This window comes from Ochlerotatus camptorhynchus, unplaced genomic scaffold (genome assembly GCF_037179485.1).
Source record: "Ochlerotatus camptorhynchus isolate MF236.1 unplaced genomic scaffold, CSIRO-AGI_Acam_v1.1 ptg000743l, whole genome shotgun sequence".
NCBI classification, from domain to species: Eukaryota; Metazoa; Arthropoda; class Insecta; order Diptera; family Culicidae; genus Ochlerotatus; species Ochlerotatus camptorhynchus.
Genome location: NW_027041212.1, coordinates 92,259 through 339,277, shown reverse-complemented (window position 1 = coordinate 339,277; position 247,019 = coordinate 92,259). Strand labels below are relative to the sequence as shown.

Sequence of the window (247,019 nt, the reverse complement as noted above, 5' to 3'; positions counted from 1 at the left end):
TTACCGAAATCTCAACAGCTGAACGTTCGGTAAACAGTTCGGTAATTTTTCACAGATTTTCTGTAATTTTTCACCGAATATCTGTGAAAAATTACAGGAAATCTGTGAAAAATCACCGAACTGTTTACCGAACGTTCAGCTGTTGAGATTTCGGTAAAATTTCACAGATTTCGGTAAAATAATCTAAGTGTGTAGGTTAACGATTTACATAATTGAAGATGCCAAGTTTCAAATAAGTGGTCATTTTATACAATAGATGAAGAGATGAAAGTATAGATTGAATAGTTCTTTTTTTCCCAGTGGTGGTGGGGGGATACCCTTACCATCCCTCTCCAATGGGGGAATTTAGTAAAGAGAGATGATCAACCCGATTTTTACCTTCCTCAAAGTCGCCTTGCTCGCTCTCTACTCTCTATATACAATTTTCACACAGCCGTTCTCTAACAGAACTATCAACTCTATTCTTTCATCTCCTCATCTATCTTATAAAAAATACCACATAACCAATAACAGACTAAATTATTTGAAATTAGCATCTTCAATTATGTAAATCGTTAACTTCACGCAGAAGTAATGCAAACAAATAGTAAAAGTACATGACTCACTTTCTTTTTTTCAAATACACATTTTACTCAGTTTCGTAAAGTGGAGCTACTCAGTGCTACGAGTAACTGTACTGCTCCACTTTTTACGAAACTGAGTAAAATGTGTATGGGATAAAAAGAGAGTGGGTCATCTTGACTCAGCCTTTAAGTTACTTTCGACGGGCAGGCATACGGTTGCTTGTTCTCATGGACCACTCTGATCTGATTTGCTGCCAACAATTTGCGAAAACTGGACCAACAAATTACTATTTTTTGGGAATGACACAAATGTCGGCTATTTTTCTCGCAGTTCTTGAAAAAATAATCTCAAGATGTTTTATTGAAAAGATCAAGTAGTAGTAAATGTAATGTTAAGCTGCTCGAATTAAATAGATATTTCATCTTAACTACTCACATATGAATAAAAAATCAAGTATAAATGAGACAGTTATGCTTTTATAGGCAACTAAAAAGCTATAAAATGTTATGTCTAACGAATAACATAATTATAATGACTGCTTTGTCTTTGTTGTTTGATTTGTTATTATCACATGACGGCTACCAAATTTGCCACTTCAGATCACAACAATTAATTGAGTAGAAATTTTAGTGAATAAATTAAAGAGAATGTTCATAATGTTCGAATGTTGACTCTTCATTAAAATTGACTCTACAAAATGCATGTTCAAACCTTAGACAACACAAGACAACTGGGTATAGATCTGAATCCAGGTTGTGATCTAGTCGCTGATGGGTTAAGATTGGCTTATTTTTTAAAAGTGGATTCAAAATTACCATCAAGACTGTTTGTATTGATTTAGCAAGGAGTTTCTTTATTAGGGAGGCTTTCAGCCTGAAGCTGGTTTGCCTCCGATTTAGCAAGAATTCTTTTTTTTTTCAACAGGAACTACAGAACTAAATAAAGAACCTGTGAAACATAACAAAAAGAAGTCAGTTGTGAAACATAACAAAAAGAAGTCAGATTTGCCAACTTCAAAAATCAGTATCTCATAACTGTATTGCAGATTCCTTACCTCACAGGAATCAAGTGCTAAAAATAAGTACACAGTAATATTTTCGCACTGGTTTTAACATTTAAAAATTGAACTTCTTCAATTTTTATAGAGCTCCAATTAATTATTGCAGCTTGCCAATACTGTTCTAAAGCTGCTACTGCTTTAAAATATTTTTTTTTTTAAGTTTTCTGACTAGTGCGTAATTATTTTATTTTACAGAAATCAAGTGGCGCAAAAGGCGCAATAACATTTTGCATCATTTTAGGTCGTAGATACGTAGAATTTACTAGGTACACTTGGTTTGAAACTTTACAATATCATTTGTGTTATCCTGTGTAATGCAGAAACATTAGTTCTCCCAAGCATAAAACTGGTAAAGAATAATGAAGATTCAGAGCTCGCTCTAGTTGAACCTCAAGTTCGCATGCAGTTTTTGATAAATTAATAGAGGAAATGGATTTACATGTCGGCCTACGTGCCCCTAATTTGGGCCCATACATAAATTCAGCAATCGACTATATTTTCAATAGCGACCAAAAATATCCATAAGTAACGTCCCAATGACACGTTCATCTAGATAAAATTGATAAATAGCAGATTTTTAGCGATGGGCCTAATCTTAGATCTATAGGTCAACATTAGAGCCATTTCTCCTATGTAAGGTATTTAAACTTCACTTAAGTTCAAATCGGTCAGAAAAAGTTTTTTTTTCACCACAGAATTGTATTTGCTCAAAGTACGTTATCCTCATAACTTATGAAACATTCTTTCTAAAGGAATCCGTATAGTTTCTCCCGTCAAATATTCAAAGAAAAATAAGCCTCGCTCATATCATAATTAATTTTTGGCCAAAGCTTTGCAATCAGGTTGCCATTAATTAAAAGTGGCGATGGAATTCATTAGATATTGTTCCTCTACCAATAGCGATCCCAAATCAGTTCAGCTGCCATTAAATATGAATAATCATTTGACCATGTTTCTCTAAAATTTGCTTTGCCATAGGTCACGCGCCACTCAATCCCCGAATAGTTCATAGAACCGCAGAAATAAAAGTCAGCCGCACCAAAGGCGCCATCAGCAGGTGTCTACAGTGTGTGTTTACGGTGTGTGCTTCATTCCAAGGAAATCTCCAGTGGCTATGTGCGTCCGCCGAAAGTCTATTTTTATCATTCTCGATGAAAATCGACTCACAAGAATTTGTGTAGGTGTAGGCACCAGTTTGCTCCCATTTTTTTTCCTCAAAAAACGAAAGAAAATTTCAAAAGCAGGGGAAATCTTCGTTTTCCGACCCACACAGGAGCGGTGTGCAATGCGAACGGGGTGGCGTATTTGTGAAGGTGTGCGTGTCGGTGTGAGTGTGTGCGTGTGTGAGTAATACGACCATCTGTTTCCGCTGGGATGTTTGTATTCGTCTGAATTCTTCTTCACGCAAATATGTTAGCTTTTCCTTCGGTGGCCTCGATTGCCTTTGCGCATACGTCGACCTGCGCGTACCGTTCCTAAATTTAGAACACGAGCTCAGTCTGCTCTGCATAGATAGCAAAGCAGAAGAGATTACGGCCGTTGGATGCTCTGTAGTTGCGCTCCGAACCATAAAAGTAGCCAATGAACTCCGAGGTCGCTGAATGCCTATGCGCAACTCCTTGTGTCATGTCGTCAGCGGCGCAGGCGCACTATGCTTGTCAATCCACAGCCACTCATTGTTCCTCCCATACGCACTGACACACGGGCATACACGGATCCACTGACAGCCACCCACTCGGGAAAATTTTCGCTAATTTATTGCTTCATTCAGCTCGTTTCATTTTTTAAAGAACCGGATCTATTTTAAAACTTTTCTCACTTACAGCTTATATTATTTAATCAGATATAATCCTGAGACAATCAACCGATTGTGTGTTTAATTTTAGATTCTTTTGCACCATTTATCAAAATTCTTCATTATTAACATCTTCCAATAAAAAGAAACAAATTCCTTGACTTTGTCAATCTACAGATCTATATCTTTCCACCATGAGTCACATCACCATGAGTCACTGCAATGACAGTTGCTTACGTCACTGCCTCAGCACCTCAGGATATCCCACTGGAGAATCCTGGAGTGACCCCAATTTGCACATCCCTAAACAATTCACATTTTTCTGTATTTTTAAGCAACCAAAAACAAATTAAATTTTACCTATACTCTATTTTAAAAAAAAAATCTCACGTCAAAACCAGCAGAAAATTCCCTAAATTTTGTATTACACTCGACTCCTGAAGAAAACAACCAACCTGAGCGCTTTCACTCAAATCCTCGCAAGACTAAAAACACGATAGCACTGAGTAGTGCAATACGTTAAAACGTCCGATTGACCCTAAAAACGCTCGGGCACTACCACTACACCCACAGCCTGGCATTTCCGAGACCACGGTTCGCAACTTTTCGCGCCATGACGTCACCGGGCACGAGTCGCCGAAGTTGGGAAAAACCTAATTTTAGCCCTCGAAAATCGCACCCCAAGGCACGAGTTTCCCCTGAACCACCCAATCGGTTTCGATCGATCTTTCCGATGGTGTGCGTGTCGGACAAACTTCCCCTCCTTACGCACACGGTCACATTCCAAGGGGAAGAATCCATTTTCCGAGGGAAAATGTTGCGAAAATTCCGTTCGGGAAAACTCAGAACACTGAAAATTTTGCTATTTTAATGTCGGTCGGTGGCTGTGGGAAACTTTTTCCGTCGATCCACTCGGTGCGGAGGGAAAAAATCATGCAAACATTTTTTTTTTTTTCATGATGGATTCTGTGCGGCACAGGAAAAATTGCGGGATAAAAATCGCGCTCGCCTACGAGGTGTTCTAATTTTGAAAATAATTTTCACAATTTCGCTTGATTTTGTTTTATTTTTCCACCGTCTCGTGGGTTGTCGAACAATGTAGGCTGTGCGATCGGTGGAAACGATCAAATTAACGGCGATGCGAAGGTTTGATCTTGGAACAAGATTGTTAGTTTTTTTGGTTTTGCATGTACAGGGACAGCGCTTAACTGAATTTTAATCAGATATAATAAATTAGGTTGGCAAACAGTGGAATATCATATTTAAGACGAACTGTAATCAATTAAAAATCGATAATTAACTACCCACTGATCCCAACCCCTACAAGATTTGATTTTAACAGTTTGTCGAATTTAGTGATTTTGATTAAAACAGTAAGTCGAATTTAGCACTGCAAAATATCGATACACATAGAAAATCAGCTTGTGTTTAGACCTACTAATTTAATATGAATTAGACCTATTCCAGAGTGATGCTTAATTTTGAATATTTTCATGCTTCAATAAAACCGGAACAAATGATAATTTAAGCTTTTTTCACTCTCACTTCTGAAAATCTTGAGGGGGAAATTAAACAATAGCTAGTGGCTATGTGAAATTTTTGTTTTTATGCTGGATGGAGAAAATTTCAGTCTCTTTAAAAGATTGTAACACGTTTGATCGCTTGCTCATGACCTATATTGCTTTCATATCATTGGCCAAGACTTTATTAATGAATCATTGCAGACTGGACATGTGCCACAAATTTGGAAGGAGAAGGTTTCGTCGAATGGGCATTTCACAGAATGGGTCTTTTCACCGAATTTTAATGATGAATTAATATAAAGGCTGACTAAAAGTAAATTGGTACGCACAAAAAGACCTGTAATTCGTGATTCAGTATTCAGTATTCAGTATTTTTCGATTGGTCGAAATTCCGGACATTTCGTAGGATTAATTAACTTGGGGACAAAATCGATCTTGTTGGAAGCATACCTCTCCAGAACCACCTTACAGCAGCTGGCCAAATCAGACCAAAAGATGACTTTGCTCCTATGCTTGCGGATGAACGGCAATACACGCCTTTTCAGGCATTCTTCGATGTAAACTTGGGATGTCATCGTCGAGGATATGACGAATGGTTCCGTTTTCAGGCCACAACTGCAAATCGCTTGCCAAATCATGGCCTTCTTCGCGAACTTGTCGGAAAACACGAACTTGAATCTACCTGGCACATCCCCACGTCCAGTCGCGATGTAAAACTTTTGACCGGGAAGCTGCTTAAATTCGAGTTTGATGTATGTTTCGTCATCGATCAAAGTGCAGCCCTTGTGTTTTGCCCTCGCACGCTTTTTGAGCACGGAATTCTGCTTCATGTGCCGGTTCGGATGTTTACTGGCTTTGTAAGACATGTATCCTTCCCTGGTAAGGATGTTCTGCACCGTTTGAAAGTTGGCGTTGTACCTTCTGGCCACATCTCGAATCAAAAAACCGGGGTTGTCATTAACGCACCTCAACACCTTGCTTTGCAGCTGACGATCCATGGTCCCTGTTTTTTCGTAGGTCCGCTGATTCCTTTCCACATCCAGGTTTTCCTTGTAGGTTTTGTGCACTCGACAAACTATTGTTTTTGGCATCTTCAGAACTTTAGCTAGCTTGGAACCGGACCACTCCGGATTTTCCAGGTGTTTGTGCACAATATTTTTTATTCTTTCGAGTTCCATTTGACGTTATTTCTGAACGCGATCCACTATTTTGATCAAACTTGCACAAGTTGTTCTCTATAGTGAAATTCAACAACCACCGGCCACCAGTGGCGCTGTTTTCGTAGCGGTGATAAAAATGTTAAACATCTGTCAAACATGACTCATATCAGAATTTTCTCTTTTTAAATTGGATATTTGCCTTGTTTTGTACGTTTTTGGTGATCAAGAAGCTTGCAAAATTGTAGGAAAAGTAGCCTTCTTCAAAATGGCAAATGACTTCAATGATATTACCAACAATCAATACGAAACTAACGATTTTAAATTGGCTCACTACTTGACTGATATTACCATAGAGGTAACTCTAAGACTAGTAGGTCCCGAAGAAACGTGCTCAACTTTTTGGCTCAGCTCTGGTACTATCTTCGGTCCCAAGCTAATCGATTCACCCCTCTAAACATAGGAAAATCGAATAACCCCTCATTTTATCTGTCAAACTTTTATTGTGAATCAAAACAAACATTGTGTAGTACTAGAATTTTGACTAGAATGGAGTGCGTTAATCGATTTGCTTGGAACCAATAGGCTAGTCAAGTAGTGAGCCAATTTCAAATCGTTAGTTTTCACCGGTTGATATTACTGCTTGCAATCAGGAAAATAGTTGATTTCTTTTTAAAACGTTAAGCACCACCGCTTAACATTATCATTGCTGTTGCAAGATCGTTGCATTATCCCGGAATGCAACGAGAACAAATTTCAACTTTTTCGGGTTCCGAAGACGGGGAACAACAAATTCGCGCAGTGGAGAAAGGTTGTCACTGTTTACAGGGACAGAGCGAATATGCTCCATCATTTGGTTGAAGCAGATTTTGTTGAATATAAGTTCCAAAGTTTGTTGTCGTTGGGTAATTTGAGATTAATTTCAAGTGGCCGCTCCTCGGGATGGGAACTTTGCAGCACAAACCCATTCTACTGGTGTAGCCCAGGCACACAATATGCTGGGTCTCTAAAACCGCTAGTTTTTACCGTATAGGTCTCATGGAGTCCCAACATAATCCAGTATATCCAGCAGACGTGGACATAAATTTCGGGATGGAAATCTGCAGTCATACAAAACATAACCTAAATAATACCGGTGCATCAAAAAACGCATTTTCATTAACTTTCTATCACAGTGCAATGAAAATTCGTATCTCACTATTTTGAACTTTTTTTTTTAATAATTTATCATTCCAGCTCTGCAATATGAACCGGCTGTCATAAATTGATCACCATCGACTAGTACTATTTCCCGCTACTAGTGATGCATAAATTTCACTTGGATTCTACTATAGAAGTGAAAACAAACCGCTGTCAAAGATTTTCGATTCCCAACACTAGAGGCGTGCTAGCAAGGCGCGAGGGGCGTACCAATACGTTTCGTTAGCCTTTACAATTAAAATGTGTTTGGAGGGCATTTAAATAATAGATATTCCCATGTAAAGCAATTCGAAAGAACTGCTCATGTTTTAAAGAAGGAAGCATTCCTAAAAATGAAAAATATGTATCTATTATTTGAAAATTTCTGAAATCAGTTAAATTTAAAAGTTTTGCTCATGTTCAAAAGAAAGAAGCATTACATTTAAATAACTTACCAGGTTGAAAATTTCGAACCTTGTTAATCTTTTTTCGACACTGATTTACAAATTTACTGAGATTTGAGAAAAGTTCAACCTCGTAAAATATGGCTTGCTCATGGGCGAAATGACCAATTCGGCTAAATTTCCCGCTCCCGTTGCACTCATTAGAAAAAAATTAGAACTTGTTGTGAAAGACCAGCTGTTGGAACATTTAAATATTAATAATTTATTGATGCCAGAACAATCGGGAAATCGGGAAGGTCATGCTTGTGAAACCGCGTTGAATTATGAATAAGCGAAATGGAAAAGTAACGTACAGCAGATACAATTTTTGCTGTTTTTTTAAACTAAAACGCGCTTTTGAAATAATTTCTAGAACCTTATTGTTAAGAGCAATCAAGAGCTTTAGAATAACGAATACTGCAAGCTACGTTCGAAGACGTTCGAAGAGATTTTTTAAAAAAGATTCAACTTCTCCATACGGAGTCAAAACTAGAACTGATTTTATTTGTAACGATTAATTACATCGATCACACGATCGGACCTATAAATATGCTTACCCTAGCTGAACCTTGTACCTAGCAACTACCATCCTATATGCTGATTCCAGCATGAAATGTGTTCGCGGCTCGGTGCACTGGGTCGCGACATTCTTCGATGCTAGTGTACCGTGTCATGGTGGTAACTTGCATATAAATTGTTTGAAAACTATTTATCTGACAGAAATCAACGGATTGTTTTTAATGATTTTGTTTCCAGTCCCGTGGGCAATAACTATGGAGTAACCCATTGAAATGTTTTAGGGCCCCTTTTATTTATTATGTATATTAATGATCTGCGACGTGTTTTATGATTTTGCGACATTAATCTTTTTACAGATTTTTTTTTTCTTGATTTGTTTTCCGTCGATCTTGATTTCCGTGCTGAGCACCAATGCTACCGACGCCAGGGAGGCAGCTTCCACACCTGGACCCTACCTATCGACCCATCAACTTATGAACTGGGGACCAACGGCATTACTACCCTTCCGAAGGAAGCCGTGATCAGAGATGTTATGCCTCAGAACATCCCGGCGGCGCCAACTGGGATTGAACACAGGCCTACTGGGGTGAGAGGCAATCACGCTTACCACTACACCACCGGCGCCGCTTTTCTTTTTGCATATGATACTGTGTTATACACTGCAGTTAAGGATAAAAAATTACTTGTACTGCTGTATGTTCGTCCTTCTACTGCTGTATATTCGCCATCTCTCGTCTTTGTGATCATTGGCTAGTCATTGGATTGATTTTCAGACCGCTAGCGTCGTAGTATCGTCGTTCTCCATTCAGTTCTTGTACATCAACCCTCACTTCCTACAAGTTCCAGAAACTGCTTGACCATTGACGAATGTTTGCCAAGTACTCGCTCATCTTCAGCGCTTTTACTTCTGTTCGGTTTTATTCAAACTAATATGATCTATTCCACAGATCTAGCTTCTTCTTGTTGTTCACGGAGACGTCTTCACAGAGACGAAAGTCTTCTTAATAAAGATATAAAAAAATCTTCTTGTTGCGGCATTCCTTCTGATTAACTTTGAATTTCCAATATCGTTGGGTTTTCTGCTTGAAAATTTTCAATGTTTTAATACCCATTGTTCACACGATATTTTTCTTCGCTTACGAAATGAAGCTCAACTTCTCATCACAGTTGATAATTATTGCATCCACTTTATTATAGGTTATTCACTGCCAGAGCCAGGATGCATGACTGCTTGTTGATATCCCGATTCCAGGATACGTTTATTCGTCCAAACCGAAAAGCACTATAGATGCCACTATCAGTATCAAACTACGAGTACATCGGCCCAGAGGCAAAAACCATTAGCACGATAGCTCCCGATCCAGACGTTGTAGGTGCTTGTGGGTGTACCAACCAGCTTCTCCTTTGCTAGTTTTTCTCTCTCACCTTTCTCCTATCTAGCTGTGCTCTGGTGCCCTGGATCTACATGTAGAGTGACTTCGCTTGCCATAACTTTCTCTCTAAAGCTTCCATTCTGCGAATAGCTGTAGGGTAACTGTTGGGTAGGCAGGTGTAACGATCAGGAATTTTGTATAAATTTGTATATGATTTAATAGGTAAACTGTTTTGAATTAAATTTCTTCGGGTAGGCAACAGGAAAACTTCAGCATTTTGCTGTATCTTTCCTAAGACGATTCCATTCAATTTTATAGATAGGGTAGAGCGCTACTTCGTCGTAATCGCCCATTTCCGTTCTATCGATCAGAAAAGATCAATAATATCAATGATTTCACCGTGCACAAATCAATAATAGGTTTGTTCCGATGCGTTAGTTCATTAGCTACAACATAAATCCTGTTAGAGCGCATTGTATGAATATTTACGCTCATTGTTCTCAAAACGAAGAAAATCTAATGGCGTTTCAATGCGTTAGGACGGAATTGAAACTCGTAGAACGAATTTAGAATCAAGAAGTAGTGTTAGATTTTAGACAATATCTCAACAATTTGTGGCTCTTTATCAAATCCAACGGTACGTATGGAAAGGTGAATAAATTTGAAAGTCATTTTTGATAGAAATATTCCATTTTTTGTTTAAACTCGTTCAGAAAAGAGAGGTTAAGCGCGGGTTGTGCTTAGTAGGACGGAAATTAGATCAAAAACCCTAAGGTAGGAAAGGGACAACGGCACTTCTATCGGCCAAGTTATCTTTCGTCTCTTTAGACTCACGAAAGTACACGATGGGTTTCGGGAAAAGATGGACTTCCGGGGTCCGTCCGAGTCTTACATTTCCTTAATCTGAGGGTTCACAGGCTCGATCAATTCGTCCGTGACTTTCCACCAATCCAGAAGTGTGCGCGTGAGTTCGTGTCCGTTAATATAGCGAAAAGTATGCTAATTTAAAGTGATGTCGAACATTTAATTTAATTGAAGTTGAATTTTTTCTGTTCATTCTATAGTTTAGTTAGAAACTAAAATGTGCGTGAATTAGTTGTGTGTGGTAGGAGATAGTTTCTAAAAAAAACGGTAATTTGGTGTGCTCGAAATATGCTGTTTTGTCCGCGCAACTTTCTGTTGCAGTGTTGTACCTTCATTCCCAGCAACCAATTGCGCACCCCATTCATCTCCCTGTCGGACGGAATTTCCCGGCAATTGCCAACCGGCAATCACACATCGGTCCGAGGAGGCTCGAGGGACCTCCACGTGGACAGGATCCACACGCCGGCATGTCATCAAAACCGGCACTGCATAGTAACCGCCATCGCATCGGCGTATGAAACGCCGAACCACCATTTGCCACCGTCATCAAAGGGGTGACGCTTTCTATGCAGTCATCGAACGCGACACCGAGTGCGTTGAACCCGCCGACCGGTCATCGACTGTGACCGTTGGCAGAAAACCACGTAAGCTACTACAAGCCATCATCAGGTGAGTCAACCATGCTTTTATTTATTTGTGGAGTGTGGCGTCCGGTGAGGGCGCTACGGAGTAGTTATTTGCCAGCTAATGTAATTTTGGTCGAGTTCCGTGACGACTTGCTGAAACTCGTAACCCATCGATTCCGCCAAAAGCATGCGCGCGTAATTCGACGCTGCAAATCCTCGTCACCGTTAGCACATGCCGAGATGGGAAATGACAGGTGGACAGGAACTCACGGTCTCCCAGTGTTGGTGAGTTCTTTGCCGTTAATGTTCACGAAAAGTTCACTATTTTGCCATACAGAAATTCAAAACAAAAATTTTTATCTGCGGATTTGGACAGTTTTTGACCTGTTTCATACGACCGGAAGGTGTATGCTGGTCACAAATGCCGTGCCAAACTGATTTCCTACGCAATTAATCAATCTTTGATGTTAATTTCGCAAATAAACACGAGGAGCATTTCTTATAGCAAAACTTGCCATAACAAAATTGGCGGTTCATTTTAGTAAACAAACTAACACTTCTTCCGACTGTGTCACCTCTCTTACTCGCCTAGAGCACATGCCTTTGTAGAGCTGAGCTACTGATTTGTGACGACACCCAACAACACATAACACCGAGCATATGAGCACATGAGAAACAAAATCTAGAATGAGAGTATGATAGGGAGAGAGAAAATCCACACACAGTAGGAGAGAAAATAGGAACGAACACACAGAATCATAAATAAAAACGAATGTTGTATAAATGTAAATAAACAGTAAAGCTGGGTTTAAACTAGGCAAGTCACTTGATCAACTCAGTTGAATTCAATTGAGTATGGTTCAACTTTTTTCAAGTCAAGTGAGTTGATCAAGTCAATTGAATGGCACGGTTTACACGTTCAAGGCAGTTGAATTCTGACTTGATCAACTCACTTGAATTGATAAAAAGTTGAACCAGGCTCAACTTTTCAAGCCAAAAAAGTCTAAACCCAGCTTAAGAGTCACTCAATATATCGTCGTTCATGTTATAAATAAATGTTGTTTTCCCGAACCAAATCTCCCTAGCTTTAATTATTTGAATGCATTTGACATCCCAAGTAACAATCTAAATGCTTGGAAGATTTATTCTTATTTTATCATTGTTTTATCATAGCATCCCTTCCAGCCTGTGGTTGTATTACGGTTTTGTGTGCTTGTCATAAAATCAGGCCGTCAAGTCGTCTATAAAACTGTTTTATGACTACTAAATTAAAACTCAGACTTCATAGTTTTAACGGTAGCTGTAAGGTGGTTCTGCATCACTACTTATAACTGAAGAATAAAACCAACACAAAACATACAATTATGTTTTATGGTACACTTTTTATGACCGATATAAAACTTGAAGCAGTCTTAGACCTTCATTAAAGCTTCATTACAACTATCATCTTTATCAGAGGCCTAAGATTCACAGATAAGAAATATACTGCTACAACAAAAAATACTCTGAAATTTTTTGTCATTATAAAAAACAAATCTATTCAGATATATGAAATGAAAACCCCTTCAGTGCTTCTGAACACGATGAAGATGAGACGATCGACAATATGAAACTCCTGGAGGAACTACAGTTATACGATCCCTACATAAGGCACAGTGCGGTGAAGGAGTTCTTAAAAATATTGAACAAGCGGTTTTCCGATACACTTCCGAAAGATCCACGAACCCTTCTTAAAGCAACGCCGACAGTTTCACTAAATCCGTTTGGAGATGGCCAGTATTGACATCACGGCTTTAAACCTTGTATTGAAAAAGCTTTTAGTGGATCCAATAAGCATTTCTTACATCTTGATTACAAGCGAAAATAGGAGGATCGCTTGGAATGTTGACTTTTTGACAGGTGGTCATGGTTTTTGTTTTGTTTTGATTCGCTGTACCGAATAAAACCAGCAAGCTAGTTATATAGCTTAAATATAACTTAACGCTCTCAATTTGGACTACGAAATGCTAAGATACAACCATTAGGTTTATGTTATGCTATAGAATTCCAATCTAGGAAAATATGTTATATTGAGGTATTTTTAAGGAGCAGCAAGTTATAACAAAAAAAAATGTCGCCGTATGAACAAATTTCACACAGTATGAATAATTACGCTTTAATTGATAGGCAATAAAACACTTTCATACATCTATGTATAATTAAATAATATATGTGACTGGTTATTGCTCAACAGTAGTAACAGTTTTGTACTAAATAGATAATCTTTGAATGACTCTTTAATGCATGGTGCTAATGCAGACAAATTAAAAATATCCCTATATTTTAGTATTCATATGGCGCACTAAATTTATGCTCCTATTTGGTATAATAATCACCATAAATATTGCACGGCATGCTGTGAAGCATATACAGATTGGTTTAAAATTATAATAAAGTCGTCTTATTTTCAATGTACAATAATATCAGCCATTATTACCAACTGACAAGGATCATGATTTCACATCAAACATCGAAAGAATAAAACCACAATAAAATATTTCTCAATATTAACTATCATCCAAAAACCCCAACTTAAAACCTTCAAAGTTGTCAAAATGTTTTGCGTATCATGTTTTATCAACTTCTTCAGGAGCGATTTATGCGGTTGTAATATAGTTTTATGGTAGTCATTAGAAGGCTGTTAAAACTTTCTGACCTGGAGGAGGTTTTATGTTTTCATTTTTAACAATCACGTTTAGAGTGTGATAAAACTGACATAAATCCTATGCTCCTAAAGTAGTTCGCATATCAAGTTTTAATGACTGCATTAAAACTGGGCCAATTGGCCATGACATGGCTGTATTGCGGTTCTCAGGAGATTGTTAAAGCAATGTGGTCGTCAGTGAAGGTTTTATAATTTGGTTATATCAACTGCTATAAAACTTAAATAAAACAAAAATTGTTGCTTGGGATCGCTCCGCGTCCGTTTTAGTTTTCGTTGCCCGTCCTCTTGTTGAGTTTGAATGTTGGGAAGTACATTCCACTACCAGATTAGGGAGACGTCTAGCGGCAGGTCACGGGACAGGCCAATGATGAGAAGTTCTCTCTCGTAGAGTTTTAGGGTATGCGTGAGCTCTACCGTTTCTCTGAGTGACTTTCTTGAGTGTGAATTCATGGGGATAATAGGGAATTCCCGTTTGGTCGTTTAGTTGGAAGCTGTCTGGGATTATCCGTAAATCCTTTCTAGGAATTAATGGACTCACCCTTAGGATAACATTGGACGTGTGGTCTCCCTTGTGGAGTGGCGCTTAAGCCACACGTATTTAAGTCGGATCATCCGGGCTAGCTACACAGTATTCCATTGACTCTTCGGGTAGTTTCGAGGAAGATCTTCAACGCTCGCTTATCTTCCTCCAATTGAGGGCTATGCTTGATGCTCGCCTCGTCGATTGCCAGGAATTGTCTGAACAGGTCGTGAAGCTCCGAATCCTTTTCGTTTAACTCCACATGATCGTTCACTTTCTCCACGAGTATGCTGCTGGTGGCTTACCGTCCATATACGATATGGGATGAGTCGAGTTTTTGCGGTTATCAACTCTCCGGTACCACATCCCGACTCTTAAGTGCACTGATCAGTCTAGCGTTATTTACTTCGATGATCAATCGAGGAGTGACTTGGGCGTAACTACTCAGCGGTATCTTCTTCATATACGGATGATGCTCACATAGTTCCACATGGTCCATGGTTTGGCTGGGCAGTGCTAGGTCGTCCGAAAACTGCTCGTCAATATGATTGATTAATCATATAATTCGAGCAGTTCAAAATGACAATTCCTACCACTCAAAGTTTTCCGTGGAACAATATATTGAGATTGTTGATTTTTCCGACGTTTTAGGGTTTTTCTTAAAATTGCTGGCAGCAGGGTGTCTCAAAACTGCTCGATAATATGATTATTTGGCACAAAATCGCCAAAATTGTGACAACCACAACGCTTTTACAATTGATGTAAAAATGTCAAAATTGCTTAATAGAGCTAAATAGCATCCACCCAACAGCACACAGTGAATACATTTTCATGAAAAATGTCTGTTTGGTTCGAAAACACTGCTTTTGCATTTTGGAAATGTGTTCTGAATACTCGAGAAATTTGCGTTTAAAGCCATTGTTTACGTTTGGTTGTTCCGTATTAATGGCCCTACGCTCAATTTCAACTTCTGTTCAATGTTTACACTCCGTACTCTAGTGGAACCAGAGATGCCAGATTCACAGACTTTTATTTTTGTCACAGACATTTTTTTCGTTACAGACATTTACAGACTTTTTAGTTTTTTTCACAGATATTTGCAGACTTTTGTAAACAAGAGAAAATTTTAAAACTTATTTGGTTACACTGTTTTACATCTTTAATCAAATTACACGAGTGATGCATTTTGCAACACGCATTAGAAATTCGCGCGTTTTCAAATCCACCACATGAACGAGCTGTCACTGTTATAGACGGTCATAGTTATAGATTTGTCAGTGTGCTGCCATGTTGTATCCAAAACGAACATTTTCCATACGATTTGACGGTTCTTCGGTATTCTGCCACTTCCAGAGAAAAAAGATCTGAAAAGTTTCAACTTTTCGTCAAGAAAAGTGAGTGAGTTTTACTGAGTAAGTTATTTATTTGTGGTTCCACTCAAACCGGTTCTGCTATCGTCGAGAAAAGTAAGTAAGTTTTACTGAATTATTTCAAAATTTCACTTTTCGGCCATATCTCCGAAACTCAATGTGCGAACTGGATAGATTCCAATAGCGTTTAAACAAAATGGAAGTGGTTTCATTCAAATTGGATTAGCCAACGTCGAGAAAAGTGAGTGAGTTTTACTGAATTATTTCAAAATTTAACTTTTTTGGTCATAGGGTTAACTACCCCATTTCCGGCCTATTAAGCACAACTCGCACTTAGTCTGTCTTAATCTAGCGCAGTTTAGCACCAAACAGAATGTTATTATTACTGATGGCTTCCAAATTTAATTACCCTTCCGTACGTACCGTAAGATTTGATAAAGAGAAACCAATCGTTGAGATATTGTCAAAAGTATAACACTGCTTCTTGACGCCAAACTCGGCTTACGGATTCTAAACTCGGCCTAATTCATTGAAACGCAATTGAAATGCCAGTGAATTCACTTCGGCCTATCGGATGAAGATAAAAATTGATTCGGTCAGAGCGCTTCTTTTGTTTTTTGGGATAATGGGTGGAAAACTTCATATCACGCGTTCTTATTGACTTCGTTCGGTAGCTTATTAACTAAAGTATCGTACCAAACGCATAATTGACTTGTTAACTCTGAAAGCATGGATTTATTTGATGTTTCCTGCTCGATAGGCCCAAAATGGGCGATTAGGCCGAAGTAGTTCTCTACCCTATCTATGCAAACCAATGTGCGAACGGGATAAAATTCATTAGTGTCTTATGGAAGAACCAAACAAATGAAATAAAAGTAGTTCCACTCAAATCTGTTCAGCTATCGTCGAGAAAAGTGAATGAAAATTTTTGATTACATTTCAAAATTTCACTTTTTTGATCAAGAATACGCACTTTTTCTTTTCCATAAATGAGGTTTCAATGAGGTTTTATGGAAAATCAATATAAATACTTGCACTAATCATTAAGCTGAGTTCCATGTGATTTGAGATATCGCACGATGCATTTCGGCGCATGTCAGAATCTGTTCACTTCCCGGAGGTACCCGGTGCATCTGAAAGAGGCCATTGTGATCATAGGGGCGGAATATGTCCACCATTGATCTTATAGTAAAAGTCTAATGTGATTTGAGGTGTCGCATGATGAGTTTTTGATATATCAATCTTTTGCGAATTCTCCAGTGGAATTCATAATTCCGATCGGGAAAAAAATCAATAGCGATCTATGGGAATCTAAAACATATCTTCTGGAACTTGTTCCACTTGTTGTCTATTGGTATATGCCGTTCGACTCTCCGGGTCTTGGAATGAAATTGTGTTTTTCAAGTGATATTATAGCCTTTCGGTACACCTTGGTGTACGAGAAAGGCAAAAAGGTTGGTATCAGCAAATTGTGTTATATTTAGCCATGTAAGGAATATGTTGCTTGATATATATTATTTAAAAACTATATTTGTAAAATCGTTACAACAGGGTTAGTGTTTAGCGCCAATTCATCGTACTTGGCTTCGTTGTACAGTACTCTCCATTTCTAGATGATCTTTATTTCTATATTCCTTCCTATCTTAATCGTTTCAGCAACCCTGATCCTGATTCATCAACACTTTTTGAGCACGAAGTATTTAGAATCGTATGAAAAAGCTTATAAATTATTTTTTTGATTGTCGATTTATCCATATTCAAGTGATGGAAAGTTGAATCTCTCACTAAGATGGGCTCGTTCCCCCGCTGCTGGCGTGCAAAAAGACCAGTACTAAATAATTTACGATTTTCCACACTACATAGCATATAAGATCCACTCAAATTTAAGTTTAAATTACTCAAGCTCTAGAAAACGTAGTTTACTTGTGGACTGAGTGAAATTTTCCGAGCCTCATAAATCCTTTCGAATATGAGAAAAATCGATGAAAAAATTTACTTATTCTCGAAGTATACACTCAAAGAATAAATCACATGTTCAATGTAAAATATTCATTAGAATTTCACATAACATTCATGTGATATCATAATTGGGAAATGCACCACAAAATCACATGAACCTTATGTGTCAAATTAAATTTAAGTGGTTTATCATATAGAACTCATGTGGTCACATGAATGTTATGTGAAATTCAGGTAGATATCTATGGTTTTGTTAATGGAAAAATATAATGTGCATTCCCAATGGAAACTACATGAAAACTTTTTTCCGTATACTAATTTCATATGTACATCGAGATGTTCCTCATATCAGAAAACAAATTTCTGTAAAAGCTCGGAAAGTTTTACTCAGTCTATGAGTTAACTACGTTTTCAAGAATATGAGTGAACTAATCTCAATTTTGAGTCGACCTCATCTCATTTGTCGTGTAATCGTAATTTATCTTTTTATTAATTGCTTTTAACGTATACGCCGCATTCCAATTAGGTTCAATTTGTTAAAAACAGGTCTGTTTTGCTTGAACATGACGTTTACTGACATTTCAAATTTCCTAAATTCATAAGCACCACGCCCCCCCCCCCCCCCCATCACACGCAAAACTTCTGCTAATATTATGCATCCCATTTACAGACATTTCTGAAAAAAAAATCTGGCATCTCTGAGTGGAACTATCAATCTATCCTCTTCAGTACTTTTCCTGGCTAATAAATGATCGCACTAAAGCTTCATGTTGATATTAATATAGCATTTCTTCCCAACTTCAAAAATCGTAAACATCACGTACGAAGTAACAACACACTTTGATTGAAAATAAAAACAAAACTCTGAAAAGCATTTTTCCGATGCAATTTTTTCCGTGATAACGATAAGTATTCGAGCTATGTAAAAGCTAGTTAGGCTGGATTGTTCTATAGTAATGCATAAAAGTACGTTTCAAAAGCCTGCCTCATTTGACAAAAAAAAATGGCATGAAATGCAACATTCGCTGTATAATTATTAATTTATTACTTCGGTTCACCCCCGGGCAATATGCCCCACTTGCAACGGGGCGATGCCTCATTGTATATAACAGAATCCTGGATTAATATAAATGCAAAATTTATGGGCAATCCAAGTATTTGGTGGGAACACTCTGTTGTGTTAGTTTGACAACTGTCAAAGTGCAGCAAATAAGTATTGGAAACATAATTCTGAAAATCAAGCATCTGATGTAAGGTATTACATCATTCTGGTAAGTATATTTAAAAGATATTTATTCCAACTCTATGCAGTCTGAAAAATCTAATATTGACGCTTTAGGTCATGTCACAACTTCTTTGTATGGCAGTACAGAACATACGGTCATTTTGATGTATTTTAGGGGGAACCGTACATACATTAGGGGGAACCGTACGTTACGGCAGGTCCTGCACTGGTGGTGACTTCTAATCACATCGCATCACATCACAACATACGGTCATTTTGTTGTAGGAGCAAATTATATAATAGATGGGGCATATTGCCCCGCGTAGTTGAAGAAGCTAGAATTTTAGGTGTTGTCCGAGGGGAGCGACTCTATCTACGATGCAGGAAAGATTGTGTTTTGTTGTGGTTAGCTCCGTGCACGCTGAGTAGATAGAAAGAAGATTGATGACGATTATGAAGATTTCTTGCAAAAAGATGATGCACAATGCAAGTGGATGCGAGAAGATTATTTTCGAAGATTGATTCGCTGGTGCGAGATTTTTTGATCATCTAGAATTGAGATTTAGCTGTTGAAATATTTTTCCTAACTTATGTTTTAACTACCACCGAAGGAAAAAAAATCTTACAAGTTGTTTTTAACATCCAAAGCAACGGATCAACGACTCCGTTAATTGAAGTGAAAACGGTTCAAATATAACCGTTATACCTGTTTACCATAAAAAAAAATATTTGACTACGCTACTGATACTCCCCTGGCTTCTCATTTGTAAATAGGGATGCAAAGTTCCATAAAAAATACTGAGTACGACTCTCATTACAACACACAAAGTTGCAGACATAGAAACCGCTCACAATAACAGTTATCTTTTGATATCGATGACACTTTCATATCAATATCAGATTACCGATTACACATACCGTGTCATTAGGGTCAGTTTACAAATTATCTGAAAATTATCAAGGAAATATGTCAATTGATGCGGAATTCACTATATTTGCAATCGGTCGGAGTTTGTGTTCGCTTGAAAAGGAAGCACGAAAGCTACTTTCCTCCGTAAACGAAGTAGTTAAAAGTGGTTTCTCACAGGATGCATTTACTGAGTTGTATTATCGAATATCGTCTCTTGGATCGAAAAGTACACTTCTACTCGAGAATGAACCTCTGGAAGAGATCAACAAGGAAACTGGTTCTCATCGTCGGTCAGCCAATCGCATCGAAACACTACTACGGCATGCAGAGAAGCGGCTCATCCAATGGAAACCACGGGATACACAAGTGGACAAACGCTCGGATGTGGAAGAGATCAAAAGTGTGGAGCTACTCATTATAGATATTTGCAATATGTCAAGTCTGTCCAATCATTATTGCACAAAACAAGAGATGCAGAATGTACTGACTAAGGTGGAAAAAGCAGTTGACGCTATTACATCCAAGTTTGGATTACTCGACACCATCTCTGATCTGTTGCTGGGCAGCATTGTGAAAAATAAACTGTGCAGCAGTATTGTATCCGATCTAAACAAGACAAATGCTCCGATAACATGGACGATTATTCGCAAAGCCCTTCACGAATGGATAACATCGATAGAAGAAGTTGAATCGAAAAAGCTGAAGTCTCGTCGCCCTACTTGCTACGCATGCCGTAAATATCATATCCTGCTATTTTGTCCTAATTTTCAGTACATGACCTCTACTGACCGTTGGAAGCTGATCAAACAGGTAAACATTTGTGCCAACTGCTTCAGTGCTCACCACTTGGCAGACAATTGCAACAAACCATTTCGGTGCCGCACTTGTGGGGAGGCTCACAATTCTCTACTACATAAAACCAAGAATCCTTTTGAAATGTAAAGATCGTAATTTATCTATTCCGTAAGCTTATCTATACAATGAACTGCGTTCATGAAATATGAATTATTTGAAGTATCTAAGTCGTATATACATTTATTTTACTCAAACTGGATTATTTGTTTAGAGCAAAGCCAGAACAGATGATCAATACAATTAAAATTCAACACTCAGTCATTTAATTTCTCGTTACTACTATCACAAAGCGCATCCACTCCTACAGGTAATGACGTCACCGATTCCCTCGTACCTACTCCTAATGCAAATCGTTCAAATGGAACTCACTATAGGCTAATCAGTTTTGCGTTCAAGTTCACAAAGTTCGCACGCACGCGATCGGGCAGCAGCAACTGAAAGCAAGAACATCTCGAGCGTCGTCGTCGTATCAAAACAGGTTCTTCCTCATCTTCTTTCGGGAGATCACGGCTTCTTAGAACAACGAGAACCACAGCGTCCCATCCGAATTATGACAATCTTCAGTGTTGTGATTTGGTGCGGTTGAATCGGAGGCTTAGAGTTCAGATCCATGAAGCCGGACTCAAATCGAGTATTCAATGTGGAAGTTCATTTCTCGACCTGCGTGGAAATTCACTGCACTAATCTGGATCGTGGCCACGCTAATTACGCCTTCGGTGCAGCAAACTAATTGTGAGTATTGAGAGGGGGAAAAACAGAGTGATCATGGCAGAGGTGAGTAGTTTAGCGCAGATCAGACCAATTTTTTGAAGTTTTGAGTATTCTGTAAATCCGTTGATAATATTATCAAATTGATAATGTTATCAAAATTAGCTTCCGACGTTATGTATGCTTTTTAAGACGGATTATGTGTGAGCTATGTATGACCTGTGTATAGCAGAAGATGTACTGATGTTGATGAATAATGCTGTCTGCACGAAATTACGCATCCTAAGGGGAATCCCACTGAACGATGCTATTGTACCTAAGTTTGAATAAATTATTCGCTCAAAACAAATGCAGAAAACAGGATTGATTGGCACACATAGCTGTGCACAGTTGGGATTGACTTAATGATTCAAGCCTTCAGTACAAGGAGTTGCATTGTTTGAAACTAGGGATTACTAGAAAAACGATACATGGGATGGATTAAGATCCGAAAAAATGAATCCAATGGCTTTTTGCATGAGATTTTATTATAATATTTTTTTTGGCGATCTTGAAATAAGAATTAAGTTATTTTTATAATGCGATCTTCTTTATTTTTAAACTGAAGAAACCATGCTCCGTATACGTTGCGGATCTCGCAACCATATTCTACGCAGTAGAGCGAATTGCTTCACTACCTTTTGACCATTATTTCATTTTTACGGATAGTCTTAGCTCATTGGAGGCTGTTCGTTCAATGAGGCCGATGAAACACTCCTCGTATTTCCTGCCTGAAATACGATCTAAACTGAGTGCTTTATCTAACTGCTCCTATACCATCACCTTAGCTTGGGTCCCATCTCATTGCTCGATTCCGGGTAATGAGAAAGCGGACTCGTTGGCTAAGGTGGACGCTATGCACAGCAAAAATAAATAAATTTTAATATTACATCCAAAAGGATGCACTTTAATCATGTCGAAAATCTCATGTAATTTTTATGACCACAAAAATAATCAAATGCAATAAAAGCAGCGTAATGTCAGTTCATGCACTGGTATATGAAATTGGTACAAAAACTCTGACGGATTATTCCCAAATGTCTCCGAAGTTGAAAGATTAAACTTCCGAAGTTTAACCATAAGAACACAGCAACAAAATTATTTGAATATCACATCAAAGTGGATGCACTTCAATCCTGTCGAAAATATGTTGTCAAAAAGGACAAAATTATCATTAATACAGTGCATGAACTGACATTACGCTGATTTTAGTGCATTTGTTTATTTTTGTGCCCATAAAAATTATATGAGATTTTCGACATGATTGAAGTGCATACTCTTGGATGTAAAATTAAAATTTATTTTGACGTAGAACTACGTCTTTGTTGACTATACTGGGGTGCAAATCAAAAAATATGTGTGGTGAAGGAGTGTTAGGTTTTGAACGCTTGTAACTTTGTCATTTATAGATGAAATTAAAATCCAAATACGCCAATCGATAGGATATTACATTACGAACCTGTTGAAATAAATATTTTTCCAATTTTTCTGTAATTTAACTTTTGAAAATGTACAAATGATAATTATATCACTGATTTCATGAAATAAGCCTTTTTCCCAAACCCAGTCATCATAAACGAATACCACTTGGTTGCACATCATTCTGCTTGAACCTGAAAAGATATAAATCAGCGCTGCTCTCATGCCACTGCTCATTGTCGCTTGGGACGGCGTGGCACTTGGTCCTGCAGTAAGCAGGACCAAATCAGCGGCTAAAGGTGGATCACGGCGTGACCACATTGAGGAAAATTAATAAGTAAACTCCCTCCCCCCTTCACAACAATCTCTCCCCCCCCCCCAACAACCCATTCTAACCCCCCCCCCCCCACCCCTCTAATACCTCTCCTAACCATCCCCTCCCCCAACAATAACCCGAAAAAGACATAGATTTTGACGATCACTTTTTTCCGGGAAATAAATTTTAAACAAACCACAATTATTAGTAAAAACAAGTTTTCCCCTTAATTTCTTCCCACACCGAAACTTTCAAATTTGAACAAAAAATTGCTTGAAAGACATGTTCGATGACATTCAGTTGGTGAATAACACACAACTGACGGTGAAACATTTGACTTTTTTTTTTACTTTAAATGATCTATATTTCTTGAATTTGTGTGGTTTACATGTATAACTTATCAAGTGACACATATGCGTCTTTTCAACTTTAGTTCCTGTGAAATTTCAATTATTATTAATTACAGTTCCTAGTCCCATCAGGCCTGTTTTAGAGAATGACCACCTTGGTGGGATTGGTTTGTTTGAAAATTTGAAAAAGGAGACTACTCATTCAGCGTCACCGTTCCCTTCTGGAAGTGCACCAGGAAAAGACAATCCGGGTACGTCTTCACGTTTTCGTCTCGTGACAGTGAAACATATCTGGTGCCTCTATATATGCAATTATATTAACATCCAAAGTCCATCCTATGTGACATATTCTGCACAAAAGAAACTTTTTGCTCCGCTTCATTCATAAAAAACGGTGGGAAATTATATCAGGTTCTGAACCTGAAAAGATATAAAACAACGCTGCTGTCATGCTTTTGCTCATTGTCGCTTCGGACGGCGTGGCACTTGGTCTAAAGGTGGATCACGGCGTGACCACAATTAGGAAAAGTAATTAGTAAACCCCCTCCACCTTTCACATTAACCCCCTCTCCCTCCCCCCCCCCCATTCATCAATAACCTTTCCTACCCCCCCCCCACCCCTCAACAATAACCCGACAAAGACATAGACTTTGGCGATCTCTTTTTTCCGGGAAATAAATTTGAAACAAATCACAATCATTAGTAAAATCAGAAGTTTTTTCCTTAATTTCTTCCCACACCAAAACTTTAAAATTTGTACATATAAAAAACATACTATTCATTTGCGTATAAATTTCATATGTGCTTCTGAGTGGATTCTGTTTATGTGTGGTCAAATGAAAATCATGTGGAATTTCACATGGATATTTGTCAAGAAAAATGTGTAAATTGTTTTGAGTCAACCATAACCAAAACATTGAAATACTTGAAAATTTTAAGATAAAGTATAATAGTTAAAAATGCATGAAAAACATCAATTTTGTGTGGTTCTACGTCATACTGCGGTCGTGTCTAGGACACAACCCTTTAAATTTTTTTGCTGTGTGGAGTTACGTAAAGTCTATGAAGTTGACTCATGAAGCCTTACTTACCTTACCAATCAGGCTCAGGCCTTGATGTCCTCTGCTTTCCATATATGTAAGTCGTCTCCACTCTACTCGGTCCATGACCATACGTCGCCAGCCTCGTAGTATGCGAAGGGTCAGCAGGACGCCGTCTACTTATGAGGCCATCATAGTTGAAACACAAGACCTTTGATCATACACACACGTAAGAATGCCAAAAAAATCTTAATTCAACCAATTAGACCATTCTATCCAATCCACAAGATTTATAAAGATGAGTCAAGTTACAGTCAAAGAAGCTTTCAACTTTGTTTTGAGATGCTCAAGAAAATGGATGAAGTTGCCTAATAGTCCGCAATGCCTTTAGACACTATCTGAATTGATAGGTTGAAGTTTCCCCAAGAGATATCTGGATGACTATTCTTAGATTTGAATCCATTTCTTTTTGATACACAGTATATTTTCATAGTTGATCTTACTATAAGTGGACGCATATTTCCAATTGACTGAATCATATGTCTCTGGAATTAACCCAATAGGTCTGTAGACTTATTCCAAAAAGACCCTAACGTTGATCAATAAGGTATCGTAAGTAGTTTCAAAACACTTCTGAGAAGTAGAAAGAAAGAGACAATGCCTTATGCTTTTCAAATTGACTCAAAATTTTGTCGGAATTGAAATTAGGGTGTTCCAATGATTAACGATTAATGAATAGTTGATCATATGCACTTAGGATGAACTTTTCGACATGTATCATAAATATATAACCGTCATTGCAATGAGGATTAAGATCAATGATTAAAAATTAATATTTTAAAAGTTCATAACTAGAAATGTTGGTTAACACTCTGATTAAAATATAAGTCCTCCAATGTTGAAAATTTCCATAAGGCGTCTGAATTGAACCTATGAGATCTTTTAAATTTATGAAATTTCCTGAGTCGATCAATAAAAACTCTGATTATATTCTATAATTCTGAAAACTATGATCATATTCTATAATTCTAATTTCGACTATGCACGGGGTTTATCAAAATTAGGACGAAATCAAACTACCAGTCCTTTGGACGTACCCCAAGAGATATCTTGGGACGAACCTTAATTCATCTGGAGATAATCAGAAATCTCTCTACATTGAAATTTAAAGGCTGATTCCTTTGTAGTTACCCCTAAACCCAAGAACCACATCTTGTCACAAAAGGTTAAAGTAACTTAAAGATGACCTATTGAAGTTTCAATTGTAAAGCAAAGGTGATACTAGAGAACCCTCAAGATCTCTGATATACGTGTAATCATATAGGACGCCTGAATTTAACCCGTACGTCCATTGCAGGCTGCTAAATAAGGCCTGTAAGGTGAAATGTCATTCAAAAATTCAAAAGCTAGTTTTTCTTTGAAAACCAAAACTATCTTCAGCCGACGTCAGTGGTGTAGTGGTAAGCGTGACTGCTATCTCACCCCAATGGGTCTGAGTTCAATACCAGCCGAGGTCGTTGTTGTTGTTGAGGCCGTTGTTCCCAGCCCATGTGTGTTTGAATGGGTGCGATATCCTGCGCAGGTGTGGAAACTGCCTTCCTGCACATTCGATGGCCGTCAAGGGATGGCAATCGATGTCCGTCGGTGATTGGCAATAGATTGCGGAACAGAAACAGACGTTAAATAAAGGAATAAATGAAAATTATCTTCTTGAAAATGTATTCATTGCATTCTACTTGTCTGGAACATATCTGCATTAACAGCATTTCGGTTTTAAACTAAAAAGCTGCTTTTGAAATTTTAAAAATTAATTGCGTCACCTTTCTCCATAAAGGCTTTGACTCATAAGCTGTTAATAGTTCTCTCGTTTTTTTTTTCTTTTCTGCTAAATCGTGGTACCAATTTAGGCAATACATATCCAATGAAGTAATGAAATTGGGTTGTTAGCGGAATTGTTAAATAAAATAGCTAGTAAAGGCTATCTTTCATTTAATTTCGCTTAATTAATTTTGGTATCAGTGTCATTTCCACTAAAGACTTATCAAAAACCTAACCCCCTTACATATCCAATAACATCTTTGATTTGCTGTAGGATCTAACTCAAATTTCAGCTCAGTTTCACTAAAATCACGGTTACTCATAGCATAGACAAACAGACGTAACTCTTTGAATAAATTTACTTTTAAAATATCGTCACGAAATCACTAACGACATCTGGTGAGCCATTTGCGGAAAAGCTTGCTTACCAATGTCTCAAACAATGTTGTATACGAGTTCTATAGAATTTATAGAAACGTCAAAGTGATGCGATGCTAGCAGCGCTGTCGTGGGAGATTCCCGAAACAAATAATATTTCACTTTCTGATAAACAAATAATATTTAAATTGAAAGTTAAATTCGTGAACGATTTTTTTTTTCTTGATTTGTTTTCCGTGCTGAGCACCAATGCTACCGACGCCAGGGAGGCAGCTCCCACACCTGGACCCTACCTATCGACCCATCAACTCATGAACCGGGGACCAACGGCTTTACTTTCCGTGATCAGAGATGTTATGCCTCACCCGAGTAGCACACTTTCATCAAAATAAGTTACAGCAACTTGTTTATGACTGAAATAAGTCGTATATAAGTTTCTACAATTGATTTGTGACAAGCGTGTTACTAGGGCAGAACATCCCGGTGGCGCCGACTGGGATTGAACGCAGGCATGCTGGGGTGAGAGGTAATCACGCTTACCACTACACCACCGGCACCGCTAATTCGTGGACCATGATTAAGGAGAAATTGTTACGTATGTTTGCTTGTGCTCATAGGCTGAGTTAAATCTGATCGAGTGGTTGATAATGAGCTAAATTTGGTTGATAACCAGTAATATTTTTTTTTTCAAGGTCTAGCTCAATTTTATTCAGTTTATGAGTAACCGTGATGTTTGCAAAGCTAAGAGAATTTTATTTAAAAAAAAACATAGATAGCTTTGAAGATTGTGGAGATAAGTGAGTGTCTACTGTACAAATTTGTATGACCAATCAATCAATGTTTTACAATCAAAAGGTTTTCTTTGTCAGAGATAGAAAAAATAAATCCAATCCTATAATCTCATGTTGGTAATAAATTAGTCAAGAAGTTTCTGAAAACTATCCTAATAAAGTATTAAAAAGGCTTTACTGTTGGTCCATCGATAAAAAGCTCTTATTCTTACATGTGGACAATACAAATGGATATTTTGGGTTGCTAGTGAAACATTGTACAAAAATGCTTTCCATCGAAATGTATGTTTGCGCCCAATATTATAGACACTTAGTCCAACATTAGAGGCATACCTAGCTGAGATGCCTGGCGTTGCTCGGAAATTAAAATACAGGAATCCGCCGAATTGCGCGGTAGGTGGTGCAGTTCACCCACCACAATTTCTCGGTTATCCTCCTACACATTGAACTGATTTTATATAGTTGACACTAATCACATTCCACGAAGGTTCGCAAATCGATCCTGACCGATCATTTCCAATTACGCTGAAACTTTGCACAGTTGTTCCATTTTAGTAAAGGCGCCATTTTGTGCTCTCAGTTTTTCATATTGAATTACGACTACTTTTTGAAAAGGGCCTGTGTAAAAATAGTACTAATGAGTTTAAAAATATATATTGCCGAAACGCTTTGTTCGATTGATTTGGGGTCTAGAGCAAAGTTGTAGATATTATTTTGGCAATTGTGTAAAAAATATACACTGTAAAAAATTTCGTTTGCATCAATGAAAAAAATTATATTTATTATTAAAAAAGTTGATTTCTCAAAAAGTACATTTTTGTTTTAAGCCTCATTGAAGCTCATAATGTTTGCTACTAACTGGCAAAGTTTGGTGATGGTAAACTCAAAAACAAAAAAGTTATGGTTTTTTTTTAATATTTCACGATTTTTACATTTTCATTAAAAACACATTTTTAACCGTGTATATTTTTTCAAGAATTGCATTTTAATTTTGCACAACTTTTCCGAAGACACCATAGCAATCAAGCAAGCCGTTTTTGCAATGTATTAAAATGTTTATTTTATAAGCGCTTTTCTACACAGGCCCTATCGGAAAAGTAATCGGGGTTCGCTATTACAATTTGTAATAGCGAATCCCGACTACTTTTTTATCTTAAAATCTCAACTTAAATCCACAAAATACATTTATCTGCTCTTTTTTACTTTTCTTTTATTCGAAAACCTTATGGACAAATGATACATAATTTATTTTCATTGTAATACACTTACTTTCTATTTTTATTTACATCACTTCTTAAATACATCGAATATTTTGGCATCATTATCATTACAGTTTGAGTATTGTTTGGCTTTAATTTTATTTTCTGATACAGGAATGAAAGAATGAAACTTTTGAGTTCCTTGAATTATTTTTGCATTATTATATTGCTCGTTGAGGTGTGAAGCCATACATTCGTATTCCTCTGTTGTGGCAAAACTAAGTGATAATTTTGTTAATTCTTCTTCTTTTCGATTATTTGCCCAATTATAAAGCTCTCTTGCATTTTTTATTGGATATTCACGTTCTTTGGCCAAACTTGCTCTAGTAGCCATACGATTTATTGTACCTCCAATAGCGTCACAAGGATCTTTCCCATGTGATGTTGCAAAGAAATGCCATTCGGCTTCAATTCCATACTTTGATTTAAATTTACAAAGGCTAGCAAAAATTTTCCGATTCTTGTACTGTGACGCGGCTCCATCGGACATAAAATAAATCTTGTTGATATTTTTACTTTGGTTAATGCGTAAAAAACTTATCATTTTAGAAATAAATAAGTTAACAGCCACTGAGTCATGCCTTAACTCTTCAGAAATTATAATAAAACTTAAATCTTTGAGCTTCCGGCAACATGCTGTTCCTCGTTTGAGATGAAAAGAGCTTGTTTATCAACACGAAGACGACAGGACGTGCAAATGCGAAAACCAGTATTCAATCCTGATGCTTCAGAATATCCAATCGATTTTAATTTCTGGATGGTAATATTCGAAATATTCCTCAGCTCTTTCGAGCACTTGACTTCCTCGAACGGCCGAATGCACCTGATAAAACATGCTCGTTCACTCATGTTGCTTCCTGTATTAAAAAAATTAAAAATAATAATCTTTAAAAATGATTTCATTGAAATACAACTGAAGGTTATGCTTACCTATTAACCAAATGGTGTTACACTTATTTCCTATGATAACTTTTTAAGATGTATGCGGTAAAAAGCAATCTTTGTGATCAACTGCTTGTTTTCACCATTCAAACTCATTTAAGTATCAGATCGATAGGTATAATTTCTACATTAGGTACAGACAGATGTTTTTGGTGTTCACTACTACAGTGTTGAGTATTTGACTTATTACCGTTAAGATCACTTATACAACTATGCAAAATTGAAGACAATGAATAAAAAAGAAAATTAATCGCTAGTTTGAGCATCATTTCACTTTTATTTAGTTCTAGCTCAATATTCATCAAATGAATTTTTTAGTTTTGTTAGTAACGATACCTTTTCATGGTATCAGATGTAATGAATCCTAACTTTTCAATAGGGCCTGTGTAGAAAAACACTAATGAAATAAACATATCTATATTGCAAAAACGGCTTGCTTGATTGCATTAGTGTCTTCGAGAAAGTTGTGCAAAATTAAAATGCAATTCTTGAAAAAATATACACGGTTGAAAAACATGTGTTTTTAATGTAAATGTAAAAATCATGAAATTTTCAAAAAACCATAACTTTTTTGTGAGGCTTAAAACGAAAATTTTCAAAAATGTACTTTTTGAGAAATTAATTTTTTTAATAAGAAATATATTTTTTTTTTCATTGAAACAAACGAATTTTTTTTGCAGTGTATATTTTTAACATTATTGCCAAAATAATATCTACAACTTTGCTCAAGACACCAAATTAATCGAACAAAGCGTTTCAGCAATATAAATTTTTTAACTCATTAGTACTATTTTTACACAGGCCCTGTTAGAAAAGTAGTCGTGATTCAATTTGAAGAACTGATAACACAAATTGGCATCTTTACTAAAAAAGAACAACTGTGCAAATTTTCATCAAAATCGGAGCCGACAAATAAAAAAAAAATTAAAAAATTCGTCAATCTGTAGAGAATTGCTATAGAGCATTTCCAGCCCAAAACGCAAACCGGTTGGTCATGAGTGTTTCCGATTTGAATGAAACATTTCTCACGTGTTCGCTGCTACTAATGGTTGAATTTTTCATTTAAATTAGATTTTTTTCTCCAGAGTAACTTTTGAAAAGGGCGTATAAAAAAATGGATTATTTTTTTTTCAAAAAATCATAACTTGAAAATTATTGATCTGATCAAAATGGCATATGAGAAAAAGTTTTAGGTAGTTAAATTATCTTTGCGGAAAAAATACACTGAAAGAAAAACTTAGTAAATTAGTATTTAAAAAACGTAAAACGATGATTATCTCAAAACACCCCCCCTTCGATCTTCATAATTTTTTTTTTTCAAGAAAACTGAAAAAATGCTTTAATATTTGGTAAAGAGTGTATGCTGGTAACTTTCTTAATTTTTTTTTTATAATTTTTGAAATTTTTGTTGGTTTGTACAAGTTGGTGAAATTGCATATTTTTTAGTAAAATAGTGATTTATTTGGATTCTACGCATAATTTTCAAAAACTTTGTATAAAGAAACTTTTTTCCTAAGTCCAGCCGTTCTCAAGTTAATGCAATTTAAAAACAAAAATTATGATAATTTTCTACATTTTGGGCCATTTTCAAATGTTAGTCGTGATGTCCAGCAACGAGATGTTTTTCCATGAATATATATTAAAAAACAGACAATTCATTCTCAAATATGGTAGCTGTCAGACTTACCCGTTTCTATTTAGACGCAGCGGAAAAGAAACAAGTTTATAAGTAAATACTCTCAAATATACCCAAATAATCAACAAACCCACTCATGTGCCTTTTTTCTGTCCTCTATTAGTTGTTTACCTGTATAGAATTGTGTATGTCATAACAGAGGCTCAAAACATAAACAGGTAAACAAATATGTTATTAAACCTGTAATTGAGGTAAATTATTTAGGTACTTCTCTGACGTATACCATATTGTGCCTTAAGAGCTCATCCCGCAATATCACAACTACATAAAAAAGCACCCCGTGGAGGCTTCTTACACTCACACCTAAAAAAGTTTGCTATAATCAATTGTACCTAATGAAGATACGTATAATGTCAACATTGTAATTATTCTGCTACATATATATACATATATTGGGACGATCTTCACCTGTTCCATTCAGTTCATCTCTCTTAGCGTTTCAAGTTAAAAAGCAAGTAGTTTTTTACGATGGATAACAATTTCAAGTGTTGTAAACCTCTACCTAAATCAATTTCAAAGCATGACACAGTAGCAGTTCAGTTGTTTATCTCAAAATTATTAGAATTTTTAAAGTTGCAAATAACAGTCCAAAAGTGTATTTTTATGTCAGATGTAGATGTAGATGTAGAAATTGAATGGCATTTTTTTGCAACTTCACACGGCAAAGGTCCTTGTGATGCGATTGGCGGTACCCTTAAGAGAATGGCAACCAGAGCAAGTTTAGCTAAGCAACACGAGCACCCTATAACGAACCCTAAACAACTGTACGACTGGGCAAATAGTCGTAAAGAAGATCTTCAAACAAAAATGTCATTTTGTTATGTTTCTACGGAAGAATACAAAAAGGCTGACACGGAATTTGATCCAATTTTTAAGAAAGTGAAACCAATTCCTGGAACTCGAAAATATCATTGCTATATTCCAGTTTCAAACAACCAAATTGCAGTAAAAATATTTTCTAATTCAAACGATACACCCAAATTATTCAATGTATTCAAATAATATGAGTTGTAAAATAAAATAATAAATATATACTGTTTTTTATCTCAACCAAGCTTTCATTTGACCACATCAACGTGCTTCTCTTCCGCTGTCTCTAGATAGAAACGGGTAAGTCTGACAGCTACCATATCTGAGAATGAATTGTTTGTTTTTTAATATACAATCATGAAATAAAATCTCGTTGCTAGACATCTCGACGAACATTTGAAAATGGCCTAAAATGTTGAAAATTGTTATAATTATATTTTTTTAATTCGCATTAACTTGAGAACGGCTGGACTTAGGAAAAAAGTTTTTATATGAAAAGTTATTGAAAATTATGCGTAGAATCCAAATAAATTATTATTTTTCAAAAAAATATGCATTTTCATCAACTTGTAAAAATCAACAAAAATTTAAAAAATTATAGATTTCTTTTTAAGGAAGTTACCAGCATAAACTTTTCACGAAATTTAAGGGTATTCCATCAATTTTCTTGAAAAAAAAAATTATGAAGATCGAAGGGGGGGTGTTTTGAGATAATCATCGTTTTACGTTTTTTAAATACTAATTTACTAAGTTTTTCTTTCAGTGTATTTTTTTTCGCAAAGATAATTTAACTACCTAAAACTTTTTCTCATATGCCATTTTGATCAGATCAATAATTTTCAAGTTGTGATTTTTTGAAAAAAAAATAATCCATTTTTTTATACGCCCTTTTCAAAAGTTACTCTGGAGGAAAAAATCGTATTTAAATGAAAAATGCAACCATTAGTAGCAGCGAACACGTGAGCAATGTTTCATTCAAATCAGAAGGGGTCGAGACAAAATTGACATTTTTTTTAACGATTTGAGCTAGAAATGCTCTATACAAAAATCAACTCAATTGGATGGAAGACAGCCGAGAAATAGCGGTGAGTGGACTGCACTACCCACCGTGCTATTGGGGGGATTCCTGTAAAACGAAATGTGTATACAGATAATAAAACTATCGATCGCAAGCTATTTCTGTAAAGTTTCCAGTATTTTTTGTGGGGAAGATGGTATATAACCTACCTCCACCTATGTAAAACGCTCACTTTCAGCTCAACACAGGTCCATGCTCCTACCCATTTGCCTTTCTCGTACACCTAGGTGTATCGAAAGGCAATAATATAACTTGAAAAATATATTTTCGATACAAGGCCCAGAGGGACAAGTGTCAAGTGTCAATCAACTCAGTTCAACGAGATCGGAAGATGTCAGTGAACTGTAGAGTACCAGTTGTCGAACCCCCTACATTCAGTTTGAATTCAACATGTCAAGACCAACCATTGAAAAGGCCTCAACTCCATTTTGTAAACAAACCTTGTAAAGCCATTTTGTCGCGAACCGAAGTCCACCAAATGGCCTTACAAGGTTTGTTTACAAAATGAAGTTGAGGCCTTTTCAATTGTTGGACTTGATGTGTTCGATTTTGACGTTCTGATATCTATGGAATTTGACACTATGGTACAGCGAGATATTCTGATTCAATGAAAAAAATAACAGGTTGCTTTGATATTCCATCAACATGAAGGAAGCCTTCTTTAATTCCTTTATTTAACATCGGTCTCGCAATCGAGTGCCAATCACCGATGGACATCGATTGCCATCCAATGACGGCAATCGAATAGCCAAGGAGACAGCTTTCACACCTGGGTAGATGTCGCACCCATTCAAACACATGGGTCGGGACCAACGGCTTTACTTCCCTGACCGAAGACGTGACCTGAGATTTTTATGCCTCAGAAAAATTCCACCAACCTCGGCTGGGATTGAACCCAGACACACTGGGTCACGCTTACCACTACTCCACAATCGCCGGCAAACATTTCAGAGTGTGGCTCAGTAATAGACCCCTGATGCGCACACTGTAAAATTTCGTTACTCACACACTTTTTTAAGTTGTGTCTGAACCGATTTGAATGCAACAAGTTCCAGTTTGTGGGTTTCTAGCTTTTGCAGAACCTTATCGAAGATTTATTGCGATTGGATATTTGGTTCCGATATATGACTTTTCTCGGTTATGGCTGAAGTGATTCGAGTGCAACTGGTTTCATTATGTTTTCCATAGAACTGTATTGAATGTCATTCCAATCGGATGTTTGGAACCGGATATATAATCAAAATTGCGATATTTTCCTTTCTCAGCGATTACTTTAGCGATTTGAGTGCAGTCGATTTAATTTTGTTTGTATCTGTTTTTCATAGAACCTCATTAAATTTCATCATGATCGAACGTTTGGTTCCGGATAATATGACCAAAAAAGTGATATTTTGCGATAAAATAGTAATTCTCACTCACCATTCTCGGCGATGGCTTAACCGATTTGGTTGCAACCATATTGAATTTAATCCCAATCGGATGTTCGGGTCCGGAGATATGGCCAAAATCTTGAATAATCCACCTACCGTTGTCTAGTGCCTTTCTCGTGTAATATTAAATAACTGTATTCCATATTCTTGTAACTATTGTATGGGCGCCCAGAACCTGCGAGAGTTTTGAGTAAGTGGTGTAGAACTTTTCTTAAGTAGTTTGGAGTCCGCTTTGAGAAGCGTCCGAGAACGGTTGTGTGTTTTTGCTCCGCTGCGTGCTTTTTTTTTTAGAGCTCGGGCTATCTTTGTGCTGCCGTGTAGTTTTTCGGTGCTCGCATTTGAATAGTTTTATGTCCCGGACGCGATAATTCTATTTAGAATGATTTGTGCTGATGTTTTTCCCCTGTTGCTTTGGTGCCTGGTGTGCTCTCTCTCCCTTTGTTGACAGTGTGACTCGACCGCGCTGATCTATTATTAGGTTTTGCGGTGTGCATTGCTTTTGTGCACAGAGTGACATGAAGAAGAAAAGTGATATTTAGTTATTGTGTGTTTGGATTCGCTGGAGGAGGAATTGTTTAAAAATGACTAGAGAAAATTAAGCATCGAGAATGCGCTCCCGGATGTATTGATTTGGTGAGTACGTTCCAGTTGAAGATTGTTCTCTCTAAATATCCCTTTTTTGAATACGTTTCATCAATCAAACATTATTATATGTTGGGTTTGGGGGGGGGGCAGCCTAAGGGTTTCAATGGATTTGTAGACTGGACAAGTGTTCGTGGATTTGCCAGTCCCTTGTCACGTGTTGATAGACGTACATCTTGTCGTTTGTCTTCCAAAGGTCTTCAATGAAGTTGATTCACCCAGCTGCAACAAACCATCAGGCAGAACTTTACAACCAGTGAAGTATCTGCAGTCATATGTAATCCTTGCACTGATGGTGGGTTCTATTCACATCACATGTTCCCCTATAAAAAAGTGAATTTGTGTCGCATATATTATAATCTCATCTGATTCTGGATTTTACAGTCAGCTTCACAGGTGTCAACCTCCTGCCCAGGAATAAGGAAAACTTCGTTAAAGTCTCTTATTGTGTTTCCCTTCCGACTGGGGGACTTGTAGACTTCGGGGCAAACTTTCTTTGACGGTGGTGGATTATTCCCTTCGTTCGCCTCCGTATCCGAAACTGGCTACATCTGTTCCAATTCTGCTTCAGCCTCCAAGCGAGTCTTGAACTCTCTTTTTTTCACTCAATTGATACGTTCCCACATTGGGTTTGGCATGGAGAACTCGTCTTGAGAGAGTTTCGCTACCGCGTTTTTTTTCCGGCCAGTGTAGGATTCCAGCTTCTTTCCAACCAGAAAGAATTACGGTTAGGCATGTTTCGCATCTTTCAATTGTTTGTACCACTTTAAATGGCATTTTTTCCGCACTTGAACTTGGACGACACTAGCTGACTCCCTTCCGAAACATTTTGAACTGTCACTTTTCTCCAGGCAACTTTGTCATCATAAAACTGAACGGTACCAAGTCAAGTCAAAATGGATAATAAATAAACAATAAGGTATTCAAATTTACTTTATAAATGCTATAATAAACCATTGTGCAGCGATGATCGAGACGTTTCCGTCGGATAAGATTATTTTGCGGCCGAGTGTCTAGGAAGCTATGGAAACCGAAATGGCTCTTGATTTTGTTTTATGCCCTTATAGTATAAACCACCATCGCACTTTGTGAGTTGCCCCAATAGAACCCTTGCTTTTGGTTTGAATCAGTACAAATTCGTTCTATTATATAAAAAAAAAAAAGAAGTATACATATTCATTTTCTTCCGAACTAAATAAACCACCATCACACTTTGTGAGTGGTCCCAACAGTATCCTTGCCGTTGGTCTAAATCGGGTCAAATCGGTTCTAATAATTATTTTATATTCAATCAAGTAAACCACCATCACACTTTGTGAGTGGCCCCAACAGCATCCTTGCTGTTGGTTTAAATCGGTTCAAACCGCTTATAATTAATTATTTTGGTCATTGATAAAATAAAATAAACCATCATCACACTTTGTGAGGGGCCCCAACAGTATCCTTATTGTTGGTTTAAATCGGTATACACACATCTAATAATGATCTACATCTCTAGACAGCCGGCTGTTTAGAGCATAAATCGAAAACACTTATAAATAACTACACAAAACAAAAGATCGCATCACTTATCAAGGTGAATCCTGATCCAACGAACCTAACCCACTAACAAAACCTCCTTCCTGTGACTTTTGTGGGATGCAGAGGTAAACACGGTCCCAAAACAACAAAAGTCACACACTAACATTCCTTCCCTCTCCCACCTGATTGCAAGGACGTGGCCGGTGACGTTATTGATCTTTAAAGGTAGGAGTCACTGGAACATGTACACTGAGAATGGCAGGTTACTACCAAGCCCCATTCAGTTGATTCTTTGTACAATTTCACTGGTTCAGATCAATCACGGAGTGCAACTATCGATACGTGCAGTCAGACTAAGCTAAGCTAAGCTAGAACTTTTCTTAAGTAGTTTGACGTTGAGGTTGGGTGATAATAACTCAAAAATTGGAGCATTGTTTACATGAGAGCGAATGGTAACTACTTATGGTCATGAAGTCCCACATGCAACCTTAAGATTGGCTAATTTTTCTTTACCTAATGGTGATGTTAGTTAACGTGCGGGCAGATACTCAACTAACAATTTTTGTAATATACAAAAATGCTTTGCTAAATCATTTATACAGCTTCAAGCTGTATTCAACGCTATACAATATGAGCCTTACAAGCTACCGACGCCAGGTAGGCAGCTCCCACACCTGGACCCTACCTATCGACCCATCAACTCATTTAGCGGGGGTCAACGGCTCTACTTCTCCGAATGAATACGTGATCAGAATGCAAATTTTCATTAGGTGCTCTCAAAGTGAAAAATTATTGCAAATTAAAAAAAAAAATTATTGAGTTGGCCGAATTTCGTACATATTTTTACATAGTGCATATCAGAAAAATTCAGGCCAGTTCCACTCATTTTAGGAAAATTGCAGGAACTTTACGATTCTCTGAGATATTCAGAGAAGTTCAGAGCTCTTAAGAACAATCCTTCAGAGATGTTCCAAGAACTTTTTTCGAAACATTCAGAACAGTTTCAAAAATCGGGAACTACAAGAAAGTTCTGAGCTTTGAGGAAGTTTAAAGATCTTTAAGGGAAAGTTCCAAGAACTTTAGGGCAGTTTCATGAACTTCAGAAAATAAATCGCGAACTTTGATGAAGATCAATTAATTTCACTACACTCTATTTAAATAATTCTCAACTTTGCGCGGTGGCGATATCGTAACCAATGAGGTACAACCGGTGTGCGATTATTGCTAGTTGAAAACTATTTAAATAATTCTACATGAACTTCAATAAGCTCCAGAAAACTTTAAGTATGTTCAAAGATCTTTTGGCAAGACCAGACAGCTTCAGAGCAGTTCCATGAACATCTATAAAATTGCGGGAACCTAACGAAAACTTCTGGAAAATTTCGAGAACTCTCACTCCAACCATTACTTTGATCTATTATGATATTCCGGAACATTTAATTAAAATTCAGAAAAAAAATATGTATTTATATATGTATTATTTTTACAGTAACATTAGAAATATTCCAAGAATAAAGTTCATCGTAAACGAACAGCGGGAACTTTAATGAAGTTCCGGGAATTTCAGAAAATATTGAAAGCATTATATAAGACAATTAATGGCTTAACATTAATGAACACCACAAGAAATGCGAGAACCTTCAAACAGTTTAATGAAAATTCCAAGAATTGCAATGAAGTTCCGAAAACATCAGTTTAGATCCAAGAACTTAAAGAACATTCAAAACTACGGGGAAGTTTAAAGATCTTTTAGGGTTGGTTGCGATAGTTTAAGGGAAGTTTCATAGGTTTTGGAAAAATTTCAAGAACATCAACGAAAATCAAAGAGCCCCATTGGGGTCATATTAACTAAACAAATTGAAACTTTAGTTGAGTTTAAAATTTTCTAAGGGAAGTTACGTGACCTCTTGGGTTGTTCTGAGAACTTAGGACAGTTTCATGAAGTTCCTATAACTACTGGTTAATTTCGAGAACTTTAGGTCAGTTCCATAAAATTTATGAAAGAGCGAGAACATTCTAGTAGTTCCAAAAACTAAAGATTGTCCAAGGAACATCAGGGAAGTTAAGAGAACTTAAGAAACATTTCGGAAACTTCACAGAAGATTCGAAAAATTCACGGAAATTCTGAAAACGTCGTGAAGCAAAGATCTTTAAGACAGTTTTATTAATTTCCAAACGAAGAGACGAACCAGCCAAGCACTGAAAGTCTCTATAATTAAGAAAATACAAGTAATAATTTTACCGTAATTCAATACACACCACCATAAGAGCAGCGAAAACTTCAGGGTGGTCCACAAAAATTGCAGGAACTTTAAAAAGGGATTTCGTAGAAGTTTTATGAATTGTCTGTGGGATAATAAGAGAAACTCAGAGAAATTCTACAAAATTCCGGGCGCTTCAGGGAAGCCTCGAGGCGGTTCCATCAGCTTCAGGGAAATTGTAAAAACTTTTACGAGTTTTTAGGGAGTCAAGATAACTTCAGGAAAATCCAGACAACTTGAGGAAAATCGTAAAATCTTTAAAGAAATCGAAATTCTGGGCACCCTAATGTGTTTGTTATTCAATATGTTGTTACAAGAGTGGTTGGTTGTGTAGAAGCCATCAAATGAAAAATATACGGCCTCTACACGTCATTTCCATTTCAAAAATACCCATATTGCAGGGTATTTGACAATTTTTCAAGAACCAGACACTGCCATCTTGAATTTTTAAATGACGGCGCGGCAATCATTGATTTCTGGCCTCTACAATTCCCATTTCTAAAATATCCTAAATGGAGCCACAAAAATAAAAGTTATAATTTTCCGCGGGCCAACCTCTAGATTTGTGCCATTAGTTGAGAAAACCATTCTCTGAAAGTTTCAGCTCATTTGATTGTAAGATGAACTGGCTGTATGGGGAATTTGGATAAAATACATGAAAAAAAATGACACTCCTACATCCCATCGATCATAAAAACAGTTTCCTTATTCTCAATTTGATTCAGAAACTTGTAGTTCAGTTAATGAGTAACAACTGTGCTGGAGATTGCTTCATGAATCCCTTTATTTTGATTGAGATATTTGCTTTTGAATGAATATGAGCGTTTTGTATATGAAAATTTCAACCAAATCTCCTATATGAAGATTAAACCAAAAGTGCCAGCCCGTGCAATGTCAAAAAAGCTGAAACATTCAGAGAGTGGTTATCGCACCAAAGACAAAGACAAGTGTTAATCTAGTTGATACGTTGCATAAGATGCCTGTATTTTGTTGCAATATACGAACAGAATACACATCATAAATTATTATCTCTATAATACTAAATTGAATCGTGATGCTGTGTTCAACAAAGTTGTTCCTTATAGTTTAAGCTACTTGTGCTGAAATTCTGAGCCTTATCGTGTTTGCTGAACCAGTTTTATGCACGAAAGAGTGAAGGAATATTATTTATGCATACATTTCAACCAATATCTCCATATCAATTTTAAATCAAAAGCGCCAGCTCGTGCTACAACCATAGAGGTAACTCTAAGACTAGAAGGTCCCGAAATAACATGCGCAACTTTTTGGCTCAGCTCTGGTACTCTCTTCGGTCCCAAGCTAATCGATACACCCCTCGAAACATAGGAAAATCCACTAACCCCTCATTTCATCTGTCAAACTTTCATAGCGAAAGATGGAGGCGAACCAGCCCCAGGCTGAAAGCCTCCCTAATAAAGATAAATCAATCAATCAATTTCATAGCGAATCAAAACAAACATTGCGTAGTACTAGAATTTCGACTAGAATAGGGTACGTTAATCGATTTGCTTGGGACCAATAGGCTAGTCAAGTAGTGAGCCAATTTAAAATCGTTAGTTTCGTATTGATTGTTGCTACAACCGAATGAGCTGAAATTTTTATAGAGTTGTTTTCTCATCAAATGGCACAAATCTAGAAGTTTCCCGTTGAAAAAAAAAAATACAAAAATATTCCCCCATATAAATTTGGGCCAGTCTAATATTGTAGGTTATTTGACAGTTTTTAGAAAATCGAAAGCCGCCGATTCCAAAATGGCAATACAAACCTGCATTAAACCACATAACTCTAATGTGCATTTCAGTACTTTAAACTTTAAAGTACACTACATTATATTTGCCATTTGAGTTAATTATTTTCAACTCTCCAAACACGAAAAAGAAGATGAAGCAGCACCGGACAAAGTTTCGCCACAGACAAACAGACGTAACACTTCATTGTGTATCTTCGTTCATGCATTTAACGGTTGATTTGAATATTATCAGTTCCGCGAACTACTCGCCGCAGCGCTGGCATCGGATCACTTTGACGTTTCTATACATGCTATAGAACTTTTATGCAATATTGTTTGCGAGCTAGCGAGCAAGTTTGTTTTCCGCGAGAAGCCCGAGAGATGTCGTTACTGAGGTCATATGTTTTGAGATACTATGTTTTCAAGAAAAACTTTTTCAAAGAGTTACGTCTGTTTGTCTGTGGTTTCGCGTTTTATGTATAGATATAGATATAGACATGGATACATACGAATAAAATACAACAACCTGAAATAATTCAAGATATAATTTAATTTCAGCATTATTCCGAGACCGTCGAAAAGTGTGCAACTATTACGAATGGAAGTGTGACAGCGGTCAATGCATCGAGTCCCATCAACTGTGTGACGGGGTGATCGACTGTAAGGACAAGTCCGACGAAACCTCAAAAACGTGTGCCTTCATCCGATGTCCGAGCTATGCCTTCCGTTGCCAGTACGGTGGCTGCGTCGATGGCAACGCCATGTGCAACGGGATTAAGGAGTGTGCCGACAGCTCCGACGAACATCTGCACTGTCCCGGATACAGCGAGATGTTGTTCGCTTCCGGTAATTGTTCGTAAGTTTTCCTGAAATGATTGGAAATAATTTATGTTTCGATTTAAAAAAAAAAAAAAAACAATCTTCGTTTAAGGAATACCGAGTTCCAGTGTCAATCCGGACAATGCATCCCAAGCGACGGGGTTTGTGATGGTCTATCGAACTGCAACGATGAATCGGACGAACAGCAGAAAATTTGCAGTCTGATCTTCTGTCCATCGTTTTCGTTCCGCTGCAGCTACGGAGCCTGCATCGGTGGTTACTCTAAGTGTGATGGGATCCTGGACTGCCGCGATGGATCGGATGAGGATGAACTGCTTTGTGGTAAACCGTTTCCGGCAACTACGCCCAGGATTATGAGTTCTACGACGACCACCACAACATCGACAACTCCGCCACCGACGATCAGTGGACCTCCAGGTTCCTGTGCAGTTCCTACGCAACCACTAAACGGTCAAATTGTACTAGATGAATCAGCTCAGGATATTCCAATCGGCAGTGGCGAGTTTATCGAAAACTTCAATTCTGTCTTCGTTGCGTGCAATGAAAAGTATACTATTAAGGGAATCGCAACCATAACCTGTCTCGATGGAGAATGGTTGGATCCATTTCCGATTTGTGAGCGTAAGCTACCTGCAACGATAATTTTTCTAAGAACATTAGTATTACTTATCCCTAATTTTCAGGCTACTGCTCGGAAATTCCAATCAACGGAATAACCGTTCAACCAATTTGTGAATACCAACGGAAGCAAATTACCTGCAAGCGACCGCTTCCTCCAACGGCCAGAGTGCGAATTGATTGCAAAATTGGATACCAAAAGCCATTAGGACCGCTGAACGAAACGCTCACTTGCGAAAACGGTAACTGGGACACTTCGGTTTTTCGATGCGAGCCCATCTGTGGAACACCAACACCGGACGCCGAAGCCTACATCATTGGAGGCAGGAGCGCTCCCATAACGGATGTTCCATGGCATACCGGAATCTACCGGAACTTGGAAAACGACACCTTTGATAATTTTAAATCGGAAGATTGGCACTACATCTGTGGTGGCACGATTCTAACGGAACGCTTGGTGGTTTCAGCGGCGCACTGTTTCTGGGACGTTACGTCGTTCTACGATCTTCGTTCGTTTGCTGTGACGGCCGGGAAGTATCGGCGAATGTTGGATGCGGTCGAGTCCCTCCCGTCACAAGTCTTGCGAATTAGAGAGCTCATCACTCAACCCCAGTATCAAGATTTTTCCGGATATTACAATCTGGACATCGCCATAATAGTGCTGAGCGATTTCATTGTGTTCAAATCGTACGTTAAGCCAATATGCTTGGAGAGAAATCTAAGAACTGAAAGTGAAAAGCGGATCAAACCGAATAGCGTAGGACGGGTGGCAGGTTGGGGATTGACCCTTTCTGGAGGAGAGCTGAGTCCCAATTTGAAAGTGGTGGACATTCCTACTGTGGATTACTACACGTGCCGGAATTTTTCACCTGTTTCGTATAGACCGTTCTTGACCGGGGACAAGTTCTGCGCGGGAGAACCCACGACCGGTAATTTCAGTTCCCACAGTTACCATACACTGACAAATGGGTTCTTTAGGGGTATTGAGGAAAATACATATTCGTAATCTGCATTAAAAATGGAACCGAAATCCAAATGTCATCAATTTTTGTGCACTGGAACTATTTAAAATAAGTGCTTTTACGTTAGTAAAAAAGCACCATCATAGTGCCCCTCGATGGTAGTGAGCTGTAAATTTGTTAGTTTAGTGTCAAGTAATGAAGTTACTATTTTGCTTTAAAACTTGATTTAAATATCGAGATGAAAGCCTATGCGATCGTAAAACATATCATTGTGCTCAGAAAACGAAACACTTTCGGATGATGCATAGTAACCGATATATTTTCAAACTTTAAGAACCCAATTGTTATCATTCTACAATATATGAACCGCAAACTATGTATCATTCTAGGAACGAGCGTCTGCCAAGGGGACAGCGGTGGAGGCTTTGCACTTCCGAAGGAAATTTCCGGTGAAACCGTCTACTTCCTGTACGGTATCGTCAGCTCGGCACCTCGTTCGGCCAGTGGAAGCTGTGACAATAGCAAATACGTTGCATTTACCGAGGTACAAAACTACATTCCCATGATCCTGGACGCTGAAAGTCGGTTTCCGGTAATATAGAACAAACAGATGGATCAATAAATATTCCCTACATAGTAATATAAGGTTGTTTGAGTTTTCGTTTCAATTTATTATTTACTTCATCATTGGAATGTACTCAACGGAAATCAAAAATCTCTTACTCCATCTTATATTTGATTCCACTCAGGTTCCATTAATTTTGGTTTCATCAATATAATCACAAAAAGCATCACGATAATGTAAATTGTTCTCATCACTTCGGCGCTGATTTTGTTAATTTTTTGCTCTATTTACTAAGCCTTACACTTAAAATAATTCAAGACCAGAATTCAGAAAATTTTAAAATTCATATTAACTTTTCATAATCGTGAATCGTGCTTAAGGTAATTAAAGAATACTAAAACGACTAACCCTAGAAATCTTAAATTAGTTGAGGAGATTGGAGCACAGGAAAACAATCAAAGGCAGTTAGGCATTGCATATTCGTTCTTCTGAAGAATACAATCTTTGAAAGATTTGAAAGCTGTGAAAGTGCATCTACTCGATGAAATCAGAAAATTTATAGACAATTCACTCGTTTAATCTTAAACTACAGCTGGCGTGACACAGGTTGAAGCGATAGAGGATTTTCCACGAAGTTCATGGAGTTTGTCGTTATAAGCATCTGTTAGTACAATTAATCTATTACAGTAAATCGAATGTATCGAATATAAGTTCTGGATTTGGTCTCCCGTCGCCATTCACCATGTAGCCGTTTGAACTGTCTGTGAACTGTTGTTCTATCGAGGTTTCACTGGATTAAGTCTTGTTTGCGGTTTAGCTGTGTGATTTTAGCTGTTGGCGGTGACAGTCGAAGAATCTTTTGTTAGTTGTATTTTTTTGCTAGCCCTCAGGGTTGAGATTGTTAGTATCCGGACAGATCGGAAAAGGTTAGATCCAATTCGGCAGCGATTGCTTTGTACTTTGATTTCTCCTTGTTGACGTCGTCTGGAATGGGCGTGAAAAAGCAATGGAAAAGGGTGAAGTTTTTAGTTGATGTTAGTTATTATGCATGCTTAATGAGGAAAATATTATGAACAGTTAAAATTTGCTGTTTCTAATTGTTATACTTGGAATTGCAAAAAAAAAATCCGGTTGATTTCGTCTAGACACAAGATGAGACCCACTCTACACAGCAAAAAAAATATTTTGATATCACATCAAAGTGGATGCACTTCAATCGTATCAAAAATATCGTGTAATATTACTTGCCAAAAAGGACAAAATTATCATTAATACAGTGTATGAACTGACATTACGCTGCTTTTATAGCATTTGTTTATTTTTGTGGCCATAAAAATTACATGAGATTTTCGACATGAATTTAGTGCATCCTCTTGGATGTAATATTAAATTTTTTTTTTTGCTTGGTAGCGCAGTTAGATTTGCATTAGGTGATAGCGTGAACTCCTTAGGAAGCGTAGGAACGTTAGTTTAGTTCAAAAGCTACCAAATAAAGTATATAAGAACGCTTTAATATGAATACATACATCCATTTTTCTAAAAAAATATCATAGCTTCAGTACCGGTCGTACCTTTTTTAATTAACTTGGTTTGTATAAACCTTGAAATGCATATCCCTGAGTAGTTTTAAACTTTGATACCTCCACCTGAACGAGGGCATAACTTGTGTGTTTGGACATTGTTATTTCTTCTAACAACGAGACAAGACGCACATGCCTACTCAGTAAAGTCAACAATTAATACGAAACTAAAGATTTTAAATTAGCTCATTACTTAACTAGCCCATTGGTCCCAAGTACATAGATTAGCGTACCCCATTATCGTACTAGAATCTGTAAAAGTTTGTATTTGTTTAGATTCGCAGAAATAACCTGACAGAACAAACTAGGGGTTCGTGGATTTTGCTATGTTTCGAGGGGTGATTCAATTTTTTTTGGTTCCAAGGTCTGGAACTTAACAAGTTAGATTTTGAGAACCGTGACTGAGTACTGCTAGGAAACCGGTCAATCGACAGCAAAGGGATTAATAACTTTCGAAATGTCACTTTTAACCACGAGTTAAATTCAGCTCGACTAATGATTCACAGCCTTAGTAAGTAGAACGGGAAGGGTTAACTATTCCATTTCCGGCCTATTAAGCACAACCCGCACTTAGTCTTTCTTAATCTAGCGTAGTTTAGCACCAAACAGAATGTTATTATTACTGATGGATTCTAAATATATTTGCCTTTCTGTACGTACCGTAAGATTTGATCAAAAGAAACAAATTGTTGAGATATTGTTAAAAGTCTAACACTGCTTCTTGACGCCAAATTCGGTCTACGGATTCTAAAGTCGGCCTAAGACATTGAAACGCCAATTGAATTCACTTCAGCCTAATATCGGATGAAGATAAAGATTGATTCGGTCGGAGCGCTTCAGCAAAGCGTAGCTAATGTCAGTTTTAATACACAGGTCGACCAATCATTCAAGGCTTAAGGCTCGTCGATTCCTATTAACATGGTGAGAATGTGATTGTATGACAAAAGGTAGAATGATAAAACGCCAAATGAAAAAAGGTCGAAAGGACATAAGGTTGAAGGTACAAAAGGTCAAATGATGAGGGAGACAAAAGGTAGAATGGCGGTACGTTTTGTTGTGAAGCGCACTTGGCCAGATGGCAAATAGTAGAAAGAATACTTTCCAGACTTAAGACACCATTACGTTGAGTAGTAAACCGTTACTAATCATCCAAATCGATACATTTTTTGGTTATATTCAAGAACGAGCAGTGATGAAATGAAGGAAAAATATTTATTTTCTTGTTCGGTAATTTTATACTTAAAATATTCGGTAAGTGAAGAATGTTACAGATTTTTTAGTAAACAAATAATAATCATTCGGTAATCATTGCACGATAAAGAAAGAGATATAGTCAGTCGTTGCTCCAGAAGAACACGATCGCAGACTAAATGCCCTTCTCTCTCGTCTACAAGAATACGGAATTCCACTGAACAAAGATAAATGTGTTTTAGATGTTCTTCAGCTCGAATTTCTAGGTCATGAGATGTCTAGTTTGGGTATCCGGCCGATAGGAAGTAGAATGGCGGCCATCAAAACATTTCGGCTTCGGTGCAATGTTTCAGAACTAGGTAGCTTCGTCGGGCTAATATCATATTTTGGAAGATTTCTACCATCTTTGGTAGATAAAACAGAGCCACTTCGGAGTCTACTTCGCGTTGGGGAAAAAATGACTGGCAACCAACTTATACCAACACAAGCGTTGAAAGAGATCAAGTCTACTATGAGTGGAACCTAAAGTCATCTAAGGCTCTGAACCGTTTGGTCGCTTTTTTAAACTTTTGGTTAAAATTAGACAGATGGAAAGTTATCGATTAACCCTGCTATCCGAGCGTGGTTATTTCTGACACACAAGAAGTTAAATTTTGATAACCGTGACTGAGTTCTTCTCATACACCGGTCGATCGATAGCACAGGGATTTTTGAACATAGAAAATAACTTTCGAAATGTCACTTTTTACCACGAGTTAAATTTAACTCGGCAATTAGTTCACAGCCTAAGTAAAAGTATGAACGTCTGTAAAAAGTAGTTCCAATCGAACCGTCAAAATGTACTGCACAGAAAAAAAAGTTGTTGAATATTACATCCAAACTGCTGCAAACAGGTAAATCCATTGGTTGTGTAATATAACGTTGTACGATGTACAACGATTTTGCGAACAAAATTACATCCATTGATGTAATATTGTATCTAATTTTTGCTATTACATAATTATTTTATACATCAGCTTGAATTTTTTCAGTTTTGTATGACAGTCGTTCATACTTTTACAAGAGAGCTTTAGTGGAAGCAGCGTGATGTGGTGTGGTTTTTTGACGTAGGACTACATGTAACAAATTAAGAAAGATTTTGAACGTTAATCACTCAGCTGCCCCTGGTTCAATTCCAATAATTTTATCACCAATCGATCAGAAATATGGCTACGCATCGATAACAATGCTTGCGAACTAACTAACAAAGCCACCAATTACCTACTAACAAATCCACCAATTACCTACACAGCAAAAAAATAATTTTGATATCACGTCAAAGTGGATGCACTACAATCATGTCGAAAATATGGTGTAATATTACTTGCTATAAAGGACAAAATTATCATTAATTCAATGCATGAACTGACATTACGCTGCTTTTACTGCATTTGTTTATTTATGTGGTCATAAAAATTACATGAAATTTTCGACATGATTGTAGTGCATCCACTTTGATGTGATATCAAAATTATTTTTTTGCTGTGTACACTCGGAAAAAAATCCGTTCCCGAAAACGGGAACGGACCGTGAACTAAAAATCACGGCCAGCTATCCAGAACAAAATTTTCTCAAATACACACCGTGAACTATGGTTCACGGCTGTGGTTCACGAATATGGGAACTCTTTTTTTTTCCCGTGCATGCATATACTGCTTCCCCAGCACAGTTGTCAGAGAGTAGTAAGTAGATGAAACAAGTCGAAGTGGCAGTCGCCTCCGATCCTCGGGCGCGTGAAAATAGGGAGGATGGAATTGCGTAATATTTTGCACCCTCATCGCCATATTCAGAACCAAACGCAAATTCTTCGAGATAACCACCATCCGTCGTCTGACTCGCCGTGACGGTGTCTGACGTATCTCCGGTCTGATTTACGAGGTGTGCTGAAGGTGTTCCTGAAAAATGAGATCCGTGATGCTTTCACCTACACTAAACACGTCAAGCGTAAGCGGCCATGGATGTCATCTACGTTTTGAAGTGACAGAGACGCACTCTGTTTGGTTTCGGAGGTTAAATCATCACCAACTTTGGCAACAAAACGGCTCTTTTCAGGGCCACCAAGCTTATTACAGTAAAGAGTAGGAATAGAATTCATCTGCCTGTTTGTCCATATTCAGAACCAACGACCACACAAAATGAAATCAAACTGGAAGCAGGGTTACAAATTATTTTGATCAACCTTGATCAACTTTGAATCGCCACGGCCGAATATTTTCGATGGAAGAAACAACAATCTAGCATCTAATTCGACGAAGACGGCAGGAAACACTTGTGAAGCCGAGTTATTTACGAAAGAGAGTGTCGATGAAGAGAATCGATCAATGTACATAGGACCTATTGAAAAGTTACGCGAGATTTGTTTTCCGTATCAATGCTACCGACGCCAGGGAGGCAGCTCCCACACCTCTACCCTACCAATCGACCCATCAACTCAACCGGGGACTAACGGCTTTACTTTCCAAAGGAAGGCGTGAATCAGAGATGTTATGCCTTAGAACATGCCGGTGGCGCCGACTGAGATTGGACCCAGGGCTGCTGGGGTGAGAGGTAATCACGCTAACCACCGGTGCCGATATCTTTCAAGGTGATATCACGGCGAATGAGATCGACCCAAATTTGAGTTTAGTTATCTCAGAAATAAGAAATAAAGTGCAGGAACTCAGCGATGAGTAAATTTGCCTCATGTTTTCCCAGGTTTTTCCAGGATTTTCCAGGGAAAACTCCCGAATTTGAGAAAAGTAAAGATTGGATTCACTTTTGTCTATTGGTACTACTCCGAGACTGAATAAAATTTTCGTCAATTTCCTCATTTTCTAGCAGACTTTTTTGGTTTTCCACAGGAAACCATGAGACAAATTTACTCATCGCTGAGTTCCTGCACTTTTGGCGATGAACTACACTCAAATTTGGGTCGTTCTCATTCGCCGTGTACGCAAAAGGAAAAGAGCCAGTGTCGCTACTTGATAGCAATCTACTCATAATGGGTAGCTCATTTTCGCTTCGGACGGCGTGGTGAACAGGAATAGCAGCAGTAGGAAGGTGGTGGCTAGTCCACTCCTTCACACCTAACAAGCAACAATTGACTGGTCGTGGCAAAGGAGGAAAAGGTCTGGTAAAGGAGGTGCCAAGCGTCATCGCAAAGTTCTTCGAGATAACCGCCATCGGTCGTCTGGCTCGCCGTGGTGGTGTCAAACGTATCTCCGGTCTGATCTACGAGGTGTGCTGAAGGTGTTCCTGGAAAATTAGGTCCGTGATGCTGTCACCTACACTAAACACGCCAGGCGTAAGTGGCCATGGATGTCCTCTTCAATAAAACGGCCCTTTTCAGGGCCATCAAGCTTACATCAGTTTAGAGTTGGAATAGAATTTATCTGTGCTTGTTTGTCCATATTCAGAACCACAAGCCCCCAACGACCACACAAAATGTTCTCCAGAGTTGTAATCTTGTAATCAAACTTGGAAGCAGGGGTGCAAGTGATTTTGATTGATTCTCTTAATCAACTTTCTCTTTGAAAAAAATTACTACAAATTTCGTACGCCTACAATTCAAAAATGGAAAGAGTATAGATAATAGATAATTGATCAATTAAAAGAACTAAATGCTCTCACATTTATTCCGTCCACTAGCGGTCCTACGTCAAGCTTCCGTTTGTGCCCCTAGGCACAAACCCTTCTACTTTTTTTCAATGTTGGCAGTGCTATTCTCGCCATCGGCTAGCAGCAAGCGCAGCCATACAGTATTATTCGTAAAGTTCAATCATGACTCTTCGATTGTTTGTTTACGTTCGTAAATTCGTGAATGATGCAAAATGCAAAAATGAACCAATTCTTGTTGAAAAATGTTTAAAAGTTAGTTTTCCCCGCAAAGTTTCCGCCGACGACGTCCTCATTGTTTCCGTCTTGGCTGTTGCCAGATGGGCCCGGACGACCGACTTCCAGCTATCCGCCGCCAAGAGCGTCAGGTGCAATGTCTGCTCCTTTCAACATCGGGTAACCGAACCACCGATAAAATAAACGATATTGTCATCCCGCTGCGGAAAACATTGACCGCATGCTAAGCTTCGAGCCACACTTCCAAGCTGTCAAGTTCAGCTGTTGTAGACGATTAAACCTGGTGCGAACAATCTCTCGGTAGCACCGATCCAACAACCGCAACATTTGATTCAAAGTGGTCCGGGCGATCATCGACAGTCCCCTGCTCTACGACCTTGAGCTCATATGTGCAGCTACTGAAAAACTGGTTCAAACCCTCGCTCCCACCTTCAACAGGTATGTCCGCATTGCATCCGGCCTTCTCCCGTCGACGCCCGCCGATGCAGCCTGCATCGAAGTGGGAATGCTCCCTTTCGGGTTCCGCACAACGAAGCTATTGCCAACAAGACCGCTGCCTTCTCCGTTAAAACCACGGACGCTGACAGGATCTTTCACCTCGATGAGGGGCAAAGAATCCTTTGCATGGCCGCCAACGCAGATCTCCCCTCAGTGAACAAGGGTCCCAAGTTCAAATCGAAAACCGGAAAATTTTAAAGCAGCAGATAACTGCCTAACCACACGCTCCATTACACCGACGAGTCGTGGTCTCAAACAGCTGTAGGTATCGGCGTTTCCGGCCAAAGTGAAGCGGTTAGTGCAGACTAGCCCCACAATGCTCGATATTTTCGGCTGAAGTCTCAACCATCCACGTAGCGGCAACCACCCCGTCCGTCCATCCAGTGCTATCCAGGCTCTCCAGTGCAAGGCACCAGTACATCCATGGGTCCAAAGTGTGATCCGTTTTGGGTCTGCAAGCACTGTATACGCCTGGATCCCTGGCCATTGCGGCGTGCCTGGTAACGAAGAAGCGGACAGCTTGGCCGGAGCGGGAACCTCGGTCCCCCGCTACTCTAGTAAAGTACCTGAACAGGACGTCAAACGCTGCATTGCCACTTCGATATGCGATGCTTGGAAGATTGAATGGTCACAGTCTCGGTCGCTGACCATTCGAAAAGTTAAGAGAACAACAGACAAATGGGGAGAACTAATTAGTCATCGAAACCACAAGGTAGCGTCACAGCTGAGGAAGGGGAACACATTATTTATAATTGCGCAGCGATGAAGTAGCTACTTAGCTGTTGGTCTTGCTTTGTAGCTGCGTCATTACCGACTAAGCTAAGGGAGGCCCCATATTGATGGACTGCAATACTTATATTCGTTTCGTCATACCGGGACAGTAAAAAATGGGTTCTATTTGACAGCTTGTCTTCGCATCACCCAGAGTGGAACCTAGTGGAACCAATTTTCTTGGCTACAGGCCTCTGAAAACCGCCATATTGGAAAAAAAGGCTTGATGATGCAGATTTCAAAATTAATTAATTAATTTATCTTTATTAGGGTGGCTTTCAGCCTTGGGCTGGTTCGCCTCCACTATTTCAAAATTGTGCATGGCAATGTATGGGAGAGAAGTTTTTAAAATGCGTATAGTTTTCAAATGACGCACTTTAACTGTTTTTTTTTCCTCTGTTCGGGACATAACACCACTACGACCAGTAATTTGATCTATTGTAGTATATCCCGTGTCCTTAGTTTAGTGCATGTCGTATTACTCCATCACTATTGAGAAATGATGAAGCATTCGGTTTTGATACAGTTGTCATCCTTGCCTTCATCGCAAGGAGTCGCTTCTAATTGAAAGGTCCCGCTATTTATGCCCATCGGCGTTTTGAAACACCCTCCCTTTATCAGTCAAAATTGGATTCCTTAGCAACAAAAACTAGCAATGACACCGATAATGACCATGCATCAGAACCCTAGTCTTAGCCACTTCAAACTAGGGAACAACGAATAGAATGTTAGGAACCACATAGGTGAAGACTAACTCCAGAACAACATGTGAAAAGGGCATACAAGCTTTTTGTAAACAAACCTTCTTATGCCCTTTTCTCGCCACCCATATGACACCAACGCAAACCTTTAACATCACCGGGTAGGGGACACTTTCCCCTTCCCGATGATATTGGTTTTTTGCGTGGGCGACCCTCGGTTGGTGAGAAAAGGGCCTACAAAGGTTTGTTTACAGAAAGCTTGTATGCCCTTTTCACATGTTGTTCTGGAACTCATTTTTTCCTTTTTTCACGATCATCCTCGGTCCATGCAACCCAAGGACTTATCACTATCAACAAGGCATGAAAAGTAACAAGGACTAAGATGTGTTCCTTTGGTTACTGAAAAATCCTGTTCCCCTAGTTTGAAGTAGTCAAGACTAGGAATCGGTGGTAGATCTTACATCGCGAAAAGGTGATCTACCCACGTTAAGGGGTTCTACTTAATTAACACTAGAATAGGGGAAAAAGGTGAAATCTACCTAATCCACTTTCATACATACCAAATTTAAATCGCTGAATCCCAGCCAAATTTAGCTGATTTTAGACTTGATGAAAGATCACCAAACTTTCCAGCAAAATAATGCTGCTGAATTTTCCAGCAATTCCAACTTCTGTCAAAATGACAACATTTTACTGATAATCAGCACTGATTTTCACGGACACTGATTTTTCAGCAATAAAAAATTCTGACAGCTCACAGAATTTTGCTGAATAAACTCAGTAAATCGAATTTATTTTCACTTGGAGCTGGTAGCTTCTATTACAGATTTTTTATACAAATACACAAATAATAAAAACAAAATCGCCAGGGTCTTTTCCATGCATACTTTATTAAAATTTATTATAATTAGTGCTCTTACCAACATAATTTTATATGTTTGTAGTTTTGTTTATCTCCTCCTCCTCGTTGGTTTGTACGAATCGTACGAATGCAAATACTTGCGACTGTGACGCTAACAGATTGACAGCTTTTTACTGGGTGTCCAGCAAACCGTTTATGTTAGCTGAATTTTTCAGAAAAAATATCGTTTGCTGTTTTTCAGCAAAGCTTTTTTGTTGCTGAGCATGATCCAGCAAACCGTTTTACTGATAATGAAAACTTAAATTTGGTGTGTATGTTCAGCGTCACGCACACAAATGACGTGTTTGTTTGTTTACATTTATCTGCTGCTTGTTTATCCATCCCAATTAATAAACTGTTTGAAAGGGTTTTTACAACGCTCCAAACTTCTCAAGTGAGGGTGACTATTGTCGGCAGCTTCTTTTTCTTAATATTTCAATCCTATACCTCTCCTTACATAATCCATAAATCTGCTTCATCAAGCCTTTTTTTCAAGATGGCGAGTTTTCGAGGCCTATAAAGATCTCCATAGACACTCAAGCGAAGACTAAAGTCCAGCGTGGATGTACCGTTGACCTCCGGTAATTTGACAGGACATGAACACTTTTTAGTTTGAATCCCGCTAATCTGCACGCCGTGCCAATTAAAAATGAAGGAATGAGGGAATGAAGAAAAGAGAAATGGGACTAAGGCTACCAAAAACTCGCTTTTCTAATGGACATAGGGTTACTAGCAGCTAAAACTAAAAATGAACCCCAGTAATTGAAGAATCAAAGTGACGATTGACTAACAGATGGCGAATCGGTGAAAATGGAAATGACGTTTTAATATCTGTCAAATCGCATGAAATATTTTTAGTACATCATCATTTTTGTAATTGCGCATCTTAAAACTAGATGTCGCATAACCAGTTTTGGCTTTGCTTTGATTCGCCAATAGACTTCTCTGACGTTTGTGAAATCTACAAGTATTAGTGCTGAACATGGGGTAAATTATAAGTATTAGTGCAAGTTCCACTGTTCCGCAATCTAGTGCCAATCACCGACGGACATCGATTGCCATCGATTAACGGCGATCGAATGTGCAGGAAAGCGGCCTCCACACCTGCGTAGGATATCACACCCATTCAAACACACATGAGCCGGGACCAACGGCTTTACTTCCCTTCTGAAGGAAGACGTGACCAGAGATTTTTATGCCTCAGAAAAATCCCCCCGACCTCAGCTGGGATTGGACCCAGGCCCATTGGGGTGAGCAAGCAGTCACGCTTACCACTACACCACCGGCGCCGGCAACATGCAATTGATAACAGTCGAACGGTGAGTGATTTGCAATTATGAAAAATACAATTTAATTACATTCATTAAAATCAGGGGAAAAAGTTGTCTACATTAGGCTTGTAGATACCTATGGGATCACGAAAATCATTGTTTAAACAAGTATTGATTTAAATATCCCTCGTAATGTTTATAAAATACATTAGTTGCTTTTTCTGACGCAAGGGTGCGCTTTTTGGCTGAAAATCGTGTCTTCGAAGAAACAAAAGAGTGATATAAGTTTTCAATACAGTATATTTTGTATTGCGTCTACAGACCAACAATTTCGATGTGGTGTATGAGCCGGTAGCACACAATTTGGCAGATGTGCTTTCTCGATTATCAGTGACCAATCCAGCGGCATGCAGATCATCGGATGAAGGTAACATATTAAAATTGGCATGAAGAGATATTGAAAGATACAGTGACGAAAACGAGGGGGTCGATGAGTTCGTGTATTTGGGCTCACTAATGACCGCTGAAAATGATAACAGCTGAGGAATTCAAAGACGCATTATGACAGGGAAGCGTGTCTATTTTGAACTCTGGAGGACGCGCTGGACGAATAAAATTCACTGCCTTACGAAGTTTACTATCTACAAGACGCTGATTAGACCGGTGGTCTTCTACGGCCACGAGAACTGGACAATGCTCGTGGAGGAACAACGCACCCTTGGGTTTTTCGAACGGAAGGTGTTGCGTACCATCTACGGTGAAGTACAGATGGATGACGGAACGTGGAGAAGGCCCAGCTGCTGGGAGAACCATCCATCGTCCACACTGCAAAAATTGTGCGACTACGGTGGGCTGGGCACGTCGTAAGAATGTCGGACGACGACCCAGTGAAAATGGTTCTCGAAAGTGACCTAGAGGTGGATCGACCAAGTAGAAAGCGACCTGGGGACCCTTCGCAGACTACGAGGCTGGCGTTGTTTGGCCATGGATCGATTAGAGTGGAGACAACTTCTTCGGACAGCAGAGGTAAGGTAAGTAAGGATGTGAATCACACTCAGATGGAAGCAACGTACCGGATTTCAGAGGAAATAAACAGTGCATTATGCATTGATGCCCTGGGCATCTTATTTTTCATTATGCTGATGAAAATGCAGTGTAAGTACGCTTTTCACCAGCAAAACAACGTTCAATATATGAGAGCTTATGATCTTACACCGGAGGTGTTGGATCGTGATCAAGAGTTGGTGCTGAGAAAATACAGAAAAGTTAACTGAACCAGCCGAGAGAAGTTCCCTGCTGGGTCTCAACGTGTACACATGTGTGCGATGTGTGTATATGAAAGTAGAGAAGGAAATTCCATCGACGCTTCATTTCCTTAATCGGAAAAGAAGGATTTGATAAGGCAGGAAAAAACAAGCGTTTCTTATGCAAGCTGGAGGGGTATCGGATAAATTTTAGTCTCAAACGGAAGGCCCAATAACAGATGAGAATGCAATAGAAGCAGGCACTACACGGAAGAAACAGGATAGTGATAATGATTCTCTGTTGTTACCAATTGTAGGAGAAAACGATACTTTGCAATTCATCTTTGATAAAAGCAGCCACTTGGGACTTCATCAAATTAACCATGTTCGTAACCAGCTCAATTCCTATTTGGATCTTATGTTTACTAATTGTACAGAAGATTTTTGTATTGTAGAAGCAGCAGTTCCATTATGGAAGAATGAAAAATTTCATACGGCTATTGAATACTCAGTGTTCACAGACTCGCATCGGTCACGCCCAAGCGTTGTTGATTTTGAATTAGTTTATGATTTTAAAAATGCAAATGTTCCTGAATTTAACAACAGACTGAATAACATAAGTTGGCAAAACCTTTTAAAAGATGAAAACAACATGGACAAGGCTGTTGACATATTTTATACTAACTTATACAATATTATTGAAGAATTCGTTCCTAAAAGACAAAAGAGAATAGTAAACAGCACCAAATATCCTGTGTGGTATACACAAGAAATCAGAAATATTAAAAACAGGAAGCAAAAAGCACACAAGGCGTATACAAAGTTTAAAACGTCACAAAATTTAGAAAAATACGTTGAAATTTGCGGAGCACTTGAGGCAGAAATATCGTCAGCATATGAGAATTACAATTCAAGAGTAGAGAACAATATAAAATCAGATCCCAAAACGTTCTTTAACTTCGCGAACGAAAAAATGAAGTCATGTACATTCCCATCACGCATGCAGTTTGAAGAGTGTGATAGCACTGATAGTGAGGATATTTGTAACCTATTTGCTCGTTTTTTTCCAAAACACATATAAGAAATCCAGTAATGCTCTCGATTTGAACTATTTTTCTTACCTACATGAAGGGGAAAATGACGTATCAGTTAAAAATATCACTGTTAAAGAAATTTTTATGACTTTTGAAAGTCTCGATGCTGGCAAAGGACCTGGTCCTGATGAAATACCTCCATTTTTATTGAAAAAAATAGCAACAAGTTTTGTTAAACCATTGTTTTGGCTTTACAATTTATCTCTCAAAACAGGTGATTTTCCAAAAATTTGGAAGAAATCATTTTTAGTTCCAATATTTAAATCTGGCAAACGGTCAGATATTAAAAACTATAGAGGTATTGCAATTATGTCATGCATTCCTAAAATGTTTGAAGCAATTGTTAACCAGAAAATATTTAACCAGGTTAAGCATCGCATTTCAAATAATCAACATGGTTTTTTTAAAGGTCGGTCAACGTCTACTAATCTGTTGGAATTTGTAAACTTTTCTATTGAAGCAATGGATAGAGGTAATACCGTTGAAACCTTATACACTGACTTTAGTAAGGCCTTTGACAGAGTAGACATTCCCTTACTTCTTTTTAAATTAAAACGTTTAGGTATGACAAGTACACTTTTAAAATGGATTGGATCATACTTGACAGAAAGAACACAGATGGTCCGCTTTAAAGGAAAAATATCTTCGCCAGTTAATGTTACCTCGGGAGTTCCACAGGGATCTCATTTAGGTCCTTTATTATTTATTTTATTTGTGGATGACGTGAAGTTTGTGTTAAATCGTTTAAATGTGCTCATATATGCTGACGATATGAAACTGTACATGGAAATCTTTGACAATTCTGATTTGCTACATTTTAAAAATGAAATTGATGTTTTCTACAACTGGTGCGTTAAAAGTCTGCTGGATATTAATGTTAAAAAATGCAATATTATATCATATTCCAGAAAAAACACTACTCTAGATTTTACATGTACTCTAGGAAACCAGCTGGTTGTAAGGTGCGATAAAATTAGGGACTTAGGAGTAATTCTTGACTCGAAGTTGACATTTGTAGATCATGTGAATACCACAATTCACAAAGCAAATAATATGTTGGGATTCATAAAAAGATTTAGTTATCATTTTAAAGACCCATATACCATCAAAACACTTTATATAGCTTACGTGAGATCAATTCTCGAATACTGCAGTGTGGTTTGGGCTCCATACCATGAAACTTATATAAATCGTATGGAATCAGTTCAAAAACAGTTTTTGTTATTTGCTCTTAGGAAACTAGGCTGGACCTCTTTTCCCCTTCCTTCTTATGAGTCCCGTTGCATGTTGATAAACATTGAAACACTTAAGAAACGAAGAGAAATTTCCATGATTTCCTTTGTCAATGATATTATCTCACAACGCGTAAATTCAGAAAAAATATTAGCAAGATTAAATTTTTACGTACCATCACGCATGTTAAGAACTCGAAATGTATTTCAACTGTCACCTCACAGAACGAATTATGGTAAAAATGGACCAATTAATAGAATGATGAGAGTGTATAATAATTATTGTGAGCATATAGATCTAACGATGTCTAAAGATACAGTAAGGAGAACACTAACTGCTAGGATTTCATCTCGTTAAGTTTAAAACAATTTTTATTTTTTAGATATTTGTATATGCAGTCTACATTTGCTGACAATTTCAAATAAAACGTATGTTTTAAAATAGCATGTAAGGCAACAGCACTATTGTTAAACGGTCTACACTGATTGACGACAAATAAATAACAAAATAACAAAATAATAATTAGAACCAAACAGTTGATCGGCAGCCAGGGAGAATCAGAAGATCTCGATAATAATGCGAATACGTTTAACATTTTTTTATGTCAGATTTTTCAATATAACTCGACTCCGTAGAATGTTTTATAAGACAGTTGAGACTAAACGAATGGAGAGAAAATAGTAAGTCCACTTGAACTCAACATGGAAAGTTAATACGCACCCAATATACCTATCATAACGGTGGAAAAATATACCCAGGGACAAATTCTTAAGGGAAAATAAACATAACAAAATAAACCAAAAAATAATCCAACCTCAAGCTGTCTGCAATACATTTATGATTTTTTTTTCTTTATTAATAATTTAAATCTTTCTCTAATAAATAAATATCATAATACATCGAAATATAAGAAGATAGTGACATAGCCAGGCACATATTGCAACCATTTATTGCTTCCAGTTGTTTAGTGTTTCATCTTATTTAACATCTTTCATAATCTTCATTTCTCAGTTTTTGATGTTTACAACAGCGACAACTATTTTCTTCTTCCAAAACAGTACAAATCAAAAAATAAAAAGTTTAGTTTAACTCAACCAAAAAGAAAATGTAGGGAAACATCTCAATTGTGTGCAACAGTAATCGAAACAGTAGAAACCGCCCAGCGACAGTCCAGCATGCCATGGTGTTGATATTGTTGTTGAGGCATTCGACTGACTTTCCACTTCGGAAGCAATGATGTTCATAAATGGTTACAATTATCCTGGATTCATGATGGCATTCTGGTGTTCTTTGGTTTGGTTGTTGTTGTTGCAGCCATTTTGTATATCCATGTTCAAAAGCATTTTTGTTATAAGATCGATCGTTCGGATGGCATTGTCGATCGTTTCCACTGGTATGATTACGATGATGGTGGTAGTGGAGGTGATGGTGGTGTTGTAGATGGTGCTGGTGGACCATTCTGGAAGGGAACTTCCAGGGCCACCGCACGTCGAGTGCCCATCGCGGCGTGGAATTATTCCTTGAGGATGAGCTCGACGAAGGCGGTGTCCAGGTCGTCTCCGATTTCCCTGTACTTCTCCTTCTCCATGACGAGTTCGTCTGTTTGTGGCATTAAGGTGGATTGGGGTGGTAGAATAAGGAAAGGAGGGGAAAATTGGAAACGAGTGAACAAAATAAAGATACAGTAAAAGAAACGTAATTAGAAACAATATTCAACAGTTCAAGAGTTGGAATGTAATTAAATAATGGAAAATAAAATTGTAACATTACCTAGTGGCGGTGAGGTTAGGAAAGCACAACTCTAGCTTGGAAGTAAACGGTAGTAAGATTGAAGCCATTCCGAAAAAAGATTCGCAGGAGATTTCGATCCCATTTTGCTGTGTTTTGGATTCGTTCCAGAAGTGGAGGCGTTTTGGATTTGGTTCTGCCACAGAATCGAATCAAGCGATCGTGGCCTACATTAGGGTGATACTGGGATAAAGGTCGGAACGTTCTGGAGAGGGAAAAAGTGCTTCTTTTGTCGGGTCTGGATTTTGTCTATGCTTATACGCTTGTGATATAAATGGGTTGAATTATTTCTAGACTAAAAAATTAATCATCGAGTGCCTGATAGCGTAAATTTGGCGAGTTGCCATGACCTCCTCCCTATAACCCATGTTAACAGCATAAGTCGCTGTCTTCGTCGATATTCTCTTTGCATCACGACGACCAGGTGAAGACATTTCATTTTTTTTTCTAATACGTCAAACACGACAAGAAACGGTTTCGTAGCAAAGTTATTAACGATCAATGTTACCTAGAACCTTACTGTATTGTTCGGATTGATATGAAATATAATTTGTAGCTATAAAGAATGTACACAGCAAAAAACTAAAAACAAAGGTGAATATCACTTAGAGTTAAGAAAACCATCCATTTTTTCAGTGATTTTATTACACCATAGAATGCCGTGAAGATCCAATTAAAGACTAATGTAAAAAGTTTTATATTATGGTTATATGAAATTCTCAAGATAAAATAGTCAGATGCGCAGAGGGGCTAACGAATTCGGGAAAGCCCTGTTTTTCTTTTCTTTAGATAAGCTTTGGAGCTAAGAGTTTCGACAAATTGACGTTTGAATCTTTGAAATGTTTTGAAAATTCAGTCTTGATATTATCTGGCACCCAAAGCATCAAACATAAAAAGGAATTGCTGTTGATTTATTAAGATATCAATTAGATGAAGAGAGTCGATAAATGTATATATAACGAACATCGATAGGACGTAAAGAACATTCAACCCGATTCAAACGTTCGTGATTCTTTCTAGATCAAACCAATCCAGACAACAAACATTATGCCAAGTCTCCTACTCTTCCAGATTTTTCATAATTTCGATATTAAATCACTTTAGACTCCTGTGCAACAAATAATTACATAGTAAAATTTTCGCACCGGTTGGAAAATTGTAAAATCGATTTATTTTAACAGCTATAGAACAGTATTAGCAAGCTACTAAACTGGAGCTCTAGAAAACTTCAAGTAGATCAAAATTTATATGTTATGACCAGTGCACACATATGGCTGTGTATTTATTATAAGCGCAGGTGCCCAATGCGGTGCGAAATCTGCAATACAAGAACAAATGTATTTTTCGAAACGAACATTTAAAGTAATTTTTAAATATAATAATTGACGTATTCTTGTCAATCTATTAAACAGTGTTCGCACTTCTATGGACTTTATCTCAACGTAACATACACATATGCAGTATTTGTTTATTAACATTCATCTGCTGCCTGTTTATCTATTATTGACAGTCAACAGAATTGTTCAGAACTATTTAAAAACGCTTTCACAACACTCCAAACTTCTCAGGTGAGTGTGACTATTGTCGGCAATCAGAATTTCTTCGATAACCTTTCCATTTTAACTGCAAGTCATGGCAAATCTAAATCAGCAGCATTTTGTAGTGCATTGTAGTCATCATGTAGTCATTTACCCTAGATATTGTTTATGTTCGAGATCTTGAAAGATGTTCAAAGTCTCATAAATCAAAATGTGGTCTGCCTACAAGCCACCAGAACATTTTTTTTGAGAGATTTTAGAAATTAGTTTGGATCGTGGGCACACATGATCCTCATTAAATGGTCCCTTTTCAGTCTCTTACAGAAACATCAAATTTTTCGAAGACCTCTGGACCAAATGGGTGGGAATGGTCTGAATGTGTTATTCGGACAAATTTTGGAGGGTGACAGTTTGTTTCTTGAACATTGTTTGAGAAATTATGAATTTGTAAAAAATTGAAGCTCATGGAAATTTTGTACAAATAATCATTATCTTTTTAATAAATTTTGAATATTTTTGAACTGATAGACTTAATCAAAGATCCTAGTTTTGAACAAAAATCATTCAGATTCTAGACCTCGAATGGTTTACAAGACCTTAGAAATTTAACATATTTTCAAGGATGTTGATTATTATTCAAAAGGAGAATTAAAAAAAAATCCAAGCAATACCGTCCAAGGGATCTCTGAGAATAATTTCGAAATCTGGATGAGAATTTTAACGAAGCTCTACCTAGATCTTCAAAGTCCAGCGTTCTGAATCATAAGGACCTAACTATGGTGATCTACTGTTCACAATTATCGGTTACGTAATTGGCGCAAGGGTGCGTAAAAATTTAATCTAGACAGAAAATATGCTGAGTAAATGCGCTATGAACCAATATTGTTCACAAAAGAAACCATAGCATGTTCGCGTCGCTCTGTCACTGTTCGAATATCAATTAATAAACAACGCGCTTCATACGACGGGAGAGGGAATACTAAACATCCCAAGTAACATTGCAAGTTTTATCAAGGTTTTAAAGCGTTCTACAAGTCCAATGCATGGTCTACAGAACCCTCATAAAACCAAAATTGCTACTTGGGATCCCATCTTGCGTAGCTTGCGTGTTTTTGGATTGACTCTATTCGTTCTTCAAACAGTTATTACAAGAGACCATCGATCATGGCAGCTAGGCGGCTATGATTATGACCACTAAAAGTGATTGTAAGAATAACGCTAGGTGAATTCTAAGGATCAACCTCTCCTAAAATTTTTAAATATTTTTTTTTGAAAGTTGTGGGGACGCTTGCAGGTTCAATTCTAATGATTTTTTTAAAGTTCCAATGAGAATACAATGCGCACTAATTGCGAAGGAATTTCAATAGAATTTTAAGGAGAGTTAAAAACAGCAAAAGTAAACGGCTTCTGAGAATGGTTTCGGATGAGGAAATGGGATTTAGAAAATAATTCTCGGGACATTACAGAATAATTTTAGGGATGATTCCAAGTAAATTCTCAAGAAATTTCCGAAGGAATCACAAGTGAGAGTTGCAAGAGACTCCAACGATAGTTTCAGCAGCAATCCGTGAAGAATTTTTAGAGAAACTTCAGTGAATTCAAATGGTTATCATTAAAAATTTGAGACATCCTTTGGTGAATTCCTAAAATTTATTGTAGAGCACTCCTGCAGTGTCCTGCAGAGAATTTCTGCTGTGCTATGAACAAAATTTTTCGGAAATAATCTCAACATAATTAGACATGTTTGCAAAGAACTTTGAGCGAATTATCAAGGTAATTCAAAATTTGAAGATTCGCATGCTGACTAACGATGAAGTTAAAAAAAATATTTATCTCTTTTCCGAAATCATACTACGACTTTGATTGAGTACACACTGAAAGAAGCGCATGATTTTCCATATATTTCAGTTAAAAGTATTGGCAACTCTGGCGCATTCTGTAAACTATACGCTAACTTGAAAGTACCCAGTTGTGACGAAAATTGTAGCGGCCATATTGAGCATCCAGTATCAAATAAGCCACACTCGCACATGGTCGGGTGCCCCGGTGAAGTAGCCAAGATCTGACATAAGCCAACATTGCATTGTTCGTCTTGCCATACTGGTAAATTATTTACGAAAACGTCGCTACATAGACTTCGCTGAATGGCTAAGTATTAGTGCACGATAAATTTATTTTTCCTTTTGTTATATTCTCTATTTGGCAGAATATTTTTAAATGCATTAAATGTCTTATTATTAGGAGTGAGTTTGACGAAAAAATAATAATTCAAAAGTTTGGCCAACAAACAATCAACTGTCCTACTACCCGTCTATCCACAGTTCCCCATTAAAATCTAGTAAATATAACTACATCTGCTTACCACTTGTATTGAACAAACATCCTCAGAGACTTTCAGAGCATTCTCTTTCAGCAATAGAAAAGAGTTTCAGTTTTTGTAAATAAATTCATCGCGAATCCCAGTTCGCTTATGCAATTTAACAACACCATCTTCATCGTAACTACACAGACAAACATACATAACACATTGAATATTTCTCACTGTAAAACATCGTCGCTAAAACATTACCGCCATCTGTTGAGTACACTGTGGTCGGCACTACACTGAACAGATGGCGGTAGTGTGTAAACGTCAAACGCAAGAGAATTGACTATGCGCGCCAAAGGTGGCGGTACTACCAACTACGATACTTTTAAATTGTCCGTTAAATGCTTGTTCGATTAACAACTTGCGAGTGTTATGTCTGTTTGTCTGTGGTACCTATGTCAAAGGTACGAACAAGGTAAACAACGGAAAATTAATGTTTCCCAATTTTTGAGTTGTACATCTCTGTCCCTCTAAAAAACAAAGCAAGTAAACTACCCAACGAGTATCCAGCATTTTACGAGCGCTTATTGCCGCCACAATCTGGCTGAGTTTTTGGTAGGGAACATATGATTTGACGTTTGGGTTTTGTCGTTTGACGTGTAAACGTTCAAATTTGATCTTTTACACGTCAAACGACACAAATAAAACGTCAAATAATATGTTCCCTACCAAAAACTCAGCCAGACTGTGGTGGCCATAAACGATCGTAAAATACTGGATAGTTCTATGGTGCTACTCAAAATGGAGTTTTTCACGTTAACTTAATGTTGCAAAATCTCGACCGTCTACTATGATATTTACATAACAGCTTTCGACACAATCATGAAATAAAAAAGATCTTCAAAGGATGCCATGTAATTTGTCAATGACAATGCAGTCAGTGACGACCATGTGCATGTGATTGATTTCAGTATAGAGAGAAGCGGACTGGCTGGTCTTGAACCGAACGAACTGTCAAAGGCAGAGCAAACCGAGCAGCACCTATCTTGATTGCATTGGCAGTGCATGTAGAAACCATCTAGGCATAGAGGCCGCATTTTCAAACCATCATGTTGATGAAACATCGAAGATCCCTGTTAATGTTTCCATTACATCAGTATAGTCCTCTGTACCAAAACGTCAAATCCCATAGGTACGAGAACGTCAAAAACGAAGACATCTTTGATTCAAACTGAATGTATGGGGTGACAGCTGTATAATACCCCTGGTAAAGTTAATCCATAGAACCGTTGAAGTAAACATGCATCGACGTCCAAGGGCCCTTTGTCTACAAATACAAGGGCCCTTTTCTATTGTTTGTCGGGAGTTATAGACGAGTGTTCCGATGGATTTGACTTCAATCACTCGAGAAAAAGTAACATAAGCTAGGGGCAATGTTTACTAATCATGATCACTAAATGTTCATTATTCATGAACGTTTAATGTTCATGATAAGTAAACATTGCCCGCAGCTAGTGCAACTTTTTGTCGAGTGAGTGAACTCAAATCCATCCGTGCACTCGTCTAATCAGATGTCTAGTATTGTGCAATTTCGCACGACTTTAAACTCTTGTGCAAAAAATAATTGCACAGTTTTCGAACAGATCGGAAAATTTAAAAATCCAATCATTTGAATGATGTAGCAGCTTTAGAACAGTGAATGAATTCGGGTACTAGAAACTTTAAGGAAACTCAACATTTGAATTGTATGATCAGTGCGAAAATTTTACTGTGCACTTATTTTAAGCGCAGGATTCTACAAAGTTGCAAAATCTGCAGTATTACGAGCGGAAGAAATTTCTACACTGATAAAAAATTTCACTTAGCTTATATGAGGAATGCACATAATATTTTTGCAATGACAAAATTAATGATTTTTATCTGAATATCGCATATCAGAATAAATTCTATGTGAATAACATGTAGATTTCATTGGACACATAATGTTCATGTGATTTAATGGTGCTATTTCCAATTATTGGATCACAAGAAAATTATGTGAAATTCACATGGATATTTTCCACTGGTTATGTGATTTATTTTATGAGTGTACAGTTTTCTGGAGAAGTATACTCACCGTTCGCTTGCTGAAAAATATTTACTTTTCACTAAGCGAACATCACTTGCTAAACTGATATGGGTTTCATGTATCAAACCAGTATTCAAATGCATTTAAAATGCATCAATGTTCATCCTCGTGTTCATTAGGTTCATCTTGAAATTTTGAAATGCACAAATTTAAGAGAAAAATGTCCCTTAGTCGGTTAGGAAATTGTTCCAGACAACGGATTTTCAGTTAAGGTCTTTCGCTTAAGTGCTCTTTTGATTCATTTGCATTTTTGCGCTCTAAGTAATTTTAAATCAATCATTAGTATTTCAGAAAAAATTTCAACTGAGAAGAATTTCACTCATAATGGCAAAAAAACGTGAGGCACGTGAGTACTAAGTAAACGGTACTCAAGAATTCAGTAAACGATACTAATAATCAATGTTGGCAAAATCATCAATCAAATTATATTTTTCCGCTCTCATACGGTCTCAATATCACGCGTGATATTGGTACAAAATATCATGCTTGATTTTGATTTTACGAGCTCCTTTGATATTGCGAGACTATTCACAACGTGCAAAAATCAAGCGGAGAGTTGACTAGACACAAACATGATTCCGTTGCACATCGTTTTCTTAGAAAGAGAAAGTGTAGTTTGCTATCTCTTTTTACTATTCACCGATGGCAGACACGAAGTGACTGCTGCCAGCCGTTATTGAAGTTTCGGTTGCGTTCTGGTTTAAAGCAAAAACCATTAAACTCAATCTCACCACAGTTTGTTGAGATTTGCAGCTGGTGAGTTTTGTTAGCTTGATATTCCGAGCTGCGATATCACAGCTTGCAAAATCAACCGCAGCTGTATGCTTTTTTTTTTTTTGTTTACGAAAATCAAGTGTGATCTTAGGCATTGGTAATATTTGATTTTTGATATTTTCCCAACACTGCTAATAATGTAGGGGGAGACAACTGGGGTCTATATTTTGATCCAGTTTTTGATTTTCAAGTTTAAGGTATATTTTTTGTTCTATAGATGATGTCAAAGATGACTTTTAAATTTATTTACCTTTCCATTAGATTACACAGCAAAAAAAAATGTAATATCGATCAACGTAATTCAAGCTGATGTATGAAATAATGATGTAAAAGCAAAAAGCAGATACAATATTACATCAATGGCTGTAATTTTGTTCGCAAAATCGATGTACATCGTACAATGTGATATTACACAACCGATGGATTGACCTGGTTGCAGCAGTTTCGATGTAATATTCAACAACTTTTTTTGCTGTGTAGATTAGATTACCGTTAGATTTGATAAATAGTCACAAATTGTTGAGATATTGTTTAAAATCTAATACTGCTTCTTGAAATTCATCCTACAAGTTTCAATTACGTCCTAACGCATTGAAACGCAATTAGATTTTCTTCGTCCTACGGAGAAACGTAGAAAAGGGGGATTCGCTTCATACAATGTGCTTTAATAGGATTTATGTTGTAGCTAATGAAGTAACGCATCGGAACAAACCTATTATTGATTTGTACACGGTGAAATCATTGATATCATTGATCTGAAAAGCTCGATAGAACGAAAATAGAATACGACGAAGTAGTGCTCTACCCTATGTGTACAAAATTACTGTCAGAAATGTTTGTATTGATTGAGCACGGATTATTTTCACCAGGAACTATAGGAGCTATTGAAGAACTTGTAAATAAGATTAAAAAGAAACCAGATGTCCTAAATTGTCTTAGCTAATAATAGAAAAACTGTTACTCATTCTGAGAGGTCATCAACTAGAAGCAATTTCTGACTGGACATTGTTTCATCAAAATTGGTCAATAAATGACAAAATGAGAGCAGTATCTAATTTTTAAGGCGAAACAACTTGTGTACGCATAGGTTACGATTTTCGGAATCCCATTTTTTAAACACCGTTTTCTTCTCTAATATAAAAGGCCACTCAGACTGAATACTGTTTTCTTCGTTATTGAGCTACTTCGCGGTTTTCGGTAACAGCGTGAAATATAATAGTATAGTATAAATACAAAAGAGGCGAGTCACGCACAATTCATCCGGATATGATCTATTTCGGCAAAGTGACAGCTAAATGCAGTGCCTAACTTTTTTATGTCCGCCCATTTGGCCGAATGCGCCTTTTGGCCGAATGGCGTTTGACCTAATACTTGAAAAGAGATTTCCAATTTTTGAACACTACTAGATTTCTAAATGGCAGCCTTGTGGACTTTTTTTACTTTCCAAAATTCTGGTTTATTCACATTATAAATATGGGATTTTTTGTAAAAATTGTACATCGTATAAAACTGAAATTTTATGCTGCCGAAGGATTCATTATTCTTTTAAAGATAAGCTTTTAGTTATGTTATTGGTACTTTGGTTAACCATGAGCAGTTTTGATGATCTTATTATTTTTTGCACAGTAAATGCAGCTTGTCATAAAATTAAGACAAATCAGAATTTTAAAAAAATAGGGGATTTTTCCTTCTTTCAAACATGAGTAGTTCTTTGGAGTTTTAATGTTCTTATTATTTTTTACACAGTAAACGCAGCTTATTCTAAAATTTTAAAAAAAAAAAGATTTTATCAATTGATCAATTTAGATGGTCAAGTTTTGAACCCACTTTTGGCGGTACTCTATATGGACGATCAAATGAAAAATACTGTGGTATCCACAGCATAGTTCTGTCATAACCTCAGCATTTTCATTGATCCATTTTAAGAGATTTTTCCTTCTTTCAAACAAAGCAAAAAATAAATTTTATTATTACATCCAAGAGGATGCACTTCAATCATGTCGAAAATCTCATGTAATTATTATGACCACTAAAATAAACAAATGCAATAAAAGCAGCGTAATGTCAGTTTATGCACTCTATTAATGACAATTTTGTCCTTTTTGGCAAGTAATATTACATCATATTTTTGACACGATTGAAGTGCATGCACTTTGATGTGATATTAAAATTAATGATTTGCTGTGAACATGAGCAGTTCTTTGGAGTTTTATTGTTCGGAACTCGGCCAAATGACACGGCACCCTGCTTTAATAGTCATGCTGTGTTTACGTCTTTACGTTACCTACTTTATGCATAACTTTGACGAGTACACGGATGAATTTGAGTTTATTTACTCGAGAAAAGTGCCACAAGCTGCGGGCAATGTTTACTAATCATGAACAGTAAATTTTCATTAATAATGAATAATAGACATTTAGTGTCCATGATTAGTAAACATTGCCCGTAGCTTGTGTATCTTTTTCTTGAGTGAGTGAACTCAAATGCATCCGTGCACCCGACTATGGCTAGTACAAACTACAATCCGAAATTTATTCAGACTTATTCTGTCAATAAACAAGGGCACCGATGAATCTTAATTCATGCTTACTAAAAATGAACATTAAATGTCCATTATTCATTATTGATGACCATTAAATGCTCACTTTTGGTAAGCAAGGCCCTACTCTTCTGTTAAATTTTCTACTGTACATGAACTCAAGTTCATCGGTACACGCGTTCATAATTACCTATTAACGTTTAACTATCGATTCTGCTCCACCAGGCTCAACCGATTCTAAATCAGGTTCTGTTCATTCTCACTAGCCCTTTAAAGTTTATATGGGAATTGCTATGGAGAAAGTGAACTATTTGTTATCATATTCCTAGTCATTTTCCATAAGGCTTTGCGGGTAAGCATGCTTTTGTTCTTATGTGAAATTTTCTTAGCTACAGCTTTGCTCAAGACCACTTTTTGATTTAAAGTCAAGGAAAGTAGTTATTGAATGATTTTGAAGCCAATAACTATTTGCAATGATTGATCGACTGTACTTAGGGCAACACTGCATTTTGCAGTATGACATGGACGAGTGTGCGATGGATTTGAAATCACGCACTGATGAAAATGTGACAGAAGAGCGGGGCAATTAGTGTGCATGATTAATACGCATTGCTCCATTTTCCTGTCAAATTTTATGAGATCGTAACCAAATGAGCTCAAATTGAGTAGGGTGGAGCAAAATCGGTATTATAAACCACCCTATTATCCATTCTTCAGGAACATTAAATGTTAATTTTAGTAGCCCCTGTCAAATGTTCTTCACTGCACTACGAGACGTTCCTGGTCTGCTGATATTTCAACTCATGAATGTACTTTGACGGGAAGCAGTTACCCAAGGGCTGTAAGAAGCAACATCAATATCATCAAATTCTGTCAGGCCAACTGACTCAGCTGTCATTTCGTGAAATAATGTATACCAGCGTTTCTTAATCTATGCCCCGCCTCTCAGGTGGATTGTGGGCTGTCCTCCTGTACTCAGACAACTTAGTTATACGTTTTTGAAACTTTATGTGAAATTTACCTGAATTTTAAATCTGGATTCCATCTATGAATGTTAATGCTATTTTTGGCGATTTATTGGCAATTTTGGCGTTTCCCACGTGATAATGTTGTTTTTTGCTTGCTTTATTTTTGGCAACTTTTACTGAATGTTTAAAGAAAATTTAGTAAGAAAAATGTAAAACTCCTTCAGCTGGTGAATTTTTGACGCCCGGAAACTGTTTCAATAAAGTCGCGTGTGTTTATAAATGCTATGCGTTTTTTTTCTTTGATTCGCTTTCCGTCGATCGTGTTTTCCGTACTGAGCACCAATGCTTTCGACGCTAAGGAGGCAGCTCCTACACCTAGACCCTACCTATCACCCATCAACTCATGGACCGGGGACCAACGGCTTTAATTCCCTACTTGATCAGAGATTTTATGTCTCAGAAAATCCCGACTGCATCGACTGGGAATGAACAAAGGCCCTTAGGAGTGAGAGGAAGTCACGCGTAACACTGCACCATCGGCGCCGCTGATGTGTTGGGTTGTTATAACAAATAGGAAAGAAATGATTTTTAGGCAGAATTTGATGAAATCTCTATGATTATAAATCAATTATGAATGCCTATGTCCAAATTAAATACTGCTAAATACATGCCATATATCGAATCTTCACGTTCCTAAATTTGGAAGGGTGTTTGCAAAACCATTACCCATACACGGAGGAAAAATACTACCCAAAGTTTGAGTTTTTTTTTTTCTTAATTTTGATTAAGCCTCTCACTTGAAATCGTTATTGTTGTCAAAAAAGGAACGAGAGATTCTACTCAACGATATATTTCAGCCCAATAAGTTACTTTTGAGTAAATTGCATATTCTCAAATTTACGTGAAATAAACTTAATTTTGGGTAGAATATACTTAAGAGTAAGTATTTTTTGTTTGCCGGTGTTAAATGAAAACTAGTATATGCGATTTACTCAAATTTGAGTTATTGAACGGGAATTGAGGGAAAAGTACTTAATTTTGGGTAGTTTTTCATCTCCGTGTATGATAATAGTTATGTTAACATGCGGGGCTTATTGTATGTGAAAGTGACCTCGGAATGGACATGAATGACCAGGTATTCTAAAATGTGTTGCTGGATCTGCAGTATCATGAATCTGGATCACCTATTAACTTCCGAACTAAAGCTTCTTTCAATTGTAGCTTCGAAGAGTATTGCTAGCAGATTTCAGCCATAATACCACTGATGGCCAGTGTTGGATTGACTACACACACAGACAAGGTTTTAATGCTATTTTAACAAGTTTTATGCAATTATGAAGTTTGATGTTTTAAAGCCATTTTTGACGAATGCTTGGATCTACACACCTCTTAAAACTCTCTCCAGAATGATTTCCTAAGCCAAATAAAAAAGAAACCAATAACATCTTTGTAACTCAAGTGAAAGTAAACTTCTATTTTGTTTTTGCCTTTTTCACGGCAAAGAAAAAAAAATCGTTGTAGTAAAACCAAATTCCTGCTAGCTACCGCAAACTTTTCTGATCAGAGCTATTTCGAGTTGCTTGCCGGTAAAAAAAATTACCATAGAGCTACAATTGAATGTATGGTAACATTGTACAATTAAGTTAATTGTATTTACAATAAATCGTATTGCCGACAACGATAAATAACCATAGAATTTATTGTATCCACAATGGAATCTATGGTAAATGAGGAAATCTAAAATATAACAAGGGAGTTGTTATGTATCTTATCATACTATATGGGTTGCATTGTAGATCTATTGTAATATCAATATTTTAAATGTACTTGTATGATACACATGACCCTGTTGTGATTGTATTTTATTGTATGGTAAATGTATGGTTTTTTCCGAGTGTACTACTGTTCATTCAACCAAATACGAGCGATACTCACGAGTTCTATTCCGAGCTAGCTTCAACGAAGTGACTCGATATTGACTGTGTTCAATGAAACAGCTTGAACTTTTTTGAAACTTGAACTTTGTTGATATACCTTGACATTCAAAAGTGTTAACTTTTACCCAAAAAACCATGTAGTCATGTTAATATCAAGACGATGGAAAGATAATTTCAATCTTGTGACGGCATCTGAAAGGCCACACAAAAAGCAACATTTGAGGACTACTGAAAAAAAAACTGAAGAAACTGAATGAATTTTCCAAAATTAATTTGAAACAACATGTAACACATAAAAACCAACAAAGTGCAAAGTGGCTTGAAATAACACAGTCCTGAACACATTTATTTGTTATTAATGACCTGATTATAAGACCCCGAGAAGCACGCATCGGAATGTGCTCTACGTCCAACTGCACGCGGGCTTCACGTGTGCTCTCTCATGCACATCGTACGTCTCTCAAATATTCTCTGGTACCCCGCTCGCTCACGAATTCTTACGTGTGAACCTAATCCTGAATTCCAATAAGGAAACATCGATAAATGATGTAGCATTTAGGGTAGGGGGGTTAAAGATTTAACGTTCCATGTATAAGGTATAGCAAAATACGCTACGAGGGGAGGGAGGGGATCCACAATTGGTTCAAAATATGCTACGTCATTTATGGAACGTCCCTAAACTCTTCCTAAAAAATATATAGGTCACTGCACGGAATGAACACGAATGAACTATAGTCACTATATTCATAGCCTTCCAGATTCAACTTCCGGCAAACTGGCAACTTTGATTTTTGAAATAAAAATCTGGCACCCCGTGAAAATGTTCGTTTTCGTTTTGAGCTGTCAACAATTTTATATGGAATAGAAGGAAATGTTCAAACAAAATATTTATAAATTTACACTCATCAACACATACATATGCATATGTTTTGTTGCCTTTAGTCGCATCGATATTCTCAACGAAAAATGCAAATATAGTGCATTCAGGAATGCATTGATAAATTGCCACCTAAAGTGATTTCAATTTCTGTCAGCTACTTGCATGCTTGGCATACACAGTTGTACTCACCAATTGCTCATTTGCTAATAACTTCGCACACAGTTGACGTAACATAGTTCTTTTTAAAGCAGTAGATAGAATAGAGTTTAAGCTTGTTATAGATACGTAAAAACAAGTAGATTTTAATTCTAGCAATAAACTGTATTTGTTTTTGCGTTATTAAAATTAAGTCACATCTCATACTTTACTTGTAAAAAATCATTGGCGTTGATTCAAATGTTAAGATTTACCTATTCTTTGCATATCTATAGTGAACTATGATCCTAATCTATCAATAACTTTAAAGAAAAACACATTTTAACAACTGAGTGAAAAGTTATTAACAAATGAGTGTTGGTGTGTATTCCAAACATGGCTACTTGACCATCATCACGAATTCTAGCGCAGCAAATTTAACGGCCACTTTATATTACAGATTCACCAACACTTTTTCATACCATATGAATTTGACAGTTAACAAACTGTTATTTTTGATTAACTCCAGCGGTGAAAAGTGAGCACACACACTAGAGCCATCTGAGTGACAATAGAAGAAATAAGCTAGTTTACTTTGCGCGGAAATTTCTTACTCTACATCGCGGCAAGGCCGCCGATCACAATACTTCCATAACATTGTTCCAATAATAAAATGCCATGCTCGATTGGCTCCGGCAAGTGATGGTTCAAATTGGCTCGCGCCATTGTATCCACCAGACTATGAGTATAGTGACTATAGAATGAACTTCCCCTATATAAAATTGTAAACAACAAGGCCAGTAAATGTCAATATTCCATACAAAATCAAAACAAAGATTCCACCGTGAAGTGACCTATGATAAATCCCAACCGTTTCCCATCCGCGGAGCACTTTTCCCCTCGCCGATAACGACCTGTAAGGATGTGGGATGATTTCTTTTTCGTTCATTTCCACTTACATCTACATTTCCAACGGACTACTACAACAAAAGCGCGAATGCTACCGTGAAATGACGAACCAAAGCACATTACAAAATAATCAAGCAATTATTGGGTTTTTATATTTGAAAGTAAAAAAAGTGAGAGATAGACAGTTAAACAGTGAAAATTTAGGCTGGTCTAACAAGAGTGTCAACTAGTGAGGTATTTAGCGGTAAAATTGAGAACCATTCTTCTTATTACTTTTTTTTTGTTATCTTTAAACCAGCGCAACAACATCCACCGTGCGATACACGTTAAATGAAAGTTAAACGGAAACAATAAAAAATAGATTCAGGAAGGTGAGAGTGAGCGATATTTTGAAGGTATGGTTTAGGACGCAGGCGCTTCTTCAGCTGGGGCGGCTTCCGCTGGGGCAGCTTCTGCAGGAGCTTCTTCGGCTGGGGCAGCTTCGGCTGGCGCAGCCTCAGCAGCAGGAGCAGCTTCACCCTCAGCAGGGGCAGCAGGAGCAGCTTCACCTTCAGCGGGAGCCGGAGCTCCTTCTGCTGGTGGTGCAGCTTCGCCACCTTCCGCTGGTGGAGCAGCCTCGGCCGAAACTGCCTCGCCGGGAATGTCTCGCGGAGGCGTCGTTCCGGTGGCAGAGCGGACATATGGTACTTCGGCACCCTCTGGAGGGAAGTGCTTCTGCAGCTCGAATGGGCTTGGAGATCTGGCTTTGGCTGCTTCTGGTGCAGCCGCCGCACCTTCCACTGTAGCTTCGCTGGCGGCAACAGCTTCGGCTGGTTTCGGTTCCTCCTTTGCTGGTGGTGGAGTTGCCACTTTTGGTGGTGGTGGTGGAGTCTTCGGCTTCGGGCGACGCTCGGTCCAGATGGGATCGACTCCCGGAATAAGGTCGACGAAGGCAAAGTCCAGATCGTCGCCGATCTCGGCGAAGCGAATCTTTTCGATAATCAGTTCGTCTGTCGGGTGCCGCGATGTCGGTTATTTGGCGCAGTGGTGGTTATGTTTATATTTGGATTTAACGAATGTTACGCAAATTAAGAGAAGAGAAAAGCACAACAGAAGCGATAAATATAAGAGAAAGAAAATGTAGGATAGAACTCAGACTAAAACGAGGAAACGCATATACACAGAATAAAACGCAGGCAAACTCGGCTTTAAATAAAATAATATATTATTATAAACACTCAAATATGATATCATTTTATAGTTGCTGTAGTTTCTTTTTGTTGTTGTTGTTGTTGATGTTGTTGGTCTTGCTGGTTTATTGGCAAAGTTGAAATGAATGCTTTTTAAATTCCTAAATGCTAAACAGTATTGATCGTGAAGTCTACGTGTACATTCTTACATACAGTTCAATCTGATTCCGCAGGATCCGCCGAAGGTATGCAATTACGTACAGAGAATGTTTGTGTGTTTTGTGTTCATTTGTGGAATGGACTTGGTGGAATTGAATGTACACGGTCCTTACAACTTACTGCGCTTAGTTTAGCTTCCGATGAAAGAAAAGCAAAAAATACTCTCAAAATGGCTATGCCACAAAATTTCCAATTAAATGCGGCTCAAAATCAATCGGAAAAGGGGATCTCTTCCCAAAATGACAGTTGAAGGCACATTAACAGATTAACTAACGCGTTCCCATACAATTCTTCCGATCAATTTTTCACCGCCGACAGTTTCCTTTCTTCTGAAATATCTCATGCTGATCCTTAAAATTATCCGTTAAAACTGCTTTCTCATAAATTACTCTTCATTTAATCTTCTCTGTTCCGAACTAAATAAAAAATAGGGATAACTTATTGCAGAAAGAAACATAATAAACTAAAATTAAGAAGAGGACTCAAGTGTAAAATCCTACCGAAATGAAAGTAAGGCGACGAGAGTAGACGTTCGTGTTCTGTCAAAACTGTTTTTCCATGATCTGATTTCCCGTTTCTACAATTTCAGTAAATACACATATACGTATCATCGATTCGACTGCTTCAAACTACTTAAAACTCTATGGGTGTAACTTATCTGGAGAGTGTTCCATTTTTTGTGCAATTTATTATTACTGATTATTTCTATCATCGTTTTAATTATTTTTGCTGCCTTTGTTGACACACACTCTAAACTTGATTTGTTCATGTTTTTTCATCTTTCAAAATTGTTGCTATAAATGCATTTGATTGACGTTTAAATGCGCGTTATCTAAATAAACTCTACTACGAAACGCAAGGCAACCGGAAGACAAGAGAAAATTTGCTTTGAAAGAGAAATAATAATAAATTGCAAAACAATCGGAAGGATGGGGGATTATTCCAGTAAAATAAAGGGCAGTAACGGTTATATCCTATTAGATGAAAGGTGTCCTTTACTACTTTCTACTTAACAAGAGAAAAATGTCTTTCTTGATTGACCTCAAAAGATTTGTGAATGTTCGCGGAATGTTTGTCTTTTCCTTGGCATGTGAATGTACAATTCGTTCGCAGCAAGCTACCGGTCAAGACCCGGTAGATGTCGCCCTCTTAAACATTCCTAGTTTTCTTCTCGATTGTGTTTACGTGTTTTTGTGTTGGTATGTGTTTGTGTGTTGGTAAGTGTGTGTGTGTGTGCTACAGATTCATCCTTAACTGTAAACTTGTAGAATGTTAAGTGAATCTTTTTTCAACCAGAAAAAAGACGTGACAGCTACAAATAACGCGATGAGTAACAGCAGCGACGCGCAAAGTAGAACAACAATGCTGTCCGGAGAAAAGTGTTTAACGGCACCCGAGGACTAGTGGGTCCATATTATTTTTTTTTTACTTTTCACTTAATCAGCATCTATCCCGCCAACTTGATTGATTGGTTTGTTGCTGTTTGTAGTTGTAGTATAGTAGTCGTAGTAGTTACTGTGTTCGCATCGGTTGCCACAGTTACATGTTCTGAATATCGTGCAGGGTTGCTTCCATTTCCTCCTGGAGCATTTTGTTCTTTGCACGCTCGTGCATAAGATCGTCTGTTTGTTGTGCGGCATTCGGCCGGTGGTGGCGTAAGAGTAGAGTTTTTTTTTTGTGGACAAGTTTGCGATTTGTTGTATAGCGGTAAGTTCACACGAACACGCACGCAGAAATGTATAGCAGCGCAGCAGGGGTGTTATTGCACACAACATCAAAAAACGGTATGTGGTTGAAGGTTTTGGTTTTAAAAGGGTTAACGAAAAATCAAACATGAAAATAAAAGAAAATGTTAAAGAAAAACAAAATAAAGTTAATCTTATATAATCGTCATAAATAAAAAATTGATCAACTTTGTTAGCGCCATCTACTTGTCATGTGGGCGAAAAAGGTATATATATGCGTACTCTAGCTGTGATAATGTACTTAATTCACAGCGGCTTTAACGCTATTTCATTTCAAATCACAATTATCTTTATAGTAATGTTAGTGATAGAAAACTTTTGAATTTCATGACTTATTGGGTTAATTTTAACTGTTCGAAAAAAAATTAAATACCGATCGAAAAACTTACCCTCGAGTCTGTCGACTTCCTTCTGCAACTTCTGAACGGAACGTTCAGCGAATTCAGCGCGAGCTTCAGCCTTTCGTGTTTGAAGATCATTTGAAATGCGATGAGGAAATGTCACGGGGAGAAAAGAAAAAAAATGTATAAGTTTTACGGTGAATTATCTCGCAGCATTTGCAACAACCCTTTTGATGGATAGTTGTCATTTTTACCAATCAAAAAAATTGTTCCAATAATCGTAAAGCACTCGTGATTTTAAAAGCAGCAAACTTTTCCTTAAAACTAACATGCATTAGTCGAACAATTTAATTCGGAAGGTTAAAACGAATGTAAAACAAAACAAAAGCAAACACCAACCGCTTACCTCGACGGAACAGAAGATAAACTTAATGATCTCAACCTTTGAAAAACCGATAAGCAACACTTATGAACTAAATTGAGTGATTTAACCATAACCCGCTTGTAAATAAAGAAATAAATAGCTCTACGACTACGTCCGCATCAGGCCTGCTGTGAAGACGGTGGAATTTGACAATGTGTGACGGTAGTCATAGCACCACCTACGCTTATCACATTTGGAAACAGCCAATTCCACCGTTTCGACTACAGACCAGATTTATGAATAACGACGACAATTGCTGATCAAATCTAATCTGGAACCCGAGTGCAATGCCAGCGAAGCGAAGGTGATTAACCCGTTCACCGCAAGGCGGCTCTCCCATCAGCTACCGAATTTTGTTAATATATACCGAATCGTTAACTATCGAATTAATTTTCCCAGGTTTTATCCTAATTGTGTGAAAATGATAACAGAACCGAATTGGACGAAGCAAAAGGGAAAGAAAATACTTCTAAACGCTACTTATCACCACCCAAACGATGATGGTGGCAAAAGGTAGCGTTTATCGACACTTACATTGGTCAACTTATCGTTCAATTGGTGGATTTTATCTTCGACCGAATCACGTGATGCCATGGCCTACCGAGTGTATGTTTTGCGATTGTCAGTGCAAAATGAGGATAAATATATGGAAAAAGTTGAGTTATGAGTGGATACGAGTTGTCGTAGTTGGAAGATTCTACATGGTTACACATTCGCTTTCCAGTGCGCAGAAGTTCTAGCAGGTCACCTGTCAAGTCAGTGGTAGTAGTCACAACGTGGAGATGTCACAAATGACTTTTGCTGTACATTAAGAAGAGATCCCGCAACCAGAATAGATGGGAAGACTTTCAACCCAATTTATTTACTAGACATACGATGGAGGTAGACGCATTTAGAAACTGAATGGTTGAGATCACAATGTAGCTTTTAAGGTAAATATTTGCTCAGTGCATGTACATAAAGCAGTGTTTGTATAGTAAATCATTCGAATTCCAACTCAAAACGAATCATTTTTTACGTCACAAAGAATTCCAACGAATTTCGACACTCGCAAGCAATCTGAAAAATGAAACCGCAGTTTTATATTGCACAATAAAACCAATTCTTCGTTCGAGTGTACAGAAAACAGATCACTCCCTTCACCTCCTCCAGGCATGAATTGAGAGTATCCCGTGTACCAGATAAGATATGGAGACATTTTTTGATTGGACAACACCGGTCGTCCGATAAGAAATCGATTTGTGAAACGGCTGCGGATTGTGTTCTGCTTTAGTGGAAAAAAAATCGTGAGATTTAATCAACCTCTACCTGCATCTTAACATGGATTGCAATAGATCAAAGACTTTGAAAATGTAACATATATTCGGGTAAGGCAAGGTTTTGCCGTATTTGATTAAAAAATACAGTACTGTTCAAACAACTAGACAGGAAATAAATATGAATGAGAATGTATGACTATTAATCCTCAAACGTCGTACACGCAAATATAAATATTATTAGTTCGCGAATCCTCTACCACAGCGCTGGCATTGGACCACTTTGACGTTTTTATACATTCTATCAAACTTGTAGGCAACATTGTTTGAGACTTGACAAGCAAGCTTTTTCTGCGAATAGCTCGCGAGATGTCATTAGTGAGCTCCGTGACGATAGTTTGAAGGAAAACGTTATGGAAAGAGTTACGTATGTATGCCTGTGTTAAAACTATCAAAAACCCTGCTCAATTACTTCCGTTTTAGAGTAATATTGTCCATTTTCTATGACATCCAACCAGATCCAGACGACTCTGAATGGGTCCAGACTTTCAAATCAATCAGAATAAACCAAACCTAGGGTGAGCAGCTCAATTTATTGCACTTTTCAGCAACATTGGCCTTGTTTTGGACAACCATATCCGGTTCCAAAAAACTCTGAATTAGGTTGAATTTATATATATCTCTGTCATTTAACGTTCAATTTTCGTTCTCTTTAGGTCATTTGAAAGGTCAATATAATTTACAAATGCTCAAATGCTATGAACAAAACACAGTTACATGTTTTTTAGGTGACCCCAAGCTTATAATCGAACGTGTGGGTTTTATCATGTGGATTAGTAATTTCCATGATTTTGAATCAGCTCAGACCATAGCTTTTAAAGGCAATATTGACCAATTTTTAAACAATTGCGTTTTTGGACCAAACTGGCCATTTTTTTATTCAAGTTAGATATTCGCTTGGATTTTTTCATGATTCTTTTAAAATTCAAAAAAGCCCAAATCTTTTAAATGTATAAATTCACTCATATTTAATTATGTGTCTTGATCAAACTGCGTGATTTTGAAAAACTAGCGAGCCCAGCTCAATTTCTTGTGTTTTTTGCAATATAGGTCATGGTTTGGACATTCAGGATTGGATCATGCGGCCTAATAAACTCCATGATTTTGAAAACCTAAGACCTCGAGTTCAATCCTTAGCATTATTAGGCAATATTGACCAATTTCTATGCATCCAGAAATTGATCCGAAGGACCCTGAATGGGTTGAGATGTTTAATTCAGTAACATGTAAACATGCGGCTTGTCAAACTTTGTATAACTATGACGCTCAGTTCAACTTGTTCCGAATTTGGACCACATTGCCCTTTTTGTTGACATCCGGAGCCAGTTCCGAAGCAGTGGTATTTGCAATTCTCGCGTAACATTTGAGAAGGGCCTATCCACGATGATCGATTCTCTGATAGGCCTTTTTTTCGTGTTGCACGAGAATTCAGTCATATTTTATCATGCGGCATACCATACATAAGGGAAAAGGGGCGTCACACAGTCGTCCAGAACTGCGAAAAGGCGGTCAAAAGTCTTTATATCGTGAATGTTGAATTTTTGACCACTTGTCTCAAATGCAAGAGTCATGAGATAATGATTTTTGACCGTCTTTTCACAGTTTTGGACCACTGTGAGTCATTAATTTTCGAAAATTCAAAAGCAGTTTTTTTCGTTTAAAATCAATATTCTGTCAATGAAAATGTGCTCACTGTGTTCCGGTATTGCCTGAATGCAAACACATTTTCATGAACGTAATTTCGTAGAATGTCTTTGAAAACTGTAAAATTTACTCAGATTATATCATGCGTCATAAAACTTTTCATAATTTTGAAAACCTTAGACTACCAGCTTATTTGTATGCTATTTTTGTGCAATATTGGTCACGCTTTGGACATCTAAAGCAGATTCCGGAGCACTCTTAATGGGATGAGATTGTTAATTCACACAGATTTTACCATGTGGCATATTTTGATTGTCTTTAGTCTAAATCTCATGATTTTGAAAGCCTAAGACGCACAGCTCAATTTCTTCCGTTTTAAGGCAAAATTTTATAAATTTTTTTGGACATCCAGCCGGTCCCGGAGTACTCTGAATGAAAGATTTTTAAATCACTCAATGTTTATAATGCAGCATATAGCATAAACTTCATAACTTTGAAAACCTCCGGCTCTCAGCTCATTTTTTATATCTGAAATGGATCCGTAGACTTTTACAAGAATTTTTCGTATGGTTTAGAGACTACTGTCAATCTCTGTGAACGGCTGCCAGTAGCCTGGAGCTAACGCACACCGACATCAAACTTCTGTCAAGGTTAACATTAGTTTAAGATTTATTTCAAAGTTATGAGATTCTCTGATATATAGACAAAAGACAAGACAAAAGTATGACACTCAAGAAGTGTTCCTTAACATATTTAAAAAAAGGAAGAATTGAGTTACATTGTGACTTCAAATTATTCATTTCAACGATTTTCAACCATTTGGAAAAGTTCGGTTATTCGATTTCCCGCAATCAACCGACATAAAACAGGGCACACAAGACTTGGAAGGAAATGAATGTACACAGTAAGAATGTCTACTTCTACAAATAACTACACACAGAGGAGTGATGAACACTGAAATAAATAGATGAAATACTGCACAGAACATAGAAGAACCCGATCCAGGCCTACGCATTTCTAACAAAACAAGGACAGGGACAGACAGAGACTCGAAGGACCCAAACTCCAGATACAGATAGAATCGTTTGCTTGCTGTAGCTATAGTTTTGCGTGCAATTATATTGATCGATGCTGCCTTGACGCTGTAAAACAATACCTCCTTCAGACGCTGATCCAGTATTCTCACTTGGCCGCCGTACGTTTCCTCTCTTTGCGTTGCCTGGTGTAACATCCATCGATCCACGTCGTATCGAAGATGAGCGCAAATAATATCACACACACACACACGTGCGCGCACACAGCAGCAGCAGCAGCAGCCAAACCAGGCCGGATATCGATTTCGTTCGATATTTTGCATTTGTTGGTTTGTTGCCATTGTTGTTAGTAGCGTAATGTCGGTTGTTGTTTTGCAATTGGTATTATTGTGCAGGAGCAGCATCAGCAACGGTAACCACAACGACACATCAAGATACACGGGTTGTAAGTAGTAGATCAAGAACGGAGGGGGGTTAGCGATCGTATTTCCGTTTGAATGTTTTAATGTAACGAAGAAGAAAAAGAAAACAACGGTTATCTCAAAAATCATTCGATTAGTAGAATTGGGTTGGAAACGATTGTCCCTGAGGGATGGGACAAATGTGGAGACGAATGTTCTGACATCTTCGAGGTTAATTCGATTGAGGCACACACACAATAAAATTCAGTTTGAAAAGCGACACACGGAAAATGGAACACTGCGAGATATTCTTTTTGGTGTGTACCTCCTTTAGACGGGTCGTGAGGGTCTTGATCTGGTTCTTGTACTCCTCTTCACGTTGGTTAGCCTAATTTCAGAGGTAAGTCATACATAGTCGAAAGTTTTTTTGTTTTTTTTTTAGGAATAACGTAAAATTGAGAAAAATCAAATTAATCATCATGTGAAGTAAGTTTGGGGAGAATTGTGGTCAAAACTGAAGAAATAATGTTTGTAACTGTTGTGCTGAGTTGATTAAGAGTCAGAGTTCGAAGTTTCGTTATAGCGAATGGGTAATCTCTAGAATTCTGTAATGACAGTTTTCAAGTCGAGAATTGGCCAACAACATCGGCCAACCATCGACGTAAATTGCCCTACAGAAGTTCGGTAAATGCACACACTTATGTACAAGATAGTCCATACCTTCTCTTCCGAGACTTCCAGCGACTTCAGGTTGTTACCGACAACACGCAGCTCCTCCTCAAGCTCAACGATCTTGCTGTAAGTTGTAAGGTCAGACGCAAATAAAAAGAAGAAAAAGAAATCGAATCAGTTGAATGTAAACGGACACTCGGATGTTGTCACTGAGGAAAGCGGAGACGATCGATTGACGAAAGACCTTGTAATTTGCGCACTTGACTGCAACCGGTCCTCGTCGCGCAGTCGATCACATTTCTGTCATCGATCGATCGCCTTGTCCTCCTCACTTTTCTGTTATTATTGTTGTTATTGAAATCGTTAAAAAGCAACTGTGCAGCCGTGGCGCAACCGGCAAGACAAACCTTTCGTTCATTTCGACCTTCTCTTCGGAACGCTCCAGGTCCTGTTCCATGAGTACGAGCTTCCGGGCCACCTGTTGGTCCAGGTCGTCCAGAAGGGCATCCAGCCGGGCAGTCATGGCGCACACACACACACATACAAGAACACGCAGTAAAGCACACGGCAGGCAGGCAGCGCGTGGCAGATTGGTTGGTTAGGCAGCACAGCGGTTGTATGTTGGCAAATTGTGTGTGTTGTTGTTGTTGTTGTAGGTATTGGATTAGTTGAGTTCGGAGTTCACAACATCGATCGGTAGTAGCATGAAAAACACAATTCAAACCACCGACGCAGTTCGTTTTTTAGAGTGAGCGGATGGTTTGAATCGAGAGATAAAAACAAAATCGAGGTTAGTGAAAAATTCACACTGAGGTTAGGTTTAAATTTGGGACGGGCTAAGATCTGTTTTGAGATGATGCCAAATTTACAGACAATACTTTTTTTTCATTTCAAAGCAGAGTTCAACCGAACCCTAATTACTATGTTAGTTGAAAATATCTTCTAGCTAGCTTGTATTTTTTTTTAATTTAAATGATTGTAATTGATATGATTAGTACAAAAATAGCTATACAGTCTGTTGTAACTGGGATGTCCGCTGGTGAGTTCTGCTGGTGATCCTGATGAATCGCGGAGGATGAAAAGGGTGGCTGAAAACTGACCTTTTCCAAGCAAGTGAATACAGTGCTGCAATGCTCAAAGTAATCTCGTAACCGATATGGCAATTGGGCTTTGTTGCCTTCTGATTTGAAGCCTGACCGGGGACTCCCATTTCCATGTAACCTACCCATAATACAAATCCATAAATTTATGTTGAGTAAACTGCTATACAACCAAAACCAGTCACATCAAACTTATATAAAATATTATAGAGCTTGTGTTTTGTATGGATATTTAGCTCTCTGGTCAACTGAGTTCTTTATATCGAGAACGCATCGCAAGTTATTGACCTAAACTAGTGACCGAAAGCTATTGACCTATCTCTGGTCACGGGCTGTGTGACCAGTTTTTCCATGTAAAAGGCCATAACCTATGGCCAAAACATCGAGCAGATAGCTACCAACAAGGTTTGTGAAAGTAGTTCAAATCTATACTGATGCTATATGCATGGAGCGTCATATATAATATAATTATAAATTATTCATCGCGTAAAGCAGTGAAGACCAAAGTGCAATCCCATGATTAAACAACCAAGACGAAGTTGAATCTAGAACCGAACTACCGTTCATATAATGGCAACAACGTTCTGATGAAACAACGAAACCCCACTTCCATGCTCCTTTCCTGATCTATCGTTCGACAATGTACCCCTCTAACCTCGGGTAATCCGCGAGTATAAGACTCAACTCCTACTAGACCTATTAGAATTTAGTAAATCTGCAAAATACTCCCAACAATTCTAGTTCCTTTGAATAAATTCATTAGAAATTCACTTGAATTTTCCTAAGAATTGTCATGCAACCCAAGTAACATTGAAAGTTTTATCGAGGTTTTCAATCATGCTGCGAGTCTAAACCATGGTCTACAGAACCCTCATAAAACCAAAATTATTACTTAGGAATACAGCTCAGAAATGTCTTAAGGATTACTCTGCAGTGCTGCTCTGAATTCATCTGAAAAAAGACTTGCAATGCTCCTCTGAATTCCCCTGGAATTCCATCAGGATTCTCATGAATTTCTTATCGGAAAGATCTTGGAATTATTCTCGGAATTCCGCCAAAATCCTCAAATTCGAATCTCGTTTGGTATTCTGCCAGCAACCCTCTTTAATATTCACTTGGAACAATCCTCAGATTCCGTAGGATTTTCAGGCAGATTTTTTTAAGACTATCCTCAAAATTCAAGGCCAACGTAGATTTCTTCTTAGAGTTTTGTTTTTAATTTTCATCAGAACTCGCTTAAAATTCATCTCGAACCTGTGCTTGGAATACTCTTCGAAATTAATCACTTAGTACAGCAGTTTTCAGACAATTTTCTTCCACACGGCCGTTGAATCCGGCTCAAATTTGAGTTCCGTTTACTCAAATTCACAAAAACGCAAATCTCTCATTGATTGAGTTTTTTTTTTCTATTGAACTTATAGGACTTGGAACTTTTAGACTGTAATTAAATGTTTTGTAAGGCCTTGGTGTCGATCCAAACGGCCTACAAGATTTACATACAATAATTTACAGTCATCTCTCCACAACTAAATGTCCACTAGCTTGATATTGAGTTATAAGACCATAGTAAAATTAATTTCATAGCTACTACGGTGGTGATTTCCTATGGAACTGTTATTCTTTAGCTCGATAGTTTTATAACTCGATGGAACTTTCAATATCGAGTTGTAGAGAGTTCACTGTATTTATAGTTATCAGAAATTTAAAACTCGACCTTCTCCGATTTGCAGGAAACTTTGCAAAAGTATGTGTTATGTCACATTTTTACACACATTCGACTATTTTGGATATTGTATTTTTTTTCAAAATCGCGTTCGGTGAACTTGCAGTAAAGCTCAAGAGCAATACAGCAAACTTCTAGCGAAAATTGACTCCACTGTCATAAGAAGTCTTTGGAGCACTTTAAGGTTCACAAAGGATTTCAAAATCAGAAATTTTCCCAAATGAATCTTGGATGTTTCAAGGTCTTTGGTCTCATCAATTCGTAAGAAGACCCAGCGCACCCAATTTGGGGGAAATTCCCGAACAAGTTCCAGAGCATTTCCGATAGCAAAATTTATTGCCTAACTCATCGATTTCCAACTTGGAATACGCGTTATCAAACTGAACGAAAAGTACATGAAAAGAAGCGGATGGTTAGCGAGAATCGAAACTGTCTAACTATCAACATTTCCTCAACGTATCAAATCCGGAAGCATTCGATATCGGATGTGAGTCCGGAAGACTTGATTTACTACGAGGACATTTATGAGGGTGGTCATGTAGACTTATGCTGCAGCTGCTATAGACTTTCCTATTCATCCTTTAGGTCTTTACGATAACTTGCCTCCTCACATCTTACACATTAGAGGGAGTTTTGATTAGCACATTAAAACATAAAACATAGTCTACAGGAGTATGGTAAAACAGAATTTGTTACGTGGGATCTACCACGGTAATAAATAAATCTGTAATCAATACCAATCTATATGCAAAGATCCATATTTCGTTTAGGTTTAAAATTTATACCTACTCGAATATGTATGTGTAGTGTTCTGGACATCTCAAAAGCTGTACTCACTCAAAACAATATTCTAAATGAACTAAACCAGATCATGACGCTACTAGTTTAAACTGAGTTTGATGTGGTAGATCTTACTCTGTAATGTGATTCACTCTCAAGAGTTGCAGTAGATCCAGCAAGTCATACTCAACATCATTAGCCCAGGAATGTCCTTCATGGTCAGTTTGATTTGCACTAGATTTATCGGTACATGATCTAAAAATGAATTCTAGACAAACATGTGGAAAGGGGAAATGTGCTAAATGTAAACAATTACGATAAACGCCGATTTGTCACGACTTGCATTACACCTAGACAAACTAACTACATAATTTGGTAGAGCATACGTGATTTTTCTGGATGAGTCTTAATACGCTAGGCCTTGGTATTCATCTAACCCTTAAATATTAATCATTGATAAATCTCACCTATCATGGAATCATGTTGGATCAAAGTAGAGACAGAAATGCTTAAATTATAAGACCTCTATTGGGTAGCCTAAATTCAATGTAATTAATGAAATTTCTCCTAAAGTTCAACTCAAAATTAAAACTAAAAAGTTGAATGCGAGATTATATCGCTCATATGTCAGCCATGTAGAGCCTTAAATCTATTTTCTGAAGCAATGATAAATTTGACCCGAATTTATTTTAATTGCATATTAGGAAATTCATTACACTTAACATTTGCTTGCAATTCCAATGTAACACATTCAACAACCCCATTAATAGCAAGCCGTTTAAAGCTATAATGATGATTTTCTCAAATCGTAATCACAAGTTTCATCAACGGCTATCCAAACCACTTTCCACTTAACCAATTGTATCCACGCTCAGTCAACAAAGATCAAGAAGAAATGAACCATCTCCACCTTCACACACACCCACACTTTGTACCACGAGCACTGTATTCACCTGTTTTGGAAAAGACACAACGCTGAACAAATTATTTCTTTCCATGCTTATTGCTTCATACCTACACATCGTGTGCACCAAAGAAAGAGTGAGAAAAGGCGCTACCACCCACGCAGAAATAATTACTACATTCTTTTACCGGATGATTAATCCATTTTTCGGCGGATGCACCTTTTCCCCCTCTTGTTTCAATTCGGCATTCTCCGATGCAGCACGTCAGCGCAAAGAAAACCTCATTGAACAAGATTATTTGGTTAATACATATACCTATATATTTTTATGTCCGCTGGCATAACAACGACAAAACACAGAAAACAAAACCAAACAGAAAAGAGGAAAACGGCAGAAAATCATTTGTCACACGGAACCATGTGACAACGTACCCTTCACCGGCTTCGGCACGCTCTTCAGCACGCTCCAGATCGGCTTCAACCATGGCCAATTTACGAGCGACCTAATATATAGAGAGAGCCCGAACGCAACACACCAATCGCACATACGACCAATTTCGGATTTTCGGATTGTGATGCAACCGTTATTTCGTGGGAGGTTGAAGGTGTTTTTTTTTGTATCGTTCAAAATAGAAAGAAAAAATAAAAGTGGATATTTAGCGGAATAATCGATATACAGTCATTCCCGGTGTCAAAACAATCAATCCGGATCCGGGCCGGACGCCATGCGATAAGAAAGCAAACCACAACGAGGGAATGGCACTCTGCGCGTTAGTCGATTGTTTTTTTTTCGGGATTGGGAAAAAGGACAAGCGATGATTTTGGGTTACTGGCCAGGAATTGAAAGCATGTTAGTTGGGGAAAAAACTCAACGGTGACAACGAGAGCGCTGATGACGATTCTTTGAACACTTTTCTGATGTAATCCTAGTTTAAACTTAAAAGAATGCTTTACCTAATGAGTACAAAGGCTGTCAGCGATTCCACTCTCATTTCCCGGGCATTGAGTTACAGCTGAGTTCGGATACGACTGGATGACAACTCAGATGAGAACTTTGGTAAAAGGCTATAACAAAGCAGAAAGGAAATGGCTTTACAAGGAATATTTACCTCCCCTGCAATTCAGATACCTATAAAATCGTAGTATGTTGTACCCAAAATATAGATGTAACGCAACATATATGATTTAAGCTACATGATTGACTCAAAGCTAAGAAACTCACACGGTTCACTAGTAAAGTTCTTCATTTGGTTTCATTTCATTTTCTAGGAGAATTTCCAGCAGAGTTCTACAGCCATTCAAATCGACACAATTATCCAAAACGGTTTGAAAACATTTTTACAACGCTCTAAACTTCTCGGGTGTGTGTGACTATTGACTATTATCGGAAACTCAAAATCATCCGTATTTTTAGTGCTTATATTTCATTTCAAGAACAAACCTAGCATAACGGGTTGGCGCAGTCGTAATAATGTAATCAGATTGAAGGAAACTGAAAAACTATGGAATACATTCAGCGAAGTGTTTTTGGTAAGAAAATACAGTGAAATTAATATTTAAATTTTGGTTGCCGAAAACAGTCAGTGTGTGCCGACCTATAATCAAAAAGGATTGTCTAAAATCAACCGCAAGAAGTGATTGCATTTTATAATTCTGTTTGAAGCAATGGTTAAATAACCATGCGTCTCCATTGAATGCCTTATAAAACTACATCACGATGTGGACACACGACACTTTACTTTCTTATGAATAAAGTAAAATAATAGTCACAGTACCTGCGTGTCGAGGCTTTGCCACAGCACAACTGTCTCGGTTTGCTTGCTCATTGCATCAACACGCACTTTGCAGGGTAGTACTTTGAGAGTCAAAATTGCGTAGCTTTGCAATACTTTAAAAAGAGTAGCTGTATTAACCGGAATTATACAATAGTTATGAAATGTATGACGCATAAACTAAGTTTACCTAAGATTTAACTGATCCAATTGGTAGAATTGTTAGGCTGAAAATATGCACTTTCATTCTGTGTAAGGGTTGAACTGTCCACTAGGACTCAACGGATATCATTCATCTATCAGGTTGCCAGCTTGATTGGAATGACATTTTCCAAGACTTTGACAGAAAAACTATTGTTCCAATTTTGACGTGTTGCCTCCTTATCCAATTCAGTTTCTTTAGTTGAGACTAGAGATGCTATGATAAGTTTTTGGTTTTTGGTTGCGCCTATCAAGCAGCGCCTATCTTTTTTATTAGCAGTGTTGCTAGAAACTATTTAAGCAAAACCTTGCCAAGGAGCAGTTCTGACCCGGCCTTCTCCGATTTGCATTAAACTTTGCATAATTATTTGCTATGGGCAATGATTCACACTATTGCTTTATTTCGGCCAGTTTGGATCAGGTAAAATTTTTAAAAATGCGTCTTTGAAAAAATGAGGCACGGAAACGGCACTTTTCATCGAAATGACGTTTGAGACAAAATTATAGATAATAATAATGTTTTTCTAGGAAAACTAAACAAAAAAAATTGTATTATTTGCTGTATTTTAGTAAAAATTTGATAAAAACATAAACTTTTCAAAATGTCCTGGTCAGATGTTTGAAATGACTTATTTAAAAAAAAAAGCTCGCGGAAAATGAAAATTTTTGAAGTGTTTCGAATTATGGACGTTTAAAAATTGACAAAGTTCGTAAAACAAGAACCTTTGGTCAATTTTTTTTAACATTTTGTTACAACGTTTTTTTCGTGTAATTCATACTCAGAAAACAATGTTTGAGACACTTAAAATCATTTTCTGTAAACATAAAAGTGTACTAACAAAAAGTTCAAACATTTTTCCAAAACAAGTTCTTGTTCTACGATTTTTGTCAGTATTTAAGTTTCCATGGTTTTAAACATTTCAAAAGTTTTTATTTTGCAGAAGATTTTTAATCAAAAATCGGGCAAACACATTTTGAGATACCTGGATTTTTTTTTAATTTGTTCATTGAACTTGTACTTAAAATAAATAAAAAAAAGCTTTTTTGTTTATTATTCCCGGAAAGACATTAATTATTATTGTCTACAACTTTGGATCAGACGTCATTTCAATCAGAAATTCCATTTTCGTGTTGCAACTTTTTGTAAAACTTCAAAAACGCCATTTTGAAAATTTTATAAGTTCTAAAATGGCTGAATTTAAGAAGAAAAAAAAGGTGAATCATTGCCCATAACAAACAATTACGCAAAGTTTCATACAAATAGGAGAAGGTTCTAAGGCAATTTGCAGACCCTGACTGGTTTGGTTTTAGTTTTGGAAGTCAAGACTAGGCTCCGCAATATTTATAACCCAAACCTCGCATAGACAAACAAACAACGCAATACATTGATGTTCTATAAGGTTTCGACCGTTGAGCATTTCGAGGCCCAAAAATTGAACATAAAACCAAATTTTAGATTTTACCTCTCAGAATTGGATGAAACTTTGCATAATTGGAGTCCTTTTCAGAAAAGTCAGCATTTTATGTTATTGAAATTTTAAACAGCTTTATTTAAAAAAAAAATCAGTGTGTATTTTATTTTTCCTGAAAAGCAATCCAGTTTCCAACAACTTTGTCTTAAACGTCATTTCGATTCGATGATCCGTTTTCGTGCTATGATTTATTGAAACATATCGAATATGCAATTTTGCAAAATTAGGTGCGTGTCAAAATGACCGAATTTCTGCACAAACTTGATTCATTGCCCATAGTGAACAATTATGCGAAGTTTCATGGACATCGAAGAGGGAAAAATAAAATCGATCCGTTAGTTTGCGCTTTTTTCTTCGGCTATCGGGTCTAAAATAAATAGAGGTTTTCAATACCGACACAATGGCGTTGAATTAAAAGTAATCAATGCTATTTATTTAGAGCATTGATGTTCGTTAGTTAAGTCGAATTTTAGAACTACAACTACGAACAAGCTATAGTGATTCCTTCTGTAAGTTTCGTAAAATGGGTTCTGCTTGATACACCGATGTAATTCCGCTAAAACCACTGTTTCCGCGATTACTTCGGAAACATTTTAGTTCTGAATCTCTACTTGCCAGTATCATTCAATTACGAAAGCTTTACTTTTTTTTTCCATGGTTTGTTTTTTCCGTCGGTCTTGTTTTCCGTGCTGAGCACCAATGCTACCGACATGCCAGGAAGGCAGCTCTCCCACACCTGGACCCTACCTATCGACCCATCAACTCATGAACCAGGGACCAACGGCTTTACTTCCCATCCGAAGGAAGGCGTGATCAGAGATGTTATGCCTCAGAACATCCCGACGGCGCCGACTGGGATTGAACCCAGGCCTGCTGGGGTGAGAGGTAATCACGCTTACCACTACACCACCGGCGCCGTTTAAAAGCTTTACTTATGAGAGTAGTATAAGTAAAAATATCGCGACGCTTGCTCATGAGTCGATCGATCACCGACCTACTCTATTAACTATCCTTTGTCTTTAATGTAAATAAAACTTCAAATATGGTTCCATTACGCAACATTAGAACTAAATTTTGAAATTTTGATCTTAATTCAACATTTCGAAACCAATATAAGATGCCAGGCAACACTGATGCCTGACGTAACACTTTCTACTCAAACGTCGTACACGCATTTAACGTTCAATTGAGATAAACTAGCCTACAACTAAAAATCTTCTAAAGAAAGAATTTAAAAAAAAGTTCAATTTAAATATTATTAGTTTCGCGAATCCACCACAACAGCGCTGGCATCGGCGCACTTTGACGTTTCTATAGATTCTATCGAATTTCTATGCAACATTGTTTAAAAGCAAGCTTTTTTTTGGAGAATAGCTCCCGATATGTCGTTAGTGAGTTCCGTGACGATATTGTTAAGGAAAATTTAGACAAAGACAAATTTAAAGCTACGTCTATTTGTCTGTGTTATGACATTACTAGAGCGATCTATAGGGATCATATGAGGCTGGTAATGTTTTTAAATTTATCCAGAAAATATTGGTACTGGAAAAAAAACAACTGGCCTCAAAACGGAAAGGCTATGCAGGCTTACACAAATGGCAAAAGTGGAGGTGTTAAATAAGCAAATTTAAATTTTACCTTATGTTCAATTTAATACTGCATCATTTACGATTTAATCTATTATAACAGATACAGTTTTACATGCCTAGTGATATAATCGAATTTCATTTGTGATCCTGTATGATACAAAAACGGTTCATCATAAATAAGTTATATTATATGTAATGTTGACTTAATGTATAATGCTTTACGATTCGATGTGTGCATTATTATGCAACTTCTATTTTCCTGGGTCTAAAAGTTAAATTATAATTGAAAAATCTTCAATTTATTTCGTAATTTTATAATAATCGCTTGTTGAAAGTCGTCCTAAATCCGCTCGAAAATATGATAAATTGAAGTTCAAAAAGAAACAATTTTATAACATTCCTTCATGGTAAAGTTCGAGTGGTAGGTAACGTCATTTTAAGCCGCTCGAATGATGTGATCCATCAGCAGTTTAAAATGACGTTTTCTACCACTCTTAATTCGTCATGGCGCAATATTTTAAGGTTTTTCATCTATAAATTCAGGATTGTATATTTCTAGCGATCATTATTATAAGGGCCTTACTGCGATGACTGATTCTTTGCGAATTACTGCAGTTAATTCCAATACAGTGCTGTAAACGGTTGTACTGGGTAGCGACGTATCTGCTTTAGTAAACAATGACTTGGATGGTCAGTAGAGTGATGCAAAATTTGAAATTTTCGCTCCACAATACTTAAACGATTCCAAATCGGATCCTGATTAACCTCTCAAAATTTGAACCCATTTGGTGAGAAACTGAGATGGCACAAACCATTTGAAGTTTGTATGGGAATTACTATGGTAAAACCAAGATTTTTGTTCATGTTTATCTAATAATTCACCATATCGGTCTGCTTCAAAAACTTTCAACTATACTTGTAGGAAATTTTCCCAGCTACAACTCAAGACCACTTTTTGATTAAATGCAAGGATCAAAAGTTATCAATGGTTCAATGCGCTGATGTCTTATGATCATGCTCAATCAACTGCTCAGCAGGCAACATTGGTGTTTCTGGGGCGTTGAATAGGACACAAAAATCATGGCTACTATGTCACGCTGCAAAATACAGTGTTGCCTACAGAGCAGCTGCTTGATCATGTCATAAGTTTACCAATCACTTAAAAAATTAATAACTTTTTCCTGTCTCGTTTTGCATAGAAACGATCTTCAGCAAAGTTGTAGCTGAGAAAATTTTCTATAATAATGGCTATCGAACTGTTTCGCAGCTCAATATGGAAAAAGACTAGAAGGAAATGAACCAAAAGTTGAGATTTTCCATAGTATTTTACATGTAAACATCAAATGGCTTGTGCGAAGTCTGTTTCCAACCAAATGAGTTGTAACTTTGGGAGGCTAATCAGGACCCGATTTGAAACCATTTAAGCACTGCGGAGCGAAAAAGTCAAATTTTGCATCAGTCTAATGGTCAGATTATCGTATTAGTTCGCCTACACATAATAACACCACCATCTGGATTGGGAAAATGCCCCCTACTTGATCCTACTTGGTGCTAGTACGCGTATACGAGCTAAAAGCTGCGTCATATCGACGATTAAAACCTTTTTTTTTTCACAAAAGCAGATGTTTTGATTTGAAAAGTTGTGCTTGACATAACCTCATTTCTATAAAATATCTGGTAGTCCCAAAACTGCTCGCCTAAGTGTTTTAAGGCATTTTTCAAGCGAGGATTTCATTATTAGCTTCCCTAGTAGCACATTTGTCGCGGATCAGTTTCGTAAACTTATATACGACTTATTTCAGTCATATGCAAGTTGCTGTAGACGCACTACATAAAAATATATTCTCATATATCCACTGTAAGGCTGTATTTATTACATCCATATGTTTCATACAATAAATTTAATGGCAACGTACAAATTCTAGCAGAATTCATATTTTACACATCGGCGAAATCAATCAAATTGCTTCGCAAATAAACCTCTGGGATGCCACTATAATCTCGAATGTCTGTCCATGTCGAAATGTGTCCATGAAAATTCAGCAAAGTTGTCGAATACTCAGTATTCCACAACCTTTTGTTTACAAGGTGGAGCTGACTATATTTACTAATTGTTTGTTTACCTTCGACGTATCTCACACGTAGCGTTAGACGAGAAATCGAGACGCGGATGGTTGAGCTAATGTTATCGTAAATCTATATTTCTTTACATGCGATCGTAGTGTAAACAGTTTCAAAACTGAAGTAAACAACCATATTAAGCAAAGTTTGATAACAGCACCTAGTTTCGGTTTTATCATGCCGCAAGAATAAACTAGTGGCACAGATTTACCATTCACTTTAGGCTTAAAGTCATGTCGCTTCGTCTAGGTTAAAATGCTCCGTTAACTACGGTTGAGAATCAAAACCAATTGCAATCAAAATAAAGAAAACGATATGCCAGAGTATTTTCAGTTCAAAACCTAAGACACTCAAGGAAAGGTTCAGCCAACTTTCAACAGATGTTCAAAGATCTGTAGAGGTAATTTGAGGTTTAGATGAAAAGGAATGAGAGCTTCCAGGTAAATCATACCATTTACAAATCAATGGAACAGATGCAGTCTTTGCTGAATCATGAAGGTCCACTCTGACCTCTTTCCGTTACTTATCCGGTACATCTGAGGTATTCAACAATTGCGGTCGAAGATCAGTCTCATATGATGTTTTGGGAAATCTTTTGAATGACACCTTTGAAGTTATATACAGCAGATATGTGTTTATAGAAATTTAAAAAAAAAATGGGCAACTCAGTAGTTTCGTACTGGGATTTTCCATTTTGACCCTCGCCTAACTTTTCAAAATAGCGTAATCGATTATTTTAATATATCATAGCACGAAAATGGCTCATCTTAACGAAATGATGCCTGAGACAAAGTTGTAGGAAACGAGATTACTTTTTCAGAAAAAAAATACACACTGAAAAAAATCTAATTTTTCTGTCAAAAAATATTTAAAAACTTGTTTTAGTGTGTATGTTTGTCCGAAAAAAAAAACAATCCCGTTTCCTATAACTTTGTCTCAGACATCATTTCGATTAAATCTACCATTTCCGTGCTGTGGTTCACAACTTGGGCAATATTTCTCATACACAAATTTGCCGCAGAAAGATGGAATCGTGCCGGAAAAACGAACTAATGAGAACCCGTTAAACCTTGTCCCTTTGAAAAAAGTGATCGCAAATCTGTAGTCTGCATACTTACGGCGCTACAGGTTTTGATCGCGCTATCGGCGCTATCACTGCCCACTGTTCACCGGTGGCGTCCAATGTCAGGGCTATTTTGGCGTTGTGTAGTCCATTTTGGCAATTTTATTTTTGCGTCTTTAAGGAGATTTCTAGAAGTTTCCAAAAATGGCTGATATGCCATATCACTATATTTTCTAGTGCACAAATCTCGAACACTGTTGCTACAGCGGTCATGTAGTTGGAACCGCCTATTATCCGCACAACAGCAAACGTGGAGTTTCCATTTCAATCTTGCAAGGCGATAATACGAGCAATGAGACATTCGGCTTCTTCATCGATTCACCTTAATAACCATTGTGACGATTATAGTACTCTGTAACCATTTTTGGTATTTTTAGGGCCATCTTGGTGTTATGCCGCTTTCAAGTTTTGGAGGCGAACCACCCCAGGCTGAAAGCCTCTTAAATAAAGAAACCTTATCTAACATAACCTAACGTTTTCAAGTCAATTTAAGTTTCTTTGATGTTTTTAAACTATTCCACTTCGTTTAGGCGTGTTTTATGCCATTCTGGCGATTTGGTAATTTGACGTTATTGAATCTTTTTGGTGTATGGTCTTAAATTTTGGTAATTTTCAAACCATTTTGGATCTTCTACATCTAGGTCATGTTAGCATTTTAAAAGCCATTTTGATTATAATAAGCCGTAAAATATTACAGAAATACCCAGAATAGGTTGGCAATTCCAGGAGGGGTGCTGCCGCAGTTCTCGGCTCTTCCAACCAATTGAGATCGTTTTCGGTAGATCGTGGATACAAAAAATCAGCTTAACTGGATGGAGGAGCCAAGAAACTACGGTGGGTGGACGCTACCACCCACCACGCTATTCTGGGGATTCCTGTATAAGCTTATTTTAGTGTTTTTAAGATTTGTTTGAGGAGGTCGTTTTGATATTTTTAAAAGTCAGTTTTAGCGTTTCGAGACCATTTGTTCAATTTCAGGTGAAACATTACGATTCTAAAGTATTTTTTTTTTTACATTTCAAAGACATTTTGGCGTTCCAAAGATAATTTTGGCTAAAAATCCTATTTTATCGATTTTGCCATTAGAGCGATTTGAGGATTGTTTTAGTGTTGGTGCTTCTTAGGCCATTTTTGGGCTGACTAAAATGCAAGTGAATGTAGATCATTGAAAAAATAAATTACAAAATCAATTTTTTTGTTAAAAATCGAAATTCAGTTCATGAAAATGTGGTCATATTACAATTCCAATTGCCAAGCCTAACAAAGTGAACACGTTGTCTGCGTTTTCCAGCGTCAGATTTTGTTTTGCTACTCTGGCGATTTGGGTAAAAGTCAATTTTTCAGACAGCATTATCGTATTCAATGATTGGAAACCACTGCACTACAGGATTACGACAAAAATATCATGTCCATCTTATTTCACAGTGATCCTAATATTAACGGGTCCTTTGAAGTCCTCCATGGAGCTCGCTTGAGAAGTGTGCTATGATGTTCTTTCAAAGTCTTCTTTCTCAACCTGGATCATTGAATCATTGAATAGGTTTTAACACCTATGTCGGATGCCTTCTGGAACACCTTTTGATATAGCCTCTTACGAACGCTAAACCCTCTGGTCTCCCAATGTGACGGGAGATGTGTGTTAAAATCACTCAAATTTAAATTTCTTACATACTTCAGTTGGATCCCATCGTAGTATTCTATGATTCGACACTACTGACTATAATGGACTGGATTATCTCTTACGATAGCATGTATTATTCCATGAAGACTTCTTAAGATTCAATTTACTTTGATGCTTTTTGGAAAATTTCAAAAGCTGTTTTTTCCGACGCATTATTTCAGATTGCAAAAAGCTCGCACTATTCGATTCCTTTTGATATTTTACACAAAATAACGCGAGCTTTTTGCAATCTAAAATAATGCGACGAAAAAAACTGCTTTTGAATTTTTAAAAAATGCATCAAAGTAAATTGAACCTTAATATTTTTTTCTGGTGGCTTTTGAATTATCAATTTAAACGTGAATCTTCAGTTAGAAAGTATTTAAAAATCTCGTTTGGAGTATATTTAACACTCCCAAAACTATGCCTCCGGTAAAATGTGTATCGGCAAATTGGAAATGTTAAAAAAATCATTGCGCATCAATTCATCAATAAATTTTATATCTATTGATACCGGAAAATATGTCTGTAGTTTCGAATGGCGCCAATAGATTTGAAAATCGTCAATAAGTGGCGGAGCTATGATTTTTCAAACATTGCAAGTTTGCCGTTACACATTTTACGGGAGGTATCGTATTCGGAGCGTAAAATGCCTTGTAAGTCTTCATTACCAAGACCCTTTATCCAGACATGTTGAAGCCTCTCAGAATCTGACACCCACAATTAAACTTTTTCGTCAATACTGCTCACTGCGCACCTTATTGATCTCAAAATAGAATAAACGAGGCAATTTCAACACTTTATCTACCATATTCATCTTAAGTTAGATATTGAAATTCATTAAGTAGCTATCTCCCTCAACTATGTAATCATCAACTTCACGGTTAAATAAAAAAAAATATTGGTGGATTGTCAATACCAGATATATTCCGTATGTGACCGATGAAAGACTCTTATTTCAAAAGGTCGTATCTGCATTAATCAAATGCAAATTAAGTCAGTGAAGATGATTTGTTTAAAAAAATGTTTGCATCGAAAAAAACACCTGACCATCAATTCAAATTCAACCTTTTAAATTGTGAGTCTTGAGATGGCCCAGAATTACCAAAATCGATCAGTTGTTAGCATTCTTGATATATTGGAACTCCAGCAAACATGCAAAAACCATTTCAAATTTCTTTGGAAATAACGTTTATTTGACTCGACTAAGGACCAGTCCCATATAACCGCCGAAAACGCCGAGAGAGATGAGTGTGGAATCGCTGAACAACCTGTGAAACATAAACCATAAAAATAATAAAACAACCGAAGCCATTTGTTTTTCGCTGAACTAGTTTATTAAATATGTTTTCAATGTTTTTAAAATAGTATAATTCATATATAATTTCTTCATCAATCCTTGTGTAGATAGCATTTTTTTCCACTTCATTCTTCTCAATCATTTTTTTTTTTCAATATGATTATTATTACAACACGTTTCATGTTACATTATAAACTGATCGTTTTTATTATGTTTCTTTACCTTGCTGGCTTGCTTCAACTAAATGGTTGCACAATTTGCTTCCAGTACCTTGCTACAAATTGCTTTACTGCATTCCTGTTTCCCCCTGTTCTATGCTGCCTAGCTTTGACTACTCTGAGACCGGCGATTCCTGATACCCAGCTAACGCTGCTAATCTCCATACATTTCACACCTCACTTGCACTTTTCCTTTCGCTGATTCGTTCAATTACTTAAATCCCCTACCCCTCCTTCCTTCGCCGGTCTTCTGAATCCCTATTGTCCGAAATTGCCGCAATTCTGATACCTGACTTGTTAGTCCGCAGGTGCTTTACCTTATCATTTCGCGCTGGTTAATCTTTAATTAGTAGTATTTCTACCGGCACCATAGCTTCGCTATGGTTGGACGATTCTGATTCTTGATTTGGTGTTGTTTTATATAAGACAATTAGTGGTGAGCTATTATGAACCCCCCTCCGTTTAGCCTGGAAACTTTAAGGGGGGCAAGACACTGATTCGGCGGTTCATTGCCACAGCAACGGACTGGAGGCACTGCTGTTACATGATGGTATTACCTATAAAATGTGGTTGCGACTGGCGCCGCTGATATTGCGTGAAAGCCAGTCTTCTTCATTTTAAAGCAGAAAAGTGTTCAAAGTATCATCCTTGCTTCAGTCGGGTTCAATTCACATCAGTTAGTACAATTTACTCTCGAAAGTGATCTTTAGGACAACATAAAGCACGAAATAAAAAGCAAAATGAAGTGTGAACGTTATGAGATGTGTAATCGATGAAAAAGGGGTTTTTGGTGATCAAGTGAAGATGAGATGAGTTGGTGTGAGTACCGTTCATTCTACACCTCCAAGCTTTCTTGTTCAAAACATCTAACACCGCGTAGTTTATAACCGTTCAACGATCTCCGGATCAAATTGAAATTAATTTAACGAGATTTCAATAAATAGAATTTTGAAACAAACTCAAACGTAGCCTAAATTTCTGGAAGATTCTCAACAAAGCTCGGCAAACCGGAAAACCCTGTCTTCTGCTAACAACAATCATCCAAACGCTGTTCAAAAACCCTGCACCTCTTTGGAATCACATCTCGCTCCTTTTTTCTATTCGCGGCTCCCGCGGGGTCGTATACGAAAAATAAACATGAAAACAAAAACACAAACGAAACCCGTCACTTTAAGAAAAAAAAATCACTCCCTGATGCACTACTGTGGACATCATCACGGCAAAACGAACCTCTTCGTCCTTCTTTCGGTTTTAGGGTACTAATAACGATAGTGGTAATAATAATAATGATGATTGCTATTCTAATTGGTATAGTTTGAAACGAAACAAAAAAGACGCGCCCAAAGTATTCAATTTTGGCAGGATTTGGCGGTGTGACCTATAACGATTGTATCCGCGTGCCTGTCCCACTTGCTATCTTGCTTTCCGACTCGACCTCATGACAAGACAAAACTGTGATGTTCCCATCCGATCCGACGGCTCTCTACCCTAACTCGCGAATAACCCGAAACCTGCGCGCGTTTCTACTTCTGAGAGGGTACTGGCAACTGAATGCTTCGAGTTGCGGATCAAAAGTTATCGAACCGAAGTGTGATGTGGTGCAGATTATGTGTGATGACGAGCGCATATGTTTTGCGAATGGGGATAACAAATGAAACAAACAATCGAAAACAAAAACAGAAAACACTGTTCAAGTAATGTCTGGCTTTTGCACCTCATCGTATTTCTTGTCAGCTTCCTCAGCCATGAAGCGGGCTTCCTTCAGCTGGTTCTCAAGAGCGTCCATACGCTCTTCATCCGCCAGCGAACGGTTCTCAAGAATCTTGCGTGCACTGTTGGCCAATTGCATTTAAATATTTGTCGTTGTTGTGATTTTGGATTAGCACGTTCAATGAGGACAGTGTGACAGAGATAATTGACAGAAAAGAAGAAAATATAGAGAATCATGTGTTAGTGGCGGCCTGATGGTGGTTGTGGCTGAAAATTAACATATCTGCAAAGAACAATCGTGGTTGCGGCGGCGGCGACTGGAACGACGTCAAAAACCTGAAAAATTAAAGATCCTAACGGCCCTAACACTGACACTGGAAACGTTCGGAACGTTCCACCTAACCGTAGTTTTACAATTTCGTGTAGATTCATAGCGTAGGAAGAATTAATTGTACCTCTTCGTATTTTTTGTCTGCTTCTTCTGCTATTAGCTTAGCCTGGGATAATTGTGCTTCCAGTATCGCTACTCTATCGTCTTCCATGTTTGTACGGTTTTCAAGGGCTTTTCTAATCCTGTACGTGGGTAGGAAATGATGATCACCATGGTGAGTGAAATTAGATATGAAACAGTTGCGGGAAAAATGAGACAAGAATTAGATCTTCACAATCCGGGCGGAAGTTCTCTGAACGACAATGGTAAGCTGGACGAGCACGGTTAGCAGTCTAGGATCAGTTCTAGTATGGATATGGTACGACGGTTCAACCTTGTGAGCACTGGACACGGGCACTTGTTCAGGAACCCAAGAATTGCAAGTTCGAAACTTATGTGCTTAAATTACAACCAAAGACGGGAGTCCACTTTGATCACTTTGACTGATATTTATCTTCAATCTTGAATGTACAAAGTCTGAGTGTGCTAGCCATAATTCAGCCTTAGAACCAAATTGATTTTTAATAAGATTTTCAATGGATATATGATACCTTGAGAAAAGTTGTGTGTATCAAACATGTTTTCAACTTTATTGAAGGTTCCACTATACCAAAGTGAATTATTTTTGATGTATTGAAAAGAGCATTTTTCAGCACTTGAACATTTGTACTTTTAACTAAAACATACCGGGTTTTAGTAAGAGTATCTATGATTTTAATATTTCGCACTCAGAATACAAATATTTTCGGCATGATTCGAGATTTACACGTAATTAATCTTATTTTCGAGCAGATTTGAGACGACCTATTACCAGTGGTTTTAAGAAAGTTAAGTAATAAAATCCTGTTTTTTCTAGCTTAGCATATATGTATAACACCATATTTTCACGAAGATCTAGAAGATTTTTCTTCAAAACATTATCTAACAGAAAAGTTCGAGTGGTAAGGAACGTCATTTTAAACTGCTCGAATGATGTGATCAATTGCTTTTGTAAACAAAGGAGTCAATCGCCAATTTCTTGTGAATAAAGTCTCAATCTCAGAAACTAACAGCACAATCATGTAGATAAATGATTCCTCTATCATTTGGTATAGTTTGTATGAAAAACTGAGCTTTTATTCGCGAGAAATCGGCGATTGACCCCTTTGTTTACAAAAGCAATTGATCACATTATTCGAGCATTTTAAAACTGACGTTTCCTACTACTCGAACTTTACCATGCAACAATATTTTGATTTTTTTTTTCCTGTAAGAACCTCGAGAAAATCGGGTATTATTGCTTAATTTTCTTTAAATCTCTCTATATCTTCTCAAAGCTACTCGAAAATGTGATGGTTCATGCCCAAATAAATACAGTAAAATTTCAAAATACTAAATATGATTATTTAATTATGTGTGATTTTCATTGAAATCAATTCGTAGGTAGATATGCGAGCACTTCATTTCTACATAAATTCAAGCTTGTGCGTTTAGTACAAATGCTTGCTGAATTTATCAATCAACCATTCAACAACAAGAAATTCGAATGAAATTCTATAAGAAATTAGAATAAAATTCTACTAGAATTTAGAATAAAATTCTCAAAGAATTTAGAAAAAAAAATCTACAAGAATCTCGAATGAAATTCTACAACAATTTCGAAAGAAATTCTACAACAAATACGAATGAAATTCTAAAGGAATTGCTTATCAAATTCTACCAGAATGTCTAATGAAATTCTGCAAGGATTTCGAATGAAACTCTACAGGAATTTGCATTGAAACTATACTGGAATTCAAGACTTCCGAACGAAATTCTACCAGAATTTCGAATGAAATTCTACCAGATTTTGAAAGAAATGCTACATGAATTTCGAATGAAATTCTACTTGAATTTCGAATGAAATTCTACAACAATTTTGTATGAAATTCTAAAATAATTGCTAATAAAAATCTACGTGAATTTTGAAAGAAATTCTACAAGGATTTCGAATGAAACTCTATAGGAATTTGCATTGAAATACCACAGGAATTTCGAATAAAATTGTAAAAGAATATCGAATTAAATCGTTCGAAAATTCTACCTGAATTTTGAATAAAATTCTAAACAAATTTCGACTGAAATTCTGCAAAAAAATTGAAAGAAAATCTGCAAAAATTTGAATGAAATTCTGCAAAAATTTTAATGAAATTCTGCAAGAATTTCGAATGAAATTATGCAGGAATTTGAATAAATTTTTAAACAAATTCTACAATAATTTAGAATGAATTCTACAAGAATTCTGATTCAAATTCTACTCGAAGTTTGAATGAAATTCTACTAGAATTACATATTAAATTCTCTAAGAGTTTCCAATTAAATTCTTCAAGAATTACGAATGAAATTCTACAAGAATTTTGAATACTGTTCTACAAGAAGGGTTTGAACATACTGAGAGGTAAGCACATATCATCGGTAAGAGACGTGTGTGTGAGAAAATTTGCGAAAAAAACTAAGGGCACCGGTGGGATTCGAACCCACAATTCCCATTCAGTACACGGGTGCATTGCCAATTATACAACGGTGGACCTATGGTCTACGGATGTATTTGGCTAATGACATTTGAGTTTCGAATCCGTTCCCCACCCTAGTCTTTTTGCGCAAGCGTTCTCTGATACACAACAATCGTCTATTATCGACGATATGTGCTTGTACCGCAACCACTCAGTATCAGTCGATGTGAACAAACACAGCTCATTTTTGTTGTACATCTTACATGCTGAAATATGTCCAGTACAGTATGACTATAACATTTTGAGCTGCCGGCCAGTACTGAATGGGAATTGTGGGTTCAAATCCCACCGGTGCCCTTAGATTTTTTCGCAAATTTTCTCACACACACGTCTCTTACCGATGATATGTGCTTACCTCTCAGTATGTTCAAACTTTCCTATAAACAATTAAATTGACTGCAAAGTCGCAGGAATTTCAAATAAAAACCTTCAAGAATTTCGAATGAACTGCTACTCAAATTTAGAATGAAATTCTAAGAGCATTTTGAATAGTATTTTACAAAAATGTTGGAACAATTATGACATTCTACTAAAATCTTACAAAGATTGCAAATTAAATTCTGCTCGAGTTTTGAACAGATTTCTTCTCAAATCCCGAGAATGAAATTCTACTCAAATTTTGAATGAAATTCGTCTCGAATATCAAATGTCATTATTCATGACTGGCGAATGAAATTCTGCACGAATATCATATATAGATCAAATTTTTATGTTAAAATACTGAAAAAGAGCCTATCATTGTTGATCGAATCTCTTCATTCTCTTTGGTTTACAAACTGAACTTTTGGCAACACAACCGTGGATATGCTTGCAGATCAGGTTGACAGGCGCTGATTTAGCATGTACCTGAAATAACAAACTCGATGAGAAATGCTTTTGCAGCCGTGTTATTCCAACAATGATAGGCTCTTTCCTCGTGTGACGTGATAAATCATATGAACTGTAATGCTTGCCAATAGATAGAAAAATAAAATTAGGTACATTATAACTATTGTAATCAAAAATTGCAAATTAGCACAGTATTACTAAAAAAAAAGGTTGGCTATTCCAACTTATTTCTAGAATCGTATTAAATCAGCTACCAGTGCTCCATACTAAAACCATGATCCGTAACTTACTTATCTTGCTGTCCAACACAATAAAAAAAACTATTTATAGAGATATCTGTAACTAGCAGTCGAATAATAACAACAACAAACAGGAATATTTTCATATCAAATTGCAAAAACAAAGTCGTATAAAATATACTACAAAAACAGTTAATATCAAGTCTATATGAACCAGAATGCCCCAGTAGGTCCAAAAGATTTGCTGCCAGCGAGGAAGGCAGTGAAACCCATTCGGCATAAAATATTAAAATTTAGAACAACATAAGGATGAAGATGTTCAATTTCGGTCCTACCCCTAACCACGCTTTTTGATGGGACAAAAGCTGTACATAGCAGTTTTCGAGAAATAATTTGTTAGTGGTGGGAAAGATAAACTATTTAATCACCATTTGCAACAGTATTTGGGATAAATTGGTGAGTAAAACATTACATCTTAACCAACTTAAATATTTATCGCTGACATTTTGATAAATGTTTCCATTTGAGTTCTAGTTTTAGCTGACTGAATTGAGAAATTCAATAAATTGGTTTCAACTTTCAACAAAAGCTGATCTAGACTAGCTGGATGAATCTACATATGAATATTTTCCCCATTATGCATCATTATGGGAAATACTAAAACCATAATTCGGGCAATAGAGGACTTAATCGCAAGATTTTGATTCCATCTGCATTTGCATTGACTGCAAAATGCAATCCTTTCATCGAAACCTACTTGTTATAGAGCGATTCCGGGTCAAAATGCAAAATAAAGGTGGATTTCATTCTCAATCTTTGTAAATAACAAAAGAATTATCAATTTTTATACTTTTGATTTAATTTGGCGCATTTGATCTCAGAATTCAAACATCTCTTCTTTTCAAAAGGATGTCTATGAAAAATTTGTAGAAAAAAAATGACCTTTCCAGAAAACAAAATGCATTGTAAATTTACACTTTGGGAATTTTGTTAAAAAAAATAACCTAAAATAAAAACATTAAAAGCTTTAATAGGAATTCATTTTAAATTTGGTAACATATTTTTTATTTAAAAGTTAGTTTTGTTTTTATTTTTGTACTGTAAAAATAACAAAACTCATAAAACATCAACTTTTGGCCAAATTTTTAGGATTTTTATTTTTGGAGTAAATTTTATGTTATTTTTTCTCTGAAATTGGTTCTTCGGATCTTGAAACCCGTTTCGTATCGTATGCAAAAAAGCTTTTTGTTAAAAAAAAAACAGCTCAAGTTTCGACCACAAGTTGATGATCTATGAGTTTGTCATTTTAAAGAGTTTGATTTGAAAACTAGTATTTCTGATGAGCTTTTAAAAATTAAAAGGGGTCCTTTAATGCTACTGATTTAAACGATTTACTATTATCTTTTGACTGAATTTTTCCAAAAGAAATTTATTTTCCTAAAACTTTTTCTCAGACGGATTAGAATAAACGTTCTGAGATTTGATTGAAATATAAAACACATTATTTTGAAAATTGAGACAAGAGTGAAAATGGTCAAATTCCAGCAGAAATTTGAATAAATACTCAGAGCTATCAATTAACCATACTTTTATGTAAACCGGAGAAGGTCGAGTCTGATCGATACAAGTTGGCTCTATAGCACAATAACAGAGCAGTTGCTTTGATGCTGGGTTTCAGCTACCTATGACCAACATCGAGGTGCTGTGACTCATTTCAGTTCATGTTGCAATAACGTCTAAATAGAGTAAACAAAAACCTCCGTTGACAAAAATTAGCGAAGCATTCTGATGGAACACATTTTTAGTACAAAAAAATAACATTCCCATCAATTGTGGTATTATTTCCAAGGTGGCCTTGCATGTTATATTTGCAGTCAGTGCTCGTCGATGGGATTAGAGAGCAGTCCTGCAGTAAACATTGAATGTAAGCTTATTTAAGCTCAGTGGCGTTTCCTTAACCTCAATCTACCTGTGTACCAACTCTCAAAACATAAAACATTATCAAGATATTGCTTGCAATGGATAGATATCGAATAAACTAGAAGATTGAGTGTATTTTTCAACCGATTCGAGTATGAATATGGCATTCAATCTGGTTTTGAAAGTTAGTGCATAGGTAAAAAGTGAAGTTACGGGACGCCACTGCTTAAGCTAGAAAAAAAACGGCTTTCAATCAGCCAAAATACTTGATGGAATAACTACTGTCAACTCTCCCATAATTGATCCCTACCTAACTCAATATTCTCCCTATACAGTCATAGAATTTGAACCAAATGTCATTTCCTTTTACTAAGTTTTACTATAACCACGGTTACCCAAAGACTGAGAAGAAATCAGCTCATATTTGAGCAAAATTTGGTCAAATTTGAGTGAGATTTACTCAAATTCGAGCAGAATTTTACTCAGTCTATCAGAAACCGTGGTTTAAGCACAAATGGGTAAATTGATTAATTCATACAAATATCTAAAACTTAGTTAATATCATCGCTTTAGTTCTAAAGAGGAATGATTCTAAAAGCAAATATCAATCGTCAGTTTCAAGTGGATAATGTTTCCAAATTTGACGACAGTTATAAACCGGAGGTTTTAAGAACTAACTTATCACTGTTACAAATATCTAAATCAGTACTAAATACGGAATACCGTTGGTGCAGTAATGGTATGTTTATTACTCAACCACTAACCATTTCAGATTACACGATATGTTCTGACTGTAAGCCAATAAATAACTCGAAAAAAAAATATTCTGTTTGTTGTTCATTCTTCCGCTGCTACAGTATATCGAGAGAAAAAGACGATTTTTTTTTTTGAATTCATAAACAACGTCGACTTTATCCCGCTCGCAACCGCACGTACGTCGTCGGCGTCCGATATGGCACGACACCCCCTGGCAGGGGGCACACCATTCAAACCACGCGAAAAGCGACCACTTACCGTTCGCTCTCATCAGCAGCCGCCGAAGCCTCTGACAACTTAGCCGTGGCGGAAGCCAGACGTTCTTCCGAACGTTCCAGATCTTCCTCCAACAGCTGAATACGACGGTTCAGGGCAGCGACTTCGGATTCGGCCTAAAAAGAGGGAGAGAAAAAAGAGGGAAAATGTGATTAGTCTTTCGTCTTGCTGACAAGTGGCGTTTGTTTTATTATCAGTGACAGGTTGGGGAAGTGTTGCCAGTTGGATGGAAAACGGAATCCGCAATCGGATTAATGCTAATGGTAATTGATTATCTAATACCAATCCCTTGTTTGGTAGACGAGCCATGAAACCAACCATTTGTAATCCTCTTAAACGATCATCATGAGCTCTATAGTGGTTGCTTAATCGGTTCCCTACCATTCTCTTCATTATACATCTATAAATGGAAGCCCACATTGTTGAATGGTGTTCTATAGTAACGCAATCCAGTGCAAGCTCGCCGCATCGTATCATGGCCATCGCGAAACGATGGAATTCGCCCCGATCAGACTATAACCAAACAGTACCGGAATAGAATAAAATAGCCATCTCAATTGGACGGTTAACTATAATAATAAAGTGCCTCTGTAGGGTGTGTTGCATAACATCATGCGCGGTGTGGTATTCGATGGACGTAAAATGTACGGTTTGATGGGTTGGGAGTCGCTAATGTTGAACCCTGAAATATTTTCCGAAGGGCGTCATCACCGTCCGGGGCGATTTGAATGGAACAAATGACCGATGGATGCATTCTCAGTGGAGACTTGTTCAGTTCCGATTGTTGAAGTTCTTTGAACTACTTTGGACTGATGGCTCAAAAACAGAATTCGATCCGGTAAAACGGGGGAAGAGTGAAAATGCGCTCAATGGTGTGTGACGGGAACTGTTTCTGATCACTGAAAGTCGATTTCCTGCTATTTGTTCCGTTTTAACATTCGAACCGTCCTTCACCAGTCACGTTCGAGCGATATCGTGCAACGACATCCACTCGTATTGATAACAAGGTGGAAATTTCACTCTCACCGCTATAGAATGCCTCTGATGAGTTGAGCAATCGCAAATTAGGTGCTCACACACTCTACTTAAGGGCACGTATTTGTTTCCTAATCCGCAACATGATGATTGATCAAACGACTCAGCCTCGAACGAATTGATCCGAAGAGTCCGGCGCACAGCATGACTCACCATACAGTCACCGATCTCAGCGCTACTTAGTGGAATACCTTATTGAAATTGTTCTCACATGCCTAATGAGGTCTTGCTGTACGAAATCAGTAGCGTGTGATCGCCACCATCATGGGGTACGCGATACCTTAATTAATTTAATAAAGTCATTAAAATGCTCGTATCCTTTTGCTGATCTCGGCTTGATGGGAAATCTGAATCGGAAAAAGGAAACCTGAATTCCGCTGCTTGATTGATTCGGTTCCATTTCGGCGATGTGTTTTGGAAGCAATTATATGGCGACCTTGCTCGCAGAGACTCATACCGTTCGCGGTGCGCGTTGTGCATGACATCATCGGATTGGTCAGCCGCGAATGCTGGATGGACGGCAAGTACAGTATGTATTGCGGTGGAGCGTCGTCCATAAAAGGACCATTAAGAAAAGGATGGTCTTATATGGATATGTCGAGAGGAACGTACGCTTGTAGACAGCGGCCTGAGTTACGGCAACAGTCTTTCACAGTTGCTATTTGAGCAGCTGTCAAATTGGCGAGTACTCCGATCGAATATGGCGCTGTGTAAGATTCGTGTATGGTTGGTGCGAATTTGTTGTGCATGGTTAAGAAAACCGTCTGGATGGCGGCAATTGGTTGGCGACAACGACGGTTATGGTTGATGCCGTGACGAATGGCACAACTAAGTCCGCTTTCGCTTTCTTCAACTATATGTGATGTCATACTGCTTTGCGTTCAAGTTGATGTGTCACGGTGAAAATGTACAGAAAAGGCATATTTCACAGAAAGAGAAGTTGATATGTATACAAGAATATAATCTGCAAGCTGGAGAAATTTTAAAATTTCTAAATTAAAAGGTGATTTATCGCTCAATAAAATTGGGAATGCACTATAAGCCAATTAACAAAATTTTAAGCAAATGTTTCGGAGATGACTCGATTTTGTCAGCCCCATTGCCATGCGCTTTTTCAGTGGTTTTAATGCACCAAAGTATACCTTAAACATCTATTTTGAAAATGAATAAGATTTGAAATTCCGGTTATGTGAAATTATTGAAAGGTAGTGCACGGAGGGACTGACAAAATCGATGATTCACCAGTTTCACAACAATAATCAAGAAACGCATGAAGACTTTACATGTTGTCTAACACTAGCTAACCTCGAAATAAATCTAGCAAAACTCGACCCAACTTCACATACAGCAAAAAATCATATTGCTCAATGACACCAATCGTGCCCAAAACCGCCTTAACCTGACATCATCGTTGCGACGCGGCAAGCTCATTATGCTCAAGGTCAACGAACACTCGAATCGCACGTCCAACGTCGTCGCCATTCATCGAATCGCACGTTTCTTTCGTACAAATCAAAGCTCAATTTTGGGCAGCCTGAATATCCCATGGAAATCCACCTTGCCATGAGCCACCCAGCCTAGCTACATAAATAAAACATTCGATTTCGAATGCAAAAAAATGCCATGTGCAAACGCCGGCCGGTCACAGACAGACAGAGGCACCCGACCTGGGGCGTGGTGGCAACGGCCAACCACGTTGTCACAGCAAACTGCGTTCTACTACGAGTGAGTCACTGCTTCCAGGAGGAAACCAATGACTTCAAGCATTCCCGATCCAAATTAAATCATTCGCTGCAAAATTTTCTCTACATCATATTGAATGGTCGACGGGATAAGCAAGAACCAAGGCTCGTCGCGCGAAGATTCACCACCACCATCAGTAGTGTTGCGAAGAGTCCGGTTTTGATCGAAGAAAACCGAACTCACCATCACTACCAGCTGCCGGAATCGTGCGAAAGCCGGCTACTTCTAAGTGGGTTCCTGTACGACGCGACGACTCCGGCGGCGGCACCTCGCATATCGCAGCCCCGCATGGTGGTGTGAGTAGTATCTCTTTTTTTTTCATTTGCTACCTTGCCAGCGTGAATGCGAGGGGGTGGGAGACAGTAGCAATGAATGCTAAAAACGTGATATCAGCGAAAGATCGCCAGGGCAAGAAAAATGTGCGGGGAATGACGCGTAAGAAACAGACGATGAAAAGAAGAGGTCTCACGAGAATGGTAAAAGGTGTATTGACGGGCTTCGGACGGTGGGCTCCGTTCGGAGATCGAGGACGTACTTGGGTATTTTATGTATTTTGCGCAAGCAGTGTGATGGGAAAGTATGTGGGACTTTGCAGAGCTTAACAAGAGGAGTAAATTACTCATTCATTCGGCTACGGTTCATATGTGAACTGAACAAGAAGTTTGCTGCATTTGAGAGTGTAGTTTGCGATGCAATCTTTTGATGGTCCAATATTTGCAAGCGCTTTTTTTTTAAATCTGTTCAATGTACAATTCAATGCTTCTACTTACAAGAAGTGTTTCGTTTCTATTTATATTGCAATAATAAATCCATTTTTTTTAAGTTCTCAATTATGCAAATGAATCTGAATAGATTAAAAATGTGACTCATTATAAAAAAGTGAACAATTTTACTAAACAAAATTTTAAGTTTAGTTAATTAATAGTAAACCCAAGAAATAATTTGGGATTTATCATGGTCTTGTAGCCCATGATATAAATTAGAAAAGTGCTTAAAAACCTTTATAGAAATTAGAATGTAGCTCGGGAATGGATCCATATTTTTTTTTTGTTGTATTTAAAATATCTGTAGCAAATTCAGCTACACTATTTTAGAATTTGTGATATATTTTCATCAAATAATTGCATAGTATAAAAAAATCATAAATAACAATACATTCTTTCCACATTTATGAGAAATTTAGGAATTCATAATTTAATTCAAACATCGAAAAATTAAAGATAACAAACATTCATGATAAGAGAAATGGCTCTAATGTTGGCCTATGGATCTAAAATTGGACCCATCGCTAAAAATCAGCTATTTTTCAATTTTATCTACATGAACGCGTCATTAGGACGGTACTAATAGATATTTTTGGTCGCTATTGAAAATTTAGTCGATTGCTGAAATGTATGGGCCCAAATTAGGGGCATTTAGGCCAACATAACATCCATTTCCTCTATGTCTTTGAATTTATAAACGGTTTATGTATATATATAACATTAGAGGTTTGTTTTATATTATTGGCCAGGATTGGGCCGAGGGTCTCAGAATTTTATATTTTCGGTCATAGCTCAAAAATGGTAAGAGACACCACTCTGAAATGTTCACCAGTGAAAGATTAGCAGTTTCCAAGCATGAAACAAGTCATTAGAAACAATTACATTACCCTGACAATGGTTTTACTTGCGATTTTTCTCCACCGTGAAAATTTCCATGGAAAACATTTTCTGATTTTTTAGGATTTCTGTCTGTCCGGTAAAATCCGAAAACTTCAACTAAAATTTTCCGGAAAAATCAACCACCCCAAATTTTTGAATTTATTTTTCATTCATATAACTATAACCTCTGCCTGTGAGAAAAATATCGTAGATTTCTGAGACCCTTCGGTCCATTTTGCTCGATAATAATAATAAACTCAATTAGAGAAAACGAGTATGAATTTAAATCGTAATTAAAAGATGTGGAGAACTCTATTTTGTAAACACGATTTATTAATTTGTGCGGATTGTGCTGATTGGTGTGGACTTGCCATGCGTGGCAGAGTAAATCTATCTGTATTTCAAATAATTCCAATAGATTTGGTCTATCAATCGAATTTCTTCTTCAAATTTACACCACAATCTACAATGGTGCTTGTGGGCAATATTTCGGTTTTTGGTCATTCCGAACTTTAAACCGTGACGTGAAAGTTAGATCTCATATTTATATTTGACCAGTATGAGATGCCTTCACTCTACGTCAAACTAGCTGAAGACAATTTTAGGCCAGGCCACTTTACGAGATGTTTCCGATCATCTGATTTAAAGTCTTCTTCAGTTATAATGCGGAACGACAGTATAGCAGCGTGGTCAGTTCTTGAATGTTTTGACAGCAATTTGTTTTGAAAGTTTTCCTCTTCCATTTGATGAATTTTCACCAGATGGAAAATTTACAAATGAACCTGCTATTCTACCAGACTTATTTCTGACAGACAAGGAATTAATATTGGCAAACATCTTCTCGAAAATCGGATCAACAACAAAAGGATTTTCGTACATTTTACATTTCACCAAATAGCAAGCAGAAACTGCAATTACGTCGCCTCCCATAGAAAAGAAGAACTCATCATATTTATCACGATTATTTCATGAAGCTATCTACTGTTACTCGGCTCCGTAGAAATTTTTTAAAGACATTTTGTGAGCTTAACTCAAAAAAAAAATAATGTATGAATATTTCAACATTATTGCAAAACTATCGATTTTAGATGCGCAAAACAGAAAAAATGGTAGGCCAGTTCGGTAAAAATTAAAGCTATTATGTTTACTAATTTTTTTTTTCGAAAAAGGTTCTAATTTTGTGAAAAGCAACATTTTACAGTTTTCTGCATACAAAATAAATCGCCGTAACTTATTTTTACTAGCGACATCTGTTGCGAGAATCATCCATGTAATCCATTGAAAAGTTAAAATTAAAAAAATTAAGAAAATTGTTCACCGGGTCAAACGGGTGTTAATTAAGACAAGCAGCTCGAACCAGCTCGAAGCTATTTGGTGATCGGATGAACCGGGTCTTATAAAAATGAACTCTCCAAATGCATCCGGATCTTTTGAACTGAACTGGATCTCTAGTAACGACCCACTGATGACTTGGTGTGGGTGTTCTTAGATGGGTCACAGTGTATGGAAAATGTATACGAATTTAAAGGGCTTCCTTGCAGAGTCGATTTTCTTACACGATATACGAAGATATACGAAGTTTATAAATCTGTTAATTCCAGACTATGCTTGTTCCTTCGCTACAAACAATCGGTTCTAAGTTGCAGCACCTTTAGTACTTTCACAAAAACCTTGATATTTTGACTGAAATTGCGAACTGCAATAGTAAGAAAGGACTGTACAAGGATTCACTTTTTTTTTTGTCTTTCGACTGGCTAAGACCAAAGTTGCTCCATCTCGCCAAGGATTCACCTTTAAATCTTGTTGGGATAATCAGCTGCAATATAATAACATAGGATCGTCCAAAATAAGATATAGTGGGTTTCCAAAATTAAATAGCTCCCAATGTTTTATCGTTTCAGTTAGGCGTTTCAATGCTGTTTTTTGTGATTCATAGGCTGTGTTATTGTTTTGGTTGTTTTATCATATAATTTATGGAGCATTTTTGAGGGTTTTTTTTCACATTTTATGGTTATTGGAGCCATTTTGTATGCGTTTATTTACCTATAACAAGCAGATGAATTTTTTGGTTTACTTTAAACAGCGTTATTCAAACGAGAGATATCTATCCTCAGTTACCACGCCACATACATAACGGCTGAAACTATTAAGACATTCAAGCGATTCTAAGGCTATTGTTTGACGTTTTGAACGCCATTTTGACGTTTTTAACGTAATTTCTGAGTATTATAGTATACTAGCAATACTATAAACAATTCATCATCAAGAATTCTTGAGCATTACAAAAAAATTCACCCTCTGAAAAAGGTAGGCACCTGAAAATGGTCTTTTACCGACTATCACTTGGACATGTTCAACTACTTCAATCAATTCACGAATAATTATGAGCCAGAAAATTTTATTCAAAACAAAAAATATCATTTGAGAGCAGTTCACAAGCGGATGTTACACATATCAATATACTGTCAATAATCGTGTTTACAATATTACCTTCAATTTCATCAATATATAGAGATTCACAATATGAATGACAATATAACGTTATATCATTGACAATATTCCTCCTCATTGTATCAATATAATGACATGACATGTATACTGTACGCTGCAGAAGTAGGCAGCACCAAACAAAAGTATTGCTTTAACAATTTCTCCAAAAAAGACCAATTCCACCGTGTGATCATCGTACGTTGCCGTAATGAAAACAACACAGCTCGCGAATTTAAAGAAAGAAAGAAACCCAACCCGTCTCTTGGCCCTCCCTCGGACTCTAATAAGAAGATTCGATAAAAATTCGATACCCAAAAGAAGAACAACACACAAAAGTTCTCACTCATTACGCTTCTTCGCTCACGTTCGACGATGACGCACACCGTAGCCCGAACCACACCCATACAATGTAACAATATTCCGTTCGTTCGAACGCTTGGTCCAGGCCCAGTCTCTAACCTGCACCACTCGAAGAAACGGAAAAAAAACTGTCTGTATACAAACATATATTCCTATGCTTCACACTCATATCACCACTCACACACGACAACGACAGCCAACCTAGTGTGGTCAAGTCTACGGAATTATCCGCAGATCTACGGATTTCTCGCGTAACATTTGAAAAGGGCCTATGATCAAAATGTAAACAAACCGATTTTTGATACCATTCTGTAGCACTGGTAATTAGCTACCAGTCGTATAGGAATGTTCCGCATTATCGATAAAAATCATTAAAAATAACTTGATTTTAAAAACGGCCGATCCACGAAATTTTTCCAATCATTCATGCTAAAACGGCCTAACCTCGGGCCTAACATATATTTGTTTTCGTTCGATGAGGTTCCATTCATAAGCCTAGCGACGTAGAAGGGCCGATGATTGAAAAATTTCAAATCAAAGCTAAGCCCTACTGCTTGAGGCAGGGCCGATGATTTATTTGACGTTAAGAAAAGGCTTAGCAAAGGGCCTACAATTTATGATGACAAGCACAACGGCTTAACAAAAAGGGCCTAACCATTTAAAGATTCACAAAAAGGCTTATTACTGTGATATTAAATTTTTATCGATTTTCATGTATTTTTGAAAACGTTTCGCATGTTTTGGATGTTGTGTACTGAGATATAGTTACTATTGTTATTGTGAACAATATAAAGGCCTAAAATACTTCAATTTATTTATATAGGAATTAAATACTGGCGGAAAAATTTACAATTCATTTTCTGGATTGTTTACATTTTGGACATAGGCCCTTTTCAAATGTTACGCGAGATTTTAAGATTTACTACAGATCTAGAAAACTGTACGGATTTTTTGACAAGTACGCAACAAATTCTACGGATTCCCAAAAGTTAACAACATTAAGCCAGCCTCCGCTGAAAGTTATTTAGCAACCCTACCAGCCAGCATAGGGTAAAGGCACCACTTTAAGAACGTACATAGCCATCTGCGGTGAGCTGCTGCGATAGTATTTGTACCGCAAGGAGTGAGCGCATTTTTATGACTTTGACACTTCAACACAAACAGCAAGCATGCGCAAAAAGCAGACCGTCGTCGTCGTCATCGTATTGATGGTGGTATCATTCGAATTCCAAATGCCGTATTTTTTTTCACTCTTAACCACCAACATCGGAGCCTAGTGGGAACTAATACTAGCAAGAAGCGGCATTCGATTCTCAAAACTCCACACCCACTGCAATGCAATGCATGGTGGTGCAAGGTGGTTGACTGAAAACGGTATTCTTCCAGAGGGTCAACCACTTGTTATTATGGGCGAAAGTGGTCGTTAGTTAATTTGGTTAAACTTTCGATCACTGAAGTTGACATTCAATCGACCACTTTGGGTTCGATGTGGAAAAAAAGCCAACGATCCCGAAGTGGACAATTCCAGTTTCCGGACGTGACTGTAGTGGTGCGTAGCTTCTACCGAAATTCTCTCGAATCGAGTTTGTGACCAAGTGTGTCCAAAAACAGTACCCCCTCAAGGACGCTTTCCATGGATGAAAATTTATTTTAAACCAGACAACCTTTGACAGATGTGACTTGTAGGTACACAAACACGAACAACCCGAGGTGACAAGGTGACGCAACTGTCATTCGCGCACTGAGCAACTGTTATCTATCTGCTGATTAATCATGTCTATTTTTGTCAGAAGTGAAAAAGGCCATAGAATTTCCTGTCCTGTTGGCCGGAGGTCTCTACCAAGATTTAATGGCAGGAAATCCTTGCCCAAGCCTAAACCGATGTTTCAGAGCACTTACTTCTTCGCGTCGCATGACTTCGCCTTGCAGCTTTTTGTGGAATTCCTCGCATTCATCCTTGTACTTCTCCATCTCCTCCTTGGTCTGTCGCATCTTCTTTTTCAGCACATCCAACAGGGTGCCACTTTGTTGCAAATTTGCAGCCATGATTCTTCTCTATTTGTATTTGCTTTTCCTTGACTTATGTAGATATGAACTAAATTACTAAATGCTAATTGGAATGAATTCCGTTGCGGGTTCTGCTTCTTCACTTGCAAACTTGCAGAGGAACAGAATTATTGATGCACGATCTTCTGTTTTAGGGAAAATAACACAAAAATTGGTAATTTTCACATTCGTAAGAAATTTATCCGAGGAAACTTCTTGCGAATGAAAATTTCAATCACAACCACACTCTCAAAAACACCACACATCACATGCACCGATATACGCAATGACACCGTCGAATTCTTTCGATGTATCCAAGAATTATTCCCGAAAATTGAACTTTTGCTCTCTTCCTGTATGATCAATAGCCAAATCATCCCAACAATTAAGAAACACTAGATAGATATCGCACTATGCTACCACGCACCCCAAGGTACTGGGTCACTTGTAGCCTCACACCCTCGCACACACTACGGTCGTACGCACAGAGGAACTTTAGCACTTCACCCCGACAATCATGAGACTTGTAACTAGGGTCTTCAATTTTCAAAATTTTAAATAAAACCTAGAAGAACAAACTCTTCCTCACACAGTACGACAAGAGCAATAATCCAAGAAAGAAAAACAGGCAGTGGTTAGCGGCCACAGAGAACAGGAACAATTCCACGCGAAAGGTAGTACTCACTTCGTCAACAACTACTACAATACTGACTACTCTGAGCCACACGAACCGGACCGACTACCGCTACTGACACACCAAGTAGCCATCGGCGCGAGTTTCCAAGATGGCGGCGCGCCCAGTAACCCCCGTCTCGTGCCATGTATGTGTGGGGTTATGTGAGTGAGTGCCTCGACCTGCCAGTCATCCGGTTCAATGGTCCCTCATATTGGTCCCTCCACACTGACTGACTGCAGACTGAGAGGGAGATCGTACTTATAAAGTCTAGTCCAAAAAAGGACAAAATTGCAATAGCCTTCACCACGGTTACGGCATCAGCAATAATTGGCCAGATGGTCTTGACCCACTGCGTTCATGTGTGCCTTGTTTTTGTGTGTAAGGGAACAGACGGACGGATCCACCGAGGGGCCACTCACGATCACCACCACAATCGCATGGACGCTATCTCTATACTGTCGCCACAACAGTGTGGACGGGTATTTGAGAAAGCCTTGCCCAATGCCCGTATGATCCGTCATATTTTGGGTGGAAGGTGTACTTTCATTCACAAAAACAACCTTACATGGCTACGATGTATGAATCATTCATAGAGGGCACTCATACAGGATTGCCAGTTTTAGTGAAAATTCTTCTCAACATTCTTCCAAGAAGCACCACAAAACCCGACATCACTGCTCTGACTGAGTTCTTCAGCTCGACCTTAACTCACCACGAGTTCCTTCTACTCTTCACCACATCAATCGAAAGCCTATTCTCTCTTCTACGATGACGAAGGCTCACGAGTTCCTAACACAAAACAATACACTCAATACTCAACTGTTGGATGGGAAAGCTCGGAAAAAAAACAACAAAGAACTTGAAAGGAATGTCACTCAAACTCTCGATGGGTAGGTGCACCATTCCTACTGGAATACACCTCTACCAACATTATGCTACGCTTCGACGAGCAACGTGAGAGAACTGTGTTGTATAAGAGATTGTGTTTTCTCATTTCTTTATTATCTCTTGATCTTCTATAGCAAAGGATGAAAATCGAGAATCGTTTTATCTTCATCAACATTTCATTAGGGCGAATCTGTTTAGGAAACAATGACTTTTTCCGTCGATTTCTCGCGAATTAAAGCTCGCACATGCAAATTAATCATACCATCAAGTAGAGAAATGGTTCCTATTTGCAGGAGTGAGCTTTTATGTTCGAGAAACAGGCCGTTGAAGTCATTGTTTGCAAAAGCAGTTTCGCCCTAATGAAATGTTGAAATCGATTTATTATGTACGATGTGAGGTGAGGTTGTCAACTTATAAGAGTGACAGTTTTGATTAAAAATAGTTTTAGATTCATGTAAATATCCACATTGCTAGCGTATTCACTGTTTACGACCATTGGTAGTAGTGGTATCGTGTATGCAGTTATTCTTTTTTCTATTAAAAAAAACGCGTAATTTGGTCCGAACAATAGAACCAAACTGGAAACACCTGTAGAAGGGCGGCGCTTCCGCTTTGCTTGTTGTTGGCAGTGTAGTTCCTCTACTTCGCTGCGGGTTCTATTGAATAATAACGATAACAACAAAAGTAGCGTAAAAGCGCATTAATCGCTTCGCAGTGTCTCTCCCGTACGCTCTGCTCTGCCAACAACATTATTGTTTCGTTTAGCATATTTCGGTTCCCTATGGTTGGTGGGGTGAAGACACATAAAGGTAGGTTGTGAGGCACGCATGATTTTAAAAGCAGCATGGCCGGCTGATTTCTTTTATAATCTATGCACGTTCCGAGGGGTACTCTGTACACAAACTGTACACATGTGGAAGATTTGGATTTGTGAAAAACGATGGGTTTCAACCGCGGAGAGTGGAAAAGTGCGGTACGGGAATCTATTGTTAAGTAAATGACCGCGCGTCACACCTCAATAGCTCCGATCGATTCAACGGTCAGTCGCGTGTGATCGGATCGATTCGAAATGTGCTTCCATCTGTCACGCAGGTGAGGTCACATTCCTCACAGCAAAATAGCAGATAATTCCACGTTCCGTGTGCAATATGGAACAATAACCTGTAGTTCACTTGACCCCGTTGCAGAGTCAGGATCTCTCAACCAGGATTCAGTAAAAATATATTGACCTTCACGAGACGCGTCATGGCGCCAGTGGGCTTATGTCAAAGCCACCAACTAGTAATAAATGTACTTACGCAAAACCCTTCCCCAACCATCATCACCGCCGCTGCCGCCTAAAAGTCGATTGACATTGTAGAAACGGCGGCACGACGGCGACGAGTGGGGTCGTCGAGGCGGCGAGAGTCAGAGCAAAACAATTCCTTAAAAGGAGAAAATCGCAACCCGGCAATATGGCTCTCGAGCCCCAGAGTGGTGGCATTAATAAAAAAAAAAATAGGTGTACACATGTATATCACGGACGGACGGACGAACGAACGGACGGATAAAGTGTGCCTTGCGATTGCCCATCAAAGTCATCGCTGTTGTTGCTGACTGAGCCTAGTAGGCTAGCAAGCAGATCCAACGTCTCAAGTTCACTTCGGTGAAGCTTTTGCTTGGGGGAAAAAAAACAATAAATAATAAACGACGAAGTTGCAACAACATGCATGTTGAAAAATGCAAATCCATTTAGTGGCCCAGTGAAACACATTTGGAAAAGGCGATCAGCGTTGCCAGCCGTGGCTGCTTTGTTCGAATTATCTTGAATTCAAATGAAATATTTCTCAGAATTCGGCAGAATTTTTCTGAAATCAAGCACATAGCACAAGAGTAATAGCATTCTCACTTAATTCTCTTCAGAGTTTGTTAGGAATCTTTTCAAAAAGTACTTCAAATTCACCTTAGAATTGTTAGAAATTTTGCTATCAATAGCTATAACATTTTGCTAGGATTTCTTCACAGAATTCTCCTACACCATTCTTTTCAAAAATTAATTCCAAGGTGAACCAGCCCCTGGCTAAAAACCTTGTAAATAAAGCAAACAATAAATAAATTTAATTGAATTCTCATTTAACTTTTTTAATCTTTAAAATTTTGAATTTTTACACTTCGAGTTGGCTGTTTTTCAAGGTCTAGACTCTTGATTATTGTTTTAGAGGTATCCCAAGTAACAATTTTGATTGTATGATACTGAAAAAAAATAATTCTAAGATTTGGAACAGGTTTTGAGATCTTAGCCTTTAAAAAATAAGCATTTGAATTCATGGACCTGCATAATTTGTTGTGTTCATGAGGCTCAATAAGTATTCAAGATTCAAGAATTGTATACATTAAAGTGTAATAGCACCATACTGTCAACACTGATTGTCATGAAATTTTCAATATACATGGTGATAATTGAGTTATCAGTTAAATTTCACAAAATATGCGGTATATTAGAAGAATTCTGAAGGACTCTTGAAGGTTAACAACGATTATTTTTGTTTCCAACGGGATTAGATCACATTTATGAAGCTCCACTTCAATTAGTTGGATTTCATTCTGTTTCATGAGTCACTATTTACTATAAGTTGCATGCAAGACGCAAGACGCAAATTGTAATTATGGCTATACGTTCCTATTTTGGTGTGTTCTAATTATGGCCTGTGGAATTTCCATAGGTCAATCTGAGCGTGAAAACGTTATAGCCGCCATGTTTCGTAGACGTGAATCTGAATCTGCAACGCTACCTGGTAGAATTTATGATAGGATCATGAGAGCTCTACGCAGCATTTTCAAGATCCCCATTCGGAATCCTACAGAATGCTAAAGAATATGTCTAGATAACAAAAGTAAATAGCAAAAAACGTCTACCCAAGGTCAAAACAATCAACCAGTGAACCCAGCAGACCTCAAAATCTCTGAGCAAAACCATGGACACGGTACCCTGCGGTTTAAGAAGGCTAATTTATTGTTACAACTGAACACTTCCCCTTCTCACGAAGCATGCAAACAAGCGTGGACGCATTTCCCACTATAGCATCGTAAATATCGAACACTCACGCAAAGCGAGGAGTGCACCAGCTGCACCATCGAAAGGAAAATCGCATTACTCCACCTCAACCTCCACAATGAAATAGGAAAAACTGAATACCGTTCCACGGACGGGCTTTCGCTTTTTAAATCATCCGCCAGCACCCCCACTACACGGCCGATTAAAACAACTTAAGCGTGAGTTTCGTTCACTCGAATTTGCAAAAACGTAGCTTACTCATAGCCAGAGTAAAATTTTCATTGATTTTCCAAAAAAAAACTTTTCGAACATGAGGAAAACCGAGATAGTTTTCACTCAGCCTACTCAGTATACTCCTAGAATGAGTAAAGTTTTCGCAGATTTTCTTCATGTTCGAGCAGATTTTTGAGGAAAAGCAAGGAAAATTTTACTCAGTCTATGAGTAATCTACGTTTTTGCAATTGACCACTTTGTCAAGCAGTTTTGGCGTGACTTTCTACCAGCGGTTTCACAAAACTGGACCAAATAATTTATATTTTTTTATGAAACGCACAAATGTTGGCTACTTTTCTTGAGGTTCTAGAAGAAAAAATCTCAAAATGATGTTTTATTTGAATGTCGTGTGATAGTAAACGTCATTTTAAGTGCTCGAATAAAGTGGTTAATTGTGAATGAAAATCCACTCAATGCTGAGTCGATCTCATCGGCCATACACATCGAAGTCGGGCGAATTTATAACCATATGCTTCCAAAGCTGACCAATAGATGGAGCCATTGGTAGTGTAAATATTCGACGTCTGCAGTCACGGTGGGCTGCATCGTTGGAAAAATCGTCAGGAAATTTCTGCCAAGCTGTAAACCATATTTTTCCATGATGCGAATTTTCAAACGATCAGCACAAAACGGGTCTCGCGTTTTAAGTGCGAAGATATTTTTAGCATCGAGCTGCAATAAACGTTCCATTTTAGAGCGTTCACCAACCCGAGATTGATGGAGCAGATCAAAAATGTAGGTACCTAATGGCTCCCGTATGAAAAAAGAACCATATGAATTATTCATACCATCAACAGCAGGCCACCATTCCGCGTGCTTCGAACCCGTTCACTGTTAATTCCACCTCTGAATGGTGGACCGAAATGTGCTAAGTCTATGGCAGAAAATTTACCATTCAACGACATCGTAAAGCGCTGTCAATTTTGACAAGCGCAGTAATCATGTATTTCAGCACTGGGAAAAATGGGAATAAACCGAGCACTCAGCAAGATCAGACTGTTACGATTAGCCATGCTTCTGGGGTTTGTTTTGTGGTCGGTCACCCATTAAGGTACCTACTGGATCCATTGTTGAGCTGCATCGAAGAAGTACCGAACCGACCGACTGCCAGAAGAAGGAATTAATTATAGTATAAATATTTACACGAATTTCGCTTCGGATGCGCGCTATGGCTGGATCTAGCTACTGTGGCTGTGCGGAGCCAGACCATCATCATAAAGAAAACGAGGGAACCGTTACACAAAACTGCGCGATACCTACGTACGTAAGTACGAACAAAAAAAAAACCTAGCAGAAAACATGGTGGCGAATGCGAGCTCGGTGAGGGAAAAATGAAAATAAAATCTAAACATATATTGGGCAAAGATAGTGAAAACTACAGCATGTGTGCGCCAGCGCGAGCAAGCGGGTTTTCTTTGCCATTTGAAGATTAAGTGGAGAAATGCCTTTGCCGGTCAGCTGTAGATTTTGATTCATGGTTGGGTTAGATCGAACGCAAAGGAAAAAAAAAATGACGACGAAATGTTGCATAACTGGTGAAGTTAACGATGATTTGATGATACGAAATACGCATCCGTATATAAATGAATAAAAAAAAATGCAAACAGATTTAGTGATAGTTTTGCCTTATACAAGGCCGATTGAACCACTGAATTTTATGTTTCGTTCACTCAAATTCGCAAATACGTAGGTTACTCATAAATTGAGTAAAGTTTTCCTCGATTTTCCAGGAAAAACTGTACGAATATGAGCCCTGGTTATCAAAAGAGAAAGTCGATGGAGAGAATCAATCAAAGCAGATATGACCTTTTGAAATGTTCATCTTGAACTGTTAAAGGTTGCCGATAGGATTTCTCCATTTCCTCCACTAGGATTGTGATCAACAATTGCACGCCTTCCTGACCGATGACGCAGACTACAGAGTAGAGAGTTTTGTCTTCCTTCATATCGGCACAAAATAACGCAATGAGTAACCAAAATTGATGGATGACACTCAATCGTGGTAGCCGGTAATGACGGACACGAACAACGATAGAAACGAAAAAAAACAGCACATCTGATCAATTTTTGTTGCAAGTAGGGGTAAGAGGGACATAGTGAGCATCCCGTGCACCAGCTTGGACTTCCGGCCGTTAAGTATAAATTTATTGGTAATAGGATCAATATCACAATGATATTGAACCTTCTACCAGTTGATTTGTTTCATGCAGCTAGAGATCCAGGGCCAAACTGCGGGATGCTCACTATGTCCCACCTGTTCACTATGCCCCTCTTCCCCCTATTGTTGTGAGGTAAGGTTGCATGAGCCTTTCAAAAGAAAACTGAAGTGATCTCTCCATTTGTGTTGATGCTGTTGATCGATTCCGCATAAATGGAGCTCATGTAAAGCGAACCCCACACGAATCTATATATTGACACGAAGGGGAAATATTGACAATAATATTGATATCGTATTGTCAATACATTCTATATTGACGTCAATCATTACATCGGTATTGATAATATTACTCTTTCGCGTCAATGTATTGATACGTGTGGGATTCGCTTTCAAAGGATGGTTTTTGGTGGAGCTTGGAACCCGAATCTGCTCTAACAAAAGTCGCGCAAACAGAGGGAGCACTGTATGTTGAAAGGAAAATAAGATGTAGACGGAATAAGTGGGAAATTTTTATTATTCGATCATCGTCGTCGCAGCCGCCGTCATCGAATTGATCAGTGAAAAGAGATAAGATTTATGATTTTCGGCAAGGTAGGCCCGCACTCACGGCCAATAAACATCGGATTGAGCATTGGGTTGAAAGTTTTCGATAAATTGTTTTGTTTATTTTATCCGTGGACGGCTGGTGGCAGGTTAATGATCTCGTTTTTTTTTTTCACTCTTTAAATCTATTAGCGACTGCTAACCGTAACAACTATTACGAATACGACAGATTATAATAAAAGTCAATTGGTTTTTGTACGGATTTGTTCCAAAAATCTCCCATCTCAATCTAGATCTCCATTAAGCGAATAGTGGTTCCAAAATAATACCAAAGCTAGGTAGATGTGAAAAATATTAATAAAAGCAATGCGGAAATTTATTAAAGGCATAAGTTAATTTAAAGAAGTTGAAAGTTCCATTCCTCTTTATCGACATCAAAATTATGTCTCTCAACTTTTTTATCAAGAGGCGCATCAGGCTGTGTCACAGTTTTGCTTTTACTTCATTTGCAAGAATACGGTTTCATTTGCAAGAATAGGGTTCTTTAAGGGGATTGTGCTACATTTCCCCGAACGCCATTTCCCCAAATGCCCATATCCCCGAATCCCATACAAACATAGGTATACCCCATTTCCTCGAATGCCATTTTCTTGAATGCCATTTCCCCGAATGTAATTTCCTCGAATGAAATCCAAAAATTGATAAAATACCTTGACTGTACTCAGTGGCGTCGCGTCCACATGTGCAACCTGTGCACGACACAGGTGTAAATAATTTGAAAATGCGTTTAGATTTTTATAGATTTGATGGTTATAGTTGTACTTCTTTACGCCAGACCACAAGTGACCATGAATACACTATTTTAAAGTGTTACTCAATTAAATCTTCGACCTTGATTTGCTTCAAAAAGGATTCAGTTCAGTTCGGATCAGTGGCGTCGCCCTAACCTCAATCTACCTGTTTAACAACTCTCAAAACGTAAACAAACAAAACAATATTGGTTCAAATGGATACAAATCAGTCAAACTAGAGGATCCTGTGTCCTTTGAAATTGATTTGAATGTAAACATGACCCTAAATAACGTTTTCAAAGTTGTTGAACAGGTAAAAAGTGAGGTTACGCGACGCCACTGGTTCGGATGGTCTGCCTAATCTCTAATGCATTGATTTATAAGCATATCGATATCACTACCATGCCAAAAATCGTTAATAGTGCACCTAAAAGCGAGCTTTTTTGGGTGGCGAGTTTGTGAATGGTCAAATGCTTGATGTAAGCCAAACAGACCTTCTATCACCTCTTAAAACATACTACAAATTTCCCACAATATATAGCGGTTTGCACCACTAGTTGTAATTGAAACTTTCAGCAGTCACGCATAAAACGAGAGCAATACGGAAACAGCAGTCTAGTACGCTTTGTACGTGTATCATACTGGCAGACCGGTTTGAATGTGTGAGTTTAAATTAGAAGAACATTTGTGATGTATAGGTGCCTAAAGCGTGCATTTCTCGCTGTGCACATTGATATCTGATTGCAGGCAAAGAGAGTAATGGAGAAAGAGAGCGCAAAAGCTCGCTCTAACTCTCTTGTCAGTTGTAAATCTCTCAATTACCGATGGTTGCGCCGGTGCGCCTGTCAAAACTTATGAGCTTCTCCTGGTTCATTCTGATAGTGTTGTTCTGGTGAATTAAGAGTTGATTAATTCAGGTTTGCTACCCAGTGGACAATGAATTTTCTTTGGATTTTCACACTGTTTTGTATCAAAAAATATTTTCGGAAGTGTTTGAGGGATATTCTTCATTACACTTCAGTCGAAAGAGTTAGCCTTGTGATAAAAACGAGAATTAGTGAAGTTTTGCAATTCCTTCTACTTCGGTTAGCGCGAAAAGGGCCATACAAGTTTTGTTTACACAAGATGATAGGCCCTTCAAATGCTACGTTAGGTAGTGATTAATATAGTAATATAGAATATGTTCCTCGAATTCATGTAGCATTGAAAAATAAAACAAAAACTAATATGTGGTGGTAAACTATAACGAACAATGTTTGGTGCACAGGTAAACAAATGAGGCACGCGACGCCGCTGACTGTACTACATTTCTTAGGTTGGTTTCGCGAGCATTAAGGAGACATCTTTAAATATTGCAACAATTAACCTTAAAAGAACAGCTCATGATTAACAGAAGGGAAAATCTCTGTTCAAAGTAAATCAATACCAGAAGCGGAGGTGTAAAAATTGGTAATATATTTTTAGAAGAGTTTTCCTATACATGAGCAGTTCTTTCGAGAACTTTGACAAAACCAAGATCGATGATTTGACAGATTGGCAATATATTTTTAAGAGATTTTCCCTTCTTTTTAAATTTATTTAGGAGATTTTCAGCCGTAGGCTGGTTCATCTCCATTTCTTCCTTCTGTTATAAATGTTCTTTTGAAAACTTTCTCAAAATTGACAAATTGGTTATGTATTTTGAGGAAATTTTTCCTTCTTTCATAAACGAGCAGTTCTTCCGAGAACTTAGACAGTATGTGAGGTCGATGGATTTAAAAATTGGTAACATAGTTTTACGAGATTTTTCTTCTTTTATAAATTCAAATCGAGGAATTTGGCAAAACTTTTGAGATGTAAGGTTTGAAAAATGAATCGAGGAATGTTGTGAGTTTTACACTTACAACTACTGAAAGCACAGCGCCACATTATATGAACGAAAAATTAAACCGAAAAATAAAGTATGCAGATTTCAACATTTTTATCAAATTATCGTTTGTGGAGGCGAAACGCGAAAAAATATTTGGTAGGAGTGTTGCACAATAATATAAGCCACCTTCTGTGCCATTTTTTTTTTTTCGAAAAGGACCAAGAAAAAGGCTCTAATTTAATAAAAATAAACATTTTCCGGTTTTCTGCACACAAAACAAATCGCCATAACTTCTGTTTATTGCCGTCACCTGTTGAAATATGGTTGCAATAATTTCCGAAAAAAAAGTTTTGCTTAATTTCCCGAAAGAACTGCTTATGTAAAAAGTAGGAATAAAAATATTTTATCAATTTGTCAAACCATCGATCTCACATGTTTTTCCAAAGTTCTAGAAAAAAAACTGCTCGTAAATAAAAGAAGAAAAAATCTCCTTAAAATGTATGACCAATTTGTCAAACCGACGATCTTTTGCCAGATTTTTCCATAGACAGTGTATCGCAAAATTCAGCGTAGTCGAACTTTAGTTGAAACATTCTGAATAGATTTTTTTTTTCAATCATGACAAGTGGTTGAACAGATGTTTATTGATTTATGGTTTTAGTTTTGGACTTTATTGGAATAACATGTATGAAGTTATATTTATTTGAGTAAAACGCACGATTTTCAACTTTTTACCTAGTGGACGAATTTTAGTAAACTTAGTGGAATATGAATGATCTTTTTTATGACTTAAAATGAGCAAAATTTCAAAAAGTTTAGTTTATTATATTGCAAGATATTAAGGTTTTTCAAAGAAAAGGCGTTTTTCTCCAATAGCTCACACTTTTGATAAACGCAACCAAATAAGCCCAACACGGTACCAATAATTGATAAATTTATGATGATTCAGCAGCCAGAAATTCAGAAACGTATCTCTTTAGATTGTGCTTTTAAAGCGGTTTTTTCTGAAATTTAAGGACATCTGTACGCTCAATTTTGAGATACATTGTAAATTCAAAAAGGAAAGGTAAATATTCTAAAAATTAATTATCAATTTGTCAACCCTAATAGACAAATACAATGGTTCAACCATATCCCATATTATTGGAACTGAATAGTTTATTAAGCACTTTTTTAAGGTTACTTCCTATGGTTTCCCCATCAATCTTATAAGTTTTATGCCAACTTTTTTTTTCGGGGATATAGCATTCGGGGAAACGGCATTCGGGTAAATGGGTATTTGGGGAAATGGCGTTCGGTTAAGTGACATTCGGGGAAATGTAACACAATCCTTTAAGGGTGTTGAGGTAAACGCATATTAGTAATGTGCATTAAAAATGGAACCGAAATCCTAAATTTCATCAATTTTGGTGCACTGCAACTATTTTCAATAAGTGCGATTACATTTGCGATTACAATCACCAACCTGCAACCTGATTACAACTACCTAAATCATGATTAAAAAATCGAGATGAAAGTGTATGGGTTCAAAAAAACATCATTGTGCTCAGAAAACGAAGCTCTTTCTGATTATGTACAAAAACCGGAACAAATTTCAACATTAAAGAACCCAATTGTCGGATGCAAACCAACCAACTTAGAAGAGCAACAAAAGGTGATTATTTTTCTTTTAATTCCCTATGAATAACTTTCAAACAATAGAAACCTGGACCCCCGGTAATCTGACCGTTTTAAATCTGAACACTTGAATTAATTAGCGCAAACTAAAAAATGCTCAAATGTCAGTTAGCACGTGGAATGGGGTAAAGCGAAATGGAACGATGCGGAACGGATAGCAGAATCCGAGGCAGAATCAAAACAAAAAAACAAACATGGCTACCAGAAACATGATTTTCTGCCGCTCATAGGGTTACTTGAAGTTCAAATTAAAAATGAATCCCGTTAAGGGGGTAGTCCACTCTGGAAATTTCAACTCTCGTGTCCAGACGCTCCAAGCGCGCTCAGGTGAGCGCTCAGAGTACCCGCCCGTTACCGGCGAAACGGCGTGTCTTAGTAGTTCCAACTGCTGCCGCGATTATCTCTAAACGATGTTTTCAAAATTGGCGGGCGCTGTATTTTAGAAACGGCTCATTCGATTTAAACGGCGATTGAATTTTCGAGTTAAGTACCTTTTTTTCTAGTCTTGTACGTAGCCGATTTTCAAAAGAATCAAAAATGGATTTTTGGTGATAGCTTTTATCTCCAATTTTAGGGTACAAAAACGGACTGTTTTTTTTTTCAAAACGTCGCCAAATTTTTATCTTTCGACCAAATCAAAAACGGCTACGTACAAGACTGGGTCATCTATCAGAGAATAACCACATAAAAAAATCGTTGTTCCAGCTCCAGTGGTGTGACCGCCAGACGTCCAGCCCCGCGACGACTCAGACGGGAGGTCTCCTGGGGAACCTGGTGCAGCGGCTACAGGAGACATTCAATAGCGCCAATAAAAAAATCTCAATTAAAGAGGACATTTCAATTGACAAAACCATGCATTCCTTTTTTTAAATGATCGTTATTTACCCTCACAAAAAATTCGTGAAAATGACCTATTTTTCATGCCGCCAGAGTGTACTACCCCCTTAATATGCTCGAAGTGTACATGATTTGGCTTAGCGAAAACAATAGTTTGGCTGCTGTCGCTACCAACTAATCATCTCAGTGCTGCCAATATTGTAAAAAAAACGTTCCGCATGGCACAACTAACAACCATGCTACTCCATAGAATACATACTTCAAAACTGAACCTTACACGGCCGATGAGAGCAACTAAGAATAGAGTCGAATTTGACTCAAAGTTTAAAAAAGGTGAATTACTAAGTGGATGAGTAAAATATTTCCCAATTTTCGTCAAAAATCGGCTCTAATATCAGGAAAAGCGATGAATATTCCATTTAATCAATTGTCTACCAAAGCAGAATGCTAAGATGAAACACTTTCTATTAGAGTCGAGGGACACGCAATACAAAGAACCAGTGCGTTGAAGTTAAAATGCAATCAAAAGTACTTAAATTAATTAATGCGTTTTCCAATAGTACTGACGGTAATTAAAATTAACTATCCGTACTTAATGCAACCAAAAGTATTGAACATGTAATTAATGTACTTTAATTACGAAAATTCGACTGTAATGAATGGACTTAAAACGTAGTTAATGTTCTACCCCCCGTATTCTACTGAATACCCCCCGTATGCAAGGTGTTTCGTGCTTATGCTGCCCCTCGGTAGAGCTGACGTTTTGCGATTTATTATCAAAACAATCACACCAAAAATCAGTGATGTCCCTTTTTGTAACTATTTTGTGTTCGCTGTGCTGTCATTTTTTCCACCAATGAGAGTGCATAACGATGGGTGATGATCCTCTGGAGAAGTTAAAGCTTACTTGGCATGATATATCCGATTTTTCGGTTAGTTAATCTATTATAAGATTATTCAAATAAATATGAAACATAAACCGTCTATGTCAAATATAAGGACCGTTCATAAATAATGAGACAGTTCGAAAGGGACCGTTACAGTTACAATAATGGTTGTAAAGATCTTAAACTAAAAAAGCTAATACAAACTCGTACTGCATAATCGTTTTAAAACTCTTTACAAAATATTGTCTCAATCAAGCAAATGTAAACAAACTTTGGCTCACTGGTCCTTTTCATACATTGCTCGAAATTTTTCAAGATAAATTGCGTAGGATATCGCACCCAGTCAAACACACATGGGCCGGGACCAACGGCTTTACTTCCCTTCCGAAGGAAGACGTGACCAGAGATTTTTATGCCTCAGAAAAATCCCACCGACTGGGATTGAACCCAAGCACATTGGGGGTGAGTAAGCAGTCACGCTTACCACTAAACCACCGGCGCCGGCTTCTAGTAACCTTATCAGCATCAGAAACGCTGTTTTGTTTTGATTCTGCATTCAGTTTCGCAATATTCCATTTCACTTTCCTCCATTCCATATACTGAATGTTATTTCAGCAATTTTTAGTTAGCAGTTTATTAGCGGGGTTCAAATTAAAAAGTGTTCAGATTAAAAGTGGTCAGATTAACGTGGGTCCACGGTATGATCCATATATATGCTTGAATTCAATGGGCTGAACAAGCTTAAGTTTAATGGCGTTTGGTGTTTAAGAGAATAAATTTTACGATATTTTCCCAGATGTTTTGCGTAATTTGGATGCGTTTGAGCCAGCGACCGTTCAAGAAGATAAAGATATCAGGCATGTTTTACAACTTTGGAGCATAATATGCAATATGTTTCATGTTTATGCCCTTTTCACATGTTGTTCTTGATATGTTTTAACTCCTCCGGTGTGATCTAGTTAAAATCCAAAAATACAATTTAGTTTACGCAGTGCTCTGGAACGTTTAGAAAGTGCTCCTCTTTTAGTGCTGATCAGTGCTGAGATTTGTCATTGTCATTGACAGACTTTCGCCCGATATTGACAAAATTGTTCGTCACATAGTCACTGACAGACTTGATCCTCAAAAAAACCTTCGTCAAAATCTCATTCATTTTTTCGTCAATGACAAAGATTCACCTGGTAACAAAAAGTGTAATTTAGTACATTCTGTGTCACATTCCCCCTTATTCTGCAAGTCACGTGACTCTCTGTCACCGGTGAGGTGACAATTGTCACCTCGTGTGAGGTGACTCTCCATGTAAATCAAATGGAGAGACACCTCACACGAGGTGACTATTGTCACCTCACCGGTGAGAGAGAGTCACGTGACTCGCAGAATGAGGGGGATTATTGTTATCCAAGTAGCTCAGAACGTAGATACTTGTTCACTAAAATGGATCCATGTGATTGTTTTGTTCAAGTCATTTCATTTTGTGGCAAATTTAGCTAATAAACATATCTGCACATGTTCGTCACTGACACCATTGTCATTGACAATTGACATGGTTTGCCTTGACTATGACTGTTAGCTCAAATGAGTGACCAAAGCAGAATTGTCAATATCACCGTGTACTGTCGAGATTTTGCAGCACTGGCTGATAATTTCTTCACGATTCGTGAAAGGCGACAGATTAAAATTGATCTTGCACAAATTAATCGGAAATCCGGCGTGGTCAGGATTAAAAGTATCGGAAATGCTTAAATTGGCCAAATATACGTTAAAATTCTATCTGACGACAACACGAGGAGTTCTTGTCTCGCGCAAGTTTAAAATCGTTTTCGCTAATTATTCTGCACGCAAACTTATGATCTGGCAAGGGATTTGCAGAAAATAGAAATAGATGTCATATTTCACTTTGTACCACAATTTCATCGGAAATCCTTGATTCTATGTAAACAGTTTAAACTCTTAAGTAGAATGACTCATGGAGAAATCAATTAATTCTCCGTCTCGGTCCAGAATTCTTGGAAGAATATTCTTTCTTTTGGAATGATTTCCAAAATGTATTAAACGGTTCCATTTGCTCTACTTGTAATTCTGAAAAAAAGGATTTTTGGATCTTGTGTTTATTTTCTAGAAGAATAAAAAAAAAATGTCACCGATCGCTGCAATTTAACGCAAATCATGTAATTCCTGAAGTTTACCCAGGATCTATTTTCATATGACGCTTTGTAATTTCACAAGTAAAAATATTAAGATTTTTGCAAATGCATGTAACTGAAACTAAAATCGATTATTTGCTGCGAAGGAGCCAACAATGTTTGAAATTTACTGATTTATAAATCTCTTGAATCGTGAAATCCATGCTCTTGAATTTGCAAGGTTAGATTGATTTAAGGATTGTACGTCGTTCCCCCTTAACATTGACCCAAACCAGACCCCCGGAAAGTGTCACACCGCAAACCGGTATGGATCTGTATACATGACTCGGGTGCATATTTCAGTTAGCAAGCTGAGCGCTAAACCACCCATTTGCACCCGAGTCATACGCGTGTACATTCACCAAAAACCACATCGGGTATAGGGTGTAATATCACTTTTCAGCGGCACCACTCAACCACACATTAACTGTGCACAATCTTTTTAGCGATCGTGTTGTCAAGTCCCCATGCAACTTTACTCGCTGATCTCATACCAGCCTCTATCTCAGCCAGAGGCCAATTAACAATTTTCGTCTGAGCTCATTTCATTTGATACGCGTACAAGAAAAAAAACATCCACCGTCATCGCGACGATCAACGCTCGAGTCCGAATTTTCAGCGAAGACAAAAGCCTGTGCGAGCATCTCTCGCGCAGGATGATTGTCGCTAGTGTTGTGGTTGTTTTGATTTTTCTTCATCAACGAACGAACAACCTCCATTGTTTCGAGGAAGCAAGCCAGCAAAAAAAAGTATAAATTACACAACGTGCTCGTTTTCCTTTCCGCATTTTCAATTTTGTGATAATTTGGATTTTCCTCCGCAACCACCACCATCACCACCAACCATTGTGGTCTGTTTCGTTTTTCGGATTGGGTAGTGAAAAAGTTGTAAATTACTCATCTTGTAAAATACTGATTATGCTGAGAGTGTGTAGGTGGGTGAGTTAATGAGATAGGGGCGCAGTCATGTCATGGTCGCCAAATGAGAAAATCTAGGTCCCAGCGCAAGCGAACCGCGATCTAGGTCTTTGTTACTACAAACAAGAAGGGAAAATCACGAGCACCATGAGGCGATTACGGGGTGTTGCGAGAAAATTTCACGAATAAACAGCATGGCTTTACGATCGGTCTAAAATATACAAACGAACGATCGTAGGAAATAATAAAACCGATTGCTTTCGCCCTGTCAGATGGGAACAATCAAGTTTGCGCACATACACTCTCGAACAACACACACGCGCACTGCACTCTCCTACGTGAAGATGATGATCGCGCGGTATGAACAACATTGGTTTTTCGTTTCTTTTTCCTCGATAATTTTCTCGCTTTTCGGACGTTTTGTGTGGGCTGAAAAATGTACCGTTCAGCTGCGGTCTGCGATCGCGAGGAAAAATATTTTTTGGAAAATGTTCCACCTCTAAAAATATAACACATTCTTGAATTTTACTCACCCGCTCTCGCTCAAGCACAGAGCCAGGGCCATGACTGTGTGTGTGTGTATTTGTGTGCAAAACGTTTCTTTCTTCTTCGCAACACACTGCTTATAAACTACTGCGGACTTTACTTTCGTTAGATCATATCGGATATAAGTGGAGCAAAAATCGAGATCGAGGAAAATCTTAACCATTTGTTTTTCCATCAATCTTTCGGTCCTGAACTATATCCGATATGTGTGTGAGTTCGAACGATGTTATGATAATTACCCGTTTCAGTTGTGTCTTCATGATATTGTGCAGCTCGTTCCGGATAATGTTGAATTTCATCATCGTATCCGAGCTGAATATGGACCGTCCGAACGCCAGCCCTGGATAGTCCGCGCATCGTTTCTGCCGTCGATGTTCCCTTTCGGCGATGACCTCAGTCCGCTCGCTAGTACACCGCAATTTGGCCCATTCCGCCGCGTCCGGATCATTCTCGTCTGCTGCTGCTCCACCGTCATCGCACGGTGCTCCGTCTCCCAGCGCTCGTTCCAGTTTGGAAATATCACCCGTTGAAGCCCGGATCTTTTTCCGCTGCTTGCCATTACTGCTGCCATCGGAATTTTTGGAAGATTTCTTGCTACTAGTATTGGATTTCTTCCGGCCAGCGCTGGCGCTGCTAGAATCATCCGAGGACGGACTCTTTTTGCTGCGTTTTAGCTTTTTGCTAATTTGCTTGACTAGCTCCTGACCGCTGGGCACTTCTTCCAGCTTGATTATCTCCAACGGTTCCCCACTAGCAGCACTTCCTCTTCCGTCATCATCTTCGTCATCGTCTATCACTATTACATTACTAGTCGTGCTATTGCTTATATCGCTACTAACTAGACTATTGCTGTTGCTGGTGTTGTTGGTTTTACTTTGTTGTTGATCAATCAACTCATCACTTTCATCTATCAGCCTTTCGTCGTCTTCTATTATACTTTTACTGGTATCGTGATACAGTTCCACTTCCGGGTTGAGATCCTGGCATAGATTGCTGCTATTATTATTTACAAGATCATCATCATTGCAAGCGATATCGCCGTCATCAGTTTCAACACCACCATCGTCATTATCAGCTTCGATTGTCATCGACATCGATTGTTTGTCTTCCACCCCCGCTCCGGTGACAATCTGCTGGGGATTTGCATTCTCGTCGTTGCTAATGATTATGTCTGTGTTTACTATACTGTTGCCAATCAGCAGTGACGACGATGACGAGCTGCTGCTAATACTGCCTCCGCCTCCCGTCGTAAATGATCCGCTGATGTCGAAGGCACCTCTCAGCGCTGCAATCACGTCCTCGGCTGGTACATTGGATTTCCTGCTGCCGCTGAACCTCGGATGATGCTGGTGACCCCGTTTCCTACCCGAACCTCCAGACGGAACGGGATTATTTTCGCACATTTTACCAGCAGCACCACCATCGGCCAAACTTGCCGAACTTGTCGATCGTACTTGTTCTTGTTTTTTACTCGCTGCTGTCACTGACACTGAGCTACGTCTGCTGCTTGCTGGTTTCGCTGTTCGGCGGCGCTTCTTTTTCGCCACCACTGCCGTTTTCGCTCGGTTCTTCTTCGCTGTCAGCTCTTGGCCACAGTTGATCAACGCTAGCGCTCTCTCGTGGCCAGCACTGATATTATTACCTCGTCCATTCGTCGCTTCCGACGATGCATGGTTGCGTGAATTTCGTGTCCTTCTGGCACGTTTTCCACCGTTTCCTCTGGGCTTACTATTGAAACAGTTTGATCCTCGTTTTCTATTGCCGTACGATATTACTCCGATCATTCTCTACCAGCCGACCAAATAAACTATCATTAAAAACTAGCTCTCCTTGTTCCCGGACCGGTTTCCTTTGTACTTTGACGTTAATACACACTTGGTTTAGAATTACAGTTGAACTACACTACTGGCTTCTTTTCCCTTGCAGAGCAGCACGGGATGCGGTTTTCACTGCATCTCGTCTCTTCCAACAATGTGCCGGATAGTGTACTTATCTCATGAATGAAACTCCGCACCGATCTCGTTGGGCCAGCGAAAAAAACTGCCGGCATTCTTACGATTCCTCATGCTGACCCTCGCTTTCACGCTCTCAATCTATTTTCCTACTCTCACTCGTGATCGCTAACACCACCCCCGCGCAGCCGACGACTCCTCCGCCTGCCGTTACATTTGACACGACATCACGAATCATCGTTGCGCCATCACCCGTCGTCGTCGATATTACCAATAAAAAGATTTATATAATTAGAGGATGAATGGTTCTGGTCCAACCCCGTGCAAGTCTGTCTGTCATACCATCCACTCACTCAGGGTAAATGAGAGAAAGTCCATTTAGTCATGACACCAAGCCGGCTCGGACTCCGGCCGGCCGCGATCACAGTTTGTCATCCCCCAACGACCGACCGCACGGGTCGCAACCATGTTTTCCCAATGCGCATGCCCAGCCGCCATTGAGTAGATGACGCCATATTTAATACCGCACCGCAGCGTACATGTGTAGTTATATGCACAAAATGCCTCTCGCGATGCGCTAAAAATAAGCACTTCTTCGGGCCACAAAACGACGATCCAACTTTCCCGAATCTTCCGCACATCGAAATTATAAGCGACCACCATGTTACCAGGCAGCGCCAACTATGTTTATCAAAACGCAGTCGCCATCTTGTTTTCCCTTTAATTCAACTGTCAAACAAACGAAAATTATGCAACATTCACACGCATCATCCGAAGTCCAAGCAGTCGCCTCTCTGGTTAGATAACGAATGCAGGTGAAATTCCTTCGGATGCACCAAATGCAATCAGAGCAAATTCCTTTGCACTCAAACAAAAACGCATTCTAACTATAGCCTCGTTACTGGTGCGAACCGCGCTCGTCGGAGGAAAAATTTACGATCTAGGTTATCATCTTATTATTCTTTTGAGATTTTTGACAAAAAAAAAACTGTCCACTTTTCTGAATGAATCCCACAGCTCAAGGACAGTATATTTTTTTTGTATTATTCTTCTTCTTTTCTCAGGACCAGAAAATTCGAAATGATCTGTCGATTGACGCGTTAAAAATTACAGCTTTCATATTCGCAAATTCGAGAGCGGAATGCAAGTGCGACGACGTGAGGTCATCGTTGCCCGCCGGCCGGAAATAATTAATGGCGTGTGAGGTGCGGCTAATTTTCGGTGCCCAACAACTTACTTTTTCATTTGAGACCGAGAAAAGGATGGTGATGTCATCGTTCAAGTTAAAATTTCGGTATTCGACTGGTAGGTATTCGGACTTCAGAAATACAGTTGAAACAGAATCGCAATAATTGCTTTACTTTGGTGCATTCTACTAAAGTACGAAATTAAACTGTTGTTTCGAAATATTAGATTATTTTCTATTAACTTTTCACTGACTGATTGGACTGGCGATTGTTTCAATCTCTTCGTATCGCTTGGGAGTATTCATTTCTTATGCAGGTATCTTGTGCAGATCCTTATAAATATCAATCAATCAATTACATAAATTAACCATATTAGTGAACACTGTTCGAAAGATTTATGTAAATTTCTTAGATTCCTAGCGAAACAGTAGTTAATGCTGTGTCACAGACAAACAGACATAACACTCGCAAGATGTTCATCGAACAAGCATTTAACGGTCAATTTAAACGTATCGTAGTTGGTAGTACCGCCACCTGTGGCGCGCATAGTCATTTCCCTTGAGTTTGACGTTTACACACTACCGCCACCTGTTCAGCGTACTACCCACCACAGTGTACTCAACAGATGGCGGTAATGTTTTAGCGACGATGTTTTACAGTGAGAAATATTCAATGTGTTATGTCTGTTTGTCTGTGGCTGTGTCATAATTTTCTGCGGAAAGGAAGGAAAGCCGTTGGTCCCGGCCCATGTGTTGATGGGTACGATATCTACCCAGGTATGGAGGCTGCCTCCCTGGCAATTCGATTGCTTTCAATGTATGGCAATCGATGTCCGTCGGTGTTTGGCACTAGATTGCGGAACAAAAACCGACATTAAATCAAGGAATCAAGAGTTGTCATAATATCATATGATTATTCATGTAAATTTTTACGAAATATCACTTAAATCAACAGCCATGCAAATCATACAAGGTTGTTGACAATTGAGATGTTTATGCAAAGTTTGGCTCATAATTATACAACGAATATTTTACGTGACGATTCCACATTCTTTCTGTGAGCAAATCCACGCCAACTGACGAATGGATTTTTTTACCTTCTCCGAATCTCGAATACATTTTTTAGATTTTAATACCCCGTTCACATTACAGCCTATATCACGTAATATAGGCTGTCTTGCAATGAGCACTCATGCATAGGATTTCCAGTGAAAACTAGATGTATGAGTGCTCATTGCAAGACAGCGTATATCACGTGATATACGCTGTAATGTGAACGGGGTATAAGCTTATGAAAGCTTATTAAAAAGCTTAGTTTTCTGATATTGAACACAGGGGACGCTTTAAAATTGACCAAAACCGCGAAGAATCAACTTTTATTAAATTTTTTAGCTTTTTCAATCGCAATATTTATGTTTTTTTTTTTTATAGTCACTTTAACGCTTTTGGGTCATTCGTGACTTGTCCGGGGGTGAGATTTGAACTCGTGACTTTGGCGTGAGAGGTATGGATGCTAACAACTACGCCGGGGTCGTGATTTCTTTTTTTTTTACAAAAACTTGATTTGGGTCAATTTTAAAGTGTCCATAAAAAAGCTGGCATTTTTTATAAGCTTCAAATAAACATAAGTTGAAATATCTTCAAAACGCTATTTTTTTTGCTATTGAAGTTTCCATATATCAGTTCTTTTTTTGCATTCTTTTACAAAAAAAAATGTGATTTTTTTTCAGTGTGTAAAAAAAAGCGAATAAAGCATTTTACGCAAGATTTTACGAGACTCCTTAATAAAGCAGTTCCTGGCCAAATAGCGAATAATGCTCATGTAACTATGCATAATTGTTTATTATGGATATATTTGCTAAAATTCAGCCATTTTGGATCTTGTATTTTATTTTTCAAAATGGCGTCTTTGAAATTAAAAATACGTTACTTCTGATCGAAATGACGTCTGAGACCAAGATGTAGATAAAAATAAAGTCTTTATGGGAAAATATATACATGGTAATTATTTTTTAGTTATTTTGAGAGCTTAAATATCTTTAAATCTCCTTGGTTAAATTTTTGAAATTATAAAAAACGCTCATTAAAATTATTCATATTTTTTTACGATTTTTGTCAATTTTCAATTTTTGTCAATTGTCAAAAAAATTGCAATTGCAAGGAAATAAAAAATTAACAAGGAAATTTTGAGATATTTGAGTTTTTAACACTGTCTTTGAATTTTTAACCGAAATTACTTTTTTTTTTTTAAATAAGTTTGTCTTTTTCCCAAAAGACATTATTTTTCTCTTCAACTTTGTCTCAAATAGCATTCCGATCAGAAGTTACGTTTACATTGTACAATATATTGAAAAATGGCAAAGACGCCATCATAGAAAATCAGGAGATTTAAAATGGTCGAGGTTGAGCAAAAATGTGAATTATTGCGCATAACAAACAATTATGGAAAGTTTCATGCAATCGAAGAAGACCGAGTTTTTCCGATTCGTCATTTGGCGTGTAATTGCTCAATATGTCCTTTTAATTTTCACAGAATTTCCAGTCTTTATGATATATTGGGCTTGGCTTTGATTTGTAGACTATCGTGAAAATATTCGATAGATGATAACATTTATTTACACGACAATCACGAACGATTATTCGATACACCAACTGCAACGTACCGCTCTGGAAATTGTAGCAACGGACCCCACCAATGTATGCTGAGGGTATAACCATAGAGGTAACTCTAAAACCAGAAGGTCCCGAAGATACGTGATCAACTTTTTGGCTCAGCTCTGGTACTATCTTCGGTCCCAAGTTAATCGATGCACCCCTCGAGACATAGGAAAATCCATGAACCCCTCATTTTATCTGTCAAACTTTCATAGCAAATCAAAACAAACATTTCGACTATTTTGATCAAAGATCAAAGATTTTCGATTCCCAACACTAGAAACTAGAAAATAGTACTAGAACACGCCTCTTGTGTTGGGAATTGAAAATCTTTGACAGTGGTTTGTTTAAAAGACAACTGGTGCAAGTTTGATCAAAATAGTCGATCGCGTTCAGAAATAACGTCAAATGGAACTTGAAAGAAGGAAAAAATATTGTGCCCAAACACCTCGAAAATCCGGAGTGGTCCGGTTCCAAGCTGGTTAAAGTGCTGAAGATGCCGAAAACAACAGTTTGACGAGTGCTCAAAACCTACAAGGAAACCCTGAGTGTGGAAAGGAATCAGCGGACCTACGAAAAAACTGGAACCAGAAGGTACAACGCCAACTTTCAAACGGTACGGAACATCCTTGCCAGGGAAGCATACAAGTCGTAGAAAGCCAGTAAACATCAGAACCGGCACATGAAGCAGAATTCCGTGGCCAAAAAGCGTGCAAAGCTCTTGTACGACCGTGTTTTGTCGAAACACAAGGACTGCACTTTGATCGATGACGAAACATACGTCAAACTCGATTTTAAGCAGCTTCCCGGCAAAAAGGTTTACATCGCGACTGGACGTGGGGATGTGCCGGGAAGATTCAAGTTCGTGTTTGCCAACAAGTTCGCGAAGAAGGCCATGATTTGGCAAGCGATTTGCTGTTGTGGCCTGAAAACGGAACCAATCGTCACATCCTCGACGATTACATCGAAGAATACCTGAAAAAGCGTGTATTGCCGTTCATCCGCAAGCATAGGGGCAAAGTTATTTTTTTGGTCCGATTTGGCCGGCTGCCAAGGTGGTTCTGGAGTGGTATGCTGCCAACAAGATCGATTTCGTCCCCAAGCTAATGAATTCTCCAAATTGCCCGGAATTTCGACCAATCGAAAAATACTGGGCAATTTCAAAGTAGCGCGACTTCGACGAAGGACTGTTCTGTTCAATTTATCATCATATATTTTCCGGTATCCTATATTATCCATAGGTTCGGTATAGAACAAAGTATAAATTAACCATTTCATTAACTTCCCAATCTGGTAACACTTCTTTCCCCAGGGAAATTCAATCAAACTTAAACTAAAGGACTACTTACGTTTTGGAGAGCCTTTTCCTTCTCTTCCAGCTTGGCGTTGACGGCCATCAGCGCCTCCTGGGTCTGATCGAGGTCATTTTCAATGGCCTGGATCTTCTTCTGCAGCTGGCGGGCCTCTTCTTCGGCCTTTTCCGCGCGCAGATTGGCGTCGCGGGCCTGCTGTTCGCAGAGAAGGGCGCGATCCAACGCGTTGTCCTTCTCCAGCTTCATCGCCTGCATCTTCTTCTTAATGGCATCCATTTTCGGTGGATTTTTGTGTGACGCACTTCACTACACTAAACAACAACAACGAGAAACTCTCTCAACAACACTGAGACCGCGAAACCGCACGTGACCTGTTGGTGGAAGGAAAAGAGAAAACATTAGGATCATTAGAACTAGGACCTCAAACCTTCTGCATTCATTCAGTCGAAGATCTGTGGAAAAGTGGCACTTGTCTGCGCATTTAGATGGAGCGAATCGTACCAGTTTGCAAAATACATACACCGCGCAACCGGGAGACCACCCAAAGGGCATAACATAAAATAGCTAAATTAATCCAACACAGCTGATTTGGAGCACGATCCACAATCAATGCACGAACGAACCAGTAATATTGGCCGCGAACCGGAATTGAGACGTTGGTTGTTCGGAGACTTTTCCTCCCCACTGTTCGCTGAGACTGCTAACTGCTCTGCTGTTTCGAAAGCTTAAACGTCAAATCAACCACCCCTCGAGGATCACGTAGAGGAAACAACAATAAATTTAAAGTCCCTCAGCGGCGAGAACCTGCTGTTGCTGCTATTTTCATCGTATGTATGCGATGACGACCTTCAAGATTGTCCATTTTTGGTCATCCCATAAGAATATGTAGGTACAGTACACAGAAACCTACACGCGGGGCAAGAGAGCATGAATTTCGATTTGATTGCCTTATTATGTCAGACTGTAGCTTTTGGCGATGTCTGTTTTGGGGTTCAGTACTGCACCTACCACAGTATAGTCTGAGGAAAAAGATAGCTGTATGGTATTCGGGGTTGCTTCCACTCACTTCGCTATAAAACATGTTTTTCGGAATTATGAAACCATTAGATGTTATAATGATACTTGTACTTGTAAATTACAAGAAGAGGTTGTAAGTATGTGTTTAATAATACTTGTCATTCAGAGTGTCATAATCTGTGATGTTATTATTCGTTTGTGCTCACTCGGATTGAATGCTCACGAATCATAAAATCGCAGATGGTGACTCTCTGAAAGTGAGATTGGCAAGTTTTGTTTTTGTCTTGTAACTTACAAGTACAAAATAATATTATGATTATAACATCTAATGATTTCATAATTCCGGAACACATTTTTTTAAGCGAAGTGAGTGAAAGCACCCCTGATTCGTATTTCTGCATCCCACATGAATGTAAAACGCTGTCCAGACTGGAAAGTTATAACATGTTATAACGGTTGTCAAATAATTGCAACACAGAAACCACCATCAAGATAGCGCTGAAACATGTTATAACTCTGTAGTCTGAACGTACTATAACGTGAGTGCGGGTCTGTTCAAGCGTGAGCCATAGGCTTGAATGAGAACTGTTCTTCGGGCGTAACTTGATAACAAAAACATCGAGTGCACGTGATTTTGCGGGGAGACGATCAGTATCAAAAGATGTGAGTCTGTGCGATCAGTTGATCACGTGGAGGACTGGTAGAATAAGGCCAACTGGTAATATTTTATGCTAACAAGCAAGTTATTCGACTACCGAGCATCTTAGTACATGTATCGAGTAGAATCAAAGTCTATTTAGATATTTTTTCAAGTTTTCCGAAAAGATAAGACATTCCATCAAAGCTTTCCATTGCTTCACCGAACAAAGCAGCACCTCTGACTCATTCATTGTCAACTCGCGTAGTCAGTATACTATATTATAGTGGTTGTCTAACGACATTTCCATCGCGCATTTGACAGGAACATGCATCAACGCACTCACGAGCGCGCAAATTTCATGCAAATAACATCAAACAACATAACTCAATTGTGCTACGCTCGACCAGTGCCAGGCCCCAGTAGGTACACCTCGATCAGCAAACGGCTTTGTCTCGTAGCAGTTCGTAGATACCTACATCAATGCAACCTAAGCACCCCCTCGAGGGCCATCACGCGGCAGTGACACAAGAGAACAAAAAAAAATCTAAACAAAAACCGGTAGCCACCAAACCACAACAAGCCTGTTGTGTGCGCCTTCAAAGTCAGTGTCAAGACTTTGTTTCCAGTAGGTACTGATCTCCCGAGACCGCACATTCATGTGTGTCTATATGCTAAATGAGCAACAGCAGCATCTATTATGGGGCATTTTATCACGTTTATTGGTTAGCAGATCTAAGCCGGCACGTTTTGAGCTAGAATCGGTGGTGGTAAACTCGAATTTGACATTAAGCCATTTCGGGTAAGGCTTTTGGAGGAAATGAGACCACTGTCAACCGCTTCTCACGCCGCCACATGATGCAGAACAATATGGCTAACACCATCGCACCGGGGACTGTTAATGTAGATTATAAATTCAAACTGGTTGACCCAAATAGCTTGGTGCTGCTCTGTGGCTGAGTGACAGTTGTGTGCATGGGAGATTTATTAGTTATTGCCCGTATAAGTACCGGTTTTGGAATGTTTTAATGTGAACTTGCATCTGCCTTATAGGGACACATCGAGGTGCACTTGTGCACCCAGTTCTCACCAATCGAGGTGCAAGTTCGACTGTTGCCTTTTTTTTCGTCAATGGTGTGACTTATGAATGCTCATTTGGTGGCGCCTCCAATCCGAACACACTCACAAGACATCGCAATTTTTCATGGTAAAGATACACATAATTGGTCGATCCTTGAGCGACTCTCAGATAGTGCGTAAATATCTGGAACGCGCGCATGCCAGCTGTCGATACATTTTTGAGGACCAGTTCGAACCGAGTCCTTGAGCGGCGTCCGCCGGGAAATGGTTCACGGCGCGACAAATTGAGGCGTACAAAGATAACTAGTACATGCCGGGTGACATGGTTGTGAAACGAGAAGAAATTGTTCTCGTCGATCGGGACAAGGTAATTGAGCGAAAGGTCGCGCACTTGCTCGAGCATTCACCGATTATGACACTCAATGTTACCAGAGAAGTGAAGGTAAGGAATGTCGTGCAATCAGCTCTCCGAACTGTTGATCAGATGATTTGGACACCGACAAACCGACATGAAACTTAAACTTAACTCTTGGTTAAGAATCTAAAACGATGTTTTGGATGCGTTTTAACATAATAAAAACTAAGTATTGTTGATTTTAAAATTTGACGACACCTCACTATGATCTCAAAAGTTAGTAAAAGACACCTCCCTATAGCTGTCAAATTTTTACCTGCGTACCAGGCTTAAGGAGTTTAAATTCACCTTCAGAGATTCCTGGATACAAAAAATATAATCGTAGTTTAAAATGATATTTCATACCATTCAAAATTTGCGGTGGATCAATATTTTGAAGAAAAAAAATCTTCTAGAACCTCGAGCAAAAATATATGCTAAGCTAGAAAAATAGGAATTTATTGCTTCACTTTCTTAAAATCGCTGGTAGAAGGTTGTTTCAAAACTGCTCGACAATATATGATTAATTTCCCGTATGAATATTGAAATACAGACTGTATACTGTCGGACGCAATTCTGGGGAACTTTTAGCATCAACCTAAAGAAGTACATTTCTTTAACAAAATTAATTTAACTATTAGGTAAAGTGCTCCAAATGTTAACAAACTTTAAATTTTAATCTCTTTTGTCTTAAGGATCAAAACTGCACTAGAACATTCGAAAGTCAGCATTAAATCTCACAAACAGTGCAAACAATGCCTTTGTCTTATTGGCCATTTAGTGCCCCTTTTACCCCTATTCTGTATTTTTGGAAACTTTATGAGTTGTTAACAGTCCTTCTGTATAATGTAAGCCAAGTAAACACGATATTTTATGTGAATTTCAGCTCAATATCGTATAAATCAACAATGTTTAACACAAACTTGAAAGTAATTTCGTTGTTTGTGCAAACTAATGCTCAAATCACGCGAGAGGAGATTTTACGCACGGGAAAAAATCCTATTCCATTTTCGTGAATAAAAAATCATGAAATCAAAAAACTTGTGAATCATGACCGCTTCAAGAGTTACATGGAACACAATGTTCAACGCACTACATAGGTATCTCTTAAACGCCTTTGCCTTCCTTATTACACAAGTACTGATAGACTAGTGGTCAAAGCATGGGTTTAATGATCGTAAGGTGCTTGGTTCAAATCCAGTCTGTTGCTTTATTTTATTTTTTTATATGTTTTGGCCTAAAAACTAAAAGTCATTTGATTTTAACTCGGATGATTCATGATTTCGGGAATCTTGGGTGCGTTACGCAAACATAGCTCATGATATCATGCATATTATTCATAGTGTATTTTCATAACATGAAAATACGCTATGTTCATGAAATCATGAGTAATTTAGTACTGGTACCGGTTTTACCAGTAATAACGGGTGATTTCCTAGTACTTATAATAAAGAAATTGTATGAAAAACTCATGAAAATTTCAGCGATATATAGCGCACACGTTATTAACATTAGATTTGGCGCATAAAGCAGTAATGTTTTTTCGTTGCTTGAGCCATCTATAGCTCAAAATTAAACGAGGGGAGATTTTATGAGAAACATAAAATTCACAATGGTATTCAGTGTGGCATGTGAAAATACCGGTATTGTCGGTACTAGTAATTTAAAAAATACTAAAGCTAATTTCAAATTTCGATTCTTAAGGGGAAAGTGGACGTCATTATTTTTTTGAACTTCAAAAGCAGTTTTTTCGTTCAAAACCTAAATTATGTCTATGCAAATGTATTCACTATGTTCCGGTAGGCATGTAGTAATTTTAGTTTTGGACGAAAAAACTGCTTTAAAATTTTTGACGCCTCCTTTCACCTTAATAGTATATGTCTAGGCACTATTTAGTAAAAAATAGTAGTCCTAGAGCTTTTCCAGTAATATTACGACGTTTGGTATATTTGGTGAAGTTCTTGTAATTGAGTGTTTTTTTTTGTGGTTGTAAACATTAGGGCGACCCTAAAATAATTTATATTTAAAATTTAACTTTTTTATGTTTGAAAATAAAGACATTTGTTGTTAAGCAAAGCTGTAGCTAAGTTTATTTCAAGCAACTTTGTCCAAGAAATATTAACCTTCCAGCAGTCACACTGGTGTACTGAGTGCACGCATCAAAAACTAATGTAATGACACATGATTCTTATCAACAGTTTCTTTTGATGTTTTTAAATTGATTATATATCACTAGAAAGAGGAAGAGTTGATCTTAAAAATACAATCCATCATTTTTTTTGATTCGCTTGCAAAAAAATAGCTCATTTTCCGGTGACGCGACTGTTCTTGAGTTAACGATCTCATTTTAGATCAATTTTTCAGGTTTGAATTGGAGTGTAACTGAAACATTTAGTTTTTTGCTCTAAATATTTGGTTTCAAGTTTATCTTGAAAGTCGTCTTTACAAAACTTTTAGAACTTGTAAAAGTACACATTTTTGCCGAATAAAATAAAAACGTATATCTTAAAGATCATGCAATATAAACTATAAGAAATACGCGTTTTTCAAATGTAAATTACTTAGCATGTTCGTGTGTATATATACACACATTTTCAAGTTACCGTTTGAAAGTGCTGAACTTGAAATACATCATGTAAAAAAAAAGATTTGTTATTTTTAACACTCATATGAAATCAATTTGACGTTGTGAATTAAGAAAAATATTTTGGTCTATTTTTTATTAAAAGAAATACAGGTAATATTTTTAGAAATGCGTCGTAAATAGCTTTAAAACTCGCTGTAAGATGCCTTTCACGAGAAGTTTGGAATAAAAATTCTTGACGTAGGACTACCTCTTTAATTTCTATACTGGGGGTCACATTAAAAAAAATCAAAAATCCCAAACACGGACGCAACGATAGAGCGCAAACCGAACAAACGACACATTGCGCATGCTCACATAAGCGAGCTCAATGCTCTGTTGATCGCTCACCATTTCACAAATGAAAGGAACGGGGAGAAAAGCAGCAATAATAAAAACGCTTGCCAAATCGTTTTCTTCGTCATTTGCTTTCGAGCAACGGACGGATAAGCGTCGGACACGGTGTATGAATGGAACAGCAACCATCGCACCAATACGAAGACGGACGACGACGAAAGCACCTACATCGATCGGAGGCAAGACTTCCCGCAATAGGAAGCATGACTAAGCCGCCGTCATCCGGTCAGCATCGACTTGCACTGGTGTGGCCACCATTTGAATAACAGGGCCACCAATTCAAAAACGGAAAGAGTTAAGAACTAAATGATCAACATATTTATTCCGTCCACTAGCGATCCTATGTCCGTTCGCACCCCTAGGCACAGAACCTTCTACTTTTTTCTAGGAACACCCTAATCCAATTACTAAAAATTAGTCTAAAACGATAACGTTAAATGATAGAAAAAAAATATACAAAGTTGCTTAAAATTACTCTTAAGTACAACTTTTCAGGATATTGTGTGTCTTTATTTTCAAAAGTATGAACGTTGGATTTTGTTTATCAACTAATTCTAGGAGCACCCTATTGTTTACAACCACCAAAAGAAGGATTTTTTAGGTACAAACACTTCACTGAAGACACCACACGACTAAATATTTAAACAAAAGTATTAGCACATTTCATTTAAATTTGTAATAAGGGTTGTTGCTCTGAAAACCATCCTTTACCGGTTCTATATTATCTGAAATTTCTCATATAAGTAAGTCATCTTTAAGAGCATTTTAACATTTTTTAAGACGCATGGTTTTCTAATAACAAACTTTGTCTGCATCTATTTTTGAAGGGCAAATCATTGAAAAAAAATCTGAATTCAAAATGCGCATTGTGAAAAATGCACCGATAAAAAGTGCGAAAAGAATCAATGTGTTGACAAATATATTTCAGTGTATCTAAAATACACTCAAAAGATGTCAATGTGCACAAAAATGCGTAAAGTATGCTAATGCGCTAATTAGTGCGTGTTCAAATTTGACGTTTAAAAGTATTCAATGCGCTTCTTAATACGTGAAGCGGCATCGAGTGATGTTCCCCTCGTCTCTTTTAATAAAAAAAAACTTTTAACCCTTGAGTTAATACGCGTTCAAAAAATAACATATCTCGATTTTTTCGTATAATTTATTTCAAATTAAGCGCTCTCAAATGGTAACTTGAATATGTGTGTATTTTTCCCATGCTGAGTAAATAACATTTTACTCATTTTTTTTTAGGGAAAATCGTTGATATCGCAGTGTGTGTAATATCAATTCGCTTTATCCTGGAAAAATGAGAATTTTCAAAAGTCCTAAAAGTTACTTTAAGACGGTCTGGTACACCCTAACTCAATTCTTAAAGGTTACTCTAAGATGATAACGTTAAGAGCTAGATATTCCCTTCAAACTTCTTTGGAATTCGTCATTGAATTTCTTTTCTAAGAATTCCAGCATTCTCCCAGAAATTCCTTAAACATCTCCTCTGGATTTCCTTGAATCTCAATTCATATTCTTCTCAGATTTGTTTTAGATTGAAAGGATTGTTCTGGTATGATAAGGTTCCCTTGGAACTCTCCTCAAATGTCCCTTGGAATTGTCCTTAGAATCAACCTAGAATTCTATTCAGAACTTCATTGAAATAATTTCTAAATTCTTCTGGAAATTCCAATGGAATTTTCTTTTAGAATACTCGTATAAATCCATCGAAATTGTCGTCTAACATTTCCTGGAATTCCCTCCTGGATCCCCTTAAAACGAAACACAGAATACACTTTGACTTCTTCACAGATTTCCATTTATGAAGATTGTTGAACAGAATTCGCTTCCATTGGAATTATACTCGGAATTTTCCTTACAACACACGGTAGTTCACCTCATAATTCACATGGCAATCTCCTACGGATTCTCTAAGAATCGTCGTTAAAATTTCCCAAGAATTCCCAACAGAATTCCTAATTATTATATAATTGAATTGAAGGTGACTCAAAAGAACCATTCATTAAATTTTGGTCCACGTATTTTTTATTTCCTCATCAATACTGAGATACTATTATAAACCGCGTCTACTCTACGGACATCCAGATATGCAATTCCTCCCCCAATTTCAGGTTCATGTCGAAACAATTCCTGGATCGCCAGAGCTCCGTTTGTCTGGAGGTAAAACTCAATTGAAAGACTTCAAGCTATTCTCAACTGAAGATGATCCATGTGTTCGTAAATTGACGAAGCAAACCGAAATCATCCGTTTGAATGTAGTCCCTTTGATAGTGGATCGTTGCTAGTCCCAAACGAATTAGTGTAAGCAGCACTGTAATTCCATTTCTTTTCAACATTCTTTGAGACTTCTAACAAGATTTACAGTTTCATCGTTGGAAAAAAAATCCCGCCAAATTGCGTTAGTTACCTCTCATCTCTACCAGCGATCATTGATTTAAACGACCTGCGCGAGATCGTGGGCAACTGTCCATACAAGCCAGCTTGTACCATTAAGCAACTGCTCCGTAAAGCAGCATCGCGGAAGGTGCACAGTGCAACAAGGTGCCAAACCACCAATTTACTTTAATATCCAAATTATCCAAACCCGTTGGGTCAGCCTTGTACCAATCACATCCAATCATCGTCGAATGCCCGCGAAGTTTGCTGGCTATTGCCTAACTCTTTGACATTCAACCTGGGTGCGATGCAGCATTAGAAGAAGAAACAAAAAAGCAGTTTTGGAATGCGTGCCGTGTTCAACTCATGACATGCTTCCTGTCCTGTGTCCAACACCATATGCTCGCGCATGTCTAAGTCACAAATTGAATTAATCAAGATCAAGGCTCGCTTATTTTCGGCGACCCGTACTCCCTTATTGGGAAAGCATCTCGAGTGGAGCCTTCGAAGCCACTTAAGCGTCAAATGTGCCAACCGCAGGGTAAAATGGCTCCAGTCTAGTCTCTGGGGGGCACTGCAGTCACGCTTCAAGACGACTGCCTTCCTGTCATCAGGTTGTTTGGGCTAGCTTTCCGCCAAAGAATGCTACAATAAGCGCGTTCAAAACAAACGTGCGTAAACACCTGAATTCGATTACACAACCGTAAACAGTTTATGTAGGTTATTTCGAGCTGACACAATCAGCACGTCCTTACCCAGTCAATGTCATCAACAGGGAGAAAGAACGTTAAAAGTAACACATTTAAGTACTAAAAGTATCATTACGGAGCACAACATTGAAGTGCTTTCAGCAAGTAGTATTCAGTCCGGACGACGGAACGGAGACCATCAACTGGTGATGACCCATATTAGTCATGTAAATCCGCTCTCGTAGAACAACTTGCATAAGCAAAAAATAACAACAATAACAAACGGATTTATCACTTTGTCACGATCCGGTCTGGTCTGTGTACGTTCAGTGATCAACGGACCCATCCATTCGTTCGTGACCTCGAGAGAGCCTGAGTTTTTTTTCTGGTTGCTTCCATCAATTTCGCAGAAGCAGATGATGTATTCATTCCGGAGTAAAAAGCATTCCTTATTTGGATTGCATCGTCAGCAAGACGCCAAGCACCGATCGTTGTCTTTTTATACTTAAGAAACCGTTTCAGAGAGAATTGAATCCGTACAGCTATTGAATGCAAATGAGCTGATTCTTGTCGATTATCGCGCGACACTTTTGTTTTGTTTCTGGCCGATTTGGGCTGACCCAGGCGGTTTCTTCTGACGGTTTGCGCGGAGTCGGCAGGGAGGCGGAGGCTCGCTTGCAAATTGTTTTGTTTGGTGTTTTTATTTACCTTTTATGTGAGTACCTCGTTTGGCGACTCTTTGACTGTGTTTTATGGTGCGAAATGTTAAGTCAATTTACTAGAGCTGCGACAAATTGCCATTTTTGGCGAATTTGTGGAACAGGTCAAGCAAGTCAAGCGGTGACTGACGGACGGTGTCGAGTTGACAGAGAGATATGCTAAGTGGAGTATTGATTAATGGTTCTTGCAGGCACATAAAGCCTATAAGCTTTCTTCTTCTTCTTCTGTGTGACTTTTGACGTTCCTCAGGCGAGCGTTTTGCCAGCTTTCAGCTGAGTGTTCCTTAAGGCCATTCCTTGTAGAGTCCACAAATGGCCGCCACGTGGGCTATAAATGCACTTCCACCTAGAATTTCCAATTACACAAATCTCGGAAATTAGAGCCCCATTTCACCTGAAATTGCTACTGCATCGCAGCAAACGTGGAGTAAAGGATCACGCACATTAGATCCGGATCGGACGCGTTGCGGCAAAGTGACAGCTAAATCTATTGTCTTAACTGTCAAATTTACGTCAACGCGACGCGAACGGATCTAATGTGGGTGGCCCTTAACAATTTCATTGTGGTACGTGTCGTGGAAGCTGACATTTCAAGCGTAACTATTCAAATCGACACATTTGTAAACAATCACTTCAATCGACGATTTGTGGCAACTACTAGCTCACACACAGAAACTAACAACACCAGCTAGTAGGGGAAAGATTCCCCTACCTGAGGATGCCGTTTGTTTGCATGGGTGAGTTAGCAGTTAGGACAAAAAGTCGGTTGAAGTGGTTGTTTACAAAATCAGATACGTCGATATGAATAGTTACGCTTAATTTGTGCACTTAAAGTTTCGAAGTGGTAGCGAGAATAAGGATCTCACAGCGCAACACCTTAAAGCACTTTCACAGTTATTAATTGAGAGGTTTCTATGCCAACCAATGCATGTATATATATATTGTGTGGCAAACTCCAGGTTCTGCATACCCAGGGAAGTCGAGAAAATTTCCTAGCCGGATGATTTTCTGGACCGGGCTGGAAATTGAATCCACCGCCTTCGGTTTGGTAATACCGTGCCTTAGCTGAATAGGATAGCTGAGTTCCATAAATTCCAGGATGGACATTAGGCAAGTTCTAAAAACTTCAGGGCAGCCCAGAGAAGTTCAGGGAAGTTTAGAGATTTTGAAGCAATATGAGAGGAAAGTCCAGATTATAAGGGTAGTTATAATAGCTTCAGGAAAGCTCCTATTAGTTTTTGGAAAGTCTTTGCATTCAGAGTAGTTTAAAGATCTCAAACGTTCTTACATTAAAATTGGGTTCTTTAATTTTGAAACTAAATTGGTTACTGTACATCATCTGGAAGACCTTTGATTTGCGAGCACAACGATATTTGTTTCGATCCCATTATCCCATTTACTTATAGCAAAAGAATCACTGTTTGACAAAAAAAAACTAACAAATTGACAACTTGCTCCCATACAAATTACCACTAAGGGGCACTAAGATGGTTATTTTTTGCTTATTTAAACACACTTATTTAAAATAGTTCCAGTGATGAAGTTTCGGATTTTGTTTCCATTTGACATGCAGATTACGAATATGCAATTACATAAATACCCATAAAGAACTCAATAGAAATCTAGTGAAGTGAATTTAAGGTCCCCAACCACCTGCGCATATGAAAATTCAGCGAGTAATCAGCTCTCAATTTACCATGACAGCACTGATTAGTGTACGTACGATTATCTCGATCTCAGTCACACCGTAAATAGGGGTTTTCAAATGCTTGAGGAATGTGTTCCAAGGGGAAAATATAATTTCTTCATCAACATTTCTAAAGGGTGGAACTTCTAGAAAACAAAAGTTCACATACCCAATCAGACAACTCCGTCAGGGCACGTTTCATCTACCAGCAGTATCTCACGAACACTACTTCATAGGATTGTGACAGTTTTTACTGCAAAAAATATGAAATTTTAATACAATACATAATAAGCTGGAGAAGACTAAAGACATCTCTAACGTTTGTTAATTAACTGAGTGTGTCCATGTACATACACAAAGTGCAAAATGGGAGTCTCTAAGTTAAGTGCTAGAAACCGTGTACATACACGAACTTCTTTGCACTAATACTTGAAGACTCCCAAAGTTCTGCACTAATACTTATGCATTCAAAGAAGTATATTCGCGAGAAATCGATGGCTGAGTCATTCTAGTCGAGAAAATATTCAAATCAACGTAAGTACTTTTGTAAACAACAAACTTCAATTTACCGAAACTGATAGCACGCACACAGAACCAAACATCATCACCAGGTAGTTGTAAATTTTACTTTCCTGATGGTGGTGTTAGTTTGCGTGGGCGAGCTAACAGTTTCCATAAATTGACGTTTGAAGCCATTGGTTACAAAAGTACTGCCGTCGAAATTAATATTTGTTCGAGCATTGTTTACAAAAGCAATTTCACCCTATTGAAATGTCAGCATACATTTGTTCATGGTGATGGTGAATGATGAAACTTAAATATATTGTTTTAAAACTATATCTTCTGATTTAAGTTGATTTCTAAATTATGATATCGAAAAATTATTTCGAGTTTTCGTGGCTAAAAAAACAAAAAAATATTGTAGACACGAGCTGCGAAAAGAAGGTTTCATAAGGCTGAACCAACGAAAAGCTCTAGCATCTACAATGCTTCTTAAATCTTCGAATAAAATGATGATGCAACAGTCAAGACCTTTAGGATTACTAAAGCAACATATTTGGATTCTTGACTTAACATTTCATAAACAACAGTGCTGATGCTCTGCCAAGAGAAATATATTAAGGAATACCTCTAATTGTACTGAAATTCTTATAGCGTGAATCTGAACTTTTCTATACAAAGAGATACAAGATATTCAAAAGAACATGGTCCAAAACACCATAAATCTAAACATAAAATCGGTTATTAGTTTTTTTGGGACCAATCAACGTTTCACTAGCGATCACTATGTTTGTAAATCTTGAAACCACCATACAGTCAATTCTCCCTATATCAATATTGAAAGGAGCATCGAGTTATTGAGGGTATCGAGCTAAGGAGGTTAATTTTTAAAATGTATATGGGAAAACGCTGGATTTCTATTGAGTTATTGCCAATTCAGAGAAAAAATAACATTGCATTTGACAACCACTGCATGCATTTAAAGCTGCGGTTGTCAATTAGCCTGACGCATCTTACATTAGAGACATAGGGAGACCAGTGATTCCAGCGAGAAATGTTACTGTGATTTTGTGACGTATGCTGAATATGCAGAATATCGAGTAAAGGGGGAGTTTGCTGTGGCACAAAGACTGCACGTGAATTCATTAATTTAATTTATGCAGCGCCTGTGCAGTCAAGTTTGCCTAACTCGGTTTTGAAATAACCATCCAGTTAAGGTATACAACAAATATGAATATCGATTTAAATGTTGAAAATTACAATTAATATTCGAGATACGTCATTCTATCTAAAATCAAAAACGAATGCTACTACTACTTAACCAGATAAATTATTCTGATTTAACTGAGCGAGAAGTGTCAAAATGTATCTTAAAGTAATCTACAAAATCAATACCCAGCAAAGGCAGTCGATACATTATGACTTCATCTGTCAAGTAGCTACACTCTGTGACAACTGAGCTGCATAAAAAGAATCCAAGAAAACCATCAATGGCACCGAGCATTCCACCCCGAACAGACGGTAGCAATGAGGACACCAGTAGCCCATTCGGTAAATGCCAACTGCTCACAGAAAACCACTATCATCAAAATCAACCGCTCCCGCTGGCTGGCACCCCCTTCTCCCCTTTTCGGGTTGCCATCGTTACCCGTCGTCCACCATATGGGATCGTGCGCACGGCGCTCACCCATGTCATGTATGTGCGCGTAGGTTGAAAATTTTCCCAGCGCAAACGCAGTTTGGGTGATTCCTTAAACGAAGATGATCCGCACGAAACCATCCGAGGCGAGGATATTTAAAAATAGCCCACCCCGTGCTACACAAACTGTCAACAGGTATCGAAATTCTGCCCTGCAATCACCGGCCGACCAGTTGACCACCGACGACCGATTGTGCTGGTAGTCCGCTCTGAGCGAGTCATGTACGGGGTTCAGTTGGGATTATGTTAGCATAGATGATGCAAGCCAGATCTCATTGCACCAAGCTTCCCGACCGGGATCAGGGGGTCTGGGTGGAAAGGGATCCTGAGGGAAAACACAAACAGCGGTGTGTTCAGTTTCATAATCCATCACAACACACGAGAGCGGGAATGGATTAAACACAATCTTGAAGATTGAAGTCAGCATGAGCTGTAGACTAAAAATAACTCTCAAGTTTCGTTGCGGACCATTTGGCTCGGTGAAAAAATTCTGACCAGACACTGATTTGTACATTCCGAGCACGAACCGACCGACCAAAGATCTGTGTGGCATGTGAAGAGAGAAATATTTAAAAATAGTCCCATAAATTCTGACTCTATCGAGGTTCACACACTGCAGAACAACAGACATAGGGGGCGCGTAAATTTAAAAATACTTCTAATGTGCAGTTCAACAGATCTAGGTATTTTCTCGTTGCATGCCAATAGCACTCACGATCGATGGCTATGATTCAACAGTGGGTCGACTAAGCTCTGCATAATTCATTCACCCCGATGCCTCTAAATGCATCCGCAGTATGGTCTGTGTGCCCGGTTACGAGAATGTGTTAGTGTTTTGCAAATGATACCAATCCTTCCGATGTCCTTCGGTGGTGAAGTCCTGTTGCGCACAATCAGCTGGTCGGCCTTCGAAGAGCTTCACCATTCGTCTCACACAGAACTTCACCGATAAGCCACTTTGCACTCGTGTCCCCTTCCTGTACCACTTTTCCACAGATGTCTTCACTGCAGATCTTCCGATGCACTTTCAATCACAATTCAATCATAAATCTGTCACTTTACAAGCAAATCAATCAGACTTTCAATTTCAATCGAACAAAATTTATCCAGAAATTAATTCCCGTACTCCAAATCAATCGTTCTGTAGAACAAAAAAACCACGCACTCTCGATTCTTGGACGGAATCCTCGAGCAGCGAGATTACTTACACTTGAATCCGCGAGTTAAACAGTTTAAAGGCGAACTGAGAAACGTTCGCAAGCGTTTTTTGATAGTGGCACACGGTTTTGCGCGAGTTGAGACCGCGTGCACCAACACATCCGAAGCCCGGTGCGTGTCCTGATGTTGCACAATGAAAGCCGCGCGAGCAGACCTACACACGTGCAGAAGGTGATGTACGGATATGATGCCCACTTCGCGAAACCGAACGCCCCACCGCCATAGAACGGGCTAGACCGAGTTGCCTGGCGCGAGTCCCCACCACCAGTTTTTCCGAGCCGAGGAAAATTCCCACCACTTTCGAGACGAAACGCCGACAGTATACCTACGCTGTGCCTATTAGTATGATTCTCGTTCGTCGTGAAACGCACGATCACCGGATGGCGATGGGTGGCAGGGGGCGATGGCCGGCGCGGTGCAGCCCTGCTGTAAATAAAGAACACCACGGCAAAGACGGGCGTTGATTTGCGATCATAAGGCAATGAAATGACGTCATATGGATTCCTCCGGTCAGGCTAAATTCGTGTGCCAAAAAATGACATCAACGTTGGCTCCAGTACGAAATGCGTGCGAATCTAATTATATATTTAAGAATTAGTTCGCCATAGGTATACACTTTGAGTGAAGAATATTACAATATCTAATAGATTTTAGAAAACATGGAAATCATAACCAATTCATGAATTTATCAGTTCATGCCATTTTTCTAACTTTTGATAAAGTAAAATCAGCGTCAGGATCAACGCTCCTGTGACTGGCAGATTCCTTGAAAATGTTTCAGTCAGGAACAGTGATGAGCACATTTTCGATATAGCTGTAACCGGTAATCAACGCCGTTAATTAAATGATAACGAATTAACGTCCCCGTTATATATGGGAACCGTTAACGTATTGATTAACAAGCGTTAAATTGTGCTTCGTTAAGTCATTCTTAGATTTTATGTTAATGGATTTTTAACAGTTGTTTATGGAAGTATAACATTTTTGGTGATAGATATCAAGATAAATCTTGATTGCATTTCAATTTATGAGAAACAACTCAAAAATCTATTTTGTAGAATAAATTTAAATTTTTTTGAGCGGACATTCAGTAGCATTTAATATCAACAATTATTATCATTAGCATTTAAAGTAGCATTTTTTAACTAAACTGATTGTTAATGAATCCAACTTATTTAATGAATTGCGGTAGAATGTTTCCTATATCAAGAAATGAAGGGTTTTACGCGTAATTTCCAGGAATTAAAAAAATCTTACCTGTGCTTGTTTAGAAGTAGTTTCTGACATTTCTCCTGAAATACAATTCGTACAAGAATTTTAGCATCTGATCTAGATTCTGGGAGCCCAAGTATAATAAAAAAAAAACAATAGAAATGCATTGAGAAGCTATTTGAGGGCTTGATCAATTTCACCCAATATAGACATTTTCAAATACGAAGATTGAAAAATCTCCTAAAAATAAACAAAACATAAAAATTATAAAAAATATGATTTAAACACCATGTATTGTAGACATTTATTTCGACGTTAAAACGTGACCGGATTACAGTAAAAATTCTCTTCACAAAAAAAAAAATCAGTAACATTTTCTGAATTGTATGTAGAAACATTAAGGGGTCCAAGTTTGCAGATTTTATGGGTACAAGTTTTCAACGACGTTTTCATAGAAATAAACATTTCGATGCAGTTAAGTGTAGCTGTTAATCGACACAATCAGAGCTTTTTCTACGGTTAACCGACGATAAGTCAAGTTAATTTTAATTGATTGGAAAATTTAGAAGATATTGAGGAGTAACTAAAATCGGCAAGACACGTGTGAGTGAGAAAAATACATCTGCATGAAAAATCATATTTCAAAGGATTCAGAACAAAGTTCTGAAAATGATTTTGAAGTTGCCTCCCTGGTACAGTACTACCGAGGTACATAGAATTTCGAATGTTGAGACTTTAGAACAAATGTCCAATAAAATAATTTATAACTTCAGGCAAAAATCGTTGCAATCCTCAATTGCAACGATTAATTCCCTTTATACTTAGATAAGATTTAGTTTTAGTTTTTAGTTTTAAGATATCAATTGTTATACTGACATGCAGGTTAAAAAACCTGTTTAAAATACTGAATTGCCAAGACATGAACAATGTAAAAACACTTAGATATATATCATAACAATTAAGGCTGGTACGTTACTGCAGTAACTGGAGCACCTAGGTTAAAATGAAATGTTATTTATTTTGAATTTGGAACAAATAAAGAGTTAAAAAAAAAAAAAAAAAAATTAAAAATCATGTCATAGTCTATCTTGTAAAAAATCTTGACGTCTGCTTTTTTGCTCAGTTTAGAATATCGCGAATTGATTTAAATTTCAGATGTTTTAATCTTAATGTCATCAAGTCTCAAGAAAGAGCATTTAAAAAATTATTTATGTGCTCTTATCTCAGACGTTTCATTTCACTTCTGTAAAACATGTTAAAAAGTGTGGCATTGCGAGTATTCAAGTCCCAGAGTTTTAATGGAAAAAGATATTAAATTCTCTTCTTAGCATGAACACAAAACTTTTTCGAAGTTTATATTACCTAATATGTACAAATTTCTTTCTCTTCTTGAAAAGTTATCTGTATCTAAATTATCTAGAAACTCCTCGTATGATTGTTTTAAGAATATGCTTATCAGCAATCCACAGATTCCAGTTCCTTTAAGTTTAAATATAAGACATTAATAATGTATAACGAAAATGATAACTCCGCTCTGTAAAGTTTATTCGATTGAGCCGGTACGAATAAAGTAATTATATTATAAAAAAAAAGCTGTCCACATCGTGCTCTCTTGCCGTGCGGATCTATTTGCTTTTTGTTGAAGAAAGTGTTCTGCTACCTAGAGCTTTAAACAGCACTGCTCAGTGCTAAATATTACTTAACATGTTCAACCTTGTTTTACTCAAATTCCTCGGATATATTTTTGGATCCTGCTTGGATATTGAGTTGGAAAATTTCTCTTTGATCCTGCGGATTGTTATATACTATAAGTTTAGATAAGTTTTCTTTATTAGGGATACTTTCAGCCTGAGGCTGATTCGCATCCGACCGGATTGTTATATAGAAATCTTGGAAGCTTGTAAATCGATTCAGAGAAAATATATAAATTTATATTTTATTTTTCCTCTTCAATTCATCCAATTGTTTGGACCCTACCCGAGGTAATATTGCTTGGACATCATTCGGGAATATTTCTCTTAGATTCTTCGGATTCTTATATTAATTTGGCTGGAAGTCGATTTGGAGAAATTTTCTTCTGCCACCGCCATGCCGTTTGCGTTTAGGCAAAATAAAAGGGCGTTCATCACTTCTCAAAATTTGAACCCATTTGGTGAGAAACTGAGATGGCACAAACCATTTGAAGTTTGTATGGGAATTACTATGGTAAAACCAAGATTTTTGTTCATGTCTATCTAATAATTCACCATATCGGTCTGCTTCTAAAGCTTTCAACTGTACTTGTAAGAAATTTTCCCAGCTACAACTTAGCTGAAGACTTTTTGATTAAATGCAAGAATCGAATCAATCAACTGCTCAGCATGCAACATTGGTGTTTCTGGGGCGTTGAATAGGACACAAAAATCATGACTACTATGTCACACTGCAAAATACAGTGTTGCCTACAGAGCAGCTGCTTGATCTTGTCATAAGTTTACCAATCTCTTAAATAATTAATAACTTTTTCCTGTCTCGTTTTACATAGAAACAATCTTCAGCAAAATTGTAGCTGAGAAAATTTTCTATAAGAATGGCTGTCGAACTGTTTCGCAGCTCAATATGGAAAAAGACTAGAAGGCAATGAACAAAAAGTTGAGATTTCCCATACTAATTTACATTTAAACTTCAAATGGCTTGTGCGAAGTCTGTTTCTAACCAAATGAGTTGTAACTTTGGGAGGCTAGTCAGGACCCGATTTGAAACCATTTAAGCACTGTGGAGCGAAAAAGTCAAATTTTGCATCAGTCTAATGGTGGGTTATGTTCACTCTGGTTTATCGCGCATAAGAGGTACAGATTTGAGTTATTGACAAAATATCAAAACCTACTAAAGCTTCATACATAATTTTACGGAATTCTGTTGATGTTTTCAGTTAGAGGCAAATAATGTAAATGAATTCTCGAAATGAATGTAAATGATTTGCCATGCCTGTCCGTAGGTACAAACAGCTCACAAGGTTCAAATTCTTCATATTTACCTGCTTCTCACAATGTTCAGCAAATAAATGGAGCTACCTTTGCTGCGATTGCAGCTGGTAGAAATCGGAATCAAAATCTAGCCATCATAATTCTAACTGAAATTTGGATTATTTTGACTTAGGCACGGTAAACGATTTTGAATGAACCTATTTAAGTCATTTTCATACTACGTCTAAATGTATGTCGTATTTGTATATGAATAGGGGTACAGAAAGTGTGTGTTTGGGGAAAAAGTCTACCTTTCTAGTTTATAATATGTATGCAATGACCCGATTGTGTCAGTCACTCTGCCCATGAGACTTTCATCTTTTAAAATTTTTACATAACTGTAATTCCAAATCATTCTTATTCATCTTCAAGATGGATGTTTGAGGTATAATTTGGTGCAATAAGACTACTGAAAAAGCACATGGGCTTTGTAAAACATTCCAAACAAATATAGAACAAATATTTTCAAAAAGTGGGCTGGAAAATCGGGTCATTACTAAAGAAAGCCTATTTTACTTAACATTTGATTGCATAAAAGGTTTTCATTCATCAACATATTATGATCATGGTTGGACCCATTTTATGGAGTATTATTTTTTTAAGTGAACGTGTACATTCTTGAACTAAACATTGCAATTTTTCGTTGATTTCTGTTACACAGCAAAAAATAAATTTTAATATTACATCCAAGAGGATGCACTTCAATAATGTCGAAAATCTCATGTAATTTTTATGGCCACAAAAATAAACAAATGCAGCGTAATGTCAGTTCATGCACTGTATTAATGATAATTTTGTCCTTTTTGGCACCCCCTTTGATGTGATATTAAAATTATTATTTTTACTGTGTAACTGCGGTATTCCACGCTTAATTAAGGTTTTCAACAGAACATCACAACAGGTATACCTCGATTATATTCACATTTTCGATTCTGAAGTGTGCATTAAATCGAAGCTTGAAATAATAATAAATGTGTTAAATCAATATAAACCATGTGTGTTCAATATAAATTACATACAAGATCAGGACCCAAGACGACCATTATCTGGCCATCGAAAAGATCCTGATTATCCACAAAAATGTCCACTTAACGAATCAGAACTGATCATTTCTCTAAATTATGGATCGTGATCTGATTCTGACTTTGACTTTAGATAGCCACCACCTGATCTTCTTTATGAAGTTGAATTAAAAATTACCCTCTCTTATCAATATATGAAGTTAAATTAAATAGTTGAAGACGCTAATTTCAAATAACAGACTAAAGTGGTAATTTTTATGCGATAGAATGAGGAGATGAAAGTATAGAATTGATAGTTCCGTTTAGAGTACGGAAGTGTGAAAATTGCATATAGAGAGTAGAAAGCGAGCTAGGACAACTTTAGGAAGGTACAAATCGGTTTTATCATCACTCTTTACCAAACTCCCCCTTTGGAGAGGGATGGTGAGGGGTGTCACCCCGCCACCACTGGCAAAAAGAGATGATCTCCGAGCCGTTCAAGTACCGACGATGTGTTTGAAACAGTTCTACCGACTAAAACAAGCGAAAAGAAAAACCGACCAACGCGACACCGCAGCAACACAGCTACTCGAAACTCTTGTCCCAGAGTTTTCACTTTAATTACAATATCACTTAAAAGCTTCTTAAAACGTGATAGATTTTAATTTACATTTATAAACACCAATATTTTTCTTAACTTCGTACAATTAAAATATGCGGAAAACAGATGAAATCAGCGTCAGCGAAAAAAAAATCGGTGCCGCCGGGATTTCCTGAGGCATAAAATCTCTGATAACGCCTTCGATCGACGGAAAACAAATCAAGGTAAAAAAATCAATGCGTGCGCCAGCAACATAATTTTCTCAAAGGTAACCATCAGAAATCGTAATAGTAATGATTTTAATGCAAAACACCGCTTATGAAATAATGCTCAAATCAATTGTAGTGGTAATATTCTAATTGATAATTGCTCTGTAGGTTATCCAATATCCAAACAGCGCAACATGCTTTTCTTCAGCAAGAAATCCCTCAACTATTGATTTGGTCTTAACTGATTCATGTAAACTTTGTAGCAAATTGCTCGAACAAAGTCTGAGATCAAATTGAAATCTAAATTTCATGTTGTGATTTCGCTGATAATGATTACTCAGGTTGCTGTCGTTTTGGTCGTTTTTACGGTTAAAATATCAAAATTGAGAGCAAACAAATCTTCCTGTGACATCACATTGAAAACTATTTCTGCTATCAGTGAGAGCAAACTGAAAACCAAATTTGATATCCATTTTTCCTGTTGGTAGCAAAACAACTATTCAATTTGATGTTATGCTAAGGCAATGAAAACAAACCCGCAACAACATATTTCTGGAGAGCAAATGTACAGCAAAATGAAAACAAAATTAGGTATCAAATTTGTCAATTGCGTAAATTTATGATTTCAGTTTGATGTTGTTATCAAAACTTGATTTCAATTTGCTGTCATTTTGATGCTGTAGTTTGCTAGGGTGGTGACCCGTGCTGACTTAGGTTCTGATCACCTTCCAGAAACTATTGAAATATCTCAACAAATAATTTCTAATCCAAATAGATACTTTCAATTGCCATTGTGATCAATATCGACCCTTTATGGACTATAACTTCGATCATAATATTCTTTCGCAAACCAGATACAATGTCAATTATCTCTGACTACTTCTATATTTGAGGCAAGAGCTTCTAAAGTAGCCAGAATGTTGTGTTGGAACTTTATATGCACTTTATGGAACTTGGAAGTGGCTTTTATCGTTGAATGCAGAACTTTTTAATGCTTGGGAAGAAAGTTCTGTCAGAACTTTATGGAATTTAAAAGTTCTGTCAGAACTTTATTCGAACTTTATGGAACTTGAAGGTTCTGTCGGAACTTTATGTGAACTTTATGGAACTTGGAAGTGAGTTTTATCGTTGAATGCGGAATTTTTGGTTACTTGGGAAAAGAACACGTGATCCTGTCATGAAATTTATCTGACGGTATTTGAAAAAAAAAAACAAATTAAAAGCGATTCTCTGCCCTGAGGAACAAAACTTTTCAAAATAATGTTTCGAAATCAGGCCCATGTTCCAAACCCTTTTGGAAGCTCTCAAAAATTTTGAAAAATCCTCAAAAGCCTATCCCAGAAGGTGGTAAAATTTTGATCACAAATTCGGATAAATCTCAGAAACTAAAGAATTCAAGAATTGGACGAAGTAAGATCTATAACTAAAAAGTTTCATAATATGAAAGCTCCAGGTGATGATGGATTTTTCTATATCCTCATCTAAAAACGTCCAGAGAGAACCTTGTCTTTCTTGGTAAAATTATTTAACAGATGTTTCCATTTGACATACTTTTCAGAGAAATGGAACAATTTTCCAATTTTGAAGTCGGATGAAAATCTAGCTGAAGCTGCTAGCTATCGTCCAGTGAATTTGCTTTCATCAATAAGTAAACTTTTTGGAAAGATAATTTTAATTATAATGATGCTTAACACCAATACGACCTCATTTTTTTTGCAGATGATCAGTTTGAATTTAATTCGTTCAAACAAATCTGGAGGCTGCTCAACTGGAGTTGCTCTTCTAGACATAGAAAAAGCATTCGAAAGTGTTTGGCATGAAGGTTTGATTGCTAAATTGGAAAAGTTTAATTTTCCACTCTATCTTATGAAAATAGTTAAAAATTATTTAACTGACAGAACTCTGCAGGTAAATTATCAAAATTCCAAATCTGCACGACTACCTGTTAGAGCAGAAGTTCCTCAGGCCCTCAGGGTAGCATTCTTGGGCCTATATTGAATAACATTTTCACTTCGGACCTCCCTGATTTGCCTCAGGGTTGCCACAAATCTTTGTTCGCTAATGACACAGGCATTTCCTCTAAAGGAAGATGTCTTCGTGTTTTTTGTAGCAGACTGCAGACTAGATATTTTCTTTTCTTATTTACACGCTTCCAAAACTCAACTTATAATATTTGCACATAACCATAGAGCTTCTTTTTTGAAACCTTGAGTTCCAATTTCTTGGTCAAGTCAAGTGAAATATCTTGGATTAGTACTTGACCAAAAATTATCTTTTAAAGATCACATTGAGGACATTCAAGACAAATGTAATAAATATATAAAATTTTTGTATCCTCTTATAAACGGGAAATCAAAACATTGCCTGAACAATAAACTTCTAATATTTAAATAAATGTTTAATCCGGCCATGCTTTATGCTGTGCCAATATGGACTAGCTGTTGCACTACCAGGAAAAGAGCACTTCTATGGATTCAGAACACACTTCTGAAGATGATTTTGAAGCTGCCTCTCTGGTACAGTACTACCGAGCTACATAGAGTTTCGATTGTTGAGACTTTAGAACAAATTTCCAACAAAATAATTGATAAATTGAGGCAAATTTAAGTGTTTAGTCTCATTTGTTCTACTGACACGCGGTGTTTAAAATACTTAACTACTAAGGCAAAAACAACGTAAACAAACACACTTCGATACATCATAACAAATAAGGCTGGTAAGTTACTGTAGTAAAGGGTGTTCAATAAAAAATTAGAACTTTTTCAGTCATATAGCTAGTAATTTTTTTTTTCAATTAATTCAGTATTTTTTATTAAAAACATAATGTTTATTCTTCAAAAAAAAACGTCAATGAATATTGGAGAAGGGGCCCTGGTCAACCGTACGACGCAACTTAGTCGCGATGCTCTCACAAGAGCGCTGGACCAACTGAAATCATTCTCATTTTTTATTAAACCCCCGTTAGGTAGTAACAGCACGCTAAAACATGAATTTGATATGAAATTATTTAGTTAAACATAAATTCAAAATAAATCCTAGCATTCAATCGGGCCTTTAAAACACCTAAAACGTGCCAAATACATCATGCGACATCTCAAATCACATGAGAATTCGAAAACCACAGCAACGTTGGCCACACCCGAACATGTTCCGGGTAGCATCGTGGAAGTGACCAGTTTCAGAATTACATCCAATGCGACACCTCAAATCACATGGGAATTCAAAATTTAGTACAATCGACCATAATTCATCAGCGATTGAAGCGAGAATCCAACTCCTTATTCAATGATGGTTTTATCAAGTGCCCAGGACCACATTGCCCAACCTGGACATGATCCGAGTTCAGGAAGGCAATTGAATTTCCATTTTGAAATTCCCGGTTTCTCCCGGTTTTCTCGATTCGAATCTCAAAAATTTACTTGTTTTGATATTATAGATTGCAATATCCCGTTGTTTTCTAAATACTTTGAATCAAACTGACTAATTTATACTATACCGACTTTTAGGGTGAAGATTATGGTTAAATTTGCTTTGATGCACTTTCGAAATTCTATAGTTGTTTTTATAGACGCATCGTTTCAGATTGCAAAAAGCTCGCGTCATTTGGTGTAAAATAGCAAAAGAAATTGAATGACGCGAGCTTTCTGCAATCTGAAACGATGCGTCGAAAACAACTTATATTTTTGAATTTTTCGAAAATGCATAAACATAAATTGAACCAGAGATGAATACATTGTTTTAAAATTCATGAACTTGATACAGAGATTTTGAAGCAAGCAAAAGTTTCAACACATCGCACAATGGGGAAAAATGAACGAAAAACTACATTTTATTTTGTAGCATTTCCGAAACTCGCTGAAACAAAAATATGGTTCATATCATTTCTGTGGGTAAAAAACTTGCGGGATCGAATGGAAATGGTTTCATCTTGGGGAGAATACAGGAAGTGTGAGTTTTTTGCTTTTTTATTCTAAGGGGAAATTTTTTTTTAGGATGAAAAAGTAAAAAAACACAAACTTCCTGCATTCTCCCCAGGATGAAACCATTTCCATTCGATCCCGCAAGTTGTTTACCTACAGAAATGATAAGAACTTTATTTTTGATCGAGCGAATTTCAATGATACACAATTAAATGTATTTTTCCGTCCATTTTTCCCCATTGTGCATCGTGATGTGTATTAACAGAAAACTTCAAAAATAATGCAAGACAAATTTCATTATTCTGAGGCTCTGACATAGTATTAAAATATTTTTAATAATTTTGAAAATTCCAAAGGAGTAAAGAATCATTTTTAACAAATTTATAAAAATCTTGGAAAACAATTCAACGGAGTTTAGATAAAAATCAAAATCCCAAAACTATTCTGAGAATAAGTATTATGAAATTCAGAATCCTAAGGGATTTGTGAAGAGGACTTCAAGATGAATTCATTTGTAACTCTAAGGAGAAAAGCTGGTCTGAACGCTCTACCCAAGCAACAATTTTTGTTTTATTGAAGTTCTATAGCAGTTGATACAACCAAATTATAAAACCTTCACTGACGACCACATTACTTTAACAACCTCTGAGAACCGCTATACAGCCATGTCATGGCCAATTGGCCCAGTTTTAATGCATTCATTATAACTTGATATGCGAACTACCTTAGGAGCAAAGGTTTTATGTTAGTTTTATCACACTCTACACGTGGTTGTCAAAAATGCAAACATAAAACCTCCTCCAGGTCAGAAAGTTTTAACAACCTTTTGATGACTACCATAAAACTATATTACAACCGCATAAATCGCTCCTGAAGAAGTTGATAAAACATGATACGCAAAACATTTTGACAACCTTGAAGGTTTTAAGTTGGGGTTTTTGGATGATAGTTAATATTGAGAAATATTTTATTGTGGTTTTATTCTTTCGATGTTTGATGTGGAATCATGATGCTTGTCAGTTGGTAATAATACCTGATATTATTGTATATTGAAAATAAAACGACTTTATTACAATTTTAAACCAATCTGTATATGCTCCACAGCATGCCGTGCAATATTTGTGGTGATTATTATACCAAATAGGAGCATAAATTCAGTGCGCCATATGAATACTAAAAAAAGGGATATTTTTAATTTGTCTGCATTTGCACCATGCATTAAAGAGTCATTAAAAGATTATCTATTTAGTACAAAACTGTTACTACTGTTGAGCAATAACCAGTCATTTATTATTTAATTATACATAGATGTGTGAAAGTGTTTTATCGCCTATCAATTAAAGCGTAATTATTCATACTGTGTTAAATTTGTTCATACGGCGACATTTTTTTTCGTTATAACTTGCTACTCCTTAAAAATACCTCAATATAACATATTCTCCTAGATTGGAATTCTATAGCATAACATAAACCTAATGGTTGTATCTTAGCATTTCGTAGTCCGAATTGAGAACGTTAAGTTATATCTAAGCTCTATAATAGCTTGCTGGTTTTATTCGGTACAGCGAATCAAAACAAAACAAAAACCATGGCAACCTGTCAAAAAGTCAACATTCCAAGCGATCCTCCTATTTTCTCTTGTAATCAAGATGTAAGAAATGCTTATTGGATCTTTTAAAAGCTTTTACAATACAAGGTGTGAAGCCGTGATGCAAATACTGACCATCTCCAACCGGATTTAGTGAAACTGTCTGCGTTGTTTTAAGAAGGGTTCGTGGATCTGTCGGAAGTGTATCGGAAAGCCGCTTATTCAATATTTTTAAAAGCTCATTCACCACACTGTGCCTTATGTTGAATGAGGGAGCCCATAACTGTAGATACTCCAGGAGTTTCATAATGGCGATTGTCTTATTTTCATCGTGTTTAAAAACACTGAAGGGGTTTTCATTTCATGTATCTATTGATTTGTTTTTTTTATATTGGTAACAATTTTCAGAGTATTTTTTTTTATTTTTGTAGTATATTTCTTATCTGTAAATCTTAGGCCTCTGATAAAGATGATGGTTGTAATGAGGTTTTGATGAAGGTCTAAGACTGCTACAAGTTTTATATCGGTCATAAAAAGTATGCCATAAAACATAATTGTATGTTTTGTTTTGGTTTTATTCTGCAGTTATAAGCAGTGATATAGAGCCACCTTACAGCTACCATTAAAACTATGAAGTCTGAGTTTTAATTTAGTAGTAATAAAACAGTTTTATATTCGACTTGACGGCCTGATTTTATGACAAGCACACAAAACCGTAATACAACCACAGGCTGCAAGGGATGCTATGATAAAACAATGATAAAATAAGAATAAATCTTCCAAGCATTTAGATTGTTACTTGGGTATACTCTATACTAACAGAATGTTGAAAAAATGGAAAACATAAATTACCAAGTCTCTCAAGCTTTGAAATTTTTAGTTTTTTTTTAACCTAGGCCAACCTAGAGTTGAGAAAAAAAACTGATTTTATTTCAAACATGGGTTTGAGAAAAATATTCGAAATGTATGAAAATTTACAAGAACCCAGGCTTAAAAATAATTAATTAATTTATCTTTATTACGGAGGCTTTCAGCCTGGGGCTGGTTCGCCTCCACGGCTTAAAAATAATCATTATTTTGGTCTTGGAATTTTTCAAGGCTCTGTGGCATGGAAGAATGTTCAGGGATCCAGCATTGTAGGCGGAAATTTTATAGAGTTCTACGGAGAATACCTATGGGATTTTTAAAAAGAATTGAAATGGAATAAACGTGTTAATTCAAGAGAAATGCTGAGAAGAATAATTACAAAATTCTGGTAAACATGCTAAGGGAAATCTGAGCAAGATTCAGAGAAAATTCAGAGAATGTCCTAAGGATGTGCAAAATCTGCCATGAGTCAAACCGTATCGCATGAAAAGTCAAACACAGACTCACATTTCATTAAGAAATAATCTTACTTCTCATCCCCAAATGCGGACTTTTTTCAAGAAAGGTTAGTTATTTTTAGTGTTGCGAAACAAAGAAAAACTCAAATCTCATGTATGATTTTATTCGCTCACGAGTTTTTCCTTGCGAAACCCCGATCGAGATAACACTAGATTTTGATATTTCCTGCATTTTTCGAATTTCGGTGTCCGCAATTTCCTGTTCACGCTCGTCTGATATTACTCTAAAGTGAGTAAAGTGAGTAGCATTTACTCCAATTAAATAAATATGGAACTTTACTGTTTTGAGTAAGATCAAATGTAATAAACGTCCGAGAAATTTTGAAATCCGGAGATGAAAGTTAATTCGCCGACCAATTCCCGCAAAGTGTTCATAGAATGAAATATTCTACGTTAAGTAAAACTGGTCTGGACTTATGACTGGCATAAGTAGCAGTTGGTGTTTTTTTTCTGAGAAAAACTTGATTTCCGCCCAAATTTACCCAGGTCACGTTTCAGGGCTACAAAATGGTGAGTTGACAACCTGGAAGGAGCGGAATACCTAGCCCTGGTCCTTACAAGTTCCTACTTCATGCCTCCTCGAGTCATATGATAACAAAAAACTACCAGCTGAAACATGGACACAGCTGGGTGGCGTAGCCTGGGCAATGTTGCCAGTCCGGCAATAGCAAAGTGAAGAGGTGCGACGCGAACACTGGCGCGGTAACCATAGTACGGTGATAGAGGAAATGCTTCACCAAACCCGAGCGTCTGTTCACCATGGAGGTGCGGCTCAAAACGGCGTCTGTTCTTCATGTTAGGAGCGGCTGATCACCGTCCTAGTGCCAGCGTGGGACTCTAAACAGAGCTGTGCACGATGGTCCCCCGGCGAGACAGGGGGTTGGGGCAGGCACAACAAGCCGCCCTGAAAAAAAAAACAAAGTTGCAAATACCCTAGAAAGAAATACGGATCGGAACAATCGGCACAGACCTACGCGACGAAATAAGGACTACGATTGGAAAATTTGGAACATGGAACTGCAAATCGCTCGGCTTCCCGGGTTGCGATAGGTTAATCTATGACGAACTTCAACCACGCAACTTCGAAGTCGTAGCACTGCAGGAACTTTGCTGGACGGGACAAAAGGTATAGAAAAGCGGACATCGAGCGGCTACTTTCTACCAGAGCTGTGGCACTACCAACGAGCTGGGAACCGGCTTTGTAGTGCTGGGTAAGATACGCCAACGCGTGATTGGTTGGCAGCCGATCAACGCGAGGATGTGCAAGTTGAGGATTAAGGGCCGTTTCTTCAACTACAGCATCATCAACGTGCACTGCCCACACGAAGGGAGACCCGACGACGAGAAAGAAGCGTTCTATGCGCAGCTGGAGCAGGTGTACGACGGCTGTTCGCAACGGGACGTCAAAATCGTCATCGGCGACATGAACGCTCAGGTAGGACGGGAGGCAATGTATAGACCGGCAATCGGGCCAAACAGCCTGCATGCCGTATCGAACGACAACGGCCAACGATGCGTGAACTTTGCAGCCTCCCGGGGTATGGTAGTTCGAAGTACCTTTTTCCCCGCAAGGATATCCACAAAGCCACCAGGAGATCACCTGACCACACAGAAAACCAAATCGATCACGTTCTAACCGACGGGAAATTCTTCTCCGACAATATCAACGTCCGCACGTACCGCAGTGCGAACATAGATTCGGACCATTACCTAGTTGCAGTATGCATGCGCTCAAAACTCTCGACGGTGCATAACACACGTTTAAGTCGAACGCCGCGACGCAACATTGAGCAACTACGGGACGCCGGAGTTGCCCAGGACTACGCGCAGCAGCTGGAAGTTGCACTACCCACGGAAGAGCAGCTTGGCGCAGCTTCTCTTGAAGATGGCTGGAGGGACATCCGTTCAGCCATAGGTAGTACTGCTGATGCGGCACTAGGTACTGCAATCCCGAACCGAAGAAATGACTGGTTTGACGGCGAATGCAAACTGTTAGTAGAGGAGAAGAATGCAGCACGGGCGAGAATGCTGCAACACCGCACGAGATTGAATGTAGAGCGATACAGACAAGCGCGGAACAGACAAAACTCGGTTTTCCGAAGGAAGAAGCGTCAGCAGGAAGACCAAGATCGCGAGGCGATGGAAAATCTGTACCGCGTAAACGACACACGGAAGTTCTACGAGAAGCTAAATAGTTCGCGCAAAGGCTACGTGCCGCAAGCCGATATGTGCAAGGACTTGGACGGTAACCTTCTCACAAACGAGTTTGAGGTGATTGAGAGGTGGAAGCAGTACTATGACGAGCACCTCAACGGTGAAGCAGAAGAAAACGAAGGTGGCACGGCAACATACCTTGGAGCACGCGCAGAAGACGGACAGGCTACCGGCCCCTGATCTTCAAGAAGTTGAGGAGGAGATCGGTCGGCTAAAGAACAACAAAGCAACTGGTGTAGATCAAGACCAAGTGAGCTATTAAAATACGGTGGTGAAGCACTGGCTAGAGCGCTGCACTGGGTAATTGCCAAGATTTGGGAGGAGGAGATATTACCGGAGGAGTGGATGGAAGGTGTCGTATGCCCAATCTACAAAAAGGGCGACAAGTTGGATTGCTGCAACTACCGCGCGATCACATTGCTGAGCGCCGCCTACAAGGTACTCTCCCAAATTCTATGCCGCCGTCTGTCACCATATGCAAGAGAGTTCGTGAGGCAATACCAGGCGTGATTCATGGGTGCCCGCGCTACCACGGACCAAATTTTCGCGATTCGGCAGGTTCTGCAGAAATGCCGCGAATACAACGTGCCCACACATCATTTGTTCATCGATTTCAAATCCGCATACGACACAATCGATCGAGATCAGCTATGGCAGATTATGCACGAGTACGGACTTCCGGATAAACTGACGCGATTGGTCAAGGCGACGATGGATCGAGTGATGTGCGTTGTTCGAGTATCGGGGACACTCTCGAGTCCCTTTGAATCTCGAAGGGGGTTACGACAGGGTGATGGACTTTCGTGTCTGCTGTTCAACATCGCGTTAGATGGTGTGATCAGAAGAGCTGGGATAGACACGAGTGGCACGATATTCAGGAAGTCCATCCAGCTCCTTGGCTTCGCCGATGACATTAACATTATGGCACGAAACTTTGAGATGATGGCGGAAACGTACATCAGACTGAAGGCTGAAGCTAGACGGATTGGACTTGCCATCAACGCATCAAAGACAAAATACATGAAAGGAAGAGGTTCTAGGGAAGACAATGTTAGCCTCCCACCCCGAGTTCAGATTGACGGTGACGAAATCGAGGTGGTCGATGAGTTCGTGTTTTTGGGCTCACTGGTGACCGCCGAAAATGATACCAGCAGAGAAATTCAAAGACGCATTATGGCAGGGAATCGTGCCTACTTTGGACTCCGGAGGACGCTCCGGTCGAATAAAATTCGCCGCCGCACGAAGTTGACTGTCTACAAGACGCTGATTAGACCGGTGGTCCTTTACGGCCACGAGACCTGGACTATGCTCGTGGAGGACCAACGCGCCCTTGGTGTTTTCGAACGGAAGGTGTTGCGTACCATCTAGGATGGAGTGCAGATGGATGACGGAACGTGGAGGAGGCGAATGAACCACGAATTGCACCAGCTGCTGGGAGAACCATCCATCGTCCACATTGCAAAAATTGGGCGACTACGGTGGGTTGGGCACGTCGTAAGAATGCCGCACGACGACCCAGTGAAAATGGTTCTAGAAAGCGACCCAACAGGAACAAGAAGAAGAGGCGCGCAGCGGGCAAGGTGGATCGACCAAGTAGAAGGTGACCTGCGGACCCTTCGCAGACTACGAGGCTGGCGAACTGTGGCCATGGATCGAGTAGAGTGGTGAGTAGAGTGAACATCAGAATCCCAAGGAAAGTTTACTATGAGAGGATTGCAAGTAACTTTTATGAGAATCGGTTATCTTTTATTTATAACTTTATGCTATCGGAAGATAGCAATATATTCAAAAATTATTTTATTTAAAAAAAGCTGATAAACTCATACGTAAGTTGTGTCAGAAAGCAGTTTTGTCCATATAGAGATGTACAATGTGTTACTTCCTGGATTTAAAATACCACCTGGAGATGACAACATTCTAGCTGCAGTGGCCTTTCGGTAAAATTGCTAAATAAGCAGATTTATTATCAATATGTTAATTAGTGTTTACAAAATTAAATATTTTTAATAATTATTTTGAAATAAAATTAATCGTTTTTATTTTGCTGCAAAAAAGATTCGACAAAATAACTTCCTGTCAAAATGTCAAATTTACAAACCTGAGTAATTTTTTTCTCAGTTGAGCTTATATTGCGAAAACCAGATCTGAGTAAATGCTACTCAGATTTTGACAAATTCATACATTACTCAAAAGTTAGTAAACATGAGGTTACTCACTTTAGGGTAGTTCCACTTTTTAACGGAAGTGAGCGAAATTTTAAGGTAAATTTTAACGAACGTGTACTCTCTCCTCTCCGTCCACTGCAGTGTATAGTCGCTATATTTATAGTCTGGCGGACAGAATTCGATCAATCAAAAATCGGAACCAATTCAATTGTTGACCAACAATTGAAAAGGTATTATCAACTTTTATAAACAAAACGTTGATTATTATTTCCTCGCCAATCGAACGCAAATTACCAGCATCATCGGATAGGGGAAACTTTCCCCAATCCAAAGATGGTGTTAGTTAGCGTAGACGAGCGTTGAGTCACGAGAAAAGGGTTTCCGAAGTTTTGTTCGCAATAGCTGATGTGCTCTTTTCTGTTGTTGGTCGTAATTTGCTCGATTGGTTCCGCTATTTGACAGCTCAATTGGTTCCCGAGATTCTATCCACCAGACTATGAATATAGCGACTATACTGCAGCGCTGTGTTTGTTTTTCAATTTAAAAAAGGTCAAACTGTGTGTAACCCCTTTGCGGTATCCTCAAATTTTTCGAGGCATTACACATTTTGTATATGGTCCATTTGGGAAATTGTGTATCTTATAGTTTCTATTCTGATTTACCAGATTAAACGTAAAGCACAATTCAGAACCGAGAATCATTGGTTGGATCTACGAAAAATAACCAGCAACGTAGTTGAAGCTTTTGCATCATCTAGATCTGCAACCTTAAGTAATGTAGTTCAGACTTCGCTTTGATTGACACCTATTGGGCTCATCGGTTACCATATCGAAAAATCTCCCATAGCGAATTGAAAACAAAATCTACTTCGAATGAAGTAATGAAATTGGGTTGTTAGCGGAATGCTTTAATAAAACAGCAAAAAAGGTTATCTTCCATTTAATTCCACTTAATTAATTTTGGTATCCATGACAGATACGTATTTCGACTACAATGTGCAGTCTTCATCAGTGTCATTCCCACTAAAGAACTTATCAAAATCTAACCCCCTTAAGTACTCATCCCCTAGGTATAAAAGTCAAGATCACAGGTATATAAATGAAACTACAATGTGTTGAATCGGAACCTACCTAACTAATTAAAACCAAAGATTTAAGTAAGCTAAAGGAGAAAAATCTATTCAACTCTCTAATAAGGAAAATCCCAAAGGCTTGGTAGCCATCATAATGAAGTAATGAAATTGGGTTGTTAGCGGAATGCTTTAATAAAACAGCAAAAAAGGTTATCTTCCATTTAATTCCACTTAATTAATTTTGGTATCCATGACAGATACGTATTTCGACTACAATGTGCAGTCTTCATCAGTGTCATTCCCACTAAAGAACTTATCAAAATCTAACCCCCTTAAGTACTCATCCCCTAGGTATAAAAGTCAAGATCACAGGTATATAAATGAAACTACAATGTGTTGAATCGGAACCTACCTAACTAATTAAAACCAAAGATTTAAGTAAGCTAAAGGAGAAAAATCTATTCAACTCTCTAATAAGGAAAATCCCAAAGGCTTGGTAGCCATCATAATGAAGTAATGAAATTGGGTTGTTAGCGGAATGCTTTAATAAAACAGCAAAAAAGGTTATCTTCCATTTAATTCCACTTAATTAATTTTGGTATCCATGACAGATACGTATTTCGACTACAATGTGCAGTCTTCATCAGTGTCATTCCCACTAAAGAACTTATCAAAATCTAACCCCCTTAAGTACTCATCCCCTAGGTATAAAAGTCAAGATCACAGGTATATAAATGAAACTACAATGTGTTGAATCGGAATAATAAAATCTACTTCGTTCTACTTTCAATTGTCCAAATCCAGAAAGTGGCCACTGCTTTTTATACGTTTCTCGTTCTACGCACAGCGCCAAAGCTGTTAAGTTAGGTTTTCGCAACGTGCACTGCTCATGTGCGGTGCGCAGACCTCCGGAGGTCGTCCCATTCAACATTCAATTAACAAATGAGCAGCAAGTGTCTAAATTCGTCGAACAAGGAGAAAAATTAATAATCAGCAATTTTATCTCCACCGCAAACGGCAACTGTTGCGGAGATTGGCAGAGAACAGCGGTGATCGTTGTAAGTAGCTGCGGAAAGCCGGTCGTTGTCTTCGTCGTCATTGTATGGCCATAAGTTGAAGAAGTGCACACCGATCACGGAGATCGGTGCTTTACAGATCGTCCTTGCATCGTCGTCGACGTCGCCGTCGAGTCATCGTCGAGACACGCGCTCGGCAGGCTTCCCATCGTTTATGGGAGCCCTCCACTGAGAAGGAGAAGAACTCCGACGGCGGCGCGGCTATCTTCCGACCGTAATCTACGTGATCGAAAAGCAAACCAGCTGCAGTTCGATGCGCGGTGCAGTGGAAGTTCGATTCGGAGCGCAAATATTTCGTATTTTTAGCGCATAATTATTGCGCTGCCTTTTAAGCAGCTTTTAATTTCAATTTTGATTGAATGAATCATACCTTTTCGCTCGCATGCCGGCGCACTGCAACACGTTTTTTCACTTCGCAGCCGACGATGGGGAGGACGGAGTCTGTGATTTTGACCATATTGGGAAGATTGAAATTGATTGAGCCCTAAATATTGCAATGGTCAAGGGATGCAATCGTAAACAAGTTACGACTGATATAGGACTCATACTGCGAACCTCCCTGGTGGTGTGGTAAAATTTTCAAAATAGAGAAATACATTGTTTTGCAAATCACGTTTGCAAATTCAGTTCAAGGCAACGGTTTTTGGACAGATTGATGTTGCTCGTGTACTCTTCGACATTTCTCTTATTTATAGTCGAGCCAATTTTGTTCGGTATGGTGAAAAAGGTTCATATTTTCGTCAGTCAAGGCAATTTCTTTTTGAAACGATAAGCTACTCCCAGGGAAAACAAACGCATTCCTGTATGACGTTCGAAAGCTGTTCATGATGCGAAAAGGAGAGAAGGTGCTTCAAGTGAATCACCGAGGAAAATCGCTTCTACAGCGGGCGGTATGTTCTATTTTTGGAGCGGAAAAATACTTACGTTTCAAGATGTGGCGGAGGTACGACAATAATGTTCAACATTAGACGTGCATCCTACATCAGAAAGATAGGATAGATTGTCACTCAAAATTTAGCTTAGCTTAGAAGTTTTTAAAGAATTTTAAAATATGTCTGTCCAGTTTGTTTTTTAAATGTCCTGTCGTTTTTAGGTGGAATTTGTATGTATTATTGTGCCTTACGATAGCCCAGCTAGGAGACATTCATTTAAAATGAATGCACCTAACGTTATATTCCATACGATCATAGTTGTGACCTCTAGTTTCATAATCTTTAAACTTACATTCATTGATCATTATAATACAACTATAAACAGAGCCAACAACATGCTAGGCTTTATAAAACCGTATTGTACATTACTATGAAAATATCCACATTGTAGGGTATTTAACAATTTTTCACTAACCGGAAGTCTTCATCTTGGATTCCAAAATGGCACCAATTATCTTTTTTTTTTTTTTTTTTTAACTCTTTATTTGTTCCAAATTTAAAATAAATTACATTTCATTTTTAACCTAGGTGCTCCAGTTACTACAGTAACTTACCAGCCTTAATTGTTATGATATATATCTAAGTGTTTTTACATTGTTCCTGTCTTGGCAATTCAGTATTTTAAACAGGTTTTTTAAACCTGCATGTCAGTATAACAATTGAGGCACCAATTATCTATTTTCAGCTTCTGTACGTCGTCCCCGTTCCGAAAACACCCTAGAGTATTTGACAGTTGTCCACATACTGGAATTAATAATAAGTCACCATCTTGAATTCCAAAATGTCGTCAATCGTCTATTTCCGACGTCTACACGTCGTCGTCGTTCCACAAATATCCATATTGTAAGATATTTGGCACTAGCCAGAAGTCGACATCTTGGATTTCGACATGGCGTCAACCATCTATTTCTAGCATCTACATGTCGTCTCCGTTCCAAAAATATTCGTATTGTTCGATATTTGACACTTTTACAGTCTTTAAAGCTTACATAGGAAGCTCATATGCTCATTTGTGCCGCGTAGTGAGAAAGTTCGGAACTAATACGGCCATCATCCGAAAGGGCATTCTCACCTGGACAACTTTGCTGAACACAGTAACCTTCAATTATATGCCCCGTAACGTGGGTAGATCACCTTTTTGTGATACGTTACGCAATGCAAGATCTACCACCGATTTCTAGTCCTGACTACTTCAAATTAGGAGAACATGATTTTTCAGTAATCAAAGGAACACATCTTAGTCCTTGTTACTATTTATTTCTTGTTGATAAAGACAAGACTCGGCTTGGTCCACCGAGGACGATCTTGAAAACTAAGAAAAACTGAGTTAGTTGCTCTTCATCTATGTAACTTCTAATCTTCTATTCGTTGTTCCCTAGTTTGAAGCGGTTAAGACTAGGGTTCTGATGTATGGTCATTGTTGGTGTCATTGCTTAATTTTGTTCCTAAGGAATCCAATTTTGACTGACAAAGGAGTGCGCCTTTGGAGGGTGCTCTCACTCTTCGAAGGGTATAAATAGCGGGACATTTCCATTCAAATCGATTCATTGCGATGAAGGCAAGAATGACAACTGTTTCAAAACAGATTACTTCTTAATTTCTCAATAGTGATGGAGTAATACGACATGCACTAAAATAATGACATGGGATATACTACACCCAACCGGGGGTTGTAAGATTCGCTTACAATTATGTGGGATTCATCATCAGAGGATGTTAGTGGAGACCGCATGAACCGAGGATGCGATATACCTAGCTGCGGTCCAATGCAAGAAAATTGGAGACCAAAAAATGTAGAGTGTATTAAAGGGTGATACGGTCAAAATTTGGTCAAGGGAAAACGCGTGTAAATCGGTGAAATCGTTTATTTAAAAAATCAAATTAAATTTCTTTTTCAAGTTCAATTAGTATAAAATTCAGGAAAAATATTCAGTTAGGCTTCCACTTTTCCAAATCCGAATTGCCGGGCCTTACGCTTGACCCCTGCCATCAGATTTTGTACAGCCACCTTGTCCACCTTCTTCGCCGCAGAAAGCCAGTTTGCCTTGAACTGCTGCTCGCCCTTAGCAGTTTTTTTGGTCTTCTTTAGGTTCCGCTTGACAATAGCCCAGTATTTCTCAATTGGGCGGAGCTCTGGCGTGTTGGGAGGGTTCTTGTCCTTGGGAACCACCTGCACGTTGTTGGCGGCGTACCACTCCATGGCCTTTTTACCGTAATGGCAAGATGCCAAATCCGGCCAAAACAGTACGGAACAACCGTGTTTCTTCAGGAAAGGCAGCAGACGTTTATTCAAACACTCTTTCACGTAAATTTCTTGGTTGACAGTCCCGGAAGCTATGAAAATGCTGCTTTTCAAGCCACAGGTACAGATGGCTTGCCAAACCAGATATTTCTTTGCGAACTTTGACAGTTTCATGTGCTTGAAAACATCTGCTACCTTTCCCCTTCCTTTTGCCGTATAAAACTCCTGTCCCGGAAGCTGCTTGTAGTCGGCTTTGACGTAGGTTTCGTCGTCCATTACCACGCAGTCAAACTTCGTCAGTATCGTCGTGTACAGCCTCCGGGATCGCGTTTTGGCCGTCGTATTTTGTTTATCATCGCGATTTGGAGTCACTATCTTCTTGTAAGTCGATAGTCCGGCTCGTTTTTTGGCTCGATGCACGGTTGTAGACGATACACCCAGCTTATTTGCGGCATCTCGGAGAGAGAGGTTAGGGTTTCGCTTGAAACTACCGGCAACTCTCTTTGTCGTCTCAGCGGCTTCCGGTTTTCGATTTCCCCCCGATCCAGACTTCCTGGCTGTCGACAAACGTTCCCCAAACACTTTAATTACATTTGTAACGGTTGATTTGGCAACTTTTAGCGATTTTGCCAACTTTGCGTGCGAGTAGCTCGGATTTTCGCGATGCGCGAGCAAAATTTTGATACGCTGCTCTTCTTGCTTGGACGGCATTTTGACAACTGAAGAGTGAATTCCAAAATCAAAATAGGAGCAACATTCTACACACACACACCTTCAAAATGAGGGGTGTTCAGGTTTTTTAAATGCAAAATTGAAAGAAATACGTCAAGTTGATATTGACCAAATTTTGACCGTATCACCCTTTAGTGAGGTAAATTAGTTATGTCGAAAAAATAGGAAACAGATTGCCGACTGGACTCAAACCACGAACGTTGCGATTATCAGACCTGTGCTTTCTCCACTGCTCTCTCCATGCCTCTGAATTTGAATAGCCTAAAAGCAAACACGAACGCCTATTTTCTTGCATACTCGACTTCGTATGCTTTTTCTGCTGGAGCGATTCGAGGCAAGTGTGTGCGTCGTTCTACAATGTGCGTCGGTCTACAAGCTTACTGGTATAGTCGAAAGCGTAGATAGAACACGAAATAAAAAAGATAAAAAACCATTACATCGCCTGCATGGTCAATTTCTAACATTCGTTGCGATGTTCATGAACAGAGGATGATAGGAAACGGAACTAACATTCATTGTAATAGATTTTTGGTTTGCATGTACAATAGATCAAATTACTGCACAACAAAAAATACATTTTGATATCACTTCAAAGTGGATGCACTTCAATCGTGTTAAAAAGTATGGTGTAATATTACTTGCCAAAAAGGAAAAAAATATAATGAATACAGTGCATGAACTGACATTACGCTGCTTTTACTGCATTTGTTTATTTTTGTGGCCATAAAAATTACATGCTATTTTCGACATGATTGAAGTGCATCCTCTTGGATGTAATATTAAAATTTATTTTTTGCTGTCTGGTCGCAGTGGTTTTACTTCCCGAACAGAGGAAAAAACACGTACGATATGGTTGGTCAAGCGTTACACGAACCTGGAAAATCGTATTCATATTAGAGATGAACTAGCCAACGGCTAAAAATCTCTCTAATAAAGTTTTAAGAAAAATCGCATTCATACAATACACTCCATAGGTAGCTCTTATACGCCTTTTGCCTTCCTTATTAAACAAGTACTCATAGTCTAGTGGTCAAAGTACGGGTTTAATGATCGTAAGGTTCTTGGTTCGAATCCAGTCTGAAGCTTTATTTTAATTTTGACATGTTTTGGTTTTAAAGCTAAAAGTTATTTTCATGAATTAAGCTTATGATTTCAACTCCGATTATTAATGATTTCGGCACCCATTACACATGTCAATATATTGACAAACATCGTATTGTCAAATTTCCTGACAATATTATCAATACATAAATATTGACAACATTAATGACAACACGCAAAAGCGCTCGTTACACGGGTCAATATATTGACAGTGAATTGACATACTGACAATATTATTGAAAAGGTAATATTGATGACGAGTACCTATTGTTGAAAAACTGATTTTCATTTCACTTTGGCAATATTCTTCCCCTACCCAAGAGGAGGGAGAAGGTACGTTATTTAGGTCGAATTTCTCACAAAGCACCATCGCGCATGCAGTGTTGCCATTCGTTTAAATCTTCGATTTCAAACTAAAAAAAAAATTATCTTTTTACAGTCAACAATCAACCAGGCTTCGTATATATGGATGTACATTTTCTGCAAAATCACAAGCACAATCATGTTATTTTTTTACTTTAAAATAAAATAAATTCTGTCAGCGTTTCACATACCTACACTTAACGTAACATAATTATTATATGCATGATTTTCATTTATGAATGTTTACCAAAACATCAGCATGATGCTTTCTATTTGGGAAACTGCGTAAACGGTTAGAAAAAAGTACCCAAAATTAAGTTCTTTTCACTCATCTCAGCACTATAGTTCAGGTACCCAAAAGTACACACTTAGAAAAAATCATGTAAATTTAGGTACTCTGAGAGTGACATAAATTTGAGTCATAACAGACGTGAAATATAGCTTAATGAATCATAATTTTCGTCAAGCAACGAACTTTTCAGTCTCGGAGCACTTAATATTACATGACATGTTTGTTTACGTCTCATCTTTTATGTCAAAGTTGGATTCCGTCACGGTTAAAATTAGTTTTTTCTAAGTGTGTAGGTAAAGCGGGTCAAAGTAATTTTCATTTACTTGTGTGCAGTTCGTATGAAATTTTCCACTGCAGGGCTGGTAGCAATCACTGCTGTTAAAAATAGTGATTTTAGTGAATTGATGAAATAAGTGACCAAATAGTGACTAATAGTTGTAAAAATAGTGACTAAAAAGTGACCTTAAAGTAAATTTTAATGAAAACTCATAGGAATTTTTGAGGAGCTTCAGAGGAAAACTCCAAGGGCATTCTGAGCATAATTTCATAAAGTTTGTGGGAGAAAACGAATCCGGAGCATAAGCCCTTGGATTTTTTTTTGAAAATACTAAAGGAGGATTATAATTAAATCTGAGAATAACTCCAGGACATCTTCAAGGAATTAGGAAAATGAATTCAGCAGAGTTTTCCAAACAAATTATGAGAAGAAATCTAAGTAATTTGTGAGGAGAAATGCCAATGAATTCTTAGGAGACTTTCAATGTGAGTAGAATTCCAAGAGAAGGAGTGAGATTGAAAAGAAAATCTGAAATGAATTCAATGAATATTCGGAGAATCTTTCGAAAGGGTTTCTTATTGTGGAGAATTCAAAGGAAAACTAATAGAAAATTGAATTCGGAGGATAGCTTCACCAAAATTTTGAGGAATATTTCAATGGAAATCTCCGTAGAATATGGAATGGACTATTCTGAGGTTTCCAGAACTACTTGAAAGTTCCCAATTTTTTCCTGAAGCTAATAAAACTGCCTTGAAGTTCTTTTGTAGTTTGAGAAACTAGCCTGAGACTCACAATACTTCTCATCAAATTCTTAAACTTCCCTGAACTTTTTAGGACTTCCAAAAGTTTTCTAATTTTTTTTCAATGATCATGGATCTCCTCTAAAAGTTTAACAATTTGTTGAAGTTGTCTAAACTTCTTTAAAATGTATGTAACGGAACTGCTCTGAGGTTCTTTGTTTTTTTTTTCTGAAAGTCTCAAAACTTCTCTAAAGTTTGAGCAGTTCTCATGAATCTTGTTGTATTGCGCTGAATTTAATTGAACTGCCCTAAAAATGTTTAAGCTTCAGTGAGCTTCTGAACGTATGCGAAGACCTCAATTAACTTTTTAACGTCTCTGAAGTTATCTGAAAATCTGGGAACTGCTTTAAACTTCCCACTAATTTTTTGAAACTGGCCTCCTCAATGTTCATAAAAAATCCTGAAGTTCGCGGATCTCTCCTTAAGCTCCATAGATTTCTATAAAGTTCTCGAAATGTTTGTGAAGATCACTGTCCTTCTGTGAAGTTTTCGAAGTTTTTCTAAATTTCTGGAACTTTTGTGGTACCGCAATTTTCATGTAATTGAACGAAATAATTAATATAGTTCTATGATTTTCATTGAAGTTCTCAAGATTTTTTTGAAGTTCACTTCCCTTAAATTATCGATACTTATTTAAAACTTCTTCAATAGTCTAGACTTTCCTGGTGGTATTTAAACTGCCTAAACGATTATTGAATTTCTTTAAAGTTCTCTAGAGTGCCCTAAATTTTCATTTATTTTAAAGAACCCCCAACTTTTCTGAAATTCAATTATTTGCCTTGAAGTTTCGACAATTTCCCTTAAGTATCATAACCATTATAAACGGTCCCTAATTTTCCCTGAACTTATCAGTGGTTACCTGAAGTTCTCTTAATTTGTTTAATAATCCGGCAAGTTGTTTGATATATAATCATAATTCCCTGACGCTTCTGAATTCACTGAGTTTCTCGCAACTTCTTTAAGGTTTCTACAATTGTCTTGAAATTGTTTGATTCTATAATCTGTCTTGATGTTCTCGAAGCTTCCCCAAAACTTTCAATTCTATTGAAGATCTTGGTTCTGCTGCTCGGAAATAAATGGAATTCCCATAAAAACCTTTGAATTTCTCTGAAATTTTCTGGACTTCTGTGAAGTTTCTGAAATATTTCTGAAGTTTTCATAAATTCTCTGAAGGACTCTGTACTTCCCTGAAATTCTCGGAACATTTTAAGGGTTCTCGATTTTTTTTTCAGCACATCATGGAACTGTCCTGAATTTTTCTTAATTTACGATTATAGATATTCAAACTGCTCCAAAAGTCTGGACTAAAGCTACGGAAACTGCTCTTAAGGTCTGAAATTCCCCAAAAAAAATCTCTAGATCTAGCTTTACTGAGGTACTTAGAACTTCTTAAAAAATTGCACAATACGTCTCATGTTTTCTATATATCTCAAGTTCCCTTTTCACCTGTGAAGTTCTCTGAAATTCTAGGAAATTCATAAAAGTTCCCGAAAATTATTATTATTATTTAGCTTTATTAAGGAGGCTTTCAGCCTTGGGCTGGTCCTTCCCGAAAATTTTCGGATGCTAAAAGAACCGCTTTGAGGTTTTTAAAGCTTTCAGTAAGTTCCCCATATTTTCAGCGTGTTAACTTCCCTTATGATCCCGCAGTTTGTTTATGGAGCTTCACTGAAATTCTCATCATTTCTTTTCTTTACTCATTACTTCGCCAAAGTTCCTACGGACTTGAAATAAATCATTTATTTTTTTCCTTGATTAAGGCACTTTGAAAATTTTCAATAGCTTGGACTTGTACATGGAATACAAAACTTCAAGATATTGAATAATTTTAGATCTCGGAATTACTCAAATTAGGTAAGTTTTTTATAACTTAATTAAGTGAGAAATTAAGTAAGTGATAAACTTCAACATTCAATGGATTTGATTATAAAGCTGTTTCTTTAAAAGTGATTGACATGTCTTAAAAACGTTTGGGTAAATAGCTGTTTTTTTATCTACAAAAAAAAAGAATATTTTTAACGCATTTAAAAATTTAACTTTATTATAAACCTGGAATTTATCCGTTAAAATACTGGAAAAACCTGGAAACTTCAGATAATTTTATTTAGAAAAATGAAAAGCACACCCTGTAGATATAGAAAGACGATTAAACGCCTAAAGCAAAGAATGATCAATCTTGAAATAAATTCACGCTAAAAAAGTTGAAAATAGTGACTGATACAAGAAATAAAGACTTTAGTGACTTGGCCTTAAAAAAGAGACTTTTTAGTGACTGGCTTGAAAAAAGTGACTAAGTCACTAAAAAGTGACTCGCTACCAGCCCTGCACTGGCTTTTTAACCAAAAGTAAGTTAGTTGTACCCAACAGTAGGTATATATGATTATACTCAACGTTGGGTTCCCACACTTTACTACCCCTGTTGGGTGGTTTTGCTTCTCCATTTTTGACAACATTAGAAGGAGAACAGGAGACAAACTAGTCAAAAGTAGGTAAATGTGAAATTTCCGTTGGGTACTTTTTTCTTACCGTGTACAGTGAACATGGGTTACACGAGTAGTAATTCCCCGCACTAGACAATCGATTTGATTAAATTTGATCAATTTGTAAGTACCGTAAAACGGGGTAACATTGATAGTTTTTTTAAAGTATATTTTAAATATTTTTTAAAGCAATGAATGTTTTTCAAATTTTATATTTTTAAAACAAGTACTGAGGATCCAAGAATTAATTCGATAGTAATATGTTGAACAAAAATTGAAGCATTCGAACTATTTTTTTTTTTTAGTTTTGTGACCGAATCTCAGTATTTTGATTTGGGGTTACTTTGATAATGCTCGATGAATGCAGAAAAAATGAGTGAATCTCATGCAATTTAATTCTTTAAATATGAAACTTGGAATGAGTATATAATCATAAAACTTCATAAGCAATACCAATACAACATTGAACTTGTGATGGGTTTATCAGAAATACATTTCATAAGTGATGTTTTGAGTGCTTTTTCAAAAAGGCGAAAAACACGAAAATAGTTTTTTAATATGTTTGTAAAATATGTAACACATACTATATAAAAACTATATACGATATCAACGGAAATACCCTAAGCTACAATATGGATCCAATGTTTCTAATTTGAAAAAAGCACAGTGAGTAAATCTAATCTTTATATTATACTATCAAAGTTACCCGCATTATCAAAGATACCCCGTTTTACGGTACCTGTAATGTTATCTGTTGTCCTGTGTATTTTCTGTGTCCTGTTAAAAAGTTACAACATTTGGCTCAGGCAGAATGACCCACGTTTACGGTATATCCTATGTTAATTAATAAACTATATGTGTGGCCTTCAATAAAGTTTATATGACATAGGGGAAATGGATGTAATGTCGGCCTAAATGCCCCTAGTTTGGGCCCATACATAAATTCAGCAATCGACTAAATTTTCAATAGCCACGTTTCCCCTATTACTTACATTAACTTTCTTGCACGTCTTCTGGTCATTAGTTGACTTCAATAATAATCATCAATAGTAATTTTCCAGAAAGTATGAGAGGATTTTCATCATGATCATGAGTGTATTTTTATGATAAAATTAAGCATTATTTGTATGGGTAACATTAGGTAAACATTATTGTTCTAACGAAACAGGAGAGTTCATCAGTGATATCAAAAATAAAATTGGATGCTATACACTGGAGTCACGTTTTAAGCGGGGGATACGTGCCGCGTAAAAAAAAACCGCGTAAAAAAAACCGCGTAAAAAAAACTACCGAGATTTTGATTTTTCACATGTTAAATATTTTTTTATAAATCGGATTTTAATGCCATTCGTAATTATAGCATGCTATGGTTCATATAGACATATTTAAAAAAAAATCTGTATTTACACCAAAATATGTGATTTTTTTTTTAAAGTATGCCATTCGATTACCTATAGCTTGAAACGGATAATGTGATTGGAATCAAGTCGATAGGTTGTATCGTTGTCGAGAAATCGTTAAAAACGTACCGCGTAAATTGCGACTCAGCGGCACTAACCGTGTAAAAAAAAAACCGTGTAAAAAAACCGCATAAAAAAGATTTCAGTGTAATCAATCACCTAGTTCTTGCATCATTCCGCAAACAACATTTCTTTAAATTGATATGAGAACTGAATAATAGACCTGGAATAGATCATTATTTAACACCATTTATTCTAAAAATCCTGAAAATGTATTTAAAATGTGCAAGTAGAAGTTACTTTTGGGTGAAAATTGGTATCCTATATATAGGAAAAATGGATGTAATGTCGGCCTAAATGCCCCTAATTTGGTTCATTTAGACTCGAGTGATTTTAATTTCGTCGTTCTCAAATTTCGCTTCGATTTCGCTCTCGTCAATCCCACTTTGGAACATATATAACGCTTGGTTTCAATGAAATTTCTTCTGATGTTTACTTTTGACTCCTTTGTTCCAAACCAGCTGGTTAATCCTCTTCCATTTGTTTACTTTTGATCCCTTTGTTCTCGATCTTACAGCTGGTGAACCTGTTTGCGCGTGAAAACGACAAGGAAAAGCTGAAATGGTAAGAGTTTCGAATTCCACAGAAGATTTTGGCAGCTTCCACATTTCGTAAAGAACGTTTAAATATTCGTGGAAACCACAATACAGGCCCAACAATCGTTTCTGTTTGGACCCGAGCGCAAACATTAACTCTAAACACACTTTCTTTCGCTGATCCATGTTTCTTGTGTGGGGAAATTGAGACAAGTAATATTGACTTTAATACATTGATGTAAAAGGCTTCTAACGTTTTGCCATTAATGTTGTCAATATTCGTATATTGATGATATTGAAGGCGACATTGACGATTTTTTGTCAATACATTCTGAGTATTGACAAAGTTAAATTAAAATCAGCTTTTCGTCAATACTTGTCATCAATAATCGTCTTCAATATCACCTTTTTAATGATATTGTCAGTATGTCTATTTATTGTCAATATATTGATATGTGTAATGGGCGCTATAGAGTTCTCCAGATGCACAAAAGTTTGCGTGAGATCGCGCGCTTTCTTTTTAAGTAGTTGTGATATCGCGATACCATTTTGGTTATATAAATATATGTATATATATATATAGATGTTGGATTTTAGTGTTCGTGAGATTGCACTTGGAGATCTCTATATCGTACAGTGGTGTCACAATATTGCTCCACATCGGTAATCCAGCTCATTTGCAGTACCCGTCACTGGCAACGATGCCACATTCTGGATTTTTCTTCACAAAGACGGACCCTCTTGTTTATTTTGATACCATAAAGTAATGTAACATGGTTTTTAGCTCAAAAAATAGTTCTAAAAATTAACTATTTTATGAGCTAACTTGATGCATAATTTTACGGTCAACATAAACAAGGGGGTCCCAACTTTTTTCGAGAACAAAAATCTGGCAATGTGGCATCACTGGTAACTGGAATTGCTCGTGCTTCGACCGAGAGACAATGCTGTGCGCCAAACACTCAAACGCTCAATCACGTGCCGTAGAAAAAATTACATGCCGTATCACGTGCCGTAGAAAAAATTACCACCGAAATAATAGAGAAAAACCACCGAAATAATAGAGAAAAAAAATCCAGCGGAAAAGCAGAAGTTGGGAAAATCGAATAAATTTAATGTGTACTTCTGAGTGGATTCTGTTTATGTGTGGACACATGAAAATCATGTGGAACTTTACATGGAAATTCCCCAATAAAAATGAGTCGAATTTTATGAGTGTACGTGAAAAACAGCTGATCTGCCAAGATGATCGGGTGCTGAAACAAACAGATTCAAGTACGATATAATGGGGTTAGCTTATAGATGTTCTAGGGGGATTAATTAATTAATTTATCTTTATTAGGGAGGCTTTCAGCCTGGGGCTGGTTCGCCTCCAAGATGTTCTAGGGGGACCAATGGGCTAGTCGAGTAATGAACCAATATAAAATCGTTAGTTTCGTATTGATTGTTGCTTCTACCGTAACACCAGGTAATTTTGAACGCCCACCGGGGTCTTGAAGGTGAACAGATCTCGATTACTTTTTAAAAGGGACGTATCAGCTTTTGTAAACAATGCATTTGATCGTCGATTTGGCGTAACTGGTAGCTCGCACACGCTTTCTAACACCACAAGAAGGTAGAGGAAAATTTCCCCTATCTGATGGTAGTGTGAGCATGCGTGGACGAATGCTCATCTGTGCTCTTATGAAAGCAGGTAGTTACATCTTAACATACATTAAGGAATTTTTGAACTCTTTTTTCCCCAGGGGCGTACGTAGACCGTTTTTTTGAGATGTATTCTTCCGTATAGAACAGGCCTTTCTAATCTTGCTTTTTTAAATGACTGTATGCTGTATAAAGGTGAATACAGTCAGCAAAATAGCTCTTATACCATTATGCGTCCATGTTTTAATTGCATGCTTTGTAAGTGCTTTAAATATAAACGACGTATTAGATTCATTATTTCACAACACTGGTTCAGGTTAATAACAAGACGAAATCAGTAGAGCAGTGGTTACCGTTTTCGCTTTCCAAGTAGAAGGTCACGAGTTGAATGCCAAGTTCAACCCTTTTTTATTTGTGTCCTAAATCGTAATCATCGATCACATCACAGCATCCTTTCCTTGGAAATTGAAGGGGTGAAGAGGTAGAATTAGTCTCATGATGCAAGGAATATCTTCAAATGACAAAATGACAAGCGATCAACGGCACTTTAGGGAAGCTTCGAGAACTTCAAGGCAGTTCTATCAGCATCAGGGAAACTGGAGGAACTCGTAAGAAGTTCTAAGAACTTCAGAAAAGTGTCTAGAACTTGAGGATATTTGTGGATACCTTAAAAAAATTCCAAGAACCTCAGGGAAGCTAGATCAAACAATTTACAGAGTAGCTCAGAGATCTTAAGGGCAGTCTCAGTAACTTTTTGAATGTCTGGACTTATGGGGAAGTTTAAATAGCTGTAATGGATAGTTTCGATAAATTCAAGACAGCTCCATGAATTTCGGGAAAATATCGAGAAGTTTTGAGAATCTAGAGAACTCCTGTTAAGTTTCCAATAAGGTTTGTTTGTTAATTTCTGATTTTGGATTTCTCAGTCTTGGGTAATCCAAACGGTCAGTTTTGCATTGCCGGACCCACCTCCACTTTACGTTCTCGAATTCGAGTTGATATAAGCTTCTGATGACATCTACGATGGAGCTCAGCATTCGAGATGTAGTTGTGAGGCTACCAGGCACAAATCATTAACCGCAGGCAACGGTTGATGAACAGCTGCAACCTTTGAGCGTACTCCACTGATACGCGCCATGTCTCTCTGGCGGTGACTAAGCTGAATGGATCGGCAAATGTTTGGTAAATTCGCAAAAGCAGCCGTTGCGTTTTTGGTTCGTGCACCTGGTCCCACCATCTGCTCAGCTACTGACATCCAACAATTTGGTTTTGCTGACGTTGATGGTGAGACCCACCGTTATCATTTTGCTGATGTGATTTAATCATGTGGCAATTTTTTTTCCACCGCCCATAGCATGATGCGTTTTATTACAAATCACTTGATGCTCATGGGCTATTTTGTCGCAATGAATAATAATATACATAATAAATTGATCGAATGACGTAATTGACACATCACATGCCGCGGCCCTATAACACTTCACACGGTTCCGAAGAAAGACCAAAATGGGCAGTCATAGAAAAAAGTACCACAATAAGTAAGCAATTAAGTAACTAATAAACTTAATCTCACAAACCTATAATTATCACCATACGCATGCATGGCCTATGCATACTTTTTCAGTAACAAGGCGTCACCCCTCACGGGCGACAATTTATGGATCAACTCCAAAAGGGTACAAGCTTGACGATTAGCACCGGACCAGCTGATTCGTTAACGTATTCTCAGCGCGGCCTCGAGCCTGGTGTTTTATTGAATAAAAGTTGTCGTCAAAATATTGCCTTGCTTGCAATTAATAAAAGGCTCACTGCCTGTCCTGGAGGTAACAAGAGCGAAAAAAAAATAGAACACATTGACTTGGTTTGTCCTGATATGGATCTTGATGGATTCGCTCGTCTCGGCTAAAGGACGGGAAGGTCGTGTAACCAGTTTTCTGCTGCTCTTTCTCTTACAGTACAGCGTCGACGATGATGATGATGACTAATCGATGGGAGTTGTTGAAAACTAAGTGCTTACATTTCGACAATGTCCTGAATCGCGCGGCTGTAAGCTCGCATTGACATCAATTATTCTAGGTTTTCGTGTTGCTAGAATTATTGAGGCCAGATGCGTCGTCTAATTAGTTTACTGTTTACTTGTTGCAGCAAAACCTTCATTCAGAAAGGCAAAATCGAAATAAAATACATCAAATTTGCCTCATCCTATCTTTGACTCGGTGGTTCCACACGTTCCGACTAAAAATAACCTCGCTTTTCTATTAATTCTCCTACGCGCTGAAAAATTTCGGGAACGACTTTCGCTGCGTGGATCCGAGCCAGAAAATCGCGCACCCACTTGCTTTTGCCTCGAGAAACGGTTTCGCAGAGGGAAAATAGCAACAAAACGGGGTGTGAGAGATTCGTTGCTTCGAAATCATATCTGCAGGCGGCTGTTGCTGTTTTGAACAAGTGACATTAGACATTCGAGGCGAACTTAACGTTACCGTGTCCAAGCAGCGGTAAATGGACGATGATGTGACCAAGAACCAGGAGCAATACTCGGATGCCATCATCGGTAGATCAGACCTCCACTGGTCTGGTTTAAAACCCAGACGATGTCCTCTGTCACAGTATTATTAGACATGTTTTATTTATATAAAATACTGAACATATTTGTATGACTACCGATGTTGTTTTTTATCCAACACCAGGGTGGCAACTGAATTTCTATTGTGCAATGTGTGGTTCTTCCCTGGTTTGCCAGATCAATATTTCAACAACTTTTCAATTTATAATTGATTGACTGATTGATTTATCTTTATTTAGGAGGCTTTCAGCCTGGGGCTGGTTCGCCTCCAAACTTTTTCAATTTATAATTTATAATATAGCTGAATAAAAAATCCTAAGTTACCTATATTACCAGGGGTTTTAGGGTTCACACAAAATCTGACTACGTAGTTTATGGACGGTACCTCGTGGCTTCTCTATATATTTGTCACGTCGCACAGAGTACTAACTAGAACAAAATCCTGACCAATAGTTAAAACAAAATACTGAGGATTTCTATCTCAATATTTTGTTTGTATAGGGTTAATCTCCTAATGTGGGCCTAAGTGTCCCTAATATTGGGTCCAGACATACCTTTCGAGGGAAAGCAATTTTTGATAATGCCTCACTAGCAACTAAAAAATCTAGCAGCGCCTGTGGTGTAGTGGTAAGCGTGATTGCCTCTCACCCAAAAAGGGCCTGGGGTCAATCCCAGTCAGCTCCGCCGGGATTTTCTGAGGCATACAATCTCTGATCACGGGAAGAAAAGCCGTTGGTCCCCGGTTCATAAGTTGATAGATTGATAGGTAGGGTCTAGGTGTGAGAGCCAGTGCTGTAAATTCTCAAAATCATTTGAACATTTTTGATGAAAATGAGAAAAGTAGCTATTCGCTATCAAAGGAGACCTCCTCCGAATGGGTGATATCAGTTGCTTAGTCATTTGACGAAGGCATGGATCATTCTCATTTGAGAAACGCTATATATCATTCAATTGAGTGTAACCTACACACAAACGGAGCTCTGGTCGACGTATCGGCGAAAAAGCTATTTCAAGCCGACACCAACCTGACTTCTATCAAACCCCAACCCGATGTTGACCCGACATTGACCCGACATAAACCCAAAATTGACCCGACAACAACACGACATTGGGTCGACATCGACCTTAAATTAGCCTTACATTGATCCGACATCGGGTCGACTTGTCTGTTCGGGACCATTTTACTGTATTCCTTCCATACTCTACTGTCGTATATCAAATGATACTGATTGACTCAATTGACAGTGACAATGAGCTTCGAATGAGAAAGGGGCTCTTCAAATTATGGTCATGTGAGAATTCGTTTACACAGAATTGATTGAATGGTTGTATTGGTTCATCTTCAATCGAATGATATGAAAATTTACAGCACTGGTGAGAGCTGCCTCCCTGACGTCGGTAGCATTGGTACTCAGTACGGAAAACAAGATCGACGGAAAACAAATCGAAGACAAAAAAACTAAAAATATCCTTTGACTATATGTTTTGTATTAATTCTGCGTGAAGTCAACGATTTACATAGTTGAAGATGCTTATTTCAAATAACAGACTTAAGTGGTAATTTTTATACGATAGATGAGGAGATGAAAGTATAGAGTTTTTTTTTTCTTTTTTCTTTTTTTTCTTTATTATAGAGACTTTCAGCCTGTAGCTGGTCCGTCTCTTAAGTATAGAGTTGATAGTTCTGTTAGAGACGGCAGTGTGAAAATCGTATATAGAGAGTAGAAAGCGAGCAAGGACAACTTTTTAGGAAGGTACAAATCGATTTGATCATCTCTCTTTACCAAACTCCCCCGTTGGAGAGGGATGGTGAGGGGTATACCCCCCCCCCCCCAGTCGTGGCGGGGAGTTTGGTAAAGAGAGATGATCAAACCGATTTGTACCTTCCTGAAAAGTTGTCCTTGCTCGCTTTCTACTCTCTATATACAATTTTCACACTGCCGTACTCTAACGGAACTATCCACTCTATACTTTCATCTCCTCATATATCGTATAAAAATTACCACTTTAGTCTGTTATTTGAAATTAGCATCTTCAACTATAAAAATATCCATTTGTATAGTCCAGGATAACGCACTGTTCTACAAAAAAATTGAAGAACAGGCGATTTTTATCGATGGATGGCCTATAATCTTTAGAACCTTTAGAGAACATTAGAGCTATTTCTCCTACCTCAATACATGCTGCACAAAGCGGTTCCGGTTGAAATACGTAAAATAATGTATAGATTTTTTTTACATTAATTTATTTGTACAGGCTCATTCGAATAAACTTTACAGAGCCGAGTTATCATTTGCATTATACATGATTAATGTCTTAAATCTAGAGTTAAAGGAATTGAACCGATTACTCGCGGTCGTCTCGAGGTTAGTGGAGATTTACAATTTTTTGGATGGGGAAAGAAGTAATGTATATAAATTTTTGAAAGTGTTTATACATTTACATAATTTAGAGTTTAATTCTTTTCAAAATTCAACCTGATAGTACCGTAAGATCACCATCCAATGCTCACGAAGTCTCCGTTCACCGCTCACTGCAATTTTTTTTTTTATAATTTTTCTCTTAACTTTCACATTACAGGAAATGATGATCAATGATACTACTTATATTAATTGTAATTATACTATTGGTATTTGTTGTAATTGAATGTAAATAATGCGGTGAAGAGAGCATGAGTGTTAACAACAATTTTACTCTGAAAACTATTTTCTTGTATTCAATGCTAACTAGTTGATAAATAATGATCTCAAAATTTTAATAAATTGGCTTGTTTTAAGAAACTTAATAAAATGTGATACTTTTGAATTTGTGTACTTTTAACTTAAAAAAAAAGTTGCCAAATCTTGCTAGATCGGATCATATAATCCATGAACAGTGCTGTCATGGTAAATGTTGAGCTAGTTACTCACTAATTTTTCAAATTCTTTCCCCACCGGCTACCTCAATCAAATCCATGTAACTCCTATAAAGAGCGATCATAATTGTAATAAAATAATGTATAACTGCATGTATAGGGATAATATACATAATGTATAACTGCATTACATAAAGATCTCTGTACCTGCGTAGTTCTCTGGATTTCCCTGAAATTATCTAGTTTTCAGTATTTCTTAAAAGTTCGCACCATTTTTCATTTTTCATTTTCATTTTGCAGCGTTTGGTGGGGCAATGAGAGCACAAGTCAATCCAAAGTCGAGGATAAAGGAAGGGTAATGGCTGAATAGTCTATGCGGACCACTTGAACGCCATGGGAAAAGGAAGGGATTGAAGAGGTCGGTTATTGGGGGGTTTTGAGGAAATTACACATAGTACTAGATTTGTGTTGCAAAATGTGAAGAAACCGAAAATCCATCTCCTACTGATTCATCTTTTCACATATATACCAAATTGATATTTTAAAGCAACCATCAAAATAAACAGACAATATATGAAAAAGGCTAGTTGCCAGCTGCTTTAAAGGCTAGTTGTCTCCCTAAGCGGACCCCCCGCATCCTAACTCTTTTGTTAATCTACTAAATGTTATTAGGCTGTCTAAATTTTCTAATTTAAGTTCGTTTGATGATTATGATATCTCATTAGCCTAAATTAATAAATAATTGAAATCTCTAATTTACCTAATCAATCATAACTCATGCTTTATTTAGTACCTAAACTGCTATGTAATCTAAAATTTGACGTTTTTCAAGTAATTTTGACTTTGATCTATATTTAATATATCTTAGATCGACACACCTTCAAGTGACTAAAATGCTTCACTTTGAAATAAGTTTCCTAGCTGATTTTTAAATTATATAAGGTATATGCTCCAACTACACTCACACGTTTCCACTATGTCGTCCCACTAAATTACGTATGGATATGTCACAATAGAAGCACGCCACAGTGGAAATCCCGAGCCATAGTTCAAACACTTGTCCCAAACCACAATGAAGCATATATAAGATTAGTTACAATACCATGGTGGTGTTTAATATTGTTCCCTGAGTAATGCTTCAATGAAAACAACAATGAAAGCTTGTCACGCAAATAGAAGGAGTACCGTTGGGCACTTTCTGAAATATTTCAATAGTATAATTCCCTTGCAAACCCAAATAAATCTATCTGCGTAAAAATAAATAAAATAAGTATCGCCAGTATCGCACCCAACGTCAGTGCCTATACGTAAGCGTACTACAACGTGGCTTTCAAATAAAGGAGTAACAAGTGTGATACTATCACTTCAGGCTAGAACTTTGGTTCTCTTATGCAATGGTTAATCAGAGAGGGAAGCTCAGTAATCCTCATCGCATGCTTATGACGCTATTCTGTCACGGCATGAGCCAACGATGCCGGACCTAAACCAACCGTCTCCAACGCTCCACTATGAAGCATAAGATTAGGTACGCCCACCAACGTCCAGGTTAAAAATTAGCCAAGGGGAGGATTTAAAAGTTCGCACCATTTTTCGAAAATTAATGGAACTACCTTGATGATCTTTGATCTTTCTGGATGCTGCTGCAAATTTTCTGAAGTTTTCTAAAGATTGATGCTCACGGAACTTCCTTTAAAACTTAAACTTTCCTTTCCTGAAGTTTCCGTATTTTTTTGTGAAACTTCCTGAAGTATTGCGAAAATTCTGTTCCTAGCACTCGAACTTTGCCGTTGAACAATATTTTGATTTTTTTTCTCAAACCTCGAGAAAATAGCATCATATCTATGCTATGTTTAAAAAATCTTTAATGTATTGCTTCATTTTCATATTCTACCCAAAACTGCTCGACAGTATCATTAATTTTAGTGCTCGGATATAAACAAGTGATTGATAGACGCATACTTTGTGATAGGACAAGTAGATATTGATACAAATTATGTTTGAATAGATCTCATGATGTCAACTCAATAAAAAAACCCTGAAACTCCCTGATTTTATACTCACTTTCCATAAATTTTGCAAATATAGGAAATCATCCACATTTTTTGTAAATTCACAATTTCAAAACATGGTAGGGACCAGGCAATCAGTTCAAGCAGTAACTGGGATGTTACTATCAAAAATCCAAAATTGTAAGAGATCTAGGCGTAATCCTAGACTTTGAACTAACTTTTGTAGAACATTATAATACTATCATTAGTAAAGCAAATAGAATGCTAGGCTTAAATAAGTCATAATTTCGAGGACCCATACACTATTAAGCTATTATATACCACATATGTAAGACCAATTCTGGAATACTGCCACCTAGTATGGAACATCATTTCCAATATATTATTTTATTTATTTACTACATTATTTCCCTGCGCACAGATTCGGCAGCAATTCTTGCACAGTTAAACTTTTATACACCTTGTCAACATCTTAGAACACGGAATTTATTTTCTGAAAAATTGTGCATAATAAACTATTGAAAAAAAGCCCAATTAATCGAATTATACGCCTGTATAATTTGCATTGTGGAACTATTTACATCGCTATGTCCAAGCAGCAAATAAAACTTAAGCTAAAACAGAATAGAATTAAGGTTCTACAAAGGGTCAGTAATTTTGTATTCTTCTTCTTTTTTTTAAATATCATTCAATCATTATCATTAGTTTACGCACACATTCATACATTAGAAATACGAAAATTTAAAAATGTATTTCATGATTTTAGATCGAAAATTTCCTGGGTAAAACACATTCACTGTATTTACTTATTTATGTTCTTCGAAGTATAGCACAATTACACGCAATCGAATACACGAAACTCAAAACGACTGCTTCACAAAACTCTTGATGAACAAGAAAACCACTTCAACTTTACTGCTTTGCTAGCAATCGTGAAAGTATTATTGAAAAAGCGTTGCCAGATGTATAGCCTCTAGCAATGTATTTAAGTTTATAAAAAAAAAACAAGTAATTGCGAAGCTTGACTCATTAACATACATGAGTGGATGTATTTAATGGTGAATAAATATCAAAAACTGAATAAATAAAACAAAAACTTCAATTTTAGACATTTACCGGTCCAATTAAAAAAGTCACAGAAGATTGAATTAATCACTAACAGGAAAGATGGCAGCAGTGCACCTAACCTGTGATTCGCTTTTCCTCTCATGGCGGTAAGCTCCAACTCGGATCAACATTTCATACTGGTCCTGATTGAAGGATGTGCCAAATGTTTGTTAAGGATCGTATCGATAAACATCGACATCGACACCATAACAGCTTGACATTCTTGATCAGGATTTAATCCGAGGATAATACCGTTAGGAGCTTTCCACCATCAGGGGTGCACACACAATTTCATGCAGCGAGGTCTGGCAATATGATTGTTTTGTCTACCTGTACTTATGCACTAGGTAGTGTCAAGTGTGACGTCACATTTGCAGTTGTAGCGAATTGAAGGAAGAAAAGAGATGGTTAAACTTTCCTCACCATACCAGTTGATATATATGAAACATGGACAGTTTGGGCGTGGTGACATGCACTTCCAATGAATTTTACCAATACATTTAGAAAATGATGATCGAAGAATATTTCAAAAATAAGAAGAAGGCAAATTATTTACCCTTTGTACAGCCTCTAATTTAGGCCCATACATAAATTCAGCAATCGACTAAATTTTCAATAGCCACCAAAAATATCCATTAGTACCGTTTCAATGACGCGTTCATCTAGATAAAATTGATAAAAAGCAGATTTTTAGCGATGGACCCAATCTTCCATAGGCCAACATAAGAGCCATTTACCCTATGTAGTCAACATTGGCTTGACGAAATGAATAAATAAATAAATATCAGCTTGATATGATTTAATCTAAAAAAAAAGTACCTTTTATTTATTTTTATTTAACGTCGGTCTCTGTTCCGCAATTGAGTGCCAATCACCGACGAGCGTCGATTTCCAATAAGTGATTAATTACCGACGACAATGAAGTGCCACGGAGGTGACTTATACACTTGGAACCTATCAAACCCAGCAACACCTGGAACCTATCGAACCCCATTCCGATGGAATACTTGACCAGACACTGTGTGGTGAGACTGCAATAAAGCTAACCACTCAACCACCGGCGCCATTCAGACCCACTCAACAAATTTTTGGATGAATTATAGTCTTCTGAACCTTATAAAACTCTTCAAGACCGTAATAAAACCTAAATTGTTAATCGGGCAACTTACCTTCATAACATGAAATAATACTTACATACTTGCGAATTCATGCGATAATCCTATCATCGAACGATCAAAGTTTAATCCTACTAAAATCCAGTCATGCTTACCACTCAACCACCGGTGCCGTCAAAACGACATTTGTTTTTTGCAATTACAGGCCTGGAAGCGGTTAGTGCCCAAGAAAAAAGTGACTTAGTGACCAAATAGTTTAAAACGTTACTAAAAAGTGGGAATCGGAAAGTAACCAAAACAGAGGCAATAATTGAAATATATGATCATCTGAAGACTATCAATCTTGGGAAAATATCTAGAGACGCCATTTGTTTTTTTTAACAGTTTAAGATCTTCTGAATAGTATTTGGTCAACTTGAAGTCTTGAAAACATATCCAGATGACTTTTTTGAAATATTATTGAATTTAAGTGAACATCGACGAAGCTTGAATTTCTACAACGTTCCTGTACTCTAAAAAAGTTACTTGAATCAACACTATGAACTAAAACGAAACTTCTTTACAATTGAGCTTATCCGAAGTTCCCTATTTGAAGTTCCCTGAACTTGAGAAAGGTTAAATATATTACCGAAAGGTTATTTACCGTCGGAAGTGAAACCGTTTTAGCTATTGTTAAGACTGCCAAGTGAGTTTCTATCGAGATTCCTGTCATTTCATAATTTCCTATAACTCATAAAATATACATCTTCGAGAAAAAAAAAACTAAGTTTCTCGAAGTTCACTGAACTTTTTGCTTGATCCATATTTTTTTTAAAAGCTCTCATAATTCTACCTAACATTCAGAATATTCATGATTTCGTCCAAACTTCCGGGAAGACTTTAAAACAATTTTGAATTTTGCTGAACAACTTTCCAAAACGAAGTTGCAAAAACTTCCAGGAAGTTCATTGAGCTTTTTTGAAATAAATTATCTAATGAACTGTTACGAAGATCGATAATAAGCCCTGAAGTTCAAAAGAAGTTTACTGAACGGTAGTTCATGCTTGTCTATGAAATTATTTGAACTCCTAAGTTGTACTACAGTAGCCACTACAAATTTGTTTTAACTTCTACGCAGTTCCCTAAAGTTAAAAAAACAACCTTATACTTATCAAACGAACTTTATTGAATTCCTATGTCCTTTGATGATAATACCCCTTAAATCAAAAAAGTTTTTACAACTATTGCAAAGTTCCCCCTTTTATGAAGATTTCTTTTTTTTTGTATCAAGCGGAGCTGCGTGACAGCTTAGTTCTCCGCAGACGTAGGCGCGTTGATTCCGACAGCCGCCAAGGGTTTAACCTGCACCAAAACCGCTTAAAGAACGACCTCGAGTCAGTAAAACCGTTTAGAGATAAACATCTAAATTACGGAAGATACGAAAATCGCGCAAATTGCGAACGCCGTGCGAAACAACCGTAGAGAAAAAACAGCTTATTATCACATAAAAAGTGCCACCAAAATAAATATGATAGCCTATGTGGCAAGTTGATTAACTTTGGTTTCCTCCCTAGATATTCTACTTATTTTACTAGTGAGCTTTGTTTCAGTTTAGTTATTTCACGGCACGAATTAATCATTTCAAAATTTCGCGACCGTACCGAACAAATTCTAAACTACATAAGCTCAAAAAACATTTGGCAAGCTCTACCGAATTGCGAATCAGTTCAGCGTAAGCTCCGTAGACGTAGGCGCGTTGAATCCTACAACCGCGAAAAGTTAAACATGCATCAATACCACATAAGGAAAGATCGATTTTACAGTCACGTAGGGTTCAGTTCACAGATTAACATTGACTGCTGTTTACAAATGCTAGTACTTGAACACTAAGAAATAAGTTAACTCAAATGCTTTAACCGCATATAACAGAGATTTCGCGTATTGAGAGAATAATACACTAATCGAGTACAATAAACTCAGGGAAAAACAATACCTACAAAAGATTGAAAGTTATCAATTGTCACATTCCTCTACTTTTACTTATTTCCTAAACTATTCCTCTCCTTGTTAATTTGCTAAATTGTTTTTTTTTTTCCGTCGATCTTGTTTTCCGTGCTGAGCACCAATACTACCGACGTGCCAGGAAGGCAGCTCCCACACCTGGACCTTGACCCATCAACTCATGAACCGGGGACCAACGGCTTTACTTCCCATCCGAAGGAAGGCGTGATCAGAGATGTTATGCCTCAGAACATCCCGGCGGCGCCGACTGGGATTGAACCCAGGCCTGCTGGGGTGAGAGGTAATCACGCTTACCACTACACCACCGGCGCCGTTAATTTGCTAAATGCTATTGGTTTGCTTGCGTTTTCTTATTGAAGTTCAAGACTAAATAGGAGAATTTATTATACAACTTTAAAGGTTGGTTGCCTCCCTAAGCGGACCCCCGCATCCAAATTCTTTTGTTAATCTACCTTATGTTATTAGACTTTCTGAATTTTCTTATTTAAGTTCGTTTGATGATTATGATATTTCATTAGTCTAATTTAATAAATAATTGAAATCTCTAATTCACCTAATCAATCACAGCCCATGCTTTATTAAGTACCTGCACTTGTGCTTGTAATCTAAAACTAAACGTGTTTCATGTACTTTTGATTTTGTCCTATACCTATTTATTATATCTTAGTTCGACCCAAGTGACACCTTCAAGTGACTAAAATGCTTAACTTGGAAGTTAGTTTGCTAGCTGATTTTTAAATTATATGCTCCAACTATGCTCACACGCTTCCACTATGTCGCATCACAAAAATACGTATGAGTATGTCACAATAGAAGCACCCCACAGTGGAAATCCCGAGCCATAGTTCAAACACTTATCCCAAATCAAAATGAAGCACATATAAGATTAGTTACAATACCATGTACAAAAATGGTGTTTAACATTGTTCCCTGAGTAATACCTCAATGAAAACAACAAAGTACGGAGTTAGTTAAGCAAACAAAAGATCAAATACTTAACTTTGTAGTTCATATTCCATAAGTTAGTGTTTTATCACTGGTAACTGATTGCTTATAAAGGGCCACGTTGACGTAAATTTTACAGTTAGACAATAGATTTAGCTGTCAGCTTGCCGCATCGCGTCAGATCCGGATCTAATGCGGGTGGCCCTTAAGAGTCTGCGTTTGTGGGACTTTATTTTCGGTATGCTATAGGGAATAATTGAAAAAAAAAAATTGTTTCACGTCCACCAGCGAATCTGCTTATGAATCACAGTAAAGAATGTCGTTTAGTAGGAGGCCACATATCTTTAACTTTTTATGCCAGCCCACGCTGCTTATAATAACAAGTGTGCGAGCGAGTTTCACAGTATAAATATTGTTTCCAATATATTTACTTTTTTGCCGGCGACCCAAAAAAAAAAGAGCAGAACCTTACGTAATACCAGATGAAAAATCACACCTCACCACAGTACTGCCTTCTCGCTTCGTTACATCTAGCTCTGCAGTGGCCTCCGTACCTCAACATTAATAAAATTGCTCATAAAAACCGAAACAATAATAAAAACCTTCAAAGCGATCTTGCTCTTGACGTTTGCTTCGGAGAATTTTCACAATATTTATTTATCGTTAAGCTATTGTTTTATGCTTAGGAAAAATGCATCCAAAATCTAACTTAGAAGTTTGAATTTCTTAACATACTTTTGAACGTCCTCTTTCCGGTAGGGCTTCAGTGCAATGCAGGTGGGTATATTTTCTGGCTGTTCGATCCATACCTTATGCTTGATGTCGTTCTGCAGGAGCACCTCACCCAATCCATTCAATTTGCCAGCATCCGGAGCCTAAATAGAGCAGAAATAGAACACGAAAAAAAAAAATATTACCACTGGTGAAACATTTCGCATTCAAACACGGTTCGAAAATGAAACCTTCTTTTATGAAAGATCGTTTTCTGTTTATAAATAGCCGGTCAAAATTTTCAACCCGCACCCGAAGTCTCGAGTCTTTTATTTAGATTTTCTCGTTTTTACAATGATTAAGTATAATTGCTGCTAGGCCCGAAATGTGTGCACGCTCTCGTAGAAATCACAGGGCGTGGGAGGGAACGCAAAACAGCACATTTTCAGCGCCATCATTGCCGGGGAGTAGGAATGCGACGACGGGTAATAATAAGTGAAAAAGACGAAAATCTAGAGCAAAACTCCAACATCCATAGACCGGGACCAGTACGGGAGCGACGCGATGTCGGTTGCTGTGAGTTTCGGAACGATGCAGTTGAGCAGTGGGCGAAATTAATGTGGAATGGACAGATGAACGGCTTTGGACTGGATGGAAATAGAAAATTGCGGGCGAGCGTGCGTTAGATTTTATATTTTTTTTGTGGAGACGCGTGGTGGTTGAAATATCAAGGAAACTGGTATTTATCGAGAACATGTTTTCGATTGTCTGTTTCAAGCAAATTTTCTCACTATGGGATTTGACAAGTATGGCAGTACCCTGTTAATTGGGCCATACATTTATAGCCCATACAAAACCAATAGGCCTATTTTACGCGGCGTGTGAGATGAGGTAACTCGCTGTCACTAGTGGAGTGACAATTGCCACTTGGGAAAATGGGCCTAATACGCATATTGCGCTTGTATTGCATATCTTACAGCTGTCGCTTACACCGCATGTGGGTGCTAGGCGTCTTTTTTGAGGGTATGAGTGAAAAATAGTTGAAAGCAGAAAAAATGGCCGCTTAGGACCCCTGTGATTTCAAATTAAATGGATGAGTTGATATGATGAGCAAGCAGCAATCGGAATATTGAAGCAACCTGCAAGCCTCTGTACCAAAACGTTAAATCCCATAGGTACCAGAACGTCAAAATCGAAGTCATGTAGGGGACAGCACCCCAGATGAGTTATGCGAGAGATTTATTTTCTTTCGGTGACAATAGCATTTATTGATTAAAATTAATAAATTCAGTAGAAGGACCATTTTGACATTTGTTTCGTGATCATTTTTGCGTTCGTTTTGGTGTCATTTTTAAAAAATGTTTATGGATAATTATGGAAATACATTTATGGATAAATGTTTATGGATATTTTTTATAAATAATGTATGCAAAGCGCCAGAACTTTTCAAAACTCTAGGGATTGTCTTCAAGTTTCAAGTTTTTCTAGTCGTATTAAAATTAAGTTAGTTCTAAGTCTTACAATCCTCTGATTTTCCATTCCCGGACCTTTTTAATTAATTTATATACTCATATGCTTGTATTGAGCAAGTCAAACGCGCACTTTTTTGCCTATAAATTTTAATAAATACTTCAAGTCTCCTCATCCATTTATGTGTGAATTAGGTAAAAAAGTGTGCGTTTGACTGGTACTGTCGCATTAATGGTCTTTCGCTCATTTTCAACTTCTATGCATTTCCAACCAACTCTGAAAACGAACTGGTTACATTTACAGATAAAAATTCCCTCAACAATTTTCAGTTGCTTCACAGCTAACGGGTGTTCAATAAAAAATGAGAATTTTTTCAGTCATATAGCTAGTAAAAAAAATTTCAACGAATTCAGTATTTTTTACGTCGATGAATATTGGAGAAGGGGCCCTGGTCAGCCGTACGACGCAACTTAGTCGCGATGCTCTCACAAGAGCGCTAGACGGCACTGAAATCATTCTCATTTTTTATTGAACACCCGTTATATAGAGGAAATGGATGTAATGTCGGCCTAAATGCCCCTAATTTGGGCCCATACATAAATTCAGATATCGACTAAATTTTCAATAACGACCAAAAATATCCATTAATACCGTCCCAATGACGCGTTCATCTAGATAAAATTGATAAATAGCAGATTTTTAGTGATGGGCCGAATCATAGATCCGTAGGCCGATTTACCTACGTCATGAAACCTCTGTTGATTTGTTTCATGAAAAACGAAACTATCAAAGTCTAGGGCTCTTTCATTCGTCCACTTCACTGAAGCGACAAGAGCGATTGAAAATTTGTTTGTAGACGCCGACTGAGATTCTATAATGCTGCGAAGCTGTTCAACTTAAAAAAGAAAGTCTTCGTCTCTGATATTGTGACGCTCTTGTAGTGCATGCCCCTCGTGCAGAGATCTTCAAAAAAACTTCGAGATTTTTATAAAAGTTCATGGATCTTTAGGGAAGATCCGAGGACTCCACGAATGTTGCTTGAATATTTGGAATATGTGGGAACATTTCAAAACAGATTCGTAAGCTCTAAAAACTCTGGAGCTCCAGGAAAGTTCAATGAATTTCAGAAAATTTTCAGGACTTTAGAGATGTTAAAACAATGTTTGAGTTCTTCACATAAGTTCAGTGAACTTCACGTAAGGTAAGACATTTTAAAGCAGTTTAACTAAATACATGGCAGTACAACAAACTTCACTAAAACTGCAAAAATGTTTGATAAGTTTCTACTTCTTCTTCTTCTTTTTTCTTTTATTTAACGTCAGTCTCTGTTCCGCAATCTAGTGCCAATCACCGACGGACATCGATTGCCATCCATTGACGGCAATCGAATGTGCAGAAAGGCAGCTTCCACACCTGCGTAGGATATCGCACCCATCCAACACACATGAACCGAGACCAACGGCTTTACTTCTCTTCCGAAGGAAGACGTGACCAGAGATTTTTATGCCTCAGAAAAATCCCACCAACATCGGCTGGGATTGAACCCAGACCCATTCGGGTGAGAAAGCAGTCACGCTTACCACAACACCACCGGCGCCGTCAGAGATAAGTTTCTAGACTTTCAGGAAAGAACAGAGAACCTCAGAGCAGTCCAATAAACTTTAGATAAATAACATAAATTCTAAAAAAAAATCGAGAACTTCAGCGAATCGTTAAAACACCATTAGATACAATCGTTAAAACACCATTCTCACTTTTAATTTGACATTAAATTAATTGATATAACTTCATTACAGCCGGAGATAGGGGAAATGGCTCTAATTCTGCACTCATACTCATACGCCGAGATTCCAACAGCCGAGTAGTTCTGCAATTTATTTTGCTGAGATTCAGTAAAACATTTGCCGAGACTCAGCTAACAAAAAAATATTTTGTTAATACATCAGCAAAAGTAAATGCCAAGGTAATCGGCTGTTGGAGATTTTACCGAGCTAGATTAAGTGTGAACAGATGTTTGTTTATTGGTTTATTGCTATGATGTTGGTCTTTATTGGAGGAGCCTGTATGAAGTTAGATTTATTTTAGTAAAACACTCGATTTTCAACTTTTTACCAAGTGGACGAATTTTAGTAAAAATAGTGGCAGATGAATGATCTTTACTACAACTTAATATGAACAAAATTTCAAGAAGTTATGTTCATTTTATTTCTAGAAAATAAGGTTTTTCAAGAAAAAGGCATTTTCTTAAATTGCGCTAACTTTTTGTAAACTCAACCAAACATGCCCAATACTGAGCCAATAATCGATAAATGTATGCTGAAAGCTGCCAAAAATTCAGAGACGAATCTTTTTAACTTGTGCTTTTAGAGCCGTTTTTCTAAAATTTAAGTAGGGTAAATGACGACTTCGGCAATACCTTATTCTATTATCGTCAGGGGGTAAACAACATCCTAGAGAGTTCAATTTTGGCATGTGGATACATTGTGTTTCAGAGCATCTATTGGCCAAATTTGTGTACTCTAGGACTTTGTTTACCCTCTGACGATAATAGGTTAAGGTATTGCCGAAGCCGACATTTCTCCTACTGCTGTACGATCAATGTTGAGATACACTGTATGTATCTAAAAAAGTAACGAAAATGGGACATAATACATATTAAACAAGCGGTAATACATTGTCGGTGAAAGGGATTGAAAGTCATGAGGTTTCGTTTCAACTCGATAATCGACGTTACTTTCATTGAAAGCAACGACGTGGAAATCCACAGCGTTATAGAAATTATGCATTGAACGTGTTGTATGAAAGAAACAAAACTCGAGTTCAATTTAGAGCTTCAAAAATGTAGAGCCCTGCCCTGCGCACTAGTCTTTCAATACTACGCAGCCTGCTGATCAAATATTTAAAATTTAGCCATTACTGCATTCCTTTAAATACACTCTTAATTTCATTAAATAATTTAATTATCGACCAAATATTATATTTTAATTATTTTCCATTACATAATCGTTAATTATTTGATGATTACTTTCAATACCGCTAAAAATATTTAAATTCAATTAAAATCTTCAAAGTGTTTAAACTACTACGGTCTATTTTAAATGTCACGCACTCATACCTGGACATGCACGCTCCTCGTCTCTTGAGTTCTGTGAAGCTTTTTTTATTTTTTTCTGAAATGTCTGTACCAGGGCTCTACATTTTCGAAGCTCTAAAATGAACTCGTGTTTTTTTTCTCTAATACATACGTGTTCGACGCTTCATTTCTATAACGCCTAGCTAGACTATCAGCAAGAAACGAAAATAAAAAAGCAGGACGCTTAGAAGGAAAGGCTGGCTGTGGAACTTCTCGTCGTTGCTTTGCTCATCGCTTTCAATGTAACTAACGTCGATTTTCTAGTTAAACGAACCTCATTATGGCTTTCAATCCCCTTTCACGAACACTCTATCACCGATCTTTCAATTTGTTTAAAATGCGTGATGTCCCGTTTTTGATCATTTTTTTTAGATAAATATATGGATGGAAGATAAATTAAACATATTACGTGTAATCTTCACGTGTTTTCACGTGAGAAATGCTTTAAATGTGTTATTTCATTTTCCGTCATATACGTCATGAAACCTCTGTTGATGTGTTTCATGAAAGAGAAAACTATCAAAGTCGAGCGCTCTTTCGCTCATCCGTTTCACCGAAGCTTGAAAGGAAGACGGGAGAAAGAGAGACAAGCGATTGAACATTTGTTTGTGCACGCCGACTGAGGTTCTAGAATGCTGCGAAGCTGTTCGACTTTAACAGAAAAAGAAAGCCAGCAGTCTCTTCGTCGCATCGATTTGGTCGATTGAAGCTGATATTGTGACGCCCTGGTCTGTACTTCCATGAAATTTTTAAAACTTTTTCAAAAATTGTCTAGAATCAAACCGAAACCATTAATATAGATCTAAGATTTTCAACAAAGTTCTCATATCGATCACCATGTCCCACTCGCCTTCTGAAGTGTAGCCTGTGTACATGAGATTTTACCACTTTCTGCCTCGGAAAAAAAAACTATGAATTTCTCTGCAGTTCTCGAGTTCTTCCTGAAGTTCATGGAACTGCCCGTAAATTATCGACACTAAACGTTTCCAATAATCTAGACTTTCCTGATGGTATTAAAACATTCCAAAAGATTTATGAAATTCCTTAAAGTTCTCTCTGTCCTGAATTTTTTCAGTTTTAAAAGTACCCGCAATTTTACTGAAGTTAATTAAATTGCATTTAATTTTTCAAAAGTTTTGTAAATTTCATAATCACGGAATTTTGCCTTAAATCACTAATATTTCCTGAACTTCTCTGGACATCCCTGACGTTTTCTATACTTCTCCGAAATTCCATATATATTAATAACTCTTTGAGGATTATGAAGTTTTGCAGAGGAAACGACACATTCTCGTCCATCCTCATCCCCTATCCATTTTATCCTTCGCATTCTCATCCACACCACCAAAAAAAATCAGATTTTTTTCTATTCCAGACATCTTTTTTATAGAGATGCATAAATCTCTGTCTATTTATTGTTTTGCAAGATATCATGAACATTCCTGTAATCCTTCTGTCTATTCCGATTTATATATTTCCATCCCGCTCGCATACCATAGCAGCGCTGTCAAGTCTTTTTTGACATAAAATGCATCTGAATGAGTGGCGTTCCCCTGAAGTGTACGGATTATTCATAAAGTTTTACACTCATAAAGTAAATATCATAATCAGTGGAAAATATCCATCTGAATTTCACATAGCTTTCATGTGATTCCATAATTGGAAATTGCACCTCTAAATCACATGAACCTTAGGTGTCCATTAAAATCGATATGACTACTCACATAGAATTTAATACGTTATGTGATATTCAGATAAAAATCAATAATTTTATTGGAATAATATTATGTGCATTCCGAATAGAAACTATGTGATCTTTTTGTAAGTGTCTGCAAATTTTGTTAATTTAATGGGATTGCTTGAAGCTATCTGATCGCCCTGGACGTACTCAAGACTTCGCTGAATACCATGAAACTGCTTAAATTTCTAAATTCTTTTGAAGAATTTCTTGAAAATATCGCATATTTATTTAATTAATGGAACTACCTTGAAGTTCTCTAATCAACAAAGTTAATTTTTCGCCAATTTTTGAAGTTCTTGAAATGTCCATGTTAGTCATATAAAATTCTTAAAATACTCTCACATTTCCTGATTGTTGATATAGCTTCCACACCTGCGTAGGATAGCGCATCCATCAACACCAACTGCTTTACTTTTTTTTCTGACCAGGTCACCAGAGATTTTTATGCCTCAGAAAAATCCCACCGACCTCAGCTGGAATTGAACCCAGAACCATTGGGATGAGAAGCAATCACATTTACCACTACACCATTGGCGCCGGATATAGTAATATGATAAGTCCAGATCAGAGAAGCTTTCCTGACGTTCACACTTTTAAACTTTCCTTAAGTTTTCTAGACCTCCGTGAAGGTCCCGACATATTTCTGAAGTTTTCACAAGTTCTCTGAAGGTCTCTATACTTTCCTGAAATTATCGGCACATCTTAAGGGTGCTCGTAATTGTTTCCTGGAGAACATAGAGATGTCCTGAATCTCACGCTTGTAGATTTCTAAACTCCACGAAAAGTTTGAACTTACACACTTAATTCAGATCACCGAAGTCAGTAGAGTTTTACCGGGTTTTTGAACAGCAGATCAAGTCGGTAAAATTTTCAAATGACCGTTAAACGTGATTAATCAATAAAATTGACAAATTTTATTTTTTATAGCTAAATGGGTAAACTAAACAAAGTCAGAGTTGGTTGGAAATGCTAACATGAAACTTTAGTGTGATGATTTATTAGCTAGAGAATGATCTTTAGAAGAGGGTAGGTGGATAGTTCCGTTAGAGTACGGCAGTATGAAAATTGAATAGAAGTTGAAAATGAGCGAAGGGCCATTAAAGCGACAGTTTTCAAGATAGACGCACATTTTTGCCTAGCCCGTACGATGTACGCGGGGACTTGAAGTATGTCTCCAAGTCCACAGGCAAAAATGTGCGTCCCTCTTGTTGCTCATAAACTGACTGCGGCTGTGGAATAGTTCTAGCGACGTTTTCATCACTACCTAAAGCCCCACGCTGCGAGAGCATTTCCAGTCGATGGTGTGTTATAATGCAGTTCTTCTTTACCCAACTATTGTGTTGCTCCTCTCGTCAACAAAGTCTGTACAAGTTCGGAATACATTTACTAATTATTGGATTTTTAATAGATTTTCAAACTTTTACCGAACAGTTCTGTAGTTCAAAATTTACCGATCGGCAGAGGCCTGGATTAGTGTGTAGCTGTAGTTACGGGAAATGCCTTTAATATCTCTGAAATTCACCTATGATCTCTGGATCTAGCTTTTCTGAAGTACTTGGATCTTCTTAAAAGTTTTCACAGATTTTATCAAATTATCTCTCCATCTTTGAATTTATTTTGACTTACGTTAAGTTCTCTGAATATTCTTGAAATTCCAAGAACTTCTTAAAACTTCTTGCAACTTTTTTGACATGTTTTCAAGACGTCTTAAGAACTTCCATTATGTTCACCTAGCTTTATTAAGCTTGCCTTTCATTCCTCAGATTTTGTGTAATGTGAAGTTTTTTTTTCTTGATTTGTTTTCCGTCTTTCTTGTTTTCCGTGCTGAGCACCAATGCTGTCGAGCAGGGAGGCAGCTCCCACACCTGGACCCTACCCACCTATCGATCCATCAACTCATGAACCGGGGACCAACGGCTTTACTTCCCTTCCGAACGAAAGCTTGATCAAAGATTTCATGCCTCAGAAAATCCCGGCGGCGCCGACTGGGATTGACGCCAACCCGAGCAAAGTCGGTTAACAAAATGAAAGCAAATCGATATTAAAGTTTGCAGTTCCTATCATAATGAAAACTAATTTTGATTTCAATTGCCGCGACAGAAGTTTGATATCATATTGTGCTTTCATTATGCACTCAAGACTTTTTAAATAACTTAAGGTGATTCCCTGTAGCGTCCTTTTTCGTATTACACTTCGCAATTTCACATGTACAAATAATAAGGTTTCTGTGAATGCACGTAACTGAAACTACTACTTGTTGTTTGCTGCGGAGAAGCAAGCAATGTCTGGAATTTTCAAATGTAAAAACCTCGTAGATCTTGAGCTATGTGCTCTTGAAATTGCGAGGTGTGATGGAAAAATGGACTCTACAAGGAAAAACCTTAAACAACTTAACTTGAAGTTCTGCTGTTAACGTATTGTTTAAAATTTAATTTAAGTTCATGTTGTTGAACTAACGATTATTATTATTTTTAAATTTGTCGAACCTCTTAACGGAATCCTTTTATGAAGAGCTTTGAGTGTTGGTTTATTTCCTTTAAATTTCGTTCTAATTGCTTATCTTTTGACAGATACGCGTATTTCGTCTACTTGCAGACTTCATCAGTGCCAAGTACTCAAGTGGTGTTGAGTACTTAACACTGACGAAGTCTGCAAGTAGTAGACGAAATACGTATATCTGTCAAAAGATAAGCAATTATAACGGAATTTAAAGGGAATAAACCAACACACTCAAAGCTCTTCATAACGATTATTGTTTATTTGTTTTGTATAACACATTTGAGGTCATTCGTGTTTTGCTCGGGGTGAGATTTGAGCTCAAGTCTTTCAACGTGAGAAGCGTGGATGGTCACCATTTACGCCAGGCCCGTATTCAGTTAAACAACATTAATGCAAAATCAGTAATCAAATTGATTTAATTGCTAGCAGGATTACTTTTCCGTTTGATTCAACAGTGTAACATTTTGCTCTCGTTTTTGCTGTGTTAACCGTTAAGTCAACCAAAATGAGATCAACTGGTGTATTCAAAATAAGTTACTTCATAACAGCAAATTTTGATTTCAATTTGATCTTCAGCTTTGCTCGGGAAACCTTTTCGAGTGATAGGTTATTACGCTTACCACTAAACCACCGGCGCCGCTTACTCTCTCAATTTTGTGTTAATGAAGATTTAATAGTAACATTCTGCAATTGGTTTGAAACAAGCTTCCTTCACTCAAATCTTTGTAAATAAGGCATATATAAGTTTAATTGTAAATTATGTAAACAATAATTGTGTAATATGGTGAATAATTAGTAATCTTGACCTAAAATCCATAAAACTGGATTTGTTAATAATGAGCTTTGACATAATGACAAGTATGAATGTGGACAAGGTTACCAGGACGCTGATCACATCCTTTGGTCTTGTGCGGAGTATCGTGGAGTCAGATCACATTTTTATGATTCCCTTCGGACTCGAGGTAGACAACCTAATGTTCCAGGTCGGGATATTTTGGCTAGACGCGATCTGGAGTTTATGAAACTCATATATGTTTACTTTAAGAATATTAACCTTAGATTGTAAGTTTGATTAACCTTGTGTTAAGTTTGTATTTTGTACGTGTGGGTTTTTTTAATGTATGTTTTCAAGATGAATAGAAATAATTTCATGCTTTAGGATTAATTAAATAGTTGTATCGTAAACCACATTTCAAACCTCCTCCTTCCCTTTTCCCATCCAAAACATTGTAAATCTCCACTAACCTCGAGACAACCGCGAGTACTCGGTCCAGTTCCTTTAACTTTTAATATAAGACAGTAATAATGTATAACGCAAAGGATAACTCGGCTCTGTAAAGTTTATTCGATTGAGCCTGTACAAATAAAGTAATTATAAAAAAAATAATGACAAGTGATTTAAATAGTTTCTGATTTCCGGCATTGGCATGAATTTATTAACCATGAAATTAGTAGGTGGCTAGGTCCAGGTTCTGTAACGCTAACATCAATAAGAAGGGATTTAAATTTTCAACGTGGCAGCAAAGGCTAGGTGCATGGTGACATTGTTATAATGCAACAATTGAATTTATCAACCTATGTATGAATAAATTATGCTACATACTCACCTCTAGTACTACTTTATGCATGTTATCCAAATCCTTGAAATACTCTACCGTATCCGGATCACTGGCATACAGATGCGAGACGGCCGATACCGCATGACAACACTGGGCTATCACGGCACCCTTTGGCCAACTTTTGGCAATCTCTCCGTTCACTATCACATACTGAACCAGCTTGGCGGCACTCGTCATAGCGGAATCAAGGAATAAGAACGTACTTTCGGGTAAAACTAAAGGAACCGGCCGGCAAAACCACGACTTTAACTACTGTTTACGTTACGCACCGGATTTGCAAAGACCACATAAACAGTAGAACGAGGGGTGATTCCTTGCCAAATCAAAACTGCGGATCCTAATCCGATCATTTTTTCCATTTCTCGACCAACAATTGAAAAAGCCTATCAGCTTTTGTAAGCAAATCTTTGTAATCCTTTTCCTTGCAAACCAAACACCATATACGCAAATTAATAGCATCATCGTGTACGGGAAAGTTTCTCCTACCCGATGATGTTGTTGGTTTGCATGGGCGGGCTATGCTTTGCGAGGAATGATGGGCTCTTAAAAATTTGATTACGAAAGGTTATAGGCTCTTTTCAATTGTTGGTCGATTTTTAATCAGTGTGTGGAAAAAGCTTTCAAGTAGAGCTGCCCGGTATCGCGTCCTGTGCGTGCGGAAAAGAAGCGCTCTGAAGCTGTCGCTTTGATCATCGAGAACCAAAACAAAACAAACTTGTGTCGGGATCAGTCTTAGTATATATGAGTACACAAATTTGAGATATTTCCCGAAATTTTAGGGAGATTGTGCTGTAAGGATAATAAAGATGCCACCCAAATTGAAGTTCACGGAAGGTAAATATTATCTACATCAATTATTCGATTTAAAGGACGATATTGCATCGAAATTTCTGTTTTTAGGTGAGAAGGTTCTCTGTTTCCACGGACCGCTTATCTATGAAGCCAAAATGCTGAAAAGTATGGTCATGAAGGACAAACAAGTGAAATATTTTATTCACTACGCTGGTTGGAATAAAAAGTAAGTTGTTGATTGTGGAGTTCGACAGTGTACCATCACATTCGTTTTCTTCCGTTTCCAGTTGGGATGAGTGGGTACCGGAAAACCGTGTACTGAAATACAATGAATCCAACGTTCAGCGGCAGAAGGAGGTCACCAAGCTGCATTCGTCTCTGGCGGCGAAGAATAAAAAGGCCAATGTAAAAGCTAAGAAAGCCGATACTAGTGCGGGTTCTAGCAAAGACAGCGATTCCCGAGCATCCACTCCTTCAAAGGAGATTACAAAGGAAAAAGAACCAACGGTGACACCTTCGGGAACGGTTACTCCGACTGTATCCGGTTCCAGTACGGCGTCCAGCACAGCTTCAACCAGTCGCAGCAGGGCATCGGTGAAAGCTACTACCACACCAGCTCCGCCCGCCAAGGATAAGTCTGAAGAAAAGGAAACACCTACCGAGAAACGTAAATCGGAAGATGCTGCCGAGAACTCCGCTTCTGCTCGGAAGAAGCGTGGTCGTAGCGATACTACTTCCTCCAACGTCGAATCGGAAGATCAATTCGTCTCGAAAGTGGAAGTCAAGATCAAGATTCCGGACGAGTTAAAACCCTGGCTGGTGGATGATTGGGATGCAATTTCTCGGCAGACCAAACTGGTTGAACTTCCTGCTAAAACAACCGTCCAAGAGATAGTGGATAATTACGTTCAGTACAAGAAATCCAGCAAAGTTTCTACAGCCACGAAAGAGAACGCAGTACAGGACATTGCCAATGGCATCATAGAGTACTTCAATGTTATGCTCGGATCGCAATTGTTGTACAAATTCGAACGTCCACAGTATGCCGAGATGATTCAGAACCAACCAGGAGTACCGATGGCTAAGATTTACGGGGCATTCCACTTGCTGCGGTTGTTCGTTAAACTAGGTTCGATGCTGGCATTTACTGCACTGGATGAGAAGGCTATTCAGACGTTGATAGGTCATATTCAAGACTTTTTGAAGTACATGGTCAAAAACAGCTCAACGTTGTTCAGTATGCAGCAGTACGTTAACACTAGCCCGGAGTATCATCGAAAGGCACAATGATTTCCAATGAAATTTCATCGCTTCGAGATGAACGGCTGATTTATCGGTATTAAGATTCCTAATATAAGAACATTGAATTTCTGAAGCTAATGTTTAAACTAAACTTTGAAATCAATAACTGTCCAACTTTGTTTTGAGCTACCACATTTAGATGATCCGAGAAATCAGCACCCAGCTAGAATAACGAATGGCTTATTCACCTTAGAAATGAACAATGGCTTATTCACCTCACTTTAAATATGTTTTAAATACTTCCGTATGATCACAATTCAATAGATGATAATTATTTGGTTCAGTGTAATTTCTGAAACTTCAAATGGAACAGCTCTATTTACCACACAACCGAAGCCGAATCCATTTCATTGTTTAAAAAATTACTAACACACATTTCCGTTACACTCTTCTATACCAACCGATAATCGGAAGAACGCAGAAACTCTCCTCTCCTGGGGAAGCTTTCGTGTTCCCGCATACAGTCAGGTACCTCGTTTGGAAAGCTTTTGGCTCCTGAAGTCACGACGAGTGTGTGTAGTACGCCTAGCAGATGGAGCTGCGTTTTCGGTGAGAAATTTTTCAACTTGTAAAAGTGCTGAAATAGATTAAAATTTCCTGCGAAAAGTTCTGCCAAGATCAAAACCTAGTGCCGGTGAACATAGATCAGGTGAAGGATCCTGATTGCAGATAGTGATTGTGGGTGGAATTCAACGGCTAAGTGAATGCATTTTGTCGCTTATGACTTCATGGACCGTAGCATGATGCTTGTGTAGAGTGGATCGAAGAAGCTTCCTTGGTGCAATTTGAAAAGAGAGGGAAAGCTGGTGACGTCATTTGCAACACACTTCGTAGTGTTGTAGGCAGTGGATGAAAACAAACTGAGAATGACACGGAGATAAACTTTGTAAGAGAATCAATCATATGAATGAATAGTAATTGCTGAATAAAAATAATAATTCTGGTAAGCATTGATTGTAATTCACTTCCAATTATGTGGAGATACAAAATGTAGTCCATTTTGCTTATTGGTGTCATGATTTCTAGATATAGAAGCTATTTTCTCTAATGAATGAGGTTTATGCATGAACGGTTCTAGAAAAGGCCAAATTATAATAAACTGGGTTCTTTAGGGGTATTGTGGTGCATATTCGTAATCCACATTAAAAATGGAATCGAAATCCAAAAATTTATGACTAGACTGGAACTATTTTAAATAAGTGCATAAGTAAAAATCACCATCCCGACTTCCTTGATTTTTTTTGTTAAGGCTCCGCCGCAATGAGCATCTGGTTTTGCCTCTACTGCGATGTCCTACCAGGTTCCAATCTAGCGCTTGCTTGCCAATCCCCCTCCACTTACGCTCTCGAATTTCAGCTGATATCGGCTTCTGACAAACATCGTAGATGGAGCTCAGTATTATAGATCCAGTTGTGAAGAAACCCGTCACGCTGGCATCAGTTGATGAAAACCTTACAGCTTTTTTGGTTTTCTCCCCTGCCTGATACAGTCGCACAGATTTCTCGCGTCTCTTTTCAAATAGACCAATGTAACATATCCACCATTTTGAGAAAATCGAAGTTGAAGTTCGACAGATTATTATTTTAACTGTTTAAAAACAATACATTTTGCAATACTATTTTTAATTTAGTCAGTGTAAAATAACGTTGAAAATTCAGAAGAAACGATAAAATCACAATTTTACTTTAAATTTCATGCTACAACATAGAAAAAACCACATAAGTAGTTTTGACAAGTCGAGTTGTACATCGGATATTTTGACATTGGACGATTTTTCTCAATGACATAATCAATGAGTGTTACATTGGACGTTTTGTCTTCATGATACTAGATTCCCTTTCACAGATTTCAGAGTATAGTACCTAACTTTAGATTGGCCCCGCCTTTGGAAAATGAGCACCAATCATGTTAGGCAGTCCGAATGACCGAAGTAACAATCATATACCCATCATTTCAAACTGTACATTGGACAATTTTTGATCGATGATTTTCTTAAATAAATGAAAGTAAATTTGGATGGGTGTTTTTGTATCACATACAATGATAGAAGAGCAATAGCTTGTATCGCTTAACTCGATTTGTTTACATTTGTTACATTGGTCTATTTGAAAAGTGACGCGAGATTTCACGTTTGATCTGAAAATTCGGAATTTGGTGCGTTAACTTATCTGGTTAGCCTAGCCTTCTTGATTCGTGTACTTACACCTGTGTTCAATATAATGGCAGCGCATGCCGATTTTCATACAAAATGGTCAACTTTGACAAGTTGTAACTTTGTTCTCTTAACATCAATTGAGCTGAAACGTTCGCCACAGAACTATACAAATATGTTCAATTTTACGATTACAAAATACCAAATTTTTGGAAGTACCTGCCGGAAAATGAGACACTAGGTAAAATTGTTCAAAAAAATAGCAGTAATAATAATTTGAATTTTAGCTCAATTTTGAGATTTTAAATTTTACATTTCTCAAAATTCTAACAATCCCCACCCAATTAACAAACGTTCATAATAGTGTTTCCGTGCTTCCATAAATTTGGTATTTTGTAATCGTGAAATTGAACATAATATTATTTGTAGTTCTGTGGCGAACGTTTCAACTCAATTGATCATAAGTTAACAAAGTTACAAAATGTCAAAGTTGACCATTTTGTATGAAAATCGACATGCGCTGCTATTATATTGAACACAACTGTATGTCGCTCTGCACCCGCCGTCTGACGCTATCTGACTGCCAAGGTATTGGAAACATTTCGACTTTCTCCACTGCTTGCTCCGCTACCGTAAAGCAAACCCCACACGCATCAATATATTGACGCGAAGGGGAATTATTGACAATAATATTGATGATGTGAATTCAGAAATATTGTCAATCTCGATATATTGACGTCAATATAGCATGTATTGACAATACGATTATTGTCAATAAAAGCAATCGTGTAGGGTTCACTTAAAGCTGCAAGGGTTGTCCATGTTGACATCCAACGGTTTTGTTGACGTTGATGGTTAGACCCGCCACAGATGAATTTTCGGCTAGGTCGTTGAGATTACTAAAATAAAACAACACCATCAACCAAATCGAAGTCATTGAGATACTCCATAGTGATAGGCTGCCAAAGCCGCCTACACGGTAATCGCAAAACACCCAATAATGACTACATAGTAAGCATTTTCGAGGGAGACTGGGACTACCCATTAAATGAGTAAATATATTACCCATTTATGAGTATTTGTTACTCAAAAATGAATACTTACTACTTATTTTTGTAGTTGTAATTACTCATAATTGGTTAAAATTTTACTCATTTAATGGGTAGTCCCAGTTTCCCTCAAAAATGCTTACTTTGTAGTCATTATTGGGTATTTTGCGGTTACCGTGTACGGTTCGGTACACGGTCATTTCACGGAGAACAGGCTCGAACAAAATTTCTCTAAAAACTTGTGTAAAGATTCCTATTCGACTTAAGCGCCACTAACGGTGACTTCCCCACTGATAGTGTTGCACAATTTACACTAGACACTAAGTCCTGGTAGCACCAAGTGGCAATTTATCGATACTAGCTCCAAATTGCGCACAGTGGAACATTTATAGAGGAAATCAGAAGATGCGCCACGTAAATTCGATGTTCCCACTTATCTTCAAACAAGATTCTGACCGACGTTGGAAGTCTGTTCTCTGTGAAATTTTTGTAAAGATCTTGGTAAAGATTCCTATTTGACTTAAGCACCACTAACGGCGACTTTCCGACTTAAAAACCCTCTTTGACATCCTGATGGCGCTGGCGTTACACAACTTACACTAGACACTAAGTGCTGGTAGCGTCAAGTGGCAATTTTCAACAGAAAATTTATTGATACTAGCGCCACATTGATCGAGAGTGATTTTTTTTAGAGGAAATCAGGAGATGCTAGCGCCACGCCATGATGATGTTCCCACTTATCTTTACACAAGTTTCTGACCGAAGTTGAACGTATGTTCTATGTGGTGTAAGGTAGAAAATTCTACCTACCTGTAAGGTAGAAAATACTCAGAGGGAGAGATCTTTTATCTTTATTTTTCTTTATTAAAGAGACTTTCAGCCATCGGCTGGTTCATCTCTTTAGAGAAAGATTAGCGAAGATAATATTTTGAGCCAAATGAACTGCCAAAATCTGAGCCAATCGAACATTCCCATTAGAATTTGTCAGAGGATTTCATATTCTTACTAGATTATATTTGGGATTACCTCTCAGGGCTGGGTTCAATCCCAGTCGGCGCTGCAGGGATGTTTTGAGGCATAACATCTCTGATCACGCCTTCCTTCGCAAGGGAAGTAAAGCCTTTGGTCCCCGGTTCATGAGTTGATGAGTCGATAGGTAGGGTCCAGGTGTGGGAGCTGTCTTCCTGGCGTCGGTAGCATTGGTGCTCAGCACGGAAAACAAGATCGACGGAAAACAAATCAAAGGAAAAAAAAAAGATTATATTTGAGAGTATTGCAATCGAACAGAAATTCAATCACCTTTATGTTTCGTGTGCTTCTCAAACTAGTTTGTGGAATCAAAAAAAAAAATCTAACCCTATTGATTAATTGATCTCAGTTGGTTAATTAATGGCACCAAGAAATCAGTGTCAACATTTCAAAGGGGCGTAATTGCTTTTGTAAACAATGGCTTTAATCGTCGATTTCTCGCGAATAAATGCTCACACATGAAAATCAATGACTTAAACAGGTAGAAGAATGTATCCTCTACCAGCTGGAATTGTTAATTTGGAGGGGTGAGCTTTAATTTGCGAGAAATCGATGGCTAAAGCCATTGTTTACAAACGCAATTACGCCCCTTTGAAATGTTGACACTGAAATGTGCAAAATATTGCGATGCAATCAATTATTATTTTGCGCGTAAATCGAATCAAAAATAAAAGTCATGTGAAATGCTGGGTTGCAAGATAATTCAGGTACAAATACCTGCTGCCGATTTGTATTTTGTTTTCTCCGCCTATCTCTCCCTCTGAGTATTTCTAGTGTAAGGTAACCACCTCCTGTCAAAGTTCATTCAATAGTTGAATTTGAAACGTCTCGTCTGATATTCATTCATAACATTTTATATAGGGGTGATTTAAATATGTCGTCCACTTTTGATGGGTGTAGGGGCTTCTAGAAATGATGACAGTATAATTAATATGTATTGGAAAAAGCGTGAAACAGGCTGTGAGGTGTAAAGTGGACCCTACACGATTACTTTTATTGACAATAATCGTATTGTCAATACATTCTATATTGACGTCAATATATCGAGATTGACAATATTTCTGAATTCACATCATCAATTTTGACCCTTCGCGTCAATATATTGATCTAATGGGCATTTAAATTTGTATGTTATCTACCTAGTTTCAACCGGTACAATCGGCCTCATCAGACTGGAGTTAGTGCTTGTGGAAGTAACGGTACAATCGGTACCGAAGCCCGAGCATGAAGCTTCTTGTAAAGCTTTCGAATCACGAATGAAATGTACCATTCATTGTTGATTAATTTACTAATACTACTGATTCATTATAGCTGTGATGTAACTGTGGGCGTGATTGTTTGTCAAATAACGAGAATCTTCTTTACCGATCGTGTGTGTAGTGCAACACATTTTTCGTTCTCATTCTCTTCCTACATTATGGTATCTCACTCTCTCTTTTCGTCTGCTCTGATCATCGGCAGTAGCAATCGATTGGAATGAAACTTGCAGCTAACAACTTTCGAGTTTGTGGTGGAAGCTTTTTTGGGTGCGCAACAAACGCGTTACATTATTCTCTCGGATAGGCATTATACAGATACAAAACGACAATCATGAGAGAGAGTCAGCCCAGGTCAGGTAGGACGCCATCTTGATATTTTCCAAGCAGAAAGCTTAGCCGAGCTCGCAGCAACAACTGCGGTGTAGCCCGAAAAGTTACCCTGTGTGTGGACATCTTGGATTTTGAGACAGAGACGAGGATGGTTTTCGAATTCGAGCGCTTTGAAGGGCTAAAAAATATCGGTGATTTAATTCGTGTCCAGATCCTAGTTTGACGGTTGAGATTTCGGGATTCCGGGTCGTGTTGTTAGTGGTTGCGATATTTACGTCGGATCCGGTTGTTTTCGGCAGTGAAAAGGTGCGCCGATCCAAGTGTTCCAATCGGAGAAGGGCATACGGTTTCGGTAGTGATATTTTTTTTTGTGTCGCGGTGGCGAATGTGTGTTGTTTTCTTCTGATCTAGAAACTTAAATTTCGAGCTGCGAAAATCTGAAGAATGCAAATAGTGTGAAAGCCGACTGGTTCCACTAGGGTTGATTTGGAATCAGTGAATTTGATATAGGTAATGGAGATAGATTCTTGCCGATCACTGAATGTCTAGAAAATTTATAAAGTTGGTGCTATTTTTACTACATAAATAATTTACTTCGCTGACGGCTGTGTGTGGTAGTGGTGCTTTGCTTTCGCTGTGTTTAGGCGTCACTTTCGTCATCCCAAAAGAGCATCAAAATATTGACTAGCTAGTCCAGAGTGGCTTCGAATAATATTCGTTTTAAAGGGATATAAGTGAAAAGTAATTGTTTAAATTGTGATGTGTTCTCAAATTCACAGAGATTTTTGTTAAAGTGAATAATCACATTCGTGAATGTTTGACGTAAAAATAAAATATTCAATGTTTTGAATGATGTGTCAAATTGCTTGCATGCGTCCCGAAGGTACACTGAAGTTAATCAACGGTTTGAGATCCGATGTTGTGAGTGATTTTTTTTTTCAATTTGTGAATGTAATTTGTAATCTATGAAACGCTTGATAGGCTGTTACTAACACTCTGAGAACACATCGTCAGGGTGTCTACTTCCTAGGCACTGTGAAGATATTTTTCTTTTGATATTGATCAAAAGTTCAATTTTTACGAAATTCTGAGAACCGCTATATCGTTTTGCTTTGAGATGATATACTTAATAAAATTAAATCAATGTTAAACTTCAACTAATGGTTTTGATTGAAAAACTTTAAAATTATTGTCATGTTTAAAAAAAATTGTGGCAATTGAGTTGTTTTTTTACTAATGCATTTAAAAAACCTTTTTTATCAAACAATGTGGCGAAAACAGTGTGAAATCTATTTGCATAGCCGTGATTATCAAAAGAGAAGGCCGATGAAGAGAATCTATCAATGCAGATTTGATGTCCTGGAAAATTCAGGGAATTTAATTTTGCAAAGCTGAGTTATAAGACTTTTTTAATTATGCATCCAGATTTATATTATACAAGTACTTAGATGTTCAGTCTACACGACTATGAGAAGTAATGACTTTTTAATAGCAAAACTGCTTTCATTCAAATCCGATTATTCCGAATATGGTGCACGGTACCTTCTTCTTACAGTTCCTCTGTTAAATTAATCTTCAGTTTTCATCCGGTTTGTCGCTCCGCTTTATTATGGTAATGGTTGAATGCTCGAAGTACTTCAGCTTCTGATTTAAACTCCAACAAAATAACAGGAAAATCGGTTTGTCTTGTTGTCAGTAAAGGGCACAGGCACATACAATAGTACTTATGGCAATCGGAAGACGTCTCCATTGGACCGCAAAAAATGTCCGAATAAACGACTTCCAGCGCTTGACTAGTATGATAGCCTTTCTTAGGAAACCGGATGTTTTCCCATAGATGACACATTTGGGACGTATTTCTACCAGAGATTTTAAGAAACTGAGGCAATATATTTCAAATTGTTTAGTAGTAGCATACAAATATAAAACACTCTCCTTGAAATTCTAGAAGAAAATGCATACTTTTTTTATCGAATAACCCCCACCTTACCAAACATCTAATGCAAATGTTCTTGTTTACTTTCAGATTTTTAATGTGAATCAATAGAGTGAAAACAGCGTAATTCAAACATTTAATCCATCTAACAGTGCCGAGCTAAAGAATCGAAAATGACGCGCATAACGGAAACCAAGTCCGTTAAGGTGGACAATTGGGGAGTGTTTTTCCTGCAGAAGTTGCAAAACTTCTTCAACAAGACCGACCACTGCGATCTGACGTTGCAGTTCAACGACAACTCCCAGCTGAAAGTCCATCGGCTGGTGCTGAGTGCTTGCACCGACTACTTCAACATGCTGGAAAGTACCTGTGAAATGTACGACGATGTGTTGATCATGCCGCTGGATCTGCAGGCGGACGTCATTGTTCCGATCGTGAACTTTATGTACACGGGAACGTTGGAGTTTCAGTACAACATGTACGAAAAGCTGCTGAAGACGGCCCGTGATATGAACATGACCGTGCTGTTGAAGCTGTTGGAAGCACACAAGCAAACTACCAGGATGGTCCAAGGCGGAAGACAGCCAGTGGTGTTGAACAAGCAAGCTCCAACTCCCAGACCTCGAACGAATGCGCAAAGTGGTGTGACATATCAGATGCCAGCCTCCGTTGCGAGAAGCTATGGATCGGTGAAACAAATTGCCCAGTCCAGGCCTGTGCAGAGGCTTGGGCAAGTATCGAAAACTACGATCGCTCCCTTATCGACTGGGTATGCGACGAACAAGAGCATGAGTATCCCGGAACCACGCACTTTAGTCCAAAAATACGGAGCTGGAAAGGAAAGCCAACCTGGTCCGTCTAGGTTTGAAGAAACTGGTATCCAGGATACACTGGAGGGATCATTCGATGACATTTCTTATGAGAGTAAGCCGTTGGTCACGGCCGATCAAATCAAAAAGGAAGAGGAGACGTCTCCCTTCGAAAAACTGCGGAAAGGTTACACAAATGTGAATCTGGCGAAACGGCCTGCGCCAACCAGTTTCTCTACACCAGCAGCGAAGAAGCCCAATTTAGATGAGGTTAAAGAATTTACGGAAGCTGCTAGGTTGAGAAGTCAGATAGCAGCCGAAGATGATGATTCGCCTGGTTTTGCTGATGACACTCATTTCGATGATGACGACGATGATGGAGAACAACAAACTCAGCAACTCCCGACGAAAGCCAGTCCTCACACATCGAGGCAAATCATCATCAAGCAAGAGCAAAAATCTTCGCCTGGTTCTTCTGGATCTGTTAAGCAAATTACCGTCAAAGATGAATCCGGAAATGTCGACCACGCAAAGATCATCAGCGAAGTGTTGAAGAAGTACCCGCATTTGGTAAAGAAAAACAAGAACATCAAACTCAAAATCATGCAAAAAACGTCTACTGCACAATCCACTTCCGGTGGTCAAGGCCAATCAGCTACAGCCGGTCCATTGAAAATGGAAGTTCGCACAGCAACGCCCTTGAAGACGGACATTTCCATGGTTCGCAAAGCAACGGAAGTCGCACGTGCTCCGGCACCCAATGCCACCTCCACACCGGCTCCGAAGAAAATCGATTCTAAAACCATGCACGCCCTGATTGCAAAGGGAGCCGAGAACATGACCGGCCCCTGGCTGTGTTTACGTTGCGGCATCGATGGGCGCCCCATCAGTATTCCCAGCTACAAAGCCTTCCGCAACCATTTGATCGTTAAACATAAAGAGAAAATTGACGCTCGCATTTGCGAACACTGCGGCTGGAAAGCTGAGCAACGGAATCCTCATCTGTTCTATCATTGGTTGACGGAACACAACATCAAGTCAACTATCAAGTTCCCTGTTTGCTCGGAATGTGGTCACGTCGCAATGAATGCTCCTGCCTTGCAGAAACACGAAGAAGAAAATCACCAGCGGGGTGATTTGCAACAGTGCATCTACTGTAACAAAGTGTTCGCCAAGGAAATGGATCTGTACGAACACATGAAGAGCCTGCACAAGCAGAGGGCTCGAGATGATGGTGTCATTGATTTCTCGGACGACGAATATCACGTCGAAGAGGAGGAAGAGGAGGAGGAGGAAGATACAACCGCCACTCCAAATACGAGCCAAGAAAAGCAAATCAAGGTGTTGTCCAACATAAGCATTACGAATAACAGAGGAATTCCGTTTGTTATCGACCACAGCCAAGCGCAAACGGTTTCCCAAATCGGAGGCAAATCACAAATCCAGCTGCAACAGATTACCCTGGAACCGTCGTCGGAAGCAGAAGCACTCAGTAATGTGGCATCCGGCATAGCCACCAGTTTAGGTTTGGTGGACAGTGCTAGCGTCGTTATCGAGGATCACAACTTCCCAGGCCAATACATCGAACATCAGATGGCGACGGTGCATGGCGAAACGGGAACGACTACCACAGTGACGGCTACCGGGCCGGATCAGCTGACCAAGTTGATTACGGAGGACGGTACGGAGTTGCAGTTGACGCAAAGCCAGAAGGAGGAGATTTTCTCACAGTTGCAGAATAGCGGAAACGGTAACGATGATTTATCGCTTTTCTTTAATTACCTGTAGCTTAGTTATTGTGTTCGTTATTTTATCGCTACCTAACAGTTGACCAATACTGCCTGCCTGTTACAATTGGTTTTCGAGCGTAATGTTTAATAAAAAAATCAGTATTTTCGAATATTTTATATACTGGAATAATGGAATACCCAATTGGTTGATTTAATTGATGAGTAAAATCAATATGCTTATTGTTCGGACCGAGGTACTCTGGGGAAGAACGATGCATAGACCGTTTCAGAAAGTGTGGACACCATCTCATGTTGAGATAAAACTCTTTTTTCTTAACAAGCTTCATTGAATAAATTAATTCCACGTTTCCGTTAATCTTACGCTAATGATCGGAATTTGGATCGAACCATGTTCAAAGGGTAATTTTCGATTGTTCTAGCCATATTTGTCCAGTATTTTCTTATTATTTTCGATTGAATCCACTGACGTGTTATGAACATATCTAGCTGAACAATACATTAGGTTCTAAGTAACATTGATCGATTATCTTCATCGACTTTTTTTTTTTAATAACTTGGGTACATAATCGTTTCTTGTCGTGTTTGTAGTTTTTTTTGCTTTGTTAGAGAGATTTTTAGCCTTGGGATGGTTCATCTCTTCGTGTTTGTAGTATTAGAAGCTAGATAATAGCTTCTTTCATCGATCTTTTTGCTGAAAATAGCTGGGAATATCTTAACATGACCTGGCAGTGAGGATGCAAAGAGAAAGTCGATGAAGAGGATCTGTAAATGTTACTTAGGACCTAATGCATTATTCAGTTTGATATGTATTGACCAGAGTTAAACAGGTTTCGGTAGGCTGGACCTCCGTACAGCTAGAAGGATTAATCTTATTGAGAATTAATGGTTTTTGGTGGTTTTTCGTACAACATTCTATCATATAGTTTACAAGCCATCGGTTTGACGGATGCTACCTGTATAGTCAGTAAAGGCACGTCCGGTCGAGGGAATCTTTCGGGTTGGAAATTTTCTCGACTTCCCTGGGCATAGAGTAATGATACTCTATGCCCAGGGAAGTCGAGAAAATTTCCTGCCACACAATATACAAATTCATGCATTGGTATTGGCATCGAAAGCTCTCAATTAATAACTGTGGAAGTGCATTTAGAACACTAAGTTGAGAGCACGTAATAAGCTAATATGCGCTAAGCAATAAGCTTGAAATGCGAACAGGAAGAAGAAGAGCTGTTTGGACCTCGTGTCGGTTCTTCTGCTTTTTTAAGGCCTTTAGAATGTTTCTAGCTTTGGCACGTTGGATGTTTCGCGTCGATATTCCTAGTTATTAGCCAAATCTCGAACAGAGGCACTCTTCTATTACAGTGAACATCAGTTTGAGTGATCTTTCGGTCCATAGGTTCCTATTTTCCGCCGGATTCCGGTGTGTGCTGAAAGGTAATATCTTCATAAGACTTCCGGACATCGGTTCGTTTTGCTTTGATACCTACTACCTCTATTGTAGCTAAATCCTGAGTAAAAGGTTAGGAAAGCAGCACAATTTGTGCTAGATTTTGTTGCGTGCTCTTCCGGGAAAATGTCCTGCATTTTGAAGATTTCGTAAAAACTTGCGCTATATATTCCTCAACGCACAGACTTGTTGAGGAATATATAAACAACAACACTAATCGATGAACAGTTGCTTAACGTCGTTGGGACAAAAATGGTTCCATGTTGAAAGTGTGTCCATACTTTCTGAAACGGTCTATAGAACCACAAACAAAATACACAATATTTGAAAATTGACTACTAGTTCCTCCCTATGGACATGGAGGTTAACGTTACTGAAGTAAGGGGTAGCATTTAGTCTCTTTATATTTACAAGTATGATGATTTTCCATAGTGAAACATATTGCCATAGCGAAATTAGCATTTGGCGTTAGATTATCAGCTTTAATAGCATGCTGTGGCTGTCAGTATGCCTCAAAGAATTTTTCCCCAAATGGTACATTTCTCCGAAAGCACTAGTTCCCCGACTAACTTACAATTTTCAGTAATAGACTGTAGATTGGATTTGTAGGCGTCGTTTATAGCAAGCACCGATAAATATGTTGTTGCTTCTTTTGCCCCATATTGGATTTACCTCAACTGTGTGTTAAAATCCTTGAAATTTACCTTGGATTTGTTTTTCGAAGTCCATCCATTTATTTGCCAGCAATAGTATTATTCTAGCCCAATTTTATTCATCATTTTGAATTTTAGCCCAGAATGAATGAGAAATAAACAAAATGCATCTTGAAACATATTTATCGATCAAAGATACAGCTATTTAAGAAACCAAGTTTAAAAAGGTTGGGCAGGCCATTCTAATACAAAAAAACACGATCAAAAACGGATTAGTAGCCGAGTAATTAACTAAAGAGAACGTAGATGATCAATGTTATTCACGACCTTACGCATTTGATCAGATGACGCTTTCTTCTAAGAAGAATTAAAAAATAGAAGTTTGTGAGTTTTGAGATCCGTGCTGTTGACATTGAGAAGCATATGGGAGTCCTCATCCAGGATTTTTTTTTAAAGTGAAATTCCCCTCTACACAGCATATCCATGTTTTGGCATAGATACATATTAGCAAGATATTGATAATATATAGGGGAAATGGATGTAATTTCGGTCTAAATGCCCCTAATTTGGATCCATACATGAATTCAGCAATCAACTAAATTTTCAATAGCGACCAAAAATATCCATTAGTACCGTTCCAATGACGTGTTCATCTAGATAAAATTGATAAATAGAAGATTTTTGCGATGGGCCCAATCTTAGATCCATAGGCCAACATTGTAGCCATTTCCCCTACTTAATTGACCACTTTGTCAAGCAGTTTTGGCGTGACTTTCTACCAGCGATTTCACAAAACTGGACAAACTGATTTCTATTTTTTTATGAAACGCACAAATCAGTACCAACATTTCAAAGGGGCGTAATTGATTTTGTAAACAATGACTTTAGCCGTCAATTTCTCGCGAATGAAATTTTACCTCTCCAAAATTGCTGCTAGCTGTTAGAGGAAACATTCCTCTACCTGCTGGTATCATTATTTTTCATGAGTGAGCTTTTATTCGCGAGAAATCGACGGCTAAAGCCATTGTTTACAAATGCAATTACGCCCCTTTGAAATGTTGGCTACTTTTCTCGAAGTTCTTGAAGAAAAAATCTCAAAATAATGTTTATTAAAAGTTCGAGTGGTAGTAAACGTCATTTTAGCTGCTCGAATGAAGTGGTTAATTGTTTTAGTTTAAAGTATATAAACACAATTGTGATGTCATTTGATCCTTCCATTGTGATTCAGACCTCACTGTACCCGCTGGGAGAAGATCCCTTCACAGTTTGCTATAAAATTAACTCCCTCGACATATATGCTCCATTCGATCAGACGTCGGTGTAAAAGCGCCTACTGGTATACTATCTATGCTTTCGATATTTTCGCAACATCGGCTACATCGCATTAGCCACGTGAACATCGATTTCTGTTGCGTATATTTGGGGCTCGTTGGTACATTTTCAAGTTTTATCGTTTTGTTTAATATGGTAGTTAGAGGAAATGTTTGCAACTGAACACAGTTCTATGTGATACCTAGTATTTTTTAAACCACGAAATAACTGTTTTCTATCGTTTTAGGTGGCAACGTGGTGATGGTACTGAACGATGAGAACTTCATCAGCGGTACCGGGCTTCACCTGGAAGATGGTACACAGTTGATCTCGTCCGCCGCATCCACCGGTCATAACTCGAACATTGTTGTTATGTACACTCAAGCCGAACCGGATCATACCACTCACAGTACAGTCACAACTACAGCACCAGTGACAACGACAGTAGCTTCAACCGTCACCAGTGAGAACATGGAACATCACGAAGAAGTCGAAGCAGCGGAAGAAGGAGCATCCAAAGGCACTGCTGCAGTCGCTACTGAAGATGAGACATCGCAAGCATCGACGCAACCCTCGGAGAAGGCCAGTGAGAAGGATTCAGAAAACCAGCAAATGGAAGTTGATGCCGAGAACAGTCAACACGATGCTGATTTGAGTGAATCGGCTGATGCTGAAGATTCGAAGCATGAAGAAGAGGAGGAGGAGAAGGCTGCCAAGGAGCGGGAAAAATTGAAACTAATATCTGAGTTGGAAGGCGATTGGTCCGAGGATACAGAAGAACACCCCGTTGCTACAGAGCAGAAGGAAGAGGCGAAAGAGCCGGCAAGTAAATCAGTGGAGCAAGAGCCAGAAAAACAAACCGAACAAGAGATAGAAAAGGAGCCAATCAGTGACAAATCGAAGACTGCTGCTGCAGCAGCAGAGAAACCCAGCAAAGCTAACGAAAAAGAAATAAGTCAACTGTTGGACGATTGGAACAGTGAGACAAAGTTGACCGAAAACGATTCCGATGCTGACCTGGAGAAGAAGTTAGAGAAAGTTGTCGGTGAAAAGCATGCAGAACATAAAGATGAAAATAAGGAAGAAAAGGAAACGGAAATGCCCATGGAAACATCAGCAGCTGATAACACAGCTGACAGCGTGGATAGCAGTATGAACGAAAACGATACTCATGTAGTGGTGTTGGCTGCCGAAAGTGAAACGGAGACTTCGATGAAGGAAGACGACGCTGACAATAGTCAGGAGGAGAAACCAGCAGAAAAACAGAAAAAACTTGAACCCGAAAGTAAAAACGACACCACTGAGGAAGATCAGGATGATCCGAAGGAGGATGAAGAGGACAAAGCTAAATCGAAGGAAGTGGTGAGCTCGTTGCTTGGAGATTGGGACGAAGACGATGATCTGTAGAGAGTTGTTATATTCTTATAGCATAACAATAATATCATGTGACTTTTTAGAAAAGATACGATGTGCTAATATTAACAGTAGCATTCAAAGTTTAAAATGAACGGTAATAGCATTACACTGTTACTAATTTTATAGATCAAGTTTTATATTTAATATATTACGTGAAATTGTCTTATTTTTCTCATATTAGAAATATTTTGTACTAACTACTGCACTGTTCACTCCATACATAGCAATTTATGCCTTTGATACTTCAAAGAATAGATACAAATCGAAAGAAGCATGATTCTTTCTAAATTTTTCTATTCTTACAAAACTATCGAATCGGATGTCCGTCAGCTGTGGATTGCCTGTCCGATTGGTGAATTGTGGCTGCTAAACATCGCATAAAATGCCATCTACGGATTGAACATCAAATCTCATTATTGGTTCGTGTCTTTGATTTGTGATACGTTTACAGAATCCGTTTGCCAACGAAGAACAATTTCATGTCAGAGTCGATGCTAATAATAGCCACGAAGCCAGAACTACCAATCGAACTGTCAGCCTATTGCAGTCATTACTAAAGATACTTGAATCAATTATTATAAAAAATTTTTGCTGGATATTTAGTGCATGTTGTCCTTGCGAAGTTATAGCAAGCATTTAGTTGATATTATTTCAGGTCGCCTAAATAGTATTATCTTCCTGAATCTTTGTCATCGACATGATATCTGTTTTCTTCATAATCAATGTCACTCGATGCTAACGCAAAACATGTGGTTGCCGCTAACACTGGTGAAAAGCGAAGACAACAAATCGTCTGAGGATGTAATATTTGCTATAAAGTTCGTTCGAAGCATTTACCTTTGAGCGGCAGATGACGCGATTGTACCTGTATCAGCGTTCGTATGAGAAAATGGCAGAGTTGCCAGTCTTCTTGATTTGTTGTCTTCGTGAAAAGTCAATGCTGCTTGTTTGAAACATTTTATTTTTACGGGATTCTAACATCGACTCTGATGCCTTCTACGGAATAGTTCTTTGCTTTCAACTGGATTTTCATGATTTCATAAAATTTCTCTCGTAAAAAAAATGGTTTTCAGACAAATTTGGCTTGATTGAAATGAAATTATAGTCTATTTTTTCCTTTAATTTAAGTGTCCCTGAAAGTACTAAACTTTAGACGTCACTGTCGTTAGAGCATAAGCGAATATAAAATGGACCATACTGTGAATTGGTTAACGTTTTAGTTGTTTAAGAGATGTTTCTTGTAAGCAGTTTAGTATAGAAAGATGATGTAAAAAATATAAACTGTCATTGGAATAGGTGTTATGTGCTGCATCCGAACTAACCTAGACATTTATGAAGGTGCAAAAACCAGTCGTCATTGTATTTCTCCTGTCATTTTACATAAGATGACGACAGCTTTTTGCGATCTGCATTGATATGTCGAAAATAACTGGGTTTGAAATTTTCAAAAATGTGCCTAATTAAATTGCGCTTAAACAGTTTCCAGAATTTTCAACAAAAGGTGAAAATGTCATAAATGATATGTGAACTTAAATTTAACATTATTTACGAAGATAAACGCATTTAAACGTTTTTTAAAATACCCAAACACCCCTAAATTTACGATTTAAAAGTTATTTATATGGAGATAAACGTGATTTAAAATTTAAATTTGTAAAAAAAAAACCATTGGAATCGAAATGTATGCACGCGATTTGAAATTTTCATTAATTCAAAAAACCCTTAAATAGAAATGTAGGCCGGCAGATAAATGCAGTTGATGATGATGGTCCCATATCTTATCGATTTATCTTAGTTTTATCTATCTTATTATTTATCTATTTCTGGTATTTTTTACATGTATGAATTAACAAGTGACACAGATGCGTCTTTTCAACTTAAGTTCATTTTTAAATTTTTATTTATTATTTAAAGTTCCTAGTCCTATCAGGCCTGTTTTTAAGAATGACCACCTTGGTGGGATTGGTTTGTTTTAAATTGGAAAAGGGAAACTACTTATAACTACTATTTACAACTACAACTACTATGTACAACTAACCTACTATATACAAATTGCTTATCAAAGCATGTTCTGATACATTGCATTTTTGTGCAAATTTAGTCTTAATTTCGTTAATTCTGGAATCTATTTTTGGAATGTCTGCCTCTTCGTGCATTCTGCTTTGTGCCACCTGGACTTTGTGAGTTTGAGCACTTGATTACCACACCGGTGCAGCGTAGAAAATTGCAGGTGCTATGATTTGATTGAAGACAGCCAGTTTGTTAACCCTAGAGAGGCGGGATCTGCGAGAAATCAGCGGATACAAACACCTAACTAAGCTTGAACACTTAACTAACGTCTTTTCTATATGCGAGCGAACAGGAGCTTCTCATCGAATACCATTCCAAGGTACGTAACTTCAGCAGACCACTCAACCCTTGTGCCATCCATGACTACTGTGCAAGAAGGTGCCGGTATCAGTTTGGGTGATTGCCTATGCAGGAACATGATAGTTTGGGTTTTGGAGGCATTGATTTTGATTTTCCAAGTTTTTGTATAGTCAGCAAAGGTGTCAAGGCATCGTTGTAGTTTGTTTGTAATTTCGCGAGGCATTCTGCCCTTGTATGATATCGCGGTATCATCTGCGAACAGGAAGAACACGCAACCGTCTCCGAGGCGAGGAATGTCAGAAGTATACAAGCTGTAGAGCAAGGGGCCCAACAAACTGCCTTGCGGAATGCCTGCCGGGATGGAAAATTTGTCGGAGAGACAACCATTCAACGATACCTTGAACGACCTTTGCTGAAGGTAGTTACGGGTAATTTTGATCAAATGCAACGGTAAATTGAAGTTACAAAGTTTGTATATAAGTCCGTCATGCCAGACATTGTCTAACGCCTTTTCGACGTCTAGCAAGGCCATGGCTGTGGACTTGGATACAGCCTTGTTACTTCGAATGTTGTTCATCACCCGTACTAGTTGATGAGTGGTGGAGTGCCCCTTCCTGAACCCAAACTGTTCCAGTAGGAGAATATTGTTTTCCTCCACAAACTTGAGCAATCTATTGAGAATGAGTTTCTCGAACAATTTGCTCAGCGCTGAGAGGAGGCTGATCGGTCTTTAGCTTGACGGCAATGCTGGATCTTTACCGGGTTTGCGGATCGGTATTATTTTTGCTATCTTCCAGATGCTTGGAAAGTAGTGCAGCTCCAAGCATCTGTTGAAGATGGCAGTTAAAAACTGCATAGACTTGCATGCTAAGCCTTTTTATAATTAGGTTAAATACGCCGTCAAAACCGGAGGCCTCCATATTCTTTGAATATTTCAGCGCTGAACAAATCTGTTCTACCGTAATTCTATCCTCCGGAGGCATGGCACAAGGGGAGTAATCTACATTTTGGACGCATTGCGTCACCTGATTTTCGAGCGGACTTTGGATAGTTGAGCCAAGCAAATGCGATGCAGCAATATGATTGCCAATCGCATTTGCTTTCTCTTGTGGGGTAATAAGCCGATTGTCATCATTTCCAACTCTGAGAGGTGGAACGGGTTTGGGATGATTTTTCAGCACCTTGGCTACCTTCCAGAATGGACGGGAGCGGTCATCCAGATTCTGAACAACACGCCCGAAACTTTCATTTCGGAGTGAGTCCATTTGGAAGCAATCTGCCTGTTCAGATCGGCCATTTCATGTTTTTTGCTCAGATCTCCAGTCCTCTGAAACTGGCGTCTGCGCACATTTCTCAAACTGGGTGTGAGAATCAATGTTAACAAACTTACCCCTCACAGGAACTTGTCGAACACACGTCTCGTCAGCCATGGATATGGCCTGGTGGAGTCCTTCCAGAGCCCGGTCGATGTCCTCTACGGTGTCAAACGGCGGATTTTCGTTAATGTTCCGGTCAACCACACGTCCAAACTGGACCCAGTTTACGTGGTGGTAGTCTTTTCGTAGGATTGGAGCAGGAGCTATGTTGATGCCGACCTCAGCCACCACCGGTTGGTGATCGGAGCTTAAGTCATTGATTGCCACCGGCTTGGATAGCCCGAAGTTCGTCAGGAAGAAGTCCAGCGTGGAAGGGTTTCCCGCCGGAGAGATGAATGTCACCCTCTCGGTCAAGTTAGTCAATTTCTTTTTAAAGCTCTCCAATTCTGCATCCTGATCGAACGCAACACTGATCAGTGGTTTTTTTTTTGTTTTGTTTTTTTTTTTTTTTTTTTTTTTTTTTTTTGTTTTTTTTTTTTTGTTTTTTTTTTTTTTTTTTTTTTAATTATAGTCACTTTAACGCTCTTGGGTCATTCGTGACTTGTCCGGGGGTGAGATTTGAACTCGTGACTTTGGTGTGAGAGGTATTAATGCTAACCACTACGCCGGGGTCGCCCCCTGATCAGTGCTTGTTCCAATGCATCGCAAACCATTGCGATCTCTTCGCCCAATTTGCGCACTTCCATGATCATAAGCGGCAGCCGGTCTATTGCCTTCATCCGCTCAACCGGATCATCAGTTGTCGTTGAATCCGAGTCATCGTCCTTGTCGCCACTTTCGACCGAACCACCATTGGTCGTTGTCTTACCATCCTCCGATACTGTGTCATCAACGCTGCTTGCCAACACTTGCAATCGTTTACGCAGCGCCCGGTGTCGCACTTTGCTATTGTTTGTCGGTGGAGGGGTTGGCGTTACGCCCCGGTCCTCTTCGTCTGACGATGAATCTTTTTTCGCTTGGGTAAAACGTACCTATATAGTAGATTTTCTTTTTGCTCCCATTTTCACCTGTGTGATAACAATTCACGTATACTATTCATTTGACTCATAAATTTCATGTGTACTTCTGAGTGGATTCTGTTGATGTGTGGACACATTAAAATCATGTAGAATTTTACATGGATGTTCGTCAATAAAAATGTGTCGAATTTTATGAGTGTAAGCTCGTTGAAGACATTCTTGTGACGAATTTTGGTGGAGAGAAGCAGCAGCAGGAACTGCTGCACTGCAGTCAAGGAGAGCAGCCAAGAGCATCGCGGATTCGTGTAGCCGTGACCGAGGCTGGAAACCTCGGTCCGGTCACGACAAAACGTTCATTTGATTTCCATGAATGATGGATCGAGTAAATCGAAATACGTAACCAACACCAATCCGAATCCGAACCGGGAGCCGACAAACGAAGAAATACGCTACTTAGTTCCTCACCTGCCGAAGTTTAGTGTAAAGCGCCCATTACACATGTCAATATATTGACAATAAATTGACATACTGACAATATTATTGAAAAGGTGATATTGATGATGATTATTGATGACAAGTATTGACGAAAAGCTGATTTTCATTTCACTTTGTCAATACACAGAATATATTGACAAAAAAAACAGTCAATTCTATCAATATCATCAATATACGAATATTGACAACATCAATGGCAATACGTTTGAAGTCTTTTAACCTCAATGTATTAAAGTCAATATTACTTGTCTTAATTTCCCCACACAAGAAACATGGATCAGCGGGTCAAAAGAGAAACGTCGTTACTGGACCTATGCACTGAAAAAAGTTTTCATATAGTTTCCATTGGGAACGCACATGATATTTTTCCAATAACAAAATTAATGATTTTTATCTGAAATTCAAATAACGTTCATACGATCACATGAATTGTATATGACAAATCACATAAACTTCATTGGACACATAAGTTTCATGTGATTTTGTGATGCGATTCCCAATTATGAGATCACATGAAAGTTAAGTGAAATTCTAATGGAAAACGCAGAAACGTGAAACGCAGATAGTATTTATTTTATTTTAAAGTAAAAAAAAACAAAATTACATGATTATGCTTGTGATTTTGTAGAAAATGAACATCGATATAGACGAAGCCTGGGTAGTGATTGGCGACTGTAAAAGGATACTTTTTTATTTAGTTTCCCGAATAGAAATTGTAATGTAGGAAACATCAGCAGACATCTTCAATACATTAAATTTTAACGTGTATTGCTGTAACCTTAATGTATTCAGACTTCAGTGTGACGTCCAAGTACATAAAAATACATTAGCCTCAAACGTTACATCAGAATCAAACGTCTTGACGATGTAAAATTTGACATCAGAATACATCCAATAACAACAGAACCTAACGTTACGTCAGACCGACATTAGAATGGCAAAATTTTGTTCCAAAATTTCTGATGTATACACCATGTTACGTTGCTTAAATACAACTAAATCATAATGTTTCCTAATGTTTGACATCAGGCATACATTTGATTTCGATGCTGATGTAGACATCAAAATCAAACGTTGGGCTAATGTAAATTTCTATTCGGGTTGATATCCATTTTATATCACACACGAAGATTTAAACAAAATGCCAACACTGCATGCGTGAAGGTGCATTGTGAGTCAGTCGGTCTAAATGACGTACGTTCTCCCTCCTCTTGGGTAGGGGAAGAATATTGAGAAAGTGAAATGAAAATCAGTTTTCAACAATACTCGTCATCAAACCATCGTCATCAATATTATCTTTCAATAATATTGTCAGTATGTCAATTTATTGTCAATATATTGACCTGTGTAACAAACGCTTTAGTGTATTGTCATTAATGTTGTCAATATTTATATATTGATTATATTGTAAGGAAAATTGACAATACGATGTTTATCAATATATTGACATATGTAATGGGCGCTTAACTCAAATACCGCAAGGAGCAAACTACGAGCTATCGCTGATGAAGAGGGATGTTGAAATGCGTTTGCGAGTAAATTACCGAGTGATTCGTGACGAGCAGAGATGCCAGGCTTATTTTGAAAAAATCTGGCAAAACCCGAAAAAAATGTCTGGCAAAAATCTGGCACAGCAAATTAACATAGGAAGCTGCCAGATTTCTCAAAAAATCTGTCTGGCAGAGCTTAAATTTCTCTGGCTATGCCAGATAAATCTGGCAACCTGGCAACGCTGGTGACGAGACTGCTCGAATGAAGGAGCCAACGTACTGTTAACTAAAGCCCTACAGTAAAAGTATGGACGACTGTCAACACAAAACTGAAAAAAAAACTGTTCCAATCGAGCAAAGCGGTGCCTTTTGACGGTTCGATTGGAACAACTTTTGACAGACGTCCATACTTTTACTTTTACTGTAAACAGGCCCCTGTTTAAATGATTGACGGAGTGTGACGCAAAATTTCGTCATCCATTTAAACAACGGGAGAATGAAAGAGATGACTAATCTATATTGCAGGACTTATTCTCTATTAAATTGTGGTGATCGTTTCATAACCTGTTCATTCGTGTTACTGTACAGCTGTGTTTTCGTTTCGTGTGCTGTTTCATTGCATTGTGGGACAATCAATTTTTTCCAAGCGTTTGATTTATATCGTGAATTGTTATTACACAAGTGAAAACGATTGCAAGTGTTGGCAAGCAGCGTTGATGACACAGTATCGGAGGAAGGTAAGACAACGACCAACGGTGGTTCGGTCGAAAGTGGTGACAAGGACGATGACTCGGATTCAACGACAACTGATGATCCGGTTGAGCGGATGAAGGCTGCCGCTTATGATCATGGAAGTGCGCAAATTGATCGAAGAGATCGCAATGGTTTGCGATGCATTGGAACAAGCACTGATCAGTGTTGCGTCCGATCAGGATTCAGAACTGGAGAGCTTTAAAAAGAAATTTACCAACTTGACCGAGAGGGTGAGTATTATTCAGGCTTGCAATTGCTCATTACAGCTAATATGCTATTTTTCGGTATTATGAAACAATGGGATACTATAATGATAATTTTCATTTGTAAGATGCAAGAAGAGGTGGTAAAGTTAGTATATGACATATAAAATTTGTCAAATTTGGTTTCAGAAGGTCACAACTAGCGCTCATCGCGTTGCTCATCGTTACAGCTAATCGCTAGTTGTGACCTTCTGAAAGCAAAATTGACACATTTTATATGTAATATACAAACTTTACCACCTCTTCTTGCATCTTACAAAAAAAAATATCATTATAGTATCCCATTATTTCATAATACCGAAAAATAGTATTTTAGCTGTAATGAGCAATTGCAAGCCTGGTATTATTACATTAGAATACAATTTTATCTAACTACAATGATATATAATATGCATATTTCTTATAGTTTTATCATAAAGTAGTGTCTGCGGCCGCTATGGCACCTGGAACAGCGAAATGAAAGCGAGAAAAAATAAACTAGCTGATCGAGCGAGCCGAATTCGAAAGGAGGCAGTCGCATCCGATGGTATACAATCTACACCCATGAAATGATTGGATCGTGCTAGAGCGTAGATTATACCGAATACGCATCACCGGAAGGCAAAGTTGCCGAAAGTGCACCTGCAGATGAATCCACGAAGGACAGTGATAATCCGTCTTCAGGACATGATGAATCTGTGACAATGATAAAAGCTACCGAAGAACTTCTAACTTACGTCGAGCTAGATTGCTGTTCTCGAACGCCGGTTTTCAATGAATATGAACCGGAATCGTTTCGCGAAGTACAGGGCGATGTCACTGGAGAACCATTTGCCGATTTGAATCCAGTTCTGTTGAGGTCCTTGTAGCGAATGATGACTCGGAGAACTTTTACGATCCAAGTTTGTTCAAAGAATCCGATATTGAAGAGGGTGCCCTTAAAAATTCAGGAAAGCAGCGCATCGGACAAGGCAGATGATCCAGTTATTAATGATGACATATTTAACATGCATAGCTATGCCACTCCTAATAATCGTGAGTCGGTTCTGTCGTGAACCGGGGGTAACGGCTTCACGAATCTGCCGGGTTGCTACTCGTCAGCTGAAATGAGGGTCGGAATTCTCTTCGGCCCTCGCTGATGCATGCGGTCAATCGCACTGGCAAGAGCGGTCCGCTGCCGTTGTTCTGCTTGTGCTGCTGCTTCCATCCTTGCTGATACTGTTGTTGTTACTGCTGCTTGCTGCGTTATCATGAAAAAGTGTCACAAGAATGAGCTTAGCGATCACAGGTACCTCGTATTTATACCCCATCTAATTTCGCCTCTATTTGCTAATCACCAATCAGGGAGCTTTCTAATTTCCCCTCTTTAGGCAGAATAGGTATTCTCCGCTTCCAGATAAGGTCGCATGAAATGCAAGGTAGAAGTTCTCAAAAAGGCTTATCGTGATAATAATTCATCATTAGCATTTATTTTTCTTTTCTTCTCTTTTTTTTTTGTTTGTTTATACAACCAAGCTTTAAGTTGATGTGTTATTTAAAGATATTTAATTTGTTCTTGATTATTCTGGTATATTCTACAGGTTCTACCCGTGGCTTCAAGATTTTCCCTACAGGATATCAGTTATGAAACAGCTAAACTACAGAAGCAATAGTCGAACGATACTCCGGTCGGCATTGGGATGGAGACTCGTCGAACTGGGCACCGAAGATTAATGCCTGATGCTAAACCGAATTTTTCGATTCCCTCAACGGCTACTGAAGCAAAACCTGTTAAAATTGAACCAGAAACTGAGCTGTATACCTTGTATCAACCATCCGAACCTACCTCAACCCAAATCAAACCAAACCCCGACGGTGAAAAACCGTTCAAGGTCGTCATCAGGGGCCTACCAAATTTCGACCCGAAGTTTATCGAACATGAAATCAGGGACCGGTACAAGCTGGCCCCAAGCGCCGTCTATCGGATGACAAGGAAAGACGAAAATGTGAAGGCGTATCCGGATTGCCTTTTCCTGGTACACTTCCAGAAGGGAACGGTGACGCTCAACGCGCTGAAAACCATCCGCTCCATCAATTCCATCATCGTCCGCTGGGAGCCATATTGTGGCGGCCATCGTATTGTGACTCAGTGCCAACGGTGTCTGAACTTTGGACACGGCACCCAAAACTGGAACGTTAAGCCACGCTGTGGTAATTGCGCTCAAAACCACTTCACCTCTGAATGTGCTGCGGATGAAGCTGTGGCGTCCAAATGCGCCAACTGTGGTGGTGCTCACCAGGACGAAGGATGGAAAAGGCCCCAGCTTTCAGGGCGGAGGACTTTCCGCCTCTTCATGGACAAGCGAATTCACGGGTACGATCCGCCCCCCCCCCCCCCCCCCTCAAGAAACGTCTGGATCTTCTGCTGGACAAAGCTCTCCATTCCCCCTGGATTCTGGAGACAACCGACAGTTCAAACAAATAATCTGTGCTCAGCGGATGAACTGATGGAGATTTTCATCAACATGATCGTTGCTCTACGTAAGTGCCGCAATAAGCCCGAACAGATCCAAGTGCTCGGTAAGTTCATCATACAGTATGGTGTCTAAACCGCTAACCATCGCTACCTGTAACGCTTGCTCTGTAAGAGCTAAGCAGATTGAGTTTGCCGACTTCCTCTGCAAGCACAGCATCGACGTGAGTCTTCTAACCGAGACCCATCTAAAGTTCGGTGACAGCTTTTGGTTGCCTGACCACAACATTAGCCGGCTTGATCGCACCAGCTCCAGGGGGGGGGGGGGGTGGTGTAGCGGTCATCGTCAGAAAGGGAATCAAGTTTTGCCCTCTGCCCCACGTCCGCACTTCTATCATCGAGGCCGTTAGTGTGGAGATGGAATCACCAACTGGAAACGTCCGGTTTATCGCTGTTTACTGCCCACACCAGTGTAAGCAACCGACTAGGAATTCAATTCAAGAACGACCAGACCGCCATCACCCGTACTAGCTCCCGATTCATGTTGGGGGTGACCTGAATGCCCACCATGAAGCTTGGCGGAACTACCAGCGGAACTAGAACGGATGTCTGTTGTTCGACCACGCACAACATGGACTGTACACTGACTGTGCAGTTTCCAGACGAAGCTACTTTTATCTCTCCGGCGGGAAATCCCTCCACCCTGGATTTTTTCCTGTCGAACATTGGACTATCCAAGTCGGAGGCACACAACGATCTCAGCTCCGACCACCAACCCGTGGTGACTGAAGTCAGTGTCAACGTGGTTCCTGCCTGCGTAAAGACTACCACCATGTCAACTGGGTGCAGTATGAACGAATGGTGGACAGCAACATCGATGAAAATCCACTGCTCGACACCGTAGATGACATCGTCCGGGCGTTGGAAGGACTCCGTATCCGTGGAGTATCCGTGGCTGACAAGACATGCATTCGACAAGTTCCTGTGAGTGGTAAGTTTGTTGCTATTGATTCCCACACCCAATTATTGATTCGGTTGAGAAATGTGCGTAGACGCCAGTTTCAGAGAGCAAAAAACGTGAAATGGCCGATCTGAACTGGCAGATTGCTTCCAGAATGGACTCACTCCGAAATGAAAGTTCTGAAAACTCATCCCAAACCCATTCCACCTCTCAGAGTCGAAAATGATGACGATCAGCTTTTAATCACCCCACAGGAGAAAGCAAATGCGATCGGCGAGCATGTCGCTTCATCGCATTTGCTTGGCTCGACTATCCAAAGTCCGCTCTATGATCAGGTTGCGCAATGCGTTCAAAACCTGGATGCCTCCCCTTGTGTCGTGCCTCCGGCGGATATGACTACAGTACAACAAATTTGTTCAGCGCTGAAATGCACCAAGAACATGAAGGCTCCCGGGTTTGACGGTATATTCAACTTGATCTTGAAGAGACTCAGCATGAAAGTGCAGTCTCTTCTAACCGCTATCTTCAACAGATGCTTGGAAAGTAGCAAAAATCATACCAATTCGCAAACCCGGTAAGGATCCAACATTGCCTTCAAGCTACAGACCAATCAGTCTCCTTTCAGCACTGAGCAAATTGTTCAAGAAACTCATTCTCAATCGTTTGCACAAATTTGTCGAGTATAACAACATTCTCCTTCCGGAACAGTTCGGGTTCAGAAAGGGGCACTCCACCAATCACTAGCTACACAGCTAAAAAAAGTAGTATAAATTTCCGTTACTATGATGCACATAAATGGAGCGTCATAAATCATACAAATTTACATTATAAATCGTGTAAATTTATGAGACATGTCATGCAATATTCCATATATTGTATGAAATTTTCCACCTTTGTTTGCAACATTTCTTGCAAGCTGCTAGTTTACGTGAAAAGGAAGTTTACATGCATGAATGTTTGCATGCATGGATGTTTACATCACCAGTAAAATTCAGATTTTTTTAGTGTGTAGTACGGGTGATGAATAACATCCGAAGTAACAAAGCTGTATCCAAGTCCACAGCCATGGCCTTGCTAGACGTTGAGAAAGCATTTGACAATGTCTGGCATGATGGGCCTGTAAACAAGCTTTGTAGCTTCAACTTTCCTTTACATCTTGTTAAAATCACCCGTAACTACCTCTAGCAAAGGTCGTTAAAGGTATCGTTGAATGGTTGTCTTTCAGACACGTTTTCCATCCCAGCAAGAGTCCCACAAGGCAGTCTGCTGGGCCTCTTGCTTTACAGCATTTACACTTCCGACATTCCTCCCCTCGGAGACGGTTGCGTGTTTTTCCTGTTCGCAGATGATACCGCAATAGCCGTCAAAGGAAGGATGCCTTGCGAAATAACGAACAAACTTCAACGATACCTTAACGCCTTTGCTGATTATGCCACCACGTGGAAAATCAAAATCAATCCCTCCAAAACACAAGCGATCATGTTCCTCCATCGGCAATCGCCCAAACTGAATCCGGTTCCCTCTTGTACTGTAATCATGGATGGCACAAGGGTTGAGTGGTCCGCCGAAGTAACCTATCTCGGGATGTTGTTCGATGAAAAACTCCTCTTCCGTTCGCATGTAGAGAAAACTGTAGTCAAGTGTTCTGCCTTGGTTAGGTGTCTGTATCCACTGATTTGCCGCAGATCCCGCCTCTCAAGGGTGAACAAACTGGCTATCTACAAACAAATAATAGCACCTGCGATCCTCTACGCAGCTCCGGTGTGGGAATCATGTGCACAGACTCACAGGAACAAAATCCAGGTCACTCAGAATAGAGTGCTGAGGATGGTTCTTGATCGTCCTTTCGACACTAGAATAACAAATTTACACGAAGAGGCAGGCATTGCCAAAATAGATTCCAGAATTAACGAAGTTAAGAATAAATTTGCACAAAAATGTACTATATCAGAACATGCTTTGATAAGCAATTTGTATATAGTAGATTAGGTGTATATAGTAGTTGTAGGTTATACCCCGTACAGACTATGGCTTATATCATGTAATATAGACTGTCTTGCAATGAGCACTCATACATAGGATTTCCAGTGAAAACTAGATGTATGAGTGCTCATTGCAAGACAGCCTATATTACATGATATAAGCCATAGTCTGTACTGTTAGTTGTGTTAGTTGTAGTTGTAAATAGTACACACTAAGATTATTTTACAAATTTCTGTAAAATTTTACCGAAGTTTCAACAGCTGAACGTTCGGTATTTTTATTTGTTTAAATAATTAACAGTTTTCCTGTAATTATTTACAGATATCTGTGAAAAATTCACAGATATTTGTGAAAAATTACAGGAAATCTGCGAAACTGTTTACCGAACGTTCAGCCAACCGGTGAACACTCTTGTATATTTCAGTTACCGTGGGGACGTAATTTGTGATTAGCCCCGGTCCCTTTCAAATTGTAATGAAATGACGTTTCACATTCATCTAGTGATGGCCGATTTTCATTCGAATAATTGATTAATCGATTAACGAACCGAAAAGTAAAATATTTGTAATCGGTTATCGTGCCGATATAAGCATTAACATCTCCAGAGGATCATCACCGATCGTTTCAAACATGTGCTGCACTCCCAAATGGCAGCACAGCGAACAAAAAATAATCGATTAGTTGTTAAGCGAGTAATTAAAAAATGGGACATCTCTGATTTTGGTGTGCTTGTTTTGCTAAAAATTAGCGCAAAATTTCATCTCTACCGAGGGGGCAGCAAAACCACAAAATTATTTTGAATACGGGGGGTATTCATTGGATGAAAGGGACCGTGAAAGAGGACACTAAAATATAAAGTGTTTCTTCCGACAGTTTGATCTTAGTATTCATCTTTGGTTCAGCTGTTGAGATTTTTGGTAAAATTTTACAGATTTCTGTCAAAATTTCTTAGTGTGTAGTTATACGTAGTCCTACCCGAGGGGGACGACTCTATCTACGATGCAAAAAAGATTGTGCTTTGCTGTGGCTAGCTGCGCGCACGCTGATTAGATAGAAAGGAGATTGATGACTATTCTGAAGATTTCCTGCAAAAAATTGATGAGCGATGCAAGTAGATGTGATAAATGAAAGAAGATTGTTCGAAGATTGATTCGCTAGTGTGAGATTTGTTGACCATCTAAACTTGAGATTTAGATGTGTCGCCCCCCTCGGTCCTACCAAGGTGGTCATTCTCTAAAACTGGCCTGATAGGACTAGGAACTGTAATTAATAATAATTGAAATTTCAAAAAAACTGAAGTTGAAAAGACGCATCTATGTCACTTGATAAGTAATACATGTAAACCACTCAAATACAAGAAATAAAGATCATTTAAAGTCAAAAAGTCTCGTTGAAGACATTCTTGTGACGAATTTTGATGGAGAAGCAGCAGCAGCAGCAGTCAAGGAGAGCAGCCGAGAGCATCGCGGATTCGTGTAGCCGTGACCGAGGCCGGAAACCTTGGTCCGGTCATGATAGCTTAGACCGAGGATGATCTTGAAACATGGAAAAAATGAGTTAGTTAGTCTTCATCTATGTGATTCCTAATCTTCAATTCGTTGTTCGCTAGTTTGAATTTTGGCAGACGAAGGGGCGCGCCTTTGGAGGGTGTTTAAACACTCCGAAGGGTATAAATATCGGGACCTTCCAATTAGAGTCGGATCCTTGCGATAAATGCAAGAATGAAAAGTGTAAAAAATCGAATACTTCATCATTTTTCAATAGTGATGGAGTAATACCAAGCTAACCAAGGAAACTAACGATATAAAATACGCTCACTACTTGACTAGCCTATTGGTCCCAAGCAAATCGATTAACGTACCTCATTCTAGTCGAAATTCTAGTACTACATTATGTTTGTTTTGATTCGCTATGAAAGTTTTACAGATAAAATGAGGGTTTCGTGGATTTTCCTATGTTTCGAGGGGTGCATCGATTAGCTTGGGACCGAAGAGAGTACCCAACAAACAATTCAGAATCACAAATAAGCATATATATTGGATAAATGCTTAATAATAGCATAGAGGTAACTCTAAGACCAGAAGGTCCCGAAGAAACGAGCTCAACTTTTTGGCTCAGCTCTGGTACTATCTTCGGTCCCAAGCTAATCGATTCACCTTTCGAAACATATGAAAAACCACTAACCCCTAACTTTCATAGCGAATCATAAAAAAACATAGTGTAGTACTGGAATTTATACTAGATTGGGGTACGTTAGTCGATTTGCTTGGGACCAATAGGCTAGTCAAGTAGTGAGCCAATTTAAAATCGTTAGTTTCGTATTGATTGTTGATAATAGTGTATAATGCTGAATAAAACGGGTTGTCAAATTATGTGCTGAAAAAACCTCATTGAGATCGATAGATGCGCCTTTATTCCGCTGTTTGCTCTGATATGATTAATATACTTATAAAAAGCTATACAAACGATGACTGTCTTCCTGATTCAACATCAAAAGTTTGATCTAATAACACACTTAATAAGTTTAATTTGCACATACATTGACGCTTTAATTCGACTGTTTTCAATTGGGTTCTTTAATTTTGAAAAATGTATTGTTTTTTATACATCATCCGAAAGAGCTTCGTTTTCTGAGTACAGCGATAATTTTTTCGAACCCACATACTTTCATCTCGATTTTTAAATTAAGATTTAAAGCAAAATAACAACTTCACTGTTTGACACTAAACTAACAAACTGACAGCTCGCTCCCATACAAAATGACACCGAGGGGCGCTAATAAGGTGTTTTTTGCAAATGTAATCTTAGTTATTTAAAATAGTTCCAGTGTACCCAAATTGTTAAAATTTTGGGTTTGGGTTCCATTTTTAATGCAGATTACGAATATGTATTTACCTCAATACCCCTAAAGAACCCAATTGATTTAATAACATGCTTTATTATACATCTAATAATTGTTTTCTAGCTCCTTTATTAGATTCCATTGCATTGCTTAACAATACTGCTGAATAAAGGTGAATACAGTCAGCATAATAGCTCTTATACCACTATGCGTCCATGTTTTAATTGCGTGCTTTGTAAATGCTTTACAAACGGCGTATTCATTCATTATCCCACAACACTGTTTCAGGCTAACAACAAAACGAAATTGGTAGCTTAGTGGTTACCGTTTCCGCTTTCCAAGTAGAAGATCGCGAGTTCCCCCAACCTCAACCCTTTTTTATTTATTTTCTACGCCTAATTAATTTAATTCGTAATCATATTTCGTATCACACACGACAATCAATTCATCGATTAATCTAAAAGAATAGATCAGCATCCTTTCCATCGAAATTAGAGAGAAAGAGAGGTAACATTGGTCTCATGTAAACAACTATGAATGAATTAATCATTCTCACATCTCCTTGAATTAGCATGAGTTACGGCAGGGAGTGCTGATAGGTATTCAGATTCAAGCTTTTATTGATTATTTAGCTGCCTTTAGGATAGCTCAGATGGCAAGGCAAGCGGCTGGTGATCGGAAGGTCATGGTTCAAATTCCCATATAACGACATGTGTGTGTATGTATGTATGTAATACATTTTATAGTATCTGTTGTGGTGGGTGCGTGCTTCGACAGAAATAATGACACAACAATCTCTAACGAGAACAACCCTGCTCTGTGCCGTTCTTATTTTCGGATTAATAGTCCAGTAGTTGAATAATCGTTTAATAAATGTATAATAGTGTCTCATTAAACATTATTTCACATGAGAATCAAGCGTCTATACCCAACAAACAATTGCCTATTGAATAAAGGACTTCTTGACGATTTTATTCTACAGCATGCTTAGTAATACTTTTACTATTTTTAATAATAACTTCTGTTCAGGCTTTTTCACACAAATCTGGAGAATTTATTCAACCACAACATCGAAATATTTGGTGTTGAATAAGGTATGTCGAGAAGCTTTTATTCGACTTACAAGAGTTGTAACAGAGCTGATTCGATCAAATTTTTGATTATTCAGCGTTTATAAACATCATCATTACTTCCTTAAACAGCGATAAAGTCGTCAAAAAGTCGTTTTTTTATATATATATATATATTAATTTATTTGATAAGGCTCAACCGAATTAACTTTA

At 38.0% G+C, this 247,019-nt stretch overlaps 6 protein-coding genes and 1 pseudogene across 38 annotated transcripts in view; 4 read left to right on the top strand and 3 right to left on the bottom strand.

Moving 5' to 3' along the window:
* Tm2 (tropomyosin 2) overlaps positions 1–3,983 on the bottom strand; it is a 13,912-nt gene extending 9,929 nt beyond the window's left edge. For both annotated transcript variants that reach the window (XR_010518897.1, XM_065238274.1), the window contains exon 1: positions 3,875–3,983. The gene's annotated coding sequence lies outside the window, so the exon portion shown is untranslated. The remainder of the gene's footprint in view (positions 1–3,874) is intronic.
* A 17,067-nt stretch (positions 3,984–21,050) lies between these two features.
* LOC135714859 (modular serine protease-like) lies at positions 21,051–43,955 on the top strand. Its single transcript, XM_065238271.1, has 5 exons — positions 21,051–21,378; positions 41,453–41,750; positions 41,826–42,355; positions 42,418–43,281; positions 43,704–43,955. Exons 1-5 carry the CDS (start codon positions 21,285–21,287, stop codon positions 43,913–43,915), a joined length of 1,998 nt encoding a protein of 665 aa, XP_065094343.1. The 5' UTR covers positions 21,051–21,284; the 3' UTR covers positions 43,916–43,955.
* Positions 38,051–38,182, top strand: LOC135714866 (U4 spliceosomal RNA; annotated as a pseudogene).
* Positions 43,956–59,038: 15,083 nt separating the features above from the next.
* On the bottom strand, positions 59,039–156,541 carry Tm1 (tropomyosin 1). 29 transcript variants are annotated; one of them, XM_065238263.1, is made up of 9 exons: positions 156,434–156,540; positions 141,474–141,808; positions 107,738–107,871; positions 101,231–101,348; positions 83,510–83,580; positions 83,151–83,226; positions 82,756–82,818; positions 77,660–77,729; positions 59,039–59,832 (listed from the first exon to the last, which is right to left on the bottom strand). In XM_065238263.1, exons 2-9 carry the CDS (start codon positions 141,711–141,713, stop codon positions 59,747–59,749), a joined length of 858 nt encoding a protein of 285 aa, XP_065094335.1. In that variant the 5' UTR covers positions 141,714–141,808; positions 156,434–156,540; the 3' UTR covers positions 59,039–59,746. The 29 variants fall into 29 exon arrangements, with proteins under 29 accessions (XP_065094335.1, XP_065094334.1, XP_065094316.1 ...); XM_065238262.1 differs by lacking the exons at positions 83,510–83,580; positions 101,231–101,348 and adding exons at positions 88,042–88,112; positions 100,780–100,897; XM_065238256.1 differs by lacking the exon at positions 59,039–59,832 and adding an exon at positions 74,257–75,126 and having other exon boundaries at positions 156,434–156,541.
* Positions 156,542–201,677: 45,136 nt separating this feature from the next.
* On the bottom strand, positions 201,678–212,817 carry LOC135714865 (putative peptidyl-tRNA hydrolase PTRHD1). Its single transcript, XM_065238277.1, has 2 exons — positions 212,569–212,817; positions 201,678–202,282 (listed from the first exon to the last, which is right to left on the bottom strand). Exons 1-2 carry the CDS (start codon positions 212,755–212,757, stop codon positions 202,112–202,114), a joined length of 360 nt encoding a protein of 119 aa, XP_065094349.1. The 5' UTR covers positions 212,758–212,817; the 3' UTR covers positions 201,678–202,111.
* Positions 212,818–213,310: 493 nt separating this feature from the next.
* On the top strand, positions 213,311–214,868 carry MRG15 (MORF-related gene 15). Its single transcript, XM_065238235.1, has 3 exons — positions 213,311–213,414; positions 213,481–213,598; positions 213,660–214,868. Exons 1-3 carry the CDS (start codon positions 213,387–213,389, stop codon positions 214,660–214,662), a joined length of 1,149 nt encoding a protein of 382 aa, XP_065094307.1. The 5' UTR covers positions 213,311–213,386; the 3' UTR covers positions 214,663–214,868.
* Positions 214,869–215,169: 301 nt separating this feature from the next.
* Positions 215,170–231,099, top strand: Cp190 (centrosome-associated zinc finger protein CP190). 4 transcript variants are annotated; one of them, XM_065238232.1, is made up of 3 exons: positions 215,170–215,560; positions 222,520–224,988; positions 228,645–231,099. In XM_065238232.1, the coding sequence occupies exons 2-3, from the start codon at positions 222,603–222,605 to the stop codon at positions 229,802–229,804; spliced, it is 3,546 nt and encodes a 1,181-aa protein (XP_065094304.1). In that variant the 5' UTR covers positions 215,170–215,560; positions 222,520–222,602; the 3' UTR covers positions 229,805–231,099. The 4 variants fall into 4 exon arrangements, with proteins under 4 accessions (XP_065094304.1, XP_065094302.1, XP_065094306.1 ...); XM_065238230.1 differs by having other exon boundaries at positions 215,170–215,617; XM_065238234.1 differs by having other exon boundaries at positions 215,180–215,223.
* The last annotated feature ends 15,920 nt before the right edge of the window (positions 231,100–247,019 follow it).

What these genes read in the sequence shown, in the direction of transcription:
- LOC135714859 (XM_065238271.1), top strand. Translation starts at nt 21,285, where the DNA reads ATGTGGAAGTTCATTTCTCGACCTGCGTGGAAATTCACTGCACTAATC. An exon ending in TTCGCTTCCGGTAATTGTTC is followed by an intron (nt 41,751 to 41,825) that starts GTAAGTTTTCCT and finishes TCTTCGTTTAAG; the next exon opens with GAATACCGAGTTCCAGTGTC. An exon ending in CGCGGGAGAACCCACGACCG is followed by an intron (nt 43,282 to 43,703) that starts GTAATTTCAGTT and finishes GTATCATTCTAG; the next exon opens with GAACGAGCGTCTGCCAAGGG.
- Tm1 (XM_065238237.1), bottom strand. Translation starts at nt 136,115, where the DNA reads ATGATCGGAGTAATATCGTACGGCAATAGAAAACGAGGATCAAACTGT. An exon ending in GCTGCTGATGAGAGCGAACG is followed by an intron (nt 101,349 to 107,737) that starts GTAAGTGGTCGC and finishes ACCCACGTACAG; the next exon opens with GATTAGAAAAGCCCTTGAAA. An exon ending in TCACGACCCGTCTAAAGGAG is followed by an intron (nt 77,730 to 82,755) that starts GTACACACCAAA and finishes CAAACACGAAAG; the next exon opens with GCTGAAGCTCGCGCTGAATT.
- LOC135714865 (XM_065238277.1), bottom strand. Translation starts at nt 212,757, where the DNA reads ATGACGAGTGCCGCCAAGCTGGTTCAGTATGTGATAGTGAACGGAGAG. An exon ending in TGCATAAAGTAGTACTAGAG is followed by an intron (nt 202,283 to 212,568) that starts GTGAGTATGTAG and finishes TGCTCTATTTAG; the next exon opens with GCTCCGGATGCTGGCAAATT.
- MRG15 (XM_065238235.1), top strand. Translation starts at nt 213,387, where the DNA reads ATGCCACCCAAATTGAAGTTCACGGAAG. An exon ending in CAAATTGAAGTTCACGGAAG is followed by an intron (nt 213,415 to 213,480) that starts GTAAATATTATC and finishes TTCTGTTTTTAG; the next exon opens with GTGAGAAGGTTCTCTGTTTC. An exon ending in TACGCTGGTTGGAATAAAAA is followed by an intron (nt 213,599 to 213,659) that starts GTAAGTTGTTGA and finishes TTCCGTTTCCAG; the next exon opens with TTGGGATGAGTGGGTACCGG.
- Cp190 (XM_065238232.1), top strand. Translation starts at nt 222,603, where the DNA reads ATGACGCGCATAACGGAAACCAAGTCCGTTAAGGTGGACAATTGGGGA. An exon ending in GTTGCAGAATAGCGGAAACG is followed by an intron (nt 224,989 to 228,644) that starts GTAACGATGATT and finishes CTATCGTTTTAG; the next exon opens with GTGGCAACGTGGTGATGGTA.